General features: G+C 44.2%; 2 protein-coding genes and 2 pseudogenes across 3 annotated transcripts; 2 read left to right on the top strand and 2 right to left on the bottom strand.

Annotated features, from left to right (window-relative positions):
• Positions 1-74,970: 74,970 nt before the first annotated feature.
• LOC132086183 (E3 ubiquitin-protein ligase KCMF1-like) lies at positions 74,971-222,039 on the bottom strand. 2 transcript variants are annotated; one of them, XM_059491655.1, is made up of 7 exons: positions 221,682-222,039; positions 110,713-110,880; positions 91,674-91,813; positions 85,145-85,246; positions 82,461-82,635; positions 76,941-77,220; positions 74,971-75,597 (listed from the first exon to the last, which is right to left on the bottom strand). In XM_059491655.1, the coding sequence occupies exons 1-7, from the start codon at positions 222,022-222,024 to the stop codon at positions 75,345-75,347; spliced, it is 1,461 nt and encodes a 486-aa protein (XP_059347638.1). In that variant the 5' UTR covers positions 222,025-222,039; the 3' UTR covers positions 74,971-75,344. The 2 variants fall into 2 exon arrangements, with proteins under 2 accessions (XP_059347638.1, XP_059347639.1); XM_059491656.1 differs by having other exon boundaries at positions 91,677-91,813.
• Positions 80,808-81,732, bottom strand: LOC132086094 (ras-related protein Rab-7a-like; annotated as a pseudogene).
• Positions 152,875-162,961, top strand: LOC132086184 (E3 ubiquitin-protein ligase KCMF1-like). The gene is made up of 4 exons (XM_059491657.1): positions 152,875-153,009; positions 159,437-159,527; positions 162,037-162,222; positions 162,864-162,961. The coding sequence occupies exons 1-4, from the start codon at positions 152,941-152,943 to the stop codon at positions 162,881-162,883; spliced, it is 366 nt and encodes a 121-aa protein (XP_059347640.1). The 5' UTR covers positions 152,875-152,940; the 3' UTR covers positions 162,884-162,961.
• Positions 162,951-167,071, top strand: LOC132086093 (ras-related protein Rab-7a-like; annotated as a pseudogene).
• Positions 222,040-288,358: the final 66,319 nt, after the last annotated feature.

The raw sequence follows: 288,358 nt of genomic DNA, 5'->3' as shown, positions 1-288,358 counted from the left end.
TTGCCTTGGTCGAGGGACAATCCATGCCTCAAAAATCCAGGACTGGAGGATCACCAGGAGTAATCTGAGCAGCTGTCTCCACATGTTGTCCGGTATGGATACCACTTGAACATAAAAGAAGAAAAACACATTAGGGAAACTCAACAATGACTTTCATCAGAAAATAAAGAAAAGAAATATGGGAGTTCTGAGTCCTCTTGTTCCCTTCTCCTCTTTTGGTTGGAGGCTACAGCAACATCAGCTGTGTCCTCCAATGGCAATGCGGTGATAGTTTGGCAGTCTTTTTCAGTCAACAGGTATGGCCCGACCCATTTGCGTGGGATCCACTTTGGATCAGACGTCACAGACACGCAAGCGTACCCATGCCCCCAAGTGATTAAATTGTAGGGCCCTTGAATCTGCTGTGACTTGGGATCTTTTATTAGCACTGGTGGTTTTTCTTTGAACTTTAACATATGGTTTTGGTTAAAGTGTCTCACTACTGGTGGGTTTAGACTTTCAAAGGAACAGTTCAAGAAGTTGAGAGTGAACAGTACCTTTGAAAGCCTGAGCTGGGGGGATAACACTGGCATCGGCCCTCTGATGTTCTAGGGTTCGTTTCAGGTTCTGATGAGTCCTCTATTATTGCTTGGATGATGGGGGAGTATGGAATTTCAGTTTGATGTTCGATTCCCCATTCAAGCAGGAAATTACTGAATGCCCTGGAGACATAGGCTGGCCCATTGTCAGTCTTAATGACTTTTGGAATCCCCAACACGGAGAAGGCCTGTATCAGGTGTTTATGTGCATCCATTGCCTTCTCCCCTGTGTGGGCTGAGGCATAGACTGCACCAGAAAAGGTATCCACACTAGCATGAACATATTTAAATCTGCCAAATTGGGGTACATGGGTTACTCAGTCTGCCAGTGTCACAGACATCTTTTGTGAAAAATCCTTTCTTTAGGATTTTTCTCCCTTCTGAGAATCTGTGGCCTCAGCAACAAATGAAAACAATGGTTATCTGCTGCTGTGGAATGTAACAGGTGGATCCGTGATTGGTCTCCTGTGGATGTTTGGATTTACTGACCACTCATGGCAGAGTTGTTCTCGCTTTCTGCCGGGACACAGAACTTTGTTATTCATTCCTTTTCTATTCTTAGCTTAGCTAGCCTTCTGAGAACTTTCTCTCTATTCTTTTTTGTATAGTCATAATGTAATATATATCATAAAATAATAAATCAAGCCTTCTGAACATGGAATCAACATTCTCGCCTCTCTCTTCACCCTGCAATCCTTGCAAGCTCTGTAACACGCCAGATTTCACAACTTTGGAGACCTCTGGGGTTTACCCCTGTCCCCAGTGATGGTAATGTGAACCCCTGGCATTGTGGGCATGTGGCCACGATTGCTCTAGCCTGGTCACGTGGTAGATGGAATTGGCAGACCAGACCAGGCATATTCTGATGGAACTGCTGATGGCTGAGTTTGGCTCAATGGAAGGCTTTGCCTTGGCCAGCCAGCTGTAACAATGCAGCCAAGGTATCAGCTCTGCGGTCACCCTCTGCGATGAGACCTGGGAGATCAGAGTGTGATCTCACATGCATGATGCAAAAAGGTTGCTGTCGGTGGGAAACCAGCTGTACTAATCTTGAAAGCAACTTATAAATCACCGGGTTCGAGACTTCTTTGAGCACCGTGTGCTTGGCCCTAGACACCACCCCTGCCACATAAGCCAAATCAGTCATGATGTTAATAGGTTTGGGGAATCTTTCAAAGACTCTGACAACAGCACCCAACTCAGCTACTTGAGGGAAGCCTTCAACGATCTTAGCATCAGTTTCCCACCGCTGAGTCTAGGGGTCCTTCCAAGTCATTACAGGCTTGTGGGAACTCCTGGATGCGTTGGTGAAAATGGTTAGAGCCTTAAGGGGCTTACGCCTTATAATTTCTTTTGGCACTAGATGGAATTCATTGTTAAACAATTTACGACCAGATTGGTGAATAGTCAATTTCCCAGGGTAACTGTCTAGGGCAAACTGGAGGTTCTCATTTTCTCTCAGTAGGTGTTCCAAAGTCTCATTATTTAATCTTCCAGTGGACAGCCAAATCAGTATGTGAATGCATGCAAAATCACACCCTGCAAGCAACCGCATGCGTGCCCTAGCCTTACAAATCAGCTGGGCCATCAGTTCTTGCGGCTGAGTGATGCTTTTGGACAGACTGTGGCCAAGGAACACCCACTCTTATAATCAAGAGGGGGTCCCTCTGACCTCTGTCCCACTGAAAAATCAACCCATGCAAGTGCGGCTGTTTCCCTAAAATGATGAAATTGAAGGAGAGTTTGGGCCGGCAGTGGTGGGCCTGTCGATTTTCTAATGCTAATTAGATCTTTTCTAATGCAGCCCGTGACTCCTGGGTCAATGTCCTCAGGGCATCTATCTCCTCCCCCACCTTTAACAAATCAAAAAGAGGAGATAGATCACCTGTGGTTAGGCCCAACCAAGGCCTCACCCAGTTTAAGGTTCCACATAGCTGTTGGAGATCTCACAGGGTTTTGGGCCCATCTTTGATCACCAACCGCTGTGGTGTTATTGTGTGGTTGGTGATTTCGAGGCCTAAATATCTCCAGGGTGGCAGCCTCTGCACTTTTTCATGATTTAACTCAAATCCTGCCTTCAACAAAGCAATAATAGTATCATCAAGAACCTGTGTGAGTGTGTTGTCGTCGGGGGCACATACAAGTACGTCATCCATGTAATGATAGATGATGCACTGTCCTGCTTTGGCACGCACTGGGGACAAGACTCTAGGGACGTACCATTGGCAGATGGTTAGCAAGTTCTTCATCCCTTGGGGAAGAACACACCAATGGTAACATTGCATTGGGTCTTCTCGGTTGATTGAAGGAACCGACAAGGCAAAACGTGGCACATCAGCTGGGTGTAGGGAAATTTGGAAAAAGCAATCTTTGATGTCAATGACTGCCAATTGCCAGTTTTGTGGGAGCATCGATGAGGATGGCATACTCGGCTGGAGAGACCCCATGTCCTCAATTACATCATTAATTTTTCTCAAGTTGTGAAGGAGCTGCCACTTGTCCCTCCCCGGATTTTTGATAATGAATACTGGGGAGTTCCAAGGGCTGTTGGTCTCCACAATGTGTCCCTTGACCAACTGTTCCTCCATGAGTTGACTGAGCACTTTTAATTTCTGTTTACTGAGCAGCCACTGATCTACCCAGACTGGTGTTTCAGTTAGCCAATTTAACTTCTGAGTAGGGTGTTCTTTCTCAGTGGCCACTGTTAAAAACCCTGAGGGGTTGGCAGTTCTAATTTTTCCCCCCATTGGGACATGCAGTCTGTCCCCCATAGGGTAAACTTGGTGTTCAATACAAATGGGCGTATATTTGCTAATTGCCCATTGGGCCCCGTAATTTGTACAATGCTCTTTGGATTGTTCCGCAAATTGTGTGCCCCCTACCCCCAAAACCTTGCAGTCTACGTCCTGCAGTTCCCATTGTGATGGCCATTTGTGCAATGGACTGACTGTCATGTCTGCCCCGGTGTCCATCATCCCTTGAAGTTGGACGTCGTGCCCCTCGCTCTTAAGGCTGCACCATATGAGGGGCTTCTCCTCTCCCACCACTTCAGTATAGTAAACTGAAAGGTCCCAGTCATCCCATAAAAACTGTGGCAACAGAATGGCCCTAGGCGACGACCTGGCCCTTTGGTAGGAAGAGAGGGGGATGGACACAGTGTGCCAGGAGAATCAGACACTCTGGGATGGGTGGTAGAAGTCCTGGCGCAATCTCGATCTCACAGGGTGTATGCTTTGTGTCCCCTATGGCAAGGTACTCACAATCCCGCTGGTAGAGAGACTGGACCCATTCGCAGAACATGATTTCCAGCTCCAGGTCCACGTAAAGTTCTTTCCAGTCCAAGTCAGTAAATGTCACAGATTGGGTAAGGTGTAGCCTAAAAGGCTCAGTCATGTCCTGGGTAGAAAACAAGCCAAAGGGACTAATAATACGATACTTTTCGCAATCATCCTCCCCGCGCCCTGCCCCATTTATGTCTTTGCGCAGAACAGTATTGCACTCACGCGCTAGTATTTTTGTCAGCCACTTTCCCCATGCTCCCTTCTCTCTCCCCTTCTTGGTGGAACCAAGGGGACTTTCCCCAGATGGGGACAGTCCCTTATAAAATGTCTCTTCTGCTTGCAGTGAAAGCAGGGATATAGTCTTGACACTTGTGGTGAGATGGGAGGTAGTTGAGCGTCTGCCACTGCTGTCGCCCGTTCTCTGATGGTGACTTTCTTCGGCGCTTCTACTTGAGGAAGTCTTGCTTTCTTGGTGCATTCCTCTACAATTACGTTCAGCGATGGTGGTGGCGATGGAGGAAGGCTAAGAATGACTCTTTTGCAGTCTTCATTCGCACCTTTGGTTACAAAGTCTATGGCGTTATCTTGGGCCTCAGATCTACGAATTTTTTTTTTTACAACATTTCTGACCCTGTCTACAAAATCTAGAAACGCTTCATCGGGTCTCTGCTTTAAAGAGACAAGACTGGGCAAAGGATCTTTAGTGGGCAGGAGGTTAAAAGCTTTTTTTGCCTCTACTTTAATTATTTCTAAGAATGCTTTAGGAATTTTTTTGGCTTGGATTGTGGATTTCTCCCACTCACCCTCCCCCATGAGATCTCCTATACTGAGGGGCTTGTCATCTTTGTCGTTTGCCATTTCTTCATTTTCCCATAAAGTTGGAAGGAGGTTGATGAGCCGTTCCCACCAGGCTTTCATCCACAGCCTATATTCTGATGGACCACATAGGCTGGAAAATATTTCTTCCAGGTCCCCAGGAACTAGGACATTCACCGAAAGGGTGGCCCTTAGAAAGCCTTTAAAATATTCACTTGCTCTACCAACCTCCTTTTGGGTTTTAAATAATTCTTTGATGTTGTTGTAGAGGAAAGGTGCCTACTTGGGACACTTCCCCCTAGCACTGTGAGAAACGGGTGCTGCAAAGATGACTGGGTTGCCGCCGTCCAACATCTGGTCTTCCACTTTGTCCTTCCCTTTTTCCACAGTACTGTGGGAACTGCAAGGAGGAGTGTGGGAAACTGGAGGTGGGAGGGACGGCCCCAAAGGGTGAGGGGCAGAGCCAAGGCAGGGAGTCGAAGCACTGAGAGGGGCAGTGGTTTGGCCAGGGGGCAGAGCAGAGGGAGATACAAGGGGAAAAGCTGGGGCATTACGAGGATGGGAAGAGGAGAAGCCAGAACACAATTGAGGGTCGTGAGACAGGGAAAGGGAACAAGGGAGAAAGGGATTATGGGAAGAAGAAGAACCACAATATGGGGACCAAGCCATATGGTGTCCACCATTTTGTGACTCTGGATAAGGGGGAAAGGAGCAAGGGAGAAAGGAATTATGGGAAGAAGAACCACAAGATGGGGGCCAAGCCATCTGGCGTCCTCCATTTTGTGACTCTGGGTAAGGTGAGGAATCTGGGAGACGACCTACATGTTTTTCTATAGGCAAAGGAGGTGAGGTTTTAGGGTCTAGGGAAGGATCTCTGACAGGGTGATCAGTCCTGCCAGAGCCAGAGGGGTACCGGGGAAGATGTGGGGAGCCAGGGAGACCCACAGTGTGGGGGCAGCTGTGCATCTGCTGTGGGTGGTTTGTTCTCCTCAGCTCACCTGGTTCAGAAAGCTGGGAGTTGGTCAGGAACAAGGGGGACTGGAGCAGGGGTTTCAGGAAGAACTGGAGAAGATTTATTTGGATTTTCTTTCACTTTCTTTTCAATTTCTAATGTGATAGTTTTTAATTTTATAAAGAGAGGATAAAAATCACTTTTTGATTCACCATCTATCATCACATCTTCTCTAAGTTTAATTCTGATTTTATCCCAAAATCTTAGTGTTAATACCTCATCAGGGGTAGTAGTTGGAAAATGAAACAAAATCCACTTAACAAATTTCTTAACTTTTCCCTTTGATGAATGAAAACCCACTCCCACCAGGGAACCCACAACTTAGTTATAATCTTCCCTGTCCCTAGTAGACAGTCTCACAACCATTGTGATTGAGACTATCTGCTAGGTTCTTTTCCACCCACTCTCTGAGGTAAAATGAAAACTAGAGGAAAAGCACCTGAGAATCGCCGGGGGGGGGGGGGTGGTAACATTGCCTGATACGTCTCCCAATAACCATGGGAGTTACCATCACCCAAAACCCAGAGTACTCCAGTCGGGTCCATCCCAGCCACTGGAATACTCACAAAACCGGATATTCTTGGAAACGAAATGCCTCAGAGATGGTCCCCAATCCAAGGGAAGGTTCCTCTCACATCCGGAATACACAGGAATAGAGGGGATTAACTTTCCTGCCTGTCAGGAGCCGTGGCAACCAGAACGTGCGCAGATTCATCAGCGATGCTTGACGATCCACAAACTTCACAGAGGCGTCCACACACCCTGGAGACAGTTCTTTACGTGGGGTCTTGCTTCACACTGGCCCCACGTTGGGCACCAAGCTAACACTGCGTCCCGATCAGGGGAGGAGGAGTGGCTCTGGTCACCCCTGCACTCAGGAGTGGCTGCGCCCCACCTCAGCCACCAGCAGGCAGGATTGGGGTTCAGCCACTGGCTGGGGTCCCATACCACCAGAAGCGGCCAATAAACGTGGACCCATTGAGGAAAGTGAAGGGAGACGAGCACACCCTAGCGATGATCTTTGTCTCCGATTTATTGATCCAGCTTACATACTTTTGTAGTAGTGTTAATTAAGCTCATACATATTGCAAAACCCGAGCTCATCATTGGTTACAGATTACATGCCAACCCCTCCTTTGTTGCTAATACCTGTGGTTTCTTGTTGAGGCTAATACTTGTTTTTTTATCCTGCTGTTGACTTGTTATTTGACCATCCTCAAGGACTCCATGTTTTCCACCATGTTTTTTCCCATCACTTAGCCAAGGACACAGTGTTTATTGTTTTTGAGGAAAAAAGCCTGAGAACTTGCTGCTTACAGCTGCCTTTTACTTCTTAACCAGCTGTATATGATCATGGCCTTTTTCTATAAGCCATGTCTGAACAAAACTCTCCAACAACCCATGTCAAAGGATCAGAGTAAAGGAAGAAGGAAGGACTCCTTGCTTGCATCTCCAAGCTGTCTTTATTCTTTTCCATGACAGGAGCGGTGCAGGTGCTGCAGCGCAGAGGCTCGAAGGGGAGCAGCGGCAAAAGAGCATGAAGCAAAGAAAAACGGCTGCTTTTAAGGGGGGGGGGGATGGAGGGTGATGTCCTGGGGAGACACCGTCTAACAAATCAAGGGCTAGATAGGAGGGGTATGGGAGGATAAATGTAAACATAAAACCAATAGAGAAGGGAAAGGGAAAGGTGCATACCAGTGAGTGAAGGGAAATATCATAACTGACAGCAAAGCTTCTGGATAAATGGGTGTAGCAAATTATGACAGACAAGCTGCAGGGGCAGGATTTTGGAGGATAGACAGGGAAGGATCTGGAATTATCATAACTGCCACGGAGAAAAGGCGGGAAGGCAGGTGGTAAATAATTTTAGGGAGAGTCTAAACATTTGATCTTCAAAACCCTGCTGCCACACCCTTGCAGACAGTCTGATACAGCTCTGATCTAATTGGTCAATTGAAATCCAAACACCATCACCAGTGACCAATTAAGAAATCACCCCCGGTAAACAAATCTCCATAATACATTCCACATGTTCACAACATCAGGTGCAGCAAGTGAAGATAAGAATTGTTTCTCATTCTTTTCTCTGATCTTCTCATGGCCTTCCCCAGGAGAATGCCTGGGAAAGTTGTGCCTGCTGCTCTCTGTGGGGAGAACTGTGGCCACACACCTTCACCCTATCTCTCCCTTTTTCCTAGGCTCAATTTCACTCCAAACTTCTTTACCCCCTTGCCCCCCCAATCAGTGCAGGGGGATGGGAAATAAGGAGTTGCAGTCAGGTCAAACTTGTTCATCTTTGCCACTCCTTCCTCCTCACACTCTTCCCTTGATCTAGGTGGGGGTTCCTATACACATGGGTCCTTCCCACAGGATGCAGTTCTTCAAGAGCTCCTCTGGCATGGGTCCCTTCCACAGGGTGCAGGCCTTCAGGAATAGACTGCTCCAGCATGGGTTCCCAATGGAGTCACAGGTCCTGCCAGAAAACCATCATTGCTGATTGGTTCAGCTTTGGTCAGCAGTGGGTCTGTCTTGGAGCTGTCTGGAACTGGCTCTGTCCAACATGGAGACAGCTTCTGGTGTCTTTTCACGGAAGTCACCTCTGCAGCCCCTCCACTACCAAAACCTTGCCACAAAAACACAATACATTGACTTAAAGAATGTTTTGATAATGGGCTTTCCTACCTTTCCTATGTAGTTCCTGAAATTTGTTATACTGGTTTTATATAAGTAATCAAATACTGTAAAATATTTTCAGTCATAGAATATCTCAAGTTGGAAGGGACCCATAAGGATCATCAAGTCCAACTCCCTGCTTCTTTCAGGACTCCCTAAAACTCAACCATATGACTAAGAGCATTGTCCAGACCTTCCTTGAAATCTGGCAGGCTTGATGCTTTAACCACCTTCCTAGGGAGCCTGTTCCAGTGACCAACCATGCTCTCATTGAAGAACCTTTTCCTTATATTGTTTGAACTTCCCATGATGCAGCTTCATTCCATTTCCTGTGTCCTATTGCTGGTCACCAGTGAGATCAGCACCTCCCCCTCTGCTGTCCCCCCTTGAGGAAGCTGCAGATTGCAATGTCACCCCTCAGTCTTTTCTCCAAACTGAACAAACCAGGTGACTTCAGCTGCTCCCCGTAAGTTGAACAATGCAGATGAAAACACAAAATAAGAAAACTCCAGAATAATGTTAGTGAGCACTCAGTTGTCACGAGTAGCTTCTCATGTGCTCAGTCAGGCTTCATGATGGAGATTTACTGCAGGGGAATAGTTAAAAGGAATAGTTTACTGTACTTTCTGACAAGAAAGTGTGGCAAGTGTCTAGAAGAAAATAACAGTTCTGTGTCCAGAAGAAAATAACAGTTCTAAAGTCTTTGTCTGTATGCTTTTCCTTCCTAGGTCTTCACTGACAATCAAATTGCGTCTGAATGTGAACAAGAAATTATAAATTTCATGCAAACAGGAACAATTTCACAATTTCTGTTACATATCTAAAAGGTGTCCCTAAGGAGATTATCACTTGAGCCTGAGGATTCTGCTACCTGTTATTTCTTTGATTCATGCTGCATTCTAACAATTTTGGATCCTACGGGATAACTATGGAATCATTTCAAGGACTAAAATTGTAGATGAAGAGTTCTTAAAATTAGGATTTAAAAAGCAATCCCCAAACTTCCTGCTACATGAGCTTCATTTTTCTATCTCTTTAAGTCTGCTGTAAGGAACCGGGAAGTACCAGATTTCTTGCCTAAGTTTTGGGATATTTTACTATTTTACTTTTGTTTTGTATTTGCTTTTTTAGGGACTGAAAACATTTTTTTAAATTATTTGCAACGTATCTGATATATATATTTAAAATTTCTTATGGTGCTGCTTTCAACCTTAACTTCACCTGAACTGGTGTCAAGATTACTTGTATGTCCATTCCAAGGAGGTGATGTTTTATAAATATTGTGTCTACAGCTGCCCTTCGTGTGTTATCAGGGGAGATAATAAAACTGCCTAGCAGTCAGAGCTGGGCCTCTTTGAGCTATTGATTACTAAAAACTTCAAAAATTATGTCTTTGTCTCATTTTGGGCCTGTCTAAATAGATTACTCAGATTACAAAGAAATGTAACACTTGTTTCAAAAATGCTCATTCTAGAGTATATTTTTTTTAATCTGCAAATTCCAGACAAATTGTGAACAGCAAGCTTGGTCCGCTTTAATTTTTTTATAATTAGTTGAGATACAGATGTTTCAAAACCAAAAATAACAATGTGGACTCTCAAAATGGGAAAAGATGAAAACAACTGCCAGAGAACAATTTGAGACCTATCTTGCCTGCCACATAATAGCTGCCACCAGTCTAGTGCTGCTTCAATGCAGTGTTCTCCAAAGGATAATTTAGCTTTCATTATAGATAATGACTGTACTTTTTTAGAAGACAATCACTATGTAAGGTAATGTTTTTCCTACTTTAGATACTATAAGTCCTGAATATGTCTTTTTGTAATTCTTTTTAATGTACCTCATACAAAAATGAAGTAAAAAACGCTATTGTTGTCAAAAAAAAGGCACTTTGCTAAGGGTTAAGGTGAACCTACTTTTTCTTTCAAACTTTAATATGCAAATAAATCTGTTTCTTTCTAATCCAATGTAATCTAATTGCAGTTAATGAGTAAAGATCGCCTCATCTCTCTTAGAAATGATGCATACATTGACCTTGATTGTCAGGCATCTAAGATGAGATGTTTCTTTTCCTCTAATCACAGGGAATCAGTGCCTAATCATTATGGCTTTTTGTTAAACAGTCTACCTTTTCTATTGTGGGAGAGCTTTGTGGAAAATTTGAATAATGGATACAAAATAAAACTTGACTGCCTTTTAGTTATCTGTGTAGAATTGCATAAATTCTGGTAGATGGAATTAACTTTTATTTCAGCTGCCCATTGTAAACTTAAAAAATGAGATATTTCAGAATCACTAGGTTGGAAGAGACCTTTAGGATCATTGAGTCCAACCCATGCTCTAACACCTCAACTAAACCATGGCATTGAGTGCCACATCATATCTTTTTTTAAACGCATCCAGGGATGGGGACTCCACCTCCTCTCCAGGCAGACCATTCCAGTACTTTATCACTCTCCCCATAAAAAACTGTGGTGGATTTAGTGTTGGTTAAATTTTTATGTATTGTTTAGAATTATTTATTTTTGTTGTGAGATAAGATTAGGACGAAGGCAAAGTAGGTTTAAAACTTTAAAAAGGTACAAAGAAAAGTTTATAATAAGTAACTAAAATAAAGAATAATAAGAATTAGAATAAAACTTTTAGAACACTTTTCTTCTCCCTACAACTTTTTTTTCCTACTACTAATGTAGAGAAACAATTTAGTCAGTTTATTACTTCTAGAATAGTCTTTCTTCAGTTTACTTAGAGAGAGGAGTTCCTCTTGTTATGTTATGGAGACTTTTCTACAAGAAAACAGATTTCTCATGGCTTTTAATTTTCAGTAATAGCAGCTGCTCGGGTATTTGTTATTGTGAAGTCTCTTATTTTTCACTGCTTTCCACAGCTGCATTTATGGGCTATGTTAACTTATGGGGTACTATTTTAAGGATGAGCTGTTTAAGAGCAAAGGTCTTTTTTATCTCTTTTTGAGATTATTTTTGGGAATAGAGGTCTTTTTTCTTCTTTGGGAGTGTGAAAAACACAAACCACTTGTTTTTAAAATTTTATATGTTTAATAGTAATAAAATGGTTATCAAAATAGTAATAAAATTAGAGTAATAAAAATGTGGACAATTAGGATTAGGACAATATGAGACAATAAAAACAAAGAGTTATGGATGGTCTGGGTACCTTTTTGTGAGCAAAATCAACCTGATAAAAGACAGATGTTAACAGAGGATTAACCCTTAAAAGCAATAGCCTGTTGCATATTCATACATCTCATACATGATGCATAACTTCCATTCAAACAAAGGATTCTGTCTGGTCAGTGTCAACTTCTTCCTCTGAATCCTGATGGCATCTTCAGGGCTGAGTGAGGCAGGAAGAAGTTAGTTTCTTCTGATAAGGGAGCAATAAATTCTTTTTCTCTGAAAGATTTAGGTGTCTTGTGGCTGTTATCTTGTTGCGAGTACCTCATTCCTCTCTTAAAAAAAAAGTATCTTACACAGCATAGTTTCTATTTTAACATTATGTTGTAACCTAAAACTATATTTAACACACTACTTAAGAAAATTAATACAACATAGCTTTCTAACATAGCACATATAATATTCATTTTGATATTTACGAAAAGCCAATCATAAAATATGCATTTTTCACAGGGGGCAAATGGTCATTACTTTACTTTGTTTAAACTTTTCTTGGGATTATAGCTACTTTAACATCTGCTTACTTTAGCATAGATGCTTTTGCTCATATCTATAATTTGAATGTTTTATTTTTTATACATTTTAATGAGTTTTAGGGAAAAAGAGTCTGATGTATTTTTTAATAGTTTTACAAGAGGATTTTAGTTTAAAATTAAAGGCACCTTTTTTTTTTTTCTTCTTCTTCTTTTGGAATTTGACTTCTTTAAATTGACTTCAGTATCTTTGTTGTCTTTTACATGTCTTTACTTTTTTTTTTCTCTCACCCAAGAGAGGATTGAAGGTCTGCAAGTCTTATCCATTTACTGAAACAGTTAATATTTTGCCTGGGGCCTGTAGATGGTTACATGATACCTGCCGGGCAACTGAAGCAGTTGCAATGAGGGATTTTCAGGCCACACTGGGGAGATTGTGTTCGGATCTTAGGGGGCCCAGCCAGAATGGCAGCAGCCACTCTGGCCACATGGCTGGTTTCTGGTCCCTGCTGTGTTTAATTCCAGCTACAGAGCTGTTTTTCACATGGGCTGTAGAGCCGGGTTTTTTTTGGCAGACACCCCAGGGGGGAGGATGAGGATCTCAGTAGTTGGGCTAAGACTCAGCAGCCAATGGCCTCCCCTTCCCTCCTGGCAGCTGTTGGGGCCCGGCCCAGCAGAGACAGGGCTTGGAAGGTTTTCTGGAAAGGAGCCCAAGATGGGAGGGGGCCCAGACTGGATTTGTTGCCTGTTCCCTGGCTGGAAGGAAAAAAAAGCATTCGCAGGGTTTGTTAGTTTTCAAATGGGAATTTCAGAGAGGCGGATCTAGTTTTTAATTGGCTATTAACATACCTATTTTCAAAACTAGCCAGCAATTGGTTTTGTTTGGCAAAAAAAAAGCTTTCATCAGGTCTTCTCAAAAAAAATTTACTTCCATAAGTGGGTCTAATACAAAACTAGCACAAAAACTTTTTCCTAATATCCAACCTATATTTCCCTTGGCACAGCTTAAGACTGTGCCCTCTCATTCTGTCAGTTGCTGCCTGGAAAGACAGGCTCCCACGTGACTAGAACTACTGTTCAGGGAGTTGTAGAGAGTGATAAAGTCACCTCTCAGTCTCCTTTTCTCTAGGCTAAACAAACCCAGCTCCCTCAGTTGTTCTTCATAGGGGTTGTGTTCCAAGCCCTTCATCAGCCTTGTTGCCCTCCTCTGGACATGCTCAAATGTCTCAGCATCCTTCCTAAACTGAGGGGCCCAGAACTGGACACAGTACTCAAGGTGTGGCCTCATTAGTGCCAAGTACAGGGGAAGAATGACCTCCCTGGTCCTGCTGGCCACAGTATTCCTGATACATGTCAGGATGCCATTGGCCTTCTTGGCCACCAAGGCACAGTGCTGGCTCATGTTCACTCAGCTTTTGACCAGTATCCCCAGGTCCCTTTCCACCTGATCACTGTCCAGCCACACTGTCCCCAGCCTATAGTGTTGCAGGAGGTTATTGTGGCCAAAATGCAGGACTCGGCACTTGGACTTGTTAAACTTCATCTTATCAGACTCTGCCCATCTCTCCAACCATTCCAGGTCTCTCTGCAGAGCTCTCCTACCTTCCAACAGATTGACAAATGCTCCCAGCTTAATGTTGTCTGAAAATTTACTAATGAAAGACTCAATACCCTCATCCATGTCATCAGAAAAAAATACTGAACAGAACTGGCCCCAGCACAGGCTCCTGAGGAACACCACCAGTGACTGGCTGCAAGCTGGATGCAGCACCATTCATCACCACTCTCTGGGCTCGGCCATCCAGCCAGTTCTTTACCAACAAAGAGTGCTCCTGTCCAAGCTGTGGGCTGCCAGCTTCTCCAGGAGTATGCTGTTGTAGACACTGTCAAAGGCCTTGCTTAAGTCCAAATAGACAATATCTGTGGGATCTCAGCACCTCAGGACGGAGGTGCAGAGTGGCCGAGACCACCCTTGGGGGGCTCGGGAGTCCTGGAATGTTTCCAGAAGTGTCTGGTGGCTGGACTTTGATCCTACACAGGAGATGACACCTGTATGAGGATGGGAGGATTTCACTGGGTGAATGGTGAAGGGATAAGTTAATTAGAGTGTAAGACACAGGGTTTAGGATTTCTGTACAGGGGGGTCTAAAGAAGTAAGATGGAGGAATTGGGGCGTGTCCTGTTCTTCTTCTTCTTCTTCTTGGCCTCCATCTTCTGTGGTGATGTTGGCACTTTGGGATTGGTTATTACTAGAAGTGCACCGGTTAATAAGGGTAAAAGGTATTGGGGAAAAATAATAAATATTGTGTACGTAACTTCGAGTATAAAGATAGGTGACCGCCCCGGGGGCTCTCAGTGTGCCCATGGCTGACATGCTGTGCAGACCTCTGTTGGGCCGAAAGAAAATCTTTTAGATAAACAATTCATAAACACCGAGACCGAGAAAAGATCTGAAGTCTCTTCTCGTCCTTTGAAGCGCGAGCTCTTCAAGGCCATCCCCGAGCCTTTCCAGGCCACCTAAACAACCGAGAAACTGACAAGTGGCGTTCGCTGCGTGGGCTACTCCCCACCAACCCTTTCAGGGGGGGATCAGCCCTGAAGAGCTGAAGAGCTGAAGAGCCGAGAGGGCAGCTCCGATCTAGGACGAGTTCCCAGGAGAGCACTGATAGCTCCTGAGGAGAGAAGCCTGAAGAAAAAAGGAAAAAAAAAAAAAAAAAAAAAAATGGCCAGAAGAGTCTGCAAAAAACAGCAGTCACTGAGAATTCCATCTCTCAGCTTCTGCCGAAGAAAGTTCGTAGCAGAGCAGTCCGGATCGGAACCGGAAGGCGCCTCTGGATTCCTTCTCCTGTGCCCTGCTGGACAGAGACCGGGAGCCTTCGGACAGCTCTGACGACAGATTCGGTGAGAAGGTCAAAAATAAGAACATGGGGGGCACACTCTCCCAGGAACAACGGGAAATTTTGTCCGCCTTACAAGGCGTGGCTCAAGCATACACAGAAGGGATCCCAAAGAAAGAATTAAAACAGTTATTGTTGTGGACAAGGCTTAACTACCCACTTGCCGAAACATGCCTGCTATTCGAAGTGGGGTTTTGGCAAGAAATTAACAGACATTTATATCTCTTAGCAACAAAAAAAGAGGAGACAGCGTTAAAGCTGCTCTCGCCGGCAAGATTGATGCTAGAAGGCATCTCGGTGCAGTCGAAAAGACTGGAAGAGCAACGAAAAGTTGTGGCACCCTCGGAAGGAGGGGGGGGAGCAAAGCTCCGGGAAAAAATTAGCTCTGGCCTCAAGAAGCCAGGGGGAAAGGGCTCTCGAGAAAAGAGAGCAGGAAATAATATTAAAGCCCCCGGTCCCAAAACCCAGAAACCCCAGGAAACTCCTAAAGCGTCCTGAAACCCCGGAGAGTACAGGGGAGTCAGGATCGGAAGGGGGGGTGCAGGGAGGAGAAAAGGGATCGGGGGGAGGTGCTTTCTCGTGGAGGGCAGGGCGGTCAGGCGGCGGCGATGCAGGCAGGCAGGCGGGGGACGCAAGTAAAGAGATAACGGGGGACACGAGTTCCGGTGCGGCTTTGGTCAGCGCAGCGCCGGGGGCGGCGGCCGCCCCGGCCGGCAGGGTAGCGGAGACGCGTGCGGCGGGCAAAACTCGCAGGAACCCGGGGGGAAAGTCACATACCAGCGCGGGGGCGGTAAACACGGGCAGCGAACTGGGGGAAATTGCGCAGCCCCAAAGGTCCACCGTAGTGAGATGCGGGAGGCGCGCGGTTGTGACGTCAGACCCGGTGCGGAGGTCAGCTCGGATCGCGGAGCGGGCCCGAGGGCCAGTGGGAGGCGGGCTGCACATGCCGGTGGGAGGAGCCAGGGACACAGCGTCAGAGGAGGAGGAGACAGAGTCAGGGACAGACCGAGGGGAGGAGACCTCGGAGGTGGAACGAGGGGGAGAGAGTGACGTCAGCTCGGGAGAGACAGGGAGCGGCTCAGAGAGCACGCATGCGCAGAGAGTAGAGCACGGGCGGGGGCGGGCCCGATCCCCTGTGACGTCTCGGGCGAGGAGGGGCCGTGTTAGGGATTCTACGTCCCGGGGCTCCACACCCTCTCCAGATTCGGTGCCTCTGGTTGAAACCCTCGGAGTTCCAGTCCCTTCCCTTCAAGGGAGACGTTCTGGTGTTCAAGCTCCATTTTCAGTTGAATTAAAAGCCAAGCAAACACGGTCTCAAATGAGATCGCCGACACGGCACTCGACCGGAAGAGGAACCAGGGCAGTCGAGCTCATTCCGTCATCCGAGCTGGAGAGGCTGGTGACAGCGCCACCTACTGGCAGGAGGACAGAAGTGCACGACATGCCGGATCGGTTCCGCGGAGCCACAGCGCCATCTCGTGGCGAGACTGCAACAATGCAGCAATTTTTTCCAACATTATACAAAAAGAAAAGCACTTTAAAGAAGACAATGTTAACACAACAAAGGGATTATCCATCGACTTCGGGATTTCATGAAGATGATGAAAGCTCAGATGAAGAACAGCTACAAGGAGAAGATGTCATAAGGATCACAGCATCGGAAGGTTTTCCGGCATGGATGCTGTCAGCAGCAGAAGCAGCAAAAAGCTTCTTGCATTCAGTTGATGCAGCGAAAAAGAAATATCAACAGGGTCCTCGAGTTTCCTTTTCGGATTTAGGAGCGAGGCCAAAGACCTCAAGGCGAGAAATGAGGCACGATGAATCACCAATGACATCCACAACACCATTATTCATGCAAATCCCAATGGAACCTCAAGAAGAGGAATTTCAAGAGCCAGTGAAGACGATGGATTGGAAGCAAATTAGAAAAGCATTAGCAAAGGAAAAGCATTTATTTCCGGGATCAGGAGATCTGACAATGCCAGTGACATATGATGCCCAGGGGCAGAACCCAAGGTGGGAAAGGATGGGTCATGAGACACTCAAAGACTTAGGGAAGGCGGCTCAAACTTTTGGGCTGAATTCACAATACTTCAAACAGCTATTAAGAGGGACATTCACTACATATGACCTCACACCATATGATATTCGAAGTATTGTGGCAATGATTCTCACTGACATGCAAAGTCTTGTCTGGGAAAAAAGGTGGAGAAAATATCTTGCTGAATTGCGGAACAGATATCAAGGTCGGCCAAACGCGAACCTCACAGAAGGGCAGTTAGCAGGAGATCCTCCAGATGACAACCCAGGGGAACAAGCAGCGCGGCTTCCACGAAGAGTGTTAAGCGACATCAAAGAAGCAGCGCGATTGGCAATCATGCAAATCACACCAACAGGAGCTCCAGAAGTCCCGTTCTCTTGCATCAGGCAAGGTCCCACAGAGCCATTCATGTCATTCATCGATCGACTCACGCAAGCCGTGGATCGACAGGTGACGATCGAAGAAGCGAAGAGGCCTCTCTTGGAGAGTTTAGCTTTTGGCAATGCCAACCCGGATTTTCAAGGGGAGATTAGCACCATGCCAGGACGGCCATCCTTGGCAGAGATGGTGGAGGCATGCAGCAAGGTGGGAACGCCTCAGTATGTCGCAGCGATCGTGAAGAGTGAATTAAGAGAGGAATGGGAAGAACAGTTAAAGGGACATTCAGAAAGGCAAGCAGAGAACAAGACACTGGAAAAGATGTTCGAAAAAATACTGCAACAGCAGGACGAGAACATCAACAAAGTTCTTGCGACGATGCAGAAAAAGAACAATCCCCCGAGAGGACAGTGCTACAAATGTGGGGAGTTCGGGCACATGAAAAGGAAATGTCCACGGACACATACGCCAGCGCCAGCACAGAAGGTGGAAAGGCCAATTTGTGCGCGGTGCGGAAGAGGAAGACATTCAGCGAAAGAATGTTATTCCCAGACAGACGTGGACGGAAATCCATTACCGCATCCGAGAAACAGAAAGCGCAGCGCGCCCGTAACTCGCCAGCGTGCTCAGACACAAGTACTGGCGGTGTCACAAGAGCAGACAGGGCAATCATCAGCGAGCGACAAGCAGATGCCCTCAGCAAAACCCTCAGTCGATTCCACAGTGACCCAGACCTCCTCCCACCAGGGGCACAGTGTGCATTGGCAGCTTCAAAACTAGTATGCTTTTTAGATGAAAGTCATGCGGAGATACCAACGGGTATCCGCGGGGACTCATATAAGAAACAAGATTTCTTGATAATCGGAAGAGATAAGTGCAGTATTCTTGGACTCATTGTCTATCCAACAGTTGTCTCAGCGGACAAAAATACAGAATTAACAGTTTTTGCAAGAGCGCTTCGTCCACCATTGACTGTACCAGAAAATACTGTGATTGCGAGAGCTTTCACATTGCCGCCACACGTAGTTGGAGAGGTCATGTCAATCTTCGACGAAGAAGGTTTCCCTATGAAGGAACATGTTGAAGTACATACAACATGGGTGAAGCACATAGGTCGAGACCGACCCACTCTCACATGCCAATTGACATGTGGGGACAGGACAATAGCGATCAGAGGTATGCGCGACACAGGGGCGGATGTAACGGTGATATCGTACATCTTTTGGCCACGCAGTTGGAGCTTGGTCGCGCCATTGGGTTCTCTCTCAGGCATAGGGGGAGCATCTCTGTGTCTGCAAAGTGAGAATTCTGTCATTGTCACGGGACCAGGAGACAAGACGGCGATCATTCGTCCTTTTGTCGTCCAAAAGCCGATCACAGTCTGGGGTTGGGACCTTTTGGCACAATGGGGCGCGAAGATCGAAGTGGATTTTTAATAGGGGTCACTGCGGCACTCGCCACACTGAAGCTGACATGGAAAACAGATGATCCAGTTTGGGTGGATCAGTGGCCCCTTGAGCGGAGAAAATTGAGTGCTTTGAAAGACCTGGTCCAAGAACAATTGCAGAAGGGACACATCAAGCCAACAGACAGCCCTTGGAATTCTCCAGTGTTTGTCATCAAGAAAAAACTATCGGGCAAGTGGAGATTGTTACACGATCTCAGGAAGATCAACGAAGTCATAGAAGACATGGGACCCCTTCAGTTGGGACTTCCATCTGTCTCAATGATTCCCAGAGATTGGCAGCTTGTGGTCATTGACCTCAAGGATTGTTTTTTCAGTATTCCACTCCATCCAGATGATGCTCCAAGATTTGCCTTTTCAGTTCCAAGTATCAACAAGGAAACGCCTCTGCAGCGGTACCATTGGGTCGTTCTTCCACAAGGCCTCAAAAATTCTCCGACGATCTGTCAATGGTACATGGCACGAGCTTTGGCACCAGCGCGGAAGAAATTTCCGAAGGTGAAGATCATTCATTACATGGATGATTTGCTCATTGCAGCCTCAACACGACAGGAGCTGCAAGAAGCTCGTGACTGTGTGATTGCAGAGGTGCAAAAGGCAGGTCTGGAAATCAGCATTTCGAAGATTCAAGAGGCTGCACCTTGGAAATATCTAGGGTGGAAAATTTCAGAGAAAACAAGAAAACCTCAAAAAATGGAGATCAGCACCAAGGTCAGCAATTTGCATGATCTGCAACAGCTTTTGGGAGAAATCAACTGGATGAGGCCAGTTTTGGGAATCACGAACAGCGACATCCCAGCGTTGCTCGATCTTTTGAGAGGAGACACAGACATCCAGTCTCCCAGGATGCTCACGCCAGAAGCGAAAAAGGAGTTGGAGAAAGTCGCAGACGCGATACAGAAAAGGCAGGCACATCGATTTGTTCCAATGTTGCCTTTTCAGTTGGCAGTGCTGGGGAAGAAAATACAGTTCCATGGTTTGATCTTCCAATGGGACGAATCGCAAAAGGACTCTTTGATAATCATAGAGTGGATTTTCCTACCACACAGGCCCGCAAAAAACGATTCTCACAGATTTGGAGATGGCAGCACAAATCATCATAAAGGCGAGAACAAGGTTGCTGACAATGGCAGGAAGAGAATTCTCAGTCATCAGATTACCTTTGAAGCGAGACTATTTCGATTGGGCAATGCAACAATCAAAAGACCTGTTAATCGCATTGTTAGCGTTCCCAGGAACTTGCTCAGTCCACTTTCCACGACATAGAATACTGCAATCGCAGATATGCTATAGAGCAAAACCAAGAATAAGTGAAGAACCTTTGGACGGGATCACAGTGTTCACGGATGGCTCAGGGAAGACACACAAGTCAGTGATCACGTGGAGAGACTCAACGACAGGGGATTGGGAATCTGACGTGAGGATGGTTCAGGGCTCTCCACAAATTGTGGAGTTGGCAGCCGTTGTCCGAGCATTTCAGTTGTTCGAACAACCTCTCAATCTGGTGACAGACTCCGCATATGTTGCGGGTGTGGTCAAGAGATTGGAAGGTTCGCTCTTGAAAGAAGTCAGTAATGAGGTTTTATACTCATATCTGACAAGCTTGAAAATACTGCTAGAGAGCAGGGAAATAAAGTATTTTATCACACACATTAGAGCGCACACAACACTTCCGGGATTTTTAGCGGAAGGGAATGCTCGGGCAGACAGGTTGACAATGCCCATTTCGCAAACACTGCCGGACATTTTTGAGCAGGCAAGATTAAGTCATGCGTTCTTTCATCAGAATGCGCAGGCGCTAATGGAGTCCTTTCGCCTCACAAAGAGTCAGGCGAGGGAGATCATTAGTGCTTGTCCAGACTGTCAGCTTGTGCAGCCACCTTCTTCTACCGGAGCCATCAATCCGCGGGGGCTGCAAAGTCTTCAGTTGTGGCAGACTGATGTCACGAAATATCCATCTTTTGGGAGGCTCAAAAATGTTCATGTTTCTGTAGATACATTCTCAGGGGCAGTCTTTGCTTCAGCACATGCAGGGGAAACAGCAGACCATGCTTGCCGACATTTTCTGCAAGCATTCGCAGCATTAGGTGTGCCTCAAGAGATAAAAACAGATAATGGTCCAACGTATATAGGCAGGGTGCTTGACAGATTCCTGAAAAGATGGGGTGTCAGACATACGTTTGGTATTCCACATTCACCCACAGTTCAGGCAATCATTGAAAGAACACATCACACCCTGAAATCCCTTCTGGACAGGCAGAGAAGGGGTGAACCAGAGGCAACACCTCACATGAAATTAAATAAGGCACTGTATGTGTTGAATTTCCTAAATAGCTCATCCTCGGAACCTAATCCACCAATTGTGAGACATTTTCTAAACAGCACACAGGCAAAGCTAAGGGAAAATCCTTTAGTTTTGATCAGAAACCCAGAGACAGGACAAATAGAGGGTCCTTTCAGACTAATCACTTGGGGCAAGGGTTTCGCTTGTATCTCCACAGATCGAGGTCTGAAGTGGGTGTCAGCGCGGCACGTGAAGCCATTCTGAACGCGAGAACACGAAAACGCTGATCCGAGAAACAAAGAGACGAGTACTCAGACAGGAGTCGAGACTCAGACTTGAAAGAGCGATTCAGAAGAGATATAAAAAGAAACTAAAGACTTTGGGGGAATTTTCCTTTAGGGTCTTGAATGAAAAAACAGAACAATGATTTCACACAAAAGCGGAGTCATGAGTTTCATGATGCTTATGTGCATCATTCTTTCATTCATTGCAGTAAGCAATGGAGGAAATTTACCTGTTAGTCAACCAAGGCAAAATGTATGGGAGACTTTAGCTCAGGCAGCGAATTTAGATAGTATTTGCCTGACACATTCGAGGCCAGGGAAACCATTTTTAGCATGCATGGTTGGATTGCCAGTGTACGAATGGCCAGTTCCAGGGCACTCCGCAGTTAACATCTTGCAGGTCATTAAAGATCCTGTGAAAGAGTGGTGTGCTTGGACACATCTACTTCCTGTGGCTTCTACAGAACCTCAGGAATTGGAGATTTTTGGGTCCATGACAATGGAACTTTGCATGCAGTTTGAAGCTCCGAAGGTCACAAAGGCAAAAACTGTCGATTTGACTCCCATTCATGAATTTTATAAGAATGCGTCAGCATGGTGTAAATATACAGAGAAAACTGCCAGAGGATCGGTCCAAGTCCCAGTGCAATTGCCACGGGGTTTGTTCCTAATTTGCGGGGACAGAATTTGGCACGGCATTCCTGCTTATGCCACGGGAGGTCCATGCAGCATTGGGGAAATTTCAATGCTATCGCCTGATTTGAACATGTTAAGGAAGAGAAAACGCAGAGAAAAAAGATCAATAGAACAATATGCGGCAGATTGCAATGATGAAATATTTTCTTGGGACAAGAAAGCGAGTATTGCTACAGCAATCTTCTCACCTCAAACAGCATCAGGGGTAGCCTTGACTCAAGTCGACCGCATGGGTTGTTGGTTGAGCAAACATGCGCGGTCTGTTTCTGTCGCATTGGGTGACATGTTAAAAGACATCAGTGGTGTAAGACAGGCGACTCTTCAAAACAGAGTGGCGATCGATTATTGCTCGCTCATGGACATGGGTGTGAAGAGTTTGAAGGGATGTGCTGCATGAATCTCTCAGAACATTCAAGGTCAATTCATGAAAGTATCAAAAATAAAAAGGACAGCATAAATAAGCTTGGCGAGATCACGGGATCATGGATCGATCAGCTGGTAGAGTTCTTTCACATCTCTCCCATTAGGAGAGGAATTTTAAGGGTAGGGTTCTATGTTTTAATAGTTCTCCTAGTCCTCATACTTGTCGTCCCATGCATATTTGCATGTTTAAAACGCGCTATGAATCGGATAGCAAAAGAGGTCTTTCTGGTGCAAACAGAAGGGGGAGATGTGGGATCTCAGCACCTCAGGACGGAGGTGCAGAGTGGCCGAGACCACCCTTGGGGGGCTCGGGAGTCCTGGAATGTTGCCAGAAGTGTCTGGTGGCTGGACTTTGATCCTACACAGGAGATGACACCTGTATGAGGATGGGAGGATTTCACTGGGTGAATGGTGAAGGGATAAGTTAATTAGAGTGTAAGACACAGGGTTTAGGATTTCTGTACAGGGGGGTCTAAAGAAGTAAGATGGAGGAATTGGGGCGTGTCCTGTTCTTCTTCTTCTTCTTCTTGGCCTCCATCTTCTGTGGTGATGTTGGCACTTTGGGATTGGTTATTACTAGAAGTGCACCGGTTAATAAGGGTAAAAGGTATTGGGGAAAAATAATAAATATTGTGTACGTAACTTCGAGTATAAAGATAGGTGACCGCCCCGGGGGCTCTCAGTGTGCCCATGGCTGACATGCTGTGCAGACCTCTGTTGGGCCGAAAGAAAATCTTTTAGATAAACAATTCATAAACACCGAGACCGAGAAAAGATCTGAAGTCTCTTCTCGTCCTTTGAAGCGCGAGCTCTTCAAGGCCATCCCCGAGCCTTTCCAGGCCACCTAAACAGCCGAGAAACTGACAAATATCCACAACATTTCGCGCATCCACCAGGCGGGACACTGTAGCAGGCTCCGGCCCTGCTAGGGCCCCGTGGAGAGCAGAGGCTTAAAGATAGGAAATGCCAAGTCATGCAAAGAAGCCCCTGTCTTCCGCCTTTCGGACCCCTGCTTATCTCTCTGAAACCCCATAGGTCACTTTCCCTTAACCCCTGCTATTGGACAATTTCTGATCTCCCCTATACCCTATATAATGGGCTGTTTTAGCCCATTCTGGTTAGAAGAGCCATCACCGGAACCCTTCACAGACCCCCAATAAAGCCATTGCGGTGGAACTCCAGCTGCCTTCTCCTCTCTTGCATCTGCTTTTCGGTAGACCTGCAGCGGTGCCTTAGGAAGCAAAGAGCTGAAATTATAAAAGAGGTGATATTCACTAAAGAGCTGATATCCCTTAAGCTTGCTAAGGTTGCCTGCAGCTAAGAGCAGCTTGGGTACTCGGGCAGTCTGTCCCCTAAGAGGACTGAGCTATCCAGCCTGTGCAGCCTGCCCGGGGGCAAACCGGCCCAGCAGGAGACCGGGACACGTGGTGCACTGAACAGAAGGAGAACACCTCAGGAGACCAGCATTTTCTTTGGAAAATTGTAACTGCCTTTCGGAACACCACGTCCTTGTGGAGACAGCTCTTCGTTTTAGCAGAACTCCTCTGCAGGGGATATCAGATCAACCCTCAGAAACTGACATCTGAACAAAACTGTTCGAGGAGTCTGACAAAGCAGACCACCTTCCAAGCAGACTTCGGACCTCACACAGCTGAAGAAAAGTAAGTTTTAAAACAGTCTCTACAGCACGCTATTTTTCTTTTGGGTCCCCCCTTTTTGTTTTTGTTTTTTTTTTCCTTTTTTTTCTCGTCTTTGTTTGCTGAAAGGGACACGATAATATGGGATCAAAACTTAGTACTTTGAAACAAATCCAGAACGAGAGAGATTTATATTTACTAATCCTAGAAATCTTACCTTGTAACAACTTTTCTTTCTCTAAAGGTAAACTTTTTAAAACTAACCTACAAAAATTTATAAAATGGATTCTTTCTCAGTTTCCTGATACTTACAAAGAAATTATCACTAAAGATTTCTTTTGGGACAAAGTTGGAACTGCAGTATATAATTTGCAAACTAACCAAGACTTCTCTGTAACTCAGTATACGCCTTTATTTCACATAATAACTAAAACTGTAGAGAAAGACAACAGAGATAAAACACATGCCAGGCAGCCTTTCGAAACAGACACAGACAATCTCACTTCAAATGCTAATTACACTGATAACGATCCTTCGGAATGGAGTCCCCTGGTCTCAGGTTCCCTGGGTCCTAGTGCCGCCGCAGCCCCTACCCCTCTCCCTGTACAGCCCACATCGTGTCCCCCCAAGCCCCCCGTGCCTGAGGGGTCTGCGCCGTCCTTTCTTCCCCCGCCCAACCCCACGAACGTGGCAAACATGAATTCCGTAGCCTTATCTACAACTCCAACTGTACCCTTTTCCGCCGGCTCAGGTCCCCCCACCGCCCCCGCCCTTCCCCCCACCCCTGCTGCCCTCCCCCCCACCCATATCGTCGTTTCCCCAATCCCAACTGCAGCCCCCCCCTGGCACTGGCTCTGCCTCCCTCCGCTGCGGCTTCCCCCACCCCCCTTCCCGCCCCCCCCCCATCCCCGCCCCAATTCTCCTCAACCCGCCGCCAGTTCCCCAATCCCAGCCCCCACCCCTGCTGCCACCTCTCTCGTGCCCGCGTGCACTCCCACCCCTTGCAGCCTGCTTGCCACAGCAGGCTGTCCCCCTGTGTGCCACCATGCCACAGCTCCAGCACGACACGCTGTACCCGAGGCACTCCAGACTGGTCTCAATGCCCCCTCTCCTCCGCTCCCCCCATGCCCCCACCCCCAGTCTTCCCAGTCCCCAACCCACCCTCAATGTCACCCAAATAGAATCCCAGAGACCCCCCCACGGTGCCACCCCTCTCCCCCAGTCCTGTGCATGCTGTGCTGCCACGCCAGCCCCACCGCTGCCTCCCTCTGGCCAAGCTATGCCATGTGCCTCTTCACAGCCCCCAAAGCCCCTGAAAAATCCTGCTCCTATACACCGCAAAAAGCATAGGACATGGGCTACTCGCTCTCACTCCTCCTCAGAGGACAACAGCAGTTCCAGTGACTCTGATTCTGATACAGTGGACATTGAGCCATGGGCTCTAATTAAGATAGAAGAGACTAAGGCGGGTGATTGGCAGATGGTGCAGAAAATTACCGCTTTCCAGGTTGTCATGGTTTGACCCTGGCACAATGCCAGTGCCCCCATGAGAATACCCTCTCCCTGGTGTCTGCTGTGAGATGTGACCAGGAATAAGCAAAGCAGGCTCCAGCTTAGAAGTAAAGAAAACTTTATTAACTAAACTACAAGAAAAGAAGGAAAAAAACCATAAGGGAAAAAATGAAAACCTTACAAAAGCATTTTCCTCCTCCCACCCACCAAATTTCCCAATGCAATACATTCCCCCAAATCACCAACTCTCAGTCTGGCACCACCCTTTAGAATACTCAATCTTCAGTTCATCAAGAGGAGAGGAGTCCTTCTTGCACCATAGGCTTCCCCTGCAAACACCGTTGAAACCTCGTGTGTTTCCATGTCACTCAGCACCGCCCAGAAAATCCTTTGCCATCGTGACATCTTCCTTCCATGCCCAGTGCTCTCACCACTGTGCATGGACCAGAGCTGCTTCTAGGGTTGTCTTTCAAGGATGCCTTGTCTCACTCCAAAAAAGGCACAGTCTCTCCTTCGGGACATCTGTCCTTCCCAAATTTTTCCACCCCCTGGGACCGAGGGGTACCCACACTGAACCCTCCTGGTTCTGAGGCACTGCCTCCCCCTAAATGCAGTCTCTGTGTCACAGGAAAAAAAAAAAAAAACTGGTTCAGTCTATGGCCACACAAGAAAAGTCCAGCCAAAAGGCCACTCCATCATCTCTTCCCCCACTCAAGAGTCTTCTGCACTTCCCTCGTGGTCCATACCCTCTTATCTCTTATCTCTCTTCTCATTCAGCTCCAGGAGGATCAGCATTTGCAAGGTTTCAAACATGCAAGAAAAAGGGTTAAATATGTCAGTCTCATGCCTGTCCGGATCTCTGGAACTCCCACGCTGCCCTGCCAGGCAGCTTCTCGCCGCACCCCCCCCCCCTTCTCCTCCTGGGCCTGCTGCTATCAAATTCAGATGCCGGCTCTCCTTCTCTCTCCCCGGGGTGGGGGGGGGGGGGGGGGGGGGGGGAAAGGCTGCCCGATGTCTCTTGGTGCTCCTCCACTCTTCCATCCTTGGGCCGGGCCTACCTCATGGCCATGTGGCTTTTCCCCTCCCCCCGCCCAGCCGGCAGCTGGGACAGGGGGAGAGATCCAAAGCCTTTCCCGACGGAAGTCCAAAAAGAGCTTGCCAGGGGAGCAGCTCTGGTTTTTAACCCCTGTGTGTTCTCAGAGGCGTGTCCGAACCTCAGTGGCTACATCAGGTGCCAATATTAAAATCTGAACACCTATTGGTGGCCACAGCATATCCAAAAAAGAAAATCTACTTGTTGTCAATGTCTCAAACGACAACAGGGGTAGATTATAAAAAGGGAAAAAAAAGCAGGGAATCTACTATAAAGACGTGGGAACCAAACTCAAATAAGGAACTCATACAATTAAGAAATATAGCCAAAGAACATGGCAGAAGCTCACATATTTTTAGAAATTTCCTAGAAGCTATGTTCTCGCCACATGCTTTAGTTCCCCACGATATTAAAAATATTGCCCACTGCCTCCTTTCTCCAACTCCCCTGCTTAAGCAGACCCACATAGACACAGTTGTCCAAGGCCATGTCCAGACAGTTTTTAAATCTCTCCAAGAATGGAGGCTCCACAACCTCTCTGGGCAACCTGTTCCAGTCTTCAAACACCTTCGCAGTCAAGAAGAGTTTGCTTATGTTCAGAGGAAACCTCCTGTGTTTCCATTTGTTCCCATTGCCTCTTGTCCTCTCACTGGGCACCACTGAAAAGAGCCTGGCTCCCTCTCCTCAGGTATTTGTAGATATTGATGAGATCCCCCTGAACCTTCTCTTTTCCAGACTAAACAGTCCCAGCTCTCACAGCCTCTCCTTGTACGAAAGATGTTTCAGTCCCTGAATCATCTCTGTGTCCCCTTTCTGGACTCTTCCCATAATATTCATGTCTCTCTTGTACTAGGGAGCCCAGAACTGGGCACAGGACTCCAGATGTGGACTCACCAGTGCTGAGTAGAGGGGAAGGATCTCATCCCTCAACCTGCTGGCAACATTCTTTCTTATACAACCCAAAATGCTGCTGGCATTCTTTAGCGCAAGTATGTTCAACTTGGTATCCACCAACACCAAAATAAGGTCTCACCACTTCTATTAAGTTAGTATTTTCACAGAATGTGAATATAATTGAGAAGTACTCTTCTAGCTCAACTTCTGGGAGGAGCGGGGAAGAGGCAGGGGGTTTGCTTTCCAAAAGGTTTGTCATAGCACCATGTGTTCATGTGTTGAAATACACATTCAAGACCTGGCACATTGGTAGTCCAGTTTCTCAAGAATTACTGCAAACTTTCATGATGATAAAATGAGAACTTATTGAAAAGGAAGACTGTCATAACCCCATTCTTGAAAATATAATGCTTGAAATTCAAACCAGGTTAGTTCTCATTTGTGAAGAAGAAATTATAATTATGAACTGTAAATTAGTTGATCATCATTATTTATTTCTATTCACTAATAAGTTTCTCTACAGGGAATGACTGCAAAAAAAGCAGCAAAAGACAGACTTGCTGGCGCAGGCTCAGGAAAGTCCTTCCTAGCTAGACAAAGGTGAGCAGTAAGCACAAGGAGATCTTACCCTGGTGTGCTAGTTTGAAAGCAGACCACTGGGAGGAATTAACTCCACACAAATATCTTGCAAGAGATTGCAAGTCAGAACTACAATTTAATAGGAAAAATTACAATAAAGGCAATAGTATAGAGACACTGGTTTAAACTGACAAAGTCAGAATACAACTTGATACCCTGTTAGTTAGGGTGGTGGTAGCAGTCTGACTGGAGTGATGGATGTGGTCTTGTCAAAACAGTGATCCTGTAGAAAGGTCTGGTCCTTCTCTAGAGGTCCAGTGGTGGTTATCGAGAGCTCCTGTCCTCTGGGAATCCAGTGGTGGTATCATGGTGTCCCAACCCCAGACTATATACAGGTAGGAATTTTTGGTACATCCCCCAGGGCAGGGAATTTCACAATGGGATGATGTAATTCTATGGAATTCTATGTCCATCTTGTCACTCCACTCTCAGGAACTGGATCTCTTGAGCAGGTTCGTTGACTTTGCTCTTCTTGATGGCAAAAGTGTTTTCCAGGAGAATCTGGATGATTTTCTCTCTGTGAGAAATGACTGCTCACTTTAAAAAAAAATTTAAAGGTTTATTAAACCTTAACAATAATACAACAAAAGGACTAATTACAGAAAAACAGGCCTGGGAACCTCCCTCATGGCTGCCTACCACATGGCTGGTTCATCTTTGTTATAGGCAAAAATCAATAAAGCCAAATTAATAATAATAATGAAAGATTTTATTTTCACGACCAAAAATATGGTCCTTGATAGCTACAATCAAAAGGACAGCATCGAACCTGGGATCGGCGCTGGGTGAACCTCGGTCCGACCTCTATCACATCGGACCTCCTCTGTTCACAAATGCCGTCTCTCCCTTGGGGCTGGTTTTATACAGTTTTTTTCGCCTGAGGCAGAGGTTCCTCTATTCTTTTCATTAGTCTGCATATGCATGAAGTCTCCTTTCTCTGTGCAGGTCTGGACAATGCTGTTTCTGGGAAGCGATGAATGTTGATGTCGAGTTACAGGAACCTGGTATTCAGATGTATGTTCCTGCCATTCTGGCTATCTTGATTGAAGATACTTATCAAGTGTTCATCGCTCTTGGATGTTCCTCGGATAGTCCTGGGAAAGGCCCATCTCTGCACTGGCAATGTTCTTTCGCTTGCTAACTAGGCTTTCTTTCCTTGCTGCCATCTGGAGTTTTGCAATTTCTGTGTGGCAATCTGCCCCTGACTGTCCGTGGTCTTATGCTTTTTGGATTTTTGTTACATGCACAATTTTATTTACAACTTTATTTCATGTATATCTCATATAAGCACAAATTATCTCATACCACATATTACAATCTTCAAGATGGATGCTTTGCCTTTTATATCTCTATTCCCTCCTAGAGCCTTGTCAGTCAACTCCTTCCTTGCTGTCTAGTGGTAGAAATCACTTTCTTACATTCTGATTGGAGGTCAAGTGCTGCCATAGTGTGGGAAAGACATTCTGTGCTGTTCTTGTGAGCCAGCAAAGGCCTCCTGAAGATAAAGGAAAGCCCCATATCTCTCCTGAGGAAGACACCAAGGTTGTCACCATGGAGACGTGATGAAGGAGAGAGATAGAGACTCTAGCTGGCTCAAAGAATGACGTAGCTCCTTAGTCACCCACTGAGAACTTTGGTTTTTTCCTATAACCAATGGGCAGTGAATGTGTATGTTAAGTGAATGTAAATATCTGGGAAAAGTATAAAAGCAACATGTTACTATAATAAATCTCTCTCTTGCACCCTTCTGATGGAGTCATGGTACTTTGTACTGTGTCATGCTCTATAACGACATCTGCTGGCTGTCCGCTGTGATTGCAAATGGACTGTAAAAAGAGAGAAAAAAGTTGAAGGGTACCCTAAAAATGAGTGAAGGCAGCAAGGATGCTGCGGAGTTCCGGACCTAATTCAGATGTCTGATTTGAGGTGAGCGATTGGGAAAATAATGGGAAATAATTTATCAAATGAGGAAAAGACTGTTTTGTCCATGTGGAAAACTTTACTGAAAAGAAAAAAATTTTTAAACTTCTGATTATGCTCTTCATAGTTTACTGATATGGTGTAAAACACAGGACTTTAAAGCTGATGCTGACACTGCCTTCAATGTCTGGGCATGGAAAGAGTTGGGAAGAGACTATGGGAAGTGAAATCTAAGGGGGATAAGACAGTTGTTGATTTGGCTACTACCTGGAGACTGTTGTATGAGGCATTGAAGGAATGAAAAGCAGAACAAGACAGAGGGGAGGAATTAGAGGAGCAGGAATTAGAGCAAGAAACTGAAGTAGAGGAACAGGAGGAAGATGAGGCTGAGCCTGTCTATGTATCTCCCCCTGAGGAGTCTGCTGCAGTTGCTGTGGAGGTTCCCCCCGGGTTTGCTATCGTGAGAATCACACGGCAGGCAAAGACTGTTCCTTGGTATTTATCTCCAAAAGACTATATTGTTTTGCAGAGAAAAGAAAAAGTACCCCACAACTTTGTAAAAGTTGTAAAGCCAGTATGTTTATTACAGCGCTGGATGCATGCGGAGATTGCTCTCCTCAAAAAAGGCATGCGTACTTCCCAGAACTTGAGATCTCTTATCTCTCTCTCAAATACATATGCATACAGTTTCACAATAGGTTCATACATATTCATTTTTATTGGTTTCCTGTGACATTTACCACTAGTTCCTTTTTATCAGAAAAAATTCTGAGGTCAGGTTGACTTGCCCTTACAGCAGTCCCTGTCTCTCACTCTCTCATCTTCTGTCTCCCCCCCCTTTATCTCTGTTCTTCACTGAAGTAACTTCACTGAGCTTGTTAGCCTTCAAAACCACATAATCACGGAGGATTATATGCGGTGCTTTTTATTAAAGAGCTCTGGGAATCGGGGTATTACCCAAATCTGATTCTGACCATACATCCGAAATGATCATGTTTTTATACTCTATCGTTATATAACTTTCGTGTTAATTATTAAACTTATATTGTTCTATTGTATACATAAATTTAGCCCTTCTCTGAATTTCCGACATAGTTTCTCATTATTCTTCTTATGTTTATATAATAATTACATTTAATTACTAAACAATCATCATATCTAAAAATTATATAATTTATCATACTGCTTACGCAGGTGCAGTTGATCTGGGAAAGCACAAAGCCTAACATTTTAGATTCTATCTTTAATTTTTTCCAGGGCTCAACTATCATTCTCCCCCCTTTGAAAGCATTTTCACTTCACTATAGGTGTTAACGTTTTCACTTGATACAGTCCTTTATTCCTCAGTTCGTACTTGGTTCTTCAAATCCAGGGTTGATGTAAACGTTGTCGTGGATGCTGTTACGAACTGGAGAACCAGAAGATGGTGGGCGTGGATCTCGTGTTAGTGCCTTTATTATCCTCTGGTTCCAGGACATTTTCTTCTGTATCTCTCCCTTTAAGATGCTGTAAACTAACCAAATTGCTAAGAATACAATTAGTAAGATTATCACCCTCTCAATTATAGATTTAATCCATGAACTCACATTCCACCCTAATCCTTTAAAGATTTTCCTAACCAGCTTGTAGCCAAATCCTTTTGCTCTTCTTGTGCTTCATGCTCTATTTGTTTCAACTGATTGATGTCATATTCTACATCTGCAGTTACATTTGGGATATGAACGCAGCAATGATCCACTTGTCCCTTTAAAAATCCACATACTCCATGCTCTTTCAGGAGTAACATATCTAGGGCTAATCGATTTTGTAAAGTCATTTTTGTGGTGGCTTGTAATTGTATATTTAATTATTTAAATCCTTCCGGGGTGACTCTTGCCAGTCTATCTACCTGACCTGTAAGTTTGTATAGCATCTCTCTACTCTGATAGTTTGCTATAGGACCAAGCAATGACTCTAGGGCCCATCCAAATTTCACTCCACTAGAGGGTTCTTGCCAAGTGTCATCTGAATTTTCATTGTCTAGAACTTCTCGTCTTGCTCTTATCTGCAGAAGTTCATGTTTTCCATTAAATGGGGACTTTTTCCAAATTGGACATAAGGTTGGGAGGCCTAAAGTAATGTCCTTTACTTTCTCGTCTACAGGCAGATGTGTTGTCCAGGTACCATCACTTGCTGCCCATACAAATTGTCCTGGACCTCGGATTGTAACCCTGGTACACCCTATAATTACTCTATAATTCACTCTGCCTTGTTTATGTTTGATCCCTCTGCAAGCACAACCAATTTGTAGGGCTATTGCCAGGGGTGGCATCTGTTTTATCTCTTCATCATCTGAAGTGGTCGTAAGTTTTATTACATGCCCACCAACTTACTTTGTCTGCCCTCGTTCTGCTACTAGTGTCAGTGTTCGTTATTGCTGAATCTGTTTCATTCTCGGGGCCTTCCCACTTAATACACCAAGGGGTGTTTGCCATATACTGGAATCTTTGAAGAATACTCACAGACCACCCACTGTCCCAAGGTTCTATCTGATCTTTCCTATCCTTGGCCTCACATTTCCATACCAGAGTGGTTTCTGTAACTTGCCTCGATTCGGGTACCTGTTTACATGTAATTGTTTTGTCCTTTTGTATTTCAGGTAGTTTTGATGTTATGATTCCCCAATTTACTGGGTCTCCTGCTGCCTTTGGTATTGGCAGACAGGCAGTTATTCGACTGGTGTTTTGCATTTTGGCAAAATCTTTGACTAATCCAATCATTACATTCTCAGCCCGAACTGCATTAGAAACCTTAATCACCTGTGTTTTTGTTTGTACCTCTCTCTTCATTCTAGAATGAAGAGTGGTTAGTTGATCATTTTGCATTCCACATCCCAAAGATATTAATAACCATAACGTTAGCACAATTACTGATAGCATTCTGAAAGCAATTAAGCACATCTTATCTGCAGCCTTTGTTCATTCCAGAGTTTATACAGTCTGTGATCCAGGATGGACTTTCTTCACTCGGGTATAGTGAATCCAGGGGTCCATGCTGGCTACTTTAACTGCTGTAAAGGTGGTCAGTAGTACCTGATGGGGTCCACTCCACTTTTCTTTCAGCAGTTCCTCGTTCCATTTCTTGATGTACACCTTGTCTCCTGGATGTATGTTATGAACTGGGTTCTCGAGAGTCAGTGGTCTATTCCAAACGAGGATACTCCGGAGCCAAGCTAAAGTTTTCCCGAGAGACAGAACATAATTATACACTTCTTTCCTGTGACGTGTACATTAGGGTTAGGCTCAGGAGATTCATATGGTTTCCCATACAATATCTCATAAGGACTGACTGACATCCCACTCCTAGGCTTTATCCGAATCCTCAACAGTGCTATTGGCAAAGCCTGGGGCCACTGCAATTTGGCTTCTTGGCATATTTTACTGATTTGCTTTTTTAGTGTCTGATTCATCCTCTCTACCTGTCCACTTGACTGGGGTGTCCACGATGTGTGGAGGTCCCAGTTTATCCCCAGCAATCTACTTACCTCTCTTACTACTGTAGCTATGAAATGGGGTCCCCTATCTGATGATACCCCTAGGGGTACCCCAAACCTGGGAATAATCTCCTGTAGTAACCACTTAACTGTTTCCTTTGCTTGGTTTGTGCGACAGGGAAGGGCTTCTGGCCACCCAGAGAATGTGTCAACCCCCACTAACAGGTATTTGTATCCTCGAGTTCTTGGCAATTCTACAAAATCTACCTGCCAATAGTCTCCTGGCTCTATTCCTATCCGAATTATTCCTAGCTGTGCCTGTCGCCTGGCCACTGGGTTGTTTTTCAAGCAGATATCACATTTTGACATTACTGATTTTGCCATTGTTAACATCCATACTGAAATTAAACTCTGCTTTAGCAATTTTACCAATGCCTCTGCTCCCCAGTGACATTCGTTATGTTTAATTTGTAGAACTTCTCTCATTTTTAAGGGGGGTACCACTATTTGTCCTTGTGCAGTCATATACCATCCCTCTGAATTCTTTTGTGCATTTAGCAAATGTGCCAGTCTCTCATCTTCTACTGACTATTTTGGTTTTGGAGGCAAATTGAATTGGGATACATTAAGCTTCAAAGGTATCAATGCCATTGTTGTTTGTACCTCTCGAGCAACCTGTCGGGCTGTCCAGTCTGCCTTTCGATTTCCCTCACAGATTTTGGAGTTTCCTGATTGGTGTGCTTTGCAGTGTATGATTGCCACTTGTTCAGGTTTTTGTACTGCCTTTATCAATTTCAGGACTGCATCCTGATGTTTAATGTGCGTACCCCAAGAAGATAAGAATCCTCTTTCTTTCCACAGTGCTCCGTGTACATGCACCACTCCAAAGGCATATTTTGAGTCAGTCCAGATATTTACCTTTTTCCCTTCACTTAATTCTAGTGCCCTGATTAAAGCAACCAGTTCTGCCTTCTGGGCAGATGTATTTGGTAGTAATGCCTTTGCCTCCACTGCTGTATTGACTGTTGTTACTGCATATCCAGCGTATCTGGTTCCGTTTTCCACGAAGCTGCTCCCATCTGTAAACAGCTCCCACTCCGGCTGCTCTAGTGGGACGTCTTTCAGGTCTTCTCTTGCTGAATAGGTGTACTCGATTACTTCTACACAGTCGTGTTCTAATGGGCCTTCTTCAGTTGTGGTACCTAGGAACAAAGCTGGATTCAAAAGGTTAGTTGTTTTTAATGTGACATCATCCTGCTCAGTCAGGACTACCTGGAATTTCATCATCCTGCTGGGATATAGCCAATGGCCCCCCTTTTTCTTCTAAGACAGTGGTTATCATGTGTGGTACATAGACATCTATGTGCCTTCCCATAGTAAGTTTCCTGGCTTCTTGTATCAGGATCACAGTAGCTGCGACTGCCGCAGACATGGGGCCACCCGGCACTTATGCTGTCGAGTTGTTTGGAAAAGTAGCCCACCAGCCTTTTCCAGCTTCCCAGACGTTGGGTCAGGACTCCTAGTGCTAGGCGCAGCTGAAAATCTTTAGACAGATCAGATAACCCTAATGCTGGAGCAGTTGCCAGTGCTTCCTTTAATTTTAGGAAGGCTTCTTTCTGTGGCTTGCCCCAGGTGAATGGCTGCGTCTTCTGAGCTTCATACAGGAGTTTCGCAATCAGTCCATAGTCCATGATCCACAGGCGACACCATCCTGCCATCCCGAGGAAGACTCGCAGCTCATGTAAATTCTGGGGCTCTGGAATAGCATAAATAGCTTGGATACGGTTAGTACCTAGTTTTCGTTGCCCCTGTGAAATTTCACATCCCAGGTAAATCACAGTCTGTAGCTATTAGTATATCATCAACATACTGCAATAATAATTGGTGTCTTGGTACTTGCCCATTTTCAGTCCAAATCTCCAGTTCCTTTGCCAGTTGGTTTCTGAATAGGTTCTGCGAGTTCTTTTCGTGTCCAGGTGAGCTGGGTCTTTCTTCCATTCCCTGGGTTTTTCCACTCAAAGACAAACAGTTTCCTACTTTCTTTGTCAAAGGGTATGCAGAGAAAGGCATCTTTAAAATCAATTACAGTAAACCACTTATATATCCCCTTTACGGATGTTAGCAATGTGTGAGAATTTGTTACCACTGGATAAATGCCCTTTTTATTTATTGCTTTCAAATCCTGCACTAACCTATATTCACCTATTTGGTTTCTTTACTGGAAATATTGGTAGATTAAATTCTATTGTATATTTGTGGCGAGTTCTTGAACCTGTTCCACAGGTTCGGTTAGTTATATTCTCCTAACAGCATGGCTTATGGCAGCGTTTCCCTGCTGGAACTGATTGTCCTGGTGAAACAATTCTGGACAATCTCGCTTCCAATGTCCCACCCCCTTGCAATATGCACATTGATTCAGGCTTAACCCCTGTGTAACTGGTCTCCTACCCCGACCATTCCTGTTACGTCCCCTGAAATTTGGGTTCTCTTTCCCCCGTATTACTGCCAAAAAATTCTGCTGCTGCCTTTTACTAGCTTCTTTTTCCCGATTGTTATATACCTTCCGAGCAACCTCAAGTAACTTATCCAAATTCCTTAGTTCTTCCCCTTCTAATTTTTGCAATTTTCTACGAATGTCGTCCTGTGATTGGCCCAAGAATATGAGAGCGAGCTGAACCTTTGCTTGCTCTGTATCCATTTGTAGGTCTGTATATTTCCTTGCTACCTCCTTAAGCCTCTCCAAAAACACAGTGGGAGATTCCTTCTTTTCCTGTCAAACCTCATATATTTTGGACCAATTTATAATTTTGGGCACAGCGTTCTGAACTCCTATTTGGATCCACTCTTGATATTTCCGTAATTTTCTCATATCGCACAATAAATTAGGGTCCCAATTTGGATCCTCAATTGGGAAATTCACATCTAAATTCCCTGTTACTAGTCCATTTCTAATATCTTCTCTTGCCCTCTCTTTGGCTGCCTTAAGTACCATTTCTTTTTCAGTAGAATCCATCAGAGTATCTAATATTACTTGTATGTCATCCCAGTCAGGATTTTGACTTTTTATAACCATTTTTACTATGTGTGCCATTTTATCAGGATTTTCTCTATAAGTTCCGGCTGACTGTTTCCAAATAACTAAGTCTGCAGGGGAAAAAGGCACTTTTACAAATACTGGCCCTTCCACTCCCACACCTTGTTGCAAGGGGGCAATCACAGTCCGTTTTTGTTTGCTTATGCCTTTTCTATGCTCAACTGGGGCAAGCTTTCAACAACTCCGGGTTCTGTGGGCTATTGGGGTCATTGATTCATTACCATTGCTATCTTTTTCACTCACATACCTCTTTCTCCTTTCTATCACAGTTAGGTTTTGCTCATCTTCCGAGGAAGAGGGATCGGGTGATGATGAGAGAGGAGGATAAAGAGGGAAAGGTGTACTAGACGAGACGGGTTCAGGGCTAGGTGGGTGAGGTGCAGGCAGTGGGATAGGGACAGATGAAACAGGTGAAACAGGTGGGATAGGGTTAGGTTCTCTTGTTCCTATTGGAGCTACTTGTAAATCAATATCTGTATAATTTTCCCTACTCAGGCTTTCTTTTAACACCAAGTGTTCTGAACAACGTTCCTCACAAACCCCACACTTTGCAGATGTTTTAACCACTAATAATCCACATTCATGCTGCCATTCTGGCTTTCCCTGTAAGTAGAAAAACAGATCAACATATGGGACTTCATCCCATTTTCCTTCTTGTTTACAAAACGACATTAACCGCGAAATAGTGTTATATTGCAGAGTACCATATTTTGGCCATTTTTCGCCATTTTCCAAGGCATATTCTGGCCACCATGAATTACAATAATCAATCAACTTAGTTTTATGTAATTCTTCCCCAAAGTTACCCTGTTTCCAATGTGCTAATAAGCACCCCAAAGGAGAATTTTGCAGGATAGGGGTGTTACTGCCCAAAATCCCTTTAAGTTTCTCCATTTCAAATACACCACAAATGCCGAACCCGCAACCCTTTCGCGATTGTCTTATGGAACAGCGCCTAGGCTTGTACCAACAGGAATTCCTTTAGCCCAACCAAGCGTAGCTTTCACTGTGTCTTATTGGCAGGCATCCAAAACCAAACCAATGTAAAAAGCACCTTACCTTTCTCCCAGGGACGTTTGTGAGCGGTGGAAGCGGTCGCGGCCGATGGGCTCCCCGAGAATCCCTCGGTGCCGGCTGGAGCGTGATCGAGTCTCGAACTCGCTCAGCAGCACTCACAAGGGTCCCATCTGGGGGTCACCAAAATGTTAGTGTTCAAAACCACATAATCACGGGGGATTATATGAGGTGCTTTTTATTAAAGAGCTCTGGGAATCGGGGTATTACCCAAATCTGATTCTGACCATACATCCGAAATGATCATGTTTGTATACTCTATCGTTATATAACTTTCATGTTAATTATTAAACTTATATTGTTCTATTGTATACATAAATTTAGCCCCTCTCTGAATTTCCAACATAGTTTCTCATTATTCTTCTTATGGTTATATAATAATTACATTTAATTACTAAACAATCATTACATCTAACAATTATATAATTTATCATACTGCTTACGCAGGTGCAGTTGATCTGGGAAAGCACAAAGCCTAACATTTTAGATTCTATCTTTAACTTTTTCCAGGGTTCCACTATCAAGCTTAGGCCTTGCAGTCTGGCTAAATAACTATGGTTTCTAACCACAGACTCAACTCAAAAATGTACATTTCACCTAAATTAAAATGGATTTCTATCCTGGAAAATTTTCACTTTGCCTCAATATTAAACCTGTGTATACTTTGCCTGCTCAGCAGTTAGTTGAACTGAGTGCTAAACCAAAGTATCTTACGCCTGCACAGTAATTAGCAAAAATGAAGTCACAGAAGAAGCATAGTGAAAAACAGGCTCTGTCATCAGCCCTTCTGTCTCTCCCTGGGCTATTTGCTCCGCCCTCCCCCTTCCCTCAGTCAGCTGCTCCTCCCCCACCCCCCCATGATTCAGCTGCCCCCCCCCCGAACTGGTTGAACAAATACAATCATTAATATTGTGTCCTTCCTTGTCTAGTGATAGTTCTGACGATGAACTGCCAGTTATAAGTACACCTAAAAAGTAGCAAGAATCTCTTTCTGTTAGACCTCATAGCAGATCCAGGTTTGCTGTTTCTTGGACTCTGGCTCCCTGCCAGGTGGCTGTGACTCCTCGACACCCTTTGCAATTTTGGGAGCATGTGAGAATGAAAGCAGCTGAAGCGGGAGATGGGAATCTGTTAGAGAAAATAGGTCCACCTAAAAGGACGGAGATGGCTGCTGCTGCTTCTTCTGGAGGGCCTGTGGCTTTTCCTGTTTTCAAAGCTGCTCCTAATTCAGGACGACAAGATATCCATCAGGTTTTTGCATGGAGGGTTCCACAGGACCTTCAGTCAAAAGTAGACCAGTATGGTGTTAACTCTTCGCAGGTGATGCAAGTGCTTTGTGTTCTAAATGCTAATATACTTGCACCTTATGATATTGTTCACCTTGCTACGATTCTGTTACAGCCAGTGCAGTATGGTGTGTTTCAAGCTACCTGGAAACAAATGGCTGAAAGAGTGGCATTAGACAATATGCAGTTGCCTCAGCACGATCCACGTCACGTTGTGGGAGTTGATGCCTTGCTGGGCAATGGACCATTCTCTAACCCAGATTTGCAGGCAAGATGGGACCCCCTGGTTCTTGCACAGGCCCAGCAGCTGGGTATGAGTGCCTTGCTTAAGACAATGGAGATGGCAGCTCCTAAACCAAGGTATATTACCATCCAGCGAGGGGTGAAGGAACCTTTTCCACAGTTTGTGGAGAGGGTTGCTGCAGCCCTTGAGAAGCAAGTAGAAGATGATAAGTTGAGGCAAATTTTATGCAGACAGCTAGCATGGGAAAATGTGAATGATGATTGTAGGAGAATTATTGATTCTTTACCGGGACATCCCTTGCAGTCTGATCTTGTAGTTGCTTGCTCAAAGGTTGGTTCAGTTGAACATAAAATGGCTTCTTTGGCAACAATCATTAAGTCCTCACCCAGATGTTCTGCTTGTGAAGAATCAGGACATGTGAAGACCCAATGCCATCAAACTGCTGGACGATGTGCACACTCTAGGGTAATTTGGACCAGTAAAGTGCCTTGTTATTGATGTGGTAACTTTGACCATATTGCTAAATTTTGTAAGTTAAGATCTTTTTCAGGTGGTTGACAAGCACAGGGAAACTAGAAGAGGAACGCGAAGGGGCGCGTGGAGACACAAATACCCTGATGACAATCACGAGCCCTGCCAGCACTGCAAAGCTCTCCATTTGTGACCAATACACAGGGGCCACAAGAGGCTTGACAGGGATTGATATACTGGTAGCTGAAACAGTGACTCTTTTGACAAGAGGTATATGTAAAGTGCCTCTTGATGCTTATGGTCCTATAGGCCAAGGTTTGAGTGCTTTTCGGATGGGAAGATCTAGTTGCACTATTAAAGGTAATAATGTCCATTTGGGTCTTATTGATTCTGATTATGTAGGACAAATTCAGGCTATGGTGTCTGTTAGTGAACCTCCTGCTGTTATTCAAAAAGGTATTTGTATTGCTCATCTTGTTCCTTTTATGAGTTGTGTTCCAACTGTAGTGGACCGGAGTCGTGGCACTGGAGGTTTTGCACCTACAGGACCACCTCAGGTTCTCTGGACTCAAAAGGTGACAGATGAGCGTTTGGTAACACAATGTTTGGTCACTGCTAAGGGATGTCATCCAGAAACTACAACAATATCAGGTTTAGTAGACACAGGAGCAGATGTAACTATAATTTCACAGCTTGTTTGGCCTCCAACATGGCCCCTCACTCAATCAACCTTTGGAGTTGTTGGGTTAGGTGGGTCAACTGCTGGTGCTTTATCTGCTATTGCGATCACTGTAACACATCAGGAAGGCCAACAAGCTAACATCAGACCATATATTACTAATGCTCAGCCTAATTTATGGGGACGTGATTGCTAAACCCAATGGGGTGTTAAAATCACAAGGGATTTTTAGTGGGGGCCACTGGGATGCAGGGCTTTAAATGTCTGGTTGCGTCCTGGACATGGCTGACAGATAAGCCTGTCTGGATTGATCAGTGGCCCCTGCCTACTGAAAAGCTTCTTGCCCTGCGAAGCTTAGTGAAAGAACAATTACTAGCTGGACATACTGAAAACTCATTTAGCCCATGGAATACACCTGTGTTTGTAATAAAAAAGAAATCTGGTAAATGGAGACTTTTGCACAATTTGCAGTGGATAAACGCTGTGATGGCCGCAATGGGTGCTTTACAATCAGGTTTCCCAACACCTACAATGATTCCACAAGGATGGGAAATAATTATCATTGATCTGAAAGATTGCTTTATTACAATTCCATTGGCTGATCAGGATAAGGAAAAATTCGCCTTTACTGTGCCTTCTTTAAATCATGAGGAACCAGCCCAAAGATATCAGTGGACAGTTTTGCCTTAAGGAATGAAAAATTCTCAGAATATTTGTCAATGGTTTGTGGCACCAGCTTTATCTAAGGTCTGAGACCAATTTAGCAATTGTTATTGCTATCATTATATGGATGATATCTTGTTGGCGTCCGAAAATAAACAACAATTGTTGGCTCTCGAAAAATGTGCTGTGAAAAATTTAGAAGCCTTTGGTTTGGTTATAGCCCCGGAGAAAGTTCAAAGACAGATGCCTTGGAGATATTTGGGGTTGATAATCACCAATACACAAATTGTGCCTCAACCTGTAAAACTGGACATTGACATTAAAACTGCTGTTGACATGCAGAAATTGGTTGGTGCAATAGGTTGGCTTAGGCCATATTTGGGGATAAACAATCATCAACTGCAACCTTTGTATGACTTACTTTCTGGGATAACTTCCTCTACCGATGAGAGACATTTGACTGCTGCAGCAAAAAAGGCTGTAGAAGAAATTGAATTGGCCTTGACATCTAAATTTGTTACTAGGATAGATGTTTCTGTTGGTGCGCAATTATTTATTTTGAGAGATGATGAAATACCATGTGGATTGTTGTGTCAATGGAATGATAAATGGGAATATAAATTGCATATTTTGGAGTGGGTATTTTTTTCTTTCAGGTCCGGAAAAAACAGCTCCAGGTCTGTATGAGCTTTTTGCAGACATCATTATCAAAGGTCGCACAGGCTGTCATGACATCTTAGGCCGTGATCGTGTAACTATTGTCATACTGGTACAACAGTGGTATTTTGAGTGGTGTTTTCAAAACAATCATGAGCTGCAATCTGCTTTATCTTCCTTTACAGGTCAAATAGCATATCATTTACCTTCTCATCCTATTTTGAATTTCACTAAGAGGATTCCTTTTCAGGGGAAACAACTTTGCTCTTCCGTGCCAGTGGAAGGTGCAAGAGTTTTTACAGATGGATCAGGAAGAACTGGAAAAGCTGCTGTAGCCTGGAAGAAAGATGACCACTGGGAATATGAAGTAATGGTTCAACAAGGGTCTCCTCAGTTAATTGAACTTTGTGCCGTACTCTTGGCCTTTACCTTATTTCCTAGTTCCGTAACTATAATTACTGACTCTGTTTATGTTGCTAATTTAGTGAAGCAGTTGGATCAAGCTGTATTGTATCATGTAAAGGAGAAGCCATTATTTGTTATGTTGTTGAAATTGTGGACCATTATTCATAATCGAATGTATTCTTATTTTATTATGCATATTCGTAGCCATACATCACTACCTGGATTCTTTTTGAAGGGAACACCTATGTGAATTCCCTTGTGGCTGCCTCAGCTGTAAAAACGGTGCCTAATGTGTTACAGCAAGCTGTTCTATCTCACCAACTTTTTCATCAGGGTGCTCAGGCACTATGGCAGCAATTTAAATTATCACATAGTGAAGCAAAGTCAATTATTTCTTCTTGCCCTGATTGTCATACGTCTCATGTTTCACAATATTATGGTACTAATCTTAGAGACTTACTCCCTTTGCAAGAAGGGCAAACAGATGTTACAAAAATGCCTGAATTTTGCTGTCTAAAGTATGTTCACGTTACAATTGACACCTTTTTTCATGCCATGGTTGCCTCAGCATTAGCAGGTGAAACAGTCCGGGATGTTATTCGTCATTTTTGCCATGCCTTTTCCATCTTAGGCATTCCATCACATGTAAAGACAGATAACGGCCCGGCATATGTTTCAAAGAAATTGCAAGTGTTTTTTCATGCCTGAGGTGTTGGTCACTCTACTGGTATCCCTCATGCTTCAACAGGCCAAGCAATTATTGAACGTGCTCATGGTGTGTTGAAGCGCCAGGTACAAAAACAAAAAGGGGGAATGCAGAGGGAGTCACTGTAAGTGAGATTAGACAAAGCCATTTATTACAGCGACCTGAGTGGGCCGCTGCTGGTGAGAGAGAGACGGTGAATCTTGTATCTTGATCAGAAGGCTTGATTTATTAATATATGATATAATACATTATAGTTATACTAAAAAGAATATAGAGAGAGGTTTGCAGAGCTGCTAGCTAAGCTAAGAAGAGATAGAAAAGAATCCACAACAAAGTTGTGTCCAGGGACTCAGTCCCCTGGCTTGCACTGATGATTGGCCCTTAATTATAAACATAGAAAATGAGCCAATCAAGGTGAATCCTATTGCATTCCACAGCAGCTGATAATAATTGTTTACCTTCTCTTCGGGGCCTCTGGCTCCCGAAGACACAGAAATATGAAAGAAAAGGATTTCTGTGGAGAAATGTCTGCGACATCTCACCTTTCTAAATTGTATAAAAATAAAAGAAAAATGCTAATGTGGAATGAACAGGAAATTCCTTTGCCTATAAAATATAGAATACTAATAATTCACTAAAACAATCCTACAGTATAAGAAAATTGCAAGAAACAATGCAAAGAGAATTCAAGTCCATGCAGCTGAGTTTCAGGAACAGTCCATCAGCTGAAGTTGTTTCTTTTGGACATCTGAGAGTCCTTTTTGGTCCTGAAACAGCATAACACAATTTTAAATAATTTGTACAATTTTGAAATGTCCTTTCTGCTGGCCTTTCAGTGCTTCAGTGCTTCAGAGCTGCTGCCCAGTATTTTCAATCTTTTTTATTTAATTTTAAATTTTTTTTTTTTTTTTTTTTTTTTTTTTTTTTTTTTTTTTATCGAAAAGCAAAAGAGCAGCAGCAGAGCAATGCCAGAGAAGGAAAGGCCCTGGGGGCCCTGGCCCATACTGGACCAGGAACCCCAAAACTGGCTCACACAGGGGGACCCGGACCGGTAGGACAAACCAGAATCCCTAGAAACATCAAGAGGCCTCGCAGCGGGCCCGGCCCAGGAATTTCCTGAGCCCAGCATCCCAGGCCAAACTCATGAGGGAGGCTGTGCTTTCCCGCAGGCCTGAACTTTGCTGCTAGCACAATGGCAGCACGGGCAGTGAGACGCTTCCTTTCCCCTAAACCACTGAGGCATGCCAGCAGCAGGGAAATAGAAGCTGCCCCGAGAATCTTCATCTCGGGTCTGGGAATGTTTGTTTCCCACAGCAAACCAGCCATGGTCTCCTCCAACTGTGCCCTCTCCCTCTGCAATACATCGGGTTTGTCTCTCATCCGCCCCCTGGCTTCATCCCCATCCCCTCCGGGCTGGGGATCAGAGGCAGAACTCTCTGGATGCACCTGCCCCCCCATGCCACTAGGACACAAGAGAGGTGGCAGCCTCCATGGGACAATCCCCGAAAAACCACCCCCCAAACCGCCGAGAATGCTGATCTTAAAAACAGGCAGCTGGACTGCCACAACAGTGAGCTGGCGGGCAGCCCCCGCTCCACGGAAGGAGAGACCCCCTGCCGGAGCGACTGCTGGGACGTCCGGTGGAAGCATCGGGGAGGGAGCCGAAACTGGGGAGGGAATCGCGCTGAGCATGGGATCCGCCGCGGGCTGCTCCGAGGGTCCCGCGGGCTCAACTCCGTTTTCTGCTGCTGACTCTGGGGTCTGCTGTGGAGGCGGCGGGGACACGCGGGAACACGCTGGTGCTGCGTCCTTGGGCTCTGAAAACGGCGGCGGGCACGGCACGGGCACCAGCGGAGCTGGGAGGAGCGGCGAAGCGTCGCCGTTGCTTAGCAACAGGTCAATCGGCAGAAGTGCTGTCTCTTCTGCCTTCTCCGACACAGGCTCTGGCGGGGGCAGGGAGGCCGGTGCCACCGCGGGCGGGACCTCCTGGAGAGGCGGAGACGGGATCTCCTGGAGTGATGGCTCTAGCAGGGCCGTGGAGGAAACCTTGGAGACCGGTGCCGCCCCCGTTTCTGAAGGCGGAGTCTGAGAGGCCGGCGCTGGCTTGAGCGGCCACTCCCATCCCCCCGGAGAGAGAGAAGGGGGGGAAGGAGGAGGCTCCATCTGAGCATGCTCCGGAGCAAGAGTAAAAAAAACTTCTTCGCGCCGCGAAGTTTCGCCCCCCCCCGCCGTGAAGCAGGGGGGGGAAAAAAACCCAAAGTCGTCCCCCATCGGGTCTTCTGCCAAGGGCGGTGGAAACGGAGCCTGGCCATAACAGTTAGAAATCCATTGAAAACAAGCTGCTCTGCGTTTCAGGACTGGGAAAAGCTTTATAAATGCTGGGTAGATGGAAGGCAACACGCGTCCCTTACTGAAGACGCACTGGATAATCGAGTCCATGCACTCCCAGACAAAAACATCCAAAGCATACAGAATATCAGCAAAGAACCCAAAAAGCTTTGCCCATCGAAAGAACCCATAGATATCTGTTTTTGACAAAAAGCAACCATCTTCTCTGCACCAATGTTTCCAGAGGGCTATGATTTTTTCCTCTGCAGGAGAGAATGGAATCTCTTCTGGCAAGGCATGGGTCTGCCATACAAACAGCCACAAACTATGAAGGGCTGGTTCATCAGGGATAGAAAAGTGAACAGTACCTTTTGAAAGAGTCCAGCTTGCTCTGGCCAGCTCCACAGGTCTGCTGCTCTTTTCCATCATCTTTCCTGATGATTTTCCAGAAGAAAGATTCTCTTTGTGGTCAGCCTTGGCTGTGAACTCTGTCCGAATCAGGATCTTCGGTTCTTCAGCTCCTGGCTTGAATCCACTTTCTGAGGTCACTTCAAAGCAACCCTCAAATGCTACACATACAGGATTTTTACCCAGTGCAGCAATTTTGCTCCTCTGGTCTTATCAGATTAATTTTTGCTCTGACACGAGGGGTCACCAGATATTACAGCGACCTGAGTGGGCCGCTGCTGGTGAGAGAGAGACGGTGAATCTTGTATCTTGATCAGAAGGCTTGATTTATTAATATATGATATAATACATTATAGTTATACTAAAAAGAATATAGAGAGAGGTTTGCAGAGCTGCTAGCTAAGCTAAGAAGAGATAGAAAAGAATCCACAACAAAGTTGTGTCCAGGGACTCAGTCCCCTGGCTTGCACTGATGATTGGCCCTTAATTATAAACATAGAAAATGAGCCAATCAAGGTGAATCCTATTGCATTCCACAGCAGCTGATAATAATTGTTTACCTTCTCTTCGGGGCCTCTGGCTCCCGAAGACACAGAAATATGAAAGAAAAGGATTTCTGTGGAGAAATGTCTGCGACAGCCATTTATGTCTTAAACTTTTTGTGTCCTTTACCTGACTTACAAGTGTCTCCTGTATTCTACCATTTTTCATCTTTGACTTCAAAACAGCCAAACTTTAAGAAAGGTATTAAGGTATGGGTAAAAGACTTAATCACAGGAAAGTGGACTGGCCCAGTGGAATTAGTAACATGGGGAAGAGGATATGCATGTGTTTTAACAGAAAATGGCCCTCGATGGGTCTCTGCCCGTTGCATTAAACCTTATTTGGAGCACACAGAAAAGGACAGGATGGGTGGTTCTACAGTGAGAGCAAAATGAGTAGGTAATTGCATTGGTTATTAGGTGGATGGAAGCATGGACCTTCAAGGAATGTGTGGTAAAGATGGTAATTCAAGACAGAGTAAAGGTAGTTATAGGCTTACAGTGAAATTCTATAAGTTGTTAGTGAATGTTACTTTTGCTTCGTTCCCTTGAATTCTCGTATAGAGAGGTTGGTAGTACTGAGAAGTGTGTCTTGTACCATTTACTTTAGAAGGGCACCGATGGCCCCAAAATAGGGGAATTTGATGCACCTAAGGGAGTAGTGTTGCCTTTGCATAGGGGTTGAATTAGTAGCTGAAGTCCACACTTTGAGCAACTAGGTTGGTTGCCCATTATGATAGCAGCAACCAGTTCCAAGGTTAAATGGATGCTACTTGGTTCTAAGTGGTGACTAGGCAGATGACTTGGTCTCTGATTCTGTGTGGGAGAAAGTTATTTGATTAGAAGTGAAGGTGTCATGCTACGAACGTGTCATCGGGAAATTGCGAGGTCTGTAACGATATTTGAAGATCTGTCTTTATGTGCTTTGTTTGTATATGAACGTTAAGATTGTGAGGGTGTGTGTTGTGGAGTTGGTAGAAGTTGGTTATCTGTAAGTGAATGATGAATGGATCCTCCATCTGCTTGGATTTTTGCAAGGGCCCTGCAGAAGTGCTTAGCAGTTGTATTTGCCGGTCAAATACAAAAAGGGGGAATAGCGGGAAAGACATTCTGTATTGTTCTTGTGAGCCAGCAAAGGCCTCCTGAAGATAAAGGAAAGCCCCATATCTCTCCTGAGGAAGACACCAAGGTTGTCACCATGGAGACGTGATGAAGGAGAGAAAGTTAAGAGATACAGACTCTAGCTGGCTCAAAGAATGACGTGGCTCCTTAGTCACCCACTGAGAACTTTGGTTTTTTCCTATAACCAATGGGCAGTGAATGTGTATGTTAAGTGAATGTAAATATCTGGGAAAAATATAAAAGCATCATGTTACTATAATAAATCTCTCTCTCTTGCACCCTTCTGATGGAGTCATGGTACTTTGTATTGTGTCATGCTCTATAACAACACAATAGTAACAAGCCAACCTTCCCAAATCCCTGGATTACCAAGGCCATCCCATGATAACACAAACCTGGGGGAGCACATTGCAGTAGCATAACTATACATTTATAAAACTTTTTTAAACATACATATAATGTTTACCCCTTAATTGTGAGAGCCAACCATTTACTCATCTATAACATCTCCTTTCTCAAATACTTCTGCTGCCATATTCCCCCACACAATGATGTTGTTGATGTACTGCTGGTGTTCTGGAGCCTCATTCTTTTCCAGTGCAGTCTGGATCAGTCCATGGCAGATGGCAGGACTGTGCTTCCACCTCTAGGGTAGTCAGTTCCAGGTGTATTGCATGCCCCTCCAGGTGAAGGCAAACTGAGCGTTGGGGCTTGGGTTTTGTTTTGGTTTTTTTTCCTGTTCTTTCCTTATCACCTGTGGAATTTCTTCTCATGGAGTTGCTAATGGAAACTGATGGCTTGAGACTTGGTTTTCTGGAGTTTCTGGGGGGGGGCAGAGTTCCTCGGAGATTCAGGCTGGGGGAAGGGGCTGGGGGACAGTTCTTGGCTGGCTCTTGCTCTCTCGGCACCAGAGGGGAGACAGGCTGTGGGCACTGTGGAGAAGATCCGCCCCCACTGTGAGGCTCTGTCCCTGCTGCCTTCTCCTACCACCACCATGACCCAGCAGAGAACTTTTCTTCTGCTGCTGGGCCTCTGCATTCCCCTGCCCTGCCAGGAAATCCTGCTGGTTCCAGCAATTTGCCGTGGAGTTTTGGGACATTCTCGTTCACTGTCCCAGGATTTCTGCTCATTCCTGCCATTTCCAGCCTGCTGCTCCCGAGAGTCCTGTTGGGGGCACTGGGATAGGCTTCCCCAGGGGTTTGTGAAGCGAGACCTCTCCTCCATCCCTCCTCATCTCGGCCAAGCTGCCATTGCCACGTGCTCCCTGAGCCCGTGCCAGAGTGCCCCCTGCAACCACATAGAGATCATCGCTCTGCCCTGTCCACCGGGAGCCTGTCAGCGCCCCTGCTGAGGCAGAGTGGAAATTTTCCAGGGTAGAAATCCATTTTGATTTAGGTGGAATGTACATCTTTAAGTATGTCGCTTGCTGTTTAGTCTGACTGCCTGTGCTCATGAAGGGCCTGTGCTTGGAGGGACTGCTTCAACCAAAGGACAAGAGATAAGGGGGGAGGGGGAGCAGACAGAGCAGGGAAACCTGACTCAGGAGTTCCTTCTGAAGAATTAGTGGCAAGTGTCATGCAAAATCAGTAGAATGAATATGTATGAACCTATTGTGAAATTGCATGCATATGTATTTGAGAGGGAGATGAAAAGAGATCTGGAGTTCCCAGAGGTACGCATGTCATTTTAGGGGAACGATTCCCACATGTGTCCAGCGCTGTAATAAACATACCAGCTTTACAACTTTTGTGAAAGTTGTGGAGTTTTGTTTATCTCTGCAAAACACTGCCAGCTGTGACCCTAACTACTGAAATAAACAAGGGCCAGGAGACTTCTTCACCTATTTAATGCCTTTATTAAAAGTGATCAGCTCAGGATTGGGCGGCTCGGCGGGTCTGCAGCGTCCCGTCGTCTCCCAGGGCAACTCAGAGGAGGAGGATATGCACAGCTCTGTCCACCAGGGGCAGAGCTGGGGATCAGATCCTCTTGGGAGCCTTTAGGGCCTCCTGATCCCATAAGATGGTGCCTCGGTCCGGGTCTCCAGACACCCCCAGTCCTGGCTCGGGGGATCTCGAGGACAGGGTGAGGAACGATGAAGGTTTCTCGCATCTCTGCAGGCTCAGCACTTGGTTCCTCACGTCTAGACATCACTCTAGTCTCTCAACTCTTAGGTGGCTCGTTGTTTTTGGGGTTTCTCCATGAGTTTGGAGATGGGGGTCCCACAAAGCATTCTGGTCTTGCGAGTCACTTTGCATAACCCCCCCCCACCTTCTCAGGTATCTTCTCTATTCTGAGAAAGGTAAAACTTAGCTTCGGGCAAGGTCCCCACCCAGGAGAAGGGCCATTACCTCGCCCCAGCCAGGGCTTTTACTAATACAAAAACAACCATTAACGACAACGACCCGTGATTACAATAACAAAACACACAGAACTTGGGCAGGGCCAGTGGTCTGGCTGCCTTTTTGAAACTTTTTCTCATAAAAAAAATATTAACCGAGTTTTTGTTCATAACAGTCCCCCCTCTTTTTCTTTGATCGAGCTTAAACTCTAAGCTCGCATCAACTCTCGATTTTTGTTTTGAATCTACTATAAATCTCTTGTGCACTTTGGTAATCATGGTTACTTAACCTTGTTACTCTCTTTGGTTTCTTCAGGTTTGTCTTCACGGCAAACACTATTTTACTGAAACAGATAAATAAGCATAGTAAAAATAGCAATCCTCCAAGTACACACACAGCGAGAAAAACTACCTTTTCCCACACATCCTTTTTGAAAATCTCCAGGTTCTCCCACCCACTGTGATCAAGTGTAGGAGTTTGATCTTCATTATTTACACATGCTAACCTTTTTATTTCGTTTGAAATGTTCCTAATAATTGAATTCTTTATTTTTAATACTGCCTGGAGCCGGATAACTTTGTTTAACATAGATATTGGATCTGAATTTGGCTTTTACAATTTTGGATTTTCTCAATTTCTATTCTACTTTGCTTGTTCTGTTTAATTTCTCCCAAATCATTATATATAGGAACTCCCAAACTTGATCCAGTTTCTTTGGGTAATAAGAAAATTAGTTTTATTACTCTAGTGGTGCAGCTGCCAGATACGATCAAACCTAGGGGTTGAGCTCCCCTGAAATGTGTTCTAAAGGGGTTTATCTCTTTTCCAGTACACTCATATAAATACTTGTAACAAACAATTTTTCTTACCATTTTCACCATTTCTTTGCTTTTCACTAGATCTGCTGAGCTTGTTTCAGCAGCATCACATTCAAAGCACAACCAGGCTTCCCCTATAGGGCACTCTCCTAGGAGTGGCTGCCTAAAAGTAGCAGTATTGTATGCTCTCCAATACACTCTTCTAGTTTTCTGATAAAGGACCAATTGGGAGAGGTTAACACAATCAGGGTTAGAACTGATGTGGACTCTCGACAAGGAGCTCACTTCCTCCTCACAGAGGGGTTGGTAGCATTCATTGCATGGCTCAGCTGGGCTCCCCTGAGCACCACCAGCAATCAGAGCCATCAGTACTACCCTTCCCAAGAGTCCGGTATGGGTCATCTTGCACAGCCTGCCCACCCGGCCTTGCCTCTTGGGGAATTTTACTGAGGAAAAGCTTCCAAGCTCTTTAGAGTCCCTTCTACCCGCTTCTCTGGTTAAACCTCTCTTGGTCTGTTCCCTGCCAATTTTGGTTTCCCCTCCCAGGGGAGTGTTCCGTAGAGGATTAACCTGGAGTCTTTAGAAATAAATTGGGGAACTTAACTAGAATTACTTATTTACAGTCTTAAACTTTTTACCAACATAGTTTACACAGAACAGTCTTAAAACATTTTAAGCAATATTAGAACTCTTAACAAACAATTTTTTCCCACACAGTTCAGTCTTTTTGACTCTTCCTTCTGAGAGTCAACTTTAAATCCTTTGGTCCTTTTACCACAGTGTACTCAGGTGATTTAGCTTGTGAAGCAGATGAATCTCGTCCAGCGCCGGGGGGTGAGAGTGGTGTGGACTCTGGTCCAATGCCAGAGGGGGAAGCTGATGTTGGATCCAGTCCTGTACCTGGGGGTGAGACTGGCCCTTTTATTCTTGTGATATGAGTCCAACCTTTTTCTTTGGTCCGCACAGCTGAATTTGTGATCAGGAGCACCTGGAAGGGGCCTTCAAATTTTGGCATTAATGTTCCCGTAGTCCATGATTTTATCAAAACCCAATCTCCTGGACTAATGTTGTGAACTTTTGTGTCGAGAGGGGAAGTTTGAGGAAGGTATCCTTTCTTTCTAAGTCCCTCCAGAGTTCTTCCAATTATTTCTAAATACTTTCTGGTAGCTTCTTCCCCTTCCAGATAGTCTCCTGTGCTATAAGGTGTTAACAAGAATGGCAGCCCAAACATCATTTCATAAGGTGAAATTCTTATGTCAGCCCGAGGTCTTGTTCTGATGTGCAACAGCGCTAGGGGCAAACACTTCAGCCAATTCATCTTTGTTTCTTCAATCAATTTAGTTAATACATTTTTGAGAGTTTTGTTCATTCGCTCCACCCTCCCAGAACTCTGGGGGTGCCACGGAGTATGCAACCTCCATTTCATTCCTAAAGCCTCAATTATATTTTGTAATGTTTGGGACACAAAATGTGGACCTCGGTCTGAGTCTATGGTGTTCACAATACCATATCTGGGGATAATATTCTCTAGGATTGCTTTTGCCACGACTTGAGCTGTTTCCCTCCTGGTCGGGAAGGCTTCTACCCAGTGTGTGAGATGATCAACTATAACCAGTAAATATCTGTATCCTTGCACTGGGGGCATTTCAGTGAAATCTATCTGTATGCTTTGGAAGGGTCTCAAGGCTAATTCCCTTCCTCCAGGTGCTACTTTTCTCATAACTTTCTGGTTCACTTTTTGACAAATGATACACCCTCTGGTAACAGCTTTAGCCAGGCTATATACCCCGATGCATAGGTTATTTCTTAGGAAATGATCACATAGTCCTTGGACTCCCCAGTGAGTTAATTTATGTAGTTCTGTTAGCACTGTCCGAGCCAGTGCTTTATTCAAAAACACCCGTCCATCTGAGGTTAACCACTCTCCCTGTTGTCCTTGATGTAACTTTAAATCTTTTATTGCTTCTAATTCTTCTTCACTAAATATAGGTTCCTCCCCTTTTTCAGGTGTCATTTTTGTCTTCAAAATTTTTACTGGATCTCCTGGTTCTAGAGCTGCTTCTTTGGCTATCTGATCAGCCAGTCGGTTTCCTTTAACTTCTAAACTGTCTCCTCTTTGGTGCCCCTTTATATGGACCACTGCTATTTCTATAGGTTTTTGTAGGGCCTCTAGTACAGATCGGACTAGGTTCTCATGGGCTAAGCTCTTTCCCTTTGAACTTAAATACCCACGTTCCTCCCATATTTTCCCAAATGTATGAACTGTCCCATATGCATACTGGGAGTCCGTATAAATGGTTCCCCGGTCCCCCTCCAGTAAGTCCAGTCCCCTTTTCAGGGCATATATTTCACAACTTTGGGCTGACCAGCTTGGGGATAGTTTCCCTTTTTCTGCAATTTGTAATGTTTCTCCATCTATAATGGCATAACCTGAAGCTCTTTTTCCATTTACTACTCTCGAAGAGCCATCTATGAATAAGCTTCTTCCAGTTGCTAGAGGCTGATCTTCCAAATCTTCTCTTACTTTTGTTTGGAGATAAACCAATTCTAGACAGTCATGTTCTAAATTCTCTATAGGCTCTCCCATTAGGAATTGTGCTGGATTGAGGGCATTTGATGTGATAAATTCTAAGTCCTCTGTATTCATTAGTATTATCTCATATTTTAATATTCTAGCATCGGTTAACCACTGCGGAGCTCTCTGTCTCAGTACTGCCTTAAGATCATGAGGAGTATGCACTTTAATTTTTCCCTGTAAGGTCAATTTTTGAGTCTCCTCTATCAGGATTGCAGTTGCTGCTACTGCCTGTATACAAACTGGCCAGCCTCTAGCCACTGGATCTAACAATTTGGAGATGTATGCCACGGGTTTCCTGCACCCTCCCCACTCCTGAGTTAATACTCCATAGGCTATCCCTCCTTCTGCACTCACAAACAGGTCAAAGCCCTTCCTGAGGTCTGGTAAGCTTAGGACCGGGGCAGAAGACAATTTGTTTTTTAAGCTTTCCAATTGTTGATCATCTTCATCTGTCCAAATTAGGGGTTCTGGATCCACTAGTTTATTGTACAGAAATTTCACACTCTGTGTGTATTGATCCAACCATAACTTACAATATCCAAACAAGCCCAGGAGTTTTCTCACATCTCTTTTCGTTTTTGGGGCCGGGAGAGCCAAAATACCTGAAATCCTGTCAGGGCTTAGTTTCTTATACCCTCCCCCTATTATGTGCCCCAAGTATGTTACTTCTGATTGCACAAATTGTAGTTTCCCTTGGGAAACTTTTAGTCCTTTCTCCCCCAGAAAATTCAAAAGTTTAATACTAGTTTGTCTGACCTGATCTTTTTCCTTTCCTGATACCATCAGGTCATCAACATACTGCAAGATCTGCACTTCTTGTTCAGGGACAAATTGTTCCAACAAACTCTCTAAAGCTTGTCCAAAGAGATTGGGGGATTCAGTGAACCCCTGTGGTAATCGGGTCCACCTTAGCTGTTGCCTCCTTTTCGTACTCGGGTCCTCCCATTCAAAGGCAAACCAATCCCTACATTCTGTTGCCAGAGGACACGCCCAGAAAGCATCCTTCAAATCTATGACAGTGAACCAAGCATGTTCTCTTGGAATTCTGCTTAGGAGACTATATGGGTTGGGCACAACTGGATGTCTGGCAATGGTTCTTTTGTTGACTTCCCTCAAATCTTGTACCAGCCTATATTTCCCTTCAGCCTTTTTAACTGCCAGTATAGGGGTATTATGTGGTGACATGCAGGGTTCTAAAATTCCCTCCTGCAACAGTTGCTCGATGACTACAGCAAGCCCCTTCTTTCCTTCTAGGGAAATCGGATACTGTTTAACCCGTATGGGTGAGGTATCATCCTGCATTTTTATTGTTATCGGTGGAATGTCTAATAAGCCTCTCTTTCCCCCCTCAGCCCATACCTCAGGATTTATTTCTGCAACATCTCCTTGAGACAGCTTCATCACTTGTACTACCATTCTCCCTTCCCTTGGAACAATCCCAACCCCCAAATGGACTTGCAGATCCCTTCCTAACAAACTTTTTTCTAAGTTAGGCAGATAAAGAAAATTAGCTTTACATTGCCTTGAGTTTCCAATTATTTTCACTTCTTCAATCACCGATGCTCTAAATGGTCTCCCCTCTGCACCCAATACTTCACAAAATTGTCTCCCAATTTCCATACCTTGTGGTATTTTGTTGAGACAGGACTTATCTGCCCCTGTATCAACCAAAAATTCAAATTCCTCGTTTAGGGGTCCCACTTCAAAGTTTACCAAGGGCTCTTCTAGATGTTTCATCCGGTCCCCTATAGTAAAAAGCCCTTGACACCCCTAGTCCTCTCCCTTAAGAATCCTTCCTAAATTGTCCTGTTCCCTGGCTATTGCCTCATCGAGACTGAGCTTTTTACAAAACCTCCTGATGTGTCCTGCCTCCCCACAGTAATAACACTGTCGTCCTCTCAAAGGGACTTCCTGAGGTCTCTCCACCCTTCGTGCACCAGTCAGTACTGGCCTATCCTTGCCTCCTCCTGGTGGTGGACCTGCCCACCCTGCACTTTCTCTAGCTACAGCAACCATGATCTTAGCCTTGGCCTTTGCTTTATCTTCCTCCCTTCTTAAATACACCTTCAATGCCTCTTTTAATAACTCATTAATGTCCTTCTCTTGCCAATCTTCCATCTTTTCCAGTTTTCTCCGTATATCAGGCCAAGATTTGGTAACAAATTGGACTTTTAGTAGCATTTGACCTTCTGGGGTGTCTGGGTCTATTCTAGAGTACAACTGGAAGTTCCGCCTTAGGCGATTAAGCCAGGCAGCAGGAGCTTCATCTTTCTCCTGTGTACCCTCAAATGCCAATTGGGTATTAGTTCTTTTGGGAACTGACTCTTTGATCCCCCGTATTATCAAAGACCTATATTCCATCATGGCCTTCCTCCCCTCCTCCTGATTAGGGTTCCAGTTGGGCTCTGTTAGTGGCAACTTCTGTTCACCTGTTGGCACCTGGGGTCCTGGACTGTTATCTTTCTCCCAAATTTTTATGCCAGCCGCCCTTATCATCTGGACCTCTTCTGGGGAAAATAATATACTCAGGATGGAATTCATCTCCCCCCAAGTGTAGATATTTGGACCTAGAAATTGATCCACTTGGTTGGCTATGCCCACTGGGTCCTCAACTAAATGCCCCAACTCTTTCTTGAATCCTCTCACCTCAGAAGCAGTTAGGGGAGCATTCACAAAGCCAACACCTCCCGCTATTCCTCCCATAGGAACCTCTCTGAGGGGAAAGAGTTTCTCTGCCTTGGAGGTCTTAGATCTGGTGCTACAGTAAGGCCCATCTTCAGATGCCAAGCTACTTTGAGGGTTCTCTGGGTTACCCTGAACTTTCTGCCCATCAGCAGGTGTATTTGCTGATAGCTGTTTACTGGGCGAGGAGACATTTGTGTCCCAACTAGGAGGAGGTAAAGGGACAGCAATAGGAGGGGGAGAAGAGCCTGTGTAGATATTAAGTGGAGCTGGAGAAGGGGTGGAGAATGCAGCAAGTGGAGTAGGCGCTTGTGGTGATGCAGAAGGAACTGGAGGAGATACTGGGTTCATCATAGCGGAAGCTGAAGAGGTAGAAGGAGGAGTTTGAGCAGGTGGTAATGAGATGGCAGCTGGGAGAGGAACCGGACCTGCCATTTGAGGTGCTTGAAGAAGAGGATTATAAGGTGGAGGGGCAGAAGGAGGCAAATAATCCAGGGGGTCCCATCTTTTACTAGTTCTATCATCCCCTCCTTCATTCCCCTCTTTCTTCCTCTGTACCTTACAAATTCGCACCCTTTCATCCTCAACAGCGCTCTTTAACCAGCAAGCCACATACAATAATTGCTCAGGATCAGTATCCCCTCGAGCTGTCAGATAATTATTTAATTGTTGGCACATCCACTTATCCTTTGTCCCACACCAAGGCCATCCTCCTTGCACCTCTAATTCTGGCCACACTTCCATACAATAATGGATCATTTTCACTTTATCTAATCCCTCCGTGGCCTCTATAGAATCCCATTTTACTAACAGTTCTCCTAAGGGACTATTGGGATGTATATACCTCAGTCTCTTGCCAGTCTTTTTACTATTACAACATCCCATTTTTCAGGTTTCAATAAAAAAGTCCCAAAGGTGCCTCTACTGACCGGGAAACCCTTCTTTGAGGAGCCCCAGCCTCCTCCACTGAACTTCAAATTTCTGCCTGACGCTCAGGACTTTATACTGAAACAACTGCCCAATCTCTTGATTGCCCAACTTCCCAGCGTCAGGTCTTACATCTATCGGGACTTAAACACACGAAGCCCCGGCCAGGAATCCGGGTCGTGCCTGACACCCTCAGTCAGGAAAAACAACTGCCTGATTTTTTAGTTTTCCTAACCTGCCAATGTTTAGGCTTCACCGTATCAGGACTTAAAAGCAAACCGCAGCCTCCTTTGCTGGGGTTTGTGCCTGACTCCTGTGTCAGGACTTACTTTGCCTGCAGGGCTTGTGAATCACCCGAATCCTTCTCGGGACTGACAAATCTTACTCGAATCCTTCTCGAGACTTACAAAGGTGCCTGACCTCCCTTTGTCAGGACTTTGGGGTGCGTGCCACTCATACACAGTAATTCACTCCGCACGCCCGGAGTGGGGGGTCCCTTTATTCCCCCTTGGGAGACAACTCACTCGCACTAATTCCACTCGCGTCCCCCTGTTCCCGGCCTGCCCCTTCGCAGGAGTCAGGAAACGCGGTACTGAGAGGTCCCTCTCGCTTCGAAGGTCCGGCTGCCGGCCCTCGTCTCACTCACACACACATGCGCACGTCTCCCACTCCCGCCACCGAGTTTCTCACCAGTCCGGTGCTCCGGTGCTCCTCTGCGTCGCTGTCCTGAGTCGGTCCCTCTTGGTCCTGGTAGCCAGCTGTCCTCTGAAGATCCAAGATGGCCAGTCCTGAGTCCTCTTGCGGCGTGGCTATTCCGGACGAGAGCCCCCAGCTGAAATAAACAAGGGCCAGGAGACTTCTTCTCCTGTTTAATGCCTTTATTAAAAGTGATCAGCTCAGGATTGGGTAGCTCGGTGGGGCTGCAGTCTCCCGTCGTCTCTCCTAGGGCGACTCAGAGGAGGAGGATATGCACAGCTCTGTCCACCAGGGGCAGAGCTGGGGATCAGATCCTCTTGGGAGCCTTTAGGGCCTGCTGATCCCGTCAGATGGTGCCTCGGTCCGGGTCTCCAGACACCCCCAGTCCTGGCTCGGGGGATCTCGAGGACAGGGTGAGGAACGATGAAGGTTTCTCGCATCTCTGCAGGCTCAGCACTTGGTTCCTCACGTCTAGACATCACTCTAGTCTCTCAACTCTTAGGTGGCTCGTTGTTTTTGGGGTTTCTCCATGAGTTTGGAGATGGGGGTCCCACAAAGCATTCTGGTCTTGCGAGTCACTTTGCATAACCCCCCCCACCTTCTCAGGTATCTTCTCTATTCTGAGAAAGGTAAAACTTAGCTTCGGGCAAGGTCCCCACCCAGGAGAAGGGCCATTACCTCGCCCCAGCCAGGGCTTTTACTAATACAAAAACAACCATTAACGACAACGACCCGTGATTACAATAACAAAACACACAGAACTTGGGCAGGGCCAGTGGTCTGGCTGCCTTTTTGAAACTTTTTCTCATAAAAAAAATATTAACCGAGTTTTTGTTCATAACAACTACACCAAAGGGGAAAGTACCACAGTTGAAAGGCTGTTACTGGGTTCTGGGTTCTGTTTTTTGTTACTGCCATAGTTGTTGTCGTTTGTTTGCTTTATTATACACACTAGTAAAGAACTGTTAATCCTGTTCCCATATCTTTGCCTGAGATCCCCTTATTTTCAAAATTCTACTAATTCGGAGGGAGGGGGTTTACATTCTCCATTCTGTAATATATTATAAAGTAATTCATGCTTAAGGGGAAAATGTATAAAATAAAAATTGTAAAAGGAATCTAACATCCAACGAGCCTCTGACCAGGAGCAACCTGGAGACAGATTACCACATTGGAATTACAAAACTCCTGGTGACAACAGGAGAACAATGCCTTGTTTACTAATAAAAGAATGTGGTCGGTGCAGAGATGGGCTTCCTCCAGAGCCATCAGGGAACATCCAAGAACAATCATCACTTGATGGATATCATTAATCAAGATAACCAAAGTTGACAAGGAACATACATCTGAATACACGACTTCCCCTGACATGATCAGCACCTGCCACTACTCAGGAAACAGCAATTGTCCAGCCCTGCACAGTGAAAGAAACCTTCATACATATGCGGGGTTCCAAAAGGAATCAGGATGCCTCTGCCTCAGGCATAAAAAACTGTATAAAACAGCCCGCTTGAAACAGCATTCGTGAACAGAGGGATATCTGATGCGATAGAGGTCGCATATAGGTTCACCCAGCGCCAATCCCAGGCTCGACGCTGTCTCTTTGACTGTGGTTTTTGAGGACCGTATTTTGGTTGCGAAAATAAAAATCTTTCGCATTTATTAATTTGGCTTTCTTGTTGATCATTTATAACAACTCCAAGGGAGGCTTTTTCTGCCTTCCCTAGCAGACACCTGTCTTGTAAACCAAGACACTGAGGCATGCATTCTGCTGCCAGAGGAATGGAGAAAAATGCATTGGCAATGTCAATAGTGGCTAACCAATTTGCTGCCTTGGACTCCAGGTCATAGTGCAGCTCCAACATACCTGGCATGGCAGCACTCAGTGGTGGAGTCACTTCATTCAAGGCACAATAGTCCACAGTGTCATGATCCGCTAGTACAAGCGAGGATCGTCATGGTTTGTTTTACCGATCTCAGAGTGCAAAAGACACACAGCAGGGGACTTTCAGTATTAATCAAAACAAATGCACCTTTTATTGAGTGTCCACAGCAAATGCAATAGAAGGATTAGAAAGGAGATAAAGGATAGAGAGAGAGAGAGAAAGAGCGGGGGGAATAGCTACCAACGGAGAGACGAAATCCTTGTGGTCTGGCCAATAGATCTGTCTTGTCACATCAGGAAGAATCTCAAAGTCTTTGGTTAACTCAGGGGTCTTTTATAGTCTTGTGTCGATGTAACAGGTACAGGACAGTGGAGAATAAGTCCATTTAGAACAAGTACAGACAGTCTAGTTCTGAACAGGACAAACCAGTCCTAGCAGTGAGCGGGGCCCATTATTTCAGGACTGGTTCCCATGGGAAACCAGTCTTGGTCCAGTGAACACACCTGCAGGCAACATTTGGCAGACATCCCACTTCAGTCAAGTCAGCGCCCCTGTGTTAGAATTTTAAGGGTCTCAGTCTCAGTCCATGGGAGGGGGCTTCAATCTCCATCCTTGACAGCAGTCGTGAGGCAGATGAGGGGTCTTCTGTGGGGAATCGCCAAAGTTAAAGCGAGTGGCATCTGGCCAAGAGGCAGGGAAATTCATGGGCTATTGTGGTGAGTGGGGATCATGAAGCAGGTGTAAGCATACAGAGCAAGCTGCTAATTGCCAGTCCCTGCTCAGAGCAGTGTACTGTGGCAGCACAGCAAGCAAGCATACCTGAAAACAATCACTTGGCGAGCATCCACCTCAACCAGGCCAGAACTCCAGTAGGGTCTTCAGGGTCTTAGTCTCTGTCCTTGCGACAATCATGAGGCAAATGATGGAAACTTCAAACTGTCTCTTACAGTCAATCGCCATTCTCCTTCAGATTTTCACACAGGCCAGATGGGACTGTTGAAGGGTGAGTGGGTTTTCCTGACCAGCCCTTGGCTCTCCAGATCATGTATCATCTTGTGGATGGGAATCACAGCATCTTGATTTGTCTGATACTGCCAGTGGTGTGCTGTCAAGGTAGCAATTGGTACTTGTTGCTCTTCCCCCTTCAGAAGTCCTACTGCAGATGGGTTTTCTGATAGTCCTGGCAAGGTGTTCAACTGCTTAATGCTCTCTGTCTCCACAGCAGTTACCCCACACGCCTGCCTGAGTCCCTTTGGGTCTTTGAAATACTCACTTTGGAGGAAGTCTATGCCCAAAATGCATGGGGACTCTGGGCCAGTCACAATGGGATATTTCTTCTACTCTTTTCCAGTCAGGCTTACATCAGCTTCCACCAGGGTCAAATCCTGTGATCCCCCGTCACACCAGCAATAGAAACAGGTTCTGCCCCCATGTGTCATGATGGAATTAGCATGCACAGCACACCAGTGTCAATCAAGGCCTCATATTTTTGTGGTTTTGATGTGCCAGGCCATCGTATCCACAGAGTCCAAAAGACATGGCTTTCCCTGGCCTCTACCTGGCTAGAGGCAGGGACCCATTAGTCCTTCCCTCCCTGGGCATACATTCTAGAGGTTCCTTCAAGGGGATCAGACATGTCATCTTTTCTTCCATCATGTCTGGCAACTCAGCTATTGTCAACTGGAGCTACTTTCCTTCTGGTTGAACTTCCTCTCTGAGTCTTGCCCTCCTTCAATTCATGCACCCTTTGCACCAGAGCAGTGGTGGGTTTTTGTCGGGAGTTTAGTTCAAGCATGGCTTAAAGAAAAAGGCCACGAAGCCATGCAGCTGAGAGAAAAGTAACAGGTAGCTGTGAAGCAGTTTCAAAGCAGCTTCCAGCCTGACTTCTATAAACAATTAGTCTCTCTCAGGCATCCTTGTATAAACAATAAAGTTCTCAGGCAGTCTTCCCATAACAAAGGTAACATCCTCTCTGGGAAAAGATGGCACCCTGGGAACAGTTATGGAAGTTTTGGGAACCGTTCGTATCACAGTGAGAACACTGATTTTGTTTGATGTAAACAATCAACGGTATTGTAAAACAAAAGGAGTGGTTAGAGTTTTCTCTGTTAGCCTATCATAAAGCTGTATTTTGGAATATGCATGAAGTTCGTTAACACTGTTATTTAAAGTGACTGATCGATCAATAAATTCGGAGTTCGATGCATTATAGGATGGTCGTTCTCCCCCTCACTTCAACAAATTGGTGACACCCGGACGTGATAGCGGACACCACGACGATCGTGGCCATCACGGGGATTGCGAACACCAAAGGATAAGTGAGGAATGGTTCAGGCTCCGAAGCAGCGGGAGTGGCAATAAGCGCGAAATTAAAGCGGAGGAAAAAAGGAAAACCGCCGATACGCGCCGTGCCCTGGCGACCATATTAGATGGGCCAGCTGATACGTGCGGCAGAGAAGTCTGGGAAAACGCTGCTAGGTGAAAGTGCGCACTTAAAAAGAGGTATGGACAGACAAGCCGCATATGAACTTTTTATTACATTTTTGCAAAAAAGGCAAATTAAGGGTATAGACTTACAGAAAGAATTGCAAGGTCTTTTGGCTTATGGTCTGGAAAGGGGAGTCTTTGTGAATCCCCACACGGTTCACGAGTTGTCGGAGTGGCGTAAATTTGGTGATATATTATGGCAGGCTACGTTAGACGATGATAAAACTGCTAGGAAAATGGGTAAATTATGGCGGGTTATTAACAACGAACTGTTGCAGTTTCAGGCGGAAAAGAGGGCTGCCTATCAGGCTACTGCCGCTCACGATCGTGGTAAAGAATACGATCAAGAGAGGGAGTTTGATAAAGAGTCGGGGACTCCTCTCGGCCCTGCAATGAGGACGGTTTCATTACCGACCTCGCCTCCTCCCTCGGCAAGCCAGGCGCCAAGCCAGGCTGTGAGCCAGGTATCGAGCCAGGCTGTGAGTCCGGCTACATGCCAGGCTCCAAGCCAAGCTCCACAGGGCGCTTTACTACCCTCCGTGCCGCTTCTACCGCCTCCTTTAACGAGCCAGCCCCCCCTGACGAGCCAAGCTCCGCAGGGTGCTCCGCAGGGTGCTTTGTTGCCCGCTTTGCCGCAGGCTATGCATAGCACTTCTGAGTCTCCCGTATTGCTTGCATCGCAGCAGCCAGGGCCACAAACGTGTGTCCCGTTCCCGAAAAGTAATCAGAGCCCTGGGTTGGAAAACGATCGAGCGGTGATGATTGCACGGGAAAGACGGGATGCGTGGGCAGCTCTTGCCAAAGATGCAATGGAGAAGGGAGACCAGGAGTTGATAAGCTTAGCGAGCGAACTGGCTTGTCCGGTTATTTTCACCCCCCAGGCTGGCGGAGGTATGCAAGCGACAATTAGTGCTTTAGATTGGAAGATGTTATCTCAGTTGCGAGCTACTGTTGGCCAGTTTGGCTTTAGAAGCGAACCAGCCAAGCAAATGCTCGACTATATTTTTGACACCAGCATCCTTCTCGTTAATGATTGTCGTGGCATAGTTTAATTAATCTTTACCCAACATCAACAATTGCTGTTTAATGCTCATTGGCAAGCGCTCGTTGGCGAGTGCGTGGCAGTACAAAGGCAGCAGGGTGACCCCCTCCATGGCGTCACTGTTAGTGAGCTTATGGGTCTGGGACCTTTCTTTCGTCCTGAGGCACAAGCCTTAATAGGTCAAGAGAAGTGCCGGGAGGCAATAAGGTTAGTCAGACTCGCGATGGAAAGGGTAAAGGAACCAGAAGAGAGACCTGTATATATAGGAATCAAGCAAGGCAGAGAGGAATCATTTAGCTCTTTTATTGACAAGGTTGCTGCAGAAATTGAAAGAGCTGAGGTGCCAAAATATCTTAGGGGAGTATTGCTCAGGGAGTGTGCTCTCCGAAATTGTAATTCTACTACTAGGAGAGTACTTAACACCCTAGGTACTAATTGGACTATAGAAGAGGCATTAGAGAAGATGGCCCTCATATCTACGGGACAGCAGGCTTTTGTGGTAGATGCGATCAAACAGAAATCAACGTCAGGATTAGCCGCTCTTGCACCTCACCAAGCGTCAGCTGCATTTGCAAATCAAATAATATGGGCCAAAAATGCCGCTCGGACGACCAGGCACCAACAGAAGTCATCGCTGCAGCATCGGCACCTTCTTCTGTCTCCAACCCGACACCACAGGAAGCCGCCGCGGGGGGAGAGCGAAGCCACCGCGGGGGGAGAGCGAAGCCACCGCGGGAGAGCGAAGCCACCGCGGGGGGAGCCACGGGTGCAGCGGTGCCTGCAGCGGAGTCAGCCTGCCGGCGAGTAAACAAAGAGCCCAGCGCAGGGGGGGGGGTTTTCGCCCGCTCCGACACACGCACCGCGGGACTGGAGCGCTTTTTGCAGCGGGAGCGTTTCTCCCTCCCCCCCACAGCCGGCAAAAGCTTCAGTTTAAGACCTAACAGCCTAATGAATGTAACTTTTGTCAACAAAAGGAAAAGATCCCTGTTGAAATTAAGAAACAAGTGATGGTAAACAAGCAAAGTTAAAGGCACTTTAGTTCTTCCTGGCAGAGACTGAAACAGGAATCAGCGTACTGTATGCATGGGTCAAATTTCGGCCGGTTTGGCTCGGCATTGGTATGCTGTCTTGAAATCACCTGTATTGGCAGAGACTTTAACATCAGAAGCCCAGATGGCTCAGTCAGTGGAACATCAGACTCTAGAATTATATTTTGAAAAGTTTAAAAATGTTAAGATATGTTAGACTGATTGTATGAGTGAGATGTTGTGAGTGTGCTTTTTGATATAGAAATGCTATAGCAAACACGTGAACAAAGTTATTTTAGCTTAATATTTTAGAATCGGGCCTGTAAGTAAGTTATAGTAAATGCTATATTTTATGTCTATAGTAAGTTTTATCTGTTATTAAGTAGTTTAAGTTAAATTAAATGCTAAATACTATTAAGGTTAAGTTTGTTAAGTTTATTTGCTGTTAAGTTCGAGGTCTGTTAAGGTTAAATCATATTAGGTTTAAGATAAGTTAGATTCTGTTAAGTTTGATCTTACATTATTTACAAATAAGTCTAAAATCAGTTAAATTTTGTTACAGTTTTGTTAGAATTAAGAGATTTTACATGTAAGTTCTGTTGATTTAAAATTCTATTAAGTTTAAGTAAAGATAAGTTTAAGTAATGTTAAGTTCTATTAAGTTTAAATATTTTAAGTTTAAGTATTTTAAGTATAAGTGCTATTAAGTTTAAGTGATGTTAGATAGATTTATGCTTTTACGATAGGTGTTTGTTTTATGACTTGTGTTCAAAGTGTTGTTGTGAACATCAGAGAAACCTTGCTAGCTGAAAATACTATTTAGTTATTAGAATTGCCTATTCTTATGTTGCAAAGAGTGTAGCACAGTTAGCCCATAGAATTTTGAAGCCAGTTAAGTTCTATTAATTTGAAAATAAGTCTGCTAAGTTAAGTATTTTAAGTGCTTCAAGTGCATACTACTTTCTCACCACTCCAAATCAACAAAGGACTGAGAATCGCCCAGCTGATGCCATTTCAGCCAAATGACTAAAGGATTACAGACTATAAAACTGATTTTGAACATTTTTGAGAAACCCAGGGAAGAGGTGGATGTGAAAATCTCATGGACAGAAAGGATCGTTTTCAGACTTGCCATTCACCTCCTCTCCAGGTTTACATAAATGAAAACAGCTAATAGCTTTCTTTTCTTAGTCCAATTACCACCTACCGTGCAATGCCTGATAAGGCCGGACATTGTGGCTCAGCTGAGGGTGGTTTTAACCCTTTGGGATAAAACGCTGTTGCCGGACGACCGGGGAACTGATTGACATTATTGAATCATTATCATCTTTCCATATAAAAGGATCGGCAAAAGAGAACTGCCTTGAATGTCACAGCCCACATTGTGCTGCTTGGGTTGCACTGTGTTGTGGAGGTTGTGATGAGACCTTTTGGGTGGATCAGTTGTCACTTTTTCGTTTATGGTGTGATACCTGTAATCATAGGCATAACTGGGAACATAATTGGGAGTGGGCTCTACGGAGCAGAAAATCTTGGCTTATTATCGGTGGGAGGTACAGTGTATTTTGAAAAGGGTTAAAGGTTAAAAACTGATAAGAAAAAAAAGGTCAAAGTAAAAACAGAAAAATGAGGTTTACTTTTGTTATATTGCTAGGTGTAGTAGTAGCTGAAGAATTAAGGGTAATACAGTTTAATCAACCTAGAGATAATGTATGAATAACACTTGCTAGACAGATTAATCAGTCGTCGCTTTGTCTCAGCATTGCCAGTATCGTCTCCTCAAGAATTCTGCAGTCTTATTAATAATCGTGCTTTATGTATGCACAATATGGTAAATATTAAATTGCCTGCACAGAAAGGGTATACTGCCAGTCAGAGTGATGGCTACCGACAATGTCTGTTAATTCAATCACTTAATATCCCTTTGCATTCTCCACCTGAGGAGTTAGAGCTTTTTGGAAGTGCAAATGCTAGCATGACCAGCACTTCCAACAGTGGATGGTTTAGCTTTGATTATTCTAATCCTCAAAAGATGAATCCATATAAACAAACATGGGCTACTCTGGATTCAGCTCTAAAGCTAAACATAGTGTCTAAACAACTCTACAGCCATTGTAAAGGCTCTAGCATCATGACACCTAAGAAATTACCTACAGGAATATTTCTGGTTTGTGGAGATAGAGCCTGGAATGGAATACCAGCCCAACCTCAGGGTGGACCTTGTTATTTAGGCAAGTTATCACTATTCCACCCTAATATATTTGTGTTAATGCAATTAAGTCATAAGACAAGCAGGCAAGGGCGCAGCTTACATGACTTGGACTGTAGTCCAGTGGGGGATCCATGGTTCTGGAATAGATTTAAACAAGTGATTGTTCCAGCTCTCCTACCATGGAGTGCTGCAAGCAAAGCAATGACTCTAGCAAAACAAATAGGGTGTTGGGCTAAGGGTGAATTAAATAGAACTTCACAGATATTAGATATGTTATCTTCAGATGTACAAAGTGTTAACCACACTGATTTACAAAATAGAGCTGCTATAGATTTCTTGTTATTAGCTCAAGGCCATGGATGTGAGGAGTTTAAAGGGATGTGTTGCATGAACCTGTCTAATCATTCTGTATCTATTCATGCTAAGTTGAAAGAGCTACGGCTAGGGCTTAACAGCCTTAAGGAAGAAGAAGGATTGGGTATTGATGAGTGCCTTAAAAGTTTAGGATTGGGACCATGGCTAAGAAACCTTGTAAAATATGCTATAGGGATATTAGGTGTATTCTTGTTGCTTTTGCTTATCTTGCCTTGTTTCTGTGGCTGTATCCAAAAGATGGTTAGTAGGATGATAGAGAAAATGTGGCAAACTAACCTCCTTTCTTTTAAAGAAAAAGACGGGGGAAATGTCGGGAGTTTAGTTCAAGCATGGCTTAAAGAAAAAGGCCACGAAGCCATGCAGCTGAGAGAAAAGTAACAGGTAGCTGTGAAGCAGTTTCAAAGCAGCTTCCAGCCTGACTTCTATAAACAATTAGTCTCTCTCAGGCATCCTTGTATAAACAATAAAGTTCTCAGGCAGTCTTCCCATAACAAAGGTAACATCCTCTCTGGGAAAAGATGGCACCCTGGGAACAGTTATGGAAGTTTTGGGAACCGTTCGTATCACAGTGAGAACACTGATTTTGTTTGATGTAAACAATCAACGGTATTGTAAAACAAAAGGAGTGGTTAGAGTTTTCTCTGTTAGCCTATCATAAAGCTGTATTTTGGAATATGCATGAAGTTCGTTAACACTGTTATTTAAAGTGACTGATCGATCAATAAATTCGGAGTTCGATGCATTATAGGATGGTCGTTCTCCCCCTCACTTCAACAGGTTTTCCATCCCATCTCCTCATGTTTTCCCCACAGTCACACAGGAAGAACCACAGCTCAGCTCGTGGGAGGTACCCTCTCTCCCTAGCTGAGGGACATCTGCATCTGGTAAAAGAACCTTTGGTCTCTACTGGCGAAATTTGGAGAAGGTCCTCTTTAAGCTCCTTCTTGACTTTCTGGTGATTCTCCTCCATCCTATCTTCCATTTTTTGTATGCCCTCTGACAGACATGTTTCCACAGTTGAGATTCTTGCATGTGTTGGGCCATGCATGGCATCTGCATATGCTAAAGGAGAAGCGTATTCTTGTGGCCCAAGTTTTAGCCACATCACTGGTGTACATTTTACCATGTCTGGACTCTTAATTGTTTGGTCAGCTGAGAAATCAATCTCTGCCACCACCAGTTCTCTCAAGCATTGAATTCCTTGTTCTATGGTTTTCCATGGGGTTTCCTGTAGCTGGAGATCTTCTTGGCACAGGTATCTGTTGGGATATTGAGACACAAGACAGATGATGGACTTTGGACCTGTTTAGCATAAGAGATTTGATAACAGGATGCCTTGGCAAGAGCAAACAGAACTTTGAGAATTAAATCAAGATTGTAAGAAGATTAAATCAGACAGGTTTACCAGAAAAAGAAAATTTAATGAAACTCCGCAAGCAAGAGATGTTGTAATATGCTTAAGTTTGTGTATGTGATTTTAACCTAAAAATTGTAGTAAACATTACTAGTCTTCCTAAAACAGTATATAAGCATTGGTAGTCCACAATAAATTCAGATTCTGATCACTGAATTAGTCTTCCCTGTCTCTCCTCATCACCGGCAGGTATCTTTACTTTACACTTCTCAAGAGCTGTGTCCAGACACTGAGGTAGTCAGGCCTCCTTGCCATGCCTTGGTCAATACCTGAATCATGTGACAGGAATCCAAAATGCCTCACTTCAGTACTGTCCAAAATTGTATTATCATATGCAGCGTCCCAAATACAGACTAACCAACTTAATATAGATTCATCAGACTGTCAGGTGTAATCCTTTCTTAGGCCCAAAGATCCTTCATGGACAGGGACTCAGTAATGATTTCTGGTTCTGAGTCCTCTGCTGGCTTTGAGGGTCCTTCCCCTGCATCGTCATCATCATCCACTCAGCGATTTGTTTTGGTTTTGTGTTTTCTTCTCTGGATAGGAGGAACTGCCATTGGCTTAGGCTCCCTGTCTGGTTTAGCTGCAGCCTGAGTGACTGGGGTGTCTGCTGATTTACCTTCCTGCCCCTCTGCCTTTATCTACTGCCTTATACTATCTAGCAGCATATGATAAGCATATGCCAGGGCCCAGCATATTGCAATGAGTTTCATCTCATTAGAGTTGTCATTGCACTTCTCTTTCAGCTATTTCCCCACCTCAGCTGACTTCTGAACTTGTTCAAGGGGGAAGTTCCAAACTATCAGGGCAGAGAATTCCTTCAGGGTTTGGACCATGTCCTCCCATTCCCTACACCATTCATAATTTTCCACACCTGGGTCAGGAGTCTGGTCAGCCCCTCAGGTCATCTCAGCCCTCATTCTAGACAAGCTGCAGACCATATAGAGGAAGTCTGTAGTATCCCATGAACTCTCTCCCCCCCAGCCACTTCCCAAGGGCATTGCACCATAGAGTTCACTCCTCCTGTGGGAAAAGACAAATCTCCCCCATGGACCTCTGTCTCACTGATCTCTATATTTTGCAACCTACCCTGGTTTCTTCTTTCCCTGTTCCCTCATTGGTTAGATACCCCTGGTGGCTCCCCCTCTCCCCTGGAGACCAATCCCCTTTGCCCAGCCCTAAGCTCCGCCCTCTCATCCCTTCTCCTTCTTAAGCTGTCCAGAGCATGTGCTACTGCTTTTTCACCTGGATTTCCTTCAGCCACCACATGTAATTAACCTTGCTGGAATAAAATCCCGCAAAGAGCCTTCTGCCTCTCTCACTGAGACAGCTGTGGTGAGTGTTGTGTGTGGATCTGACTGTGTTGCTTGAATGTTAACCCAACCTGCTTTTCTACAGGAGATATTTGTTGGGAACAGAAAATAGGCAGCAGCACCCATCATCAAACTCCCGCATTTTTAGAAACCTACCAGATAAAATACCAGGAAGGTGGTGTCTTTAACAACCAGGGGAAATTTAACATTCTCAAATGTGACGTACCAGATTTAAAGGAGATGAAGGACATGAAAGGTTGGTGTCCTGGTTTAGGGCAAATTTGGTAGAGAATCTCCAAAGGAGAGCCCCTCCAGAAAGCAAACCCACATGGCCCCTCCCCCAACCAGTTTGGGAAGAATTCCTCAGAGACAAGTGGAAAGAACCTGTTTATTTAACAGGCACAGCACCCCCAGCACACAAAATGAACAATACCAGATGACACCACTCTGAAAAAGATGACAAAATCAGAAAGTCTCTTTCGGGGGTGGTTGCTCTGTTAGTCCCTCTGGTGCTGGGGCAGCTGCTGCAGGCCAAACGGTGCAAACCCGCGGTGTTCCCAGGTCCCAGTCCGGAGCAGGTTCGAGATGGTCAAAGAAAAAGGAGGGGAGAAACAGTCCAGGAAGGAATTAGGACTGTTTAGCTAGAACTAGCTAATAAGCAGAAGCAAAAGCAAGCAGAAGCGAGAGCAGAGAGAGAGACAGCGAGAGAGCAAAGCAGAAAGCCAAAAGCAAAAAGCAAAAGCAGCCCTATGGACTGCCCGTCTCTGTGTCCCTGATAAGAGAAACCCAAACAAAACTTTCACTCTTCAGAGCCAGTCTTAAAGGCACAGAACATATGAATTGGGATACAAGCATCATAACGTCACCCCAGGACAGTTGGGAAACTTCATCCCCTGCTTCTTCTCTAACAAACTGTATGCAATTACTAATAAACCCCCAAAGCAGGCCACCAAAACTAGGATGGAGAAGCAACAGACCATATACATTTTTAACAACTCCCAGTAGCTCTGTTAAGCTTCTATAAATCATTATCACCAAGCACATCAGTATAGCAAGCCTGATTTGTACCCCTGCTCTATAAAAGTTACATGCCAGGGAAAAAACTGGAGCTATCTGTGGATAGGTAAACAGGCCTAGGGACCAGAGAGACATTATTACCTCAAACCACATGGTGACTACTGACTGCTTTACCCCAATACAAAATGATTAAAACCAAAATGTAATTATTAGAGTTTTTTTCCACTTTCCCTAGCCATGCATTGGGTGCCAAATTCTTTGTCTTGGTTCGAGGCAAATTAGGAGGAAACGTCCTGAAAACGGTGTCTCCTCTAAAAAACAGTAGGTTTTGGCAGCCCTTCCCCCACATGTTTGAAAATAATTTCTTGGAGGACTGTGAAAAAACCCCTGTTTATTTAACAAGCAGGATGCACGCAGGCACAAGAAAAAGAATGAATAATGTTAGATAATAAACCTTCTCATTGTGGAGAAAACTGGTGGATTTTGAGTCCTGCTCTTGCTCTCCTGAGATCTGGAGCTGGGGTGCAGCATCCCAGGGCCTCCCCTCTGGGCTGGGACATGGGGCTCCAGGCCATGTTATGGTGTTTTGGACAGGAGCAGAGCTGAACAGTTCCAGAAGACGCCACAGACCCAGGAAATAACTTCTAGCCTCAGCTAAAAAAAATTAACTAGCTAAAAGCAAATATGTCCTTTCTCTCCGTGCTAGACAACATAGCCGAGAGAGAACCCTGGGTAGGATGAGTGAAGATCACGCCTAAAGAATTTCACTGGCTTCCCCTCCTCTCCTGGACCTAGCTTACAGGACTCATGTCTGAGCATAAAGCAGATGATAGGGGATACAGTATCATACAGTCACCCCAAGATGGAATTTCTAGAGGTCTACCAGCAGAGTGGGGAAGGCATACTGGCATGGATTTTGTGAGCTTTAGATAGTAGCACAGCATCTTTCCACTTATTAATGTGTGAAAAAGATCTATTAAGCCCTACAGCCAGTGAGGATCAAATACAATGGGGATATACTCAATTACAAAATATCAGGGGTCCTGATGGCCAGGATGCTGCTGCACCTACACTATACAAAAGGTTGGGTACAGCAGTTTTAATAGCATATGCAGATGCTGCCAACCTAGTGCTGTTCCTCAGAAACTGGTGTACAATGGAAGAAGGTATTAGTTTCTTGTAGCAGATGGGGATGGATCATGTTTTAATTACAGGATCTAGTCTGGATGGAGCAGCATTAAGGAAAAGTATAAAAATGCAGCTTTTGAGTGGGATTCCTGTTTCACTGAAACCCTTGATTCTAAGCAGCAGTCCTGAGTGATACTGGTAATATAGGTACCCTAGAAAATACCTTGAGGGAAATTTGGGCTCTAATTTTGGAACCAGCTGTGCGGGGGAATGAATGAAAATAAGTTGACAAAACCAAAGAGTTACCTCACAGGTGACAAGTAAATAAAAGTGGAATGATCTTGTGCACGCCGGTGTCCCACCATCAGAAAGAAATGGGATCACAGCATCGGAAGTGTTTCATCGTTGGCAAAGTTAGTGCCTATGCAAAAAAAAATCTTCCCCTTCCACCCCACCTGCCACATCACAGTGAGGCACTGCCTGGCAAATGCCAAACCACCAGAAATGGACTAGGAAGAAGGTTGTTTGGCAATGGACCAAGCAACAAGAGGCCTCCAATGCCTGCCAAAATGCTTTTATTGAGCATGCTCAATTACACACTCCTAGGCAAGGATATTCTTTTGAATTAGAAGTAACAATTCTGGATGATATAGCCTTGTGGGGATTGTGGCAGGTGACTGGGATGAAAAGTTGAAAAAAATCTGTGGTATTTTGGTCCAAGGGATTACAAGGCTCTGCTATACATTATACCCTGATGGAAAAATGAATTTAAGCTGTAGTTTGGGCACTGCAAGAAAATGGAAGAATCACGGGCCAAAATAACATGACTGTAAACCGCCAGTACAAAACACAGTGAGGACTGAAGTTCTTTCCTATGGTGTCTCTCACAAAATATTAGCCACAGGGGAAATGGACTTGTTTATACCAATGGATTCTGTAGTGGGACTGCAACCTATTAATCTAGATGTGAACATTCGTGTAATAACCCCTGACAATGCAGTGTGGTTCTGTACTCTGTCTTTTCCCCTTATTCTATATACTATGTCAATATCATATTGTTGAGTTCTCAAATTTCAGGTATCTTTGACATAAACCCAACATAAAATTGAAGTTTGATCTGAAAAAAAACATAAGCCAAAACTCTTCTATCTGTGTAGGCTATCACCCCATCTCAAGCTACCAGGCCTAGAATAATTTTAGCAGAAGGAGCTGGACCAACAGCATATGTATTGCTGGAAGGAGATGACATTCCTATTTTCCTCCCTTATCACAGGTTGACTCATGGGCTTGTACTATGAGCACATACCTTGGATACCTTTCTGCAAAGTCATTTTGTAAATACCTGTGTGTAGATGTGTGTGGTTGTTTTTTACTGTAACTAACTTATCATTCTTTCTGAGTAGTGACTATAGAGCACCTGATGTGCCTTTGTGCAAAGTTTCATTTGGACATCCAAGGCAATTGTTGCCTTAACTTTGTGAATAACTGCTGTACACCAAGGAACATTGATTACGGATAAACTACTGCCCTCTTCAACATCATAAACGCTGTTGAGTTTGAAGGCTGCTTCTACCTGACTGCTGAATCAGCTGGCATGGAGGATAATATTCAGCATCTTCAGGACTTAATACATCAAATCACACAACCTACTGGTGGTGCCTGGCTAGCTGTGTGGTTTAAGTCCCTGCCAAGAAGGGTGGGACACTTAACTCAGAGCATTAGATGATTATTCCTTTTTCCGTATGCTTTAAGTGCCTCTGTAAATTCCCTATCCCACATTTCCAGCCCCAGCAGCAGTGGTCTCTTGAGTGGGGGGGTGTAATGTTGGGAGGAATAGGTTAAAAAGTGGAAGACTGGCAAGGAGGACTGTAAATTGCTCAAGTGAACTTGCACCTGGGAATAACCCTTGAAAACCAGTATGAACAGCAGCCAGTGATCCTCTGTCATGGACCGAATTTAATGGTGCCTGTCTCTCCACTTGTGCGCTTCTGCCTGGGTATTGCTTCAGGAATCCCCTGGGTCAGCAAGGTAACGGGAAAAATTTTACTCTTTGTGTTTTAGTCATATGTTTGTGGTTGTCGCAGCTGCCTTCCTGTGCTGACTTACACCTAGGTGCTTCATTACAAGAGACACGTGGACATGCTGGAGACAGTTCAACCAAGAGCCATAAAGATGATCAAGGGACTAGAGCTCCTCTCCTATGAGGAAAGGCTGAGAGAGCTGGGACTATTCATTCTAGAATAAGTCTCAGGAGGCATCTCACCCATGTATATAAATACCTGAAGGGAGGATGAAAACAAGATGTAGCCAGACTCTTTTCAGTGGTGCTCAGTGACTGGACAAGAGACAAAGGGCACAAGTTGTAACAGGAGGTTCTGTCTGAGAATCAGGAAATGCTTTTTCACTGTGAAGGTGACTGAGCTCTGGAACAGGCTGCCCAGTGGGGTTGTGGAGTCTCCGTCCTTGGAGATGTTCCAAAGCTTCTGGGATATGATCCTGGGTAACCAGCTCTAGGAGGTACTGCTTGATAAGGGAAGTTGGACCAGGGGACCTTCAGATGTTCCTTCCAACCTCAACCATTCCACAATTCTGTGAACAGACAGGGGCCCCCAAGACAGAAATGCATGCACATGTAGACACAGCTTTTGAGGCAAGCTATAGTGCCCATAAGTAATCTGTAACAGTCCATACCCTTAAATAATATGCCCAAGATAGGTTAAAAAAGCTCTCATTTCTTTAAAAGACAGACACAGATAGACAAGTTAGAGGTATTGTCAAAGCTCACAGTTCTTCCAGTCTCATTGTATGTCAAATGAGCAATCATGCTGGTACTTTGTGTAGAATCACTATTAAAATATTACCTTTGTGTGCTAAGGCCAGACTGCTGAGCACATCCCATGCTTAGTTTGCAACCTGTCATGTTTCTATTCAAGACCCAAATCTCATCCAGACCAGGTGTCATGTTTCTTTCACCAAGGTTGATAGCAAGTTAACATTAAGAATCCAAATTGTAATATATGGAGATATCTGGGAAGTCAAATCCTCAGTCTCTCCTAAGGAGTCTCTGTAAACTATGAAGAAAATACATAACTCAAAATTATAAGAGCTATGAAGTCTTAAAACTAAAACAACATAATCCAGGTTAACACACACTCCTCACCAGTGAATATATAAATAATTTATACTTAAATAAGGTATATTTAACACAAAAGGAAAACTTGAAGAAAGTTGAACAAAATTTGGTGTTAGGGCACACAGAAACCCTTTGTAGTAGATTCCAGTAGTGGCCCTTGTTTTTTGTCTCCTACAGATGACTACAAAGTTCAATTCCACTTGGATATGATGTCTAACAGGGCAACACGGTGGTCACAATAGAGCAAAATGTCACAGTATGTAAGCAAAAATATAGCCCATTGTAGAGTTTTCATTAATACGCAGGGACAACACATAAAAAGGTCATTGGTCATGTGTTACTCAAAGGCTACTTCATGGCTGCAAACTGCTAGTGAGCTTAATTTTTTTTTTGTCACATTACCTTTGAATAATGGGAAAGCTTTGGTGTTTTGGGAATGGGAAACCACTACAGTGTTTTATAGTTTTACTCCTTGTACTTAAGATTTTTTAAAATTACAAATTACAAGGTCACTAAAACTCACGCACACTGAAATAAAAATCATGCAGTAGTTAAGGTAAACCATCCAAGCAAGTTTTATTCATTAATATTCATAAATACACACAGCAGCTTCATTAGAGATTTTTTTCATTTTTTCCTCTTCAGTTTGAGTGTGGAGTATTAGGAGAGCTTTTTGCACGTCAAGCTACAGGACACAGAGCTTTTTTTTCTCTGCACTGCAACCTATATTTATCTGCTAAAAGTAAAAATTGGTTAAGTGGAAATGATTATCGTATATATCTTTTCTCTTTTCCTTTGAATGTACACAATGTAACAAGAGTGACAGACCTGAAATTACAATCACCAAAACAAACCCAAGATAGTTGTTGTCCACTTTCATTGGCAAATACAGCACAGGGGACATTGTCTGCAAAGTGGGATGCCATCAAAGAGGAGGCTCATTTCCTTTATTATTCTCTTTTAAATTTAGGTTTTCTAAAGCAACATCTAGAGGCATAATATCTACACAGCCCATAGCACCAAAATCAGCAATCTCTCCCCGTTCATCCTCATCTGAGGAGGAACTTTCTTCCTGCATCAAAGTGGACAGTAGAAGCTCTTGAACAAACAAGCTGTGATCTGCCTGTTCGCTTTCTTTTGATTGACGCTCTGCTTCTGACATCTTGGGATCATTCAACCTGCAGAGCAACACAGAAAGATAAGACAGGCTTAGTAGTATCATCAACAAAATTGGCTTTCTCTAATTGCCTAAACAGTTGGACTGATGCATGCTGAATAACATCTGAAAGCCATTCCTTTGAGAAACAACCTAGGTACTGCTGCATTTCTCTTGACATATACAGATCTGACACTATATGGCACTCCTGATGCAAGAATACAAACATTTAACAAACTTGTTCCAAGATGTTTCAAAAAAATCCTTCATAGAAGTAGATTCTAAGGCTGAAGGGAAAATAAAATCTATTTCTGAAGTTTGTTTCCCCTTAGAGGGATTTTGTTTTAAGGGGCATTAAAATTAAGTCATCTCTTGTATTCATTTTGTCCTCAGGACAGCTTCTAAATGCAAGCATGACACAAAATACATTACTACATACATAATGCCCAGAGATTCCCAAAGCACAGTACATCATTCCATTTACTTATCAGTCCATGCACCATCACCTAATAGAAGCAAGAGAATTGCTTGCTTCAGTTCTATCCTAGCTCACAAGATCAGTGACTGACATTTGCAGATACTTTCCTTAAACTTATGATTTTCAAAAAACTTTGGATTGAGATATCATCACAAGTTTTGATAGAAATCAGCATGACAGCAATAACTTATCACAACCCCAGTTTCTAGACACAGAAACTATTTAAATGCTTTTGTTCTTTCTCAACATGCAACTTAAAAATATCCTCCCCCTTGAATCCAGAAAATCAATATTCTAAACCTCTGAAAAGAGCTGGAATGAGAGTGGGCAACTCTTCTGTAGTAGAATGGACTAGATGATGGTTGTAGGTCTCTTCCAAGTGAACTATTCTGTTCTATAGAACTATAGGATCTAACGATACTTTCTGAAACAGATATGCATGCTGGTTATTAATAGCACAATCCTTCTTTGTTTTTTAATCTAAAATATTTTATATATAAATGTCTATTCAACCTTCAGCCTTCATTAAAGATTCATTTCCTATTAAATAAAACTAACTTTAAAGTTCTCTCCACTCACATTATCAGCATAAAAGTTTGAAACATATTATTGTAAAGGCTCTTGTCTTATCAGAAGTAGTAAACAAACACAGGTTAACAAGGCAATATCCCATTTTTCTCTTCAAATTGAAAAGCAAGTAATATTTATTCATTGCCTAGGAACAAGCAGCAGGGTTGAAAACGTGATGTTACAAATGCAAACAAAAGCATAGTATCTCAACTACAAACTTCATTAGTGATCTGGCAGTAGTTTCACTGAACTCTATGTCCACAAGAAGACAAGGAAAACAGAAATGGAAGAAAAGTTAAAAGCCCAAAACAAATTACCTCATAAGAAGAAACTGGGAATTCTGTATAGTCTGATGATTGTTTTCTGTGTTAGATGTATTGGTTGCTGCTATAGATTGTGTAAGAGTGGTCGGTATGCTGCTTGTGTTAGCGCGTCTAGTGGCATTGCGTGCAGTTTCCAGTTGTTGTCTTGCTGCTTGTGCATGCTGTCTTTCCAACTGCAGTTGCATCTGCAGCTGCTGTAACTGAGAAGCAGAAGGGCCAGAAGAATTGAGCTGCCCTGCAGAACGTCTCACGCCTGATAACTGAGATAAAAGCTCTGCCAGAAAAGAGAGAAGTTTCTACAGTGAAATCTGCTTAAATTCATATCACACAACAGCATAACTATGTCCTGAATACCAGTATATCAATTTCTTTGCTTTCTAAAAACTTTCATCAATGAAATTCATGAACAAATTGTATTGATTTGAAAAGCTTCATGGACTATCCATTACAAGCACCCCATGTCTCAAAACCCACAGGAAGATTAAGAATTATTTAAAGAACTATGTATAAAAAAGTGTCAAAGCTTAAAGCTTTTTAAACTGATAAGGGTCAACCTATGGAGAATACCATATAGGCAGTATCCTGTGCAAGAATTCTCTAAAATTTTATTTTCAAGTTAGTCAAAATAGTTATTAACCCCTTCGATTCTGACTTCAATTGGTGGCTTTATGCACCTTCAATGCATATTCCAGAGGGAAGCTGTGCTGCAGAAAAGACAAATATTTATAGCATAATTTCAGACACTTTTAGAAAATATTCAGTTCAGAAAAGTTTTTTAAATGCTTACTTATATGAAAAATATTTGACCACAAAAGCGGATTTTTGGTGCACTTTTTGACCTCTGCTCAAAAGAGAAATTCTAATGATAAAAAAGTTAAATCTAGCCTGGATTCCTTTCCTCCAGAGTTCAAGACTGTGACAAATTATGTCCATGCTAAGCATTTCCCAAAATAAACATTAATAACGAGCTATTGCCCAGCAATTTGCTACATATTATATTCCACCCAAAGTTGTGAGTACTACTTTGTTGTGTATGATACAAGGAGGGCAGAAGTAGTAGATTACCTTTTTTCCCTATCCATCCAATCCCCATTAAAGCTGCAAGTCATTATTATAAGTCATGAAAATTTTCCTTCCATCTCACTTTCATGATATAATCATTTGAAACTAGGCTTTTCTTAGGGGAATAAAGCACAATGCATCTGTTCTTTGCATCTGGAGCACCTGATATCACTGTCAGCTACCAATATTTCATTTCACTAATTACTGATAACAACCACAAGGAGAAAAATAAATAAAATGTACATGTCTGTTACAAGCACAAGTTCTAACTTCTGGTAGTATGTACTAATTATTACCCCAATACAAAGGAAGACTTATAACACTGCCAGGTAAGACATATTTTTCCTTGCTGTTTGTAAGATCACTTTGAATACAGCTTAATAGAACCCTAGTAGCAGATGTGAATTTGTGAATTTGAGACACAGGCTTGGCATGACACAGACACCAAGCCAGGCTGCACTACATTGTCTGAATGCAAAAAAACATTGACACCAAAAAAAAAAAAAAAAAAAAAAAAGAAAAAAGACAAGACTCAAAGGAATACCATTTTATTACACATGCTCCTAAATGAGATGGTCTTGTGAGGCTAAAATAAACCAAGGCAGCCACTTCATGTTTAACTCAGCTAAACTAACACCCACTGCATCAATAAGAGGAAGTGTTGCACTCCAGGACTCCAGGAGACACAAACATCCTCCCTTCTTGCACCAACTCTAGTGCTTTAGAGACCCACGACCTAACTTAAGTCATTAAGATGACAGAAAATTTTTCATCCTCTTTTGCTTGGATATTTTTACTAGCAGGAATGCATCCTGCAGGTCTCAGGAAGTGATTTTCCCCCTCTATTTGGCACTGGGGCAAAGCCACATCCAGAGTTCTGTGTTCAGTTTTAGGCTCCCTGGACATGAGACATGGACATAACAGAGCAAATCCAGTGGAGGGCCACCCAGATGTTCAGAAGGCTGGAACATATTACAGGATGAAAAAGTGGGAGAACTGTTTTTGTTCAGACTGGAAAAGAATACTTTGTAAGATATCTTACTGCTGTCTGAATCTACCCAAGTGGAAGATACAGAGAGAACTACGATAGACACTTATCATTTTTTACTATATGAGTGTAAGATTGATATCTCTAAGATTTTACATTAGCTCATCAAGTCCAACTGCCCTGCCACGGGCAAGGACATCTTTCACTAGATCAGGTTGTTCAAAGCCCCATCCAACTTGACCTTGAACACTTCCAGTGATGGGGCATCTACAACTTCCCTAGGCAACCTGTCCCAGTTACAATGAGTTACCCTCCTTGTAAAAAAAAGTCTTCATTCTGTCCAATCTAAACCTATCCTCTTTCAGTTCAGAACTGTTCCCCCTTTTCCTGTCACTACAGGCCTTCATAAAAAAACCCCAACAACTCTGTCTTTCTTATAAGCCCTCTTTATATCTTGAAAGGTTGCAATAAGGTCTCCCTGGAGCCTTCTCTTCTCCAGGATAAACAACCCAACTCTCTCAGCCTTTCTTCATAGGAGAGGTGTTCCAGCCCTCTGATCATTTTTGTGGCCCTCATCTGGATCCACTCTAACAGGTCCATGTCTTTTTTGTACTGCTGACCCCAGAGCTGGATGCACACTGGATGCAGGACCTTGCATTTGGCCTTGTTGAACTTCATGAGGTTCCCATGGCCCCTCTACTCAAGCCTCTCAAGGTCCCTCTGGATGGCATTCCTTCCCTCTAGGAAATCAACTGTTCTACTCAGCTTGGTGTCGTTTGTAAACTTGCTGAGGATGTACTCAATCCCTCTGCATCATGAATATTAAATAGTACTAGTCCCAATACAGACCCTTGAGGGACACCACTTGTTACTGATTTCCACTTGGACATTGAGCCATTGACTGAAATTCTTTGAATGCAGCCATCCAGTCAGTTCCTTATGTGTCTAACAATCCACCAGTCAAACCTATCTCTCTGCAATTTAGTGGCAAGAATGTTGCGAGGGACAGCGTCAAAGGCCTTACAGAAGTCCAGGTGGATGATATCCATAGCTCTTTCCCTGTCCACTAATGCAGTCCCTCCATGACAGAAGGTCAGTAGATTAGTTAGGCATGATTTGCCCTTGCCTAGGGCACGTTGGCTGTGTCTAATTCCTGCTTTCCATATGCCTTGACATAGCTTCCAGTAGGATCTGTTCCATGACCTTACCAGGCACAGAGATGAGGCTGAATGGTCGGGAGTATCCAGTATTCTCTCTTTTTAAAAAAAATTAATTGGTTGTATATATTAACATGTGTTATAAGATTTTTCCTAAGGAAGCATTGCATAATACATGGCTACTGTAAAAAGATTGGATTAGTTAAAAGTAACAAGCATTAACAGAGATACAAAATTCAAACTAGTCAGTCTGAGTGCTGAGCTTGCAATGAACTATCAGCCTTTCCAGTTGAAGCCTTCACAGGGGAAACCATGAGACAGTTAAAAAAGTATATAACTTGTTACACAGATTACCTGTAAACAGTTTCTCTCCATTGGACACCTGGAATTAGATTCAGTTCCACACATATATGACAGTTTCCATTCTAAACTAAGAGAAAGGTCTGTTACCATGAAGTGCAACGTGGATGATGTGGGGACACGAGCTCTGAAGTGTGGGATTCAGATACTTATGGGAGATGGGTAGATTTTGGCAGCTGGAGATGGAAATTTTTTTAAAAATTTCATTTTAAACACAGAAGAGGGACCATGTGTTTGAGGGCCTAAGTGTGATATTCATTTGTGAAGGACTGTGCTCAACTCCTCCCTTTCCCCTCAGCAGATACAACTCTCCACAGAAGCCTTCATTCAGTCATTCTTGTCTACTTTGATGGGTTTGGGGAATTCATTGTAAAGCTCCACTTTGGTTTCCTGTTTAAGTGCATTTCACGCAATCATCTGGAAAGTTTTTTCTACATTAACGGCCTCCTTGGCACTGATTTCAAAGTAGGGGATGTTGTTTTTACTGTAGCACCAGGCTTGTACCTGTTTTGTGGTGACTTATCTGTTTTCTAGGTCAATCTTGTTTCCCAGCACAAAAAAAGGAGTCCTCAGGATCTCTTGGACTGGCCTGAATGAGGAATTAATCCCTTGAGCTGTCTAGGGTTTTAAATGTGTTGGAGGCCATGACAGCAAACACCAGGATGCAGCAGTCTGCTCTCTTGTAGAAGGCAGCTCACAGAGACTGAAATTATTCTTGGAGTGCTATATCCTACATCTGCATTGTCACTAGCCTGTTATCCACCATGACCTCTTTTGTCAGGAAGCCTGCACCTATCGTAGCTTTGTAGTGGTTACTGAATTTCTTGTTTACATACTGGTTCATGTGTGATGTCTTTCCCATCCCAGAGTCTCCAATAATGATGACTTTTAGTAACACTTTCTTCCTATGTCATCTTTTACACTGGTGCATGTGCTGTGGCACCTGGCCTGAGACTTGCTGCCCTTTTACTCTTCTAAAAAATGGGTGTGATGTCTCCCTTTTTCCAATGACTGGGGACTTCACCTGACTACCATGACTTTTCAGATATCATGGGGAGTGGCGTGGCAACTAAATCAGCCAATTTGCTCAGGACTCTAGGATGCATCTCATCAGGTCCCATACACTTATGTACATTCAGGTTCCTCAGGTAGTCATGAACCTGATGTTTACTTACAGTGGGAAGGACTTTGCTCCCCTAGTCCCCATCCTGCTGTCCATCCACTCGAAAATTCAAAAATACATTCATGCATGTCATATGAGGAGAGGCTAAGAGACCTAGGACTCTTCAGCCTGTAAAAGAAAAGGCTGAAGGGGGAGGAATCTTAACAATGCATATAAATACCTGATGGGAGGAAATGAAGAAAAGGAAGCCAGACACTCTATTGCCCACTGACAGGACAAGAGGCAATGGGCAGACATTTAAAAAAAATTAAGTCCATCTGAACACAAGAAAACACTTTTTACTGTGAGGGTGACCAAATTCTGTAACAGGCTGTCCAGAGAGGTTGTGGAGTTCATAGGTAAGAATATTCAAAACCTGACTGGACATGGTCCTGAGCAACCTGCTCTAGGTGGCCTTGCTTGGGGGCAGGGAGGGAGGGAAGTTGGATGGGGTTGTAGTAGGTGATCTTAAAAGGTCCTTTCAAATGTCAACCATTCTTGCATGCCACCTGTGAACAGGTCAGTCATGGAAATGAGCCTAGAAGTCTCTAAAAGCACAAGCTAAAGGGGTAGTGGTTTTCATTTCAGAAGTTCCAGGTTCAATCCCTGTAGACAATCCAATTAAGGGTACTTGTCATCAGTAAATACCCATCAATTGTGACATTGGGAAGCATTTAAAAAAAACCCCAAACCAACAGAAAAATAAGACAACCATTTTCATCATGGACTTTGTTTCAAAGTCTGTTTAAAGACTCTGATCTAAAATCAGTGGTTACAGCTCTTACCAGCTATAGGATCCATGGTTTCTCTATTGCTTGGAGAATATGAACTCTGAGAAGATGAAAGCCCACTGCTGGAACTGCTAGTAAAGTGCATGTTTGATCTACGTGCACGGGGGCCTCCCAAACCTCGGCCTGGATGAAACATTCTACGTACGTGCCGAACGCCACTAGATTCATCATAATCAAGCAGTTAAGAAAAGTCTATTGCTATCAACTATTAAACAGCAAGAACATTTACTAGATTGAATAATTGGGCAACACATTCCTCATTCATAAAACAGTGATTCAACTTTATAAGTGAATAATAAGTAATTATAGCTATGGTGCCAGTCAGATCTATAGATGTGAACTCAAGGCACCCAGGGCTCCTTGCGCCAAATTCATCGTTCCCAGGCTTTTTATCATGTTTAAAAAAATCTCAGGATGCATTTTATGCCTTTTGGATTAAAGTTTTTACTAGGTAATGCTACAACTGATGATGCATATTCAGCAGAACATATTGCTCAATAGACAAGGATTTTAACATCAAAATTGGGAAAGGCATTTAAGTACTGAAAATTATCTACAAAATTTTATTGCTATTCTTACCACACAAATGTGTTCTCCCAAGACAGTCTAGGTAAAGCTTCCTTTTACCTTAAGAAGCAGTAGTGCAATTAACTACTAAGCTAGGAAATAATGTACTTATACATATAATATTTTTCCAATTTCAAAAACAGTAGCTTTAGCTCACCTTATCTCCAATTTTCTTATTTTCAAAAAAAGCATGTTTATCACTTGTATAAAATCTATTATCTGCAGCAGACTGGTGTCCAATGTCTTATTCCACAATGCACAGTTATGGTGTAGAATTCATTTCCTCACAATATCACTGAATTGAAAAATTTAAGACTGAAAAATTAAGATTTCTTTTGGCAAGTAAGAATATCCAATTACTATAATAAATACTTTCAGGAAGAATTGACTCTTTTAAATCTATTATACTATAGAGCATAAAACATTTCACTTTCAGGATTTAGGAGGGGGAGAAAATGTCCTTTGGGACAAAATATAGTTGTCTAGCACAGATTGGTTTGTTCTTCCTCTGAATCTGTTGATACTGGATACTAGTAGTGACAGAACATAGTCACTAATATTTTACTGATTGACTGCTTCTCTCAGGCAGTTTGGGAAGCTTTCCATAGCTACATCTGACAGAGAAATGCCCCAATTCTGGCCTTTTTAAAAAGTAAACTTGGAAAATAAGATAACTAGAACATCCTTAATATAAATACTTGGAAAAATTCCAGCCTTGGCCTCATTTCAAAAAGTATCATAGTAGCTTGCTAACTGTACCTTTCAAAGTGTTTTCAAGAAAAATAACATTATTTGAATATACTAGTCAAGAGTATACTGATGTCTCACCCAACTATGCTGGGGTTAAAAAAAGCATTTGGAACTCTTAACTCATTGCAAACATATACTGAAAACAACCAAGCTAGAACCATTTACAAGGTCAAGACTAAAGCCATGTTTTAAACAGTAAAACAGTTGAAAATTGTTTAGGAAAGAAATTGGAATTTAAAGAGCTGTCCAGAGTCTCCAGGGATAAAGGTAGTATCTTGCAACATCTGCATGGAATTCTTCACAAGAAATACGTGTAGCCATTTAAAACGGCTTTAAATACCCTCCTAACTGCTACACAGAAGACTATATCTATCCTTTCCTAAGCTGATAGCAACTGGGCAGGGGGAAATCTCTCCCCTATTTCTTTTTTTTTTAGTCTTAGCTGTCAGAAGATGTGAAATAGCACCCAACATGGAACAACTAGTCCAGAAACTCTCAATTTTTGTGAACTTGGCAACACTGATTGCTAAAGTAATGTTATATGGAAACTTTTACATGCATTTCCTATAATTATTTATAGACTCTCCCCATCAGTTTTGTGATGACTGACACTGCGGCTTTACTCAGTAACTGAAAAGATTATTCTGATTTCTTTAGCTCTTATGCAGCTAGTAATAGGAGTGTGAAGAAACTGACAGTTTGAGCTCTTCGGTCATTGACAGTAGTTATAGCACTGCAATTTGCAGTTAACAAAGATAGCCCTAATCCCATGGAAGTCTCCTGATAGGTCTTCTAGTTATATTTTTTAAAAAGTCAATAAATAAGAGGCTGCAACTACCCTATTGAAATATAGTAATAAAACTAATCAAACATTTAAGATCCCTCAATTTCAAAGTTCAACGTATTCTCTAACACATATGCTTTTAGTGAAATCTGCTTTCAGTCTTGTAATTATCTATAAAACACTACTGCATCTGGATTGCTGCTTTCCCAGACACAAAATGGCATCAGAAGTAATGGCCAAGAAGGGTAAAAATTGCAGAAAGAAGCAGCTGGGCATCAGAAAGATCTTTAAAAGCTTTCGCTATCAGAAATAAAACAAAAACACACACCCACATTGTCAAGCAACACCTAAAGCCTATTCACAGTCTGATGGAGATTTTTTATATATATATATATATATATATATATATATATACACACACATTAAAAATTCAGATGTATAGTTCCCCTATAACTAAACACCAATTCTAAAAAAAAGCTACACTGATGGAGCCACTTGACTACATAAGTCAGAACAAGTAGTTACAGCTATCATAAGGAACAGTCTATCCCTTTTCCCTCAACTTAAGAAAGGATATTAAATCTCTAGGAGCTCTGTGTTCCAGTGTAAGATGAGCTGCAAAGTCATCTGTGACATGATTAGGATCCCCTCCAGGTAATGCTGCACATATTGGACAGATCTGAAAAAACAAAGTGAGAAAAAAAAACCAAACACAGCCAAATTTACACAAATCACAAAACACAATTTAGAGTTGATCACGACATGGATTCTTATACTTTAAATATCACATTCTAATCCTACACCTAAACAGACACAATTTAAAACAGTAAATGTGTTCAAACACAGCTGTTAATTGTAGAATCTTTTTAAGTCTCACTTTTCCTTGTAATTATGCTTTTAATAATACCATGGAAACCAAAAAGTAAAATTTTCAAATCCTATCTACAATGTTTCAGCTTTCAATATTGTCTTTATGTGTCAATTCCAAAACAGACAGTAGGTCTAATTGCACAGGATTACTGCTTGAATGTACCTACATATGACATTATCAAGTTCATTTACTGCTCTTTGACTTCTCACGAACTTCTCATTCATCTCATCAGTGAAGTGTAGGAAGGAGAATGAAACCAGATGTGAACATTCATTAAAGTATCCCAACTGAGACCACCCACTGCAATAACACAAGTAGAAATTTGGCAGAGAAACTCCTTATTCCTACCAAGTATTTTGAGAGATAGCATTATGGTTTTGTTTTTCTCTTAAACTTAAACTCACATTTAAGAAAAGTCTAGGGACACTTACTACCATAACAATCTTCATTTACTATTTTGATTTTTCCCCCTAATGACTGCAACCATCTGAGAGAAGCATTCCTTAAAAGTCCTTTGCAACAGTTTTGCAGGCCAGCCTTCAAGCTTGACAGATCACATGTTAATAAGCCAGAAAGGAGAAACTTTGATACAGTATATGCTAGGTTTGAACTACTCTTGCAAGGATATCAACCTGGACTTTGCAACTGATAAGGCTGTAAATTAGCGGGGAGACTCCAGACTGGAAGGGGTGAGAGAATCATTAGAACCATACGAACCTATAAGAGAAATGCAGGGGGAAGGGAGAGCCAGGAGGAACAAAGGGGAGGGTAGACACAAATGTGTATAAAGTGGACTGATCACATGTAAAACAGAGGTGGTCAGTATGTTTATCTGATTGAGCCTGATCACCATAGTCTGCCCTGTCTTCCTATATCTTCTTATTAAATTTTAACAATCTCTGCATAATGTCACTAGTCTATCCCATGTGTATGTATGCTGTGAGGACTAAGTGCCAGCTACTGGTGAGACTTGTGTATGTATGAAGAAAAAATTGGTGCCAGATACTGGAGTCAGACTAGGGCTGTAGGTGTCTCCGCGGCCTGTGGTGTCAGCTACTGGAACAAGTATCAGTAGCTGGAGGGGCCATACCTGTTTAGACCTAGGGTGGGTACTACAAACTTTGTACTTGGAGTGCCTGCAGCTGGGGGAGCTGTCATAAGTGTATTTGGTGCCAACTACTCCAGTCAGACCAGAGGTGCAGGCACCCCTGGCCTGTGGTGCTGGCTACTGGACTGAGTGGGGTCTTAAGATCAGCTACCAGAGTGAGTCATGGTCTCTGCCTCCAGCCACTGGGGCAGGAACGGTATGTGTCCCAAAACACAGCTAACAGGAGAAATCAGTATGAGTGAGGGGTCCAGCACTGGTAGCTGAAGCAGGACAACCAGTCACAGCCCATGTGGTGCCTGGTGTCAGCTGCTGGGGAAAAGGGAGTGGTTGCCTGCATCTTCCCCAAACCTGGTGTGCATGTGTATTGGCTAGGAAACTTCAATCTGGACCTAGCAAATGAGTAGAGAAGAATCTCAAGTCTAGGCAGGAGTATTAAGCAGGCAAGAGTCTGTGCTAGTATGCCCAGGGGGACTTGTCAATGTGGAGCGTTTGTGAGATGAGTGCATAAGTGTTTGCAAGTGAGCATCAAGCTGGACTAGCTGGCAAATAGGAGACCTGTGAAGCAGGTAAGAGTGCCTGGAATCCAGGCAGGGGTACTGGACAAAGAGGGCCATGCCAGGACTCAAGGGATCACAGTGAACATATGTGTGCTTGTGAATCTAGAGAGCATCATGTACCTTCACTAGCAGCAACCTTTTATCTCTACCAGATGAAGAGGAAGGAGGGAACTTGGCAGCCCATACTTATGTTTTATGCAAGTCCTATGTGTAGGTGCTATTGAAGGCAGAACTGTGTTTGTGGTCATCTGTGTGATGGGCCATGTGTCAGTGTCCTCTGTGAGTGTACAGGTCTCCAAAATATGTGCTCGTCTTGAGTAGTGGCTGAACCTGCAAACAGGAAAGTGGCAGCTGCATCCCTCAGTCTGAACATGGGCCTTATGTCCCCAGGCTGGGCTTCAGCAGCTGAGCAGAAGGGAGTCCTGAGCTGGATAAGGCAGCCATGCTTTTAACATCCCTTAAAATTAACAGATCACCATATTACTTGGAATGAAATCCAGGATATTATTAAAAAGCCTTTAGCTAGTTAGCCTCCAAACATCACACTTGACAGTTTCTGGATATGTTCCCTTATTACCATCACCTCCCTATGTATGCAGGTATACTGGTTTTGGATGGGATAGAGGTAAATTTCTTCATAGTAGCCCATATATTGCTATGCTTTGGCTTTGTGACCAAAGGAGTGTTGATAATACATCAATGTTTTAGCTATTGCTGAACAGTTCTCAAACATCATCAAGACCTTTTGTCTCTCACACTGCTCCAACAACAGGTAGACTGGGGATGTACAAGTAGTTGGGAGGGGACACAGCTGAGACAGCTGATCCAAACTTACCAAAGGGATATTCCATACCATATGCCATCATGCTTAGCAATAAAAAACACAGGGAAGAAAGGAGGATGGTTCAGAGTTACAGTGTTTGTCTTCCCAAGAAATCATTACATGTGATGGAGCCCTGCATTCTTGGAGATGGCTAAACATCTGCCTGCCAATGGGAAGGAATGAATTAATTCCTTATTTTGCTTTGCTTGCATAGGCAGATTTTGATTTCCCTATTATCTCAACCCACAGGTTTTTGCACTTTTACCCTCCTTATTCTCTCCCCCCTCTGCCATCCCATCCCCCTAGGGGCAGGGGAGAAGTGAGCAAGTAGCTGTGTATGCCGGTTGCCAGCTGGGATTAAACTGTTGGAGAATTTTGCTCAGACATGGCTTGAAGGAAAAAAGGGCCATGAAAATATACAGCTGATGGAAAAGGCAGTTGTAAGCAGCAGTTCCCAAGCCTGTTTCTGTAAATAATAAGGTTCTCAGGCACATTTCTATAAACAGCAGAGTTCTCAGGCCGTTTTTTCATAACAGGTAAACATTCTGTCCTTGGCTGTTACGGAAAGCAAAAGTGACAAACATGGAGGCCTTGAGAACCATTCATATCAGGGTGAGAACACAAATCTTGGTTTCAATAACAAACCACAGGTATTGAAAACAAAAGGAGGGATTAATGTTTAATCTGTAACCTGTGATGAGCTCGGGTTTTGCAATATGTATGAGCTTAATTAACACTGTTATAAAATGTGCCTGGTGGATCAATAAATCGGAGTTCGATGCTGCTCAGAGGATGGGTCGTCTCCCTTCGCTTCAACATTAAACCATGACCAGTATTTTTGGCATGCAACCTAGGACTCAAAGGGTTTGAGATAATGACAGATTTGACCAGAGCATATTAGAGGAAACATAGAATTATTATAGCTGTTTAACCACTGCTGACCATAGTATTAACTTTTCTGTTCTCACTATTACTTTATCTGATCTGTGCCATGCTCCCTTTTTTACTGTACACATTAAAGACTTTTTGGCTTGAGAAGACAACAGGAGCTGTCCCCATGGCCAACAGAGCCAGTTCCAATCAGCTCAAAGGCAGACTTGTCCCTGGCTAAAGCTGAGCCAATCAGTGATGGTGGTAGCATCTCTGTAATAATATATTTAAGAAAGTAAAAAAAACTGCACAGCAGCAGCTGTGAAAGAGGAGTGAGGAAATATGAGAAAAGTAACCCTCCAGACACCAAGGTCAGTAGAGAAGGAGGGGGAAGAGGTGCTATAGGCAGTAGAGATTCCCCTGCAGCCAGTGGAGAAGACCATGGTGACACAGGTTGTCCCCCTTCAGCCCTTGAAGGATCTCACATCAGATCAGGTGGATGTGCTCTGAAGAAAGCTGCAGGAAATGTTGAGGAGCTGAGTAATGCCCCTCTTTATCCTGACCAATTATCATTTTGCCATATTTTCTACCCATCCTGTTGCTGGGGAGGGAGGTGAGAGAGAAGAACTTGATGGGCATCTGGCAGCCAGCCAAGGTTGACCCACCTTTCACATCAGTCTAGTTGCTGCCTTACTGAATACAAAATGAATCTGCTAAATGTGACTGAGTAGCAGAAAAGTGATGTCTTCATTCTGAAACTTGATTCAAAGGTGATATCTGATCGCATTTCTTACCATTTTCAGACCTGCAACCCTAAAAAAAACCCCTCTGCCTGAATTCTGCTTTTGAAACCCAATATCAACAGTAACTATCATCCATCTGAATATGTCCTGCATTTCTGACCATTATCCTTAATCACTTGATGGAGAAATAATAATAACTCCAGTTTTAAATCTAAAAATGAAAACTATATAGACCAGTAATTCATATGTTTTTAGGGAAGACCAAGACACTTGAGTCTCAGAACAGACTGACCAGTTGTGAGAGACTGGAGGACATTGCTGGCTCAAAACATTTTGGGTGCGTGTGTGAGGGGAAGGAACAGGTCGGGCCTTGCCTTTGGTGAGGCGATGCACTGTCCTGCACACCCCACTCTCCCTGGGCCTGTATCCCAGCCCCACAATGGCTGCCAATCACTAGCACACTGGAGGCAATGCTCCACATCTCATCCCTGGAGCCTCAATCTAGCCCCAGAGTGGCCAGATGACCAGAAGTCCCACCTGAGGGAAGGGCCCAGGAAAGCCAAAGGGTACTTAAACCAAAGCATGAGGAGAGCACACATCTTGACCCTACCTCGTCTTGGAATTTCTATCAGCTGAACACTGCTGGAACCAGGAGTGTCAGCTATGTTTGTTCTTTTCTATATTTATTCTCTTTCTCTTTCTCCTAATTCCCTCTTCTTGGAGTTTTGACTAACTTAAAATCAAATGGGCTTGGAGTTTGCTAAGTTGAATGGACTGAAGTTAATGCTTTGTGAAATGCTTTATGTTGATTGAATGCTGCTCTAAACTTTTACCAAAGTTCCCTGATTTTGTGAAGTTGCCAGTAACGTTTTTTTGTTGTTGTTGTTGTTTTGACCTCTTGAGAATATCTTGATGGTATTTCTCCTGTGCATCTAACTCAGAGTACATGAAAAACCGTAAGCCCTTTTAAGAGGCTTGTCAAGAGAGTTTTTTGGGGGGGGTCTTACACCAGTTTTAAGTCTTCCACTACTCCTTGATATAAGGCCCTTAGCAGGTGCTAAGGGGAGAGATTGTCCTTCTCCCATATAAGTTCTCAAAAAAAATTTCTTCAAGCATGCACATATCTATAGGGATCTACAACAAAAATAACTAGACAACAGTTCCCTGAATGTCCTTCTGTAATCATACATTCCTCAGGCATAAACAGTATTCACACACAAATATGAATATATTCCCTACTGCTGGAAAGATGCCCAAATTTCTTGGTCAAGAATTTAACTTAGGATTGATAACACACATAACTGTTGAATTAGTGAAGTGGGTGTTAGAATAAATACAAAACATACACCTGCACCATAAAGGGAAATCTAAAAACAAGGCTACGAACTTTCCTAAAAAGAAAATTGTCTGAACAAAAAGCAGTGCAAGCATGTAGTTTCTCAACACTGTAATGAGGGTTGAGAACAAACTATTTCTAAGAGTATCAAAATCCAAGTTATTTATTATTTTATTGTTTCAATAGCAAAGAAGTCACCTTGCATTTCAGAAAAATTTCAGACCTTCTGGCACAAGCAACAGTAACATCTAGATGTAGACTTGAGAAGACTTGAGGAGAATGCTTACTGACAAAAACAAAAGCAAAATACTGTTGCAGTAGGCTATTTATATGGTATGTAATTGCTCTGCATCAATGGTCACTGTTGAAATCATCAGAAAAAATCAAGTGGAAGGGTTGAGGGAAACAGCAGGAGCCACTTTATTAAAAACCCCCAATATACTGAAAATCAATATATCAATATTTTAAAAAGTTTTATTTTTACAAAGGTTTAACCTTTTCTGTAACATCGGGATTTAGTGGCCTGCACAGCAAGGACCCAGGGACTCGGCTGCAAAACTGACAGACTGATGAGGGAGTGTTGTGAGAAATTCTAGAGAGAGGTAAAGGTGATGATGTAGGCACTGTTAATAGCTCAAGGAGTCTATAGGGAAAACACCAGCATAGCGTGTATGTATGCTACATACCTTCCTGGTCAGCATTCAAATTACCACATACTTCAAGAAAAAAAACACCTTATTTTCTGGATATTTTCATATACTTTCACTGTAATTTCAAAACAACGCTGAAGCGGCTTACCACCTCTGTTGATGTTTCTGCATGTTCAGAAGCAACATGTTCCTGAAGAGATGTTTCTGTATAACCCATCTTTCCACAATAAGGACAAGTAAAGGACTGTGGCTGCTCTACAGAGAAAGCTTCTCCACCATAATACAAATCTGGAAAAAGATGATATTTTAGGAATGGCTCTTTTCAAGCAGGATAGCTCATTATTTAAATAACTTCTGTATATATACACTTGCGTACATGTAATCACTGGCAATTTCATTAACTAATTAATCAAAATAAACATTTTCCTTCTGCACAAAGTGTAAATGCCAATACTATAAAGCTGTTCAATGACTCGACTTCCAAAAAAATAAACAGACTACATGATTTTTACACTAGCAAACAACATGGCTCTTCCTGAATGTTAGAAAACTAAGTCTGAACCATCATTTTTCTCCCCATCCTTGTTTTTACCATAGGTGAGCTTGCATTACAGGTAAAATCACTGTAGATGCATTGTGCTCTCACAGCAAATCTATGTTAAATACTGTAATTCAAAATGACTCGGTGACACCAGCACTTCATATGTTGATATTGGTGCCATAGCTGAACCAGTGTTTAACAATATGGGGAGCTAATCCCTGGCTAAATGAATCATCTTCTAATAGTAAAGACTCAAGCTAAAATGTAGTCAATCTATCCAAACCTCAAATTTGGCATTTTAAAGCTTAACTTCATGTAAGCAGCTCACATTTTTGCAAAAGGTAGCTGGAGGATTTTGATCTTGTACCCTTATAAGCACCCAAGATGAACTTACACCACGGGAACTTAAACAGAAGTAACATAAATTCTTAATATGATACTCCTGGGAAGTGGTACTACCTTATTTGTCTAGTTAACTCCTTGAAAATGGCAGGAACAGTGAGAAAACCATATGCTTCCACATAATACAAATCATAAAGCATCCTCAGCTTAGTATGCAGAGTCTGTGGCTCCCTGCCAGCAATTATTTTTCAGAAACACCAAAACTGGGAAATCTGCTCTGAATTTCTTTGCTGTTCTGTCAAAAAGTATAATTTCTATAGAGTACTAGATATGCATATCCCTGTTCTTTAATAGACTTATTGCAATGCTTTCTGCCCTTTGCCGGGATAGCATACCAATGTTTGTGCCCATTCAGCATTTTAAAGTTTATGTCTAGCAAGCATCTTTTCCCAGAATCACTCTAGGAACTGAAAAACAATACAACTGTTACCATTCACAATTTCACCTTCCTCATTCAGAAATACTAGATTGTGCATTGACTTACAGAAGAAGCGAGACAACTAGGCTCATAAACACAAACACAGCCAAAGCTGAAAGTCACTAGTGCTTCTTATTAATTTCCTGCAGTCTCACATGAGTCCCTATACTGGTCCAAGTCTCAAAATTCAAGGCCATGACTAAAGCTCCTCCAGTAACCTCTCATTAGTATGTATTTCACATCATTTCAAGGCTGCTAAGGACTAAAATAATTGATCAGGTGTGGCAGGTTGACCGTAGCTGGCCACCAAGTGCCCACCCAAGTGCTCTCACTCTCCCCCTCCTCAACAGAACATGGGGAGGAAATAAGATGGAAAAGCTCATGGGTCAAGATAAAGACATGGAGATTGCTTACCGGTTATCGTCAGGGGCAAAATAGACTCCTACATGGGCAAAATTAATTTATTGCAAATAAAAATCGTGTAAGATAGCAAAGAACAAAGACAAAACTAAAAACACATTCCCCCTCCACCCTTCCCAGGCTCAATTTCACTCATGATTCTTGTACCTCCTTCCCCCACAAGAAGTGCAGGCAGATGGGGAATAAGGGGTTGCAGTCAGTTCCATACTCTTCATCTCTGCCACTAATTCTTCCCCTGCTCCGGGGGGGGGGGGGGGGGGGTGTCCCTCACACAGGATTCAGTCCTTCACAAAACTGCTCCAACATGGGTCCTTTTCCACAGAGTACAGTCCTTCAGGAACAGACAGCTATAGCATGGGTCACCCATTGGCCAGAAAAACCCATCCTGCTAGAAAAAAACTTAGGCTATTTCTCCACAGGCTGCAATTCCTGCCCTCCACAGGCTGCAGGGCTGCTCTGATGTGGTCCACTACAGGCTGCAGGGGAACATCTGCTCCAGAGCCTGGAGTAACTCATCCCCCTGCTTCTTCACTGACCTTGGTGTTTGCAGGGTTGTTCCTCTTGCATTTTTCTCACTCTTCCCTCACAGCTTCTGCACAGTGCTTTTTACCCTTTCTTAAATATTTTATCACAGAGGCACCACCAGCACTGCTGATTGGCTCAGCTTTGGCCAGTGTCAGGTCTGTCTTGGAGCCAGCTGGAATTGGCTCTGTCTGACATGGGGGCAGCTTCTGGTGTCTTGTCACAGAAGCCACTTCTGCAGCCCCCCTGCCCACCCCCCTAAAGATCCTGGCAAGTATTCTGACAGAATTATACAATTGCACATTAATTTCACTAGATCTCCAAGCTATCCCTGACATCAGTCTATTTGGTTCATTGCCCCGTCACAACCCAGAATCTGAACAAGGTTTCAAGCACAGATTACCACAGAATCCCAGAATGGTTTGGGTTGGAAGGTGCATCAGCGTGGGGTTTAGATGGTGGATACTGCTACCTATACTTATTCCCCAATAAGCATCTCCTGTGGAAAAGCTGCTTGGATAGGCATTCAGGCAAAGCAGTCAAGTCCACACACCACACTCACCATGGTGTGGCAGTTTCAGTTCAAAACCAGGCAGAAACTCTTAATTTCATGTAGTGGTTTTGGTTTGTTAAAATCTGAGATTTCACTAATTTTGAGATTTCTCAACCAATTGCCTGATGAGTGTGATGGGTTTCAGTGTTGTTCAATCACCTATGTACTCACTTCTTGTTGTGAGATAGGAAGATAGGATTAGGAGAAAGGTAAAGCAGGCTCAAAACTTTAAAAGGGTATAAAGAAAATTTTATTAACAGTAACTAAAAGAAAAAAAGTAGTAAGAATTAAAACAAATCCTTCAGAACACTTCTCCTCTCCCCACAACCTTTTCTTTCTCACTGACAATGTAAAGAAACAAAACCTAAAATTTCTAGTCAGTTTACTACCTCTAAAATAGTCTTTCTTCAGTTCACTTAGGGAGAGCAGTCCTTTTTGTTAATGTTATGGAGACTTCTCCACAAGAGTGAAAAAAACAGTTCTCTCGTGGTTCGCAATTTCCTTACCGATAACAGCTGCCCAGGGAACCCTGTTATCATGAAGTCCCTCCCATTTTCTACAAGCCTTCCCACAGCTTGTTGATGGGCCATGTCAACTTATGGGGTATTGTTTTAAAGATGAGTTGTTCAAAGCCAAAAGTTTTTATTATCTATCTCTAAAATCATCTTCATCCTTGGGAACAGAGATCTTCTTTTCCTGGGGGCACAGGACTACTCTCTTTCTCTGTTCAGACTTCTCATGGGATCACAGCTACTTTAACATCTGCTTACTTTAGCACGGAGGCCTTTGCACAATATCAGTTTGAACTCTTCATGTCTCCATAGTTTCATGCGTTATAGGGAAAAAGAGTCTTTTCTCCATAGCTTACAAGAGGATTTCATCTCCAAAATCAAGGGATCTCCTCATCCCTCCCATCTGCAACTTAATTTCTTTCTCACTGACTATGATGTCCTTATGTTGTTCTTTCACATGTTTGCATAGTTTCTTTCTCTTACTTGAGGGCGGATTGAAGCACTGAAAGAGTTAACATGTTGCTTGGGCCCTTCAAATGGTCACCTGACCCACCGGGTAACTTGTGGCGGGAGCTGTGGCTGTGTCAGGATCGGCTTCATGGTTGGTGTTTGGTTTTCTCTGCATTCAATTCCAGCTTCAGGGCCACTCTGCACAGCTGCAGGGCTGCCTCTCGTCTCAGCCGCACTGGGGGGAGGGGACCTGACTGCAAGATCTTAACAGCCGCGGCCAGCCGGACTGGGGCCCCGGCCCAGCCAGGACGGGGCTCGGAGCCCCCCTGACCCCCTGGCCTCTCGTGGCAGAGCCTACCTGGCCCAGCCCAGGATGGGGTCCAGAGGGCCCAGGGCATGTTACCTTCTTGCCGGCTGGGAAAGAAAAAGGAAGTTCACGGGTTTCTTTCGTCTTTTAACATGTGTTTTTCACAGAGGTGCATTCAGCTTCTCAGTGGTTCAACAGACAGTCAGTTGCACACAAAGCTTTTGCATCACTTCCCTAAATTCCTCCCGTGTCAAACTATGACACACGGCTAGCTCAGCAAAGAGAGGCAGAAGGGCCTTTTGTATGGTCAGTTCCAGCAAAGGTTTATTGCAGAACACCAAAGGGAAACCAGAGACAAAAGACAAGACCATGTGGTCTCCACAAGGTTAAGTATGGGAGGGCACAGGGGCGGTATAAAGGGCAGGGCAAAGGCCATTTTCCTACAGGGAAGATGGGGCCAGCCACCAGGGATACCACAACCAATGAGGAAACAGGGAAAGGAGAAACTACTAGAATTTGGAACATATGGGAAAAGGAACTGGAGTGATTCATGGTGTTGTGCAAGACTCCATGGGGAAGTCTTTTCTGTCCTCCTAGGTGGGGAAAACTCTATAGTAAATTCTTCCAAGGCAAGGCTCTGGGGATTTCCCTGAGGGGGAAGGATTCGGAGGATTCCACAGGAAGGGACTTAAAGATCATCTAGTTCCAAACCCCCTGCCATGGACAGGGATGTCAGTCACTAGATCAGATTACTCAAGACCCCATCCAACCTGGCCTTGAACACTTCCAGGGATGGGGCATCCACAGCCTCTCTGGGCAACCTATTCCAGTGCCTCACTACCCTCTGAGTAAAGAATTTCTTCCTAATATCTAATCTAAACCTGCCTTCTGTCAGTTTAAAACTGTTCCCCCTTGTCCTATCACTATCTATCCATGTAAAAAGTTGCACTCTCTCTCTTTTTTAGAAGCCCCCTTCAAGTACTAGAAGGCCTCAATGAGGTCTCCCCTGAGCCTTCTCTTCTTCATACTGAAGAATCCCAGCACTTTCAGCCTGCCTTCATAGGAGAGGTGCTCCAGCCTTCAGATCATCTTCGTGGCCTCCTCTGGACCCACTCTAACAGGTCCACGTCTTTCTTGTGTTGAGGACCCCAGACCTGGACACAGTACTCCAGGTGGGGTCTCACGAGGGCGGAGTAGAGAGGGAGAATCCCCTCTCTCGACCTGCTGGCCACACCTCTCTTGATGCAGCACAGGATGTTGTTGGCCTTCTGGGCTATGAGTGCACACTGTTGGCTCATGTCCAGGTCTCCCTGGATGGCATCCCATCCTTCTGTTGTGTCAACTGCACCGCTCAGCTTTGTGTCATTGCAAACTTGCTGAGGGTGCGCTCGATCTCACTGTCTGTGTCATTGATGAAGATATCAAAGAGCCCTCGTCCCAAGACAGAGCCCTGAGGGACACTACTTGTCACCAGCCTCCACCTGGGCATAGAGCCATTGACCACAACTCTCTGGCTGCATCCAGCCAGCCAATTCCCTATCCACCAAGTAGTTCTCCCTTCAAATTCCTGTCTCTGCAATTGGGAGATGAGGATGTCATGTAGGACCGTGTCAAAGGCCTTACAGAATTCTAGGTAGATGACATTGCTTGGTCTTCCCTTGTCAACCATTGCAGTCACTCCATCATAGAAGGTCACCAGATTGGTCAGGTACGGTTTGCCCTTAGTGAAGCCATGCTTACTGTCTTGGATCCCTTCCTTGCCTTGCATGTGCCTTAACATTACTTCCCATTCCATGATCTTTCCAGGCACACCCAGATGTGAGGCTCACAGGTCTGCAGTTCCCTGGATCTTCTTTTCTCCCCTCTTTAAAAATAGGAGTGATGGTTCCCTTTTTCCAGTCACCAGGGACTTTGCCTGACTGCCATGACTTTTCAAAAATGATGGAGAGTGGCTTGGCAAGAACATCCGCTAGTTCCCTCATGACCCTGCAATGCATCTCATCAGGCCCCATGAACTTGTGGCTATTTAGCTTCATCAAGTGGTCTCAAACCTGCTCTTTGGTTACAGTGGAAGGGCCTTTGCTACTCTGTTGAAGAGAAGGGAGACGACCCATCTTTGTTGATCAGCATCGAAACTCCAGATTTATTGATCCAAAAGGCACGCCCCTATAACTGTGTTAATTAAGATCACACACACTGCAAAATTCAAGCTCAGGATAGGCTACAGAGAAAACACCAACCCCTCCCTTTGTCCTCAACACCCGCGGCCCGTTCATTGAAACCAAGATCTGTGCTCTCACCCTGATATGGAAAAGTTCTCAACCTCCATGTCTGTTCCCAAGGACAGAATGTTTACCTGCCATGAGAAGACTGTCTGAGAATCCCGCTGTCCACAAAATGTGCCTGATAACCTAATCATTCACAGAAATGGGCCTGAGAACCGCCGCTCCACAGCTGCCTCCCACTTCTCCATCAGCTGTACATTTTCATGGCCTCTTTCTTTAAGCCATGTCTGAGCAAAATTCTCCACTTGGAATGGAAAATGTGTGGATTTTGTAGAATTGCCAAGAACTTGAGGATACAAATATCTGTTAGTGGGGGTTGACACATTTTCTGGATAGCCAGAAGCCCTTCCCTGTCGCACAAACCAAGCAAAGGAAACAGTTAAGTGGTTACTACAAGAGATCATTCCCAGGTTCAGGGTTCCCCTAGAGATATCATCAGATAGGGGCCCTCATTTTATAGCCACAGTAGTAAGAGAAGTAAGTAGGTTGCTGGGAATAACTTGGGACCTCCACACACCATGGAGACCCCAGTCAAGTAGACAGGTAGAGAGGATGAATCAGACATTAAAGAGGTAAATCAGTAAAATATGCCAAGAAGCCAAACTGCAGTGGCCCCAAGCTTTACCAATAGCACTGTTGAGTATCCCGATAAAAACTAGGAATGGAATGACAGTAAGCCCTTATGAGATACTGTATGGTAAACCATATGAATCTCCTGAACCTAACCCAAATGTACATGTCACGGAAAAGCAAGAAGTATATAATTATGTTCTGTCTCTCGGGAAAACTTTAGCTCGGCTTCGGAGCGTCCTTGTCTGGAATAGGCCGCTGACTCTCGAGAATCCAGTTCACAACATATACCCAGGAGATGAAGTGTACATTAAGACTTGGAACAAAGAACCATTAAAAGAGAGGTGGAGTGGACCTATCAGGTACTGTTGACCACTTTCACAGCAGTCAAAGTGGCTGGAGTAGACTCCTGGATACACTACACCCGAGTGAAGAAAGTCTGTCCTGGACAGTGGACTGCACAAACTGTAGGACCAACAAAGCTGAAGATAGGATGTATTTAACTGTTTCAAATATTATTAGTAGTTGTGCCAATGCTCACTTTATGGTTATTAATATCTTTGGGATGTGGAATGCAAAAAGATCAACTAACCACTCTTCATTCTAGAATGAAGAGGGAGGTACAGGCAGAAACACAGGTGATAAAGGTTTTTAATGCAATTTGGGCTGAGAATGTAATGACTGGATTAGTTAAAGACTGCCAAAATGCAAAACACCAGCAGAGTAACTGCCTGTCTGCCAATACCAAAGGCAGTGGGAGACCCAATAAGTTGGGGAATCATAACGTCTAATTTACCTGAAATACAAAAGAACAAAATTGCATGTAAACAGGTACCAGAGTCAAGGCAAGTAGTCAGAGAAACCTGGAAAGTAACAGGGGAGTGGATGAGGCCTCTGAGGAAATGGGACTGTATTTGAAGTCATGGCAAGGTAGGAAAAATCATAGAGTGGTGGGTTCAAGATCAAGACATTGCAAATTGGGGATGTTTCTTGCCACACTATAAAAAGATTAGAGAAAATATCACAGAGACCACTCTGGTGTGGAAGTGTGAGGAAAAAGATTGGAAAGGTCAAATGGAGCCCTGGGACAGTGCGTGGTCCATGAGTATACTTCAAAGATTCCAATACACGGCAAACACCCCTTGGTGTATTAAATGGAAGACTCTGAGAATGAAACAGATCCAGCAGTAACGAACACTGCCACTAGTAGTTGAATGAAGGCAGACAAAGTTGGCCCCACCAACTGTGGGCATGTAATAAAACTTATGATTGCACTTCTGATAACATAGAGATAAAACAAATGTCACCACTGGCACTAGCCTTGCAAACTGGTTGTGCCTGCAGAGGGATCAAACACAAACAAGGGAAAGTGAATTATAAAATACTAGTGGGATGTAGTAAAAGTACAATCCGAAGTCCAGGACTTGCCAGTATAGGCAACAAGTGATGGTACCTGGACAACACATCTGCCTGTAGATGGGAAAGTAAAAGAAATTTCTTTGGGCCTCCCTACTTTAGGTCCAATTTGGAAAAAGTCCCCATTCAATGGAAAACATGAACTTCTGCAGATAAGAGCAAGATGAGAAGTTCTAGACAATGAAAATTCAGATGACACTTGGCAAGAACCCTCTAGTGGAATGAAATCTGGGTGGGCCCTAGAGTCTTCGTTCAGTCCTATAGCAAACTACCAGAATAGAGAAATGTTGTACAAACTTACGGGTCAGGTAGATAGACTGGGAAGGGTAACCTGGGAAGGATTTAAAGACCTAAATGTGCAATTACAAGCCACCACAAAAATTACTTTACAAAATTGATTGGCCTTAGGTTTGTTACTCCTGAAAGAGCATGGAGTGTGTGGATTTTTAAAAGGACAAACTGATCATTACTGCAGCCACATCCCAAATGTAACTGCAGATGTAGAATATGATATCAATCAGTTGAAATGAATAGAGCATGAGGCACAAGAAGAACAAAAGAACTTGACTACAAGCTGGTTAGACAAAATCTTCAAAGGGTTAGGATGGAATGTGAGTTCATGGATTAAGTCCATCATTGAGAGTTTGATAATCTTACTGATCATGTTCTTAGTAATTTGGTTAGTTTACAGCAATCTAAAAGGAGAAATACAGAAAAAGACGTCCTGAAACCGAAAAATAATGAAGGCACTGACACGGGACAAGAATCCACATCCATCATATTCAGGTCCTCCAGTTCGTGACAGCATCCATGACAACATTTTAACAACCCCAGATTTGAAGATGAACATCAAGTATAAACTCAGAAGCCAAAGGACTGCATCAAGTGAAAGCCTTTACACTTATTATAGTGAAGTGAAGTGAAGTGAAGTGAAAATCCCTTCAAAGGGGGGGAAATGATAGTATAAGGATAAAATGTTTCTAAAATCATGGAATTATCAGGGGAGTTAGAAAGGAAGGATAGGCCTGGTAGGCCCAGGAAAATGTTAGGCTGCACCTGTATAATCATTTAATGACTATGATAAATGATATGATTGTTAGATGCAATGATTGTTTGGTAATTGGATATAATTATTGTTTAATCGTAACAAGAATAATGAGAAACGATGTTGGGGGTTTGATGGAAATTACAAAAATCCATGCTTGGATGAAAGCAGTGTATACAATAGAAGAATATAAGTTTAATAATTAATATGTAGTTATATAATGATAAGGGTCTAAAAACATGTTAACCCTGAACCCATGTCGGAGTCAGATTTGGGTCTGTACCCCTGACACCCAGAGTTCTTCAATAAAAGCACCTGCATATAATCATTCCGTGATTATGTGTTCCTGAACGCTATCAACTGGTTTTGCTTTCAAACCAGAACACCTTCCCACGTTGATTCTAGTTTAAAGTTCTCCTGATTAGTCCCATCAGCTTAAGCCCACAGACCCATTTGTCCCATCCAGGACAGGTGGATCCCATCAGGCCCCAGCATACATTGTCTTCAGTGGTTTAAAATCCCAAAGTTTGGTACAGGCACCAGTCCTGGAGCCAGGTATTGATATCCTGGGCTTGCCTGATTCTTCCAAAGTCTCCTTCCATTACTGGAAGGACTGAGGAAAACACTACCTGTGCTCCTGATCTTTTTTAGGATTCTTCCCTGGGCTCTAAAGTCTCTTTTGATTGACCTTACTTTTTTTTTTTTTTTTTTTGGTGGCACTTTGTACATTGTTGAAAAAGCAGGAATGGATAATAGTCTAAAGGTTGAATTAGGCTCTTCAATCTTGTGGCAACATTCCTAATTCAGGCCCGTAGAGGCAGCAAGCTTCTCTGGAAAGAGGGTCTGGTCTGAGAACAGGTGCTTCTGCTCCACACAGGAGGGAATCAATGACCATAACTTGATGTTGTTTCTTCTTGGTGCTGGTCTGTCATGGTTTGACGCTGGCACAATGCCAGTGCCCCCATGAAAATACCTTCTCCCTGGTGTCTACTGTGAGATGCGACCAGGAATAAGCAAAGCAGGCTCCAGCTTAGGAATAGAAGGGAAAAAACTTTATTAACCTACAATATATAAAAGAAACACACAAAACTCAGGATGAAAAACTTCCAAACATTCCTCTTCCCCCCAACCAAGTTCCGAATGCATCACAGTAAGACAAAACCTTGGACTCTCAATTCAGTTGCCACCCCTCAGATCACCAACTCTCAGTCCATCACCACCCTTCAGATAATCAATTCTCAGTTCATCAAGAGGAGAGGAGTCCTTCTTGTGCCATAGGCTTCCCCTGGAAACACAGCTGAAACCTCTTGTGTTCCCATGTCACTCATGGCACCACCCAGAGAACATTTGCCATTGTGACCTCTTCCTTCCATGTCCAGTGCTCTCACCACTGCACATGGACCAGAGATGATTCTAGGGTTTTCCTTTTAAGGGTGCTTTGTCCAGTTCCAAAAAGAGCACAGTCTCTCACTTTCGGGACACCTGTCTCCCCCAAATTTCACCCCCTGGGGCCGAGGGGTCTCAACACTGAACTCTATTGGCTCTGAGCCATTGCCTCCCCCTGGATGCAGTCTCTGTGTCACAGGAAACATGGTTCTGTCCATGGCTATACAAGAAAAGTCCAGCCAAAGGCCACTCCATCATCTCCTGCCACCTAGAATTCTTCTCAACTTCTCTTGGACATCTTTCACTTGCACGGCCTTTCATCACACTTGCCCATTTCCTGCTATTCATCCCTATCTCTCTTCTCATTCAACTGCAGGAGGATCAGCATTTGTAAGGTTTCCATCGTCCAAGAAAAGGGTTAAAAATCTCAGGCTCTGCCTGTCCAGAACTCCCATGGCTGCCCTGCCGGGCACCTTCTCGCTGCACCCCCCCCTTCTCCTTCTCGCCGGCTGTGCTATCAAATTTCAAGGTGGCACAGGCACAGGCTGGCGCTCTCTCTCTCTCTCCTGGAGGGCGGGGAGGGGGAGGCTGCCCGTTATCTCTTGGTGCTCCTCCACCCTTCCATCCTCAGGGCCCAGGCCTACCTCACCCGGCCGCATGGCTTCTCCTCCCCTGCCCAGCCACAGCAGCTGGGCAGGGGAGAGGTCTGAACTCTTCACTCACCAGAACCCAAGAGAGATTTTCCTGGGAGTTCTCTGCTTTTAACCCCCGTGTTCTCAGAGGCGTATCCATGTCCCCAGTGGCCACACCAGGTGCCAATATTCAAATCTGAGCACCTATTGCTTTGACCACAGCATCCCAAAAAACTCACTTCCTCTCAAACCACGACACGGTCTTAATGCAGGTTTTGTTGCGAGGGCTTGGGCTCTCTGACCTTGACAAAACTGCTTGCACAGGTCACAGGTTCCTCCTCTTTCTCATTATGAGCTTCATTTACTGTACCCATGGGTTTGTACCCGTTCTATAAGGGTATGTGAGAGAGTAACTTAGAGGGTAAGGCGGTTGCTTTCTCTTACTGCTCCATGCTGCAACTTTCTTCTACCATTTCTTATCCCTTGTGATACTGCCTTCCCTCTGGCAGAAAGCAGATCCTGGACCTGCCTCCATAGTGGCCATGTTGAGTTGGCTTCTATACATCATAGATGGCAGAGTACAGCTCCATTGATGGAGCGTCAATCTCCCTCTTAGACTCTCAAATACTCCTCAGTCTGCTGCTCACCTCCTCCTGAAGCTCAGCCACCAAGCAGAGCAGTTAATCAATCTGGTCACAGCTCCCACAGTCTTGCTTGCAATCACTTTCCATCTCTAGGAATATCCCTTCAGACATCCCACAGCCAGAAACCTGGGTAGTTGCATCCTTGAATAGGAGCTCTGTCTGTATGGCTCCATTGGTTTTCCCAGATGCTAGAAGCTCAGGAAAAGCAGAGGACACTGCTTTTTGCCAGGTGGCTATCATGCTGCTGCTGCTGTGTGCCTGCCTACTAGAAATACATATGCTTGTTTGTTGCAGTCAGCTGGACTGATTTATTTTGCCTGCTTAAATCTCCTGTGCTGCCTGGTGCAGGCTCTGCCCCTTGCTGTCTCTTTCAGTGGGTCTGGGGTCAGTTGCTTGGGAACACCCTCTGTTCAAGACAAGCTTCTACTTGTCCACATGTATCTCTCATGGATTTTTAAAAATTATATGAGTAACACACTAATCCAAAGGTGTGTTTACTTAGAGACTTTAAAAGAAAAATATTGTGGTTTCCTAGATGGTTTCTATATGCACAGAACATTCACAAGATGGTTGGAAGAACTTTTTAAAAGTTAACATTGAATGTTAATTTATAGCTCCACAAGCAAGCGTATATCAGTCCTCTTTTCCCTATGAATCATGCACCCTTAATGTTTATGATGATGCTGTAATTTAACCCTATATGTAATATACAAGAATAACTGTCATCAGGGAAGAAATAAGTTTAAACCATATATCTCAAATAGTGACCAGAACATTTAATTAATATATACCGTTACACAAATATTTTTACCTTGTGAAAAAAACAGAAAAGTAAAGTTTAAGAAGGAATATCGGTGTTGTATTGCACTAAATAGTTCATTTAGTTGTCGTTTTGCACTGGGTTTTGTATTTTGCACTGAATAGTATGTTTGTATCCTCATGGGATTCCCCTCTTGTATCACATGGTCTTCCCCTCTCCCCTAAGCCCCAGTGGTGGTGGTTTCTCCCTGGTCTACTCCTCCCCTTGTCCTCTCCTCACTTGTATCCCATTGGCTGTGGCCCCTCTCCTCCACCCCCCTTCCCCTGGGCTTAAAATCTCTGGGGAAGAGACCTCTGACCTCTTTTTGCCTCCCTTGGACCTCCCTGGAGTGGTTCCACAACAAAGTGGGACGATCGTACCGAAAGGAAAGAGCGCCTCTAGTCTTTTACTTTTGTCCTTGTAAGACTGCGAGGGGACAGGGTCCAAATATCTAGAAACTTCAATTATAGGATTTTCAAGACTAGATTTGTATATTTAAATGTGTCTTTCCAAACTCTGGATTCTCAGAGCACAGATTTCAAAGTCATTACAAGGCAGGCTTAGGGCAAGCAGCTACTAGACAATTAACATAAATGAGATACTTCTCTGCTCAGAGAGCTCTGAGAAAGAAGCTATATATTGGTATATTCAGCTGTTTTGAGCTTTAATTGATATAGGAAATAGCATAATGTGTATATTCAATACTTTTTTTTTTAAATCAAAAAGCTAAAAAAATTACTAAAAAAATAAAAACTTCAACAACTATATTATACTACAATCACAGAATTGTTAGGTTTAGAAGGGACCTCTGGAGGTCATCTAGTCCAAACCTGCCAAGGCAGGGTGACCTAGAGCAGGTTATACAGGAACACATCTGGGCGGGTTTTGAATGTCTCCAGAGAGGGACACTCCATGCCCTCCCTGGGCAGCCTGTTCTGGTGCTCTGCCACCCTCAATGGAAAGAGGTTCTTCCTCATGTTGAGGTGGAACTCCTTGTGCTTTAGTTTATGGCCATTGCTTCTTGTCCTGTAGCTGGACACCACTGAACAATCTGGCACCATCCTCTTGGCACCTGCCTTTGAGATATTTATATGCATTAATGAGATCCCCTCTCAGTTTTCTCCAGACTAACCAGGCCCAGCTCCTGCAGTATCTCCTCATAAGAGAGATGCTCCAGACTGCTAATCTAACGTGGGGCTGAGAAAGTAAAAAACCCCTTTATTAATTACATGCTAGTTGTGCTTGCTCTGTAGAGGGTTAAAGCAGTCAGTAGCCATGTTGCTTAAATTCATAATGTCTCTTGGGGTAGAAGCCTTCATATAGTTCTAGTCTCTAGGCTTTTCTGAGGTTTCAATACCTTTCTAGCCACTAAGATTATGGTCCCTAACACGTAGTTTTTACAGTAAAGGGGCACGGATTAAAATAACTGTTGTGCTGGGCTTAGTGATAACGATTTATAAGGCATTTACAAAAATACTAGAGTCTGTTCAAGATATGTATAGTTTATAGTTTCTTCATCCTACCGTGTCCCAGTTCCAATAGTATGTTTTGGGGATTTATTAGCAATTGCATCCAGTTTGTTAGAAGAAGAGCAAAAGATGAGGCTTTCCAGCCTTTCCTTCTTCTTCTTTGAATCTATTATGTCACTTTTTAAGAAAGTTCAGTTTCCCCTAAATGTTAAAGAAACCATCTTTCTAGTATTTAATCTAATAAGCTTTCTTTATATAGTCTACAACTTCTCTAGAATGAGAGCTGAAATAACCAGAAGAGCTAATGAGACCCCTAACCCAGAAGTAGACCCAGGCGTGGAAAATCCTGAGTAGTGTGGAGAATGGGAAAATATGAACCAAACCCTAAAATAATTTTCTAACCCTGTAAACTGGGATTTTCCACGTGAACATAATTCAGAACCCATCTGAAGTAGGGAAATACCTGAAAGAGAAGTGCCATAATAACTCTAAAGAAAAAAAGCTCATTACAATAAGCTAAGTCCTGGCCTATGCTTATCGCACACTGCTAAATACTGTAAAGCAGCAAATAGAAGCAAGAGGGCAAGGAGATAAATCAGCAGCTACCCAAATCACTCAAACTACAGCCAACACCTCAACTACTCAAGTTGTAACTAAACCAGACAATAACCCTAAACCACTAGCAGTCACCGCAGGAAAGAAGCACACAAACAAAACCAATCAGCCAATAACCAACAATAATAATCCAGGAGAAAGACCCTCAACACCAATTACTGATACAAAAGTCAAAGTGAAAGCAACTGATACAGAAACCACTATTAAGTCCAATTCCCTAAAAGACCTTCATGCATAGTAGAGGTGGCCTTTGAGTCCTACTAAAATAGATGTATTGTACTTGAATATCTGTATATAGACCTTGCCCTGGTAGGTCCCAGTTGTCCTTCATTGGGCTGCAGCTGTGGCTAGTGAAGATAACTGGGATAAAAGGGGGTGGGTTGGCCAGTCAGGGAGAGCCTTGAAGGAGCCCTGACTAAGAAGGAACAACATGCAGAAGAAGGAGTGCGTGCTGTGAAGATCTGCAGCCATAAGAAACCACCGAGGAGGTATGGGACTCTAGAAATATGATAACAACAGTATGGGACTCTAGAAATATAATAACAACATTCATGACCTAAGAAAGGATTACACTCAAAGACCTAATGAATCTATAATTAGTTAGTTAGTCTGTCTTTAAGATACTGCAGGCAAAACTACAATTTGACAGTAGTAAAGCAAAGCATTTAAGATCCTTGTCACATGATCCTGTCATCAACAAAAAAATTATGAGGGGGACTAACCCTCACAACCTCTAGGCACAGATCCTAGAAAGTGTAGCACAAAGATACCTGTGTGCAGACAATCTCTATATGCAACAAACTCAGTAGAGGACCATAAAACAAAAAATTCAACACTTAAGAGAAATAGTAGTAGCAGAGATTGTCTTCCCAGATGATGTACACACTATAAATCCAGACTTAATACCATATACATCCATAATGTAGCGAAACTTGTACGACTTAAGCCACAAAAATATGCTTCTGCTTTAACAATAATAAAGCAGGATGACAGTAAAGAGATTGTACTTAATATAGTGAAAAAGCTCTGAACGTATACAAATGCTATACATAGCCCAACACATACCAGAATCGCAGCAGTAGAAACAGGTCTGCAAAAATTAGAAGATAAGATAGAAGAAAATCACAAAAAACTCAAAAAAGAGATTAAAAAAAGCTTTCTCCAAATCTCATCAATACAAATCAGAAGTTTTAGTATTCAATACAGAAGTTCTCCAGATAAAGAAAGTACACCCCACAAACTGAGCTGTAGTTCTTCCTATGTGATTGCAGAAACAACATGAAGAGATAAAATAGAAAATTTACTACTGCTCTAACACAACAAGTACATGAATTAAAGAAAAGCAAGACTCAGAGAAGTTCCACCAAAAGGGAAGCAGCACCAGTAACCCATAACCAAACTGCCATATATGATGATGATGACAATATTTTCTATCCCCTTAAAAAAACCTCCAAGACATACTCAGGGAAAGAAGCATAACCAGGCTTAGAAGGGCCCTGCCTCTAGCCAAGTAGAGGCTAGAGAAAACCGTGTCTTTTAGACTGTATAGATTCATTAGCCTGACACATCTAAACCACAAAAATATAAAGCTTTAATCGACACTAGTACACAGTGCACGTTAATCCAATCAAGATGTGGGGGCAGAATCTGTTTCTATTACTGGTGTGACAAAGAGATCACAAAATTTTACTTTAGTAAAAGCTGAGGTAAGCCTGACTAGAAATGAGTAAAAGAAACACCCTATTGTAACTAGCCCAAAATCCCCATGCGTTTTAAGCATAAACTTCCTCCAAAGTAGATATTTCAAAAACCCCAAAAAACTCAGATAAACATTTAGAATAGCTGCTATAAAGACAGAAGGCATCAAACAATTAAATGCCTTACCTAGACTATCAGAAAACCCGTCTGCAATAGGACTCCTAAAAGTAGAAGAGCAACAAGTACCAATTACCACCTCAACAGTATACCGCCAACAGTACCAAACAAATCAAGATGCTGTAATCCCCATCCACAAAATAATCCATAAGCTAGAAAGCCAAGAGGTAGTCAACAAAACCCACTCACCCTTCAACAGCCCTACTTAGCCTATACATAAATCTAAAAGAGAATAGAGATTAACTGTAGACTACCGTGCATTAAATGAAGTGACTCCACCACTAAATGCTGCTGTGCCAGACATGCTAAAACTCCAATACAAGCTAGAGTCCAAAACAACAAAGTAATACACCACTATCAATATTACAAATACATTTTTCTCCATTCCTCTGGCAGCAGAATGCAAACCTCAGTTTGCCTTCACCTAAAGAAGCATACAATACACCTTAAACCAACTACCTCAAGAGTAGAAACACAACCCCACCATCTACCATAAATTGATCCAGACTACACTAAAAAAGAATGAAGCTCCAGAACATCTACAATATATTAATCACATCATTGTGTAAAGACAGCAGCAAAAGTGTTTAAAAAAAGAAAAAAAATCATACAAATTCTCCTAAAAACCAGCTTCACCATCAAGAAAAACAAAGTCAAGAGACGTGCTCAAAAAATCCAGTTTCTAAGAGTAAAGTAGCAAGATAGACAACGTCAGATTCCCACCAACGTCATCAACAAGATCACAGCCATGTCTTCACCATCCAACAAAAAAGAAACACAAGCTTTCCTAAGCGCCATAAGTTTTTAGAGAATACACATTCCTGAGTACAACCAGATTGTGAGCCCTCTCTACCTAATCACCCACAAGAAAAACACTTTCCACTGAAGCCCTAAACAACAACAAACCTTTGCCCAAATCAAGCAGGAGATTGCTCATACAATAACCCTTAGCCCAGTCAAGACAAGACCAGATGCAAAAAACGTGCTCTACTCTTCAACCAAGAGCCCATAGTTTGTCCTAAAGCCTTTAGCAAAAAGTACCTAGTAAGACTCAAGGCCAACCACTAAAATTTTAAAGTCGAAGCTATAGAAAGTCTAAATCCAACTATACTCCAACAGAAAAGAAAATTTTAAAAGCCTATAAAAAAACTCCAAACCACCTCAAAAGCAATAAGCACTAAAACACAACTCCTCCTGACATCCTGTCTACCAGTGCTGGGGTAGATGTTTAAACAGACAGCAAACAGACAGCAGGACAGAACTCTCCTTTATTTTAGTTAGTTTTAGCTAGCTAAGGCAAAGAAGTTCCCTAGACTATGGTTTTTGTTTCCTTTTCTTTAGACCTGTTTAAACGTGCTCTAAACTGAACACCCAGAAGAGCACCGGCAGCTCGCACCTGTAACCCACCAGGCCGAGCCTGGGCTGCAACATTTCCAACGCCAGAAGGACTGATAAGAGACTGAATAAGCCAGGCTGCAATCCAAAAAAGAAACTTTTCTGAATTTATCATCTCTTCTAGAGCAGCAAAAGGTTTTATTGTTTAATATAGTTTAAGTTTTATTGTTTGATAAAACGTGGTTTTTCCACTTTTCTCCAAAGAAGTGTTTTTTCCAGAACCAGTTAGAAGAAAGGCCAAGTAAATCTGCTTTTTTAGTAAAACCCCTTTGAGGGTTCTCTCCCAAATTTGCCCTGAACCAAGACAGCCTTGTAGGCTTAAAACAGGTATATGAAGAAATAAGCATCCAATGTTTTAAATGCAAAGATTTGTTATGAAAGTATATCCTGAATTATAACACTCATGTTATAAATATGATGTGATAGAAATTACTCAGGGAAGAAAACCAGTAATTTAGAGGATTACTTCTTAGCCCCTGCCACTAGTCTTCCACATTCAGTACAGCCTACCACTCTTGCTGCATTAAAAACCCCTGATGAAATTACAAAACAACATTTTCCCTAAACTCTCACTATTATTTCTCTTTTTCACCATGGTACTTTCTGGTAGAACATATTAAGGGAAGGAGGGGTGGGTGCATGTAGTTTTGTTGCACCTTTTGAATTGAAAGTGAATTTAGGAGCAATCCTTTTTATCAGATAGCTATCTAATAGCCTGATAATGTGCTGTGTGCCAAAACACTTAACCCAAAAGAATAAAACATCTTTCATATGCTAGAACCAAAGACAGAACAAGCATTTTATCAGGAGACAAGAATTTGCTATGATTTTCAGCATGCTATTTGGAGAGGAAAAAGTTCCCAAGTAGTGAAATAAAATACAAGTTTTTAACTACTGCAAACAGCTTTAATATAAATAAATTATTACTTACCAAAATCTACTCTTGTTAGTATGCACTGCATTGGATGGTCAGTTGTATGCCTTGTTGTTGTTGCACCACTCTCATAACAAGTTGCGCACAAATCGTAATCGTAGCAAATTAAACACTTGTATCTGCGACCTCGAAAATTTCCTTTTAAACATGCATCACAGCTGACACCTGTGAACAAAGAAAATTGCTTGAAAACAACAGTAATTTCACATTGGTTTAATGATACAGATTTGTTGCTATAGCCCCCAACAACGAAAGGAATTCAACCAAGAAGCTTTTATGGAGCTGATGTACAATAAGACTCAATTTTAAGCATATTTATATCTTTAGAAAGGCAGTAATCATTCAAAGTGAAAGTTAAAGTAAAATAAAATCCAGTTAAGCACTCAAAATGATAATTTGTTAGGAAACAAATTCTTTTTAATCACTTTTTTCCACTGTTCGAAAGCTTGGTTCAAAACATTCTCAAGGTTAAATAGTATAGTTTGTGAAAACAACAAAGCAAAGTCCACAGCAGACCATCCCACAAGTCACACAAAACCACACACCACCACCACATAACACCACCCATCCATGGCTTTTGTGTTTATTTTTATAGTTTCTAATAATTAAATTCTGAAGAATACCAGAACCATTTTTCACGACAGAAACATATCCAAGAGCAGAAATTTAGGTCTTCTATTTTGAAGTACATAATAACTTTGACTATATCTTAATTTTATGTTGCATCATCTCTTCAGCTTCTTCCTTTTGGAAGTTCAAACTCTGTACTGTAAATCAATCAGTCACACTGCCTGGGTCAGGAAAAACCTTCATTATCTTCTAAAGGTTTTTGCAATGTTTTTCTGTGTCATTTTGGTACTCTGCTGTTAATTTAGATAAGGACATCATCATCTTTTCATCTGTCAAGGCCCACAAAAACTTCCATCACTGCAGTAGTAAAAGTAGTAAATTAAAGGCCTTCATGATAATATCTAGTGTGTACAACACATGCAATATTTTCATTGAAGTCCTCCTTTAGGATCAATTTAAACAAGCTTTTCATACTTCAGTGCAAATGCAGAAAATTTTATAGAAACTATGTTATTGAAAGAATGCACTGACATTGACTCCAAGAGGATTAGTAGAGGAAGATCATCACAATCTCAAAACTGCAAATATCCAAATGGTCATTTCCTAATTATAAACTCTATTATCAGATAAAAAGCTGCTATTAACACAACTCACCACTACTGCTTCTGATGTCAGGTCCAGGGAGCAAAGTTAAATTACATAGAGAGAATTCTCACATCTCTCCAAGATAGTATTTCTTCATATCATTCTAAAATACCATGTTTTCATTTTGATAACCTGACAGCAAGTGGCATAACACGCTATTTTCATACCCTTTTATGTAACAGGAGAGAAAAGCATCAAGAAAAAAAAAGCCTCAGCTCTGTTTTTTAAAATCCATATACTGCATCAATTAAAATTATATAAAATTAATTGAAATTTTAGAAGTTTGCCCCTCTACACCTTAAAAACAAAAAAAACCTCCAAACCCCAGAACACTGAAAGATAACAGAATGCCAAAGTGAATTGAATGCATCCTAATTAATCTCAGATTTTGAGGAAAAACACACTCTGGAGGGGTTCAATTATAAGCAGGGAACAAAAAGAGCAAACCAATAAACAAGTTGTGAAAAAAATTCAGCTTCTTCATGAAGTTCTGATTTACATGATGCGACAATGACTTTTTAAAAGCTTTTAAAATTATTTCCTATTCAGCAGAAAGAGTTTTCCGGCACCTTCTTTAGAATGGTCTCATGGAAATGATCAGAAAAGAAAAACAACCTGGCTTATTTTCAAATAAAGTTTTTGATGCATTTTACATTAGAAATAGCAAGGAGACTTTTTCACTTTTTCTACTGTTAATTGCCAATACACAAGTACATATGCGGACTGATGAACAGACCCAAATAGTGACATTTATACCAATGCACCCTCTCTTCACTATCAGAATAAATATGGCTACCAGGTTTTGTTATAAAACTTGCTGCTTGTTGTCCTGGATAACCCAAAATGTTATTATATTCCATATCTATCTGTGCCCAAAAATTGTTACTGTCTCTTTAAGACCCTGTGGCCAGAAAGAGAATCGCGGGGCAGGCAGGGGGGTCTCTTTTTTTAAAGCAGGGTTGCCCAAGCAGAGCGTTTTTTTTCCCCCGTGGCATTTGCTCAACGCGGAGGCATTCCTTTGGTTTTTTTGGTGTTTTTTTTTTTTGGATTTTTTTTTGAGAACATGTTTCTTGGTCTTGGACTGCCTAGGGGCAAATTCTGGGAGTGCCCGTCTGCACTCGAGGCTCTGGGCCGAGTGGAGCGGAGCGGCTCTGCTCCAGTCTGAGTCGCCCCAGCCTGCCAGCCAACTGCCCTAATGAGAGCAGGGCAAAGTCCCTCCACGAGTTCTAGCCCTTAACTGAGTGCCAGCCATCTGAGTGTGCCAACGGCATTCGCTGACGGAGCTGCCTCTGCCGGATGGCAAGGGGGGAAGGGGGGCTAGCGCCATTTTCCCCATCATTTCTAGAGCCATGCGCTCGGCTGCAAACCACCACATCTTGGGGGGGGCGGAGGTGGTCACTCCTGCAATTTAAGTTTCTCTTTTGATGCCTATATAATTTAGGTCAAAGTTACAAGGTGCTTATATAGCTCGAGTTATAAGATATCAATATAACCTGATATCAGTATAACCTCAATCATTATTTTCTATACTTACATAACCTGAATCACAACTTTTTATACCTATTATTATAAATATTGGCTTTCACATTTATGTATTAACTTTTGTTTTACAAGTTATTATTTGTTAGGAACAAAAATTCTGTTGATTTTTTTCCTGTGAGAAAAAGGTTACCACTACTGCTGGGGTGCTGCCTGTGTTATGGTAATTACGGGTCGTTGTTGTTAATAGTTGTTTTTGTATCAGTAAAAGCCCTGGCTGGGGCGAGTTAATGGCCCTTCTCCGAAACAGTGAAGGGTAGGGACCTCCCGAACAGTGATGAGAAGAGACTTTGGAGGGGAGGGATATGCAAAATACTCCAAGGACCAGCATGCTGTGTGGGACCCCTATTCCAAATGCACGGAGAAAACCCCAAAAACAACGAGCCACCTAAGAGTTGAGAGACTGGAGTGATGTCTGGACGTGAGGAGCCCAGTGCTGAGCCTGCAGAGATGCGGAACACCTTCGGAGTCCCTCTCGCCCTGATCACGGGAGTCGTCCCGACGCCGGGAGTGGACGGGAAGGGGCCGGGGAAAGTAATATTGGATGGGATTACCATGCCCTGAAAGGCTCCCACGAAGACTTGGTCCCCAGCTCTGCCCCTAGTGGGCGAAGCTGCGCGTATCCTCCTCTTCTGGGTCGCCCTGGAGAGATGGCGGGAAGCTGTAGCCCCGTTGCGGTGCCCAATTCTGAGCTGATCGCTTTTAATAAAGGTAATAAAAAAGAGAAGTCTCCTGGCCCTGTTTATTTCATTATTGACCACAAAAATCCTGATATAGTACAATTTGTAATTACTGCTTTTGATACAGTATAATCTGTCAGTTTATGTATGCACCATATAGCTTTTATAAGTAGTAGTGTAATATTTACTATTTTAGACCATAGCGTAATAGAGGCTGTAAAATGTTGAAATGCTTTTTCGTGTAACTAACTCAGAAAATAGTGTAAAATAATTAGGTGATTTCCCACATTCAAGGACTATCTTATCTGAAAGACAACAGAAACAGAAACCAGAGCACCAAAAAAAAAAAAAAAAAAAGGAATAATTTATTGACTCACGTTATCAGGGAGTGAAAATACAACAGGATGGAACCACAAGAAGAAATAAAATATATTAGTTTAATCTATAAGATAGCATGAAGACAAGTCAAAAGTAAAACCTGTTGGAACCCTGGAGGCTGAGAATTTTAGACTTTCTGTGCTGAAAGGCACAGACCCTCAAGAGAACACTACATTTGACCTGAGGCCATGGAAAAGGCTTCCAAAATTGAATGATATAACTGGGATTATGGGTGTGTAGTTTGAATAGAAGTGTATAATATCACATGATGGAAAACTTATAGTTTAAGGTTCTTACAGATGGGTAATGAGATGATTTGCTCTTGCAATTAAGGGATGAATATTGTGTGAATATTAAGAGAAGCTTTATTGATGTATAGTTATGTTATTGTAATTTAAATGTCCTCTGTTCTCCCCATAGTTCCCTTCCACACAACCCCCCGCCCCCTGTATTGTTGCCATCAGACAGCCTGGGTTGTCTAGGACAGGTAGAAAGAAATTGCGCACATGTGCCCCTTACATGGGGCAGTTGGGAATGGAAAAGCTTGTTGCTGGGTGGGGGGGGAGGCCGCACAGCATGACAACACCTGACCTGCCAATCAAGTTGCAAGACAGCAATCTCCACCAATAAACATCAAACAAGAGTTGACTGACAGAATTTGGGAGGGGTCAGGGTTGGCTGATGCAACCCCCCCCAGGAGTATAAAAGGCGAAGCATCCATCTTGAAGATTAGCCAGCCATGTGGTAGGGAGTCACGAGGGCAGCTTTCAGGCCTGCTTTTCCTTATTTAGTCCTTTTGTTGTATTTTTGTTAAGGTTTAATAAACCTTTTAAATTCTTTAAGTGATCAGTCATTTCTCACAAGATTTTTGAATATAGTAATATATATAAAGCTAAGATGGATGTTTTAGGGCGGTGGCTGGTTGTTCTTCTTCATGGGTTTGGGTGGTATTTTGTAATTGGACAGAAAAGTCCACATTGTGGGACACGAGCGATTAGTTATTAGGTTAAAAGTAAAAAAAAATATAGGTTTCACTTCTTAATTGGATAATTTTTCTTTAAAAGACCTTGTAGAAATAGATATGGGACCATTTTTGTAGCTTGTTAGTAAAATACTGTAGAACTCACAGCTTGCAAGACTGTAATATAGATAAGAAATAATAAACATCTGAGTCTGAACACAAAATACCATCTTGAGCACTTTCAATCCCGACCCTGACAGAGGCAGAAAAGAAGCAAAAGCCCTGACAAAAACCAAGCAAAAGAACATCTAAACTCAAAAGAATGTTTGAATATGTTTAAACTCTTATGAATATACATGTACCCCCTGTAATATGACAATATATAGAGAACATAGTTTAAGTTAACGGCGTACTTTTGGCAAATAGTCAAGCACCCCAGCGCTAGATTTTATCCCTTTTATCCTTTAATAAACTTTTATAAAAATTTTAAATAGTAAACCGTGCTTCTCACAATTTGGAGGTTCCACCGAGATAGCACCTCATTTCCATAACTCCAGGAGATCCCAAGTGAGAGGCGGCCTGCTTAGTTCAGCAGCTCAACTGAGCTTCTCCTGATGTTATTGGTGATAGCAGGTCTGACACTCAGTAGAGAAAAGGGGAAAAAAAGGTTCCCCAAGAAACTGTGGCAATTGTCAGCCCCTAAACTGTGCAGGAAGACCTATACAGGTAAGTATAGTGCAGGATGTGGGGGGGTGGTGGGGGAGGGAATGCAAAACCGGGAGAATGAATGGTGTGTGTGTGAGACATGGACTGGACCATCCAGATCTGCGAAGAGAGTGCGTAGCCCATCTACCTGCAATTCCATCTCCCCACAAGGGGACCAGCCAGCAAAGGGACAAAGCAAAAGGGAGGGGGACCAAGTGAATCCCGGAAAATTTGTAAGAAATTACTATAACTTGATTCCGCGTGTAGGAACAACAGCTCTAGTCAGTACTGCACCGGGCCCAGACTTGATGTACATTGGAGCTTAAACCTGATACTGTAAGCCCGTGCTTAAGTATACGGCTGGGCGAGTCACCGGAGTAATTAAGGATGTTTGTGTGTGAAACAGTAGTTAGAACAGCAAGCTGCAAAAGGTGGGACATGAAGAGGTTCTGATCCTTATGCAAGGAGACTCAAATCAAGAGTTTAGTAGAAGTTATTCCACTTAAAGAAGCATTATAAAAGAGGGGTTTCTGAAGAAATTTAAAGCATTTTAATAGATAGGACCTATTAAAAATATATTAACACCATATTAAATAACAGAGGTACCTTAGTGTTATGTGAATGTGTGAATAGAAAATGAAGATAGTATATATGTTTTGCGTCTTGTGAAATTGATGAATGTAAAGATTTTGGGTTGTAATTTTCTGTTTAAGTTGTAGACTCAAATGTGAACTTTTGAATATAGTGTGAGCGTAAAATCTATCATAAGAAATAGTACTAAACATCCACACAACAGACAGCCTGATTCCGAGAGTGTGAAAGAGTAAATTAAGAATCAGAAATCAGGCATTGAAATGCCTTAATTTCTATAAAACTGTAAAAAGTAAACAATCCAAAGATAAAAACTGCTTTGGGAGAGACAGTGACTGAGTCACAACAAGCAAAGATAATTAAAACAGTGTGCAAAAAACAGCAGTTAATCCTCAGAAATTAGAGAATGAGACACAGGCCAAGCCATAAGAGGACCCCCAAAGGAAAGCAAAACATGGAAAACTGTGGAATAGTGGTTATTAGGGGGTTTGAAGAAACAATCCCATGGGCTCGGAGTGCCCACGAGACATTTGCTGAACAGCAGAAGAATGGGAAGGCCCCAGCCAAGGAGCTAGAGAAATTAAAAAAAAAAAAAATTTAAATACAAATCATAATACAGTAACTAGACAAGCCTTATTGAAGATAACTTCCATCATTCATACTAAGCCAAGTTAATAAAACAAGAAGCTAAATGATCTATTAAAATAAGTGCAAAAAGTATACATATGCAAAAAGATGAGAAGGGAGTAAGGACAGTAACTAAAATAATGGCAACTGCTGTTATGGGGGAAAACCAACTTGTAAGAACCCACTCCCATAAAGAAGTGAGACACCAGTCAGAGCAACAAAAAAAAGGAAAAAGTCTTTAAAGAGAGTAAAAGGAAATCCAACCACCAAAGCCCAATCTGTCATTATGGCAAAGAAAAAGGACATTTAAAACAAAACTGTCATCAGAGGGACCTAAAAGTTTTCAAAGACACTTAAAAAACTGACAAATAAGGATGTCAGGAGCTATTTTCAGTTTTTCTTTCCAAATTCAAAGCCCCCACTAACATCTTGAGCTTTTGCCTTTAAAGTTTTCTTATATTCCTTTAAAAATACAATAACTTAAGATAAACAACTTATTAAAAGCAATACTAATCATGAATAGTTTCATTTATCTTCTAACAACCTACTAAAAATTTTAAAAATAAACTATATAGTGCATTCGCAGAGTGCTTTAAGAAACACTATAGTTCCATTGAAAACAGTTCCTTAAAACCATGTTTATTACTACTCTACTTTTGTTTGTGATACCGAGTCCCCTTTAAAACACTAGTTAAAAGCTACTTATATGAGACCTAACCAACCTTTTTAAGCAAACTACACAAAAATTCAACATAAGCAAACGAAATAATTTTAAATAATAGTAATATTATATAAAACTACTGTGAAAACCAAAAAGCATGCCCTATCATTGTTAATATTTTAAAAGAATTAGCTTACTGTTGTTAATCTTATTAGCATTACAAAAACAATCACAGCAGTTGTCAAACCCTACTATAAAGCTCAAAGATTTTATCTCATTTCTTATTAACTTAAAACTCAAAGTCTTTGACAAGCTAACTCTTATTATCAAATAGCCTTAATGCCCTCTCTTCTAAATTCTCTTGTTAAACAAGTTAAAAAAAAACCTACTTATTTTTATACAAATCACTGAGGTAAGTTACCTTTTATTGATATAGACTGTTTATACTCTTTCTATTACCATCTCTTCTCCTCAGAACTAATAGTATTCTTAATGAAAAAAAGTTCATGCTTTATTTAAACATTAAAAAAAAAAAAAGAAAATAAAACTATGTGAATTCCATACATTTGTGAAAAATATAAAAGTGATACAATTTTGTCTTAAGCATTAGCTAGTGTTTAATACTCTGTACAAAGGAGTAAGTTTTTTATGATCTTGCCTAACATCAGTTTATTTTTTTAAACTTTTTTCTTTCTTCTTACACATTAAAAAAAATACCCTGAAAACATTTAATAAGTTACTTAAATAATTTTGAGTATAACAAAACACATTTTTTTTCCTGAAAAACTAGTTATTTTCTTTCCTAGATGCCCATTATGGGGCATTAAAAAGGAAGCTATAGCCATAAGCATAAATTTATATTTTTAGCTTTTATTAATACATAATATCATTTTATTACATTACTTAAGTAATACTTTCACTATAGCCAATGAGAAAATATTTAAAGCCTTATGCTGTAAGCTGTTTTCAACTGAAAAATTCTACATTGCACTTTGCTTTTAGATGAAAACAACTATTTATTGTATTTTTGAAAATGTTTTTTTCTCCTATAGTCTTCTTTCCCCTTGAAATATATTACTGTGCATTCATTCCAAATTAACCAAATAAATCAAAACTATAGGAATCAGTTTTTAAACTTTATAATTTGTAAGTTTGCGATTTGTAAATTGTTAAACACAAAGTGCTCTCAAGGTGTAAAGAGTAAAACCTTAGAAAAATATTTTATAAAGAGTGCTCCTTGAGAGAGACTACTCCAGTGTTTATAACTTTGATTTTGTTTAATTCAGTATAAGAAACACCTTTCCAGAAAGAGGAGTGAGACTTTTAGGAATCAACTGTGAAAAATGCGTATTTTATGATTGGCTTTTTGCAAATATTAAAAGGAATATTGTATGTGTTATGTTAGAAAGTTATGTTGTATTAATTTTCTTAAGTAGTGTGTTAAATATAGTTTTAGGTTATAACATAATGTTAAAATAGAAACTATGCTATGTAAGATACTTTTTTTAAAGAGAGGACTCGCACTGAGATAGCAGCCACAGAACACCTGAATCTTTCAGAGAAAAAGAATTTATTGCTCCGTTATCGAGTTCTTCCCGCCTCCCTCAGCTCGGAAGATGCCATTAGGATTCAGAGGAAGAAGTTGACACTGACCTGACAAAATCCTTTGTTTGAATGGAATTTATGCATCATGTATGAGGTGTATGAATATGTAACAGACTATTGCTTTTAAGGGTTAATCCTCTGTTAACGTGTGTCCTTTTTTGGGCTTATTTTGCCCAGAAAGAGGTACCCGGACTGTCCCTAACTCTTTGTTTTTATTGTCTCGTATTGTCTTAATCCCATTTGTCCAAATTTTTATTACTGTAATTATATTACTATTTTTATAACCATTTTATTACTATTAAACTTTTAAAATTCTAAAACCAAGTGATTGGCATTTTTCATAATTATGGTAGCAGAGGATGGTTAACTGACACCTCGCTGCAGGTGCTTTAGGAGAGTCAGGGTGAGGAAGGCGTCCCCTGCCCTATTAGGCAGCCTTACTCCGTTTTCCCCTGGTGTGACCGACAGACGCAGGTTATGATCGATGGACAAAAGGAGGCAATAAAACAAAGAAAAGGGAAAGGATTCCCTAAAACCATGGTAATTGGCCCCTAAGACTAAAGCGTGCACGAAGAACAAAGACCCAATCACAAAGGATAGGTAAGTTTGGATGAGAGGCAGACTGCTTTTCCCAGATCTGCTACGTGAGTGTGGCGTCTCCCATGCTGCGTTTCCGTCTTTTTGTGAGAAAAGTGGTCAGTAAAGGGATGAAGAGAGCAATAAAAAAAGAGTGAGATCATCCCCCCTGGGGGAAACTGGGACTGAGTCTCAGGGAAGGGGTGGGACCCCTTGGAGAGAGGAAGCCAAGGACATTCCTGGCATAATCCACTGGGAAAAATTAAAAAAAAAGTGTGGAAGGGGCCCCTAAAAATTCTGCTGGATTGAGGGATAAGAGTGCCTAAAAGCATCCAGATTTAAAACCTGCTGGGTTGAGAGATTAACATTCCAAGAGCATCCAGGGTTGAGCAAAATTCTGCCGCATTCAGGGTATGCCCAAGAGCATCTGGGTTTGGCTAACACAGCTGGGTTGAGGGATATCCAATAGGACCAGGTCTGGCCAGTAACACCTAAAATTGTAATAGGTGAGTTGAAAGTAAAAGGTACCTTATTGTTGTCTCATTGTGTGTGTGAGAGTGAGTCAAACACAAAATCAGCCTCAACTTCCCAGGCGGGTGGGAAGGGGGGGACTGTGGAAAGAGGGGTATGGGACCCTCAAACAAGCCATTGTCCCCCGGGTGAGTGGGAGCTGTGGCATAAGGTATAGGTGACCTGCAAACAGGCCATTGTTCTCCCAGGTGTGTGGAGAGAGCTGTGGCTAAAGAGTGTGAGTGACACACAGAGAGCCTCACAGGTGAACTGGCACCAGAGGCGACCAGAGTCAGGGCACTTCCCGGAGGCCCGGTGATACTGGAACCCAGAGGCCAACCGCAAGGAGATGGGGCACCACAGGGATCTGTGATTCTATGGCAACAGGGATCTGCTTCGGGTCCTGAGGGTGTGTGTGGAGAGTCTGGTTCTAGCATGGCTTAAAGAAAGAGGCCATGAAGGTATACAGTTGAGGGAAAAGTAAAAGGTAGTTGTAAAGCATTTCCCAGGCTTGATTCTATAAATAATTAGGCTCTCTCAAGCACCACTTTATAAACAATAAGATTCTCAGACAGTCTTCCCATAACAGGCAAAACATTCTGTCCTTGGGCTCTCTGGGAACAGATAGCTGCTCTGGGAACAGATATGAACATTTTGAGAACTTTTCATATCACAGTGAGAAGGCTGGTCCTGTTTTCAATAAACAAACCACGGGTATTGTAAAACAAAAGGAGGGGTTAGAGTTTTCTCTGTAACCTATCGCGAGCTCGAATTTTGCAATATGCATGAAGTTAATTAACACTGTTATATAAAGTGGCTGATTTAATCAATAAATCAGAGTCGATGCTGATCAACAACAAAGATGGGTTGGCTCCCTTCGCTTTCAACAGGTGTGAAAGAATGTGTGAAAGTGAATGAGAAATTAGAGTGAATATAGACGAATGAAAGTATATGTAATGTAGATTGTTTATTTTAAGCTTCATTATATCTCCTTGGAGGGAGGTGTACTGTACTGAAAAGCAGTGTGAGAAAAAGGTTTGTTTTTTTTTGTGTGTGTGTGTAGTCGAAAGAAAGTGGTATTCAGGTTGCTAGTGAAAGTGAGAAACAGAGGCAAGGGATGAATAGATAAGATCTTGAAAAATGGGACAGAAAACCAGTAAGTTGGACACAGGGGGAAAAAAAAAAGGTGGGGGGGGGGAATAAAAGCATACTAGCAAAGATATCCCAAAATAGCCCTTTGGGAGTTATGTTAGCTAACAGAAATACAACTCCTTGCAAAAGGAGAAAATACAGGGTATGCAGTAGTTGATGGGGAAAACATGCGAACTATGGAAAAAGGGAAATTAGCCTTAAACTAGTAAGCTCAAACTTGTGAATTATATACTTTAAAAAAAGAGCACTAGAATATTTAACACAAAATAAAGTAACTATATATACTGAATCAAGGTATGCAGCATGCCTTTAGAGTAGTACATAGCTTGAAAAAATTTGTAAAGTTAGATTAGTTACATCAAGAGGAAAAGGATTAGTTCATGAGGAACTTATTTTAGAGGTTTTAGAGACATTAAAGTTACCTAAAAGAGATAGCTATAGTACATATTAAGGGACACCAAAAGGGAAATACCCCAGAAATATGAGGAAATAATTTGGCAGATCAGGAAGCTAAGGATGCAGCAGAAAATGGAGCTGAAAGAGTTAATATTAACTCCGAATGAGGAAAAATTGGAAATTCCAAAGTTTAGGGAAGCAGAGAAAAAAGAATTAAACAAGATAGGATGTGAACAAGATGAATCAGGGAAATGGACACTTCCTGATGGAAGACAATTACTTAATAAAATGCTTACTAGGAAAATATTAGAAGACATGCATCAGAAAACCCACTGGGGTACTCAGGCTTTGTGTGATCATTTTTTTAAGGAACTATGGATGCATTGGGATTTTTGGAGTAGCAAAGCAAGTAACTGAAAGATGTATAATTTGCCAAAAGATAATAAAAAGGTGATGAGAAAAACAACATTAGGAGGTCGTGAGTTAGCTCGTCAACCATTTCAAAGTATCCAAACAGAAGTTTGGATTTGTTAGGCTCTGGATTTATTTGTAAAAAAAACGTTTAATCCAGAAGAAAACGAATATGCCGCATGCTAGGGAGGAGATCATAAGAAAATAACATCTTTAAAATATCAAAAACCCCCGAGACAAAGCAATAAAAGAAAAAAGGGTAAAAGAAAAAGGGCTGGGAACAAGAGATTGCCTCCTCCGTTCTCGCTTGTTCCCCCACCCGTTCGCTGCTGCACTCCCCCCCCAGCCCCCGTCCCCGGTCTCGCTGCTCGCGGCTACACCACTCGATCCAGCCCCTGTTACGGCTCCGGCCCCGCCAGTGAGTTCGTCTGCCCCGGTCTCAGCCGCGTGGCCTGTGGCCGCTCCGCCGGCCATGCCGAGGGGGGTGTCTGTCCTGACACGTGGTCCGTGGTCACCGCGCCGACCGCACCGAGAGGGGGGTCCCATCTGTCTCGGCCATCCCATCCCCGGCTGCCCTGCCCGTGCCGGCTGCGGTGGGCGCCGCCACTGCTGACGGGGTCTCCTACCTGCTTTGTCTCTGCTGGATCAGCAGCCATAAGCCATGTGGGGCCTACCCATGCTCTGGCTTGGTCTCCACCAGAAGATCCCCCTTTGGTAGTTCCAGCAGCGGACCCCGCCTGCTCTTTGGAGGACTAAGGCTCGGCATGGATCCCTCCCCTCAACCCCCCTTCCTCCCCCCAGGATATTAGAAAATGCCAATGGCACCTACTGATAGGGGTCAAAATGGTGAGGAGGGGAGGAAACACATGAATAATTATCGTAATTTCATAATCAAGGGAATAAATGAGGCAGCATATCATAGGCGAAATTTTAAAAAAAGGCTTTTAAGGGACAGCTTTTAAGAGAGAAAGAAGAAACTCCGACTGAATAGTTAGTTAGACAGACATAGGACTTTAAAAAAGAAATCGCACTAATCAGGTAAAAGATCTAAAAAGTCTTCTGAGAGATGGGCACAGAAGAGGAATAGAGAAGTCATAAGCTCTATATTTTAGAAGACAGATACCATCTAGAGTCTGTGATAACTTAAAAAAGCAAGTCCCCAAGAAGAAAAAAAAAAAAAAAAGAATTTGTGGTAGACAAAGGGGCAGAAAGAACCTGCCTGTTAAATATTCCAAAAGGTTATAGTGTAAGCAAAGACACTGTAAAGGTAACAGGAGCAAAAGGAGTTTCACAGTTCCTGTCATTAAAGATGTGGTAATTGAGGGAGAAACTAGAATTTAGATAGGGGATGTATTATTAGTCCCTGAGGCAAGTAGCAACTTATTAGGTAAAGACTTACAAGTAAAACTAGGAATAGGAGTTATACCAGAAAAAGGGAAAATGACAGCTAAAGTTTTAAAACTTAGCCAAGAAGATGATGAAAAAATTAAAAAGGAAGTTTAGGCTAGGAAAGGAAAAAGGGGAGGATAAAATATTGACCCCATAGGGATCACAATTGAGAGAGGATAATCCCATACATGTATGTCATTACCCCCCGTATCTTTAGAAGGACAGGAAAATTTGAAGCCAATAATAAAAGGATTTATAAAAGATGAGACATTAGAATTTTGTATGTCTTCTCATAATACTCTTATTCTCCCACTAAAGAAGGCCAATAGAAACTATCTTTTATAATCCAGAAAAACTGAAGTTGAGGTTAAAAAGGCTACTATATAACTTTTAAATTTTCTCGAGAAAAGAAAAAGGATTAAGAGCATCAAAGAGGGAAATCAGAAAACTACTCAGATTATTGGGATATTGCAGATTATAGATTGATGGGTACACACAAGCACTGAAATTTTTATATGGAAAATTAACAAAACAAAATAATGTTAAATTAGAAGAGTTGAAGTTAAAACTAGCCTAAGTACCAGCTTTAAGCTTACCCTTGTTAAAAAAAAACTTTTGATTTGTACATAAATGTAGAAAATGGAGTAGCTTATAAAATTTTAATTCAGGAGTGGGGAGGAGTGAAGAGACTAGTAGCTTATTTATCAAAGATGTTAGACCCAGTAAGCCACAGCTGGCCAGTATGTATTCAAGCTGTAACGGCTACTGCAATCCTAGTAAAAGAAAGTTGTAAGCTTACTTTTGGAAGTAAACTAGTTATGTGTACATCTCATACAGTCTGAGGTGTGTTGAATAAAAGAAAAGAGAAAAAGATAGGGAAAAGAAAGTAAGAAGAGAAGAAAGAGAGAAGCTGAAGTAGGGGAGGGGTGGTTAGCAGACTCTGGGATGTTGGAATGTGGAGTGATGTCTTGGTGCTGGAGGAGAACACGAGTTTGAATGCAGTTTCCGCATGAAGGTCAGGGAAGTGTCTTAACACATGGTTGTTAAGGGGTTATTCAATGCAGAACTGGGGTCTGGAAAAGTTTTAGCAGAACGGGCCCTCCTTGAAGGGAAAAGAGAATATGTTGACTAAGGAAAAAAAAAAAAAAAAAGAATGTAAGAAGCCAGAAGCACCTGGGTATGCCAAGTTTGGGGTTGTCAAGTTTGGGAGATGTTTGATCGCTCCCGTATGAGTGGTGGGGTCCAGAGTCCAGGATGGCAGCATCGGCCCTGGCAAATGGAGAGAGAGAGAGAGCACGAAAGGGACCCAAGGCATGCCCCCAGGGTCCCCATGCCCGTGCCTGTCTGTAAGTTCTCCCCCACTCCCACTAGAGCAGGATCTGCCCTGGCCGGGGCCCTGCAGTAAAGTGGCAGCAGTGGGGGAAGGGCGAAGAACAGCATTGAAAGAAACGTGGTGAAAAAAAAAGAGGAAGCTTTTGTTCTGAGGAATGGGTCTGTAAGGTTAAAACAGTTAAATGGTGCCCAAAAAGTAAAAAGCAATAGATATGATTCATCTCAGATTAAAATTGGCCTGCACTTTCTTGTTTAACTAATTGTAGCTCACAAAAAGAAAAATTTGCCTCTGCAGATATTAGCACAGCTGGATACAAGAAGAAGAGGCTGCTGTGGAGAAAGCTTTTAGCTAAACCCAGAAAGTTTTGAAGAAAGCTAATGGTAAAAGTTAATGCTGTATTGTCTTTCTTTTATCACTGTGCTATTAAGAAGTCCTTTCCGGGTGCTACTGAAACAGCAATATGAACCACGGAAAGAGAGTGGATTCATGCCAGCAGAATCAAAGGACTTGTGAAGGAACCTGAAGAATGGACTATCACATCTAAACCGAGTGATACCAAATTAACTTTCAAACAGGGACTGAGTGGTAATGGTTTGGGAAACCCCAAATGATTCAATAAATGCACAAAGAATAACACCTAATTAAGAAATAAGGCAAAGGTTACATCACTGGTTTCAAGCACTGCCTGAATAAAACATCTCCTTGGGGAGGAATACTTCAGACAGAAGGATCAGGACTGTTTTGGTCCAAGATTTCTTATATTTGGACCTTAGCCTGTGAATTGTACAGGGGAGAGGGGGAATTACTATCTCCAACAGCACCATACTGTTAACTTTATTTGATTCATCCCAATACTGGACATGCTAGCTGGGTAATAAGTAAATGCCTGAATTGTAGGAATAATTACTATTGTAGTTCACAAAATTTATACTCTTGTTGCAAGAAGTGTTAAAGTAATAACTTTGTTTTGTGGATGGGGATTATTAGTGCCTGTTAAATGGGAGATACCTGAGGGACGGTGGGAAACCACAGTTAAGGGCTGTAAAAAAAACCAAAAAAACCCCAAATTTGCCTAGAAATTAGCTAAGAGAAAGTGACAAGGAAATAGAGGGCAAGACCAGATTGGCCTTTGTATTTTGCCACCAAGAAGATCAAATACCCCTGCTGTGGGTTGCAATCCCACAGGCATGGGAGGTGGGAGTATAAGCCATACTGGTCCTCTGTTATTCCTGTTTCTGGCACTCATTTGTTGTCTTTTCCCTTTCGGGATACCAGCAAGATCGTGTCACAAATGCTACAGAAAGTATTACATGGAAAGAAAACAAAGTTCCTCTTTTATTACACACAGCCATGTCAACAGCCACTGTTATAACCGATCCAAATTAAGAACCTGTAGGCAAAACAGAGAAAATTATTGGATTACAAGAAACTTAGGAAAAAGTGGTAATACATAGGGAATTGAATGTCCAAAAGGAGAGAGATGGATTTGTTTTACATTTAATCTTAAAGATACAGTTCAGGATTCGGTAAAAAAACAACTAGTAAACAAAAGAGTAAAACCAGCACAGCAATCTAACTCTGTATTAACCCCTAATTATATGCTGAATCGTATTATAAGACTCCAAGCAGTTATAGAAATGATAACAAATAAAGCTGCTCGTGCATTGGAATTAATATCAAGTCAGCAAAGCCAAACAAAAACTGTAGTGTATCAGAATAGGTTGGCTTTGGACTATTTATTGGCTAAAGAAGGGGGTGTTTGTGGAAAGTTTATTATATCAGATTGTTGAAAATTGATGACCATGGAAAAGACATTCGAGAAAAAGTAAAAGATATCAGAGAAAAGAAAATCCAAAAAACCCCAGGTACCTGTCCAAAAATTAAAAAACAATGTTAAAACCTAGCTGGTGGGGTAATGTATTATAGATGACAGAAGAAATTAAGATTTTTTTCTTTTACGTGTTACAACTGTTTTGATATTTCTTCCTTGTGTAATCCCCTGTTTTATTTTGCCAGCATAGTCCAGAAGATGCAAGTAGACAAGAAATATTGCTCAAGCCAAATGATTTACAAAGAATAAGAGGGGGGTTTGTGAAAAATGTGTATTTTATGATTGGCTTTTTGCAAATATTAAAAGGAATATTATATGTGTTATGTTACAAAGTTATGTTGTATTAATTTTCTTAAGTAGTGTATTAAATATAGTTTTAGGTTATAACATAATGTTAAAATATAAACTATGCTATATAAGATACTTTTTTTTAAGAGAGGACTTGCACCGAGATAGTGGTCACAGGACACCTAAAATTTCAGAGAAAAAGAATTTATTGCTCCCTTATCAAGTTCTTCCTGCCTTGCTCAGCCCTGAAGATGCCGTCAGGATTCAGAGGAAGAAGTTAACACTGACCAGACAGAATCCTTTGTTTGAATGGAATATATGCATCACGTATGAGGTGTATGGATATGCAACAGGCTATTGTTTTTAAGGGTTAATCCTCTGTTAACGTGCGTCCTTTTTCGGGCTTATTTTGCCCAGAAAGAGGTACCCAGACTGTCCGTAACTCCTTGTTTTTATTGTCTCATATTGTCCTAATCCCAATTGTTCAAATTTTTATTACTCTAATTATATTATTATTTTTATAACCATTTTATTACTATTAAACTTTTAAAATTCCAAAAAAAATGATTGGCATTTTTCACCCAACTTACACAGAGAACCCCTGGAGATGATCACTCTAACCTTTAAAATAATATAAAATATAATATACAAACTTTATTTTCTTTATTAAATAAATTTAGTGCCAGGTCGTCTTTTACAAAGATAATCTGGGCACAAAGGTAGTTGGTGTAACATTCAAGCGATTATTGCTCTGCCCTGCTTGTGGGGAGAGAGTTAAAAAAAAAATCCAGTGTGGAAAGTCATTGCCTGCTGCCAAACTTGTATATCATGTCCAAGGAAAGCTTTAAAATGCAAATAATAAAAAGAAACAAGAAAAAAACCCAAACCACCAAACTTTGTGGGGAACTGTAAAAATTGTCGCACTTGAGCACACTCTTTGCCCAGGGTTTTTTTTTGGGAATTCCTAACATCCCTGCACTGAAGATAGGGAGAGCAAATTTAGGTACAGGAAGACTGCAAGCAACAGATTTACACCTAGATGTATGTCTTAGGTTGGAAATGGTGGTGTGTACTCTATTCCTATCTCTTAGGGGTGTGTGGCAATTATCTTCTGTTAATTGGGCAGTTTTCTTTATCTCTTCACAAACCAATCCTCCCTCCAGCAAATATCTTCTGTGAATGGGCCATTGAATCTCACTGCATGACTGATAGAAATTACATCATCCCATAGTGAGAAGTTCCACCCAGAGGATAGAGCCAATCATTTCTACCTGGATATAATCTGAGATTTGAAGACCACAGCCAGCCTTTTCCACTGGATTGCCAGAAGAAGACCAGGCCCATCTACACCACCACTGGACCTTCAGAGGAAGACTACACCCTTCTACAGGATCACTGCTTCAACAAAACCACATCTGTCACTCCAGGAGGACTGCAGCCACCATTTCAATTGGACTGATACCAACACCCTGACCCACAGGGTGTCAGGTCATATTCTGACTCTGTCTGTGCTGTTTTGTATTACTGCATTGTTGATTTAATTTTTTTATTTTCCTAATAAAGAACTGTTATTCCCATATCTTTGCCTGAGAGCCCCTTAATTTCAAAATTATAACAATTCGGAGGGAGGGGGTTTGCATTTTCCATTTCAGGGTAGGCTCCTGCCTTCCTTAGCAGACACCTGTCTTTTCAAACCAAGACAATGTAACAACTTAACAACTATTTCTTCACTTTAAGCTTTGTCACATTGTGGAAACCATGAGAAGTTTTTGTTTTCTTTTGATATTAGTCTATAGTGGGTCGAATTTCAATTTTTGTGTATATAACGCCCTACCAACAAATTAAATAGAACTATGTAAAAACAAATGAAACTTTTAGATTGTCATCGTAATTGTTTACATTGTCAAATTTGTTAACGCTTGTAATTTGCTTATGTTTACATCTAAAAAAACAAATATTGCTCAAAACATTTCATATATAATTAGCTTAAAATTCTTTTGCCAAGCATGTTTCATCTTTTTATAAAAGAAGATACGATATGACAAAATGTCTTATGAAGGTACAATTTGTTTTAGCTGATTTTATTTTGAAAGTTGGTGCAGAAGTTCATACATGTAAGAAATCATACATATATATATTGACTTTCCCCATTTTACTTTATAAAAAGTTTCATTATCCTCGGAAAGCGAAAGAGCGAGCTCCGCGCCCTGAGCGACCTTACAGAAGGGCTCGGCCGACTAAAAACGCCGCCGACGTCTTGCAAAGAGCTGCAACAGCGCGCTGACGATCAGATTAGAAGGTAATGCAGAGACAAGCGGCGTATAATCTTTTTAAATGCTTTTTAGAAAAGCGGGGACTATAGACTATCGACTTGGGAAAAGAATTCCCGAGATTGCTTGCATATGGAGTTGCAAAAAAGTGCTTTGCAGTGCTGGCGCTGCAAATCTGACACGCACAATGAGTCAGCGGCCGTGCTGTGATGGCGGCGGCAGCTGCGGCTCAGGGCACGGCGGGGCTGTGCCGCTCCTGACTCGGCGTGGGCGCCGCGCCATGGGGAGCAGCCGCGGCGGGCGGCTCGCCTGAGGCGGCTCCGAGCGGCGGCTCTGAGCGGCGGTGGGCGCGGGCGGAGAGCTCTCCCGGCGGCGGCGGCAGCGGCGGGGCGAGGGAGCCCCGCCGCGGGGGCCACGACTCGTGCCGCTGGGGATGCTGCGCTGAGTCCGGCAGCAGTTAAGTTTTGACCCACCGCATCAAAGCGACATAAGTAGCAGCCCGGGACTCAAGAGCCTTTCCAACCCAAGTACCTCCCCCCCTCCGCCCCGCAGCTGGCGGGGGCCTCGGTTTGGACCTAGCAACCTCAATAGACTACAGATTGCAAGCCGCAGCCCCGCGGCTCAGCCGGCGCCGCCACGGGCAGTGTCCCCGGCGCGCTGAGCTCGCGGTGCCGCCGGCCAGCGCTCGGCGGCGGGGACAGCTCAAGAGTCCGCGCGGGCCCGGCCCTCCCGGCGCACGCAGCAGTTAAAAGACCAGTGATGATAAATAAGCAACACCAAAGAGCATTATTATCAGGACGTTTCTCATCTGGATTAAAAAGGACCTTTTGTTCTTCCTGAAAGAGATTGTGAAAGAGAAATCAGCGTGGTGAATGCATTGGGCCAAATTTCGGCCGATTTGGCTTAGCACATCCACTATGCTGCCTTTTAGTCACTGCATAGACTTTGAACATCAGAAGCCACAAATAGACTGAGACTGAGAAAAAAAAAAAAAAAAAGCCTGTCATGTAACTCATCATTTGACCAGCTGTTTTGCTGTAATGAGTGTTCTATAGTAGAGGAAACTAATCAGACTCTGAAACTGTATTTTTAAAAATTTAAAGATGTTAAGGATGTGTTAAAACGATTGTATAAGTAAGATGTAGTAAGTGTGCCTTTTGTATCCCTTGAGTCTTGCTTGAATGTGGTAAATGTAAAAAACAAAAATAGATTTATACTAGACGTTTATTTTATGATTTATGTACAGAATGTTATCATGAACATCAGAGAAACTCTAATTGGAGAAGACAATTAGAAGCATTTATAGGTAGAACCATTTCTGTTTAAAATATATCTATTGTTTCAGAATAGAGAACAAGCTTATCAGGCAATTAACACTAATGAAATCTGCACACATATTACTCTTTTGGCTTACTTTTGCAAATTGTATTAGCACACCTGAGTTTTGTTTGAGCCTTGCAACAGCACAAAATCCTTTTCATATTTGTCTTATAGCATATCCTATAGATAGTGACAGCCTCTCTTCTGTTTCTCCCTAGCTTAAATCCCTTATAAAAGACTTTGCTAGTTAAGAATACTGCTTATAGTAGTTATTAGAATTGCCTATTCTTGTATTAAAAAGAGTGTAACCCAATTAACCGATAAAGCTAGCATTATAGTAAGCATTATAGCTTTGTTAGTATTAGTTTTGCCTTGCTTTTGCATGTGCTTACAAAATATAGTGCAAAAGATATCTGCTGCATTTAATCAAACATTGCTTGTGCAAAAAGACAACAGGGGAAATTGTTGGAAGAATAGCTGACCAAAAAATTGGAAAAGTACAGGGCCGTGGCTAATCTAAGTCCTGCACCTGCAATGACACTGTCCTCGAGCATAGCTGTGTTACCATAACAAAGTGCTGTGGCTGAGAGACTAGAGACATGAGAAAAAGCAGATGTAACTCCTTTAGAATGAGGAAGCTGATAGCTAGAATATAACCAATAGATTGCTTAGCTTGCAGAATATGTATGAGCTTATTATTTGTTGTAGATAAATGTCTGGTGCTCTGATCAATAAACGAAGCTTGCTGATTCTCATATTGAGGGTCCCGAGCCTCCCCGCGTCGTGACATATTATAATATGGCTAAATTTCTTTAAAAAGTTATTAATTAGTGAACTGTGAAAAATGCATATTATAGGATTGGCTCTTCGCAAATATTACAATGAATACTATATGTGTTATGTTGGAAAGTTGTGCTGTAATAATCTTTTTTTTAAATTAGTGCTGTATTAATCTCTTTTAAAGTAGTGTGGTGAATATAGTTTTTAGGCTATAGCATAATATTAAAATAGAAACTATGTGATCTAAGATACTTTTTGTAACTAGCTCAAGGAATGGATAAGATAATCAAGAAATTCTTTGCATAGAGATAACAGCAACAAGACACCAAAATTCCAAGAGATGAATTATTGCCTCCTTATCGGCAAAACCCAGACTTCAAGGAACCTAGACAACTGATTTACAAGATGAGGGGGGGAGTTGAAATTAAGCAGAAACACCCTTAGTTTGAAAGGAATGTTTGAATCATGTATGAAATATATGAATATGCAATAGGCTATTGCTTTTAAGAGTTAATCCTTTGTTAGCAAGGTGTGCTTTTGTGGCAGAATGCAAAAGCACCCGGATGTCCGTAATTCTTTGCTTTTTTATTGTCTTTTATGGTCCTAACTTTAATTGTCCAAATTCTTATTGTCCTAATTTTTATTATTATTTTCATTACTATTAAGCTTCTAAAATTTTAACACAACTGAATGGCGTTTTTTACACGAACTAAAGAATCCTAATAGTGTAAATAAAATACAAAACCATCTTCTACCAACTCTCAAAACCATCTTTAATATACTGTGAAACTTCCTATTTTCTAGGGGGACATTTTAATTTTACCTCACTTCTTTTAATTATACTGATCAATGTGGTAACCCTAGCACTCTCTACTCCATGAGAGTTGCAAAGTGTAAGAAGTCAAAAGAGAAGGAGAATTTCTTAAAGTAATACAACTGAATTTAAAGAAGAAGAATTGATTTTTTTTTCCACACACAACGCTGCAGTTTCTGGTTTGTGTCAAAATTAAAATTACTACAGTGTCAGTCTATTCCCTAAAAACTAGTCTTAATGTAAAAATATGTTTGATGAAATTTTTCCAATTATATATGAATACAGTCAACCTATTTTACAACCTTTAAAATATATAAGCAAACATCTTCAACAGATTTATTCACATTTGTTCCAAGGTACAATTATATTGCAAGAGCTGAAGATCACTTTAATAGGTATTAGATTAATGATCACAATTAAATTTACATTTTTAATAATTAAAATAACTATTATATTACATTATTACCTCTTCTTCTATTTTTTCTCTTACTAACCACTCTCACCTATCACCCACTGTGGGCAACCCACAAAATGAAAAAGAATCAGAAGAAAAGTCATTACAATGTTTAAGTCATGGGGTAAATTGTCAAAGACTGAAATATAATAGTTTATTACTTAAACATTTTAATTAAGACTTTTACCTTTAATAATAGAACTGTGTTACAAAAGCTGCAGAGATGACCACCACACCCTGAGTAAAGCTCTGAGAGGCCCCACTTCATTGACTGATGAAGATAGGAAAGTAACAACTCGGAGCTAGAGACATTCACAAAACACAAGCCAATACCACAAGCCCCAAGGCTATCAGCTGCCAAGCTCTCACAGACCCTCACACCAAGAGGTAGAGGTAGGGGAAGAGAGAAAGAAGCTTTAAGTGTATGCTTAAAAAAAGCCTCTGATCAGAGTCACAATGAGCACCTATCCTCCACTGTGCAAGAAAGTCCAGCTGAGAAATCCCTTCACCCAGAAAAAAAAAGACTCATCCACAGCAGAAGGGGTGTCATAATCCATCAAAAGCTTCCCCCAAAAGAGTCCCCAGACCCTACACCAGAGCACTGCAGCATAGTACAACAGATCCATGGTATTACAGCAGACAATGTCAGACTGACGCCGTACAGAAGAGAGGTGCGAGCGTTCCCACTTAGAAGAAACTGATAGTGGAACCCTGGAAAAAGTTAAAGATAGAATCTAAAATGTTAGGCTTTATGCTTTCCCTGATCAACTGCACCTGCGTAAGCAGTATGATAAATTATATAATTGTTAGATGTGATGATTGTTTAGTAATTAAATGTAATTATTATATAACCATAAGAAGAATAGTGAGAAACTATGTTGGAAATTCAGAGAGGGGCTAAATTTATGTATACAATAGAACAATATAAGTTTAATAATTAACATGAAAGTTATGTAACGATAGAGTATAAAACATGATCATTTCGGATGTATGGTCGGAGTCAGATTTGGGTTGAATATACCCCGATTCCCAGAGCTCTTAATAAAAAGCACCGCATGTAATCACTCCGTGATTATGTGTTTCTGAACGCTAACAAAACAAATAAAAGAAAACAAAAAGACGTCTTTAAAATGCTCAGAAGGGTGATATGCTTCCACCTAACCCCTGTCACTCTCTCTGTCCCTCACCTCCACACATACTTCCTTTTTCTATTTTATTCTCCTTTTGTTTTCCTTTCTTGTTCTTTCTCTGTATTTAATACAAAAAGTTTAAGCTCAAGCCAAATAAAATAAGAAAAAACAAAGGGGGGAAATTGTTATAAATAACAAATATAGTTATTGGCTTTTGCATTTATGTATTACTTTTGTTTTGCAAGTTATTATTGTTATAAATACATATTATAATATTGGCTTTTTGCAAATATTAAAAATGGATTCTATATGTATAATGTTAAAGTAACTTTGCTATAGATATAGCTTTTATTTCTGCTATTAGCAAAACTTAGACATTCTAGGGAAATGGCTAATATAGTTATGCTTGTGGCAATTGAACTGCCTGCTTAGTTAGGATAACATCCAATGAACGTATGATGAAGACCCCTGCTACTATCAGCACCTACCGTCAGTACAAAGTATGGACCGAAGCCCAAGCTGAAGGTGATAATAGGAACGGACTAAAACCACAGCTAAGAAATGCGCATGCTCTGAAAAGGTGGACCCTAGGAGGAGCCATGCTAAACAGTTCTTGGAACATGCAAACTAGTTTGGGGGAAAGTTTAAATATGCATAATTGTTTATGAATATGCAGTAGGCTGATGCAATAGAAAAGGTATGTAATGGGTGTCTCCAATATAGCAGATGTGCTCTTGGCTGAATGCCAAGCACCCAACTGTTAAACTTTGCTTTATTATCTTGGTCTCCTATTGTCCTTTATTAAACTATTAAGTTTTACCAGGAGACTGAACCTTGTTTTTCACATTATTGATCACAAAAATCCTGATATAGTACAATTTGTAATTACTGCTCTTGATATAGTATAATCTGTCAGTTTATGTATGCACCATATAGCTTTTATAGATAGTAGTGTAATATATACTATTTTAGACCATCGCATAATAGAGACTGTAAAATGTTGAAATGTTTTTTTGTGTAACTAGCTCAGAAAATAGTGTAAAATAATTAGGTGATTTCCCACATTCAAGGACTATCTTATCTGAAAGACAAGATAACAGAAACAGAAACCAGAGCACCAAAAAGAAAAAAAATTTATTGACCCGTGTTATCAGGGAGTGAAAATACAACAGGATGGAACCACAGGAAGAAATAAAATATATTAGTTTTATCTACAAGATAGCATGAAGACAAGTCAAAAGTTAAAACCAAGCAAAAGAAAATCTAAACTCAAAAGTATGTTTGAATATGTATAAACTCTTATGAATATACATGTACCCCTGTCATATAACAATATATAGAAAACATAGTTCAAGTTAACAGTGTGCTTTTGGCAAATAGCCAAGCACCCCAGAACTAGATTTTATCCCTTTTATTGTTTAATAAACTTTTATAAAAATTTTAAATAGTAAACCATGTTTCTCACACCTATAGAACCTGATATAATTAACTTTCTATACAATGTAATGGCTAGTATATGGTTAACTAGTTGCTCAATGCTGAATAGACCAAAAAAAAGAAGAAAAAAACCTCACCAGGTGGATAGTTTCAGAGATAGATAAGTATAGTGCTAATGAGAAATTGGCAAATGTCAAGTCAATTAGCCACAAAATAAAGAATTTAGGCTGGTTAGGACCAGATAGACCAAGGAACACAGTAATTGCACATGCTCCGAAGACAAAGTTTAAAGGTTCAGATGTGAAGATGATTTTGGAAACCTTCATCAAAGACCCCTGAATTGGGAAGGCGCAAGCACAGTGCAAAAAAACTATCTAATAACCATGAGATCATGTTATGTAAATTAGTTCTGGCACGTATCCAATGATGTTATAATGACATAGTAACACTAAGCAATACTTACTGTAATAACTATACCACAGCAGTTGACAAAGGTGGGTGAGTTAGGAGGAAAAATCCCCCTCACCTCCAGCGCTGCAATAAACAAATACCTGCGTTATAGACACCATTCTATGGGGTTTTATTTCCAGCCTATCTTGCGGTTATCACTTTGTTCCTGGGGAGTCTGTGAGATTTAACAATTTTGTATCTAGTGATTATTCGCTGGTTTTTTGTTGTTTTTTTTCTTTTTTTGCCTGTTGCTGTTTCACTTGTTACTAAGTTGTTGTTTTTTCACTTATATCTACTCATATGCATTTCTCCTTATTGATGGAAAGGGATTGGTTAAAACTAAGGGGAGGTAAATCATTTTAGAGTGTCCCCATTAAATTGTCTTTAAACAAAGACACTTCTGGATAAAACATGCTTGCTACTTAATGCAACAGTATTCTGCTAAAGGGTAGGATTAAGCTAAAAGCCTAAAGATTTTGGACTCACTGCAATTTTAAATGATCAAACCTCACTCCTAAAGACATTTTCAACAGTATTCTCTTCTCAGTAATATTACTCAATTTCTACAGGTAAGCATTTTGAATTTATGGATCAATCAAGAGACACTTAGAAGTCCCATGACTTAGGAAAAGGTTGTTTTGCTGCAACACATTGGACTCACTATTCTGGTGTATCACACACTTTTCACCTCTACCATGGCTGAAAATTTCAGAGAAGTTACCCTACAAGCATTTTATATGCAATATGCCTAATAGTAACATATTAAATATATATATAGTTCAATATTTATTCTCACCTTCCCAGTCAAATATAATTTATTCTTATGCTATAACATTTGGTTGATCTCTATTAAAAATAAACAGAAATGAGGAGCTAATTATTTATCAAACTAAGATGAACATGTGATCTGATGTCCAGAAAAGGAGACTAATGCTAAATAATATTAGGGTTCAAATATCACCTCACACTGGGATTAATTTTTAAAATTACAAACAAAACTAAGGTGTGAAATCCAATAAGATAACCTGAATACCCAAAATTAAAAAATAAGCAGCCTTACATAAGCAGAAACAACAACTTGCTTTCTCTTTTAACAGTGAAGACTTTTCCATTTGACTCTCCAATAATATTAGGAGCAGGTAAAAATAACACTGGAAATTTCACATTTGGTTTACACAGGATACACAAGACTTCAGGGTTTTGAAAAGACCTCAGGAACAGCATTTCAAGGACATCAGTCTGAGATAAAATTTTCAATAACTTGCTTCCTTTGTCAGTCTTATCCAAGACTGGCTCTATCCTGTTTCAGTATTTCACAGGAAAAGCATGGAAATATTGACTTCCATTTAATTACTAGACAAAGCAGGAACAACATTTTAATGTAAATATAAAACAGTTAAAGAGAACATATCCACTGTAAATAAAAAAGCACTCTTGAAGACATTAAGCCACAATTACTTTCTACTCAACATATACACAAGATAACAGATTTTAATTAGACTAAGTAACAGCTGCAAAGTAGAGAGTAATAACTCATCTTTTCACAATCAAATTAAAATACATGATCTATGGTCACCAAGATGAGCAGCTGCAGTAACAGCACAATCTGCAGCTGAGTCCTCTTGCCCACGTGCACGGAGCATGGGGGGAGGGAGGGGAGGTGGAGGGCAGGGAGGGCAGTTCTGAAACAGGGAGGGGAAACCTCAGGGGAGAGGAAAGGAGGTCACACCTTGTCTGAGAGCAGCTGCCAAGACCCAACCCAAGCAGGACTAGGGGAAACAGCAGCCAAGCCCACACACTTATAAAAAGCTTCTAGGGAGCCCTAGTAATTAGGGCAGACAAGCAGGACATGGCATGGCAGTTTGCATGGAATGGTGCTGTAACACCACAGGCCTGACTAGGGAGCAATGGTATCTACCTGTTGGAAGGCCACAGCCTCTCTAAACACTGCATGTGCCTTGACTGACACAGCTCTAATGGGAACACACTGTTATCCAAGTGTCAGGCTGCAGGATGTGCCCTGTTCTTATGTCAGACAACAGTGGTGAGAACATCTGTGGGAGATGCACCAAGACAGAGGAACTCCTCAGTTTAGTAGCAGAGCTCCAACAGGAGGTGAGTAGATTGAAGAGTAGGAGTCTGAGAGATAGACTACAGGAATTGCACCCTACCTTCCCTGGGACAGGCCTATCAGAAAGACAGGACATATGATACAGAGGATTCCCTATCCTCTCTCCACCTCACAGAATGCAGTGTTTTAAGGGATATGGGGAATTGCAACAAGTTCCTGCCTGGCACAGCAGGCATGTCTCCTCCATGACTACCTCACCAAACAACAGGAGGACCGAAAGGTGGAACCAAACAATGATGAGGACAGTAGTTTATCTAGGTTACAGATGTCACCAAGATTAAGTCACCCTATGAACTGTGTCAAAACCATTTCCATAAAGAAAAAAAGATGAGTTCTTGTCAGAAGATACTCTCTTCTGAGGTGAACAGAAATTCCAATTTCTTAAGGAAAATATGCTGCCTTCCCAGGGCCCAGCTCAAAGACGTGGTAAGGAAACTTCCTACCCTGGTACAGCCCTCAGATTATTATCCATTATTGCTTTTTCATGTAGGCAGAGATTAAGTTGCAATAAGAAGTTCAAGGACATTCAAAAGAGACTTCACGGCCTTGGGACAACTGGTTGAAGGATCAGGAGCACAAGTAGTGTTCTCTATTTTTCCAGTTTCAGGGAAAGAGAAGTGTCTTGGGGTGATTTGATGATGATACTCTATTCCCTAATTGTCTGCTTTATGCACAGAAACAGTTGCTGTAGCTTTAAGGTGGGTCCAGGGGAGGCAGGGGAGCCTTGGGGCTCTTGTGCGGGCTTTCTCGAAACCTCACTCCTGGGCATGCTGGGTGCGGTGAGGACCAGCATTACTTTGTTGCTTAGCTAGCTTGGTTTTTTGTTACCTCAGGCAAGAAGGTTTTTTTTCCTTTTCACTGGCCTTGAAGGCTGCAACAGCAACCCTTTGGTGGCTTTTGGGTTTTTTTTCCTATAACTGTTCAGCTTGGTTTTGGTTCTAGATCAGACAATTGATGGAAGCCGATTGGCCAGGACTGGTGGAGGAGCTGCAGGGACACCCCATCTCAACCAGACCTTGGAAAAAGCCAACACAATGAAAGACCCTAAATCCACCAGCTTCATCTGCTGTGAAAGGAAACAAACATCAGAGATTCACCAAGCTCCCATCTGTTTGTTTCAAGCTGTTGCGTGACCCTTTGTTTTTTTCTTCCCTGAGATAGAAGCTGAGCACCATTTTTTTCCTTTTTCCTCCCTGCCATGTGACCAGCTGTTTTATTTCTTCCCTCGGCATTTTGGTTTTTTTTATTCTGCTGTGGGGGGTGGGGGGGGGGGGGTGGGTTGCGTGTGTGTGTGTAAGGTTCCAACAATTCAATATCTAGCATTTATACATTTTTTTTCCAGTGCTGTGCAGGTACTTTGTCAATAAACAGTTGTGGTTTTTTCCACTTTAATCTACTAGTATTCATTTTTTCATTGGCAGAAAAGGATTGCTGAAACCCTTTTCTTTAGAGGAAACACTCATTCCAGACTGTTTACTCCTAAACTTGTCTCTAAATAGAGACAAAATTTGGTGTCCAACTTGAAGGGCAAGAGAAAGTGAAAAAACATAATTACATTCTGGTTTGAAACACATTGTATTGGGGTAAAGCAATCAGTGGTCACCATGCTGCTTGCTTTAATAATGGCTCTCTGGCACCTAGGCATCTTTACCTATCTATATATAGGGGCAATTTTGTCCCTGGCCTATGTCTCTTAGAAATCAGGGACACAAATCAGGATTTCCATATTGATGTACTCAGTGCTAATAATTTATGGAAGTTTAGCAGAGGTACTGGGAGCTATTGAGGATGTGTATGCTCTATTGTTTTTCTGTCCTGGTCTCGGTAGCCTTCTTTGGGGATTTATTAGTAATTACACCCAGTTGGTTAGGGGAAAAGTAGGGGATGATGTTTTCCAGGCCTTCATCTCCTTCTTCCCATTCAGATCTGGCACATCACCTTTGAGAATGTTCAGTTTCCCCTGGATGGTAAACATACCACCTTTCTGGTGTTTTATCTGGTGGATTTTCTCTATATGTTCTGCAGCTTGTCTAGAATCAGGGCTGAGATTTACAGAGAGGCTGTCCAGACATCTGCCTCAGTGATGGAAAATTCTGAGAGGCGTGGGGTATGGGAGGAAATAGGCCAAACCCTGAAGGAATTCTCTGATCCGATAGCTTGGAACTTCCCCCCTAAACAAATTCAGAATCCAGCTGGGGTGGGGAAATATCTGAAAGAAAATTGCAATGACAACTCTAATGAAAAGATGCTCATTGCAATGTGCTGGGCCCTGACTAATGCTTACCACACACTTCTAGATACTAGATGTAGGGCAGGAGATACAGCCAGAGGGGCAGGAAGATGAATCAGCAGACATCCCAGTCACTCAGGCTGCAGCTAAACCAGGTGGGGAACCTAAGCCAATAGCAATTGCCCCTGTCCAGAGAAGGAAACAAAAACCAAATCCATTCACCCAGTGGACGATGATGAGGAGCCAGGATCCTCACAGCCAGCAGAGGAATCCGAACCAGAAATCATTATTGAGTCTTTGTCCATAGAAAGCCTTCACAGCCTAAGAAAAGATTACACCCAATGGCCTGATGAATCTATTTTAAGTTGGTTGGTCAGAATCTGGGAAACCACAGGCGGTGGTGTAATTCAGGATGGCACTGAAGCGAGGCATTTGGAATCTCTGTCACATAATGTGGGTATTGACCAAGGGATGACAAGGGGGCCCAAAGCCCTCAGTCTTTGAACACGGTTTTTGAGAAGCGTGAAGGAAAGATACCTGTGCCAAGATCTCCAGCTACAGCAAAGCTTTTGGAAGACCATGGAACAAGGGATTCAATGCTTGAGAGAACTGGTGGTGATAGAGATCGTTTTCTTAGACATTTAAACAATTAGGAGCCCAGACGTGGTAAAATGTACGCCAGTGATGTGGCTAAAACTTGCACAACTTAGGCAACAAGAATATGGCCCTGCTTTAGCAATGATGAAGCAGAATGAAGGGGACGAAACAGTGAATACAATGGTGAGGAGGCCCCGGGCATATGCAGACACTGTGCACAGCCCAACTCCAGCAAGAATTTCAACTGTGGAAACACATCTGTCAGAGCTCATACAAAAACTGGAAGACAGGATTGAGGAGACTCATCAGAAACTCAGGAAGGAGATAAAGACTACCTTCTCCAAAATTTGTCAGTACAGACCAAAGGCCCTGTTATTAGAAGCAGATGTCCCCCAGCTAGGGAGAGAGGGTACACCCCATGAGCTGATCTGTGGTTCTTCCTGTTTGACTCTGGGGAAAATATGAAAAGGTAGGAGGGAAAACCCACTTCTGCCCTGGCAGCATGTGTGTGAACTGAAGGAGGAAAATACTGAGTGAGGGAGTTCCACCAGAAGGAAAGTAGCTCCACTTTCCCATAGCTGAGCTGCCAAACATAAGGGAAGGGAGGATGACATGTCCAATCCCCTAAAGAAACCTCTAGAATGTATGTCCAGGGAGGGAATGATAACCAGGGCTAGAGGGGCCCTGCTTCTAGCAAGGTAGAGGCACAGGAGAATTGTGTCTTTTCGACAGTGTGGATCCGAAGGCCTGCCACATCGGAACCACAAAAATACAAGGCCTTAGACGACACTGGTGCATAGTGCACATTAATCCCATCAGGATGTGGCAGCAAAACCTGTTTCTATTGTTGGCGTGACAGGGGGAATTGCAGCAGTTGACCCTGCTGGAAGCTGAGGTGAGCCTGACTGGAAAAGAGTGGAAGAAACACCCTATTGTGACTGGTTCAGAGGTCCCATGTATTCTGGGCATAGATTTCCTCCGTAATGGGTATTTCAAAGACCCAAAGGGACTCAGATGGGCTCTTGACATAGCTGCTGTGGAGACAGAGGGCATTAGGCAATTGAACACCCTGCCTGGACTGTCAGAATATCTTTCTGCAGTAGGACTCCTGAGGGTGCAGGAACAAGGAGTACCAATTGCCACCTTGACAGTGCACCACGGGCAGTATCGGAAACATCGAGATGCTGTGATTCCCATCCACAAGATGATACATGAGCTGGAGAGCCAAGGGGTGGTCAGCATGTCCCACTCACACTTCAACAGCCCCATTTGTCCTGTGCGTAAATCTGAAGGGGAATAGAGATTGACTGTGGACTATCGTACCTTGAATGAAGTGACTCCACCACTGAGTGCTGCTGTGCCAGACATGCTGGAACTCCACAATGACCTGGAGTCCAAGGCAGTGAAGTGTTAAGCCACTATTGACATTGCCAATGCATTTTTCTCCATTCCTCTAGCAGCAGAGTGCAGACCACAGTTTGCCTTCACCTGGAGGGGCATGAAGTACACCTGGAATCAACTACCCCAGGGGTGGAAGCAGTCCCACCATCTGCCATGGACTGATCCAGGCTGCACTGGAAAAGGGTGAGGCTCCAGAACATGTGCAGTACATCGATTACATCATTGTGTGGGGGAACACAGCAACAGAAGTATTTGAGAAAGGAGAGAGGATCATCCAGATTCTCCTGGAAGCCGGTTTTGCCATCAAGAAGAGCCAAGTCAAGGGACCTGCTCGAGAGATCCAGTTCCTAGGAATGAAGTGGCAAGACGGATGGTGTCAGATACCCACAGAGGTCATCAGTAAGATCACAGCAATGCTTCCACCAACCAGGCAAGAAGGAAATGCAAGCTTTCCTAGGCGCCATAGGTTTCTAGAGGATGGACATTCCTGACTGATTACAGCCAGATTGTGAGCCCTCTCTACCTGGTTACCCACAAGAATGATTTCCACTGGGGTCCTAAACAGCAGCAAGCCTTTGCCCAGATCAAACAGGAGATCGCTCATATGATAGCCTTTGGCCCATTCAGGACAGGACCAGAGGTGAAGAATGTGCTCTACTCTGTAGCATGGGAGCAATGGTCTTTCCTGGAGCCTTTGGCAGAAGGTGCCTGGTGAGACTCGGGGTCAACCACTTGGATTCTGGAGCCCAAGTTACAGAGTCTGAAGCCAACTACACCCTAACAGAGAAGGGAATCCTGGCAGCCTATGGAGTCCAAGCTGCCTCAGTACTTAAAAGCTACAAAAGATGTAGCCAAGGAGGAGGGGGAGGTGTGCACCTGGCGGCACTCTCATAGCTGAGGGGCTTTCTCTTGAGAAGGGCAGAGAGATCATGAGATTCTAGCTGGGGAGTGAGGGGCTGGACTCAGCTTCTCTATCTCTTGCTCTTGGATAGGAGGAGGAGACGGCCGGTCTGCGGTTCCTGTGAGAAGAATTCGCTGCCACCATGGAGTTCTGTCTTTTATTGCTTTCTACCGTGAGTGAGGCTTTCCTCGTAAGAGTAGCTGTTGAACTGGGACCTTATTGAACACCTGATCTCACTAGAAAATGGCCCTCACCATCTACTTGGGTGTCCCAGAGAAAACCTGGGTCCCCGAGACCCTCCCTTGTCTGAAGGAGCCTCTCCCGGCTGCTTGCAGGAGCCCGACTGCTGCTGCCCAGCCCCACTGTCTTCTGCTGCTGCTTCAGGATTTTCGCTACACTTTAACCCAATACCCCATGTCTGCCCAACCCTCCTGCAGTTCCTGCTACAGCTGTGGAATCTCTACTATGTTTTGTTTGCCACCCCAGGGTCTGCTCACCTCTGCTATTCCAGCCACCACTCTGGAGTTCCTACAATAGTCCATTCTGCCATTCGGGGGAGGCACCGGGAACAGCTGCCCCTGCAGGTTTGTAAAGAAAGCCTCTTTTCTATCTCTTCCACTGGCTTGCCCACCATTATCCACATGCAGAGAGCCGGCTGAACTCATGCCACAGTGCCCCCAGCAGCTGCGGGAGAATAATCACACCTGCCCTGCCTGGCTGGGAGCCAACAGTGCCCCTGCCAGCTATGACCATAACTGCATTGAAAGAGAAAGTGCTTGACAGCAGAGAGAAGGCTGTTGTTGAGTTTCTGGTTTTGTTTGCTGTTCCTGCTGTTGTTGTTTGTTTGCCCTGTCATATATATGTATATTCTAGTAAAGAACTGTTATTCCTTTTCCCATATCTTTGCCTGAAAGCCCCTGTGGTGGTTGGACCGGAATTGGGATTTCTGGGATGCTGAGGTCACTACCATCAGGCCACCAATGGATGCTCAGATTTTAAGATTGGCATTTGGTACGACCACTGAGGATTAGATCCGCCTCTGAGAAAACACAGGGGTTAAAAACCAGAGCTGCGCCCCTGGCAAGCTCTCTTGGGACTTCGAGGGAAAGATGTTGGATCTCTCTCTCCCGTTCAGCTGCTGCTGCTGGGCGGATGGAGGGGCAGCCCTGCAGTAGGCCTGGGCCTGGACAGAGATGGGAGGTGAGGAGGCCCTTGAGGATGGAAGGGTGGAGGAGCATGGAGGAGCACCAAGAGACATCGGGCAGCCAGCCCCCCCCGCCCCCCCCCAGGGAAGAGAGAGAGAGAGGGAGAGCCGGCGTCTGATTTTGGGCGTCTGATTTTGATAGCGGCTGGCCCAGGAGGAGAAGGGGGGGGAAGCGAGGGGAGAAGGTGCCAAGGTGCCCAGTAGGGCAGCATGGGAGTTCTGGAGCTCTGGGACGGGCAGAGACTGAAATTTTTAACCCTTTTCTTGCATGATTGAGACCTTGCAAATGCTGATTCTCCTGAAGCTGAATGGGAAGAGAGATAAGAGATGAGATAAGAAGGAATAGGCCTCGAGGGAAGTGGAGAAGACTCTTGAGTGGGGGGAAGAGATGATGGAGTGGCCTTTTGGCTGGACTTTTCTTGTGTAGCCATAGACTGAACCATCTTTTTTTCCTGTGACACAGAGACTGCATTTAGGGGGAGGCAGTGCCTCAGAACCAGGAGGGTTCAGTGTGGGTACCCCTCGGCCCCAGGGGGTGAAAAAAATTGGGGGGGACAGATGTCCCGAAGGAGAGACTGTGCCTTTTTTGGAGCGAGACAAGGCATCCTTGAAAGACAACCCTAGAAGCAGCTCTGGTCCATGCACAGTGGTGAGAGTGAGACAGAGTATAGATCCATTCTGAATTAGGTGAAGTGTCTAGGAGAGGTGAAAAGTCTGTGAGGCCAAAGCTGAAGGAAAAACTCGAATGCCAGGAGACAGAGAAAGAAAAACAGAAAAGACCACGAGGTCAATTTGCCCGCCCCCCCCCCCTTCCCCCGACCTAGGAATTCCTTTGATAAAGAAGAACTGGCGGGAGGAATGAATATAATGAATATGTATGAACCTATTGTGAAACTGTAGGCAGATGCATTTGGAAGGGGGATAAAAGGAGACCTGAGATCTTCAGGGGCATGCATGCCTTTTGAGGAGAATTTTCTCTGCATGTGTGCGGCGCCATAAATAAACATACCGAGCTTTACAACTTCTATAAAGTTGTGAGGTTTCTTCTTTTCTCCTCAAAACAAGAGCACTGGGCATGGAAGGGGAAGGTGTCACGATGGCAAAGGACTTTCCGTGCGGTGCTGAGTGACATGGAAGCACACGAGGTTTCAACGTGTTTCCAGGGGAAGCCTATGGTGCAAGAAGGACTCCTCTCCTCTTGATGAACTGAAGATTGAGTATTCTAAAGGGTGGTGCCAGACTGAGAGTTGGTGATTTGGGGGAATGTATTGCATTGGGAAATTTGGTGGGGGGAAGGAGGAAAATGCTTTTGTAAGGATTTCACTTTTTCCTTTATGGTTTTTTTCTTCTTTTCTTGTAGTTTAGTTAATAAAGTTTTCTTTATTTATAAGCAGGAGCCTGCTTTGCTTATTCCTGGTCACATCTCACAGCAGACACCAGGGAGAGGGTATTCTCATGGGGACCCTGGCATTGTGCCAGGCCCAAAACCATGACAGACCCATAATTTCAAAGTTATAATAATTTGGAGAGAAGAGGGCCACATTTTCCATTCCAAAGGAGGTTCTCTCCTTCCTTGGCAGACACCTGTCCTTCAAATCAGGACAGTGGAGAAGAGTAACAAGAAGGGATTCTAAAAGTGCATAGGTCAGAAAAAAAAGGCCAAGGAGAATGTACACACCACCCCCCTGTCCCCCACCCCCAGTAAATGAGAAGGGAGAACTGGTTGCAATTGATACTTCTTCACCTCAGTCTTCACTGGCAGTCAGTTTTGTCCTGTCTCTCAAGTCCCTGAACCTCTAGGTGGGGGTTGGAGTAGTGTTGGAGAATTTTGCTCAGACATGGCTTAAAGAAAGAGGCCATGAAAATGTACAGCTGATGGAGAAGTGGGAGGCAGCTGTGGAGCGGTGGTTCTCAGGCCCATTTCTGTGAATGATTAGGTTATCAGGCACATTTTGTGGACAGCGGGATTCTCAGACAGTCTTCTCATGGCAGGTAAACATTCTGTCCTTGGGAACAGACATGGAGGTTGAGAACTTTTCCATATCAGGGTGAGAGCACAGATCTTGGTTTCAATGAACGGGCCGCGGGTGTTGAGGACAAAGGGAGGGGTTGGTGTTTTCTCTGTAGCCTATCCTGAGCTTGAATTTTGCAGTGTGTGTGATCTTAATTAACACAGTTATAGGGGCGTGCCTTTTGGATCAATAAATCTGGAGTTTCGATGCTGATCAACAAAGATGGGTCGTCTCCCTTCTCTTCAACAGAGTAGCAAAGGCCCTTCCACTGTAACCAAAGAGCAGGTTTGAGACCACTTGATGAAGCTAAATAGCCACAAGTTCATGGGGCCTGATGAGATGCATTGCAGGGTCATGAGGGAACTAGCGGATGTTCTTGCCAAGCCACTCTCCATCATTTTTGAAAAGTCATGGCAGTCAGGCAAAGTCCCTGGTGACTGGAAAAAGGGAACCATCACTCCTATTTTTAAAGAGGGGAGAAAAGAAGATCCAGGGAACTGCAGACCTGTGAGCCTCACATCTGGGTGTGCCTGGAAAGATCATGGAATGGGATGTAATGTTAAGGCACATGCAAGGCAAGGAAGGGATCCAAGACAGTAAGCATGGCTTCACTAAGGGCAAACCGTACCTGACCAATCTGGTGACCTTCTATGATGGAGTGACTGCAATGGTTGACAAGGGAAGACCAAGCAATGTCATCTACCTAGAATTCTGTAAGGCCTTTGACACGGTCCTACATGACATCCTCATCTCCCAATTGCAGAGACAGGAATTTGAAGGGAGAACTACTTGGTGGATAGGGAATTGGCTGGCTGGATGCAGCCAGAGAGTTGTGGTCAATGGCTCTATGCCCAGGTGGAGGCTGGTGACAAGTAGTGTCCCTCAGGGCTCTGTCTTGGGACAAGGGCTCTTTGATATCTTCATCAATGACACAGACAGTGAGATCGAGCGCACCCTCAGCAAGTTTGCAATGACACAAAGCTGAGCGGTGCAGTTGACACAACAGAAGGATGGGATGCCATCCAGGGAGACCTGGACATGAGCCAACAGTGTGCACTCATAGCCCAGAAGGCCAACAACATCCTGTGCTGCATCAAGAGAGGTGTGGCCAGCAGGTCGAGAGAGGGGATTCTCCCTCTCTACTCCGCCCTCGTGAGACCCCACCTGGAGTACTGTGTCCAGGTCTGGGGTCCTCAACACAAGAAAGACGTGGACCTGTTAGAGTGGGTCCAGAGGAGGCCACGAAGATGATCTGAAGGCTGGAGCACCTCTCCTATGAAGGCAGGCTGAAAGTGCTGGGATTCTTCAGTATGAAGAAGAGAAGGCTCAGGGGAGACCTCATTGAGGCCTTCTAGTACTTGAAGGGGGCTTCTAAAAAAGAGAGAGAGTGCAACTTTTTACATGGATAGATAGTGATAGGACAAGGGGGAACAGTTTTAAACTGACAGAAGGCAGGTTTAGATTAGATATTAGGAAGAAATTCTTTACTCAGAGGGTAGTGAGGCACTGGAATAGGTTGCCCAGAGAGGCTGTGGATGCCCCATCCCTGGAAGTGTTCAAGGCCAGGTTGGATGGGGTCTTGAGTAATCTGATCTAGTGACTGACATCCCTGTCCATGGCAGGGGGTTTGGAACTAGATGATCTTTAAGTCCCTTCCTGTGGAATCCTCCGAATCCTTCCCCCTCAGGGAAATCCCCAGAGCCTTGCCTTGGAAGAATTTACTATAGAGTTTTCCCCACCTAGGAGGACAGAAAAGACTTCCCCATGGAGTCTTGCACAACACCATGAATCACTCCAGTTCCTTTTCCCATATGTTCCAAATTCTAGTAGTTTCTCCTTTCCCTGTTTCCTCATTGGTTGTGGTATCCCTGGTGGCTGGCCCCATCTTCCCTGTAGGAAAATGGCCTTTGCCCTGCCCTTTATACCGCCCCTGTGCCCTCCCATACTTAACCTTGTGGAGACCACATGGTCTTGTCTTTTGTCTCTGGTTTCCCTTTGGTGTTCTGCAATAAACCTTTGCTGGAACTGACCATACAAAAGGCCCTTCTGCCTCTCTTTGCTGAGCTAGCCGTGTGTCATAGTTTGACACGGGAGGAATTTAGGGAAGTGATGCAAAAGCTTTGTGTGCAACTGACTGTCTGTTGAACCACTGAGAAGCTGAATGCACCTCTGTGAAAAACACATGTTAAAAGACGAAAGAAACCCGTGAACTTCCTTTTTCTTTCCCAGCCGGCAAGAAGGTAACATGCCCTGGGCCCTCTGGACCCCATCCTGGGCTGGGCCAGGTAGGCTCTGCCACGAGAGGCCAGGGGGTCAGGGGGGCTCCGAGCCCCGTCCTGGCTGGGCCGGGGCCCCAGTCCGGCTGGCCGCGGCTGTTAAGATCTTGCAGTCAGGTCCCCTCCCCCCAGTGCGGCTGAGACGAGAGGCAGCCCTGCAGCTGTGCAGAGTGGCCCTGAAGCTGGAATTGAATGCAGAGAAAACCAAACACCAACCATGAAGCCGATCCTGACACAGCCACAGCTCCCGCCACAAGTTACCCGGTGGGTCAGGTGACCATTTGAAGGGCCCAAGCAACATGTTAACTCTTTCAGTGCTTCAATCCGCCCTCAAGTAAGAGAAAGAAACTATGCAAACATGTGAAAGAACAACATAAGGACATCATAGTCAGTGAGAAAGAAATTAAGTTGCAGATGGGAGGGATGAGGAGATCCCTTGATTTTGGAGATGAAATCCTCTTGTAAGCTATGGAGAAAAGACTCTTTTTCCCTATAACGCATGAAACTATGGAGACATGAAGAGTTCAAACTGATATTGTGCAAAGGCCTCCGTGCTAAAGTAAGCAGATGTTAAAGTAGCTGTGATCCCATGAGAAGTCTGAACAGAGAAAGAGAGTAGTCCTGTGCCCCCAGGAAAAGAAGATCTCTGTTCCCAAGGATGAAGATGATTTTAGAGATAGATAATAAAAACTTTTGGCTTTGAACAACTCATCTTTAAAACAATACCCCATAAGTTGACATGGCCCATCAACAAGCTGTGGGAAGGCTTGTAGAAAATGGGAGGGACTTCATGATAACAGGGTTCCCTGGGCAGCTGTTATCGGTAAGGAAATTGCGAACCACGAGAGAACTGTTTTTTTCACTCTTGTGGAGAAGTCTCCATAACATTAACAAAAAGGACTGCTCTCCCTAAGTGAACTGAAGAAAGACTATTTTAGAGGTAGTAAACTGACTAGAAATTTTAGGTTTTGTTTCTTTACATTGTCAGTGAGAAAGAAAAGGTTGTGGGGAGAGGAGAAGTGTTCTGAAGGATTTGTTTTAATTCTTACTACTTTTTTTCTTTTAGTTACTGTTAATAAAATTTTCTTTATACCCTTTTAAAGTTTTGAGCCTGCTTTACCTTTCTCCTAATCCTATCTTCCTATCTCACAACAAGAAGTGAGTACATAGGTGATTGAACAACACTGAAACCCATCACACTCATCAGGCAATTGGTTGAGAAATCTCAAAATTAGTGAAATCTCAGATTTTAACAAACCAAAACCACTACATGAAATTAAGAGTTTCTGCCTGGTTTTGAACTGAAACTGCCACACCATGGTGAGTGTGGTGTGTGGACTTGACTGCTTTGCCTGAATGCCTATCCAAGCAGCTTTTCCACAGGAGATGCTTATTGGGGAATAAGTATAGGTAGCAGTATCCACCATCTAAACCCCACGCTGATGCACCTTCCAACCCAAACCATTCTGGGATTCTGTGGTAATCTGTGCTTGAAACCTTGTTCAGATTCTGGGTTGTGACGGGGCAATGAACCAAATAGACTGATGTCAGGGATAGCTTGGAGATCTAGTGAAATTAATGTGCAATTGTATAATTCTGTCAGAATACTTGCCAGGATCTTTAGGGGGGTGGGCAGGGGGGCTGCAGAAGTGGCTTCTGTGACAAGACACCAGAAGCTGCCCCCATGTCAGACAGAGCCAATTCCAGCTGGCTCCAAGACAGACCTGACACTGGCCAAAGCTGAGCCAATCAGCAGTGCTGGTGGTGCCTCTGTGATAAAATATTTAAGAAAGGGTAAAAAGCACTGTGCAGAAGCTGTGAGGGAAGAGTGAGAAAAATGCAAGAGGAACAACCCTGCAAACACCAAGGTCAGTGAAGAAGCAGGGGGATGAGTTACTCCAGGCTCTGGAGCAGATGTTCCCCTGCAGCCTGTAGTGGACCACATCAGAGCAGCCCTGCAGCCTGTGGAGGGCAGGAATTGCAGCCTGTGGAGAAATAGCCTAAGTTTTTTTCTAGCAGGATGGGTTTTTCTGGCCAATGGGTGACCCATGCTATAGCTGTCTGTTCCTGAAGGACTGTACTCTGTGGAAAAGGACCCATGTTGGAGCAGTTTTGTGAAGGACTGAATCCTGTGTGAGGGACACCCCCCCCCCCCCCCCCCCCCGGAGCAGGGGAAGAATTAGTGGCAGAGATGAAGAGTATGGAACTGACTGCAACCCCTTATTCCCCATCTGCCTGCACTTCTTGTGGGGGAAGGAGGTACAAGAATCATGAGTGAAATTGAGCCTGGGAAGGGTGGAGGGGGAATGTGTTTTTAGTTTTGTCTTTGTTCTTTGCTATCTTACACGATTTTTATTTGCAATAAATTAATTTTGCCCATGTAGGAGTCTATTTTGCCCCTGACGATAACCGGTAAGCAATCTCCATGTCTTTATCTTGACCCATGAGCTTTTCCATCTTATTTCCTCCCCATGTTCTGTTGAGGAGGGGGAGAGTGAGAGCACTTGGGTGGGCACTTGGTGGCCAGCTACGGTCAACCTGCCACACCTGATCAATTATTTTAGTCCTTAGCAGCCTTGAAATGATGTGAAATACATACTAATGAGAGGTTACTGGAGGAGCTTTAGTCATGGCCTTGAATTTTGAGACTTGGACCAGTATAGGGACTCATGTGAGACTGCAGGAAATTAATAAGAAGCACTAGTGACTTTCAGCTTTGGCTGTGTTTGTGTTTATGAGCCTAGTTGTCTCGCTTCTTCTGTAAGTCAATGCACAATCTAGTATTTCTGAATGAGGAAGGTGAAATTGTGAATGGTAACAGTTGTATTGTTTTTCAGTTCCTAGAGTGATTCTGGGAAAAGATGCTTGCTAGACATAAACTTTAAAATGCTGAATGGGCACAAACATTGGTATGCTATCCCGGCAAAGGGCAGAAAGCATTGCAATAAGTCTATTAAAGAACAGGGATATGCATATCTAGTACTCTATAGAAATTATACTTTTTGACAGAACAGCAAAGAAATTCAGAGCAGATTTCCCAGTTTTGGTGTTTCTGAAAAATAATTGCTGGCAGGGAGCCACAGACTCTGCATACTAAGCTGAGGATGCTTTATGATTTGTATTATGTGGAAGCATATGGTTTTCTCACTGTTCCTGCCATTTTCAAGGAGTTAACTAGACAAATAAGGTAGTACCACTTCCCAGGAGTATCATATTAAGAATTTATGTTACTTCTGTTTAAGTTCCCGTGGTGTAAGTTCATCTTGGGTGCTTATAAGGGTACAAGATCAAAATCCTCCAGCTACCTTTTGCAAAAATGTGAGCTGCTTACATGAAGTTAAGCTTTAAAATGCCAAATTTGAGGTTTGGATAGATTGACTACATTTTAGCTTGAGTCTTTACTATTAGAAGATGATTCATTTAGCCAGGGATTAGCTCCCCATATTGTTAAACACTGGTTCAGCTATGGCACCAATATCAACATATGAAGTGCTGGTGTCACCGAGTCATTTTGAATTACAGTATTTAACATAGATTTGCTGTGAGAGCACAATGCATCTACAGTGATTTTACCTGTAATGCAAGCTCACCTATGGTAAAAACAAGGATGGGGAGAAAAATGATGGTTCAGACTTAGTTTTCTAACATTCAGGAAGAGCCATGTTGTTTGCTAGTGTAAAAATCATGTAGTCTGTTTATTTTTTTGGAAGTCGAGTCATTGAACAGCTTTATAGTATTGGCATTTACACTTTGTGCAGAAGGAAAATGTTTATTTTGATTAATTAGTTAATGAAATTGCCAGTGATTACATGTACGCAAGTGTATATATACAGAAGTTATTTAAATAATGAGCTATCCTGCTTGAAAAGAGCCATTCCTAAAATATCATCTTTTTCCAGATTTGTATTATGGTGGAGAAGCTTTCTCTGTAGAGCAGCCACAGTCCTTTACTTGTCCTTATTGTGGAAAGATGGGTTATACAGAAACATCTCTTCAGGAACATGTTGCTTCTGAACATGCAGAAACATCAACAGAGGTGGTAAGCCGCTTCAGCGTTGTTTTGAAATTACAGTGAAAGTATATGAAAATATCCAGAAAATAAGGTGTTTTTTTTCTTGAAGTATGTGGTAATTTGAATGCTGACCAGGAAGGTATGTAGCATACATACACGCTATGCTGGTGTTTTCCCTATAGACTCCTTGAGCTATTAACAGTGCCTACATCATCACCTTTACCTCTCTCTAGAATTTCTCACAACACTCCCTCATCAGTCTGTCAGTTTTGCAGCCGAGTCCCTGGGTCCTTGCTGTGCAGGCCACTAAATCCCGATGTTACAGAAAAGGTTAAACCTTTGTAAAAATAAAACTTTTTAAAATATTGATATATTGATTTTCAGTATATTGGGGGTTTTTAATAAAGTGGCTCCTGCTGTTTCCCTCAACCCTTCCACTTGATTTTTTCTGATGATTTCAACAGTGACCATTGATGCAGAGCAATTACATACCATATAAATAGCCTACTGCAACAGTATTTTGCTTTTGTTTTTGTCAGTAAGCATTCTCCTCAAGTCTTCTCAAGTCTACATCTAGATGTTACTGTTGCTTGTGCCAGAAGGTCTGAAATTTTTCTGAAATGCAAGGTGACTTCTTTGCTATTGAAACAATAAAATAATAAATAACTTGGATTTTGATACTCTTAGAAATAGTTTGTTCTCAACCCTCATTACAGTGTTGAGAAACTACATGCTTGCACTGCTTTTTGTTCAGACAATTTTCTTTTTAGGAAAGTTCGTAGCCTTGTTTTTAGATTTCCCTTTATGGTGCAGGTGTATGTTTTGTATTTATTCTAACACCCACTTCACTAATTCAACAGTTATGTGTGTTATCAATCCTAAGTTAAATTCTTGACCAAGAAATTTGGGCATCTTTCCAGCAGTAGGGAATATATTCATATTTGTGTGTGAATACTGTTTATGCCTGAGGAATGTATGATTACAGAAGGACATTCAGGGAACTGTTGTCTAGTTATTTTTGTTGTAGATCCCTATAGATATGTGCATGCTTGAAGAAATTTTTTTTGAGAACTTATATGGGAGAAGGACAATCTCTCCCCTTAGCACCTGCTAAGGGCCTTATATCAAGGAGTAGTGGAAGACTTAAAACTGGTGTAAGACCCCCCCCAAAAAACTCTCTTGACAAGCCTCTTAAAAGGGCTTACGGTTTTTCATGTACTCTGAGTTAGATGCACAGGAGAAATACCATCAAGATATTCTCAAGAGGTCAAAACAACAACAACAACAAAAAAACGTTACTGGCAACTTCACAAAATCAGGGAACTTTGGTAAAAGTTTAGAGCAGCATTCAATCAACATAAAGCATTTCACAAAGCATTAACTTCAGTCCATTCAACTTAGCAAACTCCAAGCCCATTTGATTTTAAGTTAGTCAAAACTCCAAGAAGAGGGAATTAGGAGAAAGAGAAAGAGAATAAATATAGAAAAGAACAAACATAGCTGACACTCCTGGTTCCAGCAGTGTTCAGCTGATAGAAATTCCAAGACGAGGTAGGGTCAAGATGTGTGCTCTCCTCATGCTTTGGTTTAAGTACCCTTTGGCTTTCCTGGGCCCTTCCCTCAGGTGGGACTTCTGGTCATCTGGCCACTCTGGGGCTAGATTGAGGCTCCAGGGATGAGATGTGGAGCATTGCCTCCAGTGTGCTAGTGATTGGCAGCCATTGTGGGGCTGGGATACAGGCCCAGGGAGAGTGGGGTGTGCGGGACAGTGCATCGCCTCACCAAAGGCAAGGCCCGACCTGTTCCTTCCCCTCACACACGCACCCAAAATGTTTTGAGCCAGCAATGTCCTCCAGTCTCTCACAACTGGTCAGTCTGTTCTGAGACTCAAGTGTCTTGGTCTTCCCTAAAAACATATGAATTACTGGTCTATATAGTTTTCATTTTTAGATTTAAAACTGGAGTTATTATTATTTCTCCATCAAGTGATTAAGGATAATGGTCAGAAATGCAGGACATATTCAGATGGATGATAGTTACTGTTGATATTGGGTTTCAAAAGCAGAATTCAGGCAGAGGGGTTTTTTTTAGGGTTGCAGGTCTGAAAATGGTAAGAAATGCGATCAGATATCACCTTTGAATCAAGTTTCAGAATGAAGACATCACTTTTCTGCTACTCAGTCACATTTAGCAGATTCATTTTGTATTCAGTAAGGCAGCAACTAGACTGATGTGAAAGGTGGGTCAACCTTGGCTGGCTGCCAGATGCCCATCAAGTTCTTCTCTCTCACCTCCCTCCCCAGCAACAGGATGGGTAGAAAATATGGCAAAATGATAATTGGTCAGGATAAAGAGGGGCATTACTCAGCTCCTCAACATTTCCTGCAGCTTTCTTCAGAGCACATCCACCTGATCTGATGTGAGATCCTTCAAGGGCTGAAGGGGGACAACCTGTGTCACCATGGTCTTCTCCACTGGCTGCAGGGGAATCTCTACTGCCTATAGCACCTCTTCCCCCTCCTTCTCTACTGACCTTGGTGTCTGGAGGGTTACTTTTCTCATATTTCCTCACTCCTCTTTCACAGCTGCTGCTGTGCAGTTTTTTTTACTTTCTTAAATATATTATTACAGAGATGCTACCACCATCACTGATTGGCTCAGCTTTAGCCAGGGACAAGTCTGCCTTTGAGCTGATTGGAACTGGCTCTGTTGGCCATGGGGACAGCTCCTGTTGTCTTCTCAAGCCAAAAAGTCTTTAATGTGTACAGTAAAAAAGGGAGCATGGCACAGATCAGATAAAGTAATAGTGAGAACAGAAAAGTTAATACTATGGTCAGCAGTGGTTAAACAGCTATAATAATTCTATGTTTCCTCTAATATGCTCTGGTCAAATCTGTCATTATCTCAAACCCTTTGAGTCCTAGGTTGCATGCCAAAAATACTGGTCATGGTTTAATGTTGAAGCGAAGGGAGACGACCCATCCTCTGAGCAGCATCGAACTCCGATTTATTGATCCACCAGGCACATTTTATAACAGTGTTAATTAAGCTCATACATATTGCAAAACCCGAGCTCATCACAGGTTACAGATTAAACATTAATCCCTCCTTTTGTTTTCAATACCTGTGGTTTGTTATTGAAACCAAGATTTGTGTTCTCACCCTGATATGAATGGTTCTCAAGGCCTCCATGTTTGTCACTTTTGCTTTCCGTAACAGCCAAGGACAGAATGTTTACCTGTTATGAAAAAACGGCCTGAGAACTCTGCTGTTTATAGAAATGTGCCTGAGAACCTTATTATTTACAGAAACAGGCTTGGGAACTGCTGCTTACAACTGCCTTTTCCATCAGCTGTATATTTTCATGGCCCTTTTTTCCTTCAAGCCATGTCTGAGCAAAATTCTCCAACAGTTTAATCCCAGCTGGCAACCGGCATACACAGCTACTTGCTCACTTCTCCCCTGCCCCTAGGGGGATGGGATGGCAGAGGGGGGAGAGAATAAGGAGGGTAAAAGTGCAAAAACCTGTGGGTTGAGATAATAGGGAAATCAAAATCTGCCTATGCAAGCAAAGCAAAATAAGGAATTAATTCATTCCTTCCCATTGGCAGGCAGATGTTTAGCCATCTCCAAGAATGCAGGGCTCCATCACATGTAATGATTTCTTGGGAAGACAAACACTGTAACTCTGAACCATCCTCCTTTCTTCCCTGTGTTTTTTATTGCTAAGCATGATGGCATATGGTATGGAATATCCCTTTGGTAAGTTTGGATCAGCTGTCTCAGCTGTGTCCCCTCCCAACTACTTGTACATCCCCAGTCTACCTGTTGTTGGAGCAGTGTGAGAGACAAAAGGTCTTGATGATGTTTGAGAACTGTTCAGCAATAGCTAAAACATTGATGTATTATCAACACTCCTTTGGTCACAAAGCCAAAGCATAGCAATATATGGGCTACTATGAAGAAATTTACCTCTATCCCATCCAAAACCAGTATACCTGCATACATAGGGAGGTGATGGTAATAAGGGAACATATCCAGAAACTGTCAAGTGTGATGTTTGGAGGCTAACTAGCTAAAGGCTTTTTAATAATATCCTGGATTTCATTCCAAGTAATATGGTGATCTGTTAATTTTAAGGGATGTTAAAAGCATGGCTGCCTTATCCAGCTCAGGACTCCCTTCTGCTCAGCTGCTGAAGCCCAGCCTGGGGACATAAGGCCCATGTTCAGACTGAGGGATGCAGCTGCCACTTTCCTGTTTGCAGGTTCAGCCACTACTCAAGACGAGCACATATTTTGGAGACCTGTACACTCACAGAGGACACTGACACATGGCCCATCACACAGATGACCACAAACACAGTTCTGCCTTCAATAGCACCTACACATAGGACTTGCATAAAACATAAGTATGGGCTGCCAAGTTCCCTCCTTCCTCTTCATCTGGTAGAGATAAAAGGTTGCTGCTAGTGAAGGTACATGATGCTCTCTAGATTCACAAGCACACATATGTTCACTGTGATCCCTTGAGTCCTGGCATGGCCCTCTTTGTCCAGTACCCCTGCCTGGATTCCAGGCACTCTTACCTGCTTCACAGGTCTCCTATTTGCCAGCTAGTCCAGCTTGATGCTCACTTGCAAACACTTATGCACTCATCTCACAAACGCTCCACATTGACAAGTCCCCCTGGGCATACTAGCACAGACTCTTGCCTGCTTAATACTCCTGCCTAGACTTGAGATTCTTCTCTACTCATTTGCTAGGTCCAGATTGAAGTTTCCTAGCCAATACACATGCACACCAGGTTTGGGGAAGATGCAGGCAACCACTCCCTTTTCCCCAGCAGCTGACACCAGGCACCACATGGGCTGTGACTGGTTGTCCTGCTTCAGCTACCAGTGCTGGACCCCTCACTCATACTGATTTCTCCTGTTAGCTGTGTTTTGGGACACATACCGTTCCTGCCCCAGTGGCTGGAGGCAGAGACCATGACTCACTCTGGTAGCTGATCTTAAGACCCCACTCAGTCCAGTAGCCAGCACCACAGGCCAGGGGTGCCTGCACCTCTGGTCTGACTGGAGTAGTTGGCACCAAATACACTTATGACAGCTCCCCCAGCTGCAGGCACTCCAAGTACAAAGTTTGTAGTACCCACCCTAGGTCTAAACAGGTATGGCCCCTCCAGCTACTGATACTTGTTCCAGTAGCTGACACCACAGGCCGCGGAGACACCTACAGCCCTAGTCTGACTCCAGTATCTGGCACCAATTTTTTCTTCATACATACACAAGTCTCACCAGTAGCTGGCACTTAGTCCTCACAGCATACATACACATGGGATAGACTAGTGACATTATGCAGAGATTGTTAAAATTTAATAAGAAGATATAGGAAGACAGGGCAGACTATGGTGATCAGGCTCAATCAGATAAACATACTGACCACCTCTGTTTTACATGTGATCAGTCCACTTTATACACATTTGTGTCTACCCTCCCCTTTGTTCCTCCTGGCTCTCCCTTCCCCCTGCATTTCTCTTATAGGTTCGTATGGTTCTAATGATTCTCTCACCCCTTCCAGTCTGGAGTCTCCCCGCTAATTTACAGCCTTATCAGTTGCAAAGTCCAGGTTGATATCCTTGCAAGAGTAGTTCAAACCTAGCATATACTGTATCAAAGTTTCTCCTTTCTGGCTTATTAACATGTGATCTGTCAAGCTTGAAGGCTGGCCTGCAAAACTGTTGCAAAGGACTTTTAAGGAATGCTTCTCTCAGATGGTTGCAGTCATTAGGGGGAAAAATCAAAATAGTAAATGAAGATTGTTATGGTAGTAAGTGTCCCTAGACTTTTCTTAAATGTGAGTTTAAGTTTAAGAGAAAAACAAAACCATAATGCTATCTCTCAAAATACTTGGTAGGAATAAGGAGTTTCTCTGCCAAATTTCTACTTGTGTTATTGCAGTGGGTGGTCTCAGTTGGGATACTTTAATGAATGTTCACATCTGGTTTCATTCTCCTTCCTACACTTCACTGATGAGATGAATGAGAAGTTCGTGAGAAGTCAAAGAGCAGTAAATGAACTTGATAATGTCATATGTAGGTACATTCAAGCAGTAATCCTGTGCAATTAGACCTACTGTCTGTTTTGGAATTGACACATAAAGACAATATTGAAAGCTGAAACATTGTAGATAGGATTTGAAAATTTTACTTTTTGGTTTCCATGGTATTATTAAAAGCATAATTACAAGGAAAAGTGAGACTTAAAAAGATTCTACAATTAACAGCTGTGTTTGAACACATTTACTGTTTTAAATTGTGTCTGTTTAGGTGTAGGATTAGAATGTGATATTTAAAGTATAAGAATCCATGTCGTGATCAACTCTAAATTGTGTTTTGTGATTTGTGTAAATTTGGCTGTGTTTGGTTTTTTTTTCTCACTTTGTTTTTTCAGATCTGTCCAATATGTGCAGCATTACCTGGAGGGGATCCTAATCATGTCACAGATGACTTTGCAGCTCATCTTACACTGGAACACAGAGCTCCTAGAGATTTAATATCCTTTCTTAAGTTGAGGGAAAAGGGATAGACTGTTCCTTATGATAGCTGTAACTACTTGTTCTGACTTATGTAGTCAAGTGGCTCCATCAGTGTAGCTTTTTTTTAGAATTGGTGTTTAGTTATAGGGGAACTATACATCTGAATTTTTAATGTGTGTGTATATATATATATATATATATATATATATATATAAAAAATCTCCATCAGACTGTGAATAGGCTTTAGGTGTTGCTTGACAATGTGGGTGTGTGTTTTTGTTTTATTTCTGATAGCGAAAGCTTTTAAAGATCTTTCTGATGCCCAGCTGCTTCTTTCTGCAATTTTTACCCTTCTTGGCCATTACTTCTGATGCCATTTTGTGTCTGGGAAAGCAGCAATCCAGATGCAGTAGTGTTTTATAGATAATTACAAGACTGAAAGCAGATTTCACTAAAAGCATATGTGTTAGAGAATACGTTGAACTTTGAAATTGAGGGATCTTAAATGTTTGATTAGTTTTATTACTATATTTCAATAGGGTAGTTGCAGCCTCTTATTTATTGACTTTTTAAAAAATATAACTAGAAGACCTATCAGGAGACTTCCATGGGATTAGGGCTATCTTTGTTAACTGCAAATTGCAGTGCTATAACTACTGTCAATGACCGAAGAGCTCAAACTGTCAGTTTCTTCACACTCCTATTACTAGCTGCATAAGAGCTAAAGAAATCAGAATAATCTTTTCAGTTACTGAGTAAAGCCGCAGTGTCAGTCATCACAAAACTGATGGGGAGAGTCTATAAATAATTATAGGAAATGCATGTAAAAGTTTCCATATAACATTACTTTAGCAATCAGTGTTGCCAAGTTCACAAAAATTGAGAGTTTCTGGACTAGTTGTTCCATGTTGGGTGCTATTTCACATCTTCTGACAGCTAAGACTAAAAAAAAAAGAAATAGGGGAGAGATTTCCCCCTGCCCAGTTGCTATCAGCTTAGGAAAGGATAGATATAGTCTTCTGTGTAGCAGTTAGGAGGGTATTTAAAGCCGTTTTAAATGGCTACACGTATTTCTTGTGAAGAATTCCATGCAGATGTTGCAAGATACTACCTTTATCCCTGGAGACTCTGGACAGCTCTTTAAATTCCAATTTCTTTCCTAAACAATTTTCAACTGTTTTACTGTTTAAAACATGGCTTTAGTCTTGACCTTGTAAATGGTTCTAGCTTGGTTGTTTTCAGTATATGTTTGCAATGAGTTAAGAGTTCCAAATGCTTTTTTTAACCCCAGCATAGTTGGGTGAGACATCAGTATACTCTTGACTAGTATATTCAAATAATGTTATTTTTCTTGAAAACACTTTGAAAGGTACAGTTAGCAAGCTACTATGATACTTTTTGAAATGAGGCCAAGGCTGGAATTTTTCCAAGTATTTATATTAAGGATGTTCTAGTTATCTTATTTTCCAAGTTTACTTTTTAAAAAGGCCAGAATTGGGGCATTTCTCTGTCAGATGTAGCTATGGAAAGCTTCCCAAACTGCCTGAGAGAAGCAGTCAATCAGTAAAATATTAGTGACTATGTTCTGTCACTACTAGTATCCAGTATCAACAGATTCAGAGGAAGAACAAACCAATCTGTGCTAGACAACTATATTTTGTCCCAAAGGACATTTTCTCCCCCTCCTAAATCCTGAAAGTGAAATGTTTTATGCTCTATAGTATAATAGATTTAAAAGAGTCAATTCTTCCTGAAAGTATTTATTATAGTAATTGGATATTCTTACTTGCCAAAAGAAATCTTAATTTTTCAGTCTTAAATTTTTCAATTCAGTGATATTGTGAGGAAATGAATTCTACACCATAACTGTGCATTGTGGAATAAGACATTGGACACCAGTCTGCTGCAGATAATAGATTTTATACAAGTGATAAACATGCTTTTTTTGAAAATAAGAAAATTGGAGATAAGGTGAGCTAAAGCTACTGTTTTTGAAATTGGAAAAATATTATATGTATAAGTACATTATTTCCTAGCTTAGTAGTTAATTGCACTACTGCTTCTTAAGGTAAAAGGAAGCTTTACCTAGACTGTCTTGGGAGAACACATTTGTGTGGTAAGAATAGCAATAAAATTTTGTAGATAATTTTCAGTACTTAAATGCCTTTCCCAATTTTGATGTTAAAATCCTTGTCTATTGAGCAATATGTTCTGCTGAATATGCATCATCAGTTGTAGCATTACCTAGTAAAAACTTTAATCCAAAAGGCATAAAATGCATCCTGAGATTTTTTTAAACATGATAAAAAGCCTGGGAACGATGAATTTGGCGCAAGGAGCCCTGGGTGCCTTGAGTTCACATCTATAGATCTGACTGGCACCATAGCTATAATTACTTATTATTCACTTATAAAGTTGAATCACTGTTTTATGAATGAGGAATGTGTTGCCCAATTATTCAATCTAGTAAATGTTCTTGCTGTTTAATAGTTGATAGCAATAGACTTTTCTTAACTGCTTGATTATGATGAATCTAGTGGCGTTCGGCACGTACGTAGAATGTTTCATCCAGGCCGAGGTTTGGGAGGCCCCCGTGCACGTAGATCAAACATGCACTTTACTAGCAGTTCCAGCAGTGGGCTTTCATCTTCTCAGAGTTCATATTCTCCAAGCAATAGAGAAACCATGGATCCTATAGCTGGTAAGAGCTGTAACCACTGATTTTAGATCAGAGTCTTTAAACAGACTTTGAAACAAAGTCCATGATGAAAATGGTTGTCTTATTTTTCTGTTGGTTTGGGGTTTTTTTTAAATGCTTCCCAATGTCACAATTGATGGGTATTTACTGATGACAAGTACCCTTAATTGGATTGTCTACAGGGATTGAACCTGGAACTTCTGAAATGAAAACCACTACCCCTTTAGCTTGTGCTTTTAGAGACTTCTAGGCTCATTTCCATGACTGACCTGTTCACAGGTGGCATGCAAGAATGGTTGACATTTGAAAGGACCTTTTAAGATCACCTACTACAACCCCATCCAACTTCCCTCCCTCCCTGCCCCCAAGCAAGGCCACCTAGAGCAGGTTGCTCAGGACCATGTCCAGTCAGGTTTTGAATATTCTTACCTATGAACTCCACAACCTCTCTGGACAGCCTGTTACAGAATTTGGTCACCCTCACAGTAAAAAGTGTTTTCTTGTGTTCAGATGGACTTAATTTTTTTTAAATGTCTGCCCATTGCCTCTTGTCCTGTCAGTGGGCAATAGAGTGTCTGGCTTCCTTTTCTTCATTTCCTCCCATCAGGTATTTATATGCATTGTTAAGATTCCTCCCCCTTCAGCCTTTTCTTTTACAGGCTGAAGAGTCCTAGGTCTCTTAGCCTCTCCTCATATGACATGCATGAATGTATTTTTGAATTTTCGAGTGGATGGACAGCAGGATGGGGACTAGGGGAGCAAAGTCCTTCCCACTGTAAGTAAACATCAGGTTCATGACTACCTGAGGAACCTGAATGTACATAAGTGTATGGGACCTGATGAGATGCATCCTAGAGTCCTGAGCAAATTGGCTGATTTAGTTGCCACGCCACTCCCCATGATATCTGAAAAGTCATGGTAGTCAGGTGAAGTCCCCAGTCATTGGAAAAAGGGAGACATCACACCCATTTTTTAGAAGAGTAAAAGGGCAGCAAGTCTCAGGCCAGGTGCCACAGCACATGCACCAGTGTAAAAGCTGACATAGGAAGAAAGTGTTACTAAAAGTCATCATTATTGGAGACTCTGGTGTCGAAGACATTTCTCCACAGAAATCCTTTATTTCACATTTCTGTGTTTTCGGGAGCCAGAGGCCCCCGAAGAGAAGGTAAACAATTGTTATCAGCTGCTGTGGAATGCAATAGGATTCACCTTGATTGGCTCATTTTCTATGTTTATAATTAAGAGCCAATCATCAGTTCAAGCCAGGGGACTGAGTCCTTGGCCACAACTTTGTTGTGGTTTCTTTTCTATCTCTTCTTAGCTTAGCTAGCAGCTCTGCAAACCTATCTCTATATTCTATTAGTACAGTAATAATGTATTATATCATATATTAATAAATCAAGCCTTCTGATCAAGATACAAGATTCACCGTCTCTCTCTCACCAGCTGCGACCCACACAGGACGCGGTAATATCTGGTGACCCGACGTGTCAGAGCAAAAATTAATCTGATAAGACCAGAGGAGCAAAATTGCTGCACTGGGTAAAAATCCTGTATGTGTGGCATTTGATGGTTGCTTTGAAGTGACCTCAGAAAGTGGATTCAAGCCAGGAGCTGAAGAACCGAAGATCCTGATTTGGACAGAGTTCACAGCCAAGGCTGACCACAAAGAGAATCTTTCTTCTGGAAAACCATCAGGAAAGATGATGGAAAAGAGCAGCAGACCTGTGGAGCTGGCCAGAGCAAGCTGGACTCTTTCAAAAGGTACTGTTCACTTTTCTATCCCTGATGAACCAGCCCTTCGTAGCTTGTGGCTGTTTGTATGGCAGACCCATGCCTTGCCAGAAGAGATTCAATTCTCCCCTTCAGAGGAGAAAATAATAGCCCTCTGGAAACATTGGTGCAGGGAAGACGGTTTCTTTTTGTCAAAAACAGATATCTATGAATTCTTTCGATGGGCAAAGCTTTTTGGGTTCTTTGCTGATGTCTTATATGCTTTAGATGCTTTTGTCTGGGAGTGCAAGGACTCGATTATCCAGCGCGTCTTCAGTAAGGGACGCGTGTTGCCTTCTATCTACCCAGCATTTATAAAGCTTTTCCCTGTCCTGAAACGCAGAGCAGCTTGTTTTCAGTGGATCTCTAATTGTTATGGCCAAGCTCCGTTTCCACCACCTTTGGCAGAAGACGCGGTGGGGGAGGACATTTTTCTTCCCAGCCCCCCCTGCTTCACGGCGGGGGGGGGGCGAAACTTCGCGGCGTGAAGAAGTTTTTTTTACTCTTGCTCCGGAACATGCTCAGATGGAGCCTTCTCCTTCCCCCCCTTCTCTCTCTCCGGGGGGATGGGAGCGGCCGCTCAAGCCAGCGCCGGCCTCTCAGACTCCGCCTTCAGACATGGGGGCGGCACCGGTCTCCGAGGTTTCCTCCACGGCCCTGCTAGAGCCGTCACTCCAGGAGATCCCGTCTCCGCCTCTCCAGGAGGTCCCGCCCGCGGTTTCATCGGCCTCCCTGCCCCCGCCAGAGCCTGTGTCGGAGACGGCAGAAGAGAGAGCACTTCCAGCGATTGACCTGTTGCTAAGCAACACCGACGCTCCGCCGTCTCTCCAAGCACCGATGCTGCCCGTGCCGTGTCTGCCGCCGCCTCCAGCCGAGACAGTTCCTGTTCAGGATGGGGCTGAAAACGCCGTTGAACCTGCGGGACCCTCGGAGCAGCCCGCCGCGGATCCCACGATCAGCGTCATTCCCTCCTCGGCCGGCTCCTCCGTGGCCAGAGTCACTGCCGCGTTCCAGGCCAGCCCCGGCGTCACCCACAGCCCCGCGGGCCCCCACCCCGGCCCGGTGCCCCCCATGGCCGGCCCGCCAGCCCCGGGCCCGCCCCAGGAAGCGGCCCCGGAGGCTGGCCTCTCCTTCAGTGGGGCCGGGGCTGCCCGCCAGCTCACTGTTGTGGCAGTCCGGCTGCCGGCTTTCAAGCTCGGCGGTTTGGGGGGTGGTTTTTCGGGGATTGTCCCATGGAGGCCGCCGCCCCTCTTGTGCCCTAGCGGCGAGGGGGAGGGGGCTCCCGAAAGTTTTGCCTTTGGTCCCCAGCCCAGTGGGGGTGGTGCCGTGATGCTGTGGGAAACAAACATTCCCAGATCCGAGATGAAGATTCTCGGGGCAGCTTCTATTTCCCTGCTGCTGGCATGCCTCAGTGGTTTAGGGGAAAGGAAGCATCTCACTACCCGTGCTGCCATTGTGCTGGCAACAAGGTTCAGGCCCGCGGGAATGCAGAGCCTTCCTTATGGGTTTGGCCTGGGATGCTGGGCTCAGGAGGTTCCTGGGCCAGGGCCATCATTTGGCCTCCTTGTGTTTCTAGGGGTTCTGGTTTGTCCTACCGGTCCGGGTCCCCCTGTGTGAGCCAGTTTTGGGGTTCCTGGTCCAGTATGGGCCAGGGCCCCCAGGGCCTTTCCTTCTCTGGCATTGCTCTGCTCGGCTGCTGCTCTTTTGCTTTTCGATCAAAAAAAAAAAAAAAAAAAAAAAAAAAAAAAAAAAAAAATTAAATAAAAAAGATTGAAAATAGGCGGGCAGCAGCTCTGAAGTGCTGAAGCACTGAAGGGCCAGAAAAGGACATTCTAAAAATTGTTCAAATTGTTTCAAATTATTTAAAATTGTGTTATGCTGTTTCAGGACCAAAAAGGACTCTCAGATGTCCAAAAGAAACAACTTCAGCTGATGGACTGTTCCTGAAACTCAGCTGCATGGACTTGAATTCTCTTTACATTGTTTCTTGCAATTTTCTTATATTGTAGGATTGTTTTAGTGAATTGTTGGTATTCTATATTTTATAGGTGAAGGAATTTCCTGTTCATTCCACATCAGCATTTTTCTTTTATTTTTATACAATTTAGAAAGGTGAGATGTCGCAGACATTTCTCCACAGAAATCCTTTATTTCACATTTCTGTGTCTTCGGGAGCCAGAGGCCCCCGAAGAGAAGGTAAACAATTGTTATCAGCTGCTGTGGAATGCAATAGGATTCACCTTGATTGGCTCATTTTCTATGTTTATAATTAAGAGCCAATCATCAGTTCAAGCCAGGGGACTGAGTCCTTGGCCACAACTTTGTTGTGGTTTCTTTTCTATCTCTTCTTAGCTTAGCTAGCAGCTCTGCAAACCTATCTCTATATTCTATTAGTACAGTAATAATGTATTATATCATATATTAATAAATCAAGCCTTCTGATCAAGATACAAGATTCACCGTCTCTCTCTCACCAGCTGCGACCCACACAGGACGCGGTAATACTCTGGGATGGGAAAGACATCACACATGAACCAGTATGTAAACAAGAAATTCAGTAACCACTACAAAGCTACGATAGGTGCAGGCTTCCTGACAAAAGAGGTCATGGTGGATAACAGGCTAGTGACAATGCAGATGTAGGATATAGCACTCCAAGAATAATTTCAGTCTCTGTGAGCTGCCTTCTACAAGAGAGCAGACTGCTGCATCCTGGTGTTTGCTGTCATGGCCTCCAACACATTTAAAACCCTAGACAGCTCAAGGGATTAATTCCTCATTCAGGCCAGTCCAAGAGATCCTGAGGACTCCTTTTTTTGTGCTGGGAAACAAGATTGACCTAGAAAACAGATAAGTCACCACAAAACAGGTACAAGCCTGGTGCTACAGTAAAAACAACATCCCCTACTTTGAAATCAGTGCCAAGGAGGCCGTTAATGTAGAAAAAACTTTCCAGATGATTGCGTGAAATGCACTTAAACAGGAAACCAAAGTGGAGCTTTACAATGAATTCCCCAAACCCATCAAAGTAGACAAGAATGACTGAATGAAGGCTTCTGTGGAGAGTTGTATCTGCTGAGGGGAAAGGGAGGAGTTGAGCACAGTCCTTCACAAATGAATATCACACTTAGGCCCTCAAACACACGGTCCCTAATGATATCATACAATGGCTGATGTTGCTGATACTCCTGTTCTATTTAGCATTCAGAGATAAGGGAAGATGAACCTGGATAACCACCCTGACACCTACCCCAGAGACTATGGATGCTGCCCCAGAGCCCATCCCTGCCCCACAGCCCACCTCAGAAATGAACCACGCAGATTGGGTGGGGTTTCTGATGAAGGAGATAGGCCAGATGCTGAAGGAGTATATTTCCCCAGCTGGTAAGAAGCCCTCCCCCCTGCCTCAAAGAGGAAGAGTCTAATAGTGCAGCAGGGGAACCCACAGATGTTACATCCATCCAGGTTCCAGCTGAACTGCAAAGGTAGTCACAGCCAGTAGCAGTCTCCCCTGAAGAAACAAGCAAGTCTAAGATGAAATCAGAGCACCCAGACAAGGATAAGAATGGAGGACCCTCACAACCCACAGGGGAGCCAGAGGTTGCGATCATCATCGAGTCCCTGACATACAAAAGTCTCCGTAATCTGCCCAAAGACATTGTACGACGGGGACGTAAGGCTATTCAACCTGGTTACTTTGGGTCTGGGACCTTGTGGGCACAGGCATCCAACTGGATGGTGGTGAGGCAAGGAATTTGGGACCCTTGACCCAGGACTCAGGTATGAGTCATGTATTTGTAAGGGAGTCAGGGTCCCTTTCCTTCTGGGAGTGGCTTTTTTATGAGTGTCAGAGGTTTGTCCACAGGGAGAGAATGCAGGACCAGCACCATAGAATGCACTGGAAGACCCTTGAGGAAGGGATCCGACAGCTGAGAGAAGTGGCAATACTGGAGGTACTCTTTGGGAGGGATGGACAGCATGATAATGACCCCGACAAGGTCAGGTGCACAGGACAAATGTTGTGGAGCCTGGCAAATCTAGGGCCATCTCAATACACCACCTTCATTTCAATGATTGATGCTGATACCAGCTGAGAGGCAGTGGGCTCTGTAACCAACAAGCTTAGGAATTATGAAAGTATGATCAATGGCCCGATGCAGGCTCATGTCTCTGCTGTGACTAAGAACCTCAAAGAGGAGATGAGGGAGGTGGTGAGGGTGGAGGTAAGGAGGAACAGTTCCCATATCGTACCAGTGCAAGTCACAGGCCCCAAAGTCAGAGTACAATGTCCTCCAGCTAGAGAGAGAGGGTACACCCCACGGGCTGACCTATGGTTCTTTCTGTGTGACCATGGGGAAGACATGAGGAGGTGGGATGGGAAACCCACTTCTGTCCTGGCAGCATGGGTGAGTCAACTCAAGGAGGAAAACACTAACTGAGGGAGTTCCACTAAAGTAAAGTTAGCCTCAACCTCCCATGACCAAGCTGCTGGGTATGATCTGTGTCCTGGGTTGACTATATGATGCTTTTATCCCCAATCGTCTCATTCTGTTTATGTTGAATAATAATAAGTTTTGTACCTTTAAGAGTGTTACTGAGAGTGAAGGGGGGGAGAGAAGAAGCGCGCAGTTTGTTTTCAGACACTGCACTCACTCCTCCACATTCCTGCTCCTGACTGTGTTGTCTGCGGACAGACAGTGGGACAGAGCTCTTCTTTTGCTTTTTAGTTAGTGTTAGCTAGCTGAGGCAAAGAAGTTCCCTGGACTGTTTTTTTTCCTTTTTCTTTGGACCTCTTGAAACTGCTCTGGACTGAACACCCAGGAGAGCACCGGCAGCTGCAGCTGTGGCCCACCAGGCCAGGCCTGGCCTGCGACAATTCCAACACCGGAGGGACTGATCAGAGACTGAGTGAGCTGCTGCTTGAACCGGGGGTTTTCTCAGTTTGTCATCTCTTTTAGAGTGGCAAGGGGTCTCATTGTTTTGATATTGTTTTGGTCTTATTGTTTAATAAACAGTTTTTTTACACCTTTCTCCAAGGAGGTATTTTTTCCTCCCGGACCAGTTGGGGGGAGGGGCCGATTGGATCTGCTTTTCCCACTGGAGCTCTTTGGGGGATTCTTCCCCAAATTTGCTCTAAACCTGGACAATCTGTCAGATCCCCTTGAAGGAATCTCGAGTATGTATGCCCAGGAAAGAAATAATAACCAGGTGTCCTTGGGTGATGTTATGATGCTCGTATTCCCATTCGTGTGTTCTGTTTATGCTGGATATTATGTTGTCTGCCTTCAAGACTGGCTCTGAAGAGCAAATGTTTTGTTTTGTTATCAGCCTGCTCCCCCACATCTGGCAGGACACACAGATGGGGCAGTACATAGTGCGGTTTTTGCTTTTTGCTTTGCTTTTTGCTTGGCTCTTGCTCTTGCTTCTGCTTTGCACCTGCTTTGCTCTTGCTTTTTGCTTCTGCTCATTAGTTAGTTCAGCTAAGCAGTGCAATTTTCCCTGGACTGTTTTTCCTTTCCCTTTTTTGGACCTACTCGAACCTGCTCTGGACTGGGACCTGGGAAACACCAAGAGTTTGCACCCTGTGGCCAGCAGCAGCTATCCCCAGCGCCGGAGGGACTGATAACAGAGTGACCACTCCCAAGAGAACTTTCTGAATTTGTCATCTTTTTCAGAGTGGTGAAAGAGTGTTGTCATCTGGTATTGTTCATTTCGTGTGCTGGAGGGAGCTATGCCTGTTGAATAAACAGGTTCTTTCCACTTCTCTCCAAGGAATCCTTCCCAAATCGGTTGGGAGGAGAGGCAGTATGGGTTTGCTTTCTGGAGGGGCCCCCGTTGGAGGCTTTCTCCCAAATTTGCCCTAAACCAGGACAGCAGGGTGAGAGGGACCCTGCCTCTAGCCAGAAAGAGGCACGGGAAAATGGGATTTCTGGACAGTGTGGATCCCATGGCCTGACACATCAGAGACCACAAAAATGCGATGCCTTACTTGATACTGGTGCACAGTGTACCCTGATACCATCGGGACCTGTGAGGGCAGAGCCTATTTCCATTGCCAGGGTAACAGGGGGATCGCAGCAATTGACCCTGGTGGAAGCTGAGGTGAGTCTGACTGGAAAAGAGTGGAAGAAACATCCTACTGTGACAGGCCCAGGGGCCCTGTGTATTCTAGGCACAGACTTCCTCCAGAATGGCTATTACAAAGACCCAAAGGGACTCAGATGGGCTCTTGGCATAGCTGCTGTAGAGGCAGAGAACATTAAGCAGTTGAACACCTTACCTGGACTATCAGAAAATCCATCTGCAGTAGGACTCCTGAAGGTGGAAGAGCAATGGGTGCCAATTGCCACCTCCACGATGCACCACTAGCAGTATTGAACAAATCTAGATGCCGTGATCCCCATCCACAAAATGATCCATGAACTGGAGAGCCAAGGTGTAGTCTGCAAAACCCACTCACCCTTTAACAGTCCCATTTGGCCTGTGTGCAAGACTGACAGAGAATGGAGATTGACTGTGGACTATCATGCCTTGAATGAAGTGACTCCACCACTGAGTGCTGCTGTGCCAGACATGCTGGAACTCCAGTATGAGCTGGAGTCCAAGGCAGCAAAGTGGTATGCCACTATTGACATTGCTAACGCATTTTTCTCCATTCCTCTGGCAGCAGAATGCAGGCCTCAGTTTGCTTTCTCCTTGAGGGGCGTGCAGTACACCTGGAACTGACTACCCCAGGGGTGGAAGCACAGCCCCCCTCTCTGCCATGGACTGATCCAGGCTGCACTGGAAAGGGGTGAAGCTCCAGAACACCTGCAGTACATTGATTACATTATTGTGTGGGGGAACACAGCAACAGAAGTATTTGAGAAAGGAGAGAGGATCATCCAGATTCTGCTAGAAGCTGGCTTCACCATCAAGAAGAGCAAAGTCAAGGGACCTGCCTGAGAGATCCAATTCCTGGGAGTAAAGTGGCAAGACAGTGTCAGATTCCCACTGAGGTCATCAACAAGATCACCGCTATGTCTCCACCAACCAGCAAGAATGAAACACAAGCTTTCCTAGGCACCATAGGTTTCTGGAGGATGTACATTCCCGAGTACAGCCAGATTGTGAGCCCTTTCTACCTGGTCACCCGCAAAAAGAACAATTTCCACTGGGGCCCTGAACAACAGCAAGCTTTTGCCCAGATCAAGCAGGAGATCGCTCATGCGGCTGCCCTTGGCCCAGTCACAACAGGACCAGAGGTGAAGAATGTGCTCTACAATGGCTTGTCCTGGAGCCTTTGGCAGAAGGTGCCTGGGGAGATTTGAGGCTGACCACTGGGATTCTGGAGCCGAAGTTACAGAGGGTCTGAAGCCAACTACACTCCCACAAAGAAGGAAATCTCGGCCACCTATGAAGGAGTTCAAGCCACCTCAGAGGTGATTGACATAGAAGCACAACTCCTCCTGGCACTCTGACTACCAGTGCTGGGGTGGGTGTTCAAAATAAAGGTTCCCACCACCCACCACGCCACTGACACCACATGGGGCAAATGGATTGCCCTCATCACACAGCGTGCCCGTATTGGAAACCTGAATTGCCCTGGGATTTTTGAGATATTTACAAACTGGTCTGAAGGTGAAAACTTTGGTCTCACTAAAGAAGAGGAACAAGAGCAAGTGACACGAGCTGAAGAAGCTCCACTATACAACAACTACCAGCAGAGGAAACACGCTACATTCTTTTCACTGACGGTTCCTGCTGCATTGTAGGGATGAACTGGAAGTGGAAAACAGCCATAAGGAGCTTCACATGACAGGTTGCACAAGCTACTGAAGGAGAAGGTAGATCAAGTCAACTTGCAGAACTCAAGGCCTTTCAGCTGGCCCTGGACATTGCTGAAAGAGAGAACTGGCCAAAGCTCTACCTTTATACTGATTTGTGGATGGTGGCCAATGCTCTGTAGGGCTGGCTGGAAAGGTGGAAAAAGGCCAACTGGCAGTGTAGAAGAAAGCCAGTCTAGGCTGTTGAAGAGTGGAAAGACATTGCCTCTCAGGTAGAAAATCTCTCTTTGAAAGTCCATCATGTTGATGCCCATGTCCCCAAGAGTCGGGCTAATGAGGAACACTGAAACAACAAGCAGGTAGATCAGGCAGCAAAAAAGGAGGTGTCAAAGATAGACTTAGATTGGCAACATAAGAGGGAGTTAATCCTAACTCGATGGGCCCATGATGCCTCAGGTCATCAGGGCAGAGATGCCACCTATAAGTGGGTACGAAACCAAGGGGTGGATTTAACCATGGACAGTATTTTGCAGGTTATCCATGACTGTGAGACGTGTGCTGCAATGAAGCAGGCCAAACGAGTGAAGCCCCTATGGTATGGTGGGTGGTGGTCCAAATATAAATATGGGGAGGCCTGGCAGATTGACTCCATCACACTGCCCCAGACACGCCAAGGCAAGTGCTATGTGCTGACCATGGTGGAAGCCACCACGGGATAGTTGGAGACCGACCCTGTGTCTCACTCTACTGCCCGGAACACCATCTTGGGCCTAGAAAAGCAAGTCCTGTGGAGACATGGCACCCCTGAGAGAATTGTTGGACAATAGAACCCATTTCAAGAACAGCCTTATCAACACCTGGGCCAGAGAACATGGTATTGAATGGATCTATCATATCCCCTATCATGCACCAGCTGCTGGGAAAGTTGAACAGTGCAACAGACTACTTAAGACTACCCTGAAGGCACTTGGCAGGGAAACCATTAGAAATTGGGAAATGAACTTAGCAAAAGCCACCTGAATGGTCAACTATTACCGCGCCTGAGGGGGCGCGGCTGGTGAGAGAGAGACAGTGAATCTTTTTTCTTGAATCAGAAGGCTGAATTTATTAATATATTATATAATACATTATAGTTATACTAAAAAGAATAAGGAGAGAGGTTTTGCAGAGCAGCTAGGCTAGCTAGGAAGAGATAGAAAAGAATTCCACAACAAAGCTGTGGCCAAGGACTCAGTCCCCTGGCTTGCACTGGTGATTGGCCCTTAATTATAAACATAAAACATGAACCAATCACCAATCAAAATAGGTGCCCCTGTGGCATTCCCCAGCAGCTGATAATAATTGTTTACCTTGTCTTCGGAGGCCTCTGGCCTCCCGAAGACACAGAAATCCGAAAGAAAGGATTTCTGTGGAGAAATGTCTGCGACAGTCAACACCCAATGAAACCGGTCCATCTGTCAAGCTGGTCCTGCCTAGTCTGAACCCTTGCACACAGTGGATGGAGATAAAGTTCCTGTGGTACATATGAAAGGTATTTTAGGAAAGATTGTTTGGATTAACTTCACCTCAGGCAAAGACAAACCCATCTATGGGATTGTTTTTGCTCAAGGACCTGGTTACACTTGGTGGGTAATGCAGAAAGATGGAGAAAGCTGTTGTGTACCACAGGGAAATCTAGTCTTTGTGGTAATCACATATCCTCTGAACAGAGAGAGACATAATTCTCTCCCAGGATTTTCCTGGGAAGCTGTGAGAAGCTTTGAGAAAGCGCAAAGAAAACAATTCTTATCTCAATTTGTTGCACCTGTTGATGTGCACATGTGGAATGTGTTATGGAGATTGTTTACCAAAGGGTGGGTTCTTAATTGGACTCTGGTTATGGTGTTTTGATTGATTGACCAATTAGGTCAAAGCTGTATCAGACTGTCTGGCAAGGGCAATGGGTAAGTATAGTATAGCATAGCATAGCATAGCATAGCATAGCATAGCATAGCATAGTATAGTATAGTAATAAAGTGATTGATCAGTCTTCTGCAATCATGGAGTCAACTCTAATTATTCCCCATTCAGGGGCTTGCTGCTACAATAATTTTTAAGTGAGAATTGTGTGTAAGGTTTCATTGTGATTCAGATAGAAATAGAATAAGGGGTGGATAATGTCCTGAATTGCAAGATAAGTGTGTATTCTATTTGCCATCTGTTAGTGGTGTGGCAGTTATCTTCTGTTAATTGGGTGGTTTTCTTTATCTCTTCCACAAACCAATCCTCTCTCCAGCAAATATCTTCTGTTAATGGGCCATTGAGTCTCACTGCATGACTGATAGAAATTACATCATCCCATTGTGAGATGCTCCGCCCAGAGGGAGGGGCCAAGCATTACTTCCTGGATATAATCTGAGATTTTGGGACACCAGGGTAGCCTTCTCCACTGGATTCCCAGAGGAGCAGCCCTTTCTCACTGGATTCCCAAAGGAAGACCAGGCCCATCTACACCACCACTGGATCTTCAGAGAAAGACCAAGAAAGACTACACCCTTCTACAGGATCACTGCTTCAACAGAACCACATCTGTCACTCCAGGAGGACTGCAGCCACCATTTCAATTGGACTGATACCAACACCCTGACCCACAGGGTGTCAGGTGTAGGAATGTGCTCCCTGTTGATGGAGTGACAAAATTATCCTTTGTTTCCTTAAAAAGGAAAAAAGCCCAGAAGTTTCTCTCCTCAATTAGGTAAAAAGACACCTCATTGGACCTTGGGGACTTCACCTGAAACTTAAGGATAGCCAATTGGACAGAAGCAAAAAAAGTCCTGCCTAAGCAATTTACTAGAAAAAGAAGAAAACAAAGGCAACTATGTGCTTTTGTGAGGTGTTTTAACAGAAGCAAGAGCCTCTTGCCTCTAGCTCGGGTTTTCTCTGTAAAGAGCTTTGTTATTTTGCCTTTTATTAAAACTTTTCTGTTTCCAACACTGCCACAGTAGCCATCCTGCTGATTTTATGCCATCTGAGGTGGCTGAGCTATCTCAGGTGTGATATAGATCTCCAAGAGCTTATAAGACCTGGCTCAAGGAGATCATTATATCAGTCAGGTTGTATTCTGACTCTGTCAGCGTTGTTTTGTATTACTGCATTGTTTGTTTGTTTGTTTTTTTAATTTTATTCCCTAATAAAGAACTGTCATTCCTGCTCCCACATCTTTGCCTGAGAGGCCCTTAATTTCAAAATTATAACAATTCGGAGGGAGGGGGTTTACATTCTCCATTTCAGGGGAGGCTCCTGCCTTCCTTAGCAGACACCTGTCTTTTCAAACCAATGTATATATAGAGGCTCATATGCTTTATTCTGTTATCTACACATAAAATGAACCTAGCTGAAATCTAATACAGTAAAAGAATAAATGCTAAACAATACTGAGTGTGTCCACATTTGTATATGATGGAAGGAAAAAGGTGGAAGAATTGAAGGTGAAAAGAAAGAAACAGAAAGTGAGTTTATTGGCAACAGCATCGGCAAAAATTTTTCAGGATAGGAGCAGAGGATTTGTAAGAGCACACAGGGAAGATTTCTAATAGCTGAGGACTCAGCCGTGTGCCTTTTGGGAAGGGATCTGTTTCAGGCTTTGGATGTAGAAATAAGGTTGGCATCAGAAGGAATAGATTTAGACATTATGATAATTATTATGATAAAAGAAAAACTGAAAGAAGTTATAACCAGAAATGCTTTTGGAATTCCCTCAAAATTTAAGAAAGACCCAAAGTTACTGTAGAGCTAGACAAGCAGAGATTTGGGTCTATTGCATTCAGCATAACTAGTGCAGATAAAAACCAAGGGAGGTGTTCCACCTGCAGTAAAGCAGTATCCTATCCCCAGGGAAGCACGTCCAAGTATTCAAAACCTAATTGATGTGGTTTTAAGAAACAGTATTCTAAGTGAATGTGAATCCCCTTATAATACCCCATTATCAGTTACCACAACCAGAATCGATAAAGAGGGTCATCCAGGATATAGATTTATACAGGACCTAAGAAAAATTCATGAGCATGTGCTAGTGCCACTTCCAGTGGTACCATATCCATCAACCCTTTTATTACAAATTCCACACTGGGAAAGGGTATTTGTGGTCATATATTTAACTGCTGCATTTTTTAGTATTCCATTGGAAGAAGAAAGCCAGCTACTGGTTGCTTTCACTTGGAAGGGAAACAGGTAACTTGGACAAGGTTGCCTCAAGGCTTTGAGGGAGCAGCAACTATGTTTTCACAAATATCAAAAACAGATTTGGAAGACGTAAAACTACCCAGAGATTCAGTGTTAGTACAGTATGTGGATGATTTATTGATAGTAATTCAAAAGATAAGTGTACATTATATGCCAGTTATGTACAGAATTGTCTGCGAAAGGACACTGCATTTCTATCTAAATTACAGCTGTGTCAAACAGAAGTATTTGGGATTCATCCTAAGAGAAGGGCAGAAGTTAATAGATCCAGAAAGAATTAAAGTGATCATAAATTTACCCCAGCCAGTGACAAAAAAGCAGTTAAGGATTTTATTTAGGACAAGTAGGATTCTGCAGACCATGGTTTCTGGGGCAGAGAGAGTTAATTAAACCCTTAACTGAAGCCACAAATTAGAAAGAATTGGAACCTTTGACATGGGGCCCAGAAAGAAAGCAAGCATTTGAAACTGTAAGGAAAGCTTTAAACTGCACTGGCATTAAATTTGCCAGACTATATTAAGCCTTTTTATTTGCATAGGCATGAGAGAAAGGGAGTAGCTAGTGGAATAAATACACAGCAACTCGGACCAGATCAGAGGACTGTAGCATATTATTCAGCTAAGTTAGATCCTGTTGTATCTGGTACTCCTCAGTGTACTAGGGCTATAGTCACAGCAGCTGAGATGGTAGAAAAGAGCCGTTCTTGGATTTTAGGACATCAGCTGTACATACTCGTGCCATACGAGGTGGAAATATTGTTGAATTAATATGCAACTCAGGCCCTATCACCACAAAGAACTCACATGTGTGAGCTTATTTTGCTGATGGCAGGCAATATAATTTTAAGGTGTTGTAATCCCTTGAATCCTGCTACGCTCTTGGCATTGCCAGAAGATGGTACTCCACACTAGGATTGTAGAAGAGTCATTATGACACCTAGCAAACCATGGAAGGATTTAAAAGATGAACCTATGTTAAACATTGATTTAACCCTGTATGTGGATGGATCCTCATATTACCAGGATGGAAAGCACGTGATGGGATATGTAGTTGTGGATGACGAAGGTGTAAGAGTCTCCAAAGCCATGCTAGCAGAAATAAGTGCACAAGATGCAGAACTGATAGCACTTATACAAACAGCGAAACAAGGTAAAAACTGGTGAGTGAATATTTATACTGATGCACTATATGCTTTTGGAGTGTGTCATACTGTAGGGATGCTATGGCAGGAGAGAGAATTTCTAACTACAGCAGGAAAAGAAGTAGCAAATGGAAAAGAGATAAGGAAACTGCTAGAGGCTATACATTTGCCAGAGCAAATATCAGTGATACACTGTGCAGCCCATACCCCAAAGAAATGCCTTGGTCAATGCCACAGCAAAAGCAGCAGCCAGACAGCAGGTACTGCTTTTTATGCTTGTGACTCCAAATCTGGAAGGACTGAACTAACCAGGTATAACTGAATTATCTAAAGAGGTATGACTGGAGGAGAAAAGAAACTGGGAAAAGTGAGAAGCTGTCCAAGACAGACGGATTGTGGACAATAGGAGGAAAGTCTGTTTTACTAAAAAAAGTATTTATTGGTCATTGTTAGATGGTTCCACAATGAATCTCACAGCAGTGCTGAAAACATCACAAACCAAGTGCCATGAATGTGGGCAGCACTGGAAATTTATGCTACTGCAAAAAGGATTGTGGGAGGATGCAAAACTTGTCTGCATTCAATTGTTACCAAGATCCCTGAGCATACATAAGGGTGTACATTCCCCAGCATATTTTCCTTTACAGTACATGATTATGCAGACATGCCGTCATCATTAGCATATAAGCATTTGTTGGTGATAGTGGAGCAATTATTGGGGTGGGTGGAAGCTTTTCCTACCCAAAAAGAAGATTCAGGAACCATAGTAAAAATTTTACTGAAGGAAATAATTCCTAGATATGGAGTACCAGAAATAACAGATTCAGATAGAGTCTAACATTTTGGAGCAGCTATACACATTCAAATACTTAAAGCATTAGGAATTTTACAACAATTATATACTCCATAACAATCCAAATCATCAGGGAAAATAGAGAGGATGAATAGGACAATCAAAGAAAACTTAGCCAAAGTATGCATGCACACAGGATTAAAAGGGCCAGCCAGAGGCTCTAAATCTAGTTTTATGGAACATAAGAAATGCGCTCGAGCAACCCATAGGACTATGTCTGTCAGAAATATTTTTTGGAAGACATTTGGCAGTGCCTGGGTCTTATATCCTGGCAAGAACCAGCCTATTAGATGGAGATGAATGAGTGACGTGATAGATATTGCATGTGGAACAAATTTTTGAAACTTACAGGTGACAAGCTTATTGTATTCAACCTGGAGATCAAGCATGGGCAAAAAATTATCAGAAAAAGAATAAATTTGAATTGAAATGGGAAGGTCCTTAGACTGTATTCCTGTGTACTTATTATGCAATAAAGTTGCATGAAAAGATTCCTGGATTCATCATTCACTTGTAAGAAGGCTGGTCACTGACAGCCACAGAAATTGCTAACTTCATGTTGCATCCCATTATAGTCTTGTTGGGTTTGATTTTATGTCTATCATGTACATTAGTATTATATATGAAAATATTGAAAATTAATAGGTACTTTGAGAAATTCTAGGAGCTTTGTCTAAAATACTAGCAGGCATGCTGAATAAAACCAAGGGGGGATTGTTGGGGATTAAAATAAGTTTACTTATAGAATATTAGAAATTATTGTGTAGGTTTAAGTTTAACTGTAACTTGCTCACAGCTTACCATGAGTGGGCTCTGCTCAAAACTTGGCATAGGTAAACTTTAAATGAACTCTATTCCTTAGCATGAATGGCTAAGCAGGGGAGGAAATAGAGAAAGACTGGATACCTTCATTTAAGGGGTTGAGACCCTGGTACTGAGAAGACAGTGCAAAGGCTGGCCCAAACTGGAAGATAAGAGAAGATAATGGCCTGCCCACATGGACATAGAGAAAGAATCCAATGAGGTGCTAGAAGATCCCAGACCATAAATCATCATTGGACCAAGGGGTGCATGCAGTGCATGTGAAGATCAGATGCACAGACTGTAAGAGTATAAAGGCCCAAGGATTTCTTTGTTCAGTGTCCCTCTCTGGAGGCACCCAGCTCAAGCTACAATAAACTGACTCTGCCTCAGAACCCAGGGTCTGAACACTTTGTTAACAAATAGTATAACTCATTTTTCTTCGTAAATTCTTACCTTTACACTAGGCTAGGTGGAAACAGGCTATTTTATTTAAAAGGTACACTCTATTAGGTGAGGCTGAAGCTGGTAGCTCAGTACAGGCAAAGCTACCACAGTGCCAGGTCAAAAAAGTAGCAAGACTAAGTGAGAGTGTATTTCAAATAAGCACACTTGCACACAATGTGTGCATACAAAGCCAGCCACACAGAACAATACAGAAAAATACAGCAGCACTCTCACAAACAGCACTAATGGCCTGTTCCTCTCTCTAGCTGATCAGGATGAAAGCTCATTGATGGAAAATACATACATATGAACAATAAGAATCCCTCCAGTAGCTAGCCAATGTCCTGGGGTGACCTTATGATGCTGAATTGTATCCCCATTTGTCTGTTTAGCCCAGAAATAAGGTTTGTGCCTTTAATATTAGATCTGAGAGCGAAGGGGGGGGGGGATAAGGTAAAGTGGTGGAATATTTTTCCCGGCTGTATTCAAAAACAAGGAGATAAGAACTTCAGCTCTCTCTCTCGGTGCATGTTGTCTGCAGCACGGACAGCAGGAGAGAGCTCTCCATTGCTTTTAGCTAGTTTTTTTAGCTAGCTGAAGGAGGCAGAGAAGTTCCTTGGACTGTAGCTCCACAACATTTGCAGTACATTGATAACATCACTGTGTGAGGGAACACAGCAGCAAAAAATATTTGGAAAAAAAGAGAAAATCAACCAAATTCTCCTAAAAGCTGGTTTCGCCATCAAAAAGATTAAAGGACTTGCTCAAAAGATCCAGTTCCCAAGAGTGAAGTGGCAAGATAGATGATGTCAAATTCCCACTGATGTCATCGACAAAATCACGTCTCCACCAACCAACAAAAAAGAAACACAAGCTTTCCTAAGTGCCATAGGCTTTTGGAAAATGCATATTCCTGAATACAGCCAAATTGTGAGCCCTCTTTACCTAGTTACCTGCAAATAAACCACTTTCCAGTGGGGCCCTGAACAGCAAGCCTTGGCCCAATTTAAGCAAAAGATCACTCATGCGGTAGCCCTTAGTCCAATCAGGACAGGACCAAATGTAAAGCCCAGAAATAAGTTTTGTGCCTTTAAAATTAGATTAGATTAGAGAGTGTAGCATTCACATTCTCTGAAAAAATCCCTTTGCCCATGATCTTTCTCCTGGGAAGCTGAGAAGCCTCAGAGAAAAGGAAAAAAATTCTTATCTCATTTGCTTCTCCTGTGTTGTGCTCACATGTGGAATGTGTTTGGAGATTGTTTACCCACAGGTGATTGTTTCATTGGATTCTGGTGTGAGTTGTTTTGTCTCATTGGCCAATCCATGCCAAGCTGTGTCAGGACTCTGAAAAGAGTCACGAGTTTTCATTATTATCTTTTTAGCATTGAGTAAGCATCCTTTCTGTATTCTTTAGCATAGCATAGTATAGTATAGTATTCTTTAATATAATATAGTATCATAAAGTAATAAATTAGCCTTCTGAGAACATGGAGTCAGATTCATCATTCCTGCCTTTGTCGGGACATTCCTAGCAAATACAATACCGAGAGCAAAGACGGGGAGAAGGTAAAGTGATGGAATTTTTTCTTGGCTGTATTCAAAATCATAGAAATACATGCTTCAGCTCTCGCTCTCTCTCAGTGCATGTTGTCTGCAGCACGGACAGTGGGAGAGAGCTCTCCTTTGCTTTTAGTTATTTTTTTTTAGCTAGCTGAAGCAAAGAAGTTCCCCGGACTGTGGCTTTTCTTTTTCTTGGAACTGATCAGCCTTGCTCTAGACCGAAAACCCAGAAAAACACTGAGAGCTTACACCTGTGACCCACTGGGGCCCGGGACATGGCATTTTCCAGTACAAGAAGAACTGATAAGAGACTGAGCAAGCAGAGCTACACCCCACAAAAAGGACTCTCTCTAAATCTATCATCTCATCAGAACAAGGAAAAGTTCCATTGTTTAATATTATTCATTTTCTCATATTTGTGAATATTTTTCTTGCTAAATAAACAGTTTTTTCCACTTTACTAAAAAAAAAATTTATGTCTCCCAAACAGGTGAGGGAAAGGGTCACTTGAATTTACTTTCTAGAAGGGCCCCTTCAAAGGTTTCCTCCCAAATTTTGTCCTAAACCAAGACAGCCCCATTTCTGGCAACTGGGCATGAGAACTCTCAAAGCCTGCAGCCCCACCCCACTCCAGCTGTTGGTACTCAGACCTCATGCATGCACACACGCAAACACACACACTGGGTTCCTCCAGTAACTGGCCTTAGACACTCAGTCTATCCAGTAGCTGACACCTGAATCCCTTGGTCTTCCAGTTGCCTCACACAGACACATGCACACACAAATAAGTCACTCCAGTGGCTCATCTGGACTTATGGCCTTTCCAATAGCTCTCTCTGAGATCCTCTGGTCTCTCCAGTAACTGCCCCACTTACCACCTCTCCAATATCTGGCTCCCAAGCCTCTCATTCTACTTTCTGGCTAGTCCAGCTTGAATTTTACTAGCTATTACACAGACCCACACAACTGGAAGACACTCCAGTTGCTGAGACCTCAGGCTCAGGAGCCCCTATAATGCCATGATCCCTTCTGCTGGCATTTAGACCACCATGCACACATGCAAAATAAAAAACCTCCTCATCTAAGAAGACTAGTTGAGGAATTTGATAAGAGAAGACATTGTGTTGATCAGGCACGGGGCATGGCCAAACAAGTGTACTGACCAGCAACATGACTGGGCATTTTATCCCCTTATCCCTCTATTTTCCCATGCTTATTCCTCTCCAATCCATATTGATACCAGCCTTCCATTGCCTTAGGACCTTACCTTAAGTACCATATACTAAGTCTTGTACAATCCCAAAATGCTCTTCCCCTGCAACCTATAAGTCCTATATCCCTGAAGGCAGAACACACACACACACACCCATTCCCTAGTCTGCACATTAATAGAAGGGGACCCTCTTCTGTTGATTCCTCTCAGCAGGTCTCATGCCCAGACAACAGTCTGACTTGCAAAATTAAGGGTTTGTCTGAACCCAAAATAATACAAGTATATTGAAAAAAAGTAAAAATTTATAGTAGAACATGTAAACCCTTATGCCAGATCATTAAAGTATTACCCATGTTCTGCCTTGAGGAATTCTCAAACATTTCCTTATAATGGAAAAATAACAAAGAGAATGGCTTCACAACCACTCCTACTTATCATCACAGAGAATCTCTTTTCAGTCAGTTATCAAACCCACAGAAACTACAATTGTTTACAAGGAAAAGCAATACTAGGAACTACTGTCTTTAATATGGGAATTGCAGTCTTTATAATAAAAAGCTTCAAAAACTTTAATGCCTACTTCAGTCAAACTTTAAACTTGTTCCGCTCCTCTCCCCAATTTCTTTCTTTAACTCACTAGTGCACGTGCTTCCTAGCTATCAGCTTGTACTTTCTCCAAATACACCACCCAAACATCTGCCTGTCATACCACACATCCATCTTGCTTTCTCTTGGTCTCATAAGCAAGGGTCATCTCAATGGTTTCATGATTGAAAGTTTCTAATTTCTTTCCTGTTGGCACACACAGAAAGTATCCAAAATATATGATCCTGATCCTGTTCCAGTTTTGCACAATTTTTACATGCCACAGTTGGTGAGGTGACAACAGCAGCAGCAGCAACTGAGGCAAGTACGGGGTGAGGGTTAGATCAGGCTGTACAGAGAGGGTCACCAGCTCAGGAACAAATGAGCAGCAACCTTGAGCCTCATGTGGACCTGGAAGCCCCTGGCAGCCAGTCAGATGAAGAGGAGGCGCTGCCAGAAGCATCTGTCTTAGTTTGACACTGGTCAAACGCCAGGCACCCATGAAAGCTGCTCGCTCACCCTCCCCTACCACAGCTGGGCAGAGGAGAGAAAAATTGAATTAAGGCTTCATGAGTTAAGGACCAGGAGAATGTGGATGTAACAGCCTGGTCAGAGGGAAAGAAAGCTAGATAAGTTTTCCCAGAATCAGCCTGGGAGACTTTAGTGAGCTGGAGAGAAACAATGATAGCAAATTATTATAAACAACCTGAAGGTGGTGTTTTTCTAATATCTGTTTTTCTGTTATTCTCATAAGATTGTTTACAAATGGGTGTCTTGTTAATTAGCCAATCAGGTGAAATGTATTGATTAAATGACCAATCAGGTCCACCAGTATCTGACCAATGTATAAAAAGAATAAAAAGAAGCAGATGCAGTAAGGATACTGCACTTATGCCACTTAGCCTTCTGACTGACTCTGGATCATTTCCTATTAAACAGTGACAGGAGAAAACACTCCAAGGGCAAAATAGGCTCAATTTAGAGGTACAAAGTGAATTTATTACTAACAAAGCCAGAGGAGGATAATGAGAAATTAGCTCTTAAAAACACCTTTTCTTCCCCCAACCCCTCCCTCCTTCCCACTGACAGTGCAGGGAGACAGGGAGTGGGGATTTTGGTCAGTTTGTCACCTGAGGTTTTCTTCTGCAGTTCAGGGAGAGAAGTCCTTCCCCTGCTGCACCATGGGGTCCCTTCCCATGGGTGATAGCTCTCTGCAAACCTCTACGATGTGGATTCACTCTCATGAGCAGCAGTTCTCCCAAAACTGCTGTGGCATGGGTCACTCTTCCACTGGGTGCAGTCCTCCACGGACAGGCTGCTCCAGCCTGGAAGCAAGGGCCCCCTCTCTCCACCAGGTCTCCCACTGGATCACAGCCTCCTCTAGGCATGCACCTGCTCCCGTGTGGACACCTCCCCCACAGGCTGCAGGTGGATCCCTGCATCCCCCGTGGACCCCCATGGACTGCAGGGGAACAACCTGCTTCACCATGGTCATCACCATGGCCTGCAGAGGAATCTCAGCTCCGGCACCTGGAACACCTCCTGCCCCTCCTTCTTCACTGATCTTGGTGTCTACATAGTTGTTTCCCTCACACGTTTTCACCTCCTCTTCTTCCCTGGCTGGAAAATTACAACTGCATGCCCAATTTTGTTTTGATTTTCTTCTTAAATATGTTATCACATAGGCGTTAGCACCATCTCTAATTGGCCCAGGCTTGGCCAGTGGTGCATCCATCTTCAGAACCGTCAGGGATTGGCTGTGCCAGACATGGTGGAAACTTCTAGCAGCTTCTCACAGAAAACACCTCTGTGGCCCCCCCACTACCAAAAACCAGGCCATGCAGAACCAACACAGCATCCATGGGATATTTAAATGGCTCTAGGGAGTGCGAGCAATCCAGAGCACAGCGAACAGGAGTGGGCAAACAGGGGCATGGCATGCAGTGAAGGCATGGCAGTTTGCATGGCACTTCTCACAGGAAGGATGAACAGGAAGGGTTCCTCTCTGATCATCTGGGAGCAGCTAATAGAGGCAGCAAACAGTCTTGGTATTTGGTGGGGAAGAGAACAAAGAGATCCTTTCATTCCCAGCCTTATTAGCTGTCTTGGTTTGAAAGACAGGTGTCTGCTAAGGAAGGCAGGAGCCTCCCTTAGAATGGAAAATATGACCCTCTTCCCTCTGAATTATTAGAATTTTGAAATTAAGGGGCTTTCAGGCAAAGATATGAGAAAAGGAATAACAGTTCTTTACTAGTGTGTGTATGTATAACAAGGCAAACAAACAAAAACAACAAACAAGAGAAGAAAGCTCAATAAACAGTATCTTCCTGATGTATAAGCATTTTCCCCTTTGGTGTAATGGTCGCAGCAGGCAGGGGTGCTGGCAGGCTCCCATCCAGGCAGGGCAGATGCGATGACTCCCCCTCTGCTGCAGGGGGCGCTGTGGCACGAGTCCGGCCGTCTCTTTCCACATGGACCATGGCAGACGAGCTCAGCAGAAGGTATGGAAATTGGGCTTCCTTTACAAATCCCTAGGGGCAGCCGATCCCGGTGCCCTGTCTGGATAGCAAAAGGAGCTGTAGCAGGGACCTCGGAGTTGCAAGGTGGAAAGGCAGGGACGAGCAAAGTCTTGGAGTGGTAGATGAGAAGATGAGATGCATCAGAAACCTGGCAGCTGTAGCTGGAACTGCCGGGCATCCTGGTAGGGCAGGGGCTGCAGAGCTACAACGTAGCGAAAACTTGGAGCAGTGGAAAAAAAAAACCAACCAAAAAACCAAAAAAACACGGCAGGGGCGGGGCAGCGGCAGCCTGGCTCCCGAGCAGGGCAGGGAAAAGGTTCCCTGGGAGGGGAAAGGGCTTGGGATCCTGGGGTTTTCCCCCGAGGCACGAGAGCAGATGGTGAAAGTCCTTTTTAGTGAGGTAGGGTGTTAACAAGGTCCCAGTTCAGTGGCTGCTCTCACGAGCAGAGGCTCACCCCACGTCAGAAGAAGCAGGACCGGGCTGGGCTCCAACGGCGGCAGTGAATTCCCTCCCCCAAGCAGCAGTTCCAACCGTCCTCCTCCCAAGTCGAGCACAAGAGAGCTAGCAGCTGCTCCAGCCCCTTCTTTTTCCAGCCCAATTCTCACGGTATCTCTGCCCTTCGCAGAGAAACTCCCAGGTAAAAAGAGAGTAAGCCAGCTGGACCCCTCCCCTTGAGCTGAGGCCACTTCTTTTGTCTCTCTTAAGTACCCGGTCGTTATTGTCTCCTAGCAACACATATGGGGGAAAATTCTTTGAGAGAAAGAAACGAAAGAATCTTAAACCCCAACATTAGCGTACTATAAGCTTCCTCAGTTATGGTGTTGACATGCCATAGAGTTCAATCCCCTGTAGCTGTGGAAATCACTGACCCAGCCATGCCAAGAGGCCTTCAGACAGACAGACCTACTGATGGTAGATGCAGCTCTCCGGGTCACAGGTTGCTGAGAGTGCTTGATGCCTCTGTGGGAGGCTGGGGCAGACAAGCAGCTCTTTTGCAGAAGATGTGCTGTGGTTGAGGAGCTGTGTTGCCAGGTGAAGGAGCTACAGGAGGAAGTGAACAGGCTACATAGTATTCAAGTGAACAAGCAAGAGGATGAACGGTTATTTTCAGAGATCCTACAGTCTCAAGACTCTCAGGAGTTTCAAGCCTCCATTGTAGTGGAGAAGCAGGTGGACTCAGAACCCTGCAGGGTAGTCAAGGGTCTGTTAAAGACGAAGGCTGGAAGCAGGTTGCATGTACCAGGAGGAAGGTTCCTCCTCCTTCTCAGAATTTGACAAGTAGGACTGGCAGTTTCTACAACAGGTATGAGGCCCTGGAACTAGAAGGCCAAACAACTGATGAGATAGGCAAAGGTCCTTCTGGGATAGAGGGGCCTCCTAAAGCAACCCCACCTGTATGCACATCACGACCTCCTCTGTTAAGAGTAGTTGTAATAAGAGACTCCCTTCTAAGGGGAATGGAGGGTCTGATATGCAAACTGGACCCAACTCACAGGGAAGTCTGCAATCTCCTAGGGGCTTGGATAAGGGATATTACTGGAAAACTTTCCAGTCTAGTAAGCCCTCTGATTACTATCCCATATTGGTTGTTCAAGCCAGTAGTGACAAAATAACAAAGGAAAGTCTAAAGGTAACCAAAAGAGACTTCAGGGCCCTGTGGCTATTGGTAGAAGGATCAGGAGCACAGACAATGATTTCCTCAAATCTTCTGGTAACAAGGAATAATATTGATAGGAATATGCAGATCCATCAGGTCACTGTGTAGCTCTGAGGTTGGTGTCAGAAGAAAAATTTTTGGGTTTTTGACCATGGGATGATGTTGGAGAATTTTGCTCAGACATGGCTTGAAGGAAAAAAGGCCATGAACATATACAGCTGGTTAAAAAGTAAAAGGCAGCTGTAAGCAGCAAGATCTCAGGCTTTTTCCTTAACAACAGTAAACACCATGTCCTTGAGGAAGTGATGAGAAAAAACATGGTGGAAAACATGGAGGCCTTCAGAACAGTTAATAACAAGTCAATAACAGGATGAGAAAAACAAGTGTTAGTCTCAACAAGAAAACCACAGGTATCGGCAACAAAGAGGGGTTGGTGTGTAATCTGCAACCAATGATGAGCTTGGGTTTTGTAATATGTATAAGCTTAATTAACACTACAATAAAAGTGTGTAAGTTGAATCAATAAATTGGAGTTCGATGCTGATCAATTAGGATGGGTCGACTCCCTTTACTTCCTCAGGATGATCTACTCAACACCTGGTCTACTGACACCTGGTGGGAAACACCTTTCTCAGAGAGGAAAAAGAGCTCTAGCACAGGAGCTAGCGGGGCTCATTGATAAAGCTTTAAACTAGATTGGAAGGGGGAAAGGGACAAAACCAGGCTTGCCAGTGCTGAGTGATAGGACGGTGTGCCAAAACTTGAGGAAAAAAGCATTAATGGGATCCCTCAATCTACTTCACGAAGTGTTGGCTACAATATACCACACCTGAAATGTTTCTATACCAATGCACACAGCATGAGGAACAAACAAGAGGAGCTCAAAGCTTTGGCCCAGTCCCAGAGATTTGACATAATTGGCATAAGTGAAACCTGGTGGGATGAGTCCTGTGACTGGTGTGCCCTGTTGGACAGTTCCAGGTTCTTCAGGAGGAATAGGTAGGGAAGGTGAAGCAGGGGGTGGCACTCTATGTAATAGGAGGATTAGAATGTATGGAGCTCACAGTTGGTAATGACACAGTTGAGAGCCTTTGGGTAAGAATCAAGGGATGAAAAAGTAAAGCAGATGTCATTGTGGGAGTCTACTTTAGACCTCCTAGCCAGGACAATGACACAGATGAATTATTCTTTGAGCAACTAAGGGACACTTCCAAGTCAACTGCCTTTGTCCTTATGGGGACTTCAACTTGACAGAAATTAACTGGGACATCACACAACCCAGGCCAGAAGATTTCTTAAAAACCTGGATGACAACTTCATGGAACAGGTCCTAAGGAAGCCACCTTGGAAAGATGCCCTCCTTGACCTACTCCTTGTCAACAGAGTGGATCTTGCGAGTGAAGTGGTGGTGATTGGCAGCCACCTTGGCCACAGTAATCACAAAGCAATTGAGTTTAAAATCTCTAGTGACAGGAGGAAAAGTGCTTGCAAAACCTTAGCCCTGGACACAAGGAGAGCAGACCTCAGGCTGCTCAGGAAACTAGTATGGTTCCCTGGGAAAATGTTTTTACAGGTGCTGGGGTCCATCAGTGCTGGTCACTTTTTAAACATCACATCCTAAGGGCAAAGGAGCAGGTGATTCCCAAATGCTGGAAGTCAAGCAGGCGATGCAGAAGGCCGGCTTGGTTGAACAGGAATCTTCTCTTGGAAATAAGACAAAAGAGGAACATGTATGGCCAGTGGAAGCAAAGTCAGGTGACATGGGAAGAATACAGAGATGCTGCTCATTTGGATTAGAAGGGACCTTTAAAGATCATCTAGTCCAACCCCCCCTGAAATGAACAGGGACATCCTTAACTAGATCAGCTTGCTCAGAGCCTCAGCCAATCAAACCTTGAATGTTTCCAGGGATGGGGAAACATTTTAATCTACCCTCTTTTAGTTTAAAACCATTACCCTTTGTCCTATTGAAAAAGGCCCTGCTAAAAAGGCTTTCTCAGTCTTTCTTATAAGCCCCCCCATTAAAAGACCACAATAAGGTCTCCCCAGAGCCCAGCCTAAACAAACCCAACTGTTTCAGCCTTTCCTAATAGGAGAGGTGCTCCAGCCCTCTGTTCACTTTTGTGGCCCTCCTCCAGACCCACTCTGAGGTCCATGTCTTGTACTGAGGACTCCAGAACTGGATGCAGCACTGCAAGTGGGGCCTCACCAGAGCAGAGCAGAGTAGAGAGGCAGAATCACCTCCCTTGACCTGCTGGCCACGCTGCTTTGGATGCAGCCCAGGACATGGCTAGTTTCTGGGCTGCAAGTTCACACTGTCAGCTCATGTCCAACCTCTCATCCACCAGCACCCCCAAGTTCTCAGCAGGGCTGCTCTCGATCTGTTCATCCTCCAGCCTGGATTGATACCAGGGGTTGCCTGGCCTTGGCCTTGCACTTGGCCTTGTTGAACCTCATGAGGCTCATATAGGACCATTTCTCAAGCTTGTCCAGGTCCCTCTGGATGGAATCCAATCCCTCAGGCATGTCAACCACACCACATGTCCATGTCCGTCTTGTATTAGGGAGCCCAGAACTGGACATGAGATCACACCTGGAGTCCCAAATGCTGGTGCATTGGGTTTACATGGCCAGGTTTTGGTAGCAGGGGACTACAGGGGTGGCTTGTGTGAAGATGCCAGAAGCTTCCATTATTTTAAACAGAGCCAATGCCAGCCAGCTCCAAGATGGACCTGGCCAAGGCCAAGCCAATCGGAGATGGTAGTAACGCCTCTGTGATAACATATTTAAGAAGAAAAAAAGTTATTGCACAAGATTGCGGCCAGAGAAGAGTGGATTGAGAATATTTGAGAGGAACACCCAAACTCAGTGGAAAAGGAGGGGAAGGAGGTGCTCCAAGTACCAGACCTGATTCCCCTGCAGCCCATGGTGAAAACCATGATGAAGCAGCTGTGTCCCTGCAGCCCATGGAGATCCATGGGGATGCAGTTACATCTGCTGCCCCTGGAGGAGACCCATGCTGGAGCAGGTGAATGCCTGAGAAGAGGCTATGAACCTGTGGTAGGCCTGTGCTGGAGCAGGGTCCTGGCAGGGACCTGCAGACCCATGGAGAGAGGAGCCCACACTAGAGCAGGTTTTCTGGTAGGACTTGGGACCACACGGGGCATTGGAGCAGGCTGTGCCTGAGGGACTGCCTCCCATGAAAAGGGACCCATGCTGGAGTAGTTCATGAAGAACTGTAGCCCATGGGAAAGACTCACGTTGGAGAAGCTTGTGGAGGACTGTCTCCCATGGAAAAGACCCTAAGGTGGAGAAGGGGAAGGGCTCCTTTCCCTGAAGAGGAAGCAGCAGCAGAAACCACCTGTGATGAACTGACTGTAAACCTCAGTCCCTGACTCCCTGTGCCACTGGGGTAGGGGAGGAAGGAGGTAGAGCCTGGGAAGGAGAGGTGGAGGGAAGGTGTTTTTAAGATTTGTTTTACTTCTCATTATCCTGCTCTGATTTTGACTGATAATAAATTCAGTAATTTCCCCAAGTCAAGTTTGTTTTGCCCATGATGGTAGTTGGTGAGTGATCTCTCCCTGTCCTTATCTCAACTCATGAACATTTTGTTATATTTTCTTTCTCCTGCCCAACTGAGGGGAGTGATAGAGTGGCTTTGGTGGATGCCTGACATTCAGCCAGGGTCAAACAATCACAGCTTAATAGAAGTAAACCATCTCTTCCCTCAAGCAGCTACTACACTTTTGCTGAAAAAGCCCAGTATTTGCTAGACCTTTACTAGAAGGGCATACTGTTGTCTCATATTCAGTTTATCCTCCAGGACCCTCATGTCCTTTTCTGCAAAGCTGCTTTCTAGCTAGTTGGTGCTCAGCCTGAACTGGTGTGGGGTGTTTACCTCCTGTCCTAGGGTGACTTTATGATGCTTATATCCCAAATTTTTTGTTCTGTTTGTGCTGAATATTAAGTTCTGCACCTTTAAGTCTGTTTCCAAGAGCAAAAGGGAGGGAAAAGAAGTGCAGAGTTTGTTTTCAGAAACTGCACTCACTCCTCCACATTCCTTCTCCTGGACTGTGTTGTCTGCAGCACAGACAGACAGCGGGAGAGAGCTCTCATTTGCTTTTATGCAAGTTTTTAGCTAGCTGAGGCAGAGAAGTTCCCCGAACTGTGGCTTTTCTTTTTCTTGGAACTGTTCAACCCTGCTCTGGACTGAAAACCCGGAAAAACACTGGGAGCTCACACCTGTGGCCCACCCAGGCCCGGGACACTGCATTGCAGAGCTGGAGGGACTGATAAGAGACTGAGCGAGCCAAGCAACCCCTCACGAAAAGGACTTTCTGAATTTGCCATCTCTTCAGAACAGCGAGAGGTTTTATTGTTTAATATTATTAATTTTTTTATGCTTGGGAATACTTTGCTTGATAAATAAACAGGTTTTTCCACTTTTCTCCAATGAACTCTTTTCCCGAACCAGTTGGGGGAGGGGCCACTTGAATTTGCTTTCTAGAGGGACCCCATTTGGAGATTTCCTTCCAAATTTGCCCTAAACCAGGACAAATACATTTATTGGCGCCCAATATGTGGCTTGAGAAAGTGGAAAAAACCTGTACTGATTGTATTTTGGTTGTACTTACTCTGTATTGGGATAAAGCAGTCAGTAGCCATGTTGCTTGAATTCCTCATCTCTCTCTGGCTGGAAGCTTTCATGTGTCTCTGGTCACTAGACTTTTTGAGGTTTTAATACTTTTCTGGTACTGTTCTTATTTTCTTATCCGGAGCTAGCTCCAGTATTGTCCCTAACACGTTGCATTTACAGTAGAGAAGCATGGATTAGAATAGCTATTTTGCTGGGCTTGGTGATAATGATTTATCGGGAGTTTAAAAAGGTACTGGGGTTTGTTCCAGAGTCCTGGTTCAGGGCAAATTTGGGAGAGAACCCTCAAAGGGGTTCCTCTAGAAAAGCAGATTCAATTGGCCCCTGCCCCCAACCGGTTCGGGAGAAAATACCTCCTTGGAGAAAAGTGGAAAAAACTGTTTATTAAACAATAAAATCTAAACAATATTAAACAATAAAACCTCTTGCTGCTCCAAAAGACATGACAAACTCAGAAAAGTCCCCTCCCCAGGTTGCAGCTTGCCTCACTCAGTCTCTTATCAGTCCCTCCAGCACTGGAAATGTCGCGGCCCAGGCCCGGCGGGCCACAGGTGCAAACTGCCAGTGCTCTTCTGGGTGTTCAGTCCAGAGCAGGTTTAAACAAGTCCAAAGAAAAGGAAAAAAAATAACACAGTCCAGGGAACTTCTTTGCCTCAGCTAGCAAAAACTAACTAAAACAAAGGAGAGCTCTGTCCCACTGTCTGTCCATCCGCAGACAACATCAGTCCAGGAGCAGGAATGTGGAGGAGTGTGTACAGTGTCTGAAAACAAACTGCATGCTTCTTCTCTCCCCCCTTCACTCTCTGGAACAAGTCTTAAAGGTGCAAAACTTATTATTCAGCATAAACAGAACAAAACAATTTGGGATAAAAGCATCATATAGTCAACCCAGGACATTCAGATATGTATGGTTTATGGCTTCTTTGTCCTACCCTGTGTCCCAGTTCAAGTAGCATGTTTTGGGGGTTTATTAGTAATTGCACCCAGTTTGTTTAGAGTAGGAGCAGGGGATGAGGCTTTTCAGTCTTTCCTTCTTCTTTGAATGTTATGTCACTTTTTGAGAATGTTCCATTTCCCCTGAATGTTAGAGACCACCTTCATTGTATTTAATCTGGTAGGCTTCCATCTCTATGGTTTGCAGTGAGGGTTGAGATTTCCAGAGGGGCTGATGAGATCCCTGACCCAAGAATAGATCCAGGTGTGGAAAATCCTGAGTGGTATGGAGAATGGGTGTGGATATTCTCGGTTCAGTCGAAGAAAGAACAGAGACAATTTCTCCCGGGCTGAGCCTGGGAATCTTAGACTAAAGAGTTCAAACAATTATTATCTCTCTTTCTGTAACCATTGTTTATAGTTATGGTTCTCCACAGCGTGCTATTCATAGTCACCAATAATGTGAGATGTTTCTACTTTGAGACCAATCAGGTCCCACTTAGCGAGTGAGACTATAAAGCTCTCAACTTCTTGCTAATAAAGATTATTCTTGAGCCTTCTGATCTAACTGAAGACTGGAGTCTTTCCATCCCTGACTCAACAGCATCAAATGGGCTGAACCCTGAAGGAATTTTCTGATCCTCCAGCTTGGGAATTTTTATGTGAACAAATTCAGAACCCACATGAGGTGGGGAAATACCTGGAAGAGAACTGCCATGATGACTCTAAGGAGAAAAAAATCATTGAAATAAGCTGAGCCCTAGCATATGCTTATCGCATGCTGCTAGATACTGTAGGGCAGCAGACAGAGGCAGGGAAATAAATCAGCAGCTACCCCAGTCACTCAGGCTGCAGCCAACACTGCAGTTACTCAGGTTGTAGCTACACCAGACTGTAGCAGCATGGGGGGTTAGATAGTGGTTGCTGCTACCTATTTCCCAATAAGCATCTCCTGTGGAAAAGCTGCTTGGGTAAACATTCAGGCAAGGCAGTCAAGTCCACACACACCACACTCACCCCGGCAAGCTCAGCGAAGAGAGGTAAGAAGGGCCTTTTGTATGATCAGTTCCAGTGAAGGTTTATTGCATCCACCCTGCCAAAGGGAAACCAGGGACAAAAGGCAAACCGTGTGCTCTCCACGAGGTTTAAATAGGGGCAGGTACGGGGGCGGTACCAAGGGACAGAGCAAAGGGCTTTCGGGGAAGAAGGGGCTGGCCGCCAGGGGTACCACAATCAATGAGGAAACAGGGAAAGGAGAAACCAGGGGAAGTTAGGACATATGGGGAAAGGAACTGGAATGGATCAGTATTGTGCAAGACTCCATGGGGAAGTCTTTTCTATCCAGCTAGGTGGGGAAAGACTCTGTGGTTAAAGTCTCTCCAGGGGAGGGCTCTGGGGAATTCCATGAGGGGGAAAGATCCAGAAGATTCCACACCAGACAGCAAACCTAAGCCAGCAGCTAAGCCAGATAGCATGCCTAAGCCACTGGCAGTCGCTACCGCAGGAAAGAAGCACACAACCAAAAACCAACTGACCAGTGGATGATGATGATCCGGGAGAGGGACCCTCAAAGCCAGCTCCTGACACAAAATCAGAAGTCACTATTGAGTCTTTTTCCCTGTAGGACCTTTGTGGCCAAAGAAAAGATTACTGTTCTGGTCTCTCTGAGTGCTACTGAGCGAACCCCGGCCAGCCCCGAGACGGTGAACAGTGGGGGGGAGGGGGGCGAGGGCACTCTCTCATGCCCCAGAGGGTAAAGAAGGCAGCTAGGCTGATCACCTGCAGCAGAAGAGACACTGGAACAACAGCAGAAGATGAAGGGGTCGACTCTTAGCAGAGGTTAATCCAAGGTTTATTTCAGGAGCTCCAGGGAGCCCCTACCACCTCAGGGGCCTCTTGCTGAGAGCCGACCCGTTCATTTTCCGCCATTGTTCCAGCGTCTCTTCTGCTGCAGGCACAGGCGATCAGCCTAGCTGCCTTCTGTACCCTCTGGGGCATGAGAGAGTGCCCTCGCCCCCCTCCCCCCCACTGTTCACCGTTTCGGGGCTGGCCAGGGTTCCCTCAGTGGCACTCAGAGAGACCAGAACAGTTTGGCGCTCATCATGAGAAGCTGAGACCACCTCCAGAACTCACGGAGGAGACAGCTTGGACCTTCCTTTGGACTGTTCAGTGATCTGTCTCTTGACCGGCATGCTACCTCAGTTGGAGCAGACTCCGTTTTAGTGAGTGGCCCTGCTGGGGACAGGACTGGCAGCCCCTGATTTATTCCAGGGGTCAGTTTCCCAGGTGGAAGACATGGCCCAGGACTTTTCCTTCCCTTTCCTACAGCTGGATTTTGGTAAGTATACCTTTTCTTGTTTTTCTTCCCTCTTTGGGAAGGGGAGGGTTTCCCTGCCTTTGTTTTACTGCTGTCTGCAGCGACAGCCAGTGTTTTTTTACTGTGATAAGAGAGCTTCTTTTAGCAGGCTAGCAGGTAGCTTCTTTTGGCAGGCTGCCAGCTGCAGGCGTCTGGTTGCTTCTCTCTTTTCTTGCTTCTGCCTGGGTCAGTGAAAGTTTATTTTGGGATACAAAGCTTTAGATCACTACCACAATGGGTGGCAATCTTTCTGTATCCCAGAAAGAGGTCTTTTACCAAATTATAGATCTTCTTAAGAGTAGAGAAATCCAATTTTCTAAAAGAGATGTGAAAAAATTTGTTAGAAGGCTGTTTCTTCACTTCCCTGATGTGTCAGCTGAAAAGATTCATGTTTTATCATTCTGGGACAAAATTGGCAATAAGTTATTGAGAGCAGGGAAGTCAGGTGATAAATCTCCGTCAAAGTTTGCTTTTCTAGCTATGCAGATAAGAAATGTTGTAAAATCCAATTCAGGTGTGCAGGAACAACCACCTGGAAGCAAACTGAACCCCAATACTTCCCTGAAAACTGACTCCCCCTCTCTCAAGTTATCTTCTCTTTCTCCTAACCCTCGTCCCTCACCCTCTTTCCCCAGATGGAGCATTCTGGAGGAAGTTACCCTTCCTAACTCCTCCCAAATGCTACCCCCAATACTGGAGAGTTCTGGCCAAACTTTCCGGGATTCTACCCTTCCCCATACTTCCCTAGTTTGCAAAACCCCGTCCCGAAAACCTTGCGTTCGTTTTGATACCCATGAATCACCTCAGGTGATTCCCCCATGCCATGATGGTGGACACCACATGGTCGTCCCTGCTCCTTCTTCTTCCCACAATCCTTTTTGCTCTTCGAATAACCCATTCCGGTTGGAAAACCCCTCCCCTGAAACCCTCCCTCCCAGCACCCTTCCCCTTTCTCTGGCTCCACCCCCCTCCACCCCATCAGGGGCATGCCCATCAGGTGTCCCCTCCCTTTGCCCTTCCCACATCCCGCCCTCCAGCTCTCACGTCAGAGAAACCGGAGATGCTGAGCCCGGGAGCTGGAACCCGGAAACAACACCAGTCCTCTCTGCAGCTCCTGTATCATACATATCGGATCTAAGTGGCGGGATTCAGCCGCACTGGACTCCTTTTTCCTTTCAATCTACCAAAGAACTAATAAAAGCCCAGAAAGAATTTGATAGGGGCAGTGAATATTTTAGGGGACTTCTTAAAGCTACGCTTTCTGCTAATGTTTTAACCCCCGCTGACATCAAACAGCTTTTTTCCTGCCTGTTATCCCCAACTGAATACCTCTTGTGGGAAGCAGCATGGAAAAAAGCAATGACAGTTTTACCAGCCCTGTGGGCTGATGAGGTCACCGCCACTGATGTTTGTGGTAACATGATATCACTAGACCATCTCTGTGGACAAGGGGAGTGGGAGGACTGAGCAAGTCAGGCAGAGGGCATTTCTAGAAAGGCTCTCAAAGAAAGTGCTAGAGCAGCTGAGAAAGCTTTCTTCAGGTTGCGTCCTTACGTTCCATTTGAGAACTATTTGAAAATAACACAATCTTCATCTGAGTCCTTTTTGAGTTCTGTGTAAAGGTTGAGAAAAGCTGTGGACTTGCAAATTCAGAATGAAGGAGCCAGGATTGAAGTCCTCACCGAGACTGCTAAACAAAATGCCAATGAAAAGTGTAAAGCTGCCATCCTGAGCCTGCCCCTCGATCCAACACCAACACTACAAGCAATGCTAGAAGTGTGTGCGAAGAAAGTTACCATCACCCCTGCTGACCAGGATGAGAGACCGAAACGTCTAGATGGAGGGGATGGGATGCTGAGTGATTGACAGAGAGACAGGGTGGGGATTTGGGGATGATCTCAGCAAAGGAAAGGGATTACACAGGTAAAGGGAGGGGGTACAATCTGGGGTAAACCATTTGGGAAAAATACTGGGATACAAAACCAAAACTATTACAAAGTATTACAGAGTATAAAAACACAGTACAAGAGATTACACTCGATGACCTGATGAATCTATAATTAGTTGGTTAGTCCATCTTTGGGATGCTGCAGGTGAGGCTACAATTCTGGATGGTACTGAAGCGAGGCATTTGGGATCCTTGTCACATGATCCGATTATCCACCAAGAAACGATATGGGGGGCTAACCCTCACAGCCTCTAGGCATGGATATTGAGAAGTGTAGCACAAAGATATTTGTGTGCAGATGATCTCTATATGCAGCAAACTCAGTGGAAGACCATAGAACAAGGAATTCAATGCTTGAAGGAAATGGCAGTGGCAGAGATTGTCTTCTTGGATGACCTAACAACTAGGAATCCAGACTTGGAACCAAGGAAATATTTTCCCGAACCAGTTGGGGGAGGGGCCACTTGAATTTGCTTTCTAGAGGGGCCCCATTTGGAGGTTTCCTTCCAAATTTGCCCTAAACCAGGACACCTCCCCAGGTGCAGTGTGGATGCCATGGGACAAAGAGAGAGAAATGGCAAGCATTTCTCACAGTGGCTTGTGAGAAATTTTAGGGAGCTGGAAAGATGTGATAACTTGTTGACTATAAACAATTTGCACGTGGTGTTTTTCTACTTTATTTTTCTGTTCCTCTCAAAGACAGTGCGTGAGAAAAATGTTTCTGTTAGTTAGCCAATAGAATAGAATCTATCGTACCACTCTATAAAAACCACGCAGTTCTTTTGAATAAAGTCTTCTTTGCCTTTTCTACGATCCTGCCTCTCGCCTGTTCCTGCCCCGACCTCGGTGTACGAGTGACAGTGCAGGATTTGGCATTTGTCCTTGTTGAACTGCATGAGGTGCCTACCAGACCATTTCTCCAGCCTACTGAGGTCCTTCTGAATAACAGCCCAGCCTTACAAAATATTGACTACTTCCCACTATTTGGTCTTATCTGCAAACTTGTAGAGAGGGGACGAAGTTGAGTTATCCAGTTGTTCATACACATTAAACAGAATTGGCCCCAGTATCCATCTCTAACAAATACCACTAGTAATTGGCCACCAGTTGGGCTTTGCATTGCTGATCACAACCCTCCAAGTCTAGCAGTCTGTCCTAGTTACAGGGCTAGGAGGCAGAGTCCAAATTGTGTATTCTATGCCTCTACATCATCTTTAGTAGACTGTCTCTTTAAGACCTGCAGCTGAACCAGAAGGACAGCCCAAGCCACTAGCAGTTGCCCCCATTCAAAGAGGAAATCCAAGACCAAATCAGTTCACATAGTGAGTGACAAAGGGGAAGAAGAACCTTCACAACCAGTGGAAGAGACAATCATTCAATCCATGTCCCTACGTGAGCTGTATAAAGAGTTCACCCGTCAGACAGATTAATCCATATTGACCTGGCTGCTCCGAATCTGGGATTCTACAGCCAACGATACAAACTTAGATGGTGGTGAAGCCAGGCAACTGGGATTCCTGTCCTGGGATGTGGTTATTGACCAGAGGATTGGAAAAAAGCAAGAAAATCTCAGCCTCTGGAGACAACTCCTGTCAAATGAGGGAAATATACCTTTGCAGAGAAGACCTCTATGTGCAGCAAGGCCAGTGAAGCACTATGAGGCAAGGTATCCGGTGCCCAAGAGAAATAGCTGTGATGGAGATATTTTTTTCAGATGATGCACAATTCCCTAAAGTCTGGACTGCATCCAGTGTACATCACAAATGTGGTGAAAATTTGTACGGCTCAGGCCAAAGATATAATCCCACTACTTAGCATCCCTGCAATGGAAGGAGGGAGAAGACAGAGTAAGTGCTTTGGCTATCAAGATCTGGACATATGAAGACACTATTGCCACCCCATCACAGGCCCATGTCTCAGATGTGGAAACAGAACTGGCCAAGCATGTCCAGAACAGGGAATATAAAATTTAAGAGGGCTACCAGAAACTCAGAGAGGAGTTTATTCCTTAAACTTTCCATGTCTCACCAATACAGACCAGAGTCTCTGCTATTAGGAGCAGGCACCCTCAGGCCAGGGAGAGAGGTAATCTGTGGTTTTATCTGCATAAACATGGAGAAGACACAAGGAGATGGGATGGAAAACCCACCTCTGCCCTAGCAGCAAGGGTACATGAGTTGAAAGGAGGAACAACTACCACAGGAAACTCATCAAGGATAAATGCTGTTCCAGTCTCCCATGAACATGCTCCTAGGCAGAAGAGAAGGGATGATGTCATGTCTGATCCTCTGGAAGGGACCTCTAGGTCATATTTACAGGAAAGGAGCAATGAGTACCATAACTAGAACTAGAGGGGCCTTGCCTCTCGCCAGGTAGAGGAAAGTGACAATTGGATATATTGGACCGTGTGGATCCCATGGCCTGGCACATCAGACCCACAAGTGTATAAGGCTCTAGTTAACACCAGCACACAATGTACCCTGATGCCATCAAGATATGTAGGGACAGAATTTATCTCCATCTCTGGGGTGACAGGGGATTCCAACAGCTGACTGTACTGGAAGCTGAAGTGAGCTTGACTGGAAAGGAGTGGCAAAACCACCCCATTGTGACTGGTCCAGAGACCCCATTCATCCTTAGCATAGATTACTTCACAGTCAGGTATTTCAAAGACCCAAAAAGATACTGTTGGGCTTTTGGGACAACTGCTGTGCAGACAGAAGAAACTAGACCTTGCCTGGTCTCTAAGAAGACCTTTCTGCTGTGGAACTGCTGAGGATTGAAGAACAACAGGTTCCAATTGCTACTGCAACAGTGCATCATCAGCAATACCACACCAACTGAAATTCCGTGATTCCTATCCATAAGATGATTTGTGAACTGGAGAGCCAGGAAGTGGTCAGCAAGACTCACTTGACCTTTAATAGTCCTATATGTCCAGTGCCTAAGTCCAATGGAGACTGACAGTAGACTACTGTGGCCTGAACAAAGTCACACCACCACTAAGTGCTGCTGTGCTGGACATGCTCAAACTTCAGTATGAGCTCGAGTCCAAGGCAGCAAAGTGGTGCCACCATCTATCAGCGCTCATCCTCACATGGGACACCAATTGTTGGCATCAGTGCTTGGCACCAATCGACGGTGGATGGAAACTGACTGTCACAGCCAGTTTATTATCCTACTGTAAAACTTCCACACCTTTTCTCTGTGAGTTCCCACAGGCAGCACCTCACAACACTGACTCCTTCTCTCTTCCTTCTGCACAACCACCTAACCCCTTCTGTCCCTCAGCATGACCCTTCCTCCTCACGGAACAACCAGCAAACTCCAACTCCACTCTCAACTTGCTAACCCACTCTTTTACAACACCCATCCTTATTGGACATAGCTGTGACCTATTAAGGGCAAGGGTGCTCCCACTCTTTGGTAATTAGTACAGCTGCAAGTCATCAGGGGCAAGATTGCCTTCAGCATTATCTCTATTCTTTTACAATCCATTCTCCCACAACCATTGATATTGCTAATGCATTTTTCTCCATTCCTTTAGCAGCAGAGTACAGGCCACAGTTTGCTTTCATCTGGAGGGGCATGCAGTACACCTGGAATCTACTGACCCAGGTATAGAAACACAGTCCCACTATTTGCCATGAACTAATCCAGGCTGCACTGGAAAAGGGTGAGGCTCCAGAACACTTGCAGTACATTGATGATGACATCATATGGGGGAACACAGTAGAGGAAGTTTTGGAGAAAAGTACGACTGTAAGCCCTCTCTATCTTGTGACACTGAAGAAAAATTATTTCAAATGGGGCCCTGAACAACAATAGCCTTTTGAACAAATTAAACAGGAGATTGCTCATGCAATAGCCCTTGGACCAGTCAGGACAGGATGCGAAGAACATGATCTACACTGCAGCTGGGGAGAATGGTCTTCCTGGAGCCTCTAGCACAAAGTATCAGACGAGAATCAAGGATAACCCCTGGGGTTCTGGAGTCAGGGATACAAAGGATCCAAGGCCTGTTACACCCCAACTGCATTTAGTGAATGCCACCAGGTTAATTAACACTAGAGGCTCTACCAGTTGAGCTGGCTCTGCCCAATCAGAACCCCTGCATACAGCAAATGCAGATAAAGTCCCCATGGTATAAGAAATATGTTAGGAAAGAGTTTGTATTAGTCCTGCCTCAAGCAAAGGCAAACCCATCTGTGGGATTCTTTTTGCTTAAAGACCAGGCTGCACTTGGTGGGTAATAAAGGAGGAGGGGGAAACACAATGTGTGCCTCAAAGGGATTTGATTTTGTGTGAGAACCCTCTGTAATATTGAATTGCCTATATAATACTGATTGTTGAACGATACTGTGTCTTGGGGTGACTTTATGATACTGTATCCCTTATCGTCTGCTTTATGCCCAGACATGGGTCCTGTAACTTCAAGCTAGGTTTGGGAGAGGAGGAGAAGCTGGGGGAATTCTTTCTGTGGTTTGTGTTCAAACACACATCCTCCCCCATTCTTTCTCAGCAGAGAGAGGGAGAGTTAATTGTTTTGCCTTTAGCTAGCTTCTTTTTTGTTAGCTAAGGCAAGAAGTTTTCCCAGGACTGCATACAGCTTCTCCATTGACTTCTGTGGCTTCTTCTAGAACTGTTCAGCTTTGCTCTGATCTGAGAACAGACCATTGCTGGGAGCCAACAGGGAGGCCCAGGGACGCTGCATTCTGACTCTGGACCTCGGGAGGAGCCGAGACACACCTACAGAAAGACCTCTGAACCCACCAGTTTTCTCTGCAGCAAGAAGGTTTTAATATTTAACATTATTTTTTTTTCCCATGCCTGCATGCACTCTGTGTGTGTGTGTGTTAAATAAACAGTTTTTTTCACTTTCTTCCAAGAAATTCTTTTTGTATCAGTAGTGGGGGAGGGAGTGCTGAAACCTGCCTTCTTTAGAGGAGATGTTAATTTCAGGACAATTCCTCCAAATACCATAAACACCAGTCAAGGACAAAATTAATTCTACCCAAATCGTGAGGGATGGTCAGTGACTACTGAAATAATACCTGTTGTGTATATTTTATATATATGCATATATTTTAAAAGGTATTAATTTGAGCATGACATAGATGGTATAGACTAAGGGGTGGAATATGTTCTAGTTACAGGGACAGGAGGCAGAATCCAAATTGTGTACTCTATACCCTTTTACATCACCTTAATTGACTATCTCTAAGACCCACAGACAGAAACAGAAGGTTGGCCATTTTTGCTGCTGCACAGGCAGGAGAGGGCATGTGGGACCGGGGGTTAGGACCACATGGCTGATAGGCACCAGGAGAGGAATAGCCTGTTGTACACCACCACTACCAGGGCCGCCACAGCTGCCATTGGGGGCTGCTTGCAGCTTTTGCCAGTCCCTGCCATGTGGGAACCTATTTTATTTCCTTGAGAAGAGACACCAGATCATCCAGGGGACCTCCCAGGTGGAAAAAGAGAGCTATGCTTCATGGCTGAGACTTTAAAACCCAGGGGAATGGGGGGCAGAGGAAGAGGACCACAGCCAATGGGATACAAGTGAGGAGGGGGCGAGGGGAGGAGTAAACCTGGGACAAACCATCACCATGGGGGGTTTTGGGGGAGGGAAAGACCACGTGATATAAGAGGGGAATCCCATGAGGATACAAACATACCATTCTGTGCAATAATACAGAACCCAGTGCAAAACAACTAAATAACTAGTGCAATACAACAGGAACCCACATCAGCATCTTTGCAGAGTAAATCCTTTGATACCTTCCATGGGGTTTTTTGCCCCATTCCCCAATGTTTTGTCTGTCTGCAGAGGGTGTTTAACTGTGAAAATTTGTTTGGCACAGTACTTTGTTCTCCAGAGAGCCACATGGCACTTTTGGTTTTGCCTGGGGGGAGGGGGGGGGGAGGGGGCAGCAGGTGTCATTTTGCTTTTGCTGGTTCTGTAGGTAAACCATTTTCTTCTGTATTGATGTGTTGTTTGCAAGTTTCATCTAAGTAAAATTGTGACTTCTGTTTTAAACTTCTCACAGTCTTGTTTTCTTTTGGTTTTCCTCCACTGTTATGGGGGAGGGAAGGAGGGTGTCAAGCAGTTTGTTGGGTTTTGGGGGTTTTGTTTATACCATTACACAGTCCAGCTAGTTTTCCACCTCACCAAATTTGTGAGGTATGCAGACCATGTCAAGTGTTTCTAAAGTCAACATATACCATTTTTCCCCTTGTTCACACAGCCAGTTATGCAGGGAGGGTGATCAGGCACAACTTATCCTTGATAAACCTGTGCTGGCTGCTCACAATCATCTTCGTGCACTTTATATTCTTAGACATGACTTCTAGGAGGATTTGTTCCTTAACTTTTCCAAGGACTGAAGCAAGGCTAACCAGCCTGTAGTTTGCCAGATCCTACTTCTTGAAAATTGAAATAATGTTTGGTTTTTTCCTCCCCAAGTCATCCACCAATCACCATGGCCTTTCAGAGAAGATTGAGTGGGCTCACAATAACATGAACCAATTTCCTCAGCATCCTAAGGGGCATCTCATCTGGTCCCACAGACTTGTAACTCTGCAATTGGCTTAAGTGGTCCCTAACTTAATCCTTGTCTACTGTGGGCAATATTTCACTCCTGCAGACTGTCACTAGGCTCTGGTAACTGAGAGGCCAGAAGGCAGATCTTACCAGTGAAAACTAAGAGTCCTGGTTTCAGCTGGAAAAGAGTCCATTTTCTTCATAGTAGCTAGTACAGTGTTGGGTTTTGGATTCAGTATGAGAATAATGTTGATAACACACAGATATTTTGGCTGTTGCCCAGCAGTGCTCACCCTGAGTCAAGGACTTTGCAGTGTCTCATGCTCTGCCAGTGAGCAGGTGCACAAAAAGCTGGGAGGGAGCACAGCCAAGAGAGATGACCTGAACTGGCCAAAGGGATATTCCATAACATAGAGCTGGGAGTGGCTAATCACTGCTCGAGGACTGGCTGGACATCGGTCAGCAGGTGGGTGAGCAAAGGTATTGTGCATCACTTGAGTTTCTTGGGTTTTATTCCCCCCCTCTCCTTTTCATTACAGTTAATTATTAAATTTTATTTCAATTATTAACCTGTTCTAATCTCAACCCACAAGTTTTACCTTTTTTTACCCCCAGTTCTCCTCCCCATCCCACTTCAGGGGGAGTGAGCAAGCTGCTGTGTGGTACTGAGTTGCCAGCTGGAGTTTCCCCTTTCTCTTAATTTAAGGCTAATCTTATAGAACACTGATGATTCTTCACAGAATCACACAATATTCTAAGTTGGAAGGAACCCACAAGGATTATCAAGTCCAACTCTCAAGTGAATGGCCCATAATTAAACCATGACACTAAAGCAAAGTGGCATCTAGTATCCAATTACCTCAGCCTTTTACATGTTCATTGAGAAGAAAACCGGGCCTTTTGCTGCCCATGTAACCCTTCCTGCTGTCCTCCACATCCCACTCTAGTTGCAACTCCAGCTGATCTCAGGCTTTCCTAAATCTATCCCTGCATGTTCAGTGAGTGTTCTGGGCTCCCCACATCTCTATAAAGACTTTTGATATACTCAAGATCACCCTAGCATTACCATTGGCATCCACAGGTATGAGCAAAAAGGGATAGATGACTCTTTGCTCTTTCTGCCACTGTCCAAATCCAGGTCCCTGATAGGCAACAAGCCTCCCAAGACTGCAAGTCAGGCTAGCAGATAAGTGCGTCACTCCCCCACAAGAGGTTTCCAACCACCATCATCCTCCACTTACTCTGATGAGGAATCTTTCATAATTCATTTTTTCACTAAAAATTAACATTTAAGTGAAACTATTATGCTTTTTAAAATTCGAGTATGTGTGAAAACCCATCCTCTGAAAATAAAAATCTGATCCACAACAACAACATTATGCAGCTTCATTTTTAGTCTCATGCAGCTAGAAGATACATCACTGCCTACAGCTGGGAAAAAGCAAATTCCTAATCCTGTCAACACCAGATAGCAGCAGATCAACATACTGCAAAGAACAAATAGAAATACAATTTAATTAACCTCCAAATCATATTAGGAAGTTTCATTACAAGAAGAGAGGATTCACTTTCATTTCTAAAAAACAGAGGAATCACATAAAAAACCAAAAAAACATCTATTTCTGCATGTCTAGAAACTGAAAACACATTAAGACCACTACTTAGAGCATTTTTATTTGGGGGATAATGACTCCAAAGTAGTTTCCTTAAAATAGTCGCTGTGGGTTTATTCTCAACATAAATCCCTTTCAAAAGGCTTAGTATGGGATCCCAAATTTAGTAACTGACTAACTGAACAAAAAATATACACCAAGTTTTAAAAATTAAAATATGAAACTCGAAATAAAAAAGGCGTTTTTCTTAAACTTAAGTGATTCTATGCTACAGATATATTCCTTTATTTGCTGAACTAGCTTTCTGAAAATACAAACTTTATTATACCATTATATTGAAATATACAATGGAACATTTTAGTTAATAAATAATTGCATCAAAACACATGTATCCCACTCCATAAATTGAGACACAAGCAAAGAGGACATCAAAATCCAGGTCTCATTATTCCTAATTGTATACTCAGACTCCAAGGTACAACTACAAAAAGAAAAGGCACAAAATAGTATAATATTATTTATTATTATTTTAACAGATTGAAGGGTCAACAATAGTAATAGAAGTTTGACAAATCTAGACCAAGACAATTATTATTTCAGTGACCTGTCTATTAGAAAAGCTTACAAAATTATTGATAATTAGGAAATTTAAAATATAGCTAGAAATCAAGAAACAGCTACTCTGTCAATTATGCTTTTTATATAATGCAGTCACATTTTTAAAAATCACAATTATCTAAGATTCCCCTTGATCTTTAAGTCAGTATATTTTAGTCTCATTCACTTATCATAGAAGCAAGATTTTTAAAATCCAATATTTAGCTAAAGAAATTGGATAACAACTGAGATACAAGTTAGCAGTTTGGACTTAAAAATCTGCTAGGTAGCAAAATAAGACCAAGTAGTTCTGATAAGTTAACAGGAGAGAATATAGATATGATTGAGGTTCGCAACTGAGCAATATGGTAAAAATTGCCTATAGAAGCTAGGATATGAAAACAACATTCCAGAGATCACAATAATGTCATAAAACAGGAAAAGCATGTGTCTCTGATCTGCATATAAAAGCTAAGAAGAAAAACAATGCTCTAAGTTAGTTCAAAAGAAAGGTCCAGTGTTCTCTTGCTGCAAGCATAGTATGTTTGTACATGTATTGACCACTAGGAAGTAGAAAGGAAATCAGAGGCTTGGGAAGAAAACCTAGATAATAAAAGGAGGGTAACACGCTAAAAATATAGAAAAAACCCATGAGGTAACAGTATAGAAGTATCTCAAGAAAAGAGATATGACGGCTGAAACACTGAAGAGCAAACAGTTCCAACTTTAAATTTAGAAAAGTTAGTCTATAAGCTCTTATATTGTTTTCTGTTGAGCTTAATTCAAATGCCATTGTCCAGGTTTTGGCCAAGACAGGGTTAATTTTTTTTACAGTAGCCGGGAGAGGGTGTGGCCAGGACTCTGAGGCTTCCAAGGAGAAAGGGTTCCTTCCTTCCAGTCAAAAAAACTGTGGTGGGGTGGAAAGCTGTCAGGCATCAATTATTGTTTTGAGCACCTGGTAAGCTCTCTCTTTTTTTTTTTTTTTTTGTTTTGTTTTTTTTTTTATGTGAATCACTCTGTCTTTTGCATACTTTTGTTATTGGGATTGTTACTGGTCCTCTCTAATCTCTGCTGTTCCCAGTAAATTGTTCTTATCTCAACCCATGATCTTCACCTTTTGTACTTCCAATTCTCCCCTCCAGCCACCTTCAGGGGTTAGGGGGAAAATGAAGGAAGTATCAAGCAGTGGTTTTAGTGGGAGTACCATTCCTAAACCATGACAGCCATTCAAAAGACTCGTTTTTGCTCAGTAGATTTATGAGCAATCTGAAATCGTCAAATGCCTGTGAGGAAATGCTCACCCTCACAAGAAATGGACCTCCAGTAGTTAGCACCTTCTTTAAAAACATGAGATGCACATAAAATGTGACTCACAGTCCAAATGGAAACCAGTAACAAGTGGTGTCCCTCGGGGATCTTTATTGGGACCAATATGTAGGGGCCTGAATATATGTATTGTTATAAAGGAGTCCTTGTGAATATATATATGTAGTGAGAGTCCTATGTATTAGATAGGTGGGTCCTGTTGCTCTGGATGAGCTACAGCTGTGGGATCCTTGGTTGGGTAGCAGCTGTAGCTCATGAAGGGCTCTGGGATAAAAGGGGGTTGGGTCGAGAGCCCAGGAGGAGCCCCTATGGAAGCCATGAGGAACTGTGCTGCAGAGAGGAGCTGCATAATAGGACCATCAAGAAGATATGGACTTTAAGATGGGACTCCAGAAATATGAAATACAATAAGATAACAACAACAATTGGTGACTGCGACGTGATAAAGAACATGCAGCCAAGGAGAAGGTATGGAATCCCCCGGACAGCTGAGAGCTGTGGCAGCCGGAGAGCTGGGACAGTGGAAGATAGGACAGCTGAGAGCTGTGGCAGCCTGAGAGCTGGGACAGATATGGATATTGTAACTGTGTAATAGGTATGCAGCCTGAAGAGCTGTGGAAGATAGGACAGCCGAGAGCTGTGGCAGCCTGAGAGCTGGGACAGATATGGATATTGTAACTATGTAATGGAGAAATTGTTAAAAGAAAAGGGGGGAAATGTAGGGGCCTGAATATATGTATTAGGTATGGAATCCCCCGGACAGCCGAGAGCTGTGGCAGCCTGGGAGCTGGGACAGATATGGATATTGTAACTGTGTAATTGAGAAACTGTTAAAAGAAAAGGGGGGAAATGTAGGGGCCTGAATATATGTATTGTTATAAAGGAGTCCTTGTGAATATATATATGTAGTGAGAGTCCTATGTATTAGATAGGTGGGTCCTGTTGCTCTGGATGAGCTACAGCTGTGGGATCCTTGGTTGGGTAGCAGCTGTAGCTCATGAAGGGCTCTGGGATAAAAGGGGGTTGGGTCGAGAGCCCAGAAGGAGCCCCTATGGAAGCCATGAGGAACTGTGCTGCAGAGAGGAGCTGCATAATAGGACCAGCAAGAAGGTATGGACTTTAAGATGGGACTCCAGAAATATGAAATACAATAAGATAACAACAACACCAATATTGTTTAATATCTTCATTGATAACATTGACACTGGGACTGAGTGCACCCTCAGCAAGTTTACAGATGACACTAAGCTGTGGTGCAGTTGATTCCCTAGCAGGAAGGGATGCCATCCAGAGGGACCTTGAGAGGCTTGATGAGTTAGCCTATAGAATCCTCATGAAGTCCAAAAAGGCCAAATGCAAGTTCCTGCACCTGGGTCAGGGCAACTCCCAGGATGAATACAGGCTGGGAAATAAATGGATCGAGAGCAGTACTGCAGAGGAGTTGAGGGTACTAGTGAATAAAAAATTGGACATGAACTAGTAGCATGTGCTTGCAGCTCAAAAAGCCAACTGTATCCTGGGCTGCATCAAAAGAAGCCTGGCCAGTGGGTTAAAGGAAACGATTCTCCCCCTCTTCTCCTGTGAGACCCCACCTGGAGTACTTTGTCCAGCTCGGGTTCCCAGTAAACGACAGACATGCACCTATTAGATGAGGTCCAAGAGGGCCACAAAAGTGTTCAGAGGGCTGAAACACCTCTCCTATGAAGAAAGGTTGAGAGACTTTACCATGGTCTTTCAATAGTTAAAGGGTACTTGTAAGAGACACTTTCACTGTTATGAACAAAAATTCAGTTGATTTTTTTCTGTGAGAAAAAAGCTATGACTATTGCTGGGCTGCTGTTTGTATTATGGTAATTACAAGTCGTTGTTGTTAATGGTTATTTTTGTATTAGTAAAAGCCCTGGCTGGGGCAAGGTAATGGCCCTTCTCTGAGACAGTAATGGGTGGGGACCTTCCCGAACAGTGAGGAGAAGAGACCTGGGGGGGGGGGGGGTTATGCAAAGTGACTCCAGGACCAGCATGCTGTGGAGGACCACAGCTCCAAACGTACTGGGAAAACCCCAAAAACAATGAGCCAAAGAAAAGTTGAGAGACTGGAGTGATGTCTGGACGTAAGGAGCCGAGTGCTGAGCCTGCAGAGATGCGGAACACCTTCGGAGTCCCTCTCGCCCTGACCAGGGGAGTCGTCCCCAGCGCCGAGACCGGGCGGACGGAGCCGGGAAAAGTAACATCGGCTAGGATCACCACGCCCTAAAGGCTCCTACAAGGATGTGATTCCCCAGCTCTGCCCCTAGTGGACAAAGCTGTGCATATCCTCCTCCTCTGAGTCACCCTGGGAGAGACGATGAGAGACTGCAGCCCTGCCGAGCTGCCCAATCCTGAGCTGATCACTTTTAATAAAGGCATTGTAAAGGAGAGAAAGTCTCCGGCCTTATTTATTTCAGCTGGGGACTCGTCTGGGATAGCCATGCCGAGAGAGGACTCAGGACTGGCCATCTTGGACCTTCAGGACAGCTGGCTATCAGGACCAGAGGGATCAGCTCAGGAGCAGCGACGCAGAGGAGCACTGGAGCACCGGACTGGTGAGAAATCCGGTGGCGGGAGTGGGAGGCGAGCGTGTGTGTGTGTGAATGAGACGGGGGCCGGCAGCCAGACCTCTGAAATGAGAGCAGAACCCTTAGTACTGCGTTTTCGGCCTTTCACGAGAAAGCCGGCCAGGAACAGGGGGCGGTGCTTGGAATTGGTGTCAGTGAGTCATCTCCTAAGGGGGAAAAAGGGGCTCCCCCCCCTCCGGGCGTGCGGAGGGAATATTTGTATGAATGGCACGCACCCAAAATAAGTCCTGACAGAGGGAAGTCAGGCAGATTTGTAAGTCCCGAGAAGGATTCGGGTAAGATTTGTAAGTCTCGAGAAGGATTCGAGTAAGATTTGTAAGTCCCGAGAAGGATTCGGGTAGCTCACAAACCCTGCAGGCAAAGTAAGTCCTGACAAAGGGGTCAGGCACAAACCCCAGCGAAGGAGGCTGCGGTTTGCTTTTAAGTCCTGATACAGTGAAGCCTAAAAATTGGCGGGTTAGGCAAACTAAAAATCAGGCAGTTGTTTTGCCTGACTGAGGGAGTCAGGCACGACCCAGATTCTTAGGCCAAGGTTTCGTGTGTTCAAGTCCCGATAGATGTAAGACCTGACGTTGGGAAAGTTGGGCAATCAAGAGATCTGGCAGTTGTTTCAGTATAAAGTCCTGAGCATCAGGCAGAAATTTGAAGTTCAGTGGAGGAGGCTGAAGCTCCTCAAACAAGGTTTTTTTTGAAATTCCCGGTCAGTAGAGGCACCTTTGGGACTTTTTTTATTGAGACCTGTAAAATGGGAGGGTGTAATAGTAAAAAGACCGGCAAGAGACTGAGGTATATACATCCCAGTAGTCCCTTAGGAGAACTGTTAGTAAAATGGGATTCTATAGAGGCCACGGAGGGGTTAGATAAAGTGAAAATGATCCATTATTGTGTGGAAGTGTGGCCAGAATTGGAGGTGCAAGGAGGATGGCCTTGGTGTGGGACAAAAGACAAGTGGATGTGCCAACAACTAAATAATTATCTGACAGCTCGAGGCGATACTGATCCTGAGCAATTATTGTATGTATCTTGCTGGTTAAAGAGCGCTGTTGGGGATGAAGGGGTGCGAATTTGTAAGGTACAGAAGAAGGAGGGAAATGAAGAAGTGGATGATAGGACTAGTAAAAGATGGGACCCCCTGGATTATTTGCCTCCTTCTGCCCCTCCACTTTATAATCCTCTTCTTCAAGCACCTCAAATGGCAGGTCCGGTTCTTCCCCCGGTTGCCATCTCATTACCACCTGCTCAAACTCCTCCTTCTACCTCTTCAGCTTCCTCTATAATAAACCAAGTATCTCCTCCAGTAACCATTCCCTCACCACCCCCTTCAGCTCCTCCAGTTCCTTCTGCATCACCACAAGTGCCTACTCCACCTGCTGCATTCTCCACCCCTTCTCCAGCTCCACTTAATATCCACTCAGGCTCTTCTCCCCCTCCTATTGCTGTCCCTTTACCTCCTCCTAGTTGGGACACAAATGCCTCCTTGCCCGGTAAACAGCTATCAGCAAATACACCTGCTGATGGGTAGAGAGTTCAGGGTAACCCAGATATCCCTCAAAGTAGTTTGGCATCTGAGGATGGGCCATACTGTAGCACCAGATCCAAGACCTCCAAGGTGGAGAAACTGTTTCCCCTCAGAGAGGTTCCTATGGGAGGAGTAGCGGGAGGTGTTGGCTTTGTGAATGCTCCCCTAACTGCTTCTGAGGTGAGAGGATTCAAGAAAGAGTTGGGGCATTTAGTTGAGGACCCAGTGGGCATAGCCAACCAAGTGGATCAATTTCTAGGTCCAAATATCTACAGTTGGGGGGAGATGAATTCCATCCTGAGTATATTATTTTCCCCAGAAGAGGTCCAGATGATTAGGGCGGCTGGCATAAGAATTTGGGAGAAAGATAACCATCCAGGACCCCAGGTGCCATCAGGTGAACAGAAATTGCCACTAACGGATCCCAGCTGGAACCCTAACCATCCAGGACCCCAGGTGCCATCAGGTGAACAGAAATTGCCACTAACGGATCCCAGCTGGAACCCTAACCAGGAGGAGGGGAGGAAGGCCATGATGGAATATAGGTCTTTAAAAATACAGGGGATCAAAGAGTCAGTTCCCAAAGGAACTAACACCCAATTGGCATTTGAGGGTGCACAAGAGAAAGATGAAGCTCCTGCTGCCTGGCTTAACCGCCTAAAGCGGAACTTCCAGCTGTACTCCAGAATAGACCCAGACACCCTAGAAGGTCAAATGCTACTAAAAGTCCAATTTGTTACCAAATCTTGCCCTGATATACAGAGAAAATTGGAAAAGATGGAAGATTTGCAAGAGAAGGACATAAATGAGTTATTAAGAGAGGCATTGAAGGTGTATTTAAGGAGGGAGGAAGATAAAGCAAGGGCCAAGGCTAAGATCATGGTTGCTGTAGCTAGAGAAAGTGCAGGGTGGGCAGGTCCACCACCAGGAGGAGGCAAGGATAGGTCAGTACTGTAAGGTGCAAGAGGGATGGAGAGACCTCAAGGCCCTTTGAGAGAACGACATTGCTCTTACTGTGGAAAGGCAGGACACGTCAGGAGGTTTTGTAGAAAGCTCAGTTTCGATGCGGCAATAGCCAGGGAACAAGATAATTTAGGGAAGATCCTTAGAGGTGACGATTAGAGGGTCAGGGGCTTTACACTATAGGGGACCCAATGCAACATCTAGAAGAGCCCTTGGTAAACTTTGAGGTGGGCCCCCTAAATGAAGAATTTGAATTTTTGGTTGATACAAGAGCAGATAAGTCCTGTCTCAACAAAGTACTAAGAAGTATAGTATAGTGAAAAAACATCTGATGTTAGATATTGAAGTGAAGGGGAGACGACCCTCCTTTAATGCATCGAACTCCGATTTATTGATCGATCAGCCACTTTATACAATAGTGTTAATTAACTTCATGCATATTACAAAATCCAAGCTCACAATAGGCTAACAGAGAAAACTCTAACCACTCCTTTTGTTTTACAATACCTATGATTATTTATTAAAAACAGAACCAGTGTTCCCACTGTGATATGAAAGGTTCCCAAAACTTCCATATCTGTTCCCAGGGTGCCATCTTTTCCCAGAGAGGGTGTTTTGCTTGTTATGGGAAGACTGTCTGAGAACCTTATTGTTTATAAAGTGATGCATGAGAGAGCCTAATTGTTTATAGAAATCAGCCTGGGAACTGCTTTTGGAACTGCTTTGCAACTACCTTTTACTTTTCTCTCCACTGTATGCCTTCATGGCCTTTTTCTTTAAGCCATGCTTGAACTAAACTCTCCACAGTTAGACAAAAACAGCTAGGTAGAAAGGATATCCAATAGCACCAAAACTGGCCAGTAATACTTAACTTGTAATAAGTGATGTGAAAGTAAAAGGTACCTTATTGTTGTTGTCTTGTTGTGTGTGTGAGAGTAAGTCACAAAGTCAGCCTCAACTTCCCGGGCAGGTGGGAAGGGGGCAGTGGAAGTGTGTGTGACCTGCAAACCAGGCTTGTGTCCCCCGGGCAGGTGGGGGCTGTGACCAAAGAGTGTGTGTGACCTGCAAATGAGACTAGTGCTCCCCAGATGTGTGAGGGAGCTGTAGCTGTAAGAGCGTGAGTGACACGCAGACAGCCTCACAGGTGAATGTGCACCAGAGGCAACCAGAGTCAGGGCCCTTCCAAGAGGCCCAGAGATACTGAGATCTGTGGGCCAACCCCAGGGTGAGGGGGGCTACAGGGACCTGTGATTACCAGGCAATAATGATCCAGTTTGTGTCTTGAGGGTGTGAAGGAATGTGTGAGAGTGAATATAGACAAATTAGAGTAGAGGTAATGTAGATTGTGCATTACGAGTTTTACCACATCTCCTTAGAGGGAAGTGTATAGTGTAGAAGAATGGTGTAAGAAAAAAAAATTAAGTGTAAGGGGTTGAAAGAAGTATTTAAGCTGTAAGTGAAAGTAAGAAACAGAAGCAAGAGATAAATAGATAAGATCTTGAAAAATAGAACAGAAAACCAGTGAATTAAATACACAGAAAAATAGGAGAATAAAAGTACTTTGGGAGTTAAGTTAGCTGAGAAATACAACTCCTTGCAAAATACAGAGTATGTAGAAGTTGATGAGAGAAATATACAAGCTATGGAAAAAGAGAAATTACCAATAACATTAAACAGAGAAACTGAGTTTTGATAAAATCATTAAATAGCAGACCAGTAATGCCTGTGTTTGAAAGCCCGTTTCAGGTACTCTTCATTACTAATTCGACTGTGCAGACCAAAAGAAAAAGGGTGGACTCACATCACTCTCACCCCCTGGCATTGGACCAGGATTCAACATCAGTTTTTTTTCCCTCTGGCATTGGACCGGACTCCACCCCATTCTCCTTCTGGCATTGGGCCAGAGTCCACACCACTCACCTCTGGGCACTGGATAAGGATTCATCCACATCACAAGTTAATTCACCTGAGTATACTGTGATTTAAAGTTGACTCTCAGAAGGAAGAGTCAAAAAGGCTGAACTGTATGGGAAAAATTGGTATCAAGAGTTCTAACATTGCTTAAAATGCTTCAAGACTGTTCTGTGTAAACTATGTTGGTAAAAAGTTTAAGACTGTAAATAAGTAATTCTGGTTTAAGTTCCCCAATTTAATTCTAAAGACTCCAGGATAATCCTCTACAGAGCACTCCCCTGGGGGAAACCAAAATTGGTAGGGAATAGACCAAGAGAGGTTTAACCAGAGAAGTGGGTAGAAGGGACTCTAAAGAGCTTGGAGGCTTCTTCTCAGTAAAATTCCCCAAGAGGCAACGCCGGGTGGGCAGGCTGTGCAAGATGACCCATACCGGACTCTTGGGAAGGGTAGTAATGATGGCTCTGATTGCTGGTGGTGCTCTGGGGAGCCCAGCTGAGCCATGCAATGAATGCTACCAACCCCGCTATGAGGAGGAAGTGAGCTCCTTGTCAAGAGTCCACATCAGTTCTAACCCTGATTGTGTTAACCTCTCCCAATTGGTCCTTTATCAGAAAAATAAGAGAGTGTATTGGATAGCATACAATACTGCCACTTTTAGGCAGCCACTCCTAGGAGAGTGCCCTATAGGGGAAGCCTGGCTGTGCTTTGAATGTGATGCTCCTGAAACAAGCTCAGTAGATCTAGTAAAAAGAAAAGAAATGGTGAAAATGGTAAGAAAAATTGTTTGTAACAAGTATTTATATGAGTGTAAACCCCTAGGTTTGATCTCTGATACCACAACACACACCAAATTGTCAGGAGACTGGTCTGGCAGCTGCATCGCTAGAGTGATAAAACCAATTTTCTTCTTATTACCTAAAGAAACTGGATCAAGTTTGGGAGTTCCTATATATAATGATTTGGGAGAAATTAAACAGAACAGACAAAGTGAAATAGAAATTGAGAAAATCCAAAATTGTAAAAGCCAAATTCGGATCCCAATATCTATGTTAAACAAAGTCATCCGGCTCCAGGCAGTATTCAAAATAAAGAATTCAATTATTAGGAACATTTCAAACGAAAATAAAATATTAGCATGTGTAAATAATCAAGATCAAACTCCTACACTTGATCCCAGTGGGTGGGAGAACCTGGAGATTTTCAGAAAAGATGTATGGGAAAAGGTAGTTTTTCTCGCTGTGTGTGTACTTGGAGGATTGCTCTTTTTACTATGCTTATTTATCTGGCCGTGCAGACCAACCTGAAGAAATCAAGGAAAGTAACAAGATTAAGTAACCATGATTACCAAAGTGCACAAGAAATTTATAGTCGATTCAAAACAAAAAATTTTAAGTTGATGCGAGCTTAAAATTTAAGCTCGATCAAAGAAAAAGAGGGGGGACTGTTATGAACAAAAATTCAGTTGATTTTTTTCTGTGAAAAGAAAGCTATGACTATTGCTGGGCTGCTGTTTGTATTATGGTAATTACGAGTCGTTGTTGTTAATGGTTTTTTTTGTATTAGTAAAAGCCCTGGCTGGGGCGAGGTAATGGCCCTTCTCTGAGACAGTAACGGGTGGGGACCTTCCCGAACAGTGAGGAGAAGAGACCTGGAGGGGGCGGGGTTATGCAAAGTGACTCCAGGACCAGCATGCTGTGGGGGACTGCAGCTCCAAACGTACTGGGAAAACCCCAAAAACAACGAGCCAAAGAAGAGTTGAGAGACTGGAGTGATGTCTGGACGTGAGGAGCCGAGTGCTGAGCCTGCAGAGATGCGGAACACCTTCGGAGTCCCTCTCGCCCTGACCAGGGGAGTCGTCCCCAGCGCCGAGACCGGGCGGACGGAGCTGGGAAAAGTAACATCGGCTGGGATCACCACGCCCTAAAGGCTCCTACAAGGATGTGATCCCCAGCTCTGCCCCTAGTGGACAAAGCTGTGCATATCCTTCTCCTCTGAGTCACCCTGGGAGAGACGATGAGAGACTGCAGCCCTGCCGAGCTGCCCAATCCTGAGCTGATCACTTTTAATAAAGGCATTTAAAAGGAGAGAAAGTCTCCGGTCTTATTTATTTCATCACCAAGGCCTGTAGTGACTGAAAAAGGAGCAACAGTTTGAACTGATATCAGGTGGTGAGACACTGGAACAGGTTGCCCAGTGAAGCTGGAAGGTTGCTCCATCCTTGGAAGTGTTCAGGGTCAGACTGGATGAAGCTTCGATCAGCCTGATCTAGTGAAAGATGTCTCTGCCTATGGCAGGGGGGTTGGACTATGTGATCTTAAAGTTTAAAGACCCTTTCCAACCCAAAGTATTCTGTGAATTGATGCTGCACATAAGATGGTCTCACCCATGTGCTGTATTCTCACGTTTCAAGAATACATAACAGAAGCATACAACTCTATTACCCTACTGTTTTACCACATCAAGACAGCACAGTTCTCTAGCCTAAGAAATTATGCATACACAGACACAAGCTTGATATTCCATCAATTAATTTCAGAGCAATTTTTAAGAAGGTAGCATTTGGGGAGGCACTCTAGCCTATAGAGTAAGTCTACCGGTAACACAGAACTTGCATATACCTAGTACTACTTTAAAGAAACTTTTCAGCATCTTAGCCCATGCTGGCTCCTGCAGGAGATCCTAAGCATTAATTGTTTTCCTCCTATGTACTGCCACACACACCATAGCAGTAACCACCTTACAGCATCAGTAATGTTGCTTTGCAGAACACTCATTCAGAAATAGCTCAGCACCTCATACCAGCCTCCTGACAACACCAACAAATGCTCAAAACTTTTTAAATCCTGCATTAGCCTATTAAAGAGGGGTATGATGTCCTGATTTTGCATGGGAGGCATTCACGGAAGTGATGCAAAGTATGGTATAGCAAAGGTCCTAGTGTAGCAGTTGACCACAGAAGGTATTTTACAAAAATAGCTCAAACCTTTTCAAGTTAGAGCTAACAAACAGGTCTGCTTTTCTTCTGCACCATTTGCAGAGGCCTTAGAACAACCACAGGTAGAAAACAAAAGGATTCCCAACCCTACTGCTATATACAACTTCTCTAACCTCCTGAACTTTTTTTTTTGAACTATATAAATCTAATGATTCAAAGGTATTAAGCCTCATTTGAGCCAAAAGAAACTAAAGCAGCATGGACTGCTATAACTGCATGATACAGCTAAGACTCGGGTCCTTACTGTCACAAAAAAAAAAGAATGCAGGCAGTTTCTTGCAGTTTATAGAGGTTTAACACATTATTTTACACAGTTTAAAAAATAAATTTTTTTCAAAAGCATTACTTAACAAAGAGCATTTGAGGAAAGGGAACAATGTGTTGGGAGCAAGGTTAACGTGAAATTCAATACAAGCATCACAAGCAGAAGCCATTAGCTGCTGATCTGATACAGTTATTCAGAAAACACCCATCATAGCACCCCCAATGAAGTACTGGGTTCTGTATCCCCAACCAATTATTATTTCAAACTGCTGTGTTGGGGATTTGTAATTCCTGAATAGACTGTCATATTTTTACATATGATTCTCAACAATCTTCTCAAAGATGAGCTTTCTTATCACACTGCTTAAATCATTCCTGCTTCCAGAATACCAGAAACAAAAAGAGTAACTCTCACACCATTACATAGTAAAAAACCCACCCATATATGTGAAAACACCATTTAAATACAATCTCTTCAATATGATGCCATGCACTAAGTCTAATAATTCATGCTCTGCAGATCCCATTCCTTCAGGCAGCTATCTGAAATGTCTATAGCAACACCTACCAATACTAGTTCGACCCATGAGGGTCACAGAACTACTTTAAGAACAACCTTTACTTATAAGGCACCTATGATAAAGTCAAGTCAGTTTGCAGAAGTGAAAGCTATCCAACTAGCCCTAGAGATTGCTGAGAGAGAAAAGTGGCCTGCACTCTATACTGACTCCTGGTTGGTGGCTAATGCCCTATGGGGGTGGCTACAGAAATGGAAGAACAGCAATTAGCAACACAGAGGCAAACCCATCTGGGCTGCTGCATTGCGGCAGGACATCACTGCACAGGTAGAAAATATGACTCTGAAGGTATGTCATGTAGATGCTCACATGCTCAAAAGTCATGCCACTGAAGAACATCAAAACAATGAACAGGTAGATTAGGCTGCCAAGATTGAAATAGCTCCGGTAGACTTGGACTGGGAATGGAAGTATGAGCTATTTATAGCCCAATGGACCCATGAAAGATCAGGGCATCTAGGAAGGGATGCAACATACAGATGGGCTTGTGATCAAGGGGTGGACCTGACCATGGAGGCCATCACACAGATTATTCATGAATATGAAATGTGCTGCAATCAAGCAAGCCACAAAGAAAGAACAAACCTAATCACTTGAATAAAACCCTCAAGGTACTTTGACATCTTCAAAAAGGGCTCCAACCTTGAGCCAAAGACTGTAAAAGGTATGAGTCAAGCAAGTGCTTGTACTCACTTCTGAACTCTCAGAAATACTTTTTTTCTGTAATGTCTCATCTGGTCCTCCCCTACATACAAGATTCTCCTTCCCTTTACACCCTTGACAAGGCAGAGCACAACAAAGATAATATGTGGCTATTTAATTTCACAATGCATGTGCTCAAAAAGGGCTTAAGTAGGTTTCTCTGCACAATCTAATTCTGGCACATCCCAAATCCTAAGTACTCAACTTGACAACCATGCTGTTCTGAACAGCTTCTTGAATGCAGTAACATTTTTCCTATCTCACCAATAAACACAGTAGCAGTAAAAACAAGCATGATTCTCTAGACTGATACCCCACAACCTTTCCCGAGTTGATACCAGTGAAGTAAACACTAAAGTACACAAAAACTTAGTTTTTCCATATTTCTTTTCCTCTCAACACAAGTTAATTTCGCTCACCTTGTGTCACTCATAATTGAGAATTAGCTCTTTCTAAGGTTTCTTGGAAGACCTTCTAATCACTCCAGCTCAAATAACTGTCCTATTTGCAAACATTTCTATCTCACTTCCTCACATTGTCCACTCTCTGGATAATTTCTCCAGTTCTATACCCATTCCACTTTTGAAGGTATGCAGCAGTCAATAGCAAAAGGTCACCAGTTAAATTTATTCTCTCTTTTCCTGTCTCCCAACCAACTTCTTATCACAACAGGACTTAATTTCTCTCCACAAAGTAAAGAAAGCACCAAGAGACCCTGATTAAAAGTAAGCTTATACCTCCATCAGATACTTATTTAAGAGGCCTGAGACATTGGAATTCCAAGTTCTCCAGCATTTATTTTCTCAAACACACCCTTCCCCATCACAAAACTGATTCTGGCAAAACCAAGCCATTTTGACAAAAAAACACAGAGTGGTAATACAATTTATTAACACATCTGAAGCTCACTTTTCTCTTATACCTTATCCTTGCAGATTGACAACTTTGAGCCAACCATAGACTCTATATCAAGGCAACTTATCCTAACCTTATAACTAATATAAAATTAACAATGTGTTAAATGAGGAATAAAAGAAAAACATTAAGAAAACTCAAGACAAACCAGGTTCCTATAAAATCTATCACAAAAGTACAACTGTTGCTGCAGCTTTATCTTTTCAGCTTTGATGAGGTTTTTCCTTCCTAATATAGGATATTTATGTCAACAATATAACATTGCCATCAACGGTTTATTAGAAGATAACTATTTTCATTTTTAAAAATCTGCAACTTCAAAGGACACCAATTTATCCATTTTCAGTTTTCTACAAAACCATGCTTAACATTATTTCCATATTTAAATTTCTGCTGATAAGACCAAAAAAAAAATTATTCTCTGACCTGTAAACAAAACATACACCAGAAAAAACAGAATCAAAACATAACCTCTACCAATCATGAACACATTTTTCAAAATTGTCTTTTAATAAAACATCGCAACACATCATACTGTCTTTGTGGCTTTAACCAGTGTAATCTAACAAGCCCGCATCCTACTACCCTGCTTTAAATCACATACCATGGATATCTATCACAGCAGCAGTTTACAGAGTACTTGTTCCAACAAAGCCACAAAACCTTTTTATTAAACCTTATTTTGCTTCTTGTTGTTCACATTTGCCTCATTATCTGCATTATTACACACTCATTGGAAAAAAAAACCCAAAAAAAAACCAACAGCAGAAAAAAAAAAAAAAAAAACCAAACAAACCCACCAACACCACACTCACACCACCAAAAACAAAGAACACACATAATACACCACATCTTCATCAGAAAAGAAACAAGAGGATTTAGTACCTTTACTAGAAAAAAGGGTTAGTAGATTTAGGCAAGTCTGGTCTTAGGCAAGCACGCACACTAACAAAATGCTCTAGCTATACGCCAAATAGCCATCATACCAATCCTCTATCTAGAAGTCAGTATTACTCCCAAAAATTGAAGTCTTCCAGCACATTGGTTTTAAAACATCAAGATTAAATAAAAATAGCTCAATTCCTTTTAAAAATTTATTCTTACAGCTCTAGGAGAATCAAAATTATGTATGGAGACAGGTGCTAAATTTAGTTCCTAACAGAGGGAAAAATTATCCTTTCAAAATATAAGGCAGAACTTCTACATAATATTTTTATTAGTGCAATTACCAGTAAAAAGGGGTAGAAAACCAAGCAAATTTATTTATACATAACTGCTCTACATAAATTCCTTTCTTTCATTTTTCTCTCCATTCACCTCACTTTTTTTATCAATCCTTAACTATCCCCTTTTATATACCCATAGCAAAAGAAAACCCCAAAAAAACCCAAACAAAAATACCAAAACAAAACAATGAAAAATCCACCAAAACAAGAACAAACATACAAAACACTTAGATGATGACCTCTACAAAAGCTGCTACTAGATTGGCACGCTTCCTCTTTTTAAATAAAAAACTTGAAAAGAATATATTACTTCTCAACCTGTCAAAGCTACCAAAATACAAACTACACTTGAACAAGGCAAACTTTCTCTCAACACAACAGCCAATTAGCTGCATAAATTCCTTCTACACCTACCGTGTAATCCCCTCCCCCATCTTCATTATACCCAAGTAGACCACACCCCAATCCACTTCTGGATGCCAGGCCACCCTTCTTGCATCACCTCCCTCCAAGCACTGCTCTCCCGAGCCTTAAGCCCTACAATCCCTTTTTCTCCTCCTCCATACCCTAAGAAACCTGGGGATACTTCCCCTCATAGGGAGCATATCATACCAAGCCCACCTCCTCTTCTTCTGCACTCCTCCCTTCACATCATGCTGTTCAGAACTCCCAGGGCACATCAGCAAGCCACTCTGATACCCACCCCCATACACACCTTCCTCCTTTCCCCCAAAACAGATTCCTTCAGGCCCACCTCTCAGGCTCATCTTTCAAACACTTATGTAAAAGTAAGAGAAGTGAAAATAAACAGCTCTTCTGTCTCCTACCCTCTATTATCTGCCTCGGACACACCCCTTGTCCGGGGCCAGGCAAGGCCCGAGTTGAAGGCTAGTGAGGAGTGGCAGAGACCAGGCTCACTTCAAGTTGCAGTAGGCCCTTCAACCTCAGCAAGCACAGGCCTGGCGTGCGTGCTTAGTGGCGACAGAAAAAGGACTCAGAGGCTACACATAAACTACACAACCATGGCCTCCCCTCCCGCAACACTACAAAGCAAGGCTTGGCCGCCGCCTTCCTCCTCCCACCATGGCCACTTTTCGCGACCAACTCCACAGGCCCCGCTCTCAGCGACGGTGCCGCCATGTTGACTCTCCTCACACAGCGGCAAGCGAGGCCGTACAGAGCTCAAGGGCGTCCCCCCCCCCACCACCACCACCACCACCACCACCACCACCACCACCACCGCGGTCGTGGGTCTCTCACCTTCATGTCGGGACATCCTAATGTAGAGGCTGCTGCCCAGGCCTGTCCCTAGGCTCCCGCTGAGCTGCTCAGGCGTCGCTTTAGGCCAGGTCCCTCCCGCCTTACGCACTGACCCCCAAACGCGAAACGAACAAGCAACAAAAAAGGGAAAGAAATGGGGGGGGGGGGGGGGGCGTGAAGCAAAGAGGTATTTGGAGGTATTTGTTTCAAGGGCCTCAGCCAGCCAGCCAGCCGGCCGGCCGGCCTGTGTCTCTCCACCTCCCCCTCTCTCTTCCTCCCTCCTTCCGGGGGGGGGCGGATCCACCAGCAGTGACTTCCCAGGCGCCACGATACAGTGAATCATAGGCCCCTCTTCCTCTTCCGCCGCTTTAATTCACACTCCGTTTCCTGAGTTCCCACCTCTATTCCCTCTTCTGTTGTTACTGTAAAAACACTGACTACTCGCACACCTCAGCTCTTTCCTGCCCTAAGATCAAGGTCTCTCCGTTTCTTTCCTTCTCTACCTGTTTGTTTGGGTTTTTTAGTTCTTTCTCTCCTTTTTCTTCATTCCTTCTCTGTCCGATAGCCACTGCTACTGCAAACGGGAAGGAAGAGTAAGTACGCAGCCAATAGAAAGGAGGATCGGCACCACCCCGCGCAAAGTTACGTGTAACTGGATGGGTTTCTCCCCTTCTTCCTCTAAATTAGGAGAGAGTGCTTTCTCCTGGCATTCACCAGAGACACGGCCTCCTTCACCATTTTGGACTCTGACAATTGCCCATGTGCCGCGGGAGGCAGAGAGAAGAGCCCCCCTGCTTGTCCCTGTTGTCGAACACACCGCTGTAGTGGTGGGGCTGCGCCTCTGCGGGTGCACGGGTCTCCCTCGTCCCCTAGTAAAGACGTCAGAGAGCAAGGAATGACAGCAACCCAGCAGCAGCCTTGAGGAAGAGGATAAGCTTAGCTAAGTGGTTCATGGTACTTCCCATTCCCTCTCCTTTCCAGTGTGGCTTGCAAAGCCCTCTCTGTCATTTAGGGATGTGTAGCGAGCAGTGACACATGTTCTGATGCTTCCTGCCCCGTCCTGGCTGCCTGACTCCTGAAACACTGAGAGTGCTTGGGTAACTTCTTAATCAGCTGAGAAAGGTAAATGCCGGCCTGCCTGCAACAGCTACCGTATTGCACATGTGTGGGTTTTACCTAGTCTTGATAATTTTCAGTGTTTCTGCTTAGTGTGCAAAGTGCTGAGAGATGAAGAGTGGGAGACCTTGCGGCCACAGTAACATACTGATTTGTCATAGGCAAACTAAGCCATTTTAGTGGGATATTCCCATACTTCTCTGTGCATTTTTCCCCATTCTGCCTCTTAGTAGTGTTAGGCTACAAAGGAGAGGGATATGTATTTCAGAATGGGGAGGGGGAGCTCCAAACCTTGCACAGCTCCTGACTGCTGCAGGAACTTTCCCATAAGAGATTTAAGGTAACAGCAGCATGCCTGATTACTGAGACAGTGAAGTGAGAGCCTGATAGTTGGGAAGGGAGGAAGCAGAACCTTACAAAGAATGATGAAAAAGAAAAAAGTTGTGACTTGCAGAATTCTATTGGCTTTCCCCACATCTTTTTATCTTTTGCAAAAAGACATTAGTCTAAAAAAGAAATTGTAAAGGTAAAATGGGATGAGTGGCTGGAAAACTCTCTGGCTGCAAAGGACCTAGGGGTGCTGGTTGACAGCCAGCTGAACATGAGTCAGGATGTGCCCAGGTGGCCAAGAAGGCCAATGGCATGCTGGCTTGTATCAGAAATAGTGTGGCCAGCAGGACTAGGGATGTGATTGTCCATTTGTACTCCACACTGGTGAGGCCACACCTCAAGTATTGTGTTCGGTATTGGGACTCTCACTACCAAAAAGACATTGAGGTTTTGGTGACACACGGAAATCGAGACTCCAGAACCAGCGGGTTTGTGAAGTGGGTATGTTTATTCAGTGCTGGGCACACGGGGGAATAGTTCCACCAAAAATGTGTGCACCAGAACAGAGCAGATGCTCTGTATATATACACTTAGGATCATACATATTCATGTAAGTTTCAACATCCCCTATACGTATTCATTACCTATCCCTGCCTACTCTCTCTTTGTATCTTAATCAGCCTTTCATCATTCTGGGCTTGCGCACTATCTTCTGCTATCTTCTGGTGGTTTCGGGCAGGGGGGTTGCTGGATGAAGTGAATAGTCATCTCACAATGCCCTCTGGATGAACCTAGTCCTTGCGCAGGCTCTCTTGGTGTCTGTTCGTCCATCAAGGCTTCTGGCCACAGTCCAAACTAAAGATCCAGCTTTTAGCAGTTTTTAGAGCACTAGTTCCTACTCTATCAGTCTGAAACTATAGGCAAAATCATGTCGTTGCATAGCAAAGGATTATCTGTTCTTAACACATTTGATTACACAGCAACTTATAGTTGCATAAGTTTAGTTAGAAGTTCCCTATATCATTGGAGTGTGTCCAGAGAAGGGCAATGAAGCTGGTGAAGGGTCTGGACCCCAGGTCTTATGAGGACTGGCTGAGGGAGCTGGAGTTGTTCAGCCTGGAGAAAAAGAGGCTCAATAGAAATGTTATCACTCTCTTCAACTACCTGAAAGGAGGTTGTAGCCAGGTGGGGGTCGGTCTCTTCTCCCAGGTAACAAGTGACAAAATGAGAGGAAATGGCCTCAAGTTGCACCAGGGGAGGTTTAGATTAAGCAAACAAAGTCACAGAGAGGTTTATAAAGCATTGGAACAGGCTGCCCAGGGAACTGGTGGAGTTACCATCCCTGGAACTGTTTAGAAAGCATGTGGATATGTCATTGGAGGACATGGATTTAGTGGTGAACATGGTGGTGGTGCTGGATTGAGAGTTGGACCTGATGTTCTTAAAGGTCTTTTCCAACCTAAATGATTCTATTGTGAAAAACACCAATCACTTGTTTTTAGAATTTTAAAAGTTTAATAGTAAAAAAATGGTTATAATGAGAGTAATAAAATGAGAGTAATAAAAATTTGGACAATTAGGATTTAGGACAATACGAGAAAATAAAAACAAAGAGTTGTGGACAGTCTGGGTACCTCTTTCTGGGCAAAATAAGTCCAAAAAAGGACACACATTAACAGAGGATTAACCCTTAAAAACAATAGCCCATTGTATATTCATACACCTCATACATGATGCATAAATTCCATTCAAGAAAAGGATTCTGTCTGGTCAGTGTTAACTTCTTCCTCTGAATCCTAACGGCGTCTTCAGGGCTGAGCGAGGCAGGAAGAACTTGATAAGAGAGCAATAAATTCCTTTTCTCTGAAAGATTCAGGTGTCCTGTGGCTGCTATCTCCGTGCAAGTCGTCTCTTAAAAAAGAAGTATCTTACATAGCATAGTTTCTATTTTAGCACTATGTTATAACCTAAAACTATATTTAACACACTACTTAAGAAAATTAATACAGCATAACCTTCTAACATATATAATATTCATTTTAATATTTGCAAAAAGCCAATCATAAAATATGCATTTTTCACAATCCCCCCTCTTATTCTTTGTAAATCATTTGGCTTGAGTAATACTTTGTCTACTTGCATTTTTTGGACTATGCTGGCAAAATAAAATGGGATTACACAAGGAAGAAATATCAAAACAGTTGTAACACATAAAATGAAAAATCTTAATTTCTTCTATCATCTTATCTATAATACATTACCCCACCAGCTAGGTTTTATCACTGTTTTCTAATTTTTGGACTGGTACCCGGGTTATTATATATATTTTTTTTTTCTGATATCTTTTACTGTTTCTTTAATGTCTTTTTGGTGGTCATCGATTTTCAACAATCTGATATATTAAACTTTACACAAACACCCCCTTCTTTAGCCATTAAATAGCCCAAAGCCCACCTATTCTGATACACTACAGTTTTTGTTTGGCTTTGCTGACTCGATATTATTCCAATGCATGAGCAGCTTTATTTATTATCATTTCTATAACTGCTTGGAGTCTTATACTACAATTCAGCATATAATTTGGGGTCAATACAGAGTTAGATTACTGTGCTGGTTTTACCTTTTGGTTTAATAGTTGTTTGTTTACCAAATCCTGAACTGTACCTTTAAGATTAAATGTAAAACAAATCCATCTCTCTCCTTTTGGACATTCAATTCCAAATCTATTACCACTTTTTCCTAAGTTTCTTGCAATCCAATAATTTTCTCTGTTTTGCCTACAGATACTTAATTTGGATCGGTTATAACAGTGGCTGTTGACATGGGTGTGTGTAATAAAAGAGGAACTTTGTTTTCTTTCGCGTTTGTGACATGATCTTGCTGGTATCCCAAAAGGGAAAATACATCAAATGAGTGCCAGAAACAGGAATCACAGAGGACCAGTATGGCTTATATTCCCACCTCCCATGCCCGTGTGGTTGCAACCCACAGCAGGTGTATTTGATCTTCTTGGTGGCGAATATAGAGGCCAATCTGGTCTTGCCCTCTATTTCCTTGTCACTTTCACTTAGCTAATTTCTAGACAAATTTGGGGTTTTTTTGGTTTTTTTTACAGCCCTTAACTGTGGTTTCCCACCGTCCCTCAGGTATCTCCCATGTGGTAGATAGGGACAGGTGTTTGGAAAATCTCGCGATGTCACGGAAAGCAGCAGGATTCCTCTCCCCCTAACGCCTAATGATAAGGGATCACCCAAGAATGTAGACCCCCCCCTAACACTAGTAACTTTCTACTCCTTATTAACCAATTACAGTAAGGTAAGACCCCCTGACGTAGAGAAAAACCTCCCTGATTATAAAACCCGACGAGATGGGGCAATAAAGGCCTTTGGACCGTCCACCATATTGGTGTCTGCGTGCGTCTTTGGCCCGAGCGACGCTGGGCAGTGGGTCGCCGTGCTGTTTCCTCAGAACCAGGTCGCCTTGCCTTGCATCAGAAGGCAACAACTGGTGCCGAAACTCCGGGAGCCGATCAGCACCCGGGGAACGGGGATTCTCCTGGACAGAGGACGGCGGCTGCACAGCTGGCCTAGTGCAGCGGAGGGGATGCCCTCGGACCCGCTTGGACCATGCGATCCACAGCGAAGGTCGTAACTCAGGCTCATGAGCAATGGGGAATTAAAGGTGAGCTCAGGAATTCTAATCTTGCTATTGCAAGGCTCTTAGAGCTGGGGACGATCAAACGTCCGGTAAATATATTACATTCGGAAGCGTGGGAGAAGTGCACTGCCGCCTCAGCAGAGGACTCTAAGTCCGCAGGCAGTGGTAAAAACCTCAAAGCATGCGGGAAAGTAGAAGAGGCCCTACGCAAGACGTTAGAAGAACAGGAGACGCGGAAAGCCGTGCGTACACGTTTATTAGCTACACCAAAGCTGGGGGCGGGGGCCGTGACACAAACCACCTCTGAGAGCGATCAGATTGAAGGCGGGAACATGCGGGGGCCAGGCGCGTTCCACCCCTTCCCGAGCCCGAGCCCAGACCCCCCGGAGCCCCCAGGGGACCCCCCGGAACACCCAGGGGACCCCCCAACCCTCCCGCGGAGCCTGCCGGGTCCCGGCCCCCCCGCGGAACCATCCGAAAAATCCGCGGTTTCTCTATCCGTCCCTCCCCCACCGGTCGCCGATCCGGCGCAGGAGGCAGAGCAGCGCGCGCGATCCTTCTGGCAGGGGCTGGCGGAGGAGGCGCGGGAAGCAGCGGGACGGTCAGAAACCGCCCGGATCGATAAAATCTCTCCGCCACCGTATGCGTTTGAAAATGGCGACGAACCGCGTGGTCAAAGCGGAAGAGAAGAGGGGGAAAAGGGCGGAAATACAGTCAGCCTGCTTAACATCGCATGCGCGGGAGAGCGGGGAGGGGGGGCGGTCCCTGCGGAGGAGCGTAAAACCAATCAGAGCGCTCTATTCAAATTAGGTCCTTATAGGGTAAGGACCTCCCCCAGCAGGAGGCGGGGGGAGCCCAGGGGGAGGGAACGGCACCACCCCCGAAGGGAGCAGCGGGGTCGAAGCCGCACAAAACGGCACGGAGCGCCGGAAGTGTACTGGCAGTCAGCTTCCGCCTCAGAGTCAAGTAACAGCTGCTCAGACAGCTCGGAAGAGCCGACCGAGTCCGGCTGGGACTCGGAAACCGAGAGAGCAGAATTAATACGGTTTCAAGCGAAACAAAATAAAGCTTTAAACAATATCGGGAAACAATCGCAACACAAACTCACCAATTGGGGGAAAATAAAAATAGCTTGTGCAGACCGGGCACCGGCAGCCACGATACACGCTTTCCTGGTGAGGGTCACCGGAGCGCAGGGAAACCAACAAGGGGCATATACCTCGGTTAACACAAAAGGTGTACAAGCGATTGTCAAAGAGATTTCAGAAAAAGGGATCAGCTCAGCTGTAGTATCCACTGTTGTGGACGACCTTTCTAGCAATAACGATCTGCTCACTTTCGATATTACGCAAATAAGCCGCATGCTTTTTGATGGGGCGGGGCGGATTGTATCTAAGCAGGAGTGGCAGGACGACCGCATTAGCCCAGGCTTCTGGGGAAGGGCAGCAACTCAGCGAGCTGTCCCCAGCCGGCACAGCTTTCCCTGGCAGCACCCTCACTCCAAGCACGCCCGAGAGGGATCTGTAGGAGCTGCGGGCAAAGAAGTCCCTCCAGTGAACGGAGTGGGAGGGCAGTCCCGGGCATGGAAAAGCACCCAGCTGGTGGCTATAACACTTCATATATTCGTGGCAAGGCTTTGCCTAGCCATGGCAGGACCAGGAGTGTCGACATCAGCAGCAGCCCTAATGCTGGAAGAAGCACTCTCCTCGCGACAGGGCACCGTGTCAGTCATCCACATTAACAGCCATGACCCAGTCAAGGGTTACTTCCAGATCGGCAACGACAAAGCGGACGCCGCAGCAAAAGGCGTCTGGACGTTGCAGGAAGCCTGTCAACTGCACGAGTCGCTCCACATCGGAGCCAAAGCACTGGCGAAGAGATGCGAAATCTCGACAGCGGACGCGAAACATGTGGTAGCCACCTGCCATCATTGCCAGAAGTCACCCCTATGGACCTGCGGGGTCAACCCGAGAGGTCTCAAGCCCTCAGAAATCTGGCAGTCGGACTTCACTTGGTGTGAACTGCTGAAGCCCCGAGCATGGCTTGCAGTGACAGTAGACACTTATAGCGGAACGATCATAGCCACACAGCACCCCAAAACTAACTCCAAGGCCACAATTCAGCACTGGCTGACAGCCATGGCCTGGCTTGGTATCCCCAAACAGATCAAAACGGACAACGGTTCCAATTTCACTTCTAAACCAGTGCAAGAGTTCGCTTCAAAATGGGGCATCACATTAGCGCAAGGTATCCCGTATAACAGTACCAGGCAGGCCATAGTCGAGAGAGTAAATCAGACCCTGAAAACCAAGATAGAAATGTTGGTGAAAGCAGAGGGCTTTGCCAATGCCATTCCCCCAGGAGATCAGGCACGTATACTGGCAACCGCTCTGCTGGCATTGAATCAATTCCCTAGGGGAGATGAAAAAAACAGTCCCGTTCGAAAACACTGGGCCACTCGAACGCTAGAGGAGGGCCCGCAGGTTGTAATTAGAAATGAGCTAGGCGAATGGGAATGGGGTTGGAGGCTGATGCTCACGGGGAGGGGGTACGCAGCTGTCAAAAAGGATGGCAAAATCAGGTGGTGTCCACTTAAGTCAATCAAGCCCGACCTTCACAACGAGCAGAATGAGACTGATGAGAGTTGCGAGTTTCTGTTTACAGGACATGCTCGTGGGACGTCCTCATGATGCGTACATCCCCATTCCAGAGAAAAGTGACAGACCACCAAGCCGTCAGGCAGCACCCGAGAGACCCTCACGGGTGAGACCCAAGCATCAACGGTGTTTCTGTGTGATTTTGCTGTTGGGGCTTGTTGCCAGAGGGCAAGCCAGCCCAGATCACTACCCCCATCGGCCATTCAGGTGGGTCATGCAACACCTTAGTAGTGACAAAGTGCTCAAAGAAATCACCACACCGAACGCCCCATTCTTCGTGCTCCGCATCACCAACCTGTTTCCAGGACAACCAAAGGTAGACCCCCATTCCCCACACGCCACACACATGTACCTGTCCTACTGGTGCCCAGCTTCAAACCCTGGGAAAAGCTACTGCAATCACCCAGGGTGGGGATACTGTGGGCACTGGGGCTGCGAAACCATTGTCACAGATGCCAGACCGTCAGGGCCTGGGTGGGAGCCACAAGAGCCCGACAAATTCTTACAGTTCACCTGGGCACCCACCAGTTGCAAAACACCCCTCTTCCTCCACGGAAACTTTTATCGAAACCGTCATAAAATCCCCGAATTTCGGAAATGCACAGACTACAACATGACAGTTTTGCAGCCAGATCACCCTAGCTGGGCCATAGGCAAAATGTGGACAGTAGTCCTTCAAGGGTCGAAAGAGAGGGTGAATGTGCAAATTATCAGGCTCCAACCGTTGGCACCCCGAGCGGTCGGACCCAACAAAGTGATTAAAAGCGTGCCGAAAGGGAGAAACGCGACCCACCCCAAAGCCTTGCCCACAAGGGTCGCTGATATCCCGACCGGCCATGCGGAAGCCTTTCAGATAGGCGGTTCAGCCGAGTCAGACTCAGACCCAATCCTTCGTATGTTAGAAGCTACCTTCCTATCCCTGAACGAATCTAACCCTAACATAACCGAATCCTGCTGGCTTTGTTACGATGTCAAACCTCCCTTTTATGAAGGAGTCGCTTTAAACACTCCCTTCAGTTACTCCACAGCAGATGCACCCAACCAATGTAGATGGGACACCCCCCGCAGAAGAATCACCCTGAGTCAAGTCACAGGCCAGGGCAGATGCTTTGGCAATGCAACCCTAGCTAGGTGGAAAGGCAACGTCTGCACCAAAGTTGTCAAACCCAACAGGAAAAACAATAAGTGGGTAGTCCCATCCGCATCTGGGATGTGGGTTTGCCAGCGATCTGGAGTGAGTCCGTGTGTGTTCCTTGCCAAATTCGATGACTCTAACGACTTTTGTGTCCAAGTTCTGATTGTTCCTAGGGTCCTGTACCACACAGATGAAGAAGTGTGCCACCTTTTTGAGGAACCCAGCCGGCTCCACAAAAGAGAAATAGTAACAGGTATAACTATCGCAATGCTGCTGGGCCTAGGAGCAGCCGGAACGGCCACAGGAGTCTCAGCCTTAGCGAGACAGCACCAAGGACTGTCACAGCTGCAGGCAACAATTGATGAGGACCTGCAGAGGATCGAGAAATCCATCTCCTTTCTAGAGAAGTCAGTCTCCTCACTCTCAGAAGTAGTCTTGCAGAACAGGCGAGGACTAGACCTCCTGTTCATGCAGCAAGGGGGCCTGTGTGCCGCCTTGAAGGAGGAGTGCTGCTTCTATGCAGACCACATGGGAGTCGTGAGAGACTCCATGGCAGAACTCCGAAACAGACTGGCTCAGAGACAGAAAGACAGGGAAGCCCAACAGGGTTGGTTCGAGTCCTGGTTCAATCGATCACCATGGCTAACCACCCTAATTTCTACCCTAATAGGTCCATTGGCAATGCTACTTTTAGCTGTCACCTTCGGACCATGCCTGCTGAACAAGCTAGTCTCATTCGTCCAGACCCGCCTAGAACGGGCCAACATCCTGTTCATAGGCCGGCAACAACTGCTGTGAATTCGACCAGGGAACACTGCCAGTCACAAGATTTTCTACCCAGGTTTACCAAACCCCTTTCTTTGTCAACAACCTCATGCCTCATCTCAGTACCTATGTATATGACTACCTCGTTCATTTTTGAAAAAGGGGGGGGAGATGTGGTAGATAGGGACAGGTGTTTGGAAAATCTCGCGATGTCACGGAAAGCAGCAGGATTCCTCTCCCCCTAACGCCTAATGATAAGGGATCACCCAAGAATGTAGACCCCTCTAACACTAGTAACTTTCTACTCCTTATTAACCAATTACAGTAAGGTAAGACCCCCTGATGTAGAGAAAAACCTCCCCGATTATAAAACCCGACAAGACGGGGCAATAAAGGCCTTTGGACCGTCCACCATATTGGTGTCTGCGTGCGTCTTTGGCCCGAGCGACCCTGGGCAGTGGGTCGCCGTGCCGTTTCCTCAGAACCAGGTTGCCTTGCCTTGCATCAGAAGGCAACACTTGTCACTTTCACTTAGCTAATTTCTAGACAAATTTGGGGTTTTTTTGTTTTTTTTTTACAGCCCTTAACTGTGGTTTCCCACCGTCCCTCAGGTATCTCCCATTTAACAGGCACTAACAATCCCCATCCGCAGAACAAAGTTATTACTTTAACACTTCTTGCAAGAAGAGCATAAATTTTGTGAACTACAATAGTAATTATTCCTACAATTCAGGCATTTACTTATTCATGTATTTGTCCAGGTTTAGAGCAAATTTGGGGAAGAATCCCCCAAAGGAGCTCCGGTGGGAAAACCAGATCCAATCGGCCCCTCCCCCCAACTGTTCCGGGAGGAAAAAATACCTCCTTGGAGAAAGGTGGAAAAAACCTGCTTATTAAACAATAAACCCAAAACAATATCAAACAATGAGACCCCTTGCCACTCTAAAAGAGATGACAAACTGAGAAAACCCTGTCCCTGGGTTGCAGCTCACTCAGTCTCTGATCAGTCTCTCTGGTGCTGGAATTGTCGCAGGCCAGGCCCGGCCCGGTGGGCCAGAGATGTGAGCTGACGGTGCTCTCCTGGGTGTTCAGTACAGAGCAGGTTACAAGAAGTCCAAAGAAAAAGAAAAAAAAAACACAGTCCAGGGAACTTCTTTGCCTCAGCTAGCTAACACTAAGTAAAAAGCAAAAGAAGAACTCTGTCCCGCTGTCTGTCCGCAGACAACACAGTCAGGAGCAGGAATGTGGAGGAGTGGAGTACAGTGTCTGAAAACAAACTGCGCGCTTCTTCTCTCCCCCCCTTCACTCTCAGTAACACTCTTAAAGGTACAAAACTTATTATTATTCAACATAAACAGAATGAGACGATTGGGGATAAAAGCATCATATAGTTAACCCAGGGCACCCAGCTAGCATGTCCAGTATCGGGGTGAATCAAATAAAGTTTACAGTATGGTACTGATGGAGATGGCAATTCCCCCTCTCCCCTGTACAATTCACAGGCTAAGGTCCGAATATAAGAACTCTTGGACCAAAACAGTCCTGATCCTTATGTCTGAAGAATTCCTCCCTGTTGGGAATGATGAAAGTTTGACAAGAAAGTCTCACAGATATGTATGCTTGGCAGAAAGATTTTTGAATGTAGAATCTGAAGAAGGAATAGAGATGGAAGCAAGTTTTGATATAGAAGAAAAGAATTGCTGAGCCAGTCTTACTGGATAACCAAGGAGGCAAAGGGTATGTTAGTTAGAAGGGGGGTTTTATGACTTAGAGCAAAGGATAAACCCACCTCAAACAAGATATTTTTACCAAGAAGAAAGATAGCACAGATAAACAAGTCAGCAGATGTTGCAAGTAGAAAAAAGGTCTCAGGATTTTCCACTGCAAGAAAAGTGAAAAACATCTTCTAGCTTAAACTGTAATGTACTAACTTTTAGTGATTGAAGAACACTAACATGAATATGGTAATTATAGTAGTTATGATAGGCTATATATAAAAGTTAAGGTATAGATTGGTTCTACTGTATTAGGATGCTCAGCAAAGAAAAGTATATAATACATTGTAACCAAAATTAAAGGGTCTTCATCCTTGTCTACAGCTGGAGCTGACAGCTGTAGCCACAGGCTCTGTCACCCATGACCCTGGACTGCTGTAACATCTTGGATGTAATAAACTGCATTTTGAATAGCCACCTTGAGTCCCGCATCCCTCATTTCGGCTCTTACACCTCCCCAAGGAGATGTTTTATTCAGGCAGTGGTTGAAGCCAGTGATGTAAGCTTTGCCTTATTTCTTAATTAGGCGTTATTCTTTGTACATTTCTTGGATCATTTGGGTTTTCCCAAACCATTACCACCCAGTCCCCATTTGATAGGTAATTTGGTATCACCCGGTTTAAATGTGATAGTCCATTCTTCAGGTTTCTTCACAAGTCCTTTGATTCTGCTGGCATGAATCCACCCTCTTTCCATGGTGCATATTGCTGTTTCAGTAGCACCTGGAAAGGACTTCTTAACAGCACAGTGATAAAAGAAAGACAATACAGCATTAACTTTTACCATTAGCTTTCTTCAAAACTTTCTGGGTTTAGCTAAAAGCTTTCTCCACAGCAGCCTCTTCTTCTTGTATGCAGCTGTGCTAACAGCTGCAGAGGCAACGGGCCTGGTGGCTGGGACCGGGACAGAGGAACTTACCAGCGGGGCCGGCACAGGGGCTGGATTGAGTGGTGTAGCCGCGAGCAGCGAGACCGGGGACAGGGGCTGGGGGAGGGAGTGCAGCTGCGAACAGGTGGGGGAGCAAGCAGGAATGGAGGAGGTAATCTCTTGTTCCCAGCCCTTTTTCTTTTACCCTTTTTTCTGTTATTCCTTTGTCTCTGGAGTTTTTGATATTTTAAAGATGTTATTTTCTTATGATCTCCTCCCCAGTGTTTTGCGGAGATAATCAAAACTCTACAACTTTTGTGGAAGTTGTAAAGCTGGTATGTTTATTACAGCGCTGGACGCATGTGGGAATCGTTCTCCTAAATTGACATGCATACTTCTGGGAACTTCAGGTCCCTTTTTATCCTCTTCTCAAATACATATGCATACAATTTCACAATAGTTTCATACATATTCATTTTTACAAATTTCGCATGACATTTGCCGCTAGTTCTTCTTTATCAGAAAGAATTCTTAGGTCATGTTGACCTGCTCTCACAGCAGTCTCTGTCTCTCTCTATCACCCTCTGTCTCCCTCTCCTTATCTCTGTCCTTCACTGAAGCAGTTTCTCTGAGCCTAGGCTTTTGCAGTCAGGCTAAATAGCTATGTTTTCTGACCACAGACTCAACTCAAAAATGTACATTTCACCTAAATCAAAATAGTTTTCTACCCTGGAAAATTTCCACTCTGCTTCATTCCCTCTTTTCTTGAAAGAAAAAGTAAATTCTTTTACTTCATGCAAATTCTTATGACAATAAGTGTACTTTAGTGCTTTACTATGTATGTTTGATAAGGAGGTTAACACAGCTACTCGCTGTAATATTCTCTAATTCTAAATTAGCAATATAATGGATAATCTTAAACTTGTTCTAACTAATATTAACAAAACTACAATGGGATGACACAACTTATAAAAGATTTCATTTGCAGTTGGTGACTACTTAAAGATCACATCTTACTAGTTATGATCTGCATTTTGTTTTATTCTTTGCAGAATTCTGGTTATATCTTTTGTATCATGTTGAACAGTAATTAGGGTTTTCTCTCTGCTTTCTTGGGTTTTTCTTCAAGATCTTTAGTAAGTCTTGGTGCTTAATTAATTGTTTTACTAAAGTAAGGTCTATTCTAATAGGAGTAGGTGATAGTTTCTGATACATTGTGTGTGGTTTTAATTAACTGGTAGGATGTCACTGGGGCTAAGTACAAAAAATTACATTCGATAATCTTAACAAAATTGCAAATAAAAAAATTAGAATTATTTCTGCTATACAAAATAACATTGTTGTTATCAATTTTTACAGAAGCACAGGCAGTTCTCAGGCACACACAACTTTTATCAGTATATACGAACACAGTTTTCTGATCAGTGACTTGAATTTCAAAGTGGCAAATACTCTGTTCAATATTTAGACACACATCTTGGGCATAAATAGTATTGCTTTCACAAATGAATCTCAGCTGTTCTCTAGTAATGCAGGATTCTAAGTTTACTGTCTGCTACTTTTCATTTACTTTTTGTGCCTACACTCTATGTTTTGAAGGGTATAGCACTGTTTTTTCATTATTTAATCTTAGTGCAATGATGTGATGGATAACGTAAACAGTGGCATTATGTATGGTAAGCACAAAGGCAGTGGCTACATTAGAAGCAGAATCATAGGTGAAATTTACTATAGTCTACTAGGATTGAAACGTCTTTTCAAAATCTATTGCATTATCTTCGACAACTTTTTGAATTTTAGCTGGAAAATTACTTTGACTCTTTTCTCATATGATCAGAGCTGCTGTTGCTTGCATTTATAACTGTGCTTGTATACAACTGAAAGGTAAAGACACATTATCTTGAACTGTACTAAGCACTTCTATTAACTTGTGGTCTTGGTCTCTGGCGTTTTCTTACTTTGGCAGTACTTTTGAAATCTGTTACTGGCTAGTTCTTAATGCTAATAGAGATGACTGTAAAGGCTGCTTTAATTTTGCTAGGCTACCTGCTGCAGTGGCCAGCTTATTAATCAGTATTTCTGAATCAATTCTATTCAAAACTCTCAATTCTGTCTTTAATATCACAGATATTTTCTTATTCTGTTCTTGAAATATACTTATCTTTGTAAGTACATTGTCTAGCTCTCAAAGGATGTTCTTAGGAAAGAAGAGCAGGCTAGTTGGATTTTTGAGATGTTAATTTGCATTAGTACCTCAACATGTTTGAGAGACTATTTTGGATTGAACAACAGTTGTTGTTCACCTACATTCTTCACTATGTAGGGGCTTATTTCATACACTTCAGGTTCAATTTTGGGTTGGGTCTGAACTATTTGATTACTAGTGTGGGTTGTATAAGGTATTGCTGTTTTAAAAAGTGCAGTGTCTAATTTAAATTTAAATGAGAGCTTGATAGCATCTTGAGCTTAAAGGCAGGTCACTTCTACAGGCTGTGTCAAGGTGAAATTACACCAACAGTCTGATTCACTTGGGCTATCACAAACTTCTTGGTGCTTGTATATGGGAGATGTTGAGACACTAATTGCAAAAGCTATCCTATTGACTACTCAGCACTTTACTTTGATTTCTTCTCTCTTGATTTCTTGAAGTGCCTACAGTTCTCATTTCTGCTACTCTTGCTCCTCATATACCTGATCTTCATGAATTACTACAGTGCATAGGTTTAGATCTTTTATCTCAGAAAGTTTTCTTATGGATCTGTCCTGGTTTAGGGCAAATTTGTTAAAGAATCTGCAAAGGAGGGCCCCTCCAGAAAGCAAACCCACAGGGCCCCTCCCCCCCCAACTGGTTTGGGAAGAATTCCTCGGAGAGAAGTGGAAAGAACCTGTTTATTTGACTGGCACAGCACCCCCCAGCACACAAAATGAACAATACCAGATGACACCGCTCTGAGAAAGACGACAAAATCAGAAATCTTCTTTCGGGAGTGGTTGCTCTGTTCTCAGTCCCTCCGGCGCTGGGGCAGCTGCTGCAGGCCAAAACGGTGCAAACCGTCGGTGTTCCCAGGTCCCAGTCCGGAGCAGGTTCGAGATGGTCACAGAAACAGGAGAGGAGAAACAGTCCAGGAAGGAATTTGGACTGTTTAGCTAGAACTAGCTAATAAGCAGAGGCCAAAGCAGAGCAGAAGCGAGAGCAGAAAAGAGAGCAAGCAAAGCAGTAAGCCGAAAGCAAGAAGCGAAAACAGCCCTAAGTACTGCCCCTCTCTGTGTCCCTGATAGGAGAAACCCAAACAAAACTTCCACTCTTCAGAGCCGGTCTTAAAGGCACAGAACATATGAATGGGGATACAAACATCATAACATCACCCCAGGACATTCCACCCCTTATCTCCATATCATCAACATACTACAACACATCATGCATTATTTATACAAAATTTCCATCTGTTCCCCCAAAATTTACAAGCAATACTCATCACGCCTTCATCACATCCCCACACTGGACCACTGAATCCAGGCCCTATATTAGAGCTGCAGGATTCCCCCTTTTCACTTTAGTCACTTAAAGCTCCATCTATCACTTGCTCAGACCTTCGACACTTACACATTTCCTTCTATCTCATGTCTGTATGGTTTAATGTACAGACAATGGCAGTAACATCCAATGAACAGTGATATTGCATATCATTTTTACCCCACAATCAGATCTCCCTGAGGTACACATCATGTTGTTCCATCTCTTTGCATTATCCACCATGTGCAACCTGGTCCCTGAGCAAAGACAACCCCACAAATGGGTTTGTCTGTACTCGAGGCAGAATTGATCCACACAGTCTTCCCTAACAAATCTCTGATATGTACCACTGGGACTTTGTCTCCTATTACATTCAGGGACTCAGACTGGGCAGGACCTGCTCGGTTGGTGGAACCTCGGGTGTTAACTAACCAGATGGCCTTTGCTAAATGCTGCTCCCAATTTTTGAAAGATCCCCCACCCAAAGCTGTCAACTGAGTTTTTAGTAGTCCATTGTACCTCTCCACTTTTCCTGCAGCTGGTGCATGGTAGGGGATATGGTACACCCACTCAATGCCATGTTCCCTAGCCCAGGTGTTGATAAGGCTGTTCTTGAAATGAGTCCCGTTGTCTGACTCGATCCTCTCAGGGGTGCCATGTCTCCACAGAACTTGCTTTTCAAGGCCCAGGATGGTGTTCCGGGCTGTAGCATGAGACACAGGGTAGGTTTCCAGCCATCCAGTGGTGGCTTCCACCATGGTCAGCACGTAGCGCTTGCCCTGGCGTGTCTGGGGCAGTGTGATGTAGTCAATCTGCCAGGCCTCCCCATACTTGTACTTGGACCACCACCCACCGTACCAGAGGGGCTTCACTCGCTTTGCCTGCTTGATAGCAGCACACGTCTCACAATCATGGATAACCTGAGAAATACTGTCCATGGTTAGATCCACCCCTCGGTCTCGTGCCCACTTATAGGTGGCATCTCTGCCCTGGTGGCCTGAGGCATCATGGGCCCATCGAGCTAGGAATAACTCTCCCTTATGTTCCCAATCTAGGTCTATTTTGGACACTCCTATCTTTGCAGCTTGGTCTACCTGCTCATTGTTTTGGTGCTCCTCATTAGCCCTACTCTTGGGTACATGGGCATCTACATGGCGGACTTTCACAGGTAGCCTCCCTACCCTGGTAGCAATGTCTTTCCATTCTTCAGCAGCCCAAATTCGTTTCCCTCTACGTTGCCAGTTAGCCTTTTCCCACCTCTCCAGCCATCCCCACAGAGCATTGGCTACCATCCATGAATCAGTGTAGAGGTAGAGCTTTGGCCACTTCTCTCTCTCAGCAATGTCTAGGGCCAGTTGAACAGCTTTGAGTTCAGCAAGTTGGCTTGATCCACCTTCTCCTTCGGTAGCTTGTGCAACCTGTTGTGTGGGGCTCCATACGGCTGCTTTCCACTTCCGGTTCATCCCTACGATGCGACAGGAACCGTCAGTGAAAAGAGCGTAGCCTGTTTCCTCTGGTGGCAGTTGGTTATAGGGAGGAGCTTCTTCAGCACGTGTCAGTGGTTCTTGTTCCTCTTTATCTGTGACACCAAAATTCTCACCTTCGGGCCAATTTGTAATGACCTCCAAAATCCCAGGGCGATTCAGTTTACCTATACGGGCGCACTGAGTGATAAGAGCAATCCACTTGCTCCATGTAGCACTGGTGGCATGGTGAGTGGAAGGAACCTTGCCTTTGAACATCCACCCTAGCACTGGTAGTCGGGGTGCCAGGAGGAGTTGTGCTTCAGTGCCTATTACCTCCAAGGCAGCATGGACTCCTTCATAGGCAGCCAAGATTTCCTTCTCTGTTGGAGTGTAGTTGGCTTCAGACCCTCTGTAGCTTCGACTCCAAAATCCCAGTGGTCGACCCCGAGTCTCCTCAGGCACCTTCTGCCAAAGACTCCAGGACAAGCCATGGTTCCCGGCTGCAGAGTAGAGCATGTTCTTTACCTCTGGTCCTGTCCTGACCAGGCCAAGGGCTACTGCATGAGCAATCTCCTGCTTGATCTGGACAAAGGCTTGTTGCTGCTCAGGGCTCCACTGGAAATTGTTCTTCTTGCGGGTGACCAGGTAAAGAGGGCTCACGATCTGACTGTACTCAGGAATATGCATCCTCCAAAAACCTATAGCACCCAGGAAAGCTTGTGTCTCTTTCTTATTGGTGGGTGGAGGCATTGCTGTGATCTTGTTGGTGACATCTGTAGGAATCTGACGCCGTCCATCTTGCCACTTCACTCCCAGGAATTGAATCTCACAAGCTGGCCCCTTTACTTTGCTCTTTTTAATGGCGAAACCAGCTCCCAGGAGGATCTGGATGATTTCCTTCCCTTTCTCAAACACTTCCACAGCTGTGTTCCCCCACACAATGATGTCATCAATATACTGTAGGTGTTCTGGAGCCTCTCCCCTTTCTAGTGCAGTCTGGATCAGTCCATGGCAGATGGTGGGCTGTGCTTCCACCCCTGGGGCAGTCGGTTCCAGGTGTACTGCACTCCCCTCCATGTAAAAGCAAACTGAGGCCTGCATTCTGCTGCCAGAGGAATGGAGAAAAATGCATTGGCAATGTCTGTAGTGGCATACCACTTTGCTGCCTTGGACTCAAGCTCGTACTGGAGCTCTAATATGTCTGGCACGGCAGCACTCAGTGGTGGAGTCACTTCATTCAATGCACGATAGTCCACAGTCAGTCTCCATTCTCCTTCAGATTTTCGCACAGGCCAAATGGGGCTGTTGAAGGGTGAGTGGGTCTTGCTGACCACCCCTTGGCTCTCCAGCTCTCGGATCATCTTATGGATGGGGATCACAGCATCTCGAGTGGTCCTATACTGTCGTCGATGCACTATGGAAGTGGCAATTGGCACCTGTTGCTCTTCTCCTGTCAGGCATCCTACTGCAGATGGATTCTCAGACAACCCAGGCAAGATGTTCAATTGCTGGATGCCCTCTGTCTCTACAGCAGCTATTCCAAATGCCCATCTGAGTCCTTTTGGGTCTTTGAAGTACCCACTTCGAAGGTAGTCTATGCCCAAAATACATGGGGCCTCTGGGCCAGTCACAATAGGATGCTTCTTCCACTCATTTCCCGTTAGGCTCACATCAGCTTCCACCAAAGTGAAATCCTGGGATCCCCCTGTCACACCAGCAATAGAAAAGGACTCTGTCCCCACATGTCTTGATGGGATTAATGTGCATTGCGCACCAGTATCGACCAAAGCTTTGTACTCTTGTTGTTCCGATGTGCCAGGCCAACGAATCCACACAGACCAGAAAACACGATTTTCCCTAGCCTCTACCTGGCTAGAGGCAGGGCCCCTCTAAGCCTGGTTATCCTTCTTTCCCTGGGCATATGTCTTGGAGGTTCCTTCAAGGGGATCGGACATGTCATCATCATCATCATACCTGGCAGTTCGGCTACGGGCATCTGGAGCTGCTTTCCTTCTGGTGGCTTCCTTCAGTTCACGCACCCGTCGTGCCAGAACAGCAGTAGGTTTCCTATCCCACCTTCTCATGTTTTCCCCACAATCACGCAGGTAAAACCACAGCTCAGCTCGTGGGGTGTACCTTCTCTCACCATCTGGGAAATATCTGCCTTGGATACCAGAACCTCAGATCTGTACTGCTGAAATTTGGAGAAGGTCTTCTTTAATCTCCTCTCTAAGCTTCTTATGATTCTCCTCTATCTTATCTTCTAATTTCTGCAGACGTGTTTCTACCGCTGCGATTCTGGCATGTGTCGGGCCATGTACAGCATCTGCATATGCTCAGAGCTTCCTTGCCATGTCAAGCACAGTCTCACCCCTCTCATCCCTCTTCATGATGGCTAAGGCAGAAGCATATTCATGTGGCCCAAGTTGTACAAGTTTTCGCCACATCACAGACGTGCATGGTACTAAGTCTGGGTTCCTAGTTGTTACATCATCTGAGAAGATAATCTCTGCCACTGCCATTTCTCTCAGGCGTTGGATCCCTTGCTCTATTGTCTTCCACTGAGTTTGTTGCATATAGAGATCATCTGCACACAGGTATCTTCGTGCAACACTGCCCAAGACCTGTGCCCAGAGGCTGTGTGGATTAGCCCCCCTCATCGTTTCTTGGTTGATGACAGGATCCTGTGACAGGGATCCCAAATGCCTGGCTTCAGTGCCATCCAGAATTGTAGCCTCGCCTGCAGCATCCCAGAGACGGACCAGCCAACTAATTATGGATTCATCGGGTTGTCATGTGTAATCCTTCCATAAGCCGCGAAGGTCCTTCAGGGAATAAGACTCAATATTTGCATCTGATCTTGCACCTGCTGCTTTGACTCCTGATTTTATGTCAGGAGGCATTGAGGTTCCTTCTCCTTCATCATCATCATCATCATCATCCACTGGTCGATTGGTCTTGTCTGTGCATTTCCCACTTCTAGTGCTGGTAGCAACAGCCATGGGTTTAGATGCTGGCTTAGGCTCACTATCTGGTTTGTCTGCTGGCTTCGAGCCTGGGCTGTTGGCTGCAGCCTGAGTCACTGGGATAGTTGATGATTTATCTCCCTGCCCCCCTGCCTCTGTCTGCTGCCCGACAGTATCTAGCAGTGTGCGATAAGCATATGCCAGGGCCAAGCTCACTGCAATGACCTTCCTCTCCTTAGGCTCATCCTGGTACTTCTCTTTCAGATATTTGCCCACCTCAGCTGGGTTCTGAATTTGTTCATGGGGAAAATCCCAGACTATAGGGTCAGAGAATTCCTTCAGGATTTGGCCCATATTCTCCCATTTTCCACACCACTTAGGATTTTCCACACTGGGGTCTACTCCTGAGTCAGGGGTCTCATCAGCCCGTCTAGAAATCTCAGCCCTCATTCTAGAGAAGCAGCAGGCTGTATAGAGGAAGGTTACCAGATTGAATACCAGAAAGATGGTTTCTTTAACATTGAGGGGAAACTGAACATCCTTCACTAGTGATGCAACTGATTCATAGGAGAAGAAGGAAAGCAGAGGCTGAAAAACCTCATTCCCTCCTGCTCCTCCTCCAACAAACTGGATGCATAACCATAGCCATGAACCATTCATACCTGGAGCAGACCCTAGCATGTTTATAAACTTCTTGCACATCATTGCCACCAAGCCCAGCAGGATAGCTACTCTGGTCACTGCCCCTCTGATGTAAAAACTGTGTATTAGGGACAATACTAAAGCTATTTCTGGGTAAGAAAATAAACCTAGGGACCACAGAGGTATTAAAATCTCAAAAACCCCTAGGGACCAGAAATGCATGCAAACCTTCATCCCAATAGACATTATGAGTTCGAAAAACATGGCTATTAGCTGATTTAAATTAACACAGAGTAATAGCAACCAAAATGCAGTCAAAACAGGGTTTTTCCACTCTCTCGAGCCCCCAGGATGGGCGCCAATGTTTTGTCCTGGTTTAGGGCAAATTTGTTAAAGAATCTGCAAAGGAGGGCCCCTCCAGAAAGCAAAATCACACAGCCCCTCCCCCCCCAACTGGTTCGGGAAGAATTCCTCGGAGAGAAGTGGAAAGAACCTGTTTATTTGACTGGCACAGCACCCCCCAGCACACAAAATGAACAATACCAGATGACACCGCTCTGAGAAAGACGACAAAATCAGAAAGTTTCTTTCGGGGGTGGTTGCTCTGTTCTCAGTCCCTCCGGCGCTGGGGCAGCTGCTGCAGCCAAACGGTGCAAACTGTCGGTGTTCCCAGGTCCCAGTCCAGAGCAGGTTCGAGATGGTCACAGAAACAGGAGAGGAGAAACAGTCCAGGAAGGAATTTGGACTGTTTAGCTAGAACTAGCTAATAAGCAGAGGCCAAAGCAGAGCAGAAGCGAGAGCAGAAAAGAGAGCAAGCAAAGCAGCAAGCCGAAAGCAAGAAGCGAAAACAGCCCTAAGTACTGCCCCTCTCTGTGTCCCTGATAGGAGAAACCCAAACAAAACTTCCACTCTTCAGAGCCGGTCTTAAAAGCACATAACATATGAATGGGGATACAAGCATCATAACGTCACCCCAGGACAGGATCTAGTATACTGATTAAAAGCCTGAGACCAAGGCCATTCAGCATTGCTTTGAATAGATGTACTCTCGCATTCTAACACTAGTTATAATTATATACAAAACAATTTTGTAAATGAAAGTATTAACTACCTTCGACCGCAATATACTCATTTTGCCTGAGTAAGTTTTAATTTCAGTTCATTGTCTCTTGGTGTCACTCTCTAAGGGGCTTCTGGGGCCTTCTTCACTCAAGAGTGATGAATCTACGTGTGACGGTGGTCACAGGGGTGTGACGGTGGTCACAGGGGTTTTCAGGTGAGGGGAGAGACGAGAATGTTGACTCCATGTTCAGAAGGCTTGATTTATTATTTTATGATATATATATATATATATATATATATATTACATTATACCTATACTAAAAAGAAATAGAAGGAAAGGGTTTCCTCAGAAGCTAGCTAAGCTAAGAATAGAAAAGAAAAGAATGATAACAAAAGGCATCTCTCTCGGACTCTGTCCGAGATAGCTCCATCTTGATTGGCCATGAATTATAAACATTCAAGATGGGCCAATCAAAAATCCACCTGTTGCATTCCACAACAGCAGATAACCATTGTTTACATTCTTTTTCTGGGGCCTCAGGTTCCCAGAAGGGAAAATCCTAAAGAAAGGATTTTTAGTGAAAGAGATGTCTGCAACACCGGGGTTCTTAGAAAGAGGGAAGAGATGAGCATCTGACTCCATATTTCAGAAAGCTTGATCTATTTTTTTATGATATGTATTACATTAAAACTATACTAAAAGAATAGAAGAAAAGGTTTCATCAGAATGCTAGCTAAGCTAAGAATAGAAATGAAAGAATGACAACAAAGGCAGCTGCCTAGGACTCTCTCTCTGAGGCAGCTGGACTATGATTGGCCATTAATTATAAACATCCAAGATGGGCCAATCAAAGATCCACCTGTTGCATTCCACAGCAGCAGATAACCATTGTTTCCATTTTGTTCCTGAGGCCTCTAAGCTTCTCCGGAGGAAAAAATCCTAAGGAAAGGATTTTTTATAGAAGTTGTCTGCAACATCTAGGTATTCTGCTTTTTGGTCTTGATTGCAGTGAAGGTGGTGAGAAGCACCTGGAATGGTCCCTCCCACTGTGGTTCTAAAGTCTTCTCTGTAAGAGACTTAACATATACATAATGTCTAGGCTATATGTTATGTACTGGCTTATCTAACTCCTTGCTCTGAGTTCCAGCCACGTGCTTCTCAATTTCTTTGAGCTGTTTGCTTAAAGCCACCATGTAGGTGGCCAGTGTTATTTCTTTAATGTCGGTGGACATTTTCTTTTGTATTCTATATGGTCTTCTGTAAAGTATTTCAAAAGGACTCAGCTTTTCTTTAGCTTGAGATTTAGTTGGAATTCGCAACAGTGCCAGTGAAAGAGCTTGGGGCTAGGGTAGATTAACTTCTTGCCTGAGTCTTACAATCTGCTGCTTAATCAAATGATTCATTTTCTCTACCTGTGTCAGGATCCGTCCTAGTGAACAGATGACCTGATGGTTCGTAGGAATGATCTCAGAGTGCAAAAACCAACACAGTACAAGGGGGTTTGCAGTGATAATCAAAACAAATACAGTTTTATTGAAATAACCACAGCAAAAATGTGATAGAGGGATTAAGAGAAAGAAAAAGATAGAGAAAGAGAGAGGAGAGAGAGAGAGGGAGGGAGAGGGGATATAGCTACCAATGCAGAGACGAAGTCCTTTGGTCCAGTCCAGTCGAGGATCCGCCTGTTACGCTGGGGAGATCTCAAAGGCTCTAGCTAACTCAGAGGTTTTTATTACTGAAAATTGTGAGGGAGGGAACAGATACAATAGGGAATAGATGTAACAGGTAGTCTGTGTTCTCAGCAGTAAATGAGAGCCATTGTTTTCTTGGTTCAGTGGTCACAACCTGCAGGCAAACATCTCGCTTTGGTCAGCTTGCCTCCCCCACACACCTCCCCCAGGCTGGGGGTTTCAGTTCCTGATGGAGAGGCTTCTTACATCTCAGTCTGTCTGTCATGGTGGTTGTAAAACAGATGAAGATCTTCTGTGGGAGACCACCTGAAACTCAGGAGAAGTCCAGCCAGGCCGAGAGGTGGGACAGCTTCCAAAGCTGCTATTGTTGCAGACAGGGCACGGTGCCCGCTTCTTAGCATACAGCAAACACAGCTGTGAAAACGATAGCTTAACTCTGAGCTTTCAGGTCTCAGGGCATTTGGCATGTGACTTTTCTCCTTCAGAGACAGATATTCTAGACAGGGGGGGGTCTTCTCTTCAGTGGTCTCCCAAGGACGATTGTGAGGCAGATGAGGGAAAATTCGGACAGACTCTCACAACCTGGATGCTTGATTTGGGGCAGTATGGGGTGGGAAGTTCCTAATCTATGCCCAGGTGGCTACTGTGATCTTCTGTCTGAGGATATTGTGGCGTGGTATTATTACTTGTAATAATACCCTGGTTACTTCTCGAGCTTTGACAGCTCTGGTGGGGATTGCTTCTGGCTTCTTTGAAAATGTATCTGCCAATACTAATAAATACCGATACCTTCCCTTCCTTGGGAATTCTGAAAAGTCAGTTTGCTGCTGCTGTCTAGCCCATGGCCTCTCCCAATCTGACTGAGTTTCAACTTGGGGGTATGTTTGGGGTTAGTCTGGAGGCAAGGATTACACTGTCGGTTTGCTTGAGTATTAGTGGCATATAAATTCTTGGCAACGATTCTTTCAATCAGATATGTGTTCTGGAAAGCCTGTGGAAACTACTACTGAAAAGTCAACACTTCATTTCGTTGCACTCTGTATCACTGGCAGCCTTGGTTATTCTGGGAAAGGAGCTGCAATTTATAAAAGCTTTTAAGTAGTTAGGCTCCAGTGTGTTTTCTAGTGCTTCTCTTTCACTAGCAACTCCGAAAATGGGAAGGGATTACTAGCTCTTTTTCAATGGTAGCCCACCCCTTGTGGTTGTATGTCTTTTTTGATTAGTATTATTATATTTTGGCTTACTTTCAAGGAAATCTGTCTATAATTACTTCACTTTTTGCTGCTTTCTTTGCTTCTCTATCTGCTAGCTCCTTTCTTTCTTCTAATTTTGAGCTCACTCTCTGATGTGCGTTAATATGCCTTTTCAGGCAGCTAAACTGCTTTCAGCAACCAGATTGTCTCTTCTTTCTTTTTGAGGTTAGCAATCTCTTCTTTTTCTAGATGGCTCTATGTGCATGCACGACTCTGAATGCATAGTTCAAGTCTCCATAGATGATTATTGTCTTTTTGCTATTTCTAAGGCATGGGTCAGTGCATTTATCTCGGCTTTCTGTGCAGAGGTACCTGTTGGTAAGGGTCTGGACTCTATTACTTCTTTGCAGGTAGTCACTGTGTACTTAGCATGTTGTTTTCTACTGGTAACGTAGCTGCTCTTGTCAGTGAACTAGGTCTTTGCATCGTCTACAGGAGTGTCTTTCAAGTCTGGGCATCTCGAGTAAGTAGCTTCAATGGTCTCTAGGCAATCGTGGTGTCTTGTTTCTTTGATTCTACTGAGAAAAGAAGCTGGGTTGACAGGATTAGTCACCACTATCTCTACATCATCTTGCTCTACTATGATGGCTTGGTATTTCAGGAACTGCTGTGGTGAGAACTAGTGGCTGCCCTTTATTGCCAGTACTGCGGACACTGTGTGGACACTAGCACAGTCATTTTTGTCTCAGGGTAAACTTGTGTGCTTCTTGAATATTCAGCACGACTGCTAGTACAGCTCTGAGGCAACTTGGCTATCTTTTGGCTGTTGCATCTAGTTGCTTAGAGAAGTAAGCAACTGCCTTCTGGTATGGACCCAAGTCTTGAGCCAGTATTCTCATGACAATTCTTTGTCTTTCATGGGAAAATAGAAAGAATGATTTACTTAGATCTGGAAATCCCAAAGCTGGAGCTGACATGAGGGCACTCTTTAGCTGGTGAAAGGCCCGTGTGGCTCCTTTTGTGCACTGGAGATCTCTGTTCCATTGGCAATAAGAACATAGAGGGGTCTGACGAGCAGTCTATTGTCGCAGACATCTATTTATGAAAATCCTTTTCTTAGGATTTTTCTTCCTGAGAAGCTGAGAGGCTCCAGGAACAAAATGCAAACAATGGTTATCTGCTGCTGTGGAATGCAACAGGTGCATCTGTGATTGGCCCATCTTGGACATTTACAATTAATGGCCAACCACAGCCCAGTTAGCTTGGACTCTCTGTCCGAGACACAAACCTTTATTATTCATTCCTTTCTATTCTTAGCTTAGCTAGCCTTCTGAGATGAAACTTTCCTTCTATTCTTTTTGGTATAATTTTAATATAATATATATCATAATATAATAAATCAAGCCTTCTGAACATGGAGTCAATATTTTTATATCTTCCCTCACCTGAAAACCCCTGTGAACACTGTCACAGATGGTGACCCTCAACTGAGGAAGAACATCATCACTTGGTGAGACTCCAGAGGAGCACTGCTACACTGGTGTCCTGGGGTGACGTTATGATGCTTGTATCCCCATTCATATGTTCTGTGCTTTTAAGACTGGCTCTGAAGAGTGGAAGTTTTGTTTGGGTTTCTCCTATCAGGGACACAGAGAGGGGCAGTACTTAGGGCTGTTTTCGCTTCTTGCTTTCGGCTTGCTGCTTTGCTTGCTCTCTTTTCTGCTCTCGCTTCTGCTCTGCTTTGGCCTCTGCTTATTAGCTAGTTCTAGCTAAACAGTCCAAATTCCTTCCTGGACTGTTTCTCCTCTCCTGTTTCTGTGACCATCTCGAACCTGCTCCGGACTGGGACCTGGGAACACCGACAGTTTGCACCGTTTTGGCCTGCAGCAGCTGCCCCAGCACCGGAGGGACTGAGAACAGAGCAACCACCCCCGAAAGAAACTTTCTGATTTTGTCATCTTTCTCAGAGCGGTGTCATCTGGTATTGTTCATTTTGTGTGCTGGGGGGTGCTGTGCCAGTCAAATAAACAGGTTCTTTCCACTTCTCTCCGAGGAATTCTTCCCAAACCGGTTGGGGGGAGGGGCTGTGTGGGTTTGCTTTCTGGAGGGGCCCTCCTTTGCAGATTCTTTAACAAATTTGCCCTAAACCAGGACAACTGCGTAAATCCCGAGTATGTGGTGTTGATGGTAACCTCACAAGTGACTACAGAAGTGGATTCCAGCCAGGAGCTGAAGAACTAAAGATCCTGATTTGGACAGAGTTCACAGCCGAAGCTGACCACAAAGAGAACCTTTTGAAAAGCCTCCAGAGAAGATGTCCAGAAAGCCTAGCAGCACCATGCAGCTTGCCAGAGCCTAATGGACACTGTCACAAGGTACTGTTAGCTTTTCCCTTCCTGATGATGCTGCCCTTCACGGAATGTGGCTGCACAGGTGGGTGAGGGTGCCCACAGAAGCAGAGGTTCCATTCTCCCCCTCAGAAGAGAAACTTATTGGCCTCTGGCAAAGATGGGGTGAAGAGGACAATGTTCCTATGGTGGAGAGACATTTCTTTGAGTTTTTTTGATGGGTAAAGTTCCATGGGTTTTTCATGAATGTGCCCTATGTCCTTGATTCGTACGTATGGGAATGCATGGAACTCATTATTATGGCCCGGTGCCAAGATTTTGGATACTCTTGGATTTATCCGTCATTCAAAACGCTCTTCCCAGTTGCCGGGCCCAGCAGAGACCCCCTGCAGGACCTGCTGGTTTCCCCCCCCCCCCCGACTCGCGGGGGGGGGGGGGGGGGGCGCGAAGTTTTGACCACAGATGAAGTTTTTTTTTCTTCTGCGTTTTTGGAGCATGCTCAGACAGAGCCGCTTTTTCGCCCCATCGTTTCTCTCAGGGGGGATGGGAGTTGGCGGCACTGCCATGGCCAGTGACGCAGGCACCACCCCGGACAGCCCCGTGGACCCCGCCATGCTCAGCGCCGCGGGTGGCGCTGGTCCATGTGGCCCTGCCTTCCGGGCCCGCAGGGCTGCCCCAACCCTCCCCGCGGCTGCCTCCCCGGGAAGCCCCGCCTGCGGCTCCGCTGGTTTTTGCACCTGCGCAGCCGACCTCAGAAGCACCGCTCTCCGCGGCTTTGCCTGTGTTGCTAGGCAACGCACTCAGCGACGACAGCGACCGGCAAGCAGCGCCAAACCCCCCTGGCTGTCCCACTGCCTTCTGTGCTGGCTCCGCCGCTTTTGCAGTCTGCGCCTGCACTGCAGATTCCGGGACCTGGAGTCGACGCGGCCGCTGCTTCTGGGCCAGCGGGGAATGCACTCCCTCCAGCCTCGCCGCCCCCACCCGCGCCCCCAGCGGCCTCGCCGCCTTCCGCCGAACCGATCCCGGTTCGGGATGACGCTGACAATGGCGCTGAGCCTGCGGGACCCTCAGAGCCGCCCGCGGTCCCGCCGCCCCCAGCGGCACTTCCTGCAACGAGCGTGACTTCTCCCCACAAGTTTTTCGGGCTGTCCCAGGGCTTGCCCTTGCGAGGGGAGCTGGGACAGGGGGAGGGGACGTCGGCCTGTCCTTCCGTGGAGGAGGCATGGCCCGACAGCTGAGTGCGGGCGCAGCCCGGCTGCCTGCTTTCAAACTCAGTGTTTTTGGTGGGTTGGGGGGTGTTTGGTCGGGTGTTCCCCCTTGGGGGTTCCAGAAATTCCTGCCATCCCTCGCGCACCTCAGCAGGGAAGGGGAGGTGGCTCTCGGGAGTTCTGCCTTTGGTCCCCAGACTGGGAGGCAGATGGGAGGAACACCTTTTGCATTTGCATTGCAGAGGCAGAGGAAGCAGCGGGAAGAGATCATCGCTTGCTTGCTGTGAAGAAAAAACATTCCCAGACTCGAGATGGAGATTCCCGGGACAGCTTCTATTCCCCCAATGCTGGCATGTGTCGGTGGTTTGGGGGGGAGGAAGCGTTTGGTCACTTGTGCTGCCATTGCACTGGCAGTAGGGTGCAGGTTTGTGAGAAGAGAGCCCACCTGGTGGGCTGGGCCTGAGCTGTTTGGCTCAGTTCCCTGGGCCAGGGCCACCGCCCAGCCTCCTGTTGGGTTTGGGCGTTTTGTTTCCCCCGTCAGGTCCTGGACCACCATTTTGTGGGCCAGGTCTGGGATTCCTGATCCTTCCAAGAGGGCCTGGGTTGCCCAGGGCCTCTCAGGCCTTTCTGTTGCTGCTCTTTCAAAAAAAAAAAAAAAAAAAAGAATTTAAATAGAAAGAGTTGAAAGAGCTAGTAGCAGCTCAGAAGCATTGAAGAGCCAAAAATTAGCTTCACCCCAAGCTGTTCAATAAAGGGCTGTGGCAAGACATTCCAGAAATTTTCTCAAAATTGTTTGAAATTGTTTGATGACTATCAATGGATTTTTGATAACTATTGATGGGTTTTTCTTTAGCAATTTGTTATTTTAGGATTCTGCAAGCCTTTTTAAGGACCAAAGGGACTTTCAGAGATGTATAAGAGGAACATCTTCAGTCCATGGACTTTTCCTGAAACTCAGCTGTTTGGACTTGAAATTTCTTTGCATTGTTTTTGCATTTTCTTATATTGTAAGATTGTTTTAGTGATATGATAGAATTTTATGTTCTACAGGTGAAGAATTTACCTGTTCATTCCACAGGAGCACTTGATTGAGGTTTTGATTGGCAACAGATAACCTGTCAAGTGTTTGTTCTTTCCTCTACATGAGCCCAGCAGAGAAAATTGCAAACACTTTTATTTTAACAAAATCAAAAAAGGTGACATGTCGCAGACATATTTTTATGAAAATCCTTTTCTTAGGATTTTTCTTCCTGAGAAGCTGAGAGGCTCCAGGAACAAAATGTAAACAATGGTTATCTGCTGCTGTGGAATGCAACAGGTGCATCTGTGATCGGCACATCTTGGACATTTACAATTAATGGCCAACCACAGCCCAGTTAGCTTGGACTCTCTGTCCGAGACACAAACCTTTATTATTTATTCCTTTCTATTCTTAGCTAGCCTTCTGAGAGGAAACTAACTTTCTATTCTTTTTAATATATATATTTATCATAAAATAATAAATCAAGCCTTCTGAACATGGAGTCAACTGTTTCCTCTCTTCCCTCACCTGAAAACCCCTGTGAACACCGTCACAGTCTATAATTATAAACCCACAGCTTGCTCTACCTTGCCATGCTTAAGAAGGTTTAGAGTTCTTTTGTTGTCTGGGGTTTCGGGGTTTGGCATATGGCTTCTTTGCGAGCTTGATTGAAAGTCTGTTGCCTAGCACTCACTTTGTACTTCAGGTAGATTAATTCCTGTTTCACTACCTGTGCCTTTTTCTTTGATACTCTGTATCTTTGGAGTCTTAGGAAATTTGAAAGGCTTACTGTCTACGTCACACATGCTTCTTTTGTCTGAGTGGCTACTAGAAGATCATTTTTCGTACTGCAACAGCCACCCCTTCCTCGTGTGCAGCTTCTTAGGACTCTGGATCTTTGCAAGTTGTTCTCTAATTGGAGTGGGGGAATTTTTGAAGCTTCAGGCACATGGACCATGTGAGCTGTGTTTTGCACTGCTTCTAGGGCTTTCCTATTTGAATGCAAAAGTTTTCTGGCTGGCTTCGTGGATAGGGAGGCAAAAGAAGGCATCTCTCAGGTCTAAAACAGTAAACTAGGTTAGCTCAGGTGTTAAACAAGTTAGTAAAGTATATGGATTTGCTACTACAGGGTATAAATTCTCTGTTATTTTATTGACAGCCTTCAACTCAGTACTATCAACTATTGGGCTGATTTCTTCTCTATCTTCTTTTTGAGAGGGTACTACTTAATTCTCACTGGTTGTGTTCTTTCTTTAAGCTTGATTACTATGGGGGGCATTTTTCCCTTTCCTTGGTACAGCAGAGGCCTATACTTCTGAAAATACTTATTTACTTATTCTAATGTCTCTTTACTAATATCTTTCTTAATTTCAATGGCTGTTAATGTTAAGCCTAACATCTTTATATTGTTTGCCTCCAGAGTAACCTCCTCATTTGAGAATGTTTAGCGAATTGGGCATATACAAAAGCTTCTAAGTACACATGCTAATTTAAAGGTTTGAAAAAATATGACTTCTCAGACTGGCCAGTTGTTCCTCACACTACAACATAAACATTCTCTCCAGGTACCAAACCTTTATTTAAAACTGAATAAATGGCTCCTGTATCAGCTAAAACTCTACCCTTTTCTTCTGGTCTCACTGCCTCTCGCAGAGGGGTCTGTTACCTCTTAGTTCTGGATGAAATTGGACTGCCAGGAGGGGGATGGGTGCGAATGGGTATACCTTTGAAGCCTGAGCCCTCTTCTTTTTTGGGAGGTCTTCTTTATCTTTCCTCCTTTACTTTAGGAGGAGCTTTTAACAAATCATATGTACTCATTTTGCGAATTGTATTTGCTTTGCATTTTAGCATGATAATCTTTTTCTGACTTCATACGTTGCTATCTTATGCTGCATGCTGAACAATACGCTTGATTTGCCTTCTCTTTGCTTTGTTTTTTTTTTTTTTTTCCAAGAGCTACACTAGTAGGTCAGAGGGAGATCTGAACCCACAGTTACTCTGCTATTCTTGAAGCAAAAAACACATCAGCATACGGGACCTTATCTCATTTACCTCCTCATTTTAAAACAGCATTAACTGCAATGAGGTATTATAAATCTCTTTATTTTTTCTGAGCTGCCCCTACTGGCAGCTTTCTCCCAGTGAGCTCCCCTTAAAAGGGGCTAGTTCAGGAACTTCTTTGCTCTGGTTAGTTCTCATTATCTCCCTCTCCTTATACTATCTTCTTTCTACTCAAGCCTCACAGTGTCTTTTCTCAGTTTTTCCTCACGCACACCTCCAGGTGGCAGGTTTCAGATGTGATTCTCTACACATAAGCTTTAAGATCTCAGGTTCTGAATTGGCTTGATCAGGAACCTTTAATTTACACTTAAGACACAGAACAGAAATACTAGCGCCTCTCACAAACTCTGCATTGCACATAAGGTGCCAGCCTCTCAATGCACCAAAAAGTCCCAGGAATTGCCTGCAGGGTATTCTGTTTATCACTTTGGCGTTTCTCACTTAACTTCTATGACAGGTTGTTCTCAGTCTAAACCTACTATATTACTTACTGAAGTCTTATAAACTTATTCATCTCTTCTATCTAAACTTTGTTTTACAAAATCTCAGTCTTTTCTAGTTCTCTTCTTGCACAATCTAATTAAAGCATTGTTTCTACTGATGCTCACTTTATTGCCTTGCAAAAGGCTGTGCTTGTTACAGCAAAAACTCTGATATGCCTACAAACACAGATACACACACACACACCTCTTATCTCAAATTCACTAGATCCAGGGCTTGAACTGCTGGGGGGGGGAATTCTTGGAATTCTTTTCATTTGTTTTACCACAGTTAAACATAAATCACCATACCATAGTTCTTCTGTGTAAAATGCTACACTTCTTTCAAACAAAATCTTAAAATCTCCACAAAACCTCTATACAACCAGAGAATCAAATTACTACAATGCAGGGGAAGAACCACACAAAATCACTGGGAAAGGGCATATCTTTTAAAGTGCTCACTTTTCTCAACACAACACAGAATACAATAATTCAGCATTTACTCACATCAGCTTTCTCTGTACACAGTCAAAATAAGAGCACACAGTAAAATTCTAGAGATCAAATCTAAACTACCAGGGGAAAGGAACTCCCTGAGCTCATCGTCTTGGTTAAAATGTGCTAAATGTACAAAAATCACTACATTTAAACACAATAAATATCTTCACTGACGTTTCTCTACTTGTTCCACTTCTTCGCAGGAAACTCTCTGCCCCCACAGCCTGCCTCAGCCGGCGCCTCAGGCTTCACTTGGCTGCTTTAAACACAGGTAGAACTCACCTCCCTGTGCCATGGGTGAACTCACTTGTTCGATCTCTCTTTCGTACGCTACACACTCTCACGATTACAAACACATTAACATTAATCACACAATGCATTAACTATACAATGATACAGTGTCTGGACACCACACATACACACACAGGTTCACTCGACCCACTCCCAGAGTTGCTAGCGGTCCGCTCTATGAGTCAGTGAACCCCGTCTCTAGTCCAGCTGCTCTATCGCTTGCAAGCACAGGCCAAGCACTCAGACATCTCTGAGTGACTTATTCAGCTGTTCTATCTCTCTTTTTCCCCCGGGGCCCCTGAATACATGCCGTATCCACCGCACACCAGCAGGTCCTTGTCTGTCTCCGCAGGAGGCAAGCTGAGACGAGCGGAGCTCTTCCGGGAAAATCCTGGGCTGCGCCTTGGAGGTCCGTCTATCCCTTCTGCCCCTGCAGGGACAGAGACAGTCCCATCTGGGTTGTCAGAATGTTTTACGGATATAATCAAAACTCCAAAACTTTTGTGAAAGTTGTAAAACTGGTATGTTTATTACAGGTGCTGGACGCATGTGGGAATCGTTCCCCTAAATTGACATGCGTACTTCTGGGAACTTCAGGTCCCTTTTTATCCTCTTCTCAAATACATATGCATACAATTTAACAATAAGTCCATACATATTCATTTTTACGAATTTCGCATGACATTTTCCGCTAGTTCTTCTTTAACAGAAAGAATTCCTAAGTCAGGTTGACCTGGTCTCACAGCAGTCTCTCTGTCTCTCTCTATCACCCTCTGTCTCTTTCTCCTTATCTCTGTCCTTCACTGAAGCAGTTTTGCTGAGCCTAAGCTTTTGCAGTCAGGCTAAATAGCTATGTTTTCTAACCACAGACTCAACTCAAAAATGTACATTTCACCTATATCAAAATAGTTTTCTACCCTAGAAAATTTCTACTCTGCTTCACTAGCATGCAGTATATTATTTTTCTTCTGGATTAAACAGTGTTTTACAAATAAATCCAGACCCTAACAAATCCAAACTTCTGTTTGGATGCTTTGAAATGGTCGACAAGCTAACTCATGACCTACTAATGTTGTTTTTCTGATCACCTTTTATTTATCCTTTGGCAAATTATACATCTTTAAGTTTCTTGCTTTGCTACTCCAAAAATCCCAATGCACTCATAGTTCCTTTCAAAATTGTAAGAATCCGTGTCTCTTGGGCTGTTGTTTGAGTCCACTCCAGCTAGCTATAGACCCAGCCCAAACGGTCTTACATGGATGAAAGCAAAAAATGAGAAATGCTCTTCTCCACGTGCGGATGAGTATCCTGTTTATTGGCTCGGGAAGAGACACTTCAGGTTCTGGCTACCTTCCAGGTGGAAAAGAGGGTGTGACCTTCTTGTGGTGGACTTTCATACTTGAGGGGATGGGGGTGGGGGAAGAGGACTGTAGCCAATGGGATACCATTGAGCAGGGGCGAGGGGAGGGGTAACCAGGGGACAGACCACCAGGGGGTATAGCAGAGGGGTGCATGAGGGAAAGACCATGTGATGGGAGAAGGGAAATAACAATCTACGTGACATAACATACTCAGTACAAATTTCCAATCACTCAGTGCAAAACAACTAAATAAACTATTTAGTGTAATACAACACCTCTCCTTTTCTGTTAACAAAAATAAAAGGAAATGCATAGGACTATTTCTGCTGCAGATTATGAATTTGTCCATCACTCATGATTCGTGGGCCTGTCAATTTGCTTTAGATCCACAAACTCTGTGCGGTTGGCTTCTGAGGTTGTGGAGACCAAACCGTTGATAGCCTTTAAAAGTATGCGACGTAGAATCCTGTACGCTAACATGACTAGAAAAAGAACAACAAAAAACAACAAAATTGTCCTAATTATAGAAGTCCGCCACCCCGAGAGTCCCCAGTCCTTGAACAGTCCGCTGAACCAGTCCTCGGATTCCTGCTTGTCTTGTCTGATCAGGCTCTTTACTTCTTGGAGAGCTGCATGGATGTTGGGTGCTTTTGATGCTAGGTTCAAGCAGCACAGTCCTTCAAATTCCTGGCACTCGTGTCCATGCAGCAGTAGAAGGAAATCTATGGCCGCATGATTTTGGAGTGTGGCCTGCCTGGTAACCTCCTCGTCCTCTAGGAGGGAGCTAATGGCTGTGGATGTCAAGTTTGCCTGTTTGACTACCCAGCACTCCAGGTGGCCCAATTCACCTAGAACTTTGGCTGCTGCAACCCATGGAAGGAACAGGGATACAGCAACTCTTTTTGACTTTGCCCAGTGGAAGATTTCTGCTTCACAATTTGGGTCCAAATTGTCAAAGCTTCTCTTTTGAATTTTGCTGACCGAATTTTTCCTTTGAGTCCATTCACCAATCATGGTTTGGTTGGGTGTCAACAGGGACAACCGCCCGATGGTACATGGCCCTCCTAAAAGCCGAGTGGGGATTCCTGCCCATGCCCGATCCCCACAAATAAAAACAAACCTTTAGGGAGGCTCTTGGGATGTGAATGGTCTGGATTATCTGCTACAACATGGCTTAAAACTTTACACCACCTTTTTGCAGTGAATTCCTCTCAATACTCTTTTGTGTTGTTAAAAGATTTGGTGTTGGAACATGAGATAAAGAAGTATGCAGTATGGTGCAGGGGACGAGCCCAACAGCTCTAATTCTTGAGGCTCCTGAGCAGCTCTGGGTAACTTGGGCAGCCACTCTTCTATGGGGTTTTTAATCATTACAGCTCGCTGGTGACGGATATTGTGTGGTTGTGTGTGATGTGATTTGGGACTTGGGTGAGGTATAGGCAGATCTAACTTGTCTGTAAACTCTCCAGCTTGCAATGGAATCCCTACCAGGCAGGTAGACTTTGGGTCTTTCGCTGCTGCTCGGGACAGGCATATATTTTCCTGTTGGAGCATCGGTGCCTTGGTCACCCAGATGTTTTGGCGTGGCTGAGGAATGATCCACACAGCTGTCAGACTGTTCAGCGCGAACAGGATGACAACTCGTACAGGGCTCATCGTGAGGTTCTGTGGGAGGTAGATTTTCTTTTCTACAAAGGAAAACAAACTTTTTTTTTTAAAAAAAAGAACATATTCAATTTCATGATTCTGCTGGATTGCAGATAACTCTTTTAGGAAGATTCTTCCTCCTTTTTCTGGCGGTGTCTTCTCTTTGAGGCGACGGCTGCTTGCTTCTCATCCCCGTCTGCTGGAGCTGGATTTTTGGGGATGAAAGGTTTTACCCACTTTTGGGGTATCCACTGAGGGCCTGAGGGGGTGGATACACAGGCATAACCATGCCCTCAGGTGATGAGCTTATAAGGACCCTTGGTTTCCCAAGTTTCTGGGTCCTTCATGAGAACTGGTGCATGCTCTGACAACCCAAACCGATTGTTTTTATAGAAATGACATATTACTGGAGGATTCATGTTTTCAAATGAACAATTCAAAAAACTGATGGTAAAAAGGGCCTTGCAGAGCTTTTGTTGTGGAGTCATCCATGCTGCAGAACTGCCCTGCCTAGCCAGGACTTCTTTGAGTATATGTTGGGCACACTTGATCACAGCTTGACCTGTAGGAGAGTGGGGAATGCCTGTCTTATGCTCCACTCCCCACTGCTGGACAAACTCTAGGAACTCCTTGGAGGCATATGCTGGGCCATTGTCAGTCCTAATCTCCCTAGGGATCTCCAACACAGAAAAGGCTTGCACCAGGTGTTGTTTGGTATGCACAGCCCTTTCCCCTGCGTGGGCAGAGTCATAAACTGCACCTGAATATGTGTCTATGCTGACATGCACATATTTCATGCGACCAAAACTGGGAATGTGGGTGATGTCTGTCTGCCACACTTCACAGCTCCCAAGGCCTCGGGGGTTAACCCCAACACCCAGGGATGGCACTGCCTGAAGCTGGCAATTGGGACAGGTGGCCACAATGGCTTGAGCCTGACTGCGTGTTAGCTGGAACTGACGGATTAGACCTGGAACATTTTGATGGTATTGCTGGTAACTTAGCTTTGCCTGCCGAAAGATGTCTGGAAGGCGTGCCATTTCTGCTGGGGTGGCAAGGGAATCTGCTTTGTGATTACCTTCTACGATCTCGCCTGGCAAATTGGTGTGTGACCTCACGTGCATCACACAGAAAGGGTGCTCCTGCTGCCAAACCAAATAAATTAGTTTTGAGAGCAACCTGAAGAGATGCTCGTTCTCAATGTCTTTGAGAACTGCCTGCTCCACCCTGGACACTACTCCCGCCACATAGGCTGAATTGGTAACTAAATTAATTTGCTCTGAGAACTTCTCAAAGACTCTCACGACTGCAGCCAGTTTGGTGACCTGGGGCGACCCCTCCACAAACTCAACATCAGCTTCCCAATGCTGGGTCTGGGGATTTCTCCAAGTCATCACCGACTTGTGGGATGTCCCGGACGTGTCAGTGAACACTGTAAGCGCCTTGAGTGGCCCACAACTCCTTTTCTCAGGAGCAATGAGGTGTAATTCCTCCTTAAACAGCTTGTATGAGGGGGTGTGGACTGATACCTGTCCACTGTAGCTGTCCAGAGATAGCTGGAGACTGGCATTGCTTTGGAGCAGGTCCTCAAACTTTTTTTTATTAAAGTTCTCGGGAGAGTTCTTTCCCTCCTTAGAAAGGTGGACTGGAAGGTGAATACACTGAAAGTCAGAACCAGCCAGCTCCCGCAATCTTACCCTGGCTTTCCAGATCAGCTGAGCTATCAGCTCCTGTGTCTGTGTGATGGTCTTGGATCGCTGATGGGAGAGGAAAATCCACTCTATGATTAAAAGTGGATCCTTCTGCTTTTCAAACCGCTGGAATATAAACTTGTGTATGTGTGGTAACTTCCCCAAAACAATTAATTGGAAAGGCAGCTCGGGCTTATAACGATGAGCCTGCCTCTCGGCCAAAGCCTTCTGCACTTTTTGGAGGGTGGTTTTTGCCTCTGGGGTCAGTTCCCTGGGGTAGGCTAGCTCTCTCTCTCCCTTCAGTAAATTGAGAAGGGAGCTAGGTCCTTGTTGGTGAAGGCCCAGCCAAGGCCTGACCCAGTTCAAAGACCCACACAAGGAATGGAGATCTGCTAGGGTTTTGGGATAACTCTTGATTTCCAATTTCTGCAAAACAGTGGTCTGCGCAGTGATTTGCAAGCCCAGGTACTTCCAATGTGACATCCTCTGAACCTTGTCTTCCTGCAGTTGGAATCCAGCAGAGGTTAAAACTTTAACCACTAGTCAAGTGTGTCTTGGAGCATTATGTCATCAGGGGCACACACAAGCACATCATCCATGTAGTGTAAGATGATTGCCTCTTTTTTCTGGGCGCATGCTGGGGACAGCAATGAAGCCACGTACCACTGGCAGATGGATGGACTGCACTTCCTCCCCTTAGGCAGTACTTTCCAGTGGTAGCACTTCATTGAGGCTTTTCGTTTGATGGTAGAAATCAAGAAGCCAAACCGTGGTGCATCCTCCGGGTATAGGGGAATATGGAAGAAACAGTCCTTGATGTCTAGGACAGCCAATTGCCAATTTTGGGTGAGCATCGTTGGGGAGGGCATCCCTGGTTGGAGAGACTCCATGTCCATAATTCTCTTGTTTATTTCTCTTAAATCATGGAGGAGCCGCCACTTATCCTTCCCTGGCTTTTTTATTACAAAGACCGGGGAATTCCAGCAGCTAGTTGACTTCAATGTGTCCTTTAGCCAATTCTTCTTCCACAAGCTCCTCGAGCACCTCTATCTTTTCATTACTGAGTGGTCACTGTTTTACCCAGACTGGATAATTTTTCAACCATGTTAACTTGTGAGCAAGGCGCTCCACAGTGGCCGCTTCTAGAAATCCTGGGGTGTCTTAGGGATGACCAATTTGACTCTCCACTGGGACATGGTGTCTCTTCCCCACAAGGGAGCATTGTAATTAGTAACAAATGGGCGCCCACAAGCCAATTTTCCATCTGGTCCATCAATTTGCCTGATGCTTTTTGATATCTTAGCCAATGTGACTCCTCCTACACCTTGGATTTTACCAGCCACGGGCTGCAAATCCCAGTGTGACAGGCACAACCATTCAGGTATGACTGTCACATCGGACCCTGTGTCAATTAACCCTTCTCCATGGAGATGTTTTGCTCTCGCTTTAGGTTGCATCCCATAATGGGTTTGTCCTTGCCAACCACTTCTGCCCAGTATACACCCAGTGCCTTGTCGTCTACTGAAATTTCTGCTGGAACAGGAATGGCCTGGGCAATGATTTGCTCCTTGGCCAAAAAGAAGGGTGGCTGTGGACAGCACACCCGGAGAATGAGGTTGGGTATGTCCCCTTTGATGGTCATGGGAGCCACCTCAATGTCCATGGGTGTGTGTGACCGTGGTCACAAGGGTTTGCAGGTGAAGAGAGAGGCGAGAATGTTGACTCCATGATCAGAAGGCTTGATTTATTATTTTATGATATATATACTACATTATAACTATACTAAAAGGAATAAAAAGAAAAGTTCTCAGAAGGCCAAGCTAAGAATAGAACAGCAAAGAAAGAATGATAACAATCAGTTCTTGATTGGCTATTAATTGTAAACATCCAAGATGGGCCAATCACAGGTGGACCTGTTGCATTCCACAGCAGCAGATAACCATTGTTTACATTCTGTCTCTGAGGCCTCTTAGCTTCTCAGAAGGAAAAATCCTAAAGAAAGGATTTTTAGTGAAAGGATGTCTGCAACAGGTGTGTGTGCAGTTTCCCCAAAAACAAAGTACTCACTGTCCAATCTTGTGCGAACTTTTGTCAAGTTCTGCAAGTCCTCTAGTAGGTCCACTCCAATGACTGTCCACTGGGTAGACCTGAAAGCAAATACTTTGGTGGTCACAAGCTTGAAATGCTTTTGAGACCACCAGATTTTATCTTGTATACAGTTATTTTGCTTTCTCACACCCTGCTTCCCTTCCTCCCCCTTTTCTGTTTTGAGGTAAGTTTTCCCCTTAGGGAAGCCCGCTGCATTTATGTTGTTGCGCGGAGCAGGCGCGCGCCCACGTTGTAGTTTTTTGGTGTGAAGGGTGTCTTTTGTTGCTGGCTTTGGGGGCAGTCTTGGGCAAAGTGTCCTGGTTTTTTGCATCTGAAGCAAATGACATGTTGAAGTTGCTCTGGGGACATCTGTTGCCTCCTCACTCCTGGAGATACAGCTGCCACAGTCTCTGGGTTTGTCGGCCTTGACCACGCCTCCTGTGCAGCAAACAGTTCCATCTTCCTAGCACACGCTTCAATCATCTCTGCCAGTGTAGGTGGGGGGTTGAGAGGCAGTCCCAGGAGCACCCTGCTGCAGACTTCATTGGCATTTCTCTGTGCCATCTCTTTCACTATGTCCATTTGTGTGTTGGGGTCCCGTACATGTCTCTCAACCTGTGCACGGAGCCAGTCAACAAACTGCAAGAAACTTTCTGAAGAAGACTGCATAATGTCAAGGAAACTACCACTAGCTTCAACAGTTGGTAGCTGGTTAAAAGCTTTATCTGCAGCCTTTGAAATCTTATCTAGAATGAATTTTGATAACACCCGAGCTTGGTCCTCAGGCTTAGCCCACTCCCCCTCGCCGCACAGATGTTCATAAGTAATGTTAATTTTTTTTTTAAATCTTTGGCACCCTGGGGAGTTTGCTTAAGTTCCTCCAAGAGATCCCTGAGAGATCTCTTCCAGGAGCTTTCCCATAGATCAAATTCTGACTGGGTAAGCAGGCACCGGAAAAGATCTAGGTCAGTAGGAACAAATTCAGGGGATGTTAACATAGCTCTCATCATGCTTCTAAAAATTTCACTATTTCTCCCAAATTCTAATTGACTTGTACATAACTCACGCTTTGTCTGATATGAGAAGGGCTGGTAGGTTCTAGGACCGGCCCTACCACCTCTGTATTGAACAGGGGCTACCAAGAGAATTACTTCTTCCTCCTGGTTTTGAGCCCCAGGGTTTTCCCTTTCAGCCCCAGCCCTGTTGGACCTGGCAGGGGAACCACCCCCTCCACCAGTCCCACCCTCATGGGAACCAGACAAGGGAATAACCCCCACCCCAGCCCCACTGCCTGTGGAAGCAGGCAGGGAAACACCCTTCACCCCACCCCCATAGGGACTGGGAGGGGGTACAGCCCCTGCCTCTGCCCCTCCCACCCTGGCACCTATGTAACTGGGAGGGGGGACATCCCCTCCTCATGCCCCACCCCGGTGGGAACCAGGCAGGGGCCCACACCTCCATCCCTCGGCCTAACCCTCTTGGGACCTTTGCAAGGGGGCATGGGAAACAGGAACAGGCAGGGGGGCGGGGCAACCGTGGGAACCAGAGGTGGGATCACAGGATGACATCACAGAGGGTGGGGACATGAAGAGAGGGGAAGGAGCGTCCAAGGGAAGGAAGGGGTTGTGAGACCGGAAGGAGTTGGGGGAGGGGACAGGTGGGCGAAAGGGATTGTGGGGAGAAAAAGGGTAAGTTGAGGGCTGAAACACGTGGATGCCACCATTTTGGGCTCCGACCATGTGGTCAGCAGTATCCTGATTGCCAACCATATGGTCGTAGTGATTTTTGGGATATGGGGGGGCTGAAGGTGAAATTGGGGTAACCGGAGCTAGGTTAGAGGGGTGCAGGGAAGGTGGTCTGTCAGCCTGCGCACAACTGCCAGAGCCAGGGTACTGAGAGGGAGGTGGGAGGCCAGGGAAACAGTGGTAGTGCCAGGTACCCTGTGATTGCCGGGGAGCTTTGCTCGTCTCTCTCAGTTCAGGGGCAGAGGGTTTGGGAGGAGGGGTAGAAGCCGCAGGAGGGGAGATTTGCTCTGACTGTCCTTTCAAATCTCTCTTTAGCACTTCTTTCTGAATCACCAGGAACACAGGAAAAAATTGAGAAACTGTCCCATCTCCCTGTTCTGCTTTTTCTGTTAACAAGGCTCCAATTTTCTCCCAGGCAGAGAGAGAATTAACATTCTGCTGGGTAAACTGAGGGAAATGAAAAGATATCCAGTGAACAAACCATTTCAAAACTGCTTTAGAAACCTTAACGTTTCCACTACTTAGGGTATCTAAAACTAGGATATAAATGCTTCTCTGTGTTGCAGAAAACTTTGCACCCATTCTGATGTTATTTGCTCTCTGCAGCACTCAATCTACATTCTTTACAGCCAGCACAAACAAAAAAACTGAAAGCATCGAGTCCACAGCCAATCCGAGAAAAGAATCCGGGCAGCCCCCCCCCCTTCTCTCTGGGGGAGAGACGAAACTGCTTGCATGTAAACCGCGCAGCTTTTAAAATGGCGGACGGCAGTTGCCAGCTTCCCTTCGCCACGTGGCCGCCATGTAGGTGTCGGAGTAGCCCACGCCGGTCCACTGTCGCTTGGCCGGGGTCCACTGCTACCCGGGCGCGGCCGCTCACGGCAAAAACATGAGCCACAGCTACTCTGCCGCCGCCCGCGCCGCTGCGCCAAAAGCCGCCCGCACCTCCGAGATTACGGCAAAGCCTGCCCGCGCCGCTGAATCACGCCGCGCGCGATGGTTCCGCCGCTTCTTGGAGCTGCGCGCTGCAGGAACCCGACCGATGGGATCATGCAGCCTCCGGAACCCCGCACAGGCGCTGCCGCTCCGCCCGAGCCACTCCGCCCATGTTCGACCGCTCGGACCCACAAACCCTCACTCTTGGGACCGGACCTTTCCCTGCACTGGGAGCTCACCCCCACCCTCTGGGGGCCCCCCGGGGTCCTACTACCACTCGTGGGGAATACTTACCCGTCTTGGGGACTTTGGTTAGCTGGGACAGCTGTAAAGAAGTCCTCGTCCGAAATTGGTCTGCTGGGGGCACGGCAGGTTCCCGATTTCACCCTCTAGCCTTCTTGCCAACAAAAGCGCGACAAAGAAGTCAGAGGAAGGTGAAAGTTCCAAAAGCTAACGTAATTCACTTGTGGGAATTAGCAGGTCCTTCGTGACCGTCGTGGCAGATGACCACGTGGGATGCCACCTTTAAGAATCAGTGTCTCTTGGGCTGCTGTTTGAGTCCACTCCAGCTAGCTATAGACCCTGGCCCAAACGGTCTTACACGGACAAAGCAAAAGACGAGAAATCCTCTTCTCTATGTGGGGACGAGTGTCCTGTTTATTGGCTTGGGAAGAGACACTTCTGGCTCCAGCGACCACCCTGGTAGAAAAGAGGGCGTGACATTCTTGCAGGGGACCTTTATACCCGAGGGGATGGGGGCGGGGGAAGAGGACCACAGCCAATGGGATACCATTGAGGAGGGGAGGGGTAACCAGGGGACAGACCACCAGGGAGTATAGCAGAGGGGTGCATGAGGGAAAGACCATGTGATGGGAGAAGAGAAATAACAATCTATGTGACATAACATACTCAGTACAAATTTCCATCACCCAGTGCAAAACAGCAACTAAATAAACTATTTAGTGCAATACAACAGGGCTGAGCTAGTTTGGAACAATGGGAAAGCAAACATGAAGAGGAAACGAGCTTTTTACTCTCTTAATGCTTGCTCAATAAGTTGAGATCCCCTAAGGGGAGCTTTTGTAGTGGTCTCTGGTAGTCCAAACCATAAGGTGATCAGTGGCTCTGAAAGGCAACAGGGATCTAAACTATGGTAGGAAACGACAGGCACACTCTCGTCTCTAGAAGTCATCTGCCAGCGCACTCTTAATTTGCTTGGCAACTACTAAATGAAAAGCCTAAAGATTAAGGAAGAACAAAAGCTCAGAGGTCTAGCAGCTCAGAGGCGGGCAAGAGAAGAGAGGAGAGGATCCTCCTTCTCCTTTTGGGGACTTTTTAGACCAACCACAGTCTCTCCTGACAGAACCCACCTCCCTGATTAGCTAGAAGGAGAAAGAAATAAAGAAAAGAGAGAAAAAAAAGAGAAAGAAAAGAAAAGAAAAGAAAAGAAAAGAAAAGAAAAGAAAAGAAAAGAAAAGAAAGAAAGAAAGAAAGAAAGAAAGAAAGAAAGAAAGAAAGAAAGAAAGAAAGAAAAGAAAGAAAGAAAAGAAAGAAAGAAAGAGAAAGAAAGAAAGAAAGAAAGAAAGAAAGAAAGAAAGAAAGAAAGAAAGAAAGAAAGAAAGAAAGAAAGAAAGAAAGAAAGAAAGAAAAAGAAAGAAAAAGATTTGCCTTCTTGTTGGAAAACAAAAGGAAATAAACAACTTGCTTATGGTCTGGGGACCCCTGTACCACTGGGTTGGCTCTGCCACTCTTCTCCTGCCTCAGCTTGGCACCTCAGCACCTACAGCACACTAGCACAAGTAGCTATCAAGCCACTCACATGGTCTTGTGCTCGTGCGGCTCCACACTGGCAGACACTGCAAGGAAGTCTCCTCAGCCCAGCGCCCCCGGGCCAGGCCTGCCAGGCGCCACTGCTACTGGCACCCCCAAGTCACTATAGGCAGCGCCGTACAGGCAAGCTTACTGTTATGAACAAAAAATTCTGCCAATTTTTTTCTGTGAGAAAAAGGTTACCACTATTACTGTTGGGCTGCTGCTTGTGTTATGGTAATTACGGGTCGTTGTTGTTAATAGTTGTTTTTGTATCAGTAAAAGCCCTGGCTGGGGCAAGTTAATGGCCCTTCTCTGAGAGAGTGAAGGGTGGGGTACCTCCCAAACAGTGAGGAGAAGAGACTTTGGAGGGGAGGGATATGCAAATAACTCCAAGGACCAGCATGCTGTGTGGGACCCCTGCTCCAAACATACTGAGAAAACCCCAAAAACAACGAGCCACCTAAGAGTTGAGAGATTGGAGTGATGTCTGGATGAGAGGAGCGGAGTGCTGGGCCTGCAGAGATGCTGAAAACCTTCGTTGTTCCTCACCCTGTCTTCCAGAGCCTCCGGGCCAGGTCTGGGAGGAAGCGAGACTGAGACCAATTCAAAATCGGATGGGATCACCACGCCCTAAAGGCTCCCACGAGGACCTGATCCCCAGCTCTGCCCCTAGTGGACAAAGCAGCTGCGCATATCCTCCTCCTCTGAGTCGCCCTGGGAGAGACGACGGGAAGCTGCAGCCCTGTCGAGCTGCCCAATCCTGAGCTGATCACTTATATTAAAGGCATTAAAAAGGAGAAGAAGTCTCCTTGCCCTGTTTATTTCACTTACTGTGCCAGGGCCTCCACTAAGAGGCACTGATTGCTGGTCAGGCCACGCACAACCATGCCTACGTGCCCCCAAGCCACCTCTACCTCCTCACCGGGCTGGCGGCACCGGGGACAAGAGCACTGGGCTTCGACGCCCTGGTCTCACATCCTGGCAGGTGTTATAGGGGATGTACCACACTTTCATACACCCCCCTTCCTTCCTGGTGCATTTCAGCTTTCTAGCGTGGGGTGACCGCTGAAAAACCGGCCATGTGGCGCTTTGGTACTCCCCGCGCCTGCCCAGCCCTACGCTGATGGGCTAGGGAGAAGCCCCTGCACAACCAGGAGCTCCTGACCTCCCGCAGCTTTTTATGCATTCCATGACTTGCACTGCCACTGGGCCAGAGACCTCCGTGGTCTCTGAGACCCCTGGCACAACTAAGCTGGCCCCCAACCTGAGCCAGCGAACCCTGCGGTTTACAAGACTCTCACACAACCGAGTTCACCCCCGACTCTATCACATGTGTCCAGCCGGCCACAGGGTCCTCACTTCCCATGGGACCCTCGCTTTCCTCCCCCATAAGTCTCGCCACTTTTTTTTTTTCCAACCATCTACTATCCTGAAGCTTCAACAGACCAGGACGGGTCCCATGTATTACTTGTCTGAAGCAGACATTTATACATCCAGATGACAGAATTACAATCTGGCCAGAACATTTATGAAGATCTTCTAAGTTTCATACCTACCCCAAGCACACTCCTGGAACTACCCCACTCACACTTCAAACATACTCTCCACTCATACACACTAATGCTCACAATCTTCTAGATCTGCTGTTTTCAGAGGCTTTTTCTCTTCTTCCCCCTCCTCTTTTTCATTATCTAGTCTTTGTTGTCTCCAGGGTATAGTAGCAGCAGTCCCCACCAGGGAAATAATGAACATTGACTCCATGATTGTAGGAGGCTGATCAATTGTTTGTTTTTGTTGTACTACACTACATTATACTATACTACTAAGATAAAACCCACTGCCCTTGCCAGACAGTCCGATACACACATGGATCCAATTGGTCAATGAATCCAAAACGCCATCACCGAAATCCAATTAAGAAACCACCCTCTGGTAAACAATCTCCATAACACATTCCACGTGTGCACAACAATAGGTGCAGCAAATGGAGATAAGAATTGTTTTCTCTGAGCTTTCTCACAGCTTCCCAGGAAAATCCTGGGAGAGAATTATGTCTCTCTCTGTTCAGAGGATATGTGATTACCATACCAGGGTGTTGACCTGCAATCACCGATGGTCCCAGGGGACATTGTTCGAGCTGCCAAATTCAGCAGGGGTGCGCCATTCGCCCGAAATCTCCTTGGGCCATGGAGATGAGGTTTTATATCTGGAACAGCCCCCCAAATTGTGAGAAACAACCCTCACTTTTAAAATTTTAATAGGTTTACTAAACCTTAACAAAAAAATACAGCAAAGGACTGAATAAGGAAAAATTGCAATGCTGGGAGCCCCCGTGACTAGCAGTCATGTGCTTATCTACAAAATGGATGCTCTGCCTTTTATACCCTTAGCGTCTCACAAAGTTTTGTCAGTCAGCTCTTTTTCTGCCATTCATTGGTGGAGATTACTTTCTTACATCTTGATTGGAGGTCAGGTGTTATTATGCCGTGCTTCTTGGTAACAAGCTGGCCCTCTCCAAATACCCTGACTACTGAGGCTATTACAAAGGGGAGGGGAAAGAGGATGATGGGAGGATACTTTACAATAACATCACTATACATCTTAACATACACATAATATTCACCCCTTAATTGTAAGAGCCAACTATTACATTACTCATCTATAACACTCAGATTCCTTCCTCTTGGCATGTTTTCTGAAGCATGGAGAGAAGGAAGACAGCTTTCCTTTGCTTTTTAAGCTAGTTTCACATGTGTGAGTTGAGTCAAGAAAGTTTTTCCTGAGACGGTGGCTTTTTCTGGAACTGTTCAATTTTTATCCTATCCAGGACACCAAGACAATTGCCTGGAGCCCCCCCCCAAGCTGCACACCGGGCCTGGACGCCAGGCTCAGGTCCTGGAGAGACTGAGCGAGACCAGGACACACCCATGAAAAGACCCTCTGAACTACAAAAGGACACTGAATTTGTGTCTCTTCAGAGCAATGAGAGATTTCATTGTTTAATATTATTTATTTTCTCATGTTTGTGAATACTTTGCTTGTTAAATAAACAAGTTTTTTTCCATTTTCTTCAAGAAAATCTTTCTCCCAAACCGGTTGGGGGAGGGGCTTCTGGAAGCTGCTTTTTTGAGGAGACCCCTTTGGAAAGTTTCCTCCCAAATTTTGTCTCAAACCGGGTCAAGAGGCAATGAACACCCGTCCTCCCTTACACAAACTGTCTCAAGTTGTAAAATTCCCCACATCGGGAATGTTATAAATAAAAAAATCTGTCAATTTTTTTTTGAAAGAAAAGAGTTGCAAAACCCGTTAAACCAGTTGCTGCTAAAGTAAAGTTCTACCTGTTTGTTATTGTAATCACCGGCCATTCTCGTAAATTGCTCCTTTTGTATCATATAGCCCTGCCTGAAGCTAATTGCCCTTCTCCAGACGGTGGGTGGAGGGGACATGGGGGGGGCATCAGAAGATGCAAAACAGCTTTGAGACCAGCATGCCATGGGAAGGAACCTCGTCAAACTTACGGAAAAGACCCCAAAAACAACGAGCCAATACAGAATTAAGAGATTAGAGTGATGTCTGGACGTGAGGAACGGAGTGCCGAACCTGCAGAGATGCTGAAAACCTTTGTGGCCCCTCACCCTAAGCAAGACTTCAGCTGAGGCCAACACCCTGGATGACTGACCCGGGGGTTACAAAGCACAGCGATAAGCCCACTACTCTTGAGAGGACTGGACCCCCCCCCCCCCGCTCTGCCCTTTAGTGGACAAAGCTGCACATTCCTCCTCCTCCTTGTCACGTTGGGAGAGACAACGGAGCCTGCAGATCCGTCGAGCTTCCCGAGCTTCCCAACCTTGAGCTGATCGCTTTTAATAAAGGCATTAAAAGGAGAAAAAGTCTCCTGCCCTGTTTATTTCAGGGAAGGACACATACACATGGGACATTCATATGAGAAGCAGCTGAGAAGGTGTCATAAACCATCAATGACCTCCGAAGTGTCCCTGTTAAAGGTTAGCATTTTTCCTTTTTTTTCTTTCTCTCAGGATATTTTTCTCCCGTTTGTTGCGTAAGAGATAATGACTGTACTTAAGAGACAGAAGATGTGGCTGGGATGGGGAGGAGGAGGGAAGGGGTTCAGTTTGCTGCAGTCTCTTAGCTGAGGAGTGAGCTCGCATATCGAAAGAGGTGGCGGCGGGGGAGGGGGGGGGGGATCTGACTGGGACTTGGCTGGGGGTCAGGAGCTGGGCTCGGCCATCTCTCTCCCTCGGCGATCAGAGGGGAGACAGTTGTGGTTGTAGTTTTGGACTGCTGCTGCCCAGAGGATTCACTGCTACTGTGTTTTGTTCTTCACTGCTTACCGTTGATGAGCCTCTACTCCCAAGAGCGGCCATTGAACTGGGACGTTTCAACACCCAACCTCACAGAGAGGAGCCTTCACCATCTGCTTGGGTGCCTCAGGGGAAACCCGGGGCATCCACCACCCCCTCCCTCTCTCTGGAGGGAGTACCTCCTGGCTGCTTGTGGAAGCCCGGCTGCCGCTGCCATCACCAGGACATCACATGGGACACATGAGAGCCAGGGGAAAACCTGAAACAACAAACAACACACACCCCTCACCACCACCACCTTCTGTTTCCTCCTGGGGCCGCCCAGGCCCTGCTGTTTTCTGCTGCTTTTTCAGGGGGTTTTCACTGCTTCAGGGTTTTTCCTACACTTTGCCACCCCGGGTGTGCTTGCCTCTGCTGTTCCAGTCTGCTGCTCCAAGGCTACTGCTACAGTCCAGTTCGCCAACAAATGTGGCACTGAGACCAGCTGCTCCCTGTGAGTTTTGCAAGAGGAGCCATCTTCTCTCTTCCTCGTCACCCAAGCCACCATTGCCATGTGGAGAGGCTGCTGAGCTCGTGCCACAGCGTCTCCTGCACCTGCAGGGGAATCATCGCACCTACCCTGCATCACCGAGAGCAAACAGCGCCCTCTTCTGGCTGTGAACATAACTACACCAAAGGAGAAAGTTGACAGGCGAGAGAAGGCTGTTATTGGGTTTCTGGTTTTATTTGTTGTTGATGCTGTTGATGTTTGTTTGTCTTCTTTTACATATATATATACACTCTAGTAAAGAACTGAGGGAAGGAGGTCATATTTTCCATTCCAGGAAGGTTCTCGCCTTCCTTGGCAGACACCTGTCTTGTAAACCAAGAAAGTCCCCCAGACTCATTTCTCAGGCCTTGCACCAGTGGACTGTACATGATGCAAAGTGATGCAACATATCCAGAGTCTTGCAAGGGAGTGCTAAAATTCCCTCCTTGGGAAGGTACCTAGGCATTCTCACCTGGACTGAATGTATCCATTGAACTCAATGTTTTGCAGGACCCTCACCACCAAGAAGTCCAGAGGAGGATGAATAGGACATCATTGGGATTCATGGAGTGGTGATATTTTCTACTTAATCTGTCTAATTGTCACTTTCTCTCCCTCCCCCCCCTCCCTTTTTCTATTTCTTTCTATCCCTTTCTCTCTCTCTACCTCATATTTACTGTTAAATAAAATCCATTCTATTGACTTCAGCATGTGGTCTCATTTGCACCTTAATTCAGGCAGAGGCATCTCTCTAAAAATTTTAATAAACCATATCATAAAAGGTTTGAGTCCCTATCTAAGCCTTAGTGTCCTCAAATGTTGCAGACAGGTAGAGAAATTATGAAAGAAAGGTCTCATAAAATCAGGCCTGCTCTGTTAGATCGATGGCTGGCCTGTCGTTTTTTTTAAGTGCAGCTAGTACTTTGCATGTTCCCATGCGAAAACAATCTTGGTATTAAGAGTTCGTTAACATAACAATCTCTTCTTGGGTGAAAAATTACTGCACCTGTGTGGGATCTCAGCACCTCAGGATGGAGGTGCAGAGAGGCCGAGACCACCCTTGGGGGGCTCGGGAGTCCTGGAATATTGCCAGAAGTGTCTGGTGGCTGGACTTTGATCTGACACAGGAGACGACGCCTGTATGAGGACTGGGAAGGTTTCACTGGGTGAATGGTGAAGGGATAAGTTAGTTAAAGTGTAAAACACAGGGTTTAGGATTTTGGTACAGGGGGGTCTAAAGAAGTAAGATGGAGGAATTGGGGCGTGTCCTGTTCTTCTTCTTTTTCTTCTTGGCCTCCATCTTCTGTGGTGGTGGTGGCACTTTGGGATTGGTTATTACTAAAAGTGCACCGGTTAATAAGGGTAGAAGGTATTGGGGAGAAATGATAAATATTGTACACGTAACTTAGGGTATAAAGATAAGTGACCGCCCCGGGGGCTCGTAGTGTGCCCATGGCTGACTTGCTGTGCAGACCTCTGTCGGGCTGAAAGAAAATCTTTTAGATAAACAATTAATAAACACCAAGACCGAGACAAGATCAGAAGTCTCTCCTCGTCCTTTGAAGCGCCGGGCTCTTCAAGGCCATCCCTGGGCCTTTCCAGGCCACCTAAACAGCACCGAAAACCTAACACACCTGCATAAGCATTAGATCTGTTCCATGAGAACTCACAAAAGAAAAATGTAAACAACCGGAACCTTAGCACATACACACAAATCACCTTCTGAGCAATAAATGAAGTAGTAAGAAAACTACCAGCCAATAGATGTTGCACATGAGGTCTGTGAAAACTGTATAAAATAAGTCATGTGAATAAAGATTCGGCTTTCCCTGCATGAAGAGAATGAAGGCTCACTTGATTTATTCCAATACGCAAACACAGTTTGGGTTGCTGCTACCGATGCCTAAAGAGGCCACCTGGAACAGAGGCTAGACAGTATTAAAAGAATAAAGTAGGTATTTATTAGAAGGGCCTTTGGAGGATATACCTTGGGTGTCGCAGACATTTCCTTACAGAAATCCTTTCTTTCAGTTTTCTGCGTCTTTTGAAAGGCAGAGGCCTCAGAAGAGAAGGTAAACAATTATTATCAGCTGCTGTGGAATGTAACAGGGGCACCTTGATTGGCTCATGCTTCTTGTTTATAATCAAGGGCCAATCACAAAGTGCAAGCCAGGGACCGAGTCCTTGGGCACAACTTTGTTATAGATTCTTTCTATCGATTCTGTTCTTAGCCTAGCAGCTCTGCAAACGTCTCTCTATATTCTATTTAGTATAGTAATAATGTATTATATATGATATCTCAATAAATCAGCCTTCTGATCAAGAAACAAGATTCACCGTCTCTCTCTCTCACCAGCAGTGACCCACTCAGGCGCGGTAATATCTGGTGACCCCGACGTGTCAGAGCAAAAATTAATTTGATAAGACCAGAGGAGCAAAATTGCTGCACTGGGTAAAATCCTGTATGTGTAGCATTTGATAGTTGCTTTGAAGTGACCACAGAAGTGGATTCAGGCCAGGAGCTGAAGAACTGAAGATCCTGATTTGGACAGAGTTCACAGCCAAGGCTGACCACAACAGAACCTTCTTCTGGAAAACCTTCAGGAAAGATGATGGAAAAGAGCAGCAGACCTGTGGAGCTGGCCAGAGCAAGCTGGACTCTTTTAGAAGGTACTGTGGGCTTTTCTATCCCTGATGAACCAGCCCTTCGTAGCTTGTGGCTTTTCGTATGGCAGACACATGCCTTGCCAGAAGAGATTCAATTCTCCCCTTCAGAGGAGAAGCTTATTGCCCTCTGGAAACACTGGTATAGAGAAGATGGGGTTTTTTTGTCAGAAACAGATCTCTATGGGTTCTTTAGATGGGCAAAGCTTTTTGGGTTCTTTACTGATGTCCTGTACGCTTTGGATGGTTTTGTCTGGGAATGCCTGGACTCGATTATCCAGTTCATCTGGAGCCAGGGACATGTCCTTCCTTCTATCTACCCAGCATTTATAAAGCTTTTCCCAGTTCTGAAACACAGAGCAGCTCTTTTTCCATGGATTTCTAACTGCTATGGACAGGCCCCGTTTCCACTGGCCCTGGCAGAAGACCCGGTGGGTGATGACTTTGGGCTTTTCCTCCCCCACTGCTTCACGGCGGGGGGCGGGGGCGAAACTGTGCAGCACGAAGAAGTTTTTTTTACTCTTTCTCCGGAGCCTGCACAGATGAGCCGCTCTCCTCCCCACCCTTCTCTCTCTCCGGGGGGATGGGAGGAGGCGGCGCCGCTCAAGCCACACCTGGCCTCTCAGACTCCGCCTCCTTCACACATGGGGGCGGCACCAGTCTCTGAGGCTTCCTCCACGCCCCTGCCAGAGCCGCCTCTCCAGGCGGTCCCGCCCGCGGCTTCACCGGTCTCCCCGCCCCTGTCAGAGCCTGCGTCTGACACTGCAGAAGAGACAGCACTTCCGGTCCCTGAGCTGTTGCTAGGCAACGACGAGGATGCGTCTCCAGCTTCCGGCTCAGCGTCGGAGAAGGCAGAAGAGACAGCACTTCCGGTCCCTGTTGAGTTGCTAAGCAACAGCGATGCTCCGCCGCCGCTTCTCCCGGCCCCTCCGCCGCTCCCATCGGCCTCCTCACCGCCTCAAGCCGAGACAGTCCCTGTTCAGGACGATGTTGAAAACGGCGTTGAACCCGCAGGACCCTCGGAGCAGCCCGCGGCTGATCTTACAATCAGCGTGATTCCCTCCCCAGTTCCGGCTTCCCCCCCGCTGCTTCCACTGGCCGTCCCAGCGGCTCTGCCGTTGTCGGAGCCTCTGCCCTCTGTGTTGGCGTCAGAGACTGCCTTGGAACCGGCAGCTTGTTTGAGCCCGGACCATCCCGGACTGGCTGCTCTAGCAGCTGCCCCGGCGGGGGGTCTCTCCTTCTGTGGAGCGGGGGCTGCCCGCCAGCTGACTCTGGGGGCAGCCTGCCTGCCTGCGTTCAAGATCAGCATTCTCGGCGGGTTGGGGAGTGTTTGGTCGGTTGCTGTCCCATGGGGGCTGCCATCTCTGCCGCCCGTCTTGTGCCCTAGTGGCGAGGGGCAGGTGGGTTCTGCCGAAAGTTCTGCCTTTTGTCCCCAGCCCGGTGGGGGTGGTGCCGTGAGGCAGAAGGGAGACACATCTGATGCATTTGCATTGCAGAGGCAGGGGGCACAGCTGGAGAAGACCATAGCTGGTTTGCTGTGGGAAACAAACATTTCCGGACCCCAGATGGGATTGCTGGGGAAGGCTTCTATTTCCTCACTGCTGGCATGCCTCAGTGGTATTGGGGAAAGGAAGTATCTCACTACCCGGTTTGGCCTGGGCCGTTGGGCTCAGGAAGTTCCTGGGCCAAGCCCACTGCGTGGCCTCCTTATGTTTTTGGGGACTCTGGTTTCTCCTACCGGTCCTGGTCCCCCTTTGTGAGCCAGTTTTGGGGTTCCTAGTCCAGCATGGGCCAGGGCCCCCAGGGCCTTTTCCTTCTCTGGCACTGCTCTGCTCGGCTGCTGCTCTTTTGCTTTTTGATTTAAAAAAAAAAAAATTAAAATTAAATAAAAAATATTGAAAATAGCGGGCAGCAGCTATGAAGCACTGAAGCATTGAAGGGCCAGAAAAGGACATTCCAAAATTGTTTGAAATTGTTGTAATACTGTCAATGGTTTTTTGATAACTATTGATGGGACTTTTGCAGAAGTCTGTTTCAGGACCAAAAGGACTCTCAGATATTCCAAGGGAAGCAACTTCAGTTCTTGGACTGTTCCTGAAACTCAGCTGCATGGACTTAAATTTTCTTTGCATTGTTTTTTGCAATTTTGTTAGATTGTAGGATTGTTTTAGTGATTTGTTAGTTATTGTATATTTCACAGGTGAAGAAATTTCCTGTTCATTCCACATCAGCATTTTTCTTTTATTTTATACAATTTAGAAAGGTGAGATGTCGCAGACATTTCTTTACAGAAATCCTTTCTTTCAGATTTCTGCATCTTCTGAAAGGCAGAGGCCTCAGAAGAGAAGGTAAACAATTATTATCAGCTGCTGTGGAATGTAACAGGGGCACCTTGATTGGCTCATGCTTCTTGTTTATAATTAAGGGCCAATCACAAAGTGCAAGCCGGGGACCGAGTCCTTGGGCACAACTTTGTTATAGATTCTTTCTATCGATTCTGTTCTTAGCCTAGCAGCTCTGCAAACGTCTCTCTATATTCTATTTAGTATAGTCATAATGTATTATATATGATATCTCAATAAATCAGCCTTCTGATCAAGAAACAAGATTCACTGTCTCTCTCTCACCAGCAGCGACCCACTCAGACGCTGTAATACTTGGGCAGTACAAGAGCCCAGCTGTGGCTCTACCCAATATGGACCCAAGATGGATGCAAGATGGACAACCGGTCACGAGTTTTCACACTTTTATAGATTTTGGTCCATTCACATATTGGGGTTAATTGTCCAATTACAGCTTCAGGTTATGTAGTCCCTTGCTCCTAGATTGCTTTAGTCAACTTGCCATTGTTTATACTTTTTTGGGCCTGAAGCTGCAACCGTGTCCTTGGTTCTTAGGCTGGAAAAGGATTGTTTTGTCTAACTAAACTGTGAAGAGAACTTGCTAACATTTCATATGAAGTTCAGAGTCACACACTAAGGCAGTACAGAATCTGAAAAATAAGAAAGCTAAAACTTAAGGCACCACCTCAGCTACATTCTTCTAAGAGTATTGAACTATGGCTTGATAGGCACAGGCCAGGCCCCAGTGCAGGGTAAGGAGCTGCTGGTTTTCATCAGGGTAGGCAAAGCACCCTTTTATTAGGTGACATGTTAGTTTGCCAGGGTTGGTTATCTGTTCAGGGGTAAAGTCCCAGGTAATAGGAAGTGATAACCACCCTAGGAACCTGCCCAAATCCTTCCACGCACCCTGCCACCCAGGAACTGGATGCCTCAGAGTGCATTTTAACACCTCCTCACCTAAAGTTTGTTTTCTCTTACACTGTGGCAGTGGGGGTTTGAAGATATTTGGTCTTTCCCTGCCTGTAGCAGTGGGGGTTTGACGAATATGTTTAGTCTGTCTAAAGTTGTTTACCCCCTGTCTCGCTGTGACAGTTATGACAATTCCAGATTTTTCCCTGTCTATCCTCAAACATCCTGTCCCTGTAGATTGTCTGTCATGGTTTGTAACACCTCTTTGTCCAGAAGGTTTGCTGTCTGTTATGATATTTCCTTTCTGTCATTGGTATGTAACTTTCCCGCTCCAGGTTATGTTTACATTTGTCACCCCAGACCCCTTCTATCCAGCCATTGATTCACTAGACAGTCTCCTCCCAGGATTCCATCCCCTCTCCATAAAAGCCGCTGTTTTTCTCTGTTTCCCGCCCTTTGCTGCTGCAACCTCTTTGAGCTGCTGGCACTCATGCTCCACCAGCACCCGCCCGGCACAGCACAGCAGTTTGCAGCTTCGGCAAACACCCGCACGGCGCAGCCCCGCTCCTGCCCGCACTCCGCCGGCACCTGCCCGGCACAGCACAGCGGTTTGCAGCCTCGGCATGCCGCAGCTCCTGCCGTGGAAAAGTCCTGCTGTCGCCCGCGCTGCTGCGGCTCCTGCTATGGGAGAGATCGCTCGCCGGCGCTGTCTGCACAGCACTGCCGCTGACCACAAAGTATTGCATCACCTGCCTCGCTTCGGCGCTGCTCTTGTCGCAGGAAAGAATAACTCCCGTGCCATGCTGCCGATCCCACACAGCACCGCCTCGACACTGCTTCTGCGCGGGAAAGAAATATAGCAGCTCGAAGAAGCAAGAAAAGAGTCCTTCCTTTTTCCTTTGCTCTGATCCTTCGGTGTTGGGTCCACATTTATCGGCCGCTCCTGGTGGTCCGGGATCCCAGCCAGTAGCCGAACCACGATCCTGCCTGCCAGTGGCAGAGATAGGGCGTGGCCACTCCTGGTGCGCATGACAATTGACTCCTGCGATTGGGATGCAACATCATTACACCAGGATGACACCAGATTCCATGAACTCCATAATGGACCAAGATTATTAGCTAACATTATTAACAGTATTAAACAGCTTACACAAGGCTCAGCAAAGACTATGGGAGCCTGCATTATAAAACTATTCACATTAGTCTCAGGTAGGCAGGGGGAGGTGTATTCCCTCATCGTCCCCAGAAGACAGTTCCCCCATGTGACCGTGGTCACAGGGGTTTTCAGGTGAAGGAAGAGACGAGAATGTTGACTCCATGATCAGAAGACTTGATTTATTATTTTATAATATATATATTACATTATAACTATACTAAAAAGAAATAGAAAGAAAAGGTTTCCTCAGAAGACTAGCTAAGAATAGAAAAGAAAAGAATGATAACAAAGGCAGCTGTCTCGGACTCTGTCCTTGATTGGCCATTAATTATAAACATCCAAGATGGGCCAATCACAGGTGGACCTGTTGCATTCCACAGCAGCAGATAACCATTGTTTACATTTGTTGCTGAAACTGCAGCTTCTCAGAAGGAAAAATCCCAAGAAAGGATTTTTCACAAAAGATGTCTGCAACACCCCCATGTGTTGCTTTTGCACAGCCTGGTTTTTGATAGCAGGGGTCCACAGAGGAGGCTTCTGTAAGAAGCTGCTAGAAGCTTCCACCATGTCCAGCAGAGCCAGTCCTTGATGGCTCTGAAGATGCACATGCTGCTGGCCAAGGCTGGGCCAATTAGAGATGATGGTAACACCTCTGTGATAACATATTTAAGAAGAAAATCAAAACACAATTTTTTCTAGACAGAGGAGGAGGTGAGAAAGTGTGAGGGAAACAACATGATGGCACCAAGGTCAGTAGAGGAGGGGGAAGAGGACTTCCAGGTGCCAGAGCTGAGATTCCTCTGCAGGCCATGGTGATCACCATGGTGAAGCAGGTTGTTCCCCTGCAGCCCATGGGGGTTCACGGGGGATGCAGAGATGCACCCGCAGACTGTGGGGGAGGTGCCCACACAGGAGCAGGTGGATGCCTGGAGGAGGCTGTGATCCAGTAGGAGACCCAGTGGAGAGAGGCGGGGCCCTGCTTCCAGGCTAGAGCAGTCTGTCCTCGGAGGACTGCACCCCGTGGAAGAGACACTCACTTTGCAGTCATTTTGGGAAGACTGCTGCTCATGAGAGTGGAACCACACTAGAGAGGTTTGCAGAAAGCTGTCTCCCATGGGAAGAGACCCCATGGTGCAGCAGGGGAAGGATTCCTCTCCCTGAACAGCAGAAGAAAACCCTGGGTGACAAACGGACCAAAATCCCCATACCCCTGTCTCCCTGTGCTGTCAGTGGGAAGGAAGAAGGGGTTGGAGGAAGAAAAGGTGGTTTTAAGAGCTAATTTTACTTCTCATTATCCTCCTCTGCCAGGACTCATCCCCCTACGGGCCACCAATTGTTGGTGTCGGTGCTTGGCACCAATCTGACTCTCACTGTCAGTTTATCATCTTACTGTAAATCCTTCTCTCTGTGAGTTCCCACAGGCAGCTTCTCACAACACTGACTTATTTTCTTTCTTCTGCATTGCTGGCTGACTTCTTCCCGTCCCTTGCACAACTGCCTAACCCTTACTTTCCCTCACAGCACATACTAACCCTTACTGCTCCCTGCAGCACAGCCAACAAACTCCAACTCTCCAGCTCTCCTCTCAGTCATCTAACCAACTCTTTTATAACACCCATCCTTATTGGACATAGCTGTGACCTATTAAAGGCAGGCCTGATCCTACTCTTTGGTAATTAGTACAGCTGCAACCTTCAGCACTATCTCTATTCTCCTACAATCCATCCTCCCACACTCCTCTGACTTTGTTAGCAATAAATTCACTTTGTACTTCTAAGTTGAGCCTGTTTTGCCCTTTTCTCCCAGTCCTTATCTCTACTCATGAAACCTTCATTAATTTTTTCTCTCCTCTGCCCAGCTGTGGCAGGGTAGGGTGAGTGAGAAGCTTTAGTGGGTGCCTGGCATTTGGCCAGTGTCAAACCACAACACCCCAGCATAACAGGGCCACCAGTGTAAGGGCAAAGCACAGAGCCACTGTTTGTATTAACATGTTCCCAAATTCAGCAAAATAAAGAGATAAGCAGTGCAGCTGGCAAACTCCATGTCCTGTTGTATTGCAGTAAATAGTTATTTAGTTGTTTGCACTAGGTGCTTGGTAATTTGCACTGTTCACATGATTTGCATCCTGTAATATCACATGGCCTTCCCCCCCCTGAGTCTCAGTGTTGGTGGTCTCTTCCTAGTTTGCCCCTCCCCTCGCCCCTCCTCACTTGTATTCCATTGGCTGTGGCCTACTTCCTCTGCCCCCCTTCTCCTCAGCTTAAAATTCCCCCCCCTCTCCCAGGAGGAGATCCCCACTTCTTTTTCACCTGGGAAGTCACCTGGACCACCTGGTATCTCCTATCTAGGAAATAAAATAGGACTTCGTTCCCAAGAGGAAAAGAGCACCTCAGACTTTTGCTTTTGTCCTATGTAAGATTGTAAGGGCTAAGGTCCATAGCTAGCTGGATTGGACCCGAACAGCCCTTCAGATTCAATCTTTCAAAGTCCCACACAGGAGCTTGCTACTCGATAACTACTATTTACTGTAGCATGCAATATATATATATATATATCAATATAAAACTGCCTTTGTCTCACTCCACATCGCATGCCAAAGAGAACTGTAGTGGGTGCACTTGGTAGGTAATGTAATAAGATGAGGAAGTCCAATGTGTATGAAATAAACAGGGCAGGAGACTTTTTTCTCCTTTTAATGTCTTTATTAAAAGTTATCAGCTCAAGACTGGGAAGCCGGACGGGTCTGCAGTCTCCGTCGTCTCTCCGAGGAGGAGGATATGCGCAGCTTTGTCCACTAGTGGCAGAGCTGAGGGGCCGGTCCTTGTGGGAACCTTTGGGCATGACCCCGATCGCGTCTCTCCACCGCCTCCCGGCTCCGGGTCTTGGTTTAAGATGATTTCTTTGCTCAGGGTGAGGGGCAACAAAGGTTTTCAGCATCTCTGCAGGCTCTGCACTCTGTTCCTCACGTCCAGACATCATTCTAATTTCTTAATTCTGTATTGGCTAGTTGTTTTTGGGGTCTTTTTCGGTCAGTTTGACACTTCCCATGGCATGCTGGTCCCGAAGTTATTTTGCATCTTCTGATGCTCCCCCCTCCCACATCTTGTCCCCTCCCCTCACTGTCTGGGGAGAAGAGCCATTAACTTAGCCCTAGCCAGGGCCTTTACTGATACAAAAGGAATGATTAACTACAACTCCTTGTGATTATCATAACAAACAGGTAGCACTGTAGCAGCAACAAGTGGCTTGACTGGTTTGCAACTCTTTTTCCTCAAAAAAATCGGCAGAATTTTGTTTATAACAGTGTACGTCAAGGTGATTTAGTCCTGGGTGAAAATAATCTATGATTTGAATTGTATGATGCCAGAGTTACATGGTCTATGTCACCACTGCTGTGACTGTCATATGTCAAAGGTAGCAGGAATTCCAAACCGCTAGCCAAGCTAGAGGAAAGAGGCGGAATTCATTGCAATGCTAAACCCTTTAACCTAGCACAAAGGGACTGGGATGGGGAATGTAATGGATATAGCTTTAAATTGTTGTAACCCATGATTTGAGTTGCATGTTGTAAGAATTACTATGGCAGGAACCACCCAAACCAATGGAGGAAGAGTCTCACAAGAAGTAGCACAAGTGCAGCAGTGATGTGACCTGAGCTGGCTCCATGCAGCACACCACCTCTCCTGTTCTGAGTGACCACCATTAACACATGGAGCCTAAAGTCATGGACTAAATGAACTCAGTGGACATTTTCTGGACATTTTACAGACATTTAACAGGAGTAGTCTGTAGACTAAGGGAATTATATCTATGTGTTATAGCAAAGGATGGGAAGGGGTTTGTATTGGGCTATGTTTTGGATTTATGACAAAACCAATGTTGATAACAGAGGGAAGTTTTAATTATTGCTGACTGGTGCCTAAACAGAGTCAAGGCCTTTTCTGCTTCTCATACTGCCCTGCCAGTGAGGAGGCTGGGGGCACACAAGAAGTTGGGAGGGGTCACAGGTGGGACAGCTCACCCCAAGCAACCAAAGGAATATTCCATCTCCGATGACATTGTGCTCAGCAATAGATTGAGGGGATGAAGGTTGCGAGGGGCTGTCATTGATTGGGGACTGGTTGTGCATTGATCAGTTGGTGGCAAGCAATTGTTTTCTCTTGCATCACTTGTTTTCGATTTTTTGTTTTCTTCTCTCTTGGTTTGGGGGGGGTTCCTACTGAAATAAACAGGGCCAGGAGACTTCTTCTCCTTTTTAATGCCTTTATTAAAAGTGATCAGCTCAGGATTGGGCGGCTCGACGGGTCTGCAGCATCTCGTCGTCTCCCAGGGCGACTCAGAGGAGGAGGATATGCACAGCTCTGTCCACAAGGGGCAGAGCTGGGGGAGCCAGTCCTCGTGGGAGCCTTTAGGGCGTGGTGTCCCTGTCAAATGTTGATTTTGCTGGCTGTCTTAGCAGGCCCTCATCTCCGGGGACGACTCCCATGGTCAGGGCGAGAGGCTCCGAAGGTGTTCCGCATCTCTGCAGGCTCAGCACTTGGCTCCTCACGTCCAGACATCACTTTCAGTCTCTCAACTCTTATTTGGCTCGTTGTTTTTGGGGTTTTCTCCATGAGTTTGGAGTCGGGGGTCCCACAAAGCATTCTGGTCCTGGAGTCACTTTGCATAACCCCCCCCTCCAGGTCTCTTCTCCTCACTGTTCGGGAAGGTCCCCACCCGTTACTGTCTCAGGAGAAGGGCCATTAACTCGCCCCAGCCAGGGCTTTTACTAATACAAAATCAGCCATTAACGACAACGACCCGTAATTACCATAACACAGGCAGCAGCCCAGCAGTAGTGGTAACTTTTTCTCACAGAAAAAATATGAACTGAATTTTTGTTCATAACACCTACTTTTTTTTTTTTTTTAGCTATTAATCTGTTTTTTTTTTTAAATTCAACCCATGTGTTTTCTTATTTTTAGTCTCCCTACTTTACTCCCCAGCCCACTGCAGGGAGAGTGAGTGAGCGACTGTGTGGTGCTTAGTTGCTGGCTGGAGTTAAGCCATGACACTGGCCTTTGCTTACATAGTATCAAGGCTTTCTCTGTTTATCCCTCTGGCCCACAAGCAAGTAGGCTTAGATGCACAAGAAGTTCTGAGGGGAGATGTGGTATTGCACTAAATAGTTATTTAGTTGTTTGCACTGGGTGTTGGGAAATATGTTATTGGGTCACATGGAAGGTATATTCCCCCTCACATGGTTTCTCCCTCACCCCCCTAGTCTCTGTATCCCTGGTGGTCTGCCCCACAGGTGGTCCCTCCCCTCGCCCCTCCCCAGTGTTATCCCATTGGCCATGGTCATCTTTCCCCTCCCCCATCACCTGGGGCATAAAACCCTACCACAGGTGAGGCTCCGCCTCTTTGCTACCTGGTGGTCACTTACCTCAGAAGTGTCCCTGGACAAGCTAATAAACTGGATGCTCATCTCCACGTGGCAGAGAGCGCTCTTCGTCTTTTATCTCGTTCATGCGATTCTGTGTGGACTTTAGTATTGAATGGGCCAGCTCTGGATTACAATAAGCCTAGAGACCCACGGATATTGCAGGGGGACAACCAGGACAGCTGACTTAAAGTGACCATTGGAATATTCCATACCATATGAAATCATGCTAGCAATAAAGGCTGGGGGAAGAAAGAGGAAGGATTTTGGAGTTATGATGTTTGTCTTCCCAAGAAATCTTCATGTGTGATGGAGCTGTGCTTTCCTGGAAATGGCTAAACATCTGCCTGTTGATGAGATGGAGTGAATGAATTCATTATTTTGCTTTGCTTGTTTGTACGGCTTCTGCTTTACTTATTAAAATAACTTTATCTCAACTCAGAAGTTTTCTCACTTTTACCCTTTGGTTCTCTTCTCCATCCCACTGGGAGAGAGTGAGGGAGTGGCTGTTTTGTGCTTTGCGGCCTATCAGGTTTAACCCACAATACCTGTGATGGTAACTGGTAAGCAGTCTTCCTGTGTTTATCTCAGTCCACAGGCTTTTTCATCCTATTTTTACCCCCTGTCCTGTTGAGGATGGAGGGTGAGTGAGCAGCTGGGTGGGCATCTGGCTGCAGTCCAAGATCAGCCCCACCACATAGACTGGGCACTTCCATGCATGTGTATTTACTACCATTGGGGAAGATGAAACAGGAAAGCCTTATAAATATGATTGCCTGGCAAAAGATTTTGAGAATATAGAAACGATAAGCGAGATTGAAATGAAAGCAAGCTTTGAGATCTCTTAGTTACTGAACAACGGGAAAACAATGGTGTGGCTGACTGAAGGTAATCCCGTTTTGATGAAACAAGACCCTCTGCTTGCAGGCAGGTCCAATGGTCCGAGCAGACCCTGCCAGCTTGGCAGAAAGGGTCCAAAGAGTAGTTTTTAGGGTTTAAAATGTAGCACAGTATGGTAATGTAGTGATTCTTATAGGCTGTATGGAAATGCTATAGGATTTGTATATTGTACTAGATTGGTTAGTGAGAATCAGAATATTCAACACAGAAGATGATTTACTGTATTGTAACAGGAACTTCACTCTCTTAGCTCTTGCCTTTTACTTTCTTACCCCTTTTACTCTCATATGCTTTTGCTCTCTTACCCTCTTACTCTCTTACCCTTGTTTTGCAGAGAAAAAAAGAACTTTACAACTTTGTGAAAGTTCTAAAGCCGGTATGTTTATTATTACAGTGCCGGACGATTGTGGAGACTGCTCTCTTCAAAAGGCATGTGTACTTCTGGGAACTTCTGGTCTCTTTTTATCTTTCTTTCAAATACATATGCATACAGTTTCACAATAGGTTCATACATATTTGTTTTTACGAATTTCGCGTGACATTTGCTGCTAGTTCTTCTTTATTAGAAAGAATTCTTAGGTCAAGCTGACTTGCTCTCACAGCAGTTTCGGTCTCTCTTTATCTCTCCCTGTCTCCCCTGTCTCTCTCTCTCTCTCCTTATCTCTGTCTTTCATTGATGCAGGCCAGGCTACACAGGCTTAAAGATGGACCTTTCTCTTAAATCAAAATGGATTTCAACTCTGGGAGATTTTTACTTTGCCTCATTCCGCCTTTCCTAAAAGGAGGAAGTAAATTCTTTTACTTCGTACAAATTCTCATGACAAGTGTACTTTAGTGCTTTACCATGAGACAGAGTAAAAATCCATTTTGAATTAGGTGAAGTGTCTAGGAGGGGTAAAAAGTCTGTAAGGCCAAAGCTGAAGGGAAAAACTGCAGGGCAAAGATAGTGAGGAGACAGAGGAAAAAAACCAGAAATGGCCACAAGGCCGGTCTGCCCTGACCTGATAATTCTTTTGATAAAGAGGAACTGGCAATAAATGTCATGCAGAATGAATATGTATGAATGCATTGTGAAACTGTATGCATATGTATTTGGAAGGGGAGATAAAAGGAGATCTGAAGTCCTCAGAGGTACGCATGCCTTTTTTGAGGAGAGCAATCTCCGCATGCATCCAGCGCTGTAATAAAGATACCAGGCTTTACAACTTTTACAAAGTTGTGAGGTTTTCTTCTTTTCTCCGCAAAGTATTATGGTGAGCCAGCCAGGAGTTCTCTGTCCCCGCAGGGGCAGGGGGGATAGACGGACCTCCAAGGCGCGCCCTAGGATTTTTTTTCCTGGTGGGGCTCCGCTCGTCTCGACCTGCCTCCTGCGACGACAGACAAGGACCTGCTGGCCTGCAGAGGAGAATATGGTATGTACTGAGGGGCCCCCGGGGGAAAAGAGAGCTAGGGAGTAAATCACCCAGAGACGTCTGGGTCCAGCTGATTGAGCAGCTATATTAGAGACGGGGGTTCATTGTTCTGATACAGCAGACCGCTAGCGACCCTGGGGGTGGGTCGAATGAATCTCTATGTGCGTGTGTATGTGTGGTGTCCGGACACTGTATGGGGGTTCATTGCCTGATAGAGCAGCCGCTAGCGACCCTGGGGATGCGTCGAATTAATCTCTATATGCGTGTGTGTGTCAAACACTGTGTCGCTGTATGGTTAATGCATTGTGTGGTCAGTGCACTGTGTTTCTAATCGTGCAAGTGTATAAGTGTATGGTGTATAAAAGAAAGTAGATCTACAGTGCCCCACAGTGCAGGGGGTGAGTACTACCCGTGTTTGAAGCAGCCGAGTGAGGCCTGAAGCGCTGGCTGCAGCAGACTGTGGGGGCATGAAGAGAAGTTCCCTGCGGAGAAGCGGAACGTCAGTGACGGTATTTATTGTGTTTAAATGTAGTGATTTGTGTAGATTTGGTACATTTTAACCGTGAGTATGAGCTCAGAGTTCCTTTGCCCTGGATGTTTGGACTTGATCTCTAGACTGTGTGCTGGTATTTTGATTGCATCCAGGAAAAATTGATGTGAGTAAATGTCGAATTATGGTATGCGGTGTTGTGTTGAGAAAAGTAGGCACTTTGAGAGATATGCCATTTCCCAGTGATTTTGTGTGATTTTGTGTGGTGATTTTCTTCCACTGCATTGTGGTAATTTGATTCTCAGATTGTATAGTAGTGTTTGTGGAGATTTTAAGATTTTGTTTGCAACAAGAGTAGCATTTTATACAGAAGAACTATGGTATGGTGATTTATGCTTAACTACGATAAAGGGAATTAAAGGAATTCCAAGAATTCTCCCCCTCACAGCAATTCAAGCCTTGGCTCTAGTGAATTTAAGATAAAGGCGGGGTGGGGGAGTGTGTCTGTGTCTGTGGGCATATCAGAGTTTCTGCTGTGACAGGTACAGCCTTTTTGCAAGGCAGTAAAACAAGTGTAAGTAGACACAGTGCTGAATTAGATTGTGCAAGAAGAGAACTAAAAAAGACTGATATTTTGTAAAACAGAGTTTAGATAGAAGAGATGAATTAGTTTATGAGACTTTAGCTGGTACCATAGAAAGTCTGGACTGTGAACAGCCTGCTGTAGGGATTTAGAGTTCTCTGTAATAAACAGAATAGCCTGCCTTTGCGGGAAATTCCTCAGAGCCTTTGGTGCATCAAGAGGCAGGCACACTGCGTTAGTATTATTGCAGTGCAGAGTTTGTGGGAGACGCTGGTATTGCTGTTCTAATAAGCGTCAGGGCACATGCCCCGGGTGTAAATTAAAGGTTTCTGATCAAGCTGATTCAGAACCTAAGATCTTAAGGCTTGTGTGCAGGAAATCACATCTGATACCTGCCACCTGGAGCTGTGTGTGTGTAGGAGGAAGACTGAGAAACTACTGTGAAGGTCTGTGAAAAGAGGTTTGGGTGGAAGCGAGATAGGGCAAGGAGAAAGAGATAATGAGAACTGACTAGAGCAAAGAGGTTCCTAAATTAGCCCCTTTTGGGAGGGGCTCAATGGGAGAAGGCTGCCAGTAGGAGCAGCTCAGAAAATAAAAAGATTTATAATACTTCATTGCAGTTAGTACTGTTTTAAAATAGGAAGATAAATGTGATGGTGTTTTTGTATGCTGATATGTCTTTTGTTTTAAGAAACCACCCAGAATGGCAAAGAGATTGTGAAATCAGACCGCTCTCTGGTCTTGGCCCTTGAAAAGGAAAACAAGGCAAAGGGAAAGCGAATCAAACGTGTTGTTCAGCATGCAGCATAAGATAGCAACGTATGAAGTCAAGCAAAGATTATCATGCTGAAATGCAAAGCGATTACAGTTCGCAAAATGAGTACATATGATTTGTTAAAATCTCCTCCCAAGGTAAGGGAGGAAGGATAAAGATGACCTCCCCAAAAGGGAAGAATTTTAGTCAACACAAGGGCTATATATTCAGTTTTAAATAAGCTTTAGTACCTGTGGAGAATGTTTATGTTGTAGTGTGGGGAACAACTGAACAACTGGCAAGTCTGAGAAGGCATAGTTTTGCAAACCTTTAAAGTAACATGTGTACTATGTGTACTTAGAAGCTTTTGTACAATTCGCTCAATTTGCTAAACATTCTCAAATGAGAAAGGTTACTCTGGAGGCAAATGATATAAAGATGTTAGGCTTAACATTAACAGACACTGAAATTAAGAATGACATTAGTAAGGAGATATTAGAATAAGTAAATGTTTTCGAAAGTATGGGCCTCTGCTGTACCAGGGAGAGTGCCCCCCCCCATGGTAATCAAGTTTAAGGAAGGAACACAACCAGGGAGAATTGAGTACTACCCTCAAAAGGAAGATAGGGAAGGAATCAGCCCAATAATTGATAGTGCTGGATTGAGAGCTGTCAATAAGATAACACAGAATTTATACCCTGTGGTAGCAAAATTATATACTTTACTAACTTTTTTAACACCTGAGCTAACCTGGTTCACTGTTTTAGGCCTAAGAGATGCCTTCTTTTGCTTCCCTATCCACGAAGCCAGCCAGAAAATTTTTACATTCAAACACAGCTCACATAGTCCATGTGCCTGAAGGCTTCAAAAATTCCCCACTATAACTGGGGAAGAGCTTGCAAAGACCCAGTGTCCCAGGAAGCTCCACAAGAGGAAAGGAGGCTGTTGCAGTACGTGGATGATCTAGTAGCCACTCGGACGAGGGAAGCCTGGAAGGTAAGCCTTTTGAATTTCCTAGGTCTCCAAGGATGCAGAGTCTCAAAGAAAACGGCACAGGTAAGGAAACAGAAGGTAATCTACCTGGGGTAAGAAGTGAGTGCTGAGCAGCAGACTTTAGGGCAAGGAAGCCATATGCCAAACCCCAAAACCCCAGATAACAAAGGAACTC

This window comes from Ammospiza nelsoni, chromosome W (assembly GCF_027579445.1).
Source record: "Ammospiza nelsoni isolate bAmmNel1 chromosome W, bAmmNel1.pri, whole genome shotgun sequence".
Classification (NCBI taxonomy): domain Eukaryota; kingdom Metazoa; phylum Chordata; class Aves; order Passeriformes; family Passerellidae; genus Ammospiza; species Ammospiza nelsoni.
The sequence above is the reverse complement of the archived record's forward strand: the minus strand, read 5'-3'. Positions and strand labels throughout refer to the sequence as shown.

Bases quoted from the DNA above. Each gene is read 5' to 3' on its own strand.
- LOC132086184 (XM_059491657.1), top strand. From the start codon at position 152,941: ATGGGTTATACAGAAACATCTCTTCAGGAACATGTTGCTTCTGAACAT. The intron at 153,010-159,436 runs GTAAGCCGCTTC...TTGTTTTTTCAG, and splicing joins CAGAAACATCAACAGAGGTG to ATCTGTCCAATATGTGCAGC. The intron at 159,528-162,036 runs CTAGAGATTTAA...ACTTTTCTTAAC, and splicing joins TACACTGGAACACAGAGCTC to TGCTTGATTATGATGAATCT.
- LOC132086183 (XM_059491655.1), bottom strand. From the start codon at position 222,024: ATGATTCACTGTATCGTGGCGCCTGGGAAGTCACTGCTGGTGGATCCG. The intron at 110,881-221,681 runs GTGAGAGACCCA...CTTTGTTCACAG, and splicing joins TAGGATGTCCCGACATGAAG to GTGTCAGCTGTGATGCATGT. The intron at 82,636-85,144 runs ATATCCTTTCTT...CTGCTTGATTAT, and splicing joins ACAGAGCTCCTAGAGATTTA to GATGAATCTAGTGGCGTTCG.